General features: G+C 38.6%; 7 protein-coding genes and 1 pseudogene across 9 annotated transcripts in view; 2 read left to right on the top strand and 6 right to left on the bottom strand.

The window, feature by feature from the left end:
- Positions 1-13476: 13476 nt before the first annotated feature.
- ADH4 (alcohol dehydrogenase 4 (class II), pi polypeptide) lies at positions 13477-28737 on the bottom strand (the record flags this gene model as incomplete). Its single annotated transcript, XM_079920728.1, is given in 10 exon segments — positions 13477-13856; positions 14348-14437; positions 14440-14482; positions 17943-18203; positions 20795-21026; positions 22734-22821; positions 24351-24431; positions 24434-24491; positions 25471-25572; positions 28669-28737. Coding segments are annotated over 10 exon segments (1167 nt in total). The 3' UTR covers positions 13477-13713.
- Positions 28738-52181: 23444 nt separating this feature from the next.
- LOC307186068 (riboflavin kinase-like) lies at positions 52182-52800 on the bottom strand (annotated as a pseudogene). The gene has a single exon. The product of its transcript is annotated as a riboflavin kinase-like (transcript).
- Positions 52801-82856: 30056 nt separating this feature from the next.
- ADH1C (alcohol dehydrogenase 1C (class I), gamma polypeptide) lies at positions 82857-95297 on the bottom strand (the record flags this gene model as incomplete). The annotated part of the gene is made up of 8 exons (XM_079919619.1): positions 82857-82999; positions 83968-84103; positions 86969-87229; positions 89158-89377; positions 89475-89562; positions 91513-91651; positions 92266-92367; positions 95280-95297. 8 exons carry the CDS (start codon positions 95295-95297, stop codon positions 82857-82859), a joined length of 1107 nt encoding a protein of 368 aa, XP_079775745.1.
- A 2518-nt stretch (positions 95298-97815) lies between these two features.
- Positions 97816-150290, top strand: LOC307185547 (uncharacterized protein C4orf17; the record flags this gene model as incomplete). Its single annotated transcript, XM_079919846.1, has 8 exons — positions 97816-97920; positions 99981-100022; positions 108129-108195; positions 138626-138798; positions 145020-145101; positions 146447-146636; positions 147901-147944; positions 149427-150290. 8 exons carry the CDS (start codon positions 97816-97818, stop codon positions 149555-149557), a joined length of 834 nt encoding a protein of 277 aa, XP_079775972.1. The 3' UTR covers positions 149558-150290.
- On the bottom strand, positions 121805-138150 carry LOC307186067 (alcohol dehydrogenase 1-like; the record flags this gene model as incomplete). The annotated part of the gene is made up of 9 exons (XM_079920727.1): positions 121805-121829; positions 123961-124099; positions 124836-124971; positions 126749-126812; positions 127154-127350; positions 130194-130273; positions 133029-133277; positions 133370-133468; positions 138084-138150. 9 exons carry the CDS (start codon positions 138148-138150, stop codon positions 121805-121807), a joined length of 1056 nt encoding a protein of 351 aa, XP_079776853.1.
- A 6565-nt stretch (positions 150291-156855) lies between the features above and the next one.
- TRMT10A (tRNA methyltransferase 10A) lies at positions 156856-182639 on the bottom strand. Of its 2 annotated transcripts, none has more exons than XM_079919618.1 (8): positions 181945-182299; positions 176965-177161; positions 173371-173533; positions 163646-163717; positions 162502-162576; positions 160504-160653; positions 159288-159393; positions 156856-158092 (listed from the first exon to the last, which is right to left on the bottom strand). In XM_079919618.1, exons 2-8 carry the CDS (start codon positions 177147-177149, stop codon positions 157827-157829), a joined length of 1017 nt encoding a protein of 338 aa, XP_079775744.1. In that variant the 5' UTR covers positions 177150-177161; positions 181945-182299; the 3' UTR covers positions 156856-157826. The 2 variants fall into 2 exon arrangements, with proteins under 2 accessions (XP_079775744.1, XP_079775743.1); XM_079919617.1 differs by lacking the exon at positions 181945-182299 and adding an exon at positions 182523-182639 and having other exon boundaries at positions 156857-158092.
- Positions 182640-183355: 716 nt separating this feature from the next.
- MTTP (microsomal triglyceride transfer protein) lies at positions 183356-237012 on the top strand. Its single transcript, XM_079919609.1, has 19 exons — positions 183356-183453; positions 191520-191677; positions 197405-197592; positions 199069-199212; positions 205087-205194; positions 206406-206522; positions 206809-206948; positions 208693-208843; positions 211007-211164; positions 214151-214319; positions 215208-215315; positions 219772-219984; positions 222114-222325; positions 224475-224572; positions 224677-224798; positions 226158-226385; positions 231685-231809; positions 234071-234241; positions 235735-237012. The coding sequence occupies exons 2-19, from the start codon at positions 191617-191619 to the stop codon at positions 235904-235906; spliced, it is 2685 nt and encodes an 894-aa protein (XP_079775735.1). The 5' UTR covers positions 183356-183453; positions 191520-191616; the 3' UTR covers positions 235907-237012.
- A 25412-nt stretch (positions 237013-262424) lies between these two features.
- The window catches only part of LOC307185878 (uncharacterized protein C4orf54), a gene marked incomplete at both ends in the record, with an annotated part of 5328 nt that continues 1228 nt past the window's right edge, over positions 262425-266524 (bottom strand). The window contains one exon of the mRNA XM_079920441.1: positions 262425-266524. This exon is cut by the window's right edge and continues 1228 nt beyond it. Within this exon, the coding sequence (XP_079776567.1) occupies positions 262425-266524 (4100 nt within the window).

Raw genomic sequence — 266524 nt, 5'->3', positions numbered from 1 at the left:
TTACAACCAATTTCTCCTCAGAAATCACCTATGCAAAAACATAGTGAAGTGAAGTATATAAGTGTTGAGGGAAAAAACCTTCCAATCTAGAATTCTGTGTCCTGTGACTTTATCCTTTAAAAGTGAAGGAGAGATAAAGACTTTCTTAGACAGAGAACCATTGAGGAAATTTGTTGCCAGAAGACCTGTCTTACAAGAAGTGTTAAAAGAAGTTCTTCAGAGAGAAGGAAAGTGAGTTAGGTCAGAAACTCAGATCCAAATAGGGAAAGGAAGGGCAATAGGGAATGAATAAGTGAAGGTAGAATAAAAACTTTTATTTTTCTTTATTGATTTAACAGATAATGTTTGTTCAAAATAATAATAGTGGGACTTCCCTGGTGGTCCAGTGGTTAAGAATCTGCCTTCCAATGCAGGAGACACGGGTTCGATCCCTGGACAGGGAACTAAGATCCCACATGCTGCAGGGCAGCTAAGCCTGTGTGCCACAACTAGAGAGCCTGTGAGCCTCAACTACTGAGCCCACATGTCACAACTGGAGAGCCTGTGCGCTGCAGCTACTGAGCCCCCACACTCTGGAGCCCATGCGCCACAACTAGAAAGAAGCCCGTTCACCGCAATGAAGAGCCTGCATGCCGCAATGCAAGATCCTGCATGCCGCAACAAAAGATCCCGCATGCCGCAACTAAGACCCAACGCAGCCGAATAAATAAATAGTTGAAAATAACCTACCTCCAATTCCATCTTCTCATTAAAAAAAGTAGTAACAGCAAGAACATTTGATGATTATAGTTATGTATAATTGAAGTGGATGACAGCAATGATACAAGGGATTAGAGGGCGGAATTAGGATTATTTTGCTATTGTAAAGTATTAGTACTACCAAAGAATCCATATATTGCTATTTGAAGGTGAACTTGGATTAGCTGTAAATATGTATTGCAAACTCTAGGGCAACCACTAAATTTTTTTTTTTTTTGTATGTGGGCCTCTCACTGTTGTGGCCTCTCCCGTTGCGGAGCACAGGCTCTGGACGTCAGGCTCAGCGGCCATGGCTCACGGGCCTAGCCACTCCGCAGCATGTGGGATCTTCCCGGACCGGGGCACGAACCCGTGTCCCCTGCATCAGCAGGCGGACTCTCAACCACTGTGCCACCAGGGAAGCCCCCTAAATTTTTTTAAAGAAGTATATGGGAACATATGAATATGTATAACTGATTCACTTTGTTATAAAGCAGAAACTAACACACCATTGTAAAGCAATTATACTCCAATAAAGATGTAAATAAATAAAGAAGTATAGCTGATATGCTGAGAAAGAAGGAAACATGGAATCATGTAATATACTGCATTAACACCAGAGAAGGTAGAAAAGGAGAAGACAAAAACGGTAACAAAGAAGAAGGACAACGAATAGGAAACAGTAACAAATATGATAGATAGTAATCCACCTATATCAGTAATCACTTTAAATGTCGATAGTCTAGATGCACCAATTAAAAGATAGAGACTGTCAGTTGAATCAAAAAACAAGTCCCAAATATATTTTATATACAAAAAACCAACTTTAAATATAAAGACACATATAGGTTAAAAGTAAAAAGATGGGGCTTCCCTGGTGGCGCAGTGGTTGAGAGTCCACCTGCCGATGCAGGGGACACGGGTTCGTGCCCCTGTCTGGGAAGATCCCACATGCCGCGGAGCGGCTGGGCCCGTGAGCCATGGCCGCTGAGCCTGCGCTTCCGGAGCCTATGCTCCGCAATGGGAGAGGCCACAACAGTGAGAGGCCAGCATACCGCAAAAAAAAAAAAAAAAAAGTAAAAAGATGGAGAAAGATGTAACATGCTAACACTACTCCAAAGAAAGCTAGAGTAGCTGTATTAATTTCAGACAGCAGATTCAAAGCAAGAAATATTATGAGGTATAAAGAGAGGCATTACATAATGATAAAGGGGTAAAAATGTAAAAATTCTCAGCAAAATATTATCACATTGAATCCAGTAATTAATAAAAAGAGTTATATGGCACAACCAAGGGATTTATCTCAGGTATGCAGCCTGTTTCAACATTTGAGAATCAACTAATGTAATTCATTTCATTAACAGGCTAAAGAAGAAAAATCACACAATCATATTAATAGATGCAGAAAAAACATTTGACAAAATCCGACACCCATTCATGATGACAACTCTAAGGAAACTAGGAATGGGGGGAAAGTTCTCAACTTGATAAAGAACATCTACAACAAATCTACAGCTAACAATGTACTTAATGATAGGAAAGTATTTAGAAGCTTTCCTACTAAAATCAGGCACAAGGCAAGGCTATCCCCCCTCACCACTCCCTCTCAGTATCATACTGGAAGTCCTAGCTAACACAATAAGACAAGAACAGAAAATAAAAGATATACTGATTGGCAAGGAAGAAATAAAGCTGTCTTTGTTCACAGATGACATAACTGTCTAAGAATCCACAAAAAACTTGTAGAACTAATAAGCGACTATAGCAAGGTTGAAGGATACAAGGTGGTATGCAAAAGTCAGTTGCTTTCCTATATACCAGCAATGAACAAGTGGAACTTGAAATTAAAAACAATACAATTTACATTAGCATGGGAAAAATGAAATATTTAGATATAAGTTTAACAAAATATGTACCAGATCTCTGAAGAAAAACTGCAAAACTGATGAAAGAAACCAAACAAGAACAAAATAAATGGAGAGATAGTCCAGATCATGGATAGGAAGACTTATTTATTTATTTGGATGTGCCGGGTCTTTAGTAGCTTCACACGGGATCTTTGTTGTGGTGTGTAGGATCTAGTTCCCTAACCAGGGATTGAACCTAGGCCCCCTGCGTTGGGAGCACAGAGTCTTAACCACTGGACTGCCAGGGAAGTCCCTGGTTAGGAAGACTTGATATTGTCAAGATGTCATTTCTCCCCATCTTGATCTGTAGATTCAACCCAATTCCAATCAAAATCCCAGCAAGATATTTTTGTGGTTATTGACAAACTGACTCTAAAGTTTGTACGGAGAGGCAAAAGACCCAGATTAGTCAACTCAATATTGAAGGAAAAGAGGAAAGTTGGAGGACTGCCACCCCCCAACCTCAAGACTTACTATAAAGCTATAATAATCAAGACAGTGTGGTATTGGCAAAAGAATAGACACATCAGTGAAACAGAACAGAGAGCCCAGACATAGACCCACATAAATAAAGTCAATGATCTTTGACAACATAGCAAAGAAAATACAATGGAGAAAATACAGTCTTTTCAAAAATGGTACTGTAACAACCGGACATTCACATGCAGAAAAATGAATCTAGACACAGACCTCACAAACATTAAGTCATAATGGATCATAGACCTGAATGTAAAATGCAAAACTATAAAACTCCTAGAAGATAACATAGGAGAAAATCTAGATGACCTTTGGTATGGTGATGACTCTTAAAATACAATACCAAAGGCATGATCCATAAAAGGAATAATTGATAAGCTGGACTTCATTAATATAAAACAACATTTCTATTCTGTGAAAGACACTGTCAAGAGAATAGGGGAAGCCACAGATTTGGATAAAATATTAACAAAGCATATCTGATCAAGGGCCATTTTCAAAATATACAAATAACAATAAGAAAACAAAAAACCCAATTAAAAATGGGGTGAAAGATCTGAACATATTGCTCATTAAAGAAGCATATGGCAGCTAAGCATATGAAAAGGTATTCAACATCATGTGTCATTTGGGAATTGCAAATTAAAACAATAAGGTACTACTACACACCTGTTAGAATGGCCAAAATCCAAAACACTGACATCACCAAATGCAACAGGTATTCTTATTCATTGTTGGCGGGAATGCATAATGATACAGCCACTGTGGAAGACAGTTTGGTGATTTCCTACAAAACTAAACATATTCTTACCATGTGATCTAGCAATCCTGTTCCGTGGTATTTACCCAAAAGTTGAAAACTCATGTCCACACAAGTTTTATAGCAGCTTTACTCATAATTGCCAAAACTTGGAAGCAACTAAGATATCCTTCAGTAGGTGAATGGATAAACTGTGGTTCAGCTAGACCATGTAATATTATTGAGCACTAATAAGGAATGAGCTATTAAACCCTGAAAAGACGTGGAGGAATCTTAGATTCATATTACTAAGTGAAAGAAGCCAATCCGAAAAGGCTACATACTGTGTGATTCCAACTATACATTTAACATTCTGGAAAAGAAACCTATGGAGACAGTAGAAAAATCAGTGATTGCCAGGGGTTAGTGGGGAGGGAGGGCTGAATAGGTGGAACAGAGAACATTTTTAAGGCAATGAAACTATTCTGTTATGATACTACATGGTAGATATATATCATTATACATTTGCCGAAACCTGTGGAATGAACAACACCAAGAGTGAACCTTAACATAGGAGTCTGGGTGATAATGGTGTGTCAAAGTAGTTCATCAATGTAGCAAATGTACCAGTATTGTGGGGAACGTTGATAGTGGGAGAGGTTGTGTGTGTGCGGTAGGGAGGAGGAGGTACGTGGGAACTGTATTTCTACTCAGTTTTGCTGTGAACCTAAAACTGTTCTAAAAAATAAAGTGTATTAAAAAATAATAGGGCTTCCCTGGCGGTGCAGTAGTTGAGAGTCTACCTGCCGATGGAGGGGACACAGGTTCGTGCCCCGGTCTGGGAAGATCCCACATGCTGCGGAGCGGCTGGGCCCGTGAGCCGTGGCTGCTGAGCCTGCGCGTCCGGAGCCTGTGCTCTGCAACGGGAGAGGCCACAACAGTGAGAGGCCTGCGTACTGCAAAAAAAAAAAAAAAATAATAATAGACAGGAATTACAAGTAGATGTTTAAGTCTCATCTACTTCCTATGAGAAGACAAAATTGATACAAGGTGAAATCAGAGGCCCTCAGTCTCATTAGAGAATTTGCTAGTGTGGACTAAATTAGAAATAGCCTGAGCAGGTAGGAGATACAGGTGATCTTTCCAGGTACAGATCACAAAGTGGATATAGCAGCAAAATATAAAAGTATTGGGGAATCTCAACCTCCTGGCAGCATTTGGAAGCAGGCCCTTTGTTAAATTCTTGACCTACTGTGCTCTCCATTTCATTGAATAGAAGAGAGGAAACAATGAATGACACTGTTAACTTGTACTTAATTCTAACTCTTAAGATAATTCAGCTTATTTTTAAAAGTTATTTTTATTTCTGAGATATGCATTTTAAAGTAATAACTAGAATTATGACTTATAATATTATACCAGAACATGTAAGATTTTTAGGAATTTCATCTAATGTTTGAAACATTTATATTTATTTTTAATTCAGCTCATTTTGAACTGAAGGGCTTATTAGGTGAAAATGACCTGTCATTTTAGACTTTGTAACATGCAAGTAAGTGTACACTAGACATAGTCAAACAGACTTCAGAAAGTTGAAGCATATTTCATAGAGCTCACAAGAAATAAAGATAAGTATTGAATGAATTGAAGGAAGAGTTCATGAAGCCATAAATGTCTGCTACATTTTGAGGGGAACTTTTTTTGTTTTTTGTTTTACCAGCTTCAGTTGACATTGCTTGGGTACATATTCCATTAGAGAGGCAGAGATAGCCCTTGCTATGGCCCCTCTGAATTGGAACAGGAAACTGAACTGCCACAGATGGGTTAAACACAGGGGAGCCAGAAGTGGTTGGTACTAATTCTATTAAATACTGAGGCTCGAAATCTACCCATCAAATCCTTTCTCTTTGGAAAGCACACATACACATAGCATACAAAGTAGACGGACACCTAGTTTGCAGCTGCAAATCTGAATTGTGTTGTGCAGTTTTTCCTGTTATTTTTCAAGACGAACACATATCACAGAATTAGGGGGTCAGAGACTCCTTGGGTGGTGCAACGATCCCAAAGAGGTAAATTTTCCTTATGTTTTTTTGTAGGTAATGTATTATAAGTTATCCATTATTGTAAGTAACCTGAACATATCTTTTCCTGATTGGAACTATGGAGACTCTGGAAAACCTGACAGGCTGGAGAAGTACAGGCATACCTCATTTTATTGTGCTTCACTTTATTGCATTTCACAGATATTGAATTTTTAAAAATTGAAGGTTTGTGGCAACCTTGTGTTGTCAGTTGATGGTTAGCATTTTTTAGTGATAAAGTTAGGTATGTACTTTTTTTTAAGACATAATGCTATTGTACACTTAATAGACTACAGTGTAGTATAAACATAACTTTTATATGCACTGGGAAACCAAAAAAAAAAACCTCATGTGACTCACTTTATTGCCACATTCACTTTATTGCAGTGGTCTGGAACCAAACCTGCAATATCTCTGAGGTATGCCTGTACAAGGGATAGTTTCATGATTAAATGTAACAGGAAGTTAAAATGGAACTTTTCATTTTGTCTCAGTTTTGGCTAAAAACTCCAAGGCCAAGCAATATAGGTGCCAAAATTACCCTCACGTTCTAAAGCAAGGTACTAGAGTACCTTATGTAGGACATGCTAAGAGACATCTTCTGTCAGCATTAGCTCATCTCCTATCTCTCAGCTATATAAGGGAGGGCAAAGAATCCATGGGGAAGGGCAGAAATGGTTTGGAGGGAGAATTTCTTTGGAGAGAGTTGTCAGTGTGCTGTATATGCCCCTCCTACTTCCTGGTAAGTATGTTGGGAGCACTTCCCCCTCATCTGAAGCCAAGAGAAGAAAAACACTCAAAAAGCTTGAAGTATTTTCTCTGAAACGTGGAAGATGCAAGGTCTGTTGCCTGAAATAAATTTAAGGCTGGTGGCAGAATGAAGTAGAGCAGAGTTTAGTGGGGACAAGGACACAAGTGTGTTTCCCATGGACCAAAGGTGGAAACTGCAAAGGGATACAATTGTAGATTATTTTAAAAGGAGCTTCATCACAGAAATCCATCTGGAGAGGTAAGGTGACCCTTGTGGAAGCAAAGGGTTGAAGGTAGCGTCTTAGTTGTCCAGTTGTAGAAAGAATCATCCCTATAAAGGAGTTGCAGGTAGGAGATCCCTACTGGGTCAGAGGATTCTTTGTGAAACCCACAGAAATTCCCCACTCAAGAAGGAATTCTGTATCTAAAAGATGCTGCACCCAAAGGACACCAATATCAGATTGCAACAGTATTGGTTGTATAAAATGTAGTCTTTTCCTCTAAATTTCTCCTCTTTTCCAGGCTGGACAATTGAGGGGGCTTGAAGCAGTAGCTAGCAAGAAGTGGGAGGAGATGGAGCACAGAAGGGAGAAGAAGTAAGTCCCTCACTCCTTCTCTACTGTGGACTTAATTTCCTGTAGCAGTAATGGCAGTCAAGCCAGTGGCGGTGTCCTCTGTCCAGGGGTGGAATTGATGGTTCAGTCTGCGGCATCTTGAACCTGAGGTCAAGAAAAATGGTGATCAGATCAGTTCTGCTGCCTGGGTTTGGACATAATTTCAAGCTATAAATCTCTGAAAGTGTTTTCTAGTCCTCTTGATAGTTCTAGGACTTGCCCAATAATAAATTCCTTATCGTTATAAATTAGCCAGAATTGATTCCTGTGACTTGCAATGAAGTCAGTCAAAAGCAGTATCAGGAATTTTGCAAGAAAACAGATCATCAGGGGAATGGGTCAGTCTGGGATTAATTATCTGACCTGTTGAGGCTGAAAGCAGTGAAAATCCAGTTGATTTTAAGGAGTAGATTATCTCTAGGTATGCAGGGGTGGAACAGTTAATAGAAAATCAACTCTGATTTACTGGAAATAAGTAAGAAAGTATTAAAGGCAAAGCCTTAGGGACCACAAGATTTTTGCTGTAGAAGAGTGTTAAAGTACATGAGCCATTCAAAGCCTGTGGCGGGTAGATGGTTGCTTCCGAAAGTGCTGGACATTTTAATGAAAGAGAATGGTAAATTCTGCTGCTCAATGATGTCAAGGCTCTAGTTCAACTTCTCTGCCAGTCTCGTCTTTCCCATCATGGTTGCAAGATGGCTGCTGCAGCTCCAGACTGTCATGTCCTTACATGACAGTATCCAAAGGCAGGAAGGAAAGGGTCTTTTCTCCGCTCCCCACTTTTTTTCTTTTAAAAAAATTGAAGTATAGGGAATTCCCTGGCGGTCCAGTGGTTAGGACTCTGTGCTTCCACTTCAGGGGACAAGGATTCCATCCCTGGTTGGGGAACAAAGATCCTGCAAGCTGCGTGGCATGGCCTAAATAAATAAATAAAAATAAAAATTGAAGTATAGTTGATTCACAATGTTGTGTTAGCTTCCGGTATACAGCAAAGTGATTCAGTTATACATATATATACATATTATTTTTTGTATTCTTTTCCATTATGGTTTATTACAGGATATTGAATATAGTTCCCTGTGCTATACAGTAGGTCCTTGTTGATTATTTTACATATAGTAGTTTGTATCTGCTATTTCAAACTGCTACTTTATCTCTTCCCCACACCCTTTCTCCTTTGGTAACCATAAGTTTGTTTTCTATGTCTGTGTTTCTGTTTCATAAATAAGTTCATTTGTGTCATATTTTAGATTCCACACATAAGTGATATCATATGGTATTTGTCTTTCTCTTTCTGACTTACTTCACTTAATATGATAATCTCTAAGTCCATCCATGTTGCTGCAAATGGCATTATTTCATTCTTTTTTATGGCTAAGTAGTACTCCATTGTATATATGTAGTGGAATATATATATATATATATATATATATATATATATATATATATGTAGTGGAATTGCTGGGTCATATGGTAGTTCTATTTTTAGTTTTTTAAGGAACCTCTATACTGTTCTCCATAGTGGCTGTATCAATTTACATTCCCACCAACAGTGCAGGAGGGTTCCCTTTTCTCCACATTCTCTCCAGCATTTATTGTTTGTATATATATATATATATATATATTTTTTTTTTTGGTGGTATGTGGGCCTCTCAGTATTGTGGCCTCTCCCGTTGCAGAGCACAGGCTCCGGACACGCAGGCTCAGTGGCCATAGCTCACGGGCCCAGCTGTTCTGCGGCATGTGGGAACTTCCCGGACTGGGGCACGAACCCATGTCCCCTGCATCAGCAGGTGGACTCTCAACCACTGCGCCACCAGGGAAGCCCGTCTGTAGATTTTTTGATGGCCATTCTGACTGGTGTGAGGTGATACCTCATTGTAGTTTTGATTTGCATTTCTCTAATGATTAGTGATGTTGAGTATTCTTTCATGTGTTTGTTGGCAATCTGTATATCTTCTTTGGAGAAATGTCTATTTAGGTCTTCTGGACCTAAATTTTTGGATTGGGTTGTTTGGTTTTTTTTTTGATATTGAGCTGCATGAGCTGCTTGTAAATTTTGGAGATTAATCCTTTGTCAGTTGCTTCATTTGCAAATATTTTCTCCCATTCTGAGGGTTGTCTTTTGGCCTTGTTTATGGTTTCCTTTGCTGTGAAAAAGCTTTTAAGTTTCATTAGGTCCCATTTGTTTATTTTTGGGTTTATTTCCATTACTCTAGGAGGTGGGTCAAAAAGGACCTTGCTGTGATTTATGTCATAGAGTGTTCTGCCTATGTTTTCCTCTAAGAGTTTTATAGTGTCTGGCCTTACATTTAGGTCTTTAATCCATTTTGAGTTTATATTTGTGTATGGTGTTAGGGAGTGTTCTAATTTAATTCTTTTACATGTAGCTGTCCAGTTGTCCCAGCACCACTTATGGAAGAGGCTATCTTTTCTCCATTGTATGTTCTTGCCTACCTTGTCATAAATTAGGTGACCATATGTGCGTGGGTTTATCTCTGGGCTTTCTATCCTGTTCCATTGATCTATATTTCTGTTTTTGTGTCAGTACCATACTGTCTTGATTACTATAGCTTTGTAGTATAGTCTGAAGTCAGGGAGCCTGCTTTCTCCTGCTCCATTTTTCCTTCTAAAGATTGCTTTGTCTATTCCTGGTCTTTTGTGTTTCCATACAAACTTTGAAATTTTTTGTTCTAGTTCTGTGAAAAATGCCATTGGTAGTTTGATAGGGATTGCATTGAATCTATAGATTGCTTTGGGTAGTATAGTCATTTTCACAAGGTTGATTCTTCCATTCCAAGAACATGGTATATCTCTCCATCTGTTTGTATCATCTTTAATTTCTTTCATCAGTGTCTTATAGTTTTCTGCATACAGGTCTTTTGTCTTGTTAGGTAGGTTTATTCCTAGGTATTTTATTCTTTTTGTTGCAGTGGTGCATGGGAGTGTTTCCTTAATTTCTCTTTCAGATGTTTCATCATAAGTGTATAGGAATGCAAGAGATTTCTGTGCGTTAATATTGTATCCTGCTCCTTTACCAAATTCATTGATTAGCTCTAGTAGTTTTCTGGTAGCATCTTCAGGATTCTCTATGTATAGTATCATGTTATCTTCAAACAGTGACAGCTTTACTTCTTCTTTTCCGATTTGGATTCCTTTTATTTCTTTTTGTTCTCTGATTGCTGTGGCTAAAACTTCCAAAACTATGTTCAGTAATAGTGGTGAGAGTGGACAACCTTGTCTTGTTCCTGATCTTAGTGGAAATGGTTTCAGTTTTTCACCATTGAGAATGATGTTGGCTGTGGGTTTGTCATATATGGCCTTTATTATGTTGAGGTAAGTTCCCTCTATGCCTACTTTCTGGAGGGTTTTTATCATAAATGGGTGTTGAATTTTGTCAAAAACTTTTTCTGAATCCATTGAGGCGATCATATGGTTTTTTTCCTTCCATTTGTTAATATGGTGTATAACATTGATTGATTTGCGTATATTGAAGAATCCTTGCATTCCTGGGATAAACGCCACTTGATCATGGTGCATGATCCTCTTAATGTGCTGTTGGATTCTGTTTGCTAGTATTTTGTTGAGGATTTTTGCCTCTATGTTCATCAGTGATACTGGTCTGTAGTTTTCTTCTTTTGTGACATCTTTGTCTGGTTTTGGTATCAGAGTGATGGTGGGCTCATAGAATGAGTTTGGGAGTGTTTCTCTCTCTGCTGTATTTTGGAAGAGTTTGAGAAGGATAGGTCTTAGCTCTTCTCTAAATGTTTGTTGGAATTCGCCTGTGAAGCCATCTCTTCCTGGGCTTTTGTTTGTTGGAAGATTTTTAATTACAGTCTCAATTTCAGTGCTTGTGAATGGTCTGTTCATATTTTCTATTTCTTCCTGGTTCAGTCTCGGAAGGTTGTGCTTTTCTAAAAATTTGTCAATTTCTTCCAGGTTGTCCATTTTATTGGCATATAGTTGCCTGTAGTAATCTCTCACGATCCTTTGTATTTCTGCAGTGTCACTTGTTACTTCTCCTTTTTCATTTCTAATTCTATTGTTTTGAGTCTTTTCCTTTTTTTCTTGATGAGTCTGGCTAATGGTTTATCAATTTTGTTTATCTTCTCAAAGAACCAATTTTACTTTTATTGACCTTTGTAATCGTTTCCTGCATTTCTTTTTCATTTACTTCTGATCTGATCTTTATAATTTCTTTCCTTCTGCCAACTTGGGGTTTTTTTGTTCTTCTTTCTCTGATTGCTTTAGGTGTAAGGTTAGGTTGTTTATTTGAGATATTTCTTGTTTCTTGAGGTAGGATTGTATTGCTATAAACTTGCCTGTTAGAACTGCTTTTGTTGCATCCCATAGGTTTTGGGTCATTGTGTTTTCATTGTCATTTGTTTCTCGGTATTTTTTGATTTTCTGTTTGATTTCTTCAGTGACCTCTTGGTTATTAAGTAGTGTATTGTTTAGCCTCCATGTGTTTGTATTTTTTACAGATTTTTTTCTTGTAATTGATATCTAGTCTCATAGCATTGTGGTCTGAAAAGATACTTGATACGATTTCAATTTTCTTAAATTTACCAAGGCTTGATGTGTGACCCAAGATATGATCTATCCTGGAGACTGTTCCCTGAGCCCTTGAGGAGAAAGTGTATTCTGGTTTTTTTTTTGGATGGAATGTCCTATAAATATTAATTAAGTCCATCTTGTTTAATGTATCATTTAAAGCTTGTGTTTCCTTATTTATTTTCATTTTCATGATTTGTCCATTGGTGAAAGTGGGGTGTTAAAGTCCCCTACTATGATTGTGTTACTGTCAATTTCCCCTTTAATGGCTGTTAGAATTTGCCTTATATATTGAGGTGCTCATATGTTGGGTACATAAATATTTACAATTGTTATATCTTCTTCTTGGATTGATCCCTTGATCATTATGTAGTGTCCTTCTTTGTTTCTTGTAATAGTCATTATTTTAAAGTCTATTTTGTCTGGTATGAGAATTGCTACTCCATCTTTCTTTTGATTCCCATTTGCATGGAATATCTTTTTCCATCCCCTCACTTTCAGTCTGTATGTGTCCCTAGGTCTGAAGTGGGTCTCTTGTAGACAGCATATTTATGGGTCTTGTTTTTGTATCCATTCAGCCATTTTATGTGTTTTGGTGGGAGCATTTAATCCATTTACACTTAAGGTAATTATCAATATGTATGTTCCTATTACCATTTTCTTAAGTGTTCTTTTCTTTTTATTGAACGTCTTTTTTTTTTTTTTTTTTTTTTTTTTTTTTTTTTTTTGCTGTACACGGGCCTCTCACTGTTGTGGCCTCTCCCGTTGTGGAGCACAGGCTCTGGACGCGCAGGCTCAGTGGCCATGGCTCACGGGCCCAGCCGCTCCACGGCATGTGGGATCTTCCCGGACCGGGGCACGAACCTGTGTCCCCTGCATCGGCAGGCGGACTCTCAACCACTGCGCCGCCAGGGAAGCCCTGAACGTCTTTTTTTTACATTGCAGTTAACACTTTTGCAAATTAGGGAGTTCATATGAATAGAGATATTTTCTCAGATTTCTTACCCAGGAAGTATCCTTGGTTCTCACACCATGGACCTATTTTCTTCTTTTGCAACATTTGTTCTCTGCTTCAAAGTCCTGTCATTTAACTATGTACTTTCCCCCTTTCACTTCTTTTTGTTGCCTTTTTGCATCTCTTCTGTGTAACACTGTTCCTGGTGTTTTGGCCTTCGCTTCTGTTGATCAACACTGTGGTTGATTATTTTAACCAAAATCATTGATCCTAGTCTTACCCACTCCCCAATTACCAGGGATCCCCTGATTGGGACATTTTTATAAATCATTTCTCAGGGTCTATGCCAAGAGAGCACAATGTAGCTAAAATTGTAGACTTGAATCACTTGTAAGACAACCATGACAAAGCAAGAGAATGAGGCAGTTGGGGAACCCTTTTAGTATCTGTTACCTGCCACTCACTACTCACATCTCCATGGTTTTCACCTGAGTCTGATAATGAAGGGCCTGGAGTGGGCATTCTGTGTCAGTCGCAGACCACAGTGATTCCAGACTCAGGGCCATATTGTACTATATTGAACCTGACATTATACTCTAGAAACCTCTCTTGCTATGGAGCAGCCCCAACTGAGTTAACAATTTGTGAAGGGGAAAATATGTGTCAGTTTATATCACCACTCTATGTTGGAACAGTGTATGTCCATGTACATTATGGAAATAGAGTAAGAAGTTTTCTTTTTTGCAAATGGCCACTATTTAATCTTTTAAGGACATTGAGTACTTCTGATGATGTGGAAAGTGTCAGAAAAGACACACTGGTTAGTTTTCAACATCAAATGAAAATAGAATCATCATAAAGGTTTTTCAAACTGCTCACTCATCTCTTTGGTAATTTACCTTTTTCTTTGGTACATTACGTCAAATGCCTCATTAACTTTGTCAAAAGCAAGGGTATGGGACGCCAGTGCATCCAGATCGAATTTCTTATTCTTGTAGTCAGCAGCCAGCTTTGGGACAGAATCGATACCTTTCCAATCTGTAATTGGCCAAAATACCAAATAAAGACATGGTGCTTGACATGAAAAGGTAGTTTAACCAGTGTTTGTCGAATGAATGAAATTATCAGGTCAGATTTGGGTTGCTTCAAATAGCTTATCCCCCTGCTATGTTTAATTTTTTGTACTTCTATCTATTAAATTTTTTTTCTTCAAAAGAAAAATTCAAGATTATTTTCTAATTCTAGATAAGGAGGTATCTCAATTTGATCACTGTCTACCTTTTGTTCCCCTATGTTGGTCTATTTTAATGCAAACTGAATTTCAATTTGCAAATTATAGTTATCCTTCTATAAAGAAACTCTGTTTACTTTCAAGTAACTAATAGAATAAATAGCTTTCAGGTAGTCTTCAGATATGTTCTAGGCACTCAATATTTAAAAAATAAATTATTTTCCTTTCCTTTCAATGATCCTAATTATGATAATTTGAGTACTACTATGAAGAAAATTAAAAGAAAAAAAAAACTGACCACCAAAGCTTGTTCCATTTAGAGTACGGCCCATTATTAGCTCCACTGCAGAAACACTCAATCCGTTGTCACCAACGTTTACTCCAGTGATGTACATACTCCCCAACCTACTGTTATGCTGTCAAGGGCTGCTCTCTGGAAGGTCAAACAAAAAGATTAGCTGAGTAAGTAGAAAAGTAGAACATGAATTCCAATGTGGGTTTGTACAATAGTTTAGGGAAATTTTACACAACTCTGCATAAAAGATAATGGCTAATGAGGTTGTAATATTGTAGATTGAGACTTGAGGCACCAGTGTTCTGTTTCAGATAGAATATCCAATAAAATTTTGAATGTCATCAAAAAAGATATTGAAAAGAAACCAAACATATTTTACTCTGTTTAATACCACACTTATGCTGAACCCAGAATGCATCTCATTGTATATCAAGAAAAATATGCATACATGAAGGTAAAGAAAGATCTATAGAAGATATTATAAACTCTAGTCAACAAGTTTTTGACCAGGTACAATGGTATATATGAAGATATTTGCAATTCCAGGGACAAAGGATCAAAATTAAGTCACGAACAGAGGGTGAATAAGTATTCACTAGAGTCTAAAAATGAGGCATATACTGTAAACTTAGCAGATCTCAATGTAGGATAATTTAAAAGAAATGCTATTTAAAACAGAAGGCAAGATGGTTAAACAGAAAATAACAGTGGCTGCTGCTCGTCAAACATTTCGTCTGCTTCCCTATATTTTTTAGCTCTCTTGCAGTTAAGTAGAGTCATATGACTAGTTCTGGGCTATGGGCAGGAGTGACGTGTGCTGTTTCCTAGCCAAAATAGAAAAGCCAGTGTACATCCCGCCAGCTGTCCCTTCTACTCTAACAACCAAGAGGACCTCTTGTTGAGATTGTAAAGCCACAAATTTGAACTTCCTTGATTGCTGAATCACTACATGGAAGACAGGGGCCCAGGGGATTTGCATTGATCTTTGCATGAGAGAAAGAGAAAATATTATCTTAACCTACTGCAGGTTTGGAGTTAATATAAAAATGCCAAGATTGAAAATGTAAATAAGTTTAAGAAAGATATAAACTTGTGGATGGCCATTCCACATAGAAGCCCTATGTTATAGTTGAACATTTAAAATCTTTTGAGACTAATATTATACAAGAAAAATATAAACTTATCCCATATTGTTTGCCATAGCCAGTGGTTAACTTTGTTCTCACCTGTTGAGGCAACTTTTACTTCTACAGAAGTCCCAATAGGAATACCATTCCTGTTCATCACTGATCATTATATGAAAGAAGCAATCTGAAGTACAGTAAACTCTTTCCCTCTTCTCTCTGTCTGTCTTACCAGGGATGGGCAATGCAATGACCTAGAACTTTTAGAATGTGTTTTGAAATCTTTATTTGAATATGTATTTATAGTTTTGAGAATTTCTAACATTTCTAAATAGCAACTCTTCTAGTTTCTATACTTCTTATATGGCAGAAATATTTTTGTTTAATGTATATTGTACAGAGAGATCCACAGAGAGAGGTAAAGAGCACAGGCACTGCTTGCAACCTTAAGGTAGCTGCCTACATTACTCCTGGTTTGTTTGTTTTTTTTTAATTTAATGTTTTTCCTATTGCCCTTCTCTACATTTCTGAGCTTTGCTCCAAGCAGGGAATTAACCTCCATAATTATAACTTAGTTAAATGGGTATTATATGCAAATACAGGGTTTTATTTGGTAGCCTCGGATAACTTTTGATGAGAATTTTTAATTCTCAAAATCTTATAAAATTGTCCATTACTGTAAATTTCTAATTGTTCTGTTGGGTTCTTTAGACTGCTTTAGAGCATTAGTGGTCATTGAAATTAAGTTCATTCCCATTACTGGAATCTCCTCCACAACGTAGAAATTAAGCTTTCCCTAGTTATGGAAGCTTTTGGTGGAAGGGTAGTTAGCCCATCTTTTTGTGATTAAACCCATCTCTTTTTATCTGGGTTCTCTAGTGTAATTCTATTCCATAATTTAAAATACGTTTCTTGGTGTAATAAATAAGTTAATAATAGAACCTGCCAAGTTTTGGATCAGTGGTTCTCAGCTTGAGAACCAATGCATGAGAATATCCTGGGTATGGGTCAATTCACTGATACTGGAAAACAACAACTCCCCAGGTACTTCTGAAGTATAGCCAGTTTTGAGAATCTCTATACTAGAAAAATAAGTGGGCTGAATTTCAGTGTTTGTGAAACATATGAGCTGTGGGAAGTGGAGGGAGGGATGTGGCACATTGAAGGCCACAGGTGCCAAGGACAATTGAAAAAGCAAGGCCTGAAGCTTTGGATGCAGGGAAGCAGTGCAGTACAAGGGGTCCTCACTGCACGAATGTCAGTAATAGCTACCATTTATCGAGTGCTTATTACCTGCCAGATCCTCTTTTAAGCAGTTGCACTATTATAATGAAGCCATTCTAAGAGGAAAGACCCAGGAAGGGCAGCCTTCCCAGTCTCCATTCTCTTTTGTCATATCATGTTGTGTCAGGTAAGAACCGAGGGGAAAATTGCCAAAGCCTGCTCCTGGGAGGTTGAAGTACAGAATTTCATTCTGTGTACCCTCTCTAGAGGAGAGTTTTAGGAGCCAGGCTGAGTGAAGGGGTAAATAAAAGGGAATAGTGTCATAACTACTTCACAGCTCTCACTAATGAACTAAGAAGCCTCCATTGGCAGAAAAGTTAGCTGATGAATTCTTTGGTCATCTTGTTAAAAAAAACAAAACAAAACTCTACCTAGTGGCTTTGAGCAAAGATGCATTAGGTGAATATTTGCTGGAGACTAAGGCTGCGTGCTCTGGAGGCTAACTTCTCCCTATGTTGCCTGTGCAGTTGGCTCTTTACCCCATTTTCTGGAGCAGAACAGACAGGACTGGCTATGTGGGCCTGCAACCAGTGCAGTTGCCCAGGGCCCTGCACTCAGAAGGGCCCTCCTTTCCTGTCCTGAGAGGGAAGAAATCTGAATGATACAAAATTGTAGTGTTTAGGAAAAAAAGATTGAGTTTTTAATTTTGCAGCTTGTTGACTTTTTTAATTGAAAATTTCACATATGTAATTTGGACCTAATTCTGCAGCCTGATTATTGAGATCTGATGGACAGAACTGGCTTGTTTGTAGGTTGCTAACATCTCCTTGCTCTACTTTAAGATGAGAGTGGATACCTCTGGCTGTTAGGGGTGACTCCATTCACCCTGTCTATTCCCTCCTCTAAATCTGCCTTTTCTGTTTTTTTTCCTCACTTCTCATAGGCACAATTCTTTGAAAGTTTTTATTTCTAAGTTTTCTCTTAATTTTTTGCTGACTTTCATGTGAAAGAATAAACAAATATTAATAACACATTAATATTAAATAGTAATTATTAATATTTATTAATAAGTAAAAATTAATTATATGTATGTAACATATAATGATATCTAATATAGTATTAATAACTATTCTTAAACATAACTTATACATGTATATAAATATTAAAATTTAATAAGTATATTAAGATGCACATATTATAAATGTTAATAAGCAATATTTATTATATCCTACTATAAAAAATATACACACCATGATTTTAGCTCCACCTACACACTCAAAGGCAAAATCCACACCTCCATTGGTCATTTCAACAATGACCTCCTGAATGGGTTTATCTAGGTCTCCAGGATTGAGGCAGTTGGTGGCTCCAAGGGCTCTGGCCTTTGTAAACTTCTCACTTTTGATGTCAATAACTATGATTCTGGAAGCTTCTGCTGCTTTATAACCGATTACAGCTGAAAGACCGACACCTCCTAGGCCAAAGGTGGCACATGTAGAACCAGGTGTGACCTGCAGGCAAGAAAATTATACATTAACTTCTCAAGCAGCTGGTCCCACTTTTTTTTTTTTTTTTTTTCTTGACCACTCCGTGCTGCATGCGGGATCTTAGTTCCCTGATCAGGGATAGAATGCGTGCCCTCTGCATGGGAAGCACAGAGTCTTAACCACTGGACCACCAGAAGTCCCTGGTCCCACTTTGTAAAATAGGGACCGAGTGAGGTGGGGGCAGGACCATATAAATAAAGACTGCCTGTCATAAAACTAAATGATATAGCTAAATGGGGGCAATTTGCCAACATGAAAATGGATGAATCACTGGCTAAATCTGCAGAAACACTTGAAGGCCATTAGAGATTCAGCTCAAAACGAACAAACCCAAGTGAAAATCATTCTCTTGTCTTCCTTTTCCCTTTGGTGTTATGAGAACAAAAACTGAAGCCCACACATTTTAATGGGTTTATTGGTTTCTTTTTAAAATAGATCAAAGTGAGAGAGTAGCACTGACATATATACACTGATTATCTATCTGCAGACAACACATAAAAACATTTTTATGCTTCCAAAGATCTCTATGAAATGTGATTAATTTGGCAGTAAAGGATACAAATAGGTTAAAAAGAACCCGGAGTTCTGGTGATACTGGGGGAGTGGTCCTCAATAATTAATCAGAGTTTTTGCATCACTTTTCTTCCCAGAAGTAAATTAAACATTATTAAAGCTCTTGCCTTTTGACTAGAATTGCTGACACTTCACTTCTCTTAACTTGTTCCTATCAGATTTATTTCTCTTCTTTGAGCATGAGGTGGTTTAGCTATTCCTCAGTAGCAGGAAGAGCAGATTCTGGGAGTTTAGGTAAGTTCTGACTAGATTTAAAAGAAAACTGTGGCTGAATCTCTAGTGTTAATATCCCTGAAGAAAGACTAGAACAGTACAAGGTGACAGTCAGCATGGAGTCCAGAAAAGGGCGGGGTGGGGTGTGGTGGCAAAGAGCAGTAATTTTTCCCTGTGTCTCCAGTGTTATCTCGAGGAAACTACGCCTTGACTGGAGGGTCACATCAGCTCTGAACTCCACCCAACTAGCAACACCCTTCCTCCAGGAGCCTTCCGATTGTAGTTTGACCTCCCATATAGTTTTACATTTTTGTTAATGAATAAATGAATGAATGAACTTTTAGAGGGAGATAATACACTAGGAGCCAAGAGTAGCATTCCTATGGCTGATGTAATTCTCAACGAAAAGTCATATCTCGATATTCTGGCTACTAGATCAGCCTCTTATTTTGGTTAGTTTGACTTTGTTTCCTTGGCACTGAACAACTCTAAGGAATCTGATAAAAAAGAATATTTGGATTGCAAGGCTGAGGACCAAGCCTCACCAAGGCGTTCTAGGTGTTTCACATGAACCTGGCTTTATTCATTCATTTGCTGAAAAATTATCAAGCTCGTATTATGTGCCAGGCACAGGGCTAGGCTCTGGAGCTATCACAATGAACAAGAGAGAATTCTTGCCCTTACAGAGCAAATCATCTAATAGGAAGGAGAAATAAATGGGAAATTTCTTCATAGTGTGATAAGAAGGAAGACAGGGTTAAATACAGAAACTTTAGGGGAAAGTGGGAGGGAGGGATACCTCATGCATGCCTGGGAGGGGGGAGTCGGCTTCCAACAGGAAGGGATAAATAAATGGAGTCAGCCAGAAGAAGCGGGGGAGCTTTCCAGGCAGTGTTGGTGGGAGCCAGGTGTGAAAAGTCCAGAGGCGCAGTCCAGAGCCCAGAGACTGAGGGTCAGGCCCAGGGGAACAGTGAGCCACAAAAGGAAGAAGGAGAAAGAATGACTACAGCATATTGAAGGAAAAGAGGAATAATAAAGGGGAATAAAAACTTTAGATTTTTTGTTTAGGAAGATCACTCTGGTTGCATTTTGCAGTTTAGAGTCAAGGGGAAAAGATTGATGTCAAGGAGGTTCCAATAAGGAGGTTGTTTGAAGCGTCCAAGTGATATTGACATCTCTCTAATCTCTCAGTTGAAGAGCTTTGTAAAAGCTAAATTCTAACATGGAATTCCAGGGATGCATCTTACCATCATCAGGGCTGCCATCTGAGACCTTCCCCTGAAGCCACAAAGGCACAGGGTGAGAAGCAGAGATGAATTACTACAGTTTGAGAGAGAAGAATCTGCTGTGTCAGGGAGAAAGTAGGGTAGCTCTATGGAGATGGGTGGAGGTTTCTGTTGTCTCTTGACTGGGTCTGCTGCCCCAGGACGAGCATTCGCATTTAGGGGACATATTTATCAGGCTGTGTTTAAATCAGGGACAGTCTATAATCTAACATACGAGTAAAGGAAAAGAACATGAACTGGGTGCCAGCTATATGCTAGCCTCTGGGCCAGATGTCTTACATATGTAATATGATTTAATTATCCCCACAACTATTTGTAGTAGATATTATGGTAGAGAGATGGGAATAGAGAGGTTAAATAACTTGCCTAAAATCACAGAGGTAATAAACAGCAGAGCCAGGTTTTGAAGATAAATCTGGTTGCTTTATCATGCTGCCTCCTAGTAATGTCTATTTTACACAACCTGGTGATTAAGTATTTTACCTTGGCAATGTTGACTACAGCACCATAGCCAGTTGAAAATGCACATCCAAGCAGACAAACTCTCTCTAAACTGGCATCATCATCAACTTTGGCAAGGTTAACATCTGACAGTACAGTGTACTGACTGAAGGTACTGGTTCCCATGAAATGGTAAATTGGTCTTCCTCTGCAGGTAAACCTGCTAGTTTTGTCTTCCATTAATTTTTGATCACCCATAGGAGTTTTGAAATGCCTAGGGGAAAAAGATACAAAAAAAGAGAAAGTAGATGGACCACTGATTACTTTCCTGAAGAAAAAAATTAGGCGTTATGTATTCGTTATGATAATTTTATTAGATGGAAAAATTGAAAAAAAACGGCTTGAGAATTTTCACCTAAATATATAGTCAGAATTGGTCTAAAGGTAATAATGATAATAATAGTACACTTTTGACTGTATACTTCTTATGTGCCAGAAACTCTTTTAAGGGCTTTACATGTATTTCTTTAAAAAATTGTATTATGGAAAACTCAAGCACATATAAAAGTAGAAAGAATAGCAAAATGAATCCTCATGTAACCATCTCCAAGCTTTGGCAATTATCAATTCATGACTGATCTAGTTTCATCTATTACCTACCTGCTTCCCCAACACCAGCACCTATCCTCCCCACTTTGGACTATTTTGAAGTAAATCCTAGACATCGCTATTTCATCTGTAAATATTTCAGTATGTGTCTCTAAAAGATAAAGATTCTTTTAGTTCCACACATTGCATTTGGTTGATATGTCTCTTAAGTCTCTTTTAATTTATAGGTTCTCACCCCACCCCTTGTTTTTTCCCTGCCATTTATTTGTTGAAGAAACAGTCATTTGGCCTCCAGAATTTTCTTCACTCTAGATTTTTCTGATTACACTCTTGTAATCTGGTTTAACATGTTTCTCCATCACTGTATTTCCTCTAAACTAGTATTTTTGATCTAAATGCTTGATCTGATTCAGGTTTTATGTTTTTGTAGGAATATTGCTAAAATAGTGTTGTGTATTTTCATCTGGAGGCATATAATACCTTATCTCTATTTTTGTGACGTTAGAGAGAATTGATGGTCATTGTCAAAATCTATTATTAAAGGTTTGCAAAAGGGTGTGTTCATTCTTTGAATATCTGCAAAACCCTGTGAAGTAGGCATTATTATTGTCCCCATTTTATAGATGAGGAAATTGAGGCACAGTAATCTATGTAAGAGGAGTAAAATTTTAGCTTCTAAAATAACTAGTTTCAATTAGAATTAAGCATAAACAGATCTTTCTATAGTCTCAGTAGAGAATAAGGCAATTAAAAATTTTGACTCTGGAGCCAGACTGCCTAGGTTCAAAATCTAGCTCCAGGACTTACATCTATGTGGTCTTGGAATAAATTACTGTGACTCATTGCATTCCTCTCTCATCCTCTGTAGAAGTAGCTATTATTCTGAATGTGGCATTTATCATTCCCTTTACTACATACACATGAACCATAAACAATATATGGTATTGTTATTGTATATGACTAAATTTATCTGTGAGAAACTTGCTTCTTTCCCTTAACATTATATGTGTGAGATTATTCTATGTTGATACATTTAGAGCAAGTTTAGCCATTCTCATTGTTATATAGTATATTTAGAGCAAGTTTAGCCATTCTCATTGTTATATAGTAATTCCATTGTGTTACTACATAGCAATTTGTTAATCTATTTCTTATTGAAGGACATTTGCCCTATTTTCAATTGCTTGTTATTACAGTGTTGCAATGATCATTATGGTGCATGTCTGTTTGGGTGATTTTACAAGTTTCTTGTACACATCTAGAATTGGTGGGTACAAAGTATCCACTTCTTCAACTCCATTTAGGTATGCCAATGTACTGCCCAAAATATTTGTAACAATTTATACTCTTACTAATAGTTTATAGAGCTTACTTGATTTTTCCACAAAAATTTGTGTGTGAACTCAGACAGAACTTGCATTTTCCACATTGAGGTGTGTAGAGTGGAATTACTTTGTCACCTAGAAAAGAAGGCCATGTGTTAGATGATGCCTAAGATGTTACTTATAGTTTCTACCAGGTGAATCGGTGGAAAACACCATTCTTTATGGTATACATTTTATGTTCAGTAGGAAGTATATGTGGCTACAGTATTTTATTAACCTGCAAGATTGCTGATTCTCCCAAGTATTGTATATACTGTCTTTTTTCTTTTTCGTTTTCTCTCTGCTGGGCAGTCAAGCAACACATCTGTATTATACCATCAGGTGCAGAGTCCTTTGTGAGACTCTGCTGTCATTGCAACACTCTGCATTATGACTATTATTTATTACATAAGGACTTTATTTATTACATTTCTAAACATCCTGCATGGAACAGAACATCCTTATGTAATAGGGGAGGTGGGCAATAGGCTAGATATGGAGAGTAAACTATATGCCATCTTCATGTTTCATTTAGTTCACTCTCAAATTCTACATTTTCTACTTTTTATTCAATTTCAATAATGATTTCTATCCTCTGATGACCAAGGTCCAATAATGATAATTAACATTTGTTCAACATTTAGTATGTGTCAGTCACCATTCTAACGGCTTGCATGTATTATCTCATTTAATTCTCAGGACAACCCTTTGAGATGGGTACTGTTATTGTCCCCGTTAGAAAATGGAAATCTGAGCTGAGTCACAGAAAAGTGACTTAACTGGTTAAGGTCACACAGCCAGTAAGTGGTAGAGCTGGGAGTACATTGGCCAGACTTGTTTGTGGATGCCAAATTTTGGAGAGCAATTTGTTTCTATAATCTTGTTTTGAATGGAAAGATACTAATATACTTCTCAGTTTGGAGCATCCTCATTAAAGGAAGAAAGAATGATACGGTTCATCCTGTCTGATAAGTGACAATTGCATAGCTCATATTGCAGTATTTGATGGATCTGTTACAAAATGTAAAGTAAATAATTCGACTATTGGCATGCTTCATACACATGTTTATCTTACAAACTTCCAAGAAGACATTTAAGCTAACATTGACATATGCATAATATTTCTCGCTTAAGCTACCTATAAGTCATCATTCTTTAAATTCTTTATAATATTAAAATAGTTTTCTGTTTTATTTAGAGGAGGTTGTTTTAAATTGTCATCTGTTCCCCCTTGGAAGCTCAGTGTAAGCTCACCTTGTAGCTTTGCATCATAGGACAGTTTCGCAGTGCTATATGTAAATAAAGTGACTGTATTTCGCAGATTTTATTAGACAGTTCTTTTTTTTTTCATTTCCCAGACCAGGGATCGAACTTGCACCCCCTGCAGTGGAAGTGTGGAGTCTTAACCACTGGACTGCCAGGGAAGTCCCTAGGCAGCTCTGATTGGAAATATTGTGTCTCATTGCTAGACTCTGATAGACTGTGTGCTTCAGTTTTGCTTTGGAAAAGATGGTCCCCTTATGTAAACAGAGATCAATTATAGCATGCAAAGCCAGGACTGTATCAGGAATTATCCCTGAAATATCCTGACATTTCCATTTAATTGGAATCAGAAATTTAAATACCTGGTTTGAAGTTGGTCACTCTTGGCCCAACACTTTCCACGATTCCTGCAGCCTCATGGCCAAGGATCACTGGGAAAAAAGCCCCTCAAATTGAGGATGGATGACATGGGCATCAGTATGGCACAAGGTGGTGGCGATTATCTACAAAGCAACCGCAGACTTGACTCCTGTTTCTGTAATTATATCATTGGGGTTGTTAGGAGGATAATTTTAGGCCCAATGACACCTTGAAACTTAACAACACTCATTGAGCTCAATAAAAGAATTGCATTTTGAAAAAAAAAGAACAATTAAAAATATGTTGCGATATAGTCTTTCCTCTTAATGCATCTTTATTTTCTTCCTTTCACTGTCACTGAAAAAATCACACAAAGAGAGAGAATTGGCAGTCACTGTCTCTAGGAGAGGAGAAATCAAAGGTAACAGAAAAGTTAAACTCTGTTAGAGGGAGTGGAGGGGGAACACAGGTTTCGAGGGCTTGTTCAAATTTTGTTGAAACGACATGAAATACAATAGAGGTAATAAAACTTCTATAGTTAAAAGAGAGATATCAAATAAGGAATTGTCTTAATTAATTACGAAGTGTCCCAGTATTATTTTTCAGGATTCTGTTCATGAGGATAACTCATTCATTCTCATGCATCAACTCTTACTGTGGTTGGTGATCCTGAGGAAAAATATAAGCCAGGTCAGCTGCGGAGAAAATGGAGAAATTGACTCAACTTGTCGCCTGTGATCCCTCTCTGCTCAGTGCCATGTCTTCTCCCTGCTGTCTCACTTCTGTCCCCTCCTCTGGGCACCCAGGACCCTTAGCATCAGATCTTTCCTTGTTTTGAACCAAACTCTCAATCTTTCTTTTAATAACACTTTTCAATAACTGGCAACTGGAAAACAAAAAGAAAACCTACCTAATTCTAATCTAAAATGAATTCCTTTGTCTGATTCTTACAATTTACCCCTCCTGGGGATAATACCTGTTTTTATTGTGAACCTAAATATGTAATTCCCCCATAGTGAAAACTCCTGGGACTCCCAGTTATACTACATAGGCTTGACCTGACCAAAGCCAAGTCTGCATTTGGTGTCTTGCCTGTCCCGCCCTGGGAAAGTTCACACACACCTGAATTCGAACTTCATGAGCGTTGAGGGAAGCTCCCTCAACCTCTTCAACACTGAGGGGCTTGTTTGCTTTCCAGGCGATAGCTGCTTTGCATTTAATAACCTGAGAAAGAGGGAGAGGGGGAAAGGATAGGAGGGAGGAAGAGAGAAGGAGAGAGAAAGAAAGAATATCATGGAACGAACATGTTGATACTATTATTTTATGAAAGAGAGTTTTGGAGTTTGTGGCTGGATGTTATATATAATTATATTATTCTAAAGACAAGGGACCTTAATTGAAAATAAGAAGTCAAATTCTACATTGTAGTCATTGCACTTTTAATTTTCAAAAAGAACAGGTGTATTAAAGTTTACCCTATTATAAAGCCTTGATTTTTTTCTCTCCAGAATAAAGAGGATAAATTTATAGGATTTGGGCATGGTAGATGACCAATATGTGTTTGTTGATCGAACCATTTGTTATCAGCTCTGCATTACCTGAATCCTTATTGCTAGAGCAGATGTGTTTTACATCTTCGCTGCTCAAAATGTGGACCTCCCTGCCACCAGCAGTTATTGACATCACCTGAGAATTTGCTAGAGCTATAAGCCCTAGTAGTTTGTATCCCTTAATTTCCCTCACTTATTTCTCTCATCTTCCCAACTCCCCACCCCCACACCCTGGGCAATCACCTGTTCTCTGTATCTATGATTTTGTTTCTGTTTTGTTATGTTTGTTCATCTGTTTTTGCTTTTTAGAGTCCACATATAAGTGAAATCATACAATATTTGTCTTTCTCTGTATGACTTACTTCACTTAGCTTAATACCCTCGAGGTCTACCGATCTTGTCACAAATGGCAAGATTTCATTCTTTTTTATGACTGAGTAATATTTCATTGTGAGTGTGTATGTACGTGTGTGTGTGTGTATATATATATATATATATATTTATTTATTTATTTATTTATTTTTGGCTGCGTTGGGTCTTCGTTGCTGTGTGCAGGCTTTCTCTAGTTGCGGCAAGCGGGAGCTACTCTTTGTTGCGGTGCGGGGACTTCTCATTGCGGTGGCTTCTCTTGTTGTGGAGCACGGCCTCTAGGTACGCGGGCTTCAGTAGTTGTGGCTCACGGGCTCTAGCGCACAGGCTCAGTAGTTGTGGCTCACGGGCTTAGTTGCTCCGAGGCATGTGGGATCTTCCCAGACCAGGGCTCGAACCCATGTCCCCTGCATTGGCAGGTGGATTCTCAACCACTGCACCACCAGGAAAGTACCTATATGAGTATATATATACCACATCTTCTTCATCCGTACATCTGTTGATGAGGACTTAGCTTTTGATCAACTTTAAACTGCTGCTTTCTGAGAGTAATTCCCAAGGACGCTTCTTTTAGCAACTGTATAAAGACACACACACAAAACAAGAATTGAACAAAGAAACAGTATATTTGCTTACTTTGCCCTTGGTGCCCATTTTCTTTGGGAAACTTGCCTTGGAAGTTTCTTTCTGATTTAAGTTCTTCTTCTTCTATCCAGGGTGCTCTGTGTCCTGTGTAGAATTGTCTTTGAATAAATACCATTTCTGCTCTTCTATTCTCCAATTATTTTCTCTCCTTTTTTGTTGCTGTAATCTGCAACTTTGCCCATCTCTTTCCACATCATCATTTGCGGTGTCATATTTCAGCTGCAAACCCTCATTGCTTCCAACTATTTGGGGATTTCTGTTTACTTGTTTTTTTCTTTTTTTATTGCAAAATATAAGATAACAGAGTAAAGGTCATTAAACCTATTAGATAAGTTAACAAATAATTATAAAGTGAAGGACATTTCCACTGACCCAGAATCCCTCCTATATCCATCCTTCTCTTTCACAATCCTAATAATAATTTCCTTGCATTTCTTTTATGATTTATGCTTCTCTACACAATATAGTTTAGTTTTACTGATTAAAAGCTTTATACAAATGGAGTCATAGTGTATGTGTTCTTTCATGTCTTTTTTTCCCTCTCAACTCTATTTTTGTGAGATGCATCCACATTGCCTGTGGCTGTACTTTGTTTATTTTCATTACCGTAGAGTATTCCATTGTATGAATTGACCACATTTTTTTTCATCCATTTTCTGTTTTGTGATGAATCAGAATTGCATAACAAGTCTTTTCCTGTATATCCTGTTGTACTTGTGCTTTTCCTTAGGGAAAATTCAGGGCTTATATGCAGCTAACATACCCTATTAAGGTGATGCCAATTGTTAAAATATTGAAATACTTCTGATCCTGTTGGTAAAAAGCCATAGTATTCTATTATCTCCTCCAGACTTTAACTAATATTTTATTATTGAATATTTAAGTTGCTCTGTTACACTTTTCTTTTTTTTTTTTTTTGCGGTACACGGACCTCTCACTGTTGTGGCCTCTCCCGTTGCGGAGCACAGGCTCCGGACGCGCAGTTATTTCAGTTATTGTATTCAGTTATGACTGGTTCCTTTTATATTTTCTAGTTCCTTGTTAAAATTCTCATTATGTTCATTGATTCTTTTCCTGAATTCAGTTAGCATTCTTATTACAAATGCTTTGAACTCTTTATCTGGTAAATTATTTCTGTTTCATTAATTGCTTTTTCAGGGGTTTTCTCTTGTTCTTTCATTTGAAATAAATTCCTCTGTCTTTTCATTTTGCTTAACTTTCTTTCTTTTCATTTTGCTTAACTTTCTTGTCTCTATGATATTGTGTGAAACAGTTACCTATTCTGGTGTGCTTGTGTGGAAACATCCCTATACAGTCTGTGTGTGCCCAGTGGCTTTGCAGGGAGAGCTGTATCTGACATGAGCCTGAGTCATATCTTCCCCCAGGGTGTGCTGGCAGCTATCACCTTGGTAGGAGGTGGGGCTGGAGATAGAGGGGCTAGTGCCAGAGCCAGGTGTGAGCTGGGGCTTCTCTACTGCTCAGTGGCCAACAGGACTTTTTTGGGAGTGGGGGTCAGGTCCTTAGTTGCTGGAGCAAAAGCTGTAAGGGTCGGATCTGAGCTGGTTCCAATCCCTCTAATTGTGTGCTTTGCCCCCTCCCAGCACCTGCACCCTCGCCCCAGAGGGGAGCAGTGCTTGAGCAAGAGAGGCTGGTGTGGACGTTCAGCATGGGTCAGGGAATGGGCTGTGGCAGTCCTGGACCCAGTCAGAGTTCTAGATCTGCTGTTTCCATGGGCGCCAGCAATGGCCACTCTCACCCTGTTATGATGCCATGTTGGGTCCGAGTCGGCTCCATCCTGCACAACTGTGCACTCCCCTGATTCCATCAGCCCTTGCGCTAGTGTGGAGCTGTGCCGTGGAACAAGAGGGCCTGGAGCGGACACTTGGCTCGGGCTGGGGCTCAGGCTGGGGCGCGTGCTGGGGCAGTTGTAGGGAACTTGTCAGAGTCCCAGACAATCTCATTGTGCTTCCTCTGCCTTGTTTCAGGAGTGAGCAAGTGTGTGCACACATTCTTCATGAGCATAGTCTAGGTTTCTTACAGCTCCACTGTCAGTCCCACTGGTTTTCAAACCAGCCAAGGGGATTTACCCCCCGCAAGCTGGGGTGCCCGATATGTGGCTCGCACGGCTCAATCCCCAGGGAGGATCTCTGAACCCATGTAATCCTCCCCCTCTTCTGTGTCCCCTCCTAGATGTGCAGGTCCTGACCTGACCACTTCTCTTCCCTTCCTACCTGATTCTGTGTGGGTCTTTCGTACAGCCTTGGCTGTACAAGGGTCTGTTCGCCAGTCTCCAGTTTTCAATGAGAATTGCTCCACGTGTAGATGTATTTTTGATGTGTTTTTCTGGGACAGTGAGCTCCGTGTCCTCCTACTCTGCCATGTTGATTCCTCTCCTGAAAAAGTGTTATTTTAGGATCTGGCTACAGTTTGTGACAATTGGCCAAGGGAAAACGAAAGTTTCAGATTGGTATGGGGAAAATGCCTTAATGGTGTGGGTGGTAACGTAGGGCAAGGGTTCTGGTTAGAGCTTAGGTGGAAGACGTATAGACAAATAAGAATTATATTAGTGTAAGTAATAAAATAGGAGGAATTTTGGGTCTTTCGCTTGTGGGTGGGTACAACAGAAGTACCAGTTCTTGGAGAAAGAGTGTAGAGAAGGGCAAGAATCGGCTTGTATGAGATATGAGTGAGAAAAGAGACAGCTCATGTAAAATTCCATGAGTGGGGGTGGCCAGAGGACATGAGGGCAGCAGAGCCTAACATTAAACTTAATGTTGTCAGTTCATGTCACACTGTACTATAATCTATCTTTCCTAAATCATCAGCAAAGTCTGCTACCCACTAGGGCTTTGTGTTGGTAGTGCTTTGGGAACTACAGGAAGAGGGAAAGTGCAGCATATAGTGAAGTAGCCCAGATAACAGTAGCTCCAGGAAGACAACTGACCAGTGGGATGGTTCAAAAACGATTCAGCAGGAGCAGGAATTCAGACCACATGAATGTTAGCTCCTAGGGACGCTCAGAAAACATGGAGGGAGTATGTACTTCAGTAATTGTCATGGGGACCCCAGCCATTTTTTTGGAGGGGGGATAGTGAATGAAAGGTGGGGACACACATGCACGACAAATATCTGGATTACACAGGTAGAATCCGAGATTTCTTTTTCTACCAAAGAAGTCTTTTGTTTTTATTTTAAGTTAAATCTTGTCATGATTTTAAGCAATATAAACGAGGCAGTGCTCCATGGGTTCTGCTGTTTGCTAGAGTTCTCTTTCTGTTTTGTTAATACAGTTTCATTTATTATCAAAATATTTTCAGAGGGGTTAAGAAAATGTGAAGAAATGGAAAATATTTCTAAAGAGACAAAGGGAAAGCTCTTTATGAAAGTTTCTTTAGAGAGGCCCTTTAACTCCTGTCCTCACTTCCTGCAATCCCAGGTCTGCATCTGTCTCCTTTTGTGTCCTCCTCAAATATTTACAATATACAAGTACCTTTGAAAAACCCCATTCCAGAGGTCTTACTCCTGGTTCTATTCTTCTTTTAAAAAATCATCAGGGAGAAAGGATTGTCTTCTGTGTTTTACACCAGCCCATTCTCTTTGGCCATGGAAACCAATGGTAGGCAGTTTTCTCTAGTAATGTTTTTCTCTAGTAATGTTCAAAGTATAAGGAGAACATTAGAATAACTTGCCTGTGATGGACTTAGTGACTGTCCCATTGTCTACTGCTGTAAACCAGAGCAATTTTCAGTTAAAAGCATTTGTAGGATTTAGACTCTTTTGTTTCACTTATTTTCATTTTTTAAAAAGTAACACATACATACGGTAAAAATTTAAACTGCACAAGTGAAAACCGACGTCGTAGTCTCCAGTCTTCCTTACCCCACCCTAGAGACAATTACTCTTGTCAATATCTTTCAGAGATATCTTTCAGAGATATAACTCCTTTAAAAATACAAAGGCTGCATATTATTTACCCTGTCGTAGGCCTTGCTTTTTTACTTAACAATAGATTCTGGAGATTTCTCATTTTAGTACATGTAGCATTCTATCATTTTGTTTAATAGTTACATAGTATTCTGTTGTATAAATATATCATAATTTATTTAACCAGTCCCCTGGACACCGATAAGACATTTAGGTTGTTTCCTGTTTTTATGATTTTTTTTCTCCCTGACATGAAAAACAACAATGCAATGAATATTTTGGGCACACATGGGCTGTGTTAGGCAGAATTTCTAAAGTGGCTCCCCAAAGTTGTCCTATCCTAGTCCTCAGACACTGAATATGTCAAGTTATCATGCCAGTGAATAGTTACATGGAAAGAAGAGGGGCTTTGCAGATGTAATTAAGGTTACTAATCAATTAACATTAAAATAGGAGATTATCTTGGATTATTTAGGTGGACCAAAAGTTCATGAAAGGAGCCCTTGAAAGGAGACAAGAGGAAAGCAGATGAGAAAGATATAGTGATTCAAAGGACAGGAAGGATTTGATGTGTCACTGCTGCTTTGAAGCTGGAAGGGGGTGAAGGAGCCCCATGAGAAGGAATGTGCGCAGCTTCAAGGAGCTAAGGGCAGCAGCCCCAGCTGACAGCCCATCAGCTGAGGTTGAGAACTCCAGTCCTACAACCTCAAGGGTCGTAAGCCCTATATATTATCATACTTTTAAGTCTTTGCTAATCTCTTAGGTAAACGGTGTTTTTCCACTATATTTTTAAAAATTTTTATTTTATTGAAGTATAGTTGATTTACAATGTTGTGTTAATTTCTACTGTATAGCAAAGTGATTCATTTACACACACACACACACACACATATATATATATATTCTTTCTCATATTCTTTTCCACTATGGTTTATCACAGGATATTGAAATATAGTTTGGTGTGCTATATAATAGGACCTTGTTGTTTATCCATTCTATATATAATAGTTTGCATCTGCTAATCCCAAACTCCCAATCCATCCCTCCCCCACTTATTTATTTAACATTTGAGAGTTTGAGGTTGGGCATCTGCTCACATGCTTAAAAGCATTTGTGTGTGTGTGTATATATCTGCATCTATCTCTCTCTATATTTCCCTCCAAACTAGATATGTATTTTCTTTGCCAATTTTTGTAAATTGCTTTTAAATTGCTTTTAAAGAATTCTTTATATAGTGAGGAAATTTGCCTATTGTCATATTGTTTTGTTGATTTTTGGGGGGTTATTTTTTATATATGGAATTTTAAAAAACTTTTCAAATTTATCTATATGTTATTTTATATCTTATGGATTTTTGTATTGGTTAAAATTTCCTTTCCTTCTCTGAATTTTAAAAAACTTTTCAAATTTATCTATATGTTATTTTACATCTTATGGATTTTTCTATTGGTTAAAATTTCCTTTCCTTCTCCTTTCCTTCCTTTCCTTCCATTCCTACAGTGTTCTCTTACGGTACTTTATAGCACTTGTGTGATTTCACTTTTCACATTTAATTCTTGGATTCATATAGCATTTTTTTTTGTATAAAGAATGCAATAGCAACTCAACTTACCTTTTTTCCCCAGATAACTATCCAGTTGTTTCAACATCATATATTGAATAATCAATGTTTCCCTCTCAAATTTGAAAGGTAAACCTAATCCTATAGTACATTCCTGTATATATTTGGTCCAGTTCTGGACTCCTTCCCTATTTGGTTCCACTAATGTGTTCAACTATTTATCATATGCTTCATTTAAATAATTGTTCAACAGTTTCCCTTGGTTGACCTTTTTTTGGGAAATTTTTGTCTCGTTTGCACTTTCAGGTTCAGTTTCAGTGCATTCTGTTTTTTGTTCACAGGGAGATCTGCTCTGTGCTTTGTGACCGCCTGGAGGGGTGGGATGGGGAGAGTGGGAGGGAGGGAGACGCAAGAGGGAAGTGATATGGAAACATATGTATATGTATAACTGATTCACTTTGTTATAAAGCAGAAACTAACACACCATTGTAAAGCAATTATACTCCAATAAAGATGTAAAAAAAAAAAACAAAAAAAAGAGTACTGAAGAGGGCAGGATGGGTTCAGAAGAGACAGTTGTAAAACCACAGTGTGACTGATCAAAGGTCTCACTTTGTGCTTCATTGGAGCTTGTGGGTGGGAGTGTGGAGGAGAAGGACCAATTATAGAAATGAAGGAATTGGAACACCGGAAGGAAAAGGATAATGTCTCCTATTATAATTGAGACCTTAATTTATTTCACATTAGGGCTTTATAGTTGTGTTATTGGTACAAGTCATAGTCCCATTTTTTGTTGTAAATCAGCCAGATAAAGTGGAGACTCTCAAAGCAGTGGATAAGAAAGAGCTCAAAGCTGGAATCCTGGCTCTGTCCCCACCCCTCCTTCTTAGCTGTGTGACCTGGGGGTAAATTATCCTTCCAAGTCTCAGTTTCTTCATCTCTAAAATGGGCACGCGTTTGGCACACATGTGCACACACACGCACACATACAGAACTAAGTCAAGAATTGAAATCTATTGAATTTGCCCATGTAAAAGGGGGATTATTGGAAGAATACCATAGAATTGCTTGTAACGTTATTGTAGGAAGTGCAGTCAGACCTAATGGATCTAGAAATCCATCAAGCAGCCTTTGTCTTCATCTCTCTACTTTGATTCATTGTGTGCATAGCTGCATTTTCCTATTACTCTTTGCAGACAGGCTTTCTCTTATTCATCATGATCACATGGTTAAAATGGCCACCAGCCCTGAGCCCCTCCAGCCTTTCCGGTTTCCACCATCCCCTGCCTTGCTCAATCTCTCTGTATCTTGTTCAAATGCATGGATGAGAGATTCAGATTTGTAGCTTATCAGATAATGGGTGGAGATGTCTTTGAGTTAGTGTCCAAATCTCATTGTATGAGTTGTGAGTCTGTGGGTAGAGCGTGGATGGGGTTAGCCAAATGGACTTCTGTGCACTCAGCAGGGGGTATAGACCAGAGAAGACTCTCTGAAAAGAGGGCATGGATTGCACAGGCAAGGTAACTGTGCAAGAAAATGACTCTCTGTAATCCATTAATAAGAAGTACTTATTCATCATTGTTAAAATTAAATAATGGCAATTTAAAAAACCTGAACGAGAAGTCAGGCGAACTACCTTCTGGGCTGGTAGCCTCTTATTAGAATCACCTGGGGGAGATTTAAAACCTCTCATGACCAGACTGCACTCCACACCAATTAAATCACAAATTCAAAATGTCTGAGGATGGGACTCAGTTATTAGCATTTTTCAAAGCTCCCGGGTGATTCCAAATATATAAGCAAGGTTGAGAAAAACTGTTGAAGTCTGTGTTCTTACTTAGCCGTTTGAACAGTCGCTGCACCTTATTGGATTTCAATCTTCTCATCTGTAAAATAACAGGCATCCCTAAGTCCCTTCCAGCTCTAACCTGAATTCCAAGGATTCAGACTTGATTTATCTATAATCAAACAAATTTCATACAACATACAGTCAGCCTTCCTTATCTGTGGGTTCTGCATGTACGGATACAACCAGCAAGGGATTGAAATTATTTTTAAAAATTCCAGAAAGTCCCCAAAAGCAAAACTTGAATTTGCTGCATGCTGGCAACTATTTACATGTCATTTACATTGTATTTACAACAATTTACATAGCATTTATCTTGTATTAGCTATTTTAAGTAACCTAGAGATGATTTAAAGTATACGGGAGAGGGCTTCCCTGGTGGCGCAGTGGTTGAGAGTCCGCCTGCCGATGCTGGGGACGCGGGTTCGTGCCCCGGTCCGGGAAGATCCCACATGCCGCGGAGCGGCTGGGCCCATGAGCCATGGCCGCTGAGCCTGTGCTCCGCAACGGGAGAGGCCACAACAGTGAGAGGCCCGCGTACCGGAAAAAAAAAAAAAAAAAAAGTATTACGGGAGAATGTGTGTAGGTTATATGCAAATACCACAGCATTTTATATAAGGGACTTGAGCATCCTAGGATTTTGATATGGAGTGGGCGTGGTCTTAGTACCAATCCCCTGCAGCTATAGAGGGAGGACTGTAGTTCAAGATAACTTAAATATCATGAGGAATATCATAAAGAAAGTTGCAAGTACAGATTAAAATATGGTTTGTGGGTAGAAACTTCTTTTAATTAGTAAATAGTAATAGTTACAAATAGGTATCCTTTGGGTATGTAGCCTATGCCATACCTCCCTAAACTTTTCTCTGGCTAGATTTAAAGATGGATGGAAATTTTTAATAAAAAAGGAATAGGAGAGTGTATAGTTTTCTTTTTGAATTGAACATTGTGAAAATGATGTATAACTTACAGTGAACAGCTCTGAATTTTGGTGTGGAAATGTTGTGGATTTTTTTTTTTTTTACCTTTATGCGAACTTTATGTGAACTTCCTTTGCCTTTGGTGGAGCCACTTCTACCTTCTCAATGGAAAATGGGCCACCAGGCTTCCAGAGTATGGCTGTTCTGCACCTGATAACCTGGGAAAAAGAATATGGGGGCAGAAAAGGAAACTCCTTAGGCTTGGGAGTTGGAGAAATCCTGTATTCATGATTATTTGAAGGTTGACTCCAATTCTTCTGCACTCAAGCCAAAAAAAAAAAAAAAAAAAGAAACCATCGCTTAAATATACGCTGAATGTAGCCTCTTGAACCTCAATTCAACTTTTCTTGTACTATCAGTCTCTGTATTCAAATTAGTCTTGCAATTCTAACTATATTTACATAATGCTACACAACCAAGAGGATAGATGTCATACTTTTGATCTTACCATGAATGAAGTTGTCCAGTGTCAGGGTAGAAATGACTTTGCAGTGTAGGAGTTTTTTTGTGATCTTAGGTATGGGAGAGAATCAATTTTGGGGTGGAGGCAGGGATGGAGACCATCTAGTTGTGGCAATTCATCAAATGGTGGTGGTCCCTGGCAGACTGAGATTGACGAGGTTGTTGATGGTAAGGTAGTTCTTAGGGGTTCTGATTTCAGCCCACCACTGTTCTCATTATAAATTCTCTTCTTATGTGGTCTCACCTGTTTTTATAGATTCAGCTACTACCTTTATGTAGATGATGTTCACAATCTGTATCTATGGATAGACTTGTCCCTAAGCTTTAGATTCTATTCATCTGCTACTTGAATGTCCTACAGGTACCTCAAATTCCACATGGTAAAACATATACACACCATCATTTCTTTCTTCTGCCACCACCCTCCCCCTGCCCAGTGGTGGACCTAACACGCAATCTGTTCTTTACTCTTTACTTTATTCTCTGTTTCAGTGAGTGGCCATGTAACCTACTCACTCATCCAAGAAAGAAACCTGAGAAGTAGCCTTAATTTTTCTCTTTCCCTCAGTCTCCACAATCTAAAAGTTTCTGTTATCTGTCCCTTCTTCTCCATTCCTGCTGCTACTGTGTGGTCCAGTCCTCATTACCTTTCACCTGGCTTGGGTTCATCACCTTCAAGTCCATCTTCTATAGAATTGCTATCTCAACTGGAATTCTGATCATGCTCTTTCCCTACCTAAAAATGATATTGCCACCAATTGTTTATCAGAATCTGTCGACATGGTCTACGAGGCTCTCCATGATCTTCTTCCTGTTATTCTCTCCAACCTTATTTCTGGTCACTTCCAGGCACAAAAAATATTCTGGAGATTCTCCTCATGTTGTTTCATCTGCCTGTACAATTGTCTCCTCCTTTACCTGGTGAATTCTTACATCTGTAAGTTTCCTCTTAGATGTCACCTTCTCTGTGAAGCCAGGCTAAGTTAGGAGCACTTTCTCTCTCTTTTTTTATTATTCTTGCACACTCTTATAATTACTATGTCTCTCTGTGAGATCCTTGAAGGAGGGGGTATATCTTTGACTCTGGAAAGTTTGATGTAGGAGGGTTTGATATATTGCCTATTAAAGGACTGAAAAAACTGAGGAAAGGCAAAGCACATTAAGGGAATAAAAGAAAAGGGGAAGGAGAAGGAGAGGTATTAAGATTAAGACTCTCTCCCACTTTAGGAGTATACAAACTACTTGGGCAATGAGGTGTTGGTAAATAGACAAGCGCACAGATTGACACAATTATGATATGACATAAAGAAGACTATACTTACTTTCTCTGTAGTACTCATGCTGATTTTCTCCGTGTTCTTCTGGCCACAGATGAATATATTGAGAAAGGGAGATTCTGGTTACAACTTTCAAAGTCCAAGAGAGTAAACATCACTGTTTGATCAAGAGGCTGGGTCCTGAGCTTTGTGTATAATCAGGAAATTAACACACCCGATGCTTGGAAGCTCAGATTTTCCTGTTCCTTGAGGGAGGTTCCTAAGTATGATATGAAATAGACTTAGCTCAGTGAAAATGCACGAAAGGTGAATTTGTGTAAACTTTTTTTTCTTCTCTCAATCATGAAGTTCTTTTGGTCTTTTAAATGTCCAAGTTTAAAATTTCTCATAGCGTGTATAGAATTGTGTCTATGTTGTATTTCAAATGCAGATATGATCTCTGTAACTCTAAACTTGAGTAATCCATTTGATTTTCCAAGCATGTGTCGCATTTTCGAGGAATTAGGATGTTACTAGACAGTTGTATCTAGTAGTTTAGCATAAGCTCCTCACCTCTTGGTATTCTGAGCTGGTCACTCAGAGAAATTGAAACCAGTTTCTGTAAGAAGTCTAACAATCAGGATTTGGATTTGACCAAATCTCTGTATGTGGATTAAGAGAGTCTTGACCAGGACCCTGATGAACATGGGGACAAGGAAATACATTCCCAATGAAAGGCAACACCAGTGGGAAAGTTTTAGCTAGAGGGGAAGAGAAGAAGATTAAATGCTCTTTCTGTGTCATGATATGAGCATATGATTTTTCTTCCTTAGCCTGTTGGATTATGGTGGATTATATCGACTACTTTTCAAATGTTGAACCAGCTTTACATACCTGGAACACATTCTACTTGGTGTACTAGTTTTCTTTCTTTGCACTGTCTCTGCCTGATTTTGTTTTCATAGTAATACCAATTTCATAAAATTATTTCCTCTTCTATTTTCTGTGAGGGATTGTGTAGAATTGGTGTTAATTCTTTAAATGTTTGGGTGAATTCTTCAGTGAAACCATCTGGGTCTACAGATTTCTAATTTGGGATGTTTAAAATTTTACATTGTGAGTTCAGTTACCTTCATATTTGTGGGGCTGTGTAAGTGATCTGTTTCGTATTTGGTGAGTTGTGGTAGCTTGCGGTTTTTGAGCAATTACTCCATTTTATCTAAGTTGTCAAATTTACGTGTGTAGAGTTGTTAATAGTATTCTCGTATTACTCTTTTGATGTTTGCAGTGTCAGTAGTTATATACTCTGTATTATTCCTGCTTATTGGTAATTTGTATGTTCTTCCTGTTTTTCTTTGTCAGTGTTGCCAGAGGTTTGTTAATTTTATTGATCTTTTCAAAGAACAAGCTCTGTTTCATTGATTTTTCTCTATTTTTTTCTTTTCAATTTTGCCGATTTTTGCTATTAACTTACTTTGTTCTTTCTGTTTGTTTTTCGTTTATTGTGCTCTTTTATTTCTGGGGTCATGAAGCGTGAATGTGCATTATTGATTTGCAGTTTTTCCTCTTTTTTAATGTAAGCATTTGGTACCATAGATCAGATTCAGTGCAGCCTTAGCTGTGTCACACAAATTTTGGTATGTTTTTCATTTTCATTCAGGTATATGTATTTTTTAAACTTTCCCTTGAATCTTCTTCTTTGACCTCCAGATTATTTAGAAGTGTGTTGTTTAGCTTCCAGGTGCTTAGAGATTTTCCTTTTATTTCTGTCATTGATGTTTATGATTTCTGTTATTGATTTCTAGTTCAGTTCCATTGTGATCAGATAACAAACTGTATGATTTCAGTTCTTTTTCCTTTGTTGAGATTTGTTTAATGGCCCAGGATATGATCTATCTTGGAATATGTTTCATGGGCACTTGAAATGAATGTGTATTCTGCTGCTTTGGGGTGGAATGTTCAATAAATGTCTCAGGTTCGATTAATTGATGGTGTTATAAGTTCTTCTGTACCTTTGCCTTCTTTCTAATTTGTCTATCAGTTTTTCAGACAGGGATTTTGAAGCCTTTAGCTAAAATTGTTCATTTGTCTACTTTTCCTTTCAGTTCTACCAGCTTTTGCCTCACGAACCTGTAGCCCTGGATGCATACACATTAAGGGTTGCTGGTTCCTCTTGGTGGATTGCCCTTTTATCATTATATCATATTCTGCTCTGCCTCTGACAATTTTATTTTCTCTGAAGTCCACTTTATCTGATATTAATATAGTCCCTCTTTATTTTGATTAATGTTTGCATGATATATATCCTTTACCTCTTTCCTTTCAACCTGCCTATATATAAAGTGACTTTCTTATAGACAGCGTACATTTGAGTCATGATTTTAAATCTACTCTACCAATTTCTGTCTTTTTAAAAAACAACTTTATTGAGATATAATTGACTTAATATACAATTCACCCGTTTAAATCGTACAATTCAGTTTTTTTGTAGATTCACAGATATGGGCAACTATCACCACAATCAATTTTAAAATACTTTCAGAAAGTATTCAGAAAGAAACCCATACCTCTCTATTCCTTTCTCATCAACGTCCCCCACCCCAAACCACCACCCTGGCCCAATGCAACCATTCATCTACCTTTTGTCTGTATAGATTTACCTATTCTGGATGTTTTTACTGAATAGAATCATATGATATGTGGTCTTCTATGACTGACTTCTTTCACTTAGCAGTATGTCCTCAAGGTCCATCCATGTTGTGGCATGTATCAATAATTCATTGCTTTTTATGGCCAAAACATATTCCATTGTATTAATATAGTACATTATCTATTCATCAGTTAATGCTTATTTGGGTTGTTTCCAATTTTTGACTATTATGAATAATGCTGCTATAGTCATTCATGCACATTTTTGTGTGGACATATGTTTTTATTTCTTTTGGGTGTATACTTAGAAAATAAATTGCTGGGTTATATGGTAGAACTCTATGTTTAATTCTTTGAGGAACTGCCAGACCGTTTTCCAGAGTGGTTGCACCCTTTTACATTCCCACCAGCTGTGTATGACGATTATGATTTCTCCACATCCTTGTCAACATCTGATATTATCCTATTTTTAAAATTATAGCCGTCCTAGTAGGTACAAAGTGGTATCTCCCTGTGATTTTGATTTGAATTTCTCTGACGTCTAATGATGTCGACCATCTTTTCATGTGCTTATTGGCCATCTGTATATCTTATTTGGAAAAATGTCTATTCAGAGTATTTGCCTGTTTTCAATTAAGCTCTTTGTCTTTTTTATTAAGTCATAAGAATTCTTTATTCTAGATACACATATCTCTTATCAAATATATGATTTGAAAATATTATCTACCATTCTGTGGGTTTTCTTTTCATTTTCTCGATAATATCCTTAGAAGCACAAAAATTTTTTATTTTGATGAAGTCCAACTTATTTATTTCCCCTTCTTCCTCCTCTTCTTCTTCTTGTGTTGTATCTAAGAAACCACTGCCTACTCCAATGTTACAAAGATTTACACTGATCAATTTTTTCTAAGTTTTATAGTTTTAGTGTTTACATTTAGGTCTTTGATCCATTTTGAGTTAATTTGTATATGATGTGAGGTGAAGAGCCAACATTTTCTTTCGTGTGAGGATATCCAGTTATCCTAGCACCATTTGTTGAAAAGATATTCTTTCTCTATTGGATGTCTTGGTACACTTGTCAACTGACAACTGCATGGGCCTGGCGAGTGCTGCGGAAGGGTCTGCAGTGGCTGCAGGAGCTATTGGGGTTCTCAGCGGTACCTCTAGGTCCAGTGGCTAGGGACCAAGGCAGGCAATGGTGGTGTCTGTGCAGCGGCTCAGCTGTGGGAAGAAGCTGCAAGTGTCTGTGTAGTGGCAGGGGCTGGTTGCAGGCACACATGCAGTGGCAAGGGCCATTGCTAGTAGCAAAGGCTGGGGCCAGCTGTGGGTGCACCTACAGCTCTGGGGGCCCTGGCTGTTGGCAAGAACTCCTGTGGTATAGGGTCTTGCCATGGGCCTGTGTGTAGCAGTGGAGGCTGGTGGTAGAAGTCAGGCTGGTGGGATGCAGTTGTACAGGTAGACTGGCTAGCTGTAAGTGAGTACAGTGGTGCAGCCCAGTGACGGCAGTCAGTCAGGTCGGGGCTGACAAGCAGCTATGGCGCCCTTGTTGTTGGTGTACACTCCTGTGGTTGCAGGGTCTTGCAACTGGCACATGGCAGTGGACAGGCTTGGACCAGTGGAGTGCAGGTGCAAAGCTGGAGTGGCTCATTGCAGGTAGGCCCAGCAGTGCAGACTAGTGACTGGAGATAGGGCAAAATCAAGACCCACAAGCAGCTGTGGGGCTGCATTCGCAAGGCTGCAGGGTTTTGCCGTGGGTATGCACTTGACAGTGGAGGCTGGAAGTGGGAGTCAGGCTGGCAGCATGCGGATGCACAGCTGGAGGCACTAGCCCCGAGCATGTGCACGGTGGTGGGGGTCAGCCACAGGGGTCTAGGCTGGTGTCTTTGCACTTGTACAGAGGCTGGGGCTGGCTGCCTGTGCAATCCCGGGCTCTGGCAGGGAGGAAGGAGAAGGAGCAGGGAGGGACTCAGGCTGCTGAGTGAAATCTGGGGTGAAAACTGGTGAAATCTGCAGGGGGTCCATGGTAGCTCTGCAGGGGAAGGGGAGGGGGAGACTGACTCATTACTGTCGGGGGGTGGTGGTGGTGGAATTCAGGTTCCCCACTAGCTATCATCACCTCCTGAGGCGGAGACTGCTCCTTATACTTCTGGACAGAGGTGAGAATTCCAACTCTCCGTTCAGCTTCCACTGACACCTCCCCAGTTGGAAAGGATAGCAGTGCCTTGTTACTGCTATCACATGGCCCCTATGACACAATGGGGAGTGAGTGTGTGTGTGAGTGTTCGTGTGTGTGTGTGTGTGTGTGTGTGTGTGTGTAAGGGTAGCCTAATTATTGCTGGGTGGTAGTGAAAGTTCTGACTCTTCACCAGGGCTCCTCTGACACCACCTCAGGAAGGAGGGGAGGGGTACCTCATTATTGCTGGGTGGGCATGGAAGTCTAGGCTTCCCACCCACACTATGGGGTGAGTGCTCCTTACTGCCAGATGGGGTTGAAATTCCCAGATCCTTCCTTTGCCTTCTCTGACAGCACCCTGGTGGGTGGGGCTACCGTTCTTTCTGTTGTGTTTTGGTGGGGGTAGAGCAGCTATTATCTAAATGTTTTCTGTTTTACTAGGCTGCCCCTTTTGTAACTCTTTGGTTAGAGAGAGCAGGCTTTTGTTGGGGCCTTATTTCTTTGTCTGTGCCTGTTGTTGTTTTGAGGTTTCTGGCTTCTTCAGCTCCAAGTCTGAGATATATGAGGCATGCAGAAAACCCAGGTAACTCACACCATACATTCCTTGGGTCTCCAGGTCTCTAGCCTTCTGCCTTCTTCTCTCCACCTTTCAGAAAGCAAACAAACAAATTAACCCCCCCCCAAACCCCACACAATATAAGAAATAATTATAAAAATATCAGCAAACAAAATAATGTAGATGCATTATATGTGGAATCTTAAAAGAAAGTTACAAATGAACTTATATACAAAACAGAAATAGACCCACAGGCATAGAAAACAAACTTATGGTTACCAAAAGGGAAAGTGGGGAGGGATAAATTAGGAGTTTGGGATTAACATATACACATGACTACATATAAAATAGATAACCAACAAGGGCCTACTGTATAGCACAGGGAACTCTACTCAATATTTTGTAATAACCTATAAGGGAAAAAAAATAGATGTATACATACATACGTATAACTGAATCACTGTGCTATGTACCTAAAATTAACACAGCATTGTAAATCAACTATACTTCAATTAAAAAAGTAATGTAGATGGATTAAACTCATACCAAAAAAACCCTACGAATTAATGTCAAACTTTAATCAGTAGGTTTATTAGTGAAAAAAGCAGAAAGGAGCATTGCTGAGGATGTTTATGCTCCATTTTCATCATCTGGGATCTCAAAATGAGAAGACACAGTGGATGCTGAAACACAAAAATTGAAACGCTGAAATGACTGACTTGCCTGCATAAATGTGGCTAGGACAAAATAATTACAGCATGAGTATTTTAAAGGACAAAATTGTCTACCTGCCCCCATTTGTTATGTCTACATTTATCTCCCCTCTTTCCTCATAGGCACCAGAAAATGTCCCCTGGATCAAGTCCAGTGGGTAACTGGCAATCATAGGATTTGACTTTAGTAATAGGAAGCAGAGACAATAATCATCTCTGCTTATGAGTCTTGGAAGTCATCTCATTTGGATCCGTAGTTACAGGGTGCACTTCACTCCTTCAGTTTTTTTTTTTTTTTTTTTTTTGCATTTCTTTTTCTTTTCTTCCAGTTTTATTGAGGTATAATTGACATACAGTGTAAGTTTAAGGTGTAAAGCATAAGGATTTGACTTACATACATCATGAAATGATTACCACAATAAGTTTAGTGAACATAGATTATCTCATATAGATACAAAATTAAAGAAATAGAAAAAATTTTTTTCCTTGTGATGAGAACTCTTAGGATTTACTCTTTATTTTTTAATAGATCTTTATTGGAGTATAATTTCTTCGCAATACTGTGTTAGTTTCTGTTGTACAACACAGTGAATCAGCCATATGCATACATATATCCCCATATCCCTTCCCTCTTGAGCCTCCCTCCCATCTTCCCTATCTCACCCCTCTAGGTGGTCACAAAGCACCGAGCTGATCTCCCTGTGCTATGCTTCTGCTTCCCACTAGCTAACTATTTTATATTTGGTAGTATATATATGTTGATGCTACTCTCACTTTGCCCCAGCATCCCCATCTCCCCGCCGTGTCCTCAAGTCCATTCTCTATGTCTAGATCTTTATTCCTGCCCTGCCACTAGGTTCATCAGTACCTTTTTTTTTTTTTTAGATTCCATATATATGTGCTGGCATATGGTATTTGTTTTTCTCTTTCTGACTTACTTCATGCTGTATGACAGACCCTAGGTCCATCCACCTCACTACAGATAACTCAGTTTTGTTTCTTTTTTTTTTTTGCGGTACGAGGGCCACTCACTGTTGTGCCCTCTCCCGTTGCGGAACACAGGCTCTGGACACGCAGGCTCAGCGGCCATGGCTCACGGGCCCAGCCGCTCTGCAGCATGTGGGATCTTCCCAGACTGGTGCACGAACCCGTGTCCCCTGCATCGGCAGGCGGACTCTCAACCACTGCGCCACCAGGGAAGCCCAGTTTTGTTTCTTTTTATGGCTGAGTAATAGTTCATTGTATATATGTGCCATATCTTCTTTATCCATTCATCTGTTGATAGACATTTAGGTTGCTTCCATGTCCTGGCTATTGTAAATAGTGCTGCAGTGAACATTGTGGTACATATCTCTTTTTGAATTACGGTTTTCTCAAGGTATATGCCCAGTAGTGGGATTGCTGGGTCATATGGTAGTTCTGTTTTTAGTTTTGTTTTTTTTGCGGTACACGGGCCTCTCACTGTTGTGGCCTCTCCCGTTGCGGAGCACAGGCTCCAGACGCGCAGGCTCAGCGGCCATGGCTCACGGGCCTACCCAATCCGCGGCATGTGGGATCTTCCCGGACCGGGGCACGAACCCATGTCCCCTGCATCGGCAGGCGGAGTCTCAACCACTGTGCCACCAGCGAAGCCCTGTTTTTAGTTTTTTAAGGAAGCTCCATACTGTTCTCCATAGTGGCTGTATCAATTTACATTCCCACCAACAGTGCAGGAGGGTTCCCTTTTCACCCCACCCTTTCCAGCATTTACTGTTTCGAGATTTTTTGATAATGGCCATTCTGACTGGTGTGAGGTGATACCTCATTGTACTTTTGACTTGTATTTCTCTAATAATTAGTAATGTTGAGCATATTTTCATGTGCTTTTTGGCCATCTGTATGTCTTCTTTGGAGAAATGTCTATTTAGATCTTCCCCCATTTTTTGATTGGGTTGTTTGTTTTTTAATATTGAGCTCCATGCACTGTTTGTATATTTTGGAGATTAATCCTTTTTCATTTGCTTCATTTGCAAATATTTTCTCCCATTCTGAGAGTTGTCTTTTTGTCTTGTTTATGGTGTCCTTTGCTGTGCAAAAGCTTTGAAGTTTAATTAGGTCCAATTTGTTTCTTTCTCTTTTTCTTTTCATTACTGTAAGAGGTGAGTCAAAAAAGATCTTGCTGTTTTTTATGTCAAAGAGTGTTTTTCCTATGTTTTCCTCTAAGAGTTTTATAGTGTCTGGCCTTACATTTAGGTCTTTAATCCATTTTGAGTTTATTTTTGTGTATGGTATTAGGGAATGTTCTAGTTTCATTCTTTTACATGTAGCTGTCCCGTTTTCCCAACACCACTTATTGAAGAGGCTGTCTTTTCTCCTCTGTATGTTCTTACCTCCTTTGTCGTAAATTAGGTGACCATATGTGTGTGGATTTATCTCTGGACTTTCTATCCTATACTATTGGTCTATATTTCTCTTTTTGTGGCAGTACGATACTGTCTTGATTACTATAGCTTTGTAATATAGTTTGAAGTCAGGGAGCCTGATTCCTCCAGCTCTGTTTTTTTCCCTCAAGATTGCTTTGGCTATTCAGGGTCTTTTGTGTTTCCATACAAAGTGTAAAATTTTTTGTTCTAATTCTGTGAAGAATGCCATTGGTAGTGGTAGTTTGATAGAGATTACACTGAATCTGTAGATTGCTTTGGGTAGTATAGTCATTTTCACAATATTGATTCTTCTAATCCAAGAACATGGTATATCTCTCCATCTGTTTGTGTCATCTTTGATTTCTTTCATCAGTGTCTTATAGTTTTCTAATTACAGGTCTTTTACCTCTTTAGGTAGGTTTATTCCTAGATATTTTATTCTTTTTGTTGCAATGGTAAATGGGATTGTTTCCTTAATTTCTCTTTCTGATTTTTCGTTGTAAGTGTATAGGAATGCCAGAGATTTGTGTCCATTAATTTTGTATCCTGCAACCTTACCAAATTCATTGACTAGTTCTAGTAGTTTTCTGATGGCATCTTTAGGATATTCTATGTATAGTCTCATGTTGTCTGCAAACAGTGACAGTTTTACTTCTTCTTTTCCAATTTGTGTTCCTTTTATTTCTTTTTCTTCTCTGATTGCCATGGCTAGGACTTCCAAAACTATGTTGAATAATAGTGGTGAGAGTGGACCTCCTTGTCGTGTTCCTGATCTTAGTGGAAATGCTTTCAGTTTTTCACCATTGAGTATGATGTTTGCTGTGGGTTTGTCATATATGGCCTTTATTATGTTGAGGTAGGTTCCCTCTGTGCCCATTTTCTGGAGAGTTTTTATCATAAATGGGTGTTCGATTTTGTCACAAGCTTTTTCTGCATCTATTGAGATGATATATGGTTTTTATTCCTTAATTTGTTAATATGGTATATCACATTGATTGATTTGCGTATATTGAAGAATCCTTCCATCACTGGAATAAATCCCACTTAATCATGGTGTATTATCCGTTTAATATGTTGTTGGATTATGTTTGCTAGTATTTAGTTCAGGATTTTTGCATCAATGTTCATCAGTGATATTGGTCTATAATTTTCTTTTTTGTGATATCTTCTTCTGGCTTTGGTATCAGCATGATGGTGACTTCGTAGAATGAATTTGGCAGTGTTCCTCCCTATGCAATATTTTGGAAGAGTTTGAGAAGGATCAGTATTAGCTCTTCTTTAAATGTTTGATAGAATTCGCCTGTGAAGCCATCTGGTCCTGGACTTTTGTTTGTAGGAAGATTTTTAATTATAGTTTGAATTTCATTCCTTTTGATAGGTCTGTATATATTTTCTAAATCTTCCTGGTTCAGTTGTGGAAAACTGTACCTTTCCAAGAATTTGTCCATTTCTTCATGGTTGTCCATTTTATTGGCATATAGTTTTTGTAGTAGTCTCTTATAATCCTTTGTATTTCTGCAGTGTCAGCTGTGATTTCTCCTTTTTCATTTCTAATTTTATCGATTTGTGTCCTCTCCTTTTTTTTCTTGATGAGTCTGGCTAAGGGTTTATCACTTTTGTTTATTTTCTCAAAGAAGCAGCTTTTAGTTTTATTGATCTTTGCTAATGTTTTCTTCTTTTCTATTCCATTATTTATTCTTTTAAACTTTTTAAAATTAACTTTATTTTTTATAGTTTTATGTTCACAGCAAAATTGTTTGGAAAGTACAGTGAATTCTCATATACGCCCATTCCCACACATGTACATCCTCCCCAACTATAAGCATCTGTACTACAGTGGTGCGTTTGTAGCAGTCAGTGAACATACATTGACATATCATTATCACCCCAAATCATTAATTTATATTAGGGTTCACTCTTGGCATTGTACATTCTGTGGGCTTGACAAATGTATAATAACATGTACCCATTGTAATATCATACAGAATAGATTCATTGTCCTAAAAATCCTCTGTAGTCTGCCTATTTATCCCTCCCCTGCCCCGTTAACCCCTTGTAACTACTGCTCCTTTTGTTGTTTCCATAGATTTGTCTTTTCCTGAATGTCATATAGTTGGAATCATACAGTATGTAGCCTTTTCAGATTGGCGTCTTTCACTTAGAAATATCCATTTAAATTTCCTCCATGTCTTTTCATGGCTGGAAAGCTCATTTCTTTTCAGCATTGAATAATATTCCATTGTTTGTATGTACCACAGTTTTGTGTATCCATTCACTTACTGAAGGACATCTTGGATGCTTCTAAGTTTTGGCAGTTTTGAAAAAAGCTGTTATAAACATTCATGTGCAGGTTTTTGTATGGATATTTTGTATGAACAGTTTTCAGTTCTTTTGGGTAAGTACCAAGGAGCATAGTTTCTGAATTATGTAGTAAGAGTATGTTTAGTTTTTTTAAGAAATCACAAAAATAACTTCCAAAGTGGCTGCACCATTTTGCTTTCCTAACAGCAATGAGTGAGAGTTCCTGTTGCTCCACATCCCTGCCAGCATTTGGTGTGTGAGTGTTTAGGATTTTTGCTGTTCTAGTAGGTGTGTAGTGCCATCTCATTGTTGTTTTAATTTGCAATTCTCTAATGACATGTGATGTCAAACATATTTTTATAGCTTTATTTGCTATTTGTATATCTTCTTTGGTGAGGTGTCTGTTAAGTCTTTGGCCCACTTTTTAATAGAGTATTTTCTTATTGTTGAGATTTAAGAGGTTTTTATATATTTTGGATAAGTCCTTTATCAGATAGGTCTTATATTTCAAATTTTATATTATTTTATTTTTTATACAGCAGGTTCTTATTATTTATCTATTTTATACATCTTAGACTATATATGTCAATCCCAATCTTCCAGTACATCCCCCCCACTGTCCCACCACCCCCGCTTTTCCCCTTTGGTGTCCATACGTTTGTTCTCTACATCTGCGTCTCTATTTCTGCCCTGCAAATTGGTTCATCTGTACCATTTTTCTAGATTCCACATATATGCATTAATATACGATATTTGTTTTTCTTTTTCTGACTTACTTCACTTTGTGTGATGGTCTCTAGGTCCATCCACGTCTCTACAAATTACCCAATTTCATTCCTTTTTATGGCCGAGTAATATTCCATTGTATATATGTACCACTTCTTCTTTATCCATGCATCTGTCGATGGGCATTTAGGTTGTTTCCATGACCTGGCTATTGTAAACAGTGCCACAATGAACATTGTCTTGCATGTGTCTTTTTGAATTATGGTTTTCTCTGGGTATATGCCCAGTAGTGGGATTGCTGGGTCATATGGTAATTCTATCTTTAGTTTTTAAAGGACCCTCCATACTGTTCTCCATAGTGGCTGTATCAACTTACATTCCCACCAACAGTGCAAGAGGGTTCCCTCTAGTAGAGCTAATCAATGAATTTGGTAAAGTTGCAGGATACAAAATTAATACACAGAAATCTCTTGCATTCCTATACACTTACAATGAAAGAGCAGAAAGAGAAATTAAGGAAACAGTCCCATTTACCATTGCAAAAAAAAAGAATAAAATACCTAGGAATAAGCCTAACTAAGGAGGTAGAAGACCTGTACTTAGAAAACTATAAGACACTGATGAAAGAAATCAAAGATGACACAAATGGATGGAGAGATATACCATGTTCTTGGATTGGAAGCATCAATACTGTGAAAATGACTATACTACCCAAAGCAATCTAGAGATTCAGTACAATCCCTATCAAACTACCAATGGCAGTTTTTACAGAACTAGAACAAAAAATCTTAAAATTTGTGTGGAGACACAAAAGACCCCAAATTGCCAAAGCAATGTTGAGGGAAAAAAACGGAGCTGGAGGAATCAGACTCCCTGACTTCAGACTATACTACAAAGCTACAGTAATCAAGACAATATGGTACTGGCACAAAAACAGAAATATAGATCAATGGAACAGGATAGAAAGCCCAGAGATAAACCCACACACTTATTGTCAACTAATCTATGACAAAGGAGGGAAGGGTATACAATGGAAAAAAGATAGTCTCTTCAATAAGTGGTGCTGGGAAAACTGGACAGCTACATGTAAAAGAATGAAATTAGAACACTTCCTAACACCACACACAAAAATAAACTCAAAATGGATTAAAGACGTAAATGTAAGACCAGAGACTATAAAACTCTTAGAGGAAAACATAGGAAGAGCACTCTTGGACGTAAATCAGCACAAGATCCTTTTTGACCCACCTCCTAGAGTAATGGATATAAAAACAAAAATAAACAAATGAGACGTAATAAAACTTAAAAGCTTTTGTACAGCAAAGGAAACTATAAATAAGATGAAAAGACAACCCTCAGAATGGGAGAAAATATTTGCAAATGAATCAATGAAGAAAGGATTAATCTCCAAAATATATAAACAGCTCATGCAGCTCAATATTAAGAAAACAAACAACCCAATCAAAAATGGGGGGAAGATCTAAATAGACATTTCTCCAGCGAAGACATACAGATGTCCAAGAGGCATGTGAAAAGCTACCCAATAATTACTAATTATTAGAGAAATGCAAATCAAAACTGCAATGAGGTATCACCTCACACTGCTTAGAATGGGCATCATCAGAAAATCTACAAACAACAAATGCTGGAGAGAGTGGGGAGAAAAGGAAACCCTCTTGCACTGTTGGTGGGAATGTAAATTGATACAGCCACTATTTCATTTATTTCTGCTCTGATCTTTATGGTTTCTTTGCTTCTGCTGACTTTGGGTTTTCTTTGTTCTTCTTTCTCTAGTTGCTTTAGGTGTAGGGTTAGATTGTTTATTTTAGACTTTTCTTGTTTCTTGAGGTGAGATTGAATTGCTGTAAACTTCCCTCTTAGAACTGCTTTTGCCATGTCCCATAGGTTTTGGGTCAACCTGTTTTCATTGTCATTTGTTTCTATGTATTTTTTTTTTCACTTGGTCAAGATTTTTTTCAAGGCCTGAAAACACTGACTAATCGAAAATGGCCCTACTGCAATTTCTTATAATATATAAATACTTAATATAAAACTTTAAAAAATGTAGACACTATTAACTAACTCCTAAACCACACACAATAGGCTTTTCAAAAGCAGTAGTTATTTAACAAAATGTAAGGTGACAATATCAAAGAATTTTCACACTTAATGAGGACACAATCAGTCACAAGCTACTCAAACAAACACAAATCTTTTTTACACTTTCCATGTTTGTTTTTAACTTTGTTTCATAGAACCACTGATAATTTAGGCTTTTTTCAAGTATAGGATTTCTAACATTCAATTACATTTTCTAAGTATTTCTATAAAGAAGAAATGAAAAAGACACATACTACATTGTTTGCCATAAATTCATACACCAAAAAGTCAAAACAATCCAAGTGAATTTATTCCTGCTTCTCCCTTCTCCAACATTAGCTTTAGATGTTCTTCTAAATATTATATAAACAGTTTTGTTAAAATCAGTTCTCTCGTTTATGCAGATTAGGGGAAAATGGTTTTATAATAAGTTATCTTTAAAATTATCTTCTAAATAGCACTCTTTAGCCTTAAATTACATTGTGCACACACAACTACAACAGTTTGCATTTGCTCAGGAACATATAATCACATAAAAAACAAATAACCTTGTACTTCATAGTTTAGCTGGCTCTTAAAATAGTTTCCCTGGGAGGGAAACAAGTATTTTGTGTTGTTTAAGAAACTGGTATATGTAAATGAAATGCTAGGTGTTCGTTTAAACTTGGAGAAAACCTACAGATGAACTTTTGGGTGTTTTTTCTAAAATGCAAGAGATATGTGCTTAATCACTGTTCATATAATGAAGGAATGGGATGGCAGATACAGACACAGATGAAACTCTACATTTTGTAAATGTAGAGTTGGATATTCTAAATGGAAGAACTGACACTGACAGTTTTTTACAGGAAACAAAGGTTAAGAAAAATGTTGAAGAATATCTACTCTTAAAAAGAGAGAAGTGTTATACAACACATAAATGAGAGCTAGAGATTCAAAAAACACTTATTTTACTGTTTTAAAAGAAAAACAAAAAAGTAATAGGGAGAGAGTCTAGACCAATTAGAACTGAGGCAGCTGTAACAAAGATGGAACACAGTACAATGATTTGAGCCCTTAAAGGAAATGACTAACTAAAATGAAATTTCACAAGTCTTCATGTCTATAATAATATATAAATGCACAAAATATCAAAAATATGAAGTCTGGATTTTTCCCCTTAGGTGTGTAATAAACTGTCAAACCTCTGCTTAATATAGTTACTTTTATGAGCCTTCTGATTAGCAGAGCATGCTATACAGGTACATGCATGCTAGAATTTTACCATGAGAATTATAGTTCTCATCTCAAACTAGTGACTTGCCTGTTACCCACATTTATATATATTTCATTTCCATTATAAAACACTTAAGACCTTTCTAGTGGTACATTTTTATTAACATATTACATAAAAAAGAATCTTGATTTTTAAAATGAACCTTTTTAGTACTGTAACATGATGGGTTTAATTGAACAGTTGGAACATAATATGGTAACTACATTGTACTGTTTAATTCACATTAATTCACAGTTTAATGTAGGAAAATGTTTGATTTTTAAAGTATAACCAAGATGAGACTGTAGAGTTATAAGCAGTAAAATATTAGAAAACAGTGAATGAATAAATATGATGGTTTTCCATCAGTGGCCATTCATTATTTTGCTTTTAGGAACCTGGAAGAAATTGTCTTCTTTGAGTTTCAAATGTTCTGGTAAATCTAGTCGTTTCTTAGCTTCCTCAATATCACCTTGAATTGCTGAAATAAGTGACTCTAAAGAATCAAAAGTTCTTTTCTGGTCTGAGGTAGCCGACGATGGCCACGTTGAGAATTTCCCCGTAGAAGTCCTGTTTGAAAGTATGCATGATATGAGTTTCCATGGACTCTTTTGTATTCTTGTAGTTTGGGTTCCATCCTATGCTCACCACCATCTTATGGATGTCTCCACTTCCAACACTGGCCCAACCATAATATATGCCAGTGGATACGTCAGCTGGAAGATTATCTACTACTTGTTCAGGAAAGTTAGCTGTAGGGATGCCCAGCTACTTGGAGCCGCGACCGAAGCCCCGCACCACCTGGCTGCGGCGGAAGTACGGCAGGTGCCTTATGACGCCGTCAGCTAGGGGTGCAGGCTGTGGTCCAGTCTGCGCGTCCCGCGGAGCCCCTGTTGAGGCGGTGCCCGGACCCCCTGGACCAGCCGGGGGACACGGGTGGGAGTTCCGCAGGCCAGCCGGGTGGCTGGGCGAGTGCACGGGCATACAACGGGCCTAGCGGCACAGACGACACACCATGGCGAGACCCTCACGCCTGACCGAACAGAAGGTGCCGGGTGACTCAGATGCTGCGTCTGGGCTCCTGAACGCCGGCGACCGAGGAAGTGTGTGTTTCTATGTATTTTTAAATTTCTTCTTTGATTTCTTCAGTGATCTCTTGGTTATTTAGTAGTGCACTGTTTAGCCTCCATGTATTTGTGGTTTTTACCGTTTTTTTCCCCTGTAACTGATTTCCAATCTCATAGCATTGTGGTCAGAAAAGATGTTTCATACGATTTCAATTTTCTTAAATTTCCCAAGGTTTGATTTGTGACCCAAGATGTGATCTATCCTGGAGAATGTTCCATGTGCAGTTGAGAAGAAAGTGTATTCTGCCACTTTCAGGTGGAATATTCTATAAATATCAATTAAATCTCTCTGGTCTATTGTGTCATTTAAACCTTGTGTTTCCTCATTTATTTTCTGTTTGGATGATCTGTCTACTGATGTAAGGGGGGTGTTAAAGTCCCCTACTATTATTGTGTTACTGTTGATTTCCCCTTTCATGGCTGTTAGGATTTGCCTTATGTATTGAGGTGCTCCTATGTTGGGTACATAAACATTTATAATTGTTATATCTTCTTCTTGGATTGATCCCTTGATCATTATGTAGTGTCCTTCCTTATCTCTGGTAACAGTCTTTAAAGTCTATTTTATCTGATATGAGAATTGTTACTCCAGCTTTCTTTTGATTTCCATTTGCATGTAATATCTTTTTCCAGCCCTTCAGTTTCAGTCTGCATGTGTCCCTAGATCTGAAGTGGGTCTCTTGTAGACAGCATATAAAGGGGTCTTGTTTTTGTATCCATTCAGCCAGTCTTTGTCTTCTGGATGGGGCATTTAATCCATTTATACTCAAGGTTATTACCAATATATATGTTCCTATTACCATTTTCTTAATTGTTTTGGGTTTGTTTTTGTGGGTCTTTTTTCTTCTCTTGTGTTTCCTGCCTAGAGAAGTTCCTTTAGCATTTGTTGTAAAGCTGGTTTGGTGGTGCTGAATTCTCTTAGCTTTTGCTTGTTTGAAAAGCTTTTGATATCTCCATGGAATCTGAATGAGATCCTTGCTGGGCAGAGTAATCTTGGTTGTAGGTTTTTCTCTTTCATCACTTTAAGTATATCTGCCACTCCCTTCTGGCCTACAGAGTTTCTGCTGAAAAATCAGCTGATAACCTCATGGGGATTCCTTTGTATGTTATTTGCTGCTTTTCCCTTGCTGCTTTTTATACTTTTTCTTTGAATTTAATTTTTGTTAGTTTGATTAATATGTGTCTTGGTGTGTTTCTCCTAGGATTTATCCTGTATGGGACTCTCTGTGCTTCCTGGACTTGATTGACTATTTCCTTTCCCATGTTAGGGAAGTTTTCGACTATAATCTCTTCAAATATTTTATTCTTTTTCTCTTCTTCTTCTGGGGCCCCTATAATTCAAAAGTTGGTGCATTTAGTGTTGTCCCAGAGGTCTCTGAGACTGTCCTTAATTCTTTTCATTCTTTTTTCTTTATTCTGCTCTGCAGCAGTTATTTCCACCATTTTGTCTTCCAGGTCACTTATTCGTTCTTCTGCCTCAGTTCTTCTGTTATTGATTCCTTCTAGTGTATTTTTCATTTCAGTTATTGTGTTGTTCATCTCCGCTTGTTTGTTCTTTAGTTCTTCTAGATCTTTGTTAAACATTTCTTGTATTTTCTCAATCTGTGCCTCCGTTCTATTTTCGAGATTCTGGATCACCTTTACTATCATTACTCTGAATTCTTTTTCAGGTAGATTGCCTATTTCTTCTTCATTTATTTGGTCTTGTAGGTTTTTACCTTGCTCCTTCATCTGTGACATAGTTTTTTGTCATCTCATTTTTTTTTTTTTATGAGTAAAATTGTGTTCCTGTCTCACTGGTTGTTTGGCCTGAGGCCTCCAGCACTGGAGTTTGTAGGCTGCTGGGTAGAGCTGGGTCTTGGTGCTGAGATGAGGACCTCCGGGAGACCTCACTCCGATGAATATTTCCAGGAGTCTGAGGTTCTCTGTTAGTCCAGTGGTTCGGACTCGGAGCTCCCACCACAGGAGCTTCAGCCGACCCCCGGCTCGTGAACCAAGATCCCGCAAGCTGCACAGGGTGGCAAAAAAAATAAAAAAGAGGAGAACGATAACAAAGTAAAAAATAAAATTAGACTAGGAAACAAACAGATATGTTAGAAAGAAAAAATATATATATAGATGAAACAACAACCAGAAGGTAAAACAGAACCACAATAGTATAAAAGAGGAGAAAAAAAAAAGGTGGAAAGGCCTTGGCTGTGGAGGGTGGGACCTAAGCAGGGGTGGGGTTTGGGTGGTGGGTGGGGCCTCTGCTTAGGACCCACAGGGCTGGAAAAGGCCCTGGGGGTGTGGGGTGTGGGGCCTCGGCTCAATGGAACAGAAGGGGCCCAGCCGTGTCTCCCACCTCTGGTCTCAGAGGACGGGGGAACCCCACCAGGGAGCTCAGCAGTTTTCCTGGGCCTCGAGTGGGTGAGGCAAATATCCTCCACTCCTCTCCCACTCCTCCAGTCCTGGAGGGCCCCTCCTGCCTGCCTCTCGTACTCCCTCCCTCCCCCCCCACCCCCCCTGCCCCAGCCTCCCGCCCCAACCTCCCTCCTATGCCCCCAGGACCCACGCAGCCTGGAGGGGGCTTTAGAGGGTGGGGGACTGGCCTGGGAGCTCAGTAGGTTTCCCGGGCTCTAGTGGGTGGTGCCAATGCCCTCTGCTCCTTCCCCTGCTCCTCTGGTTCTGGAGGGACCCTCCTGCCTGCCTCTCCTGTTCTCCCCCAGCCTCCCTCCCATGCCCCCAAGACCAGTGCGGCCCGGAGCAGGCCTCTGAGGGCGTAGAACCCTGCCCAAGAGCCCGCAGACATCCCCGGCCGATTGGGCAGGGGACACACTGGGCACACACCCCACGATCTGAGCCCCGAGCATCCCTCCAGGCATGGGAACCCCTCACCCCTCTCAGCCACACCCCTCAGGGGTGCCAGTCCTGTTCCACCTCCACTTCTCCTCCCCAACTCAGTCCCCACACATCCTACCGGTTTGCTTTGGGGTTCCTCCCGTCTCCTTGGGCGTTGAGGTCCCCCCATCGGCATCCTGCAGGAGCCCTAGTCGTGGGGAGATGCAAACTCCGAGTCTTCCCACACTGCCATCTTGACTCCACCACCTAGGATTTACTCTTTTAACATCTTTCATATATAATGTACAGTGGTTTTAATTATATTCATCACGTGTGCATTATATCCCTAGTACTTATTTATCTTATAACTGGAAGTTTGTACCTTTTGACTACCTTCATCTAACTCACCCCCCCCAACCCCTACCTCTAGTAACTACAAATCTGATTTTTTTACTGTTCACTCCATGACGTTTAATCACCTTGTAGCTGCCCATGAGCTGGTATGATTGGAAAGGGAGGATTCCCACAGCATCTGTTTTCTAATTGTGAATGGCTACATGAGAATCATCATAGTATTCCACTTCAAATGTCAGCTTCTTAGCTTCATCCCTCATCTCCTGTGGTACTACACAACCCCTTTCAATAGCTGTAACACAGTTCTCTGTTAGGAAGAATAACAAGCATTATACATTGTATAGTGGCAGGTACCCTAGATGTGTGCAGTATTCGAATTCCATTGTTCTAAATGCATTTGTAGTACCTTGGCTCATTAACACATGTTCTTACTTATTCATTTATTTAAACAGCTTTTTTTTACTGAGCCAATCCCATATTTCAGGCATTGCATTTGATGCTGTGGTAATGATGATGAATGTGATATTCAAAGAGTTCACAGTCTAATAGTGCAAAGAAATAATTAATCAGACAATTACAATATAGTGTTTGACATATTATAATGGGGGGAGTAGAGGGTGCAATAGGAACAGAGAGGAAGTATATGTAACCTAGATTTCTGGGAGCTTGAGGGCCCTGCTATAATGTGACTTGGACAATGGCTGGGAGTTAAGGAACATGGAGTTTGGTGGGGATGGGGTTTGGGCATGGATGGGTTTCAGAACAAGGAACTACATGTGTGAAGGCTCAGAGACAAGGGAGCCTGGTATCATTTGAGGGGCAGGAACTGGGAGAAGACTGAAAGAAGCTCAGTGTAATTGAGGCACTGTGCACGAGGAGTGAAATGAAAGATGTGAGAGTAACATGGAAGATTCATGTAGAGAAAGGAGTGGTAAGAATACAAAATTTACGCAGCTGGTAATTGGCTGTGTGATCCTGGTAAGTCACTACACTGCGCTTACCTGGGTCTTGATTTTCTTCCCCATAAAATGAAGGTGACAGCCAAATGACTTCAGAAATTACATCTGCCCATACCCTATCAAAGCTAAGTTCAGTAAGTCCCTTTGCAGAAAGGTTTCTGCAAATGGCTTCTGTTAGTGGGGTTGGGAAGGGTTAATAATATTCTATCCCAGGAGTATAAAACCCAGAAGCTTGGTCTGCATTTTATTTTTCTCATGAAAGTTCATCTCAGTTTCTTTGCACTCCGTTTTGTTCTATTACTACATACACTGTTAATGTTACAAAGAATAATGTTATTTATTTTAACCTTTGGTACCAAAGTCTAATGTTGCTAAATCATAGAGAACTATCAAGCCAATCCCAATAAAGTAAATTTAAAGAGAAGTAACATTTCCTCATATTCCAATTCAGTAATGTAAATTGCTTGAGGACTTTCTGAATAAGTTGGAAAAAACTGCCTGTTTCTAGGGTCAAATTCTGAAATTAGGTTTCAAGGTAGGGAAGATGACTGTATTAAATTAATATCTGGGGCTTATTTATAGTCATTACCTGTTAGTCATAGTAAATGTGAAGAGCAGAAGTGGCAACTTTTCTGATCTTTTTTATGTGCTTGTAAACTCTGCAAAAGTGGCCATTTAGCAATAAATGCATGTTCTCCATCAAGTCAGCATCAATGCCTACCTCATCTCCTCAGGAAATTAGATTCACCTTTTGCATTTTCACCCACGATTTGGTGACCATGGTCTTTAAATATTTTGAGAACACTAAATTTAAAATGCTTGAAAAGCTATGTGTTGTTTAATTTTCAGTTTAGATTTTCTCGCATACACCATTGTACGAAACATTGCGTTAACCTCATGCTTCGATGGAGAAGAAACTTAGTTCTAAATTCTCAGCATGCTTTTCTTTTCCTATGAATGCGAAGCTTCAATCCACAGTCAATAATGTGGGAACTGTCTATTGTTTTTCTAGGCTAGTGATGGATGGATTTTGGTACTCTCTTACTGCTGGTGACAAAATAGGATACATTTATTTAAATACTGCTGGGAGATAGGAGTGAAATATTTAGCTGAAGATTTTTAAAGGAGAGCTACTTAAGGGTCAGTTTCAGAGTTCTATAAAAAGTATTTGGGCCACATTGTTTCAGAACCCAGGACCATAGTCTCATAAGCTCTGAACTCAATATACATAGAAGCATGGGCGGACTCATAGAGCTAGAAAGTGGCTTCAAGGTCAAACACTCCAACACCTGTATTTTTGAGATGCTTTGTAGCTTGACTGATTTCAGTCAATCTACAAAGTGCACTTTAATAATTTCAACCAAAATTATTGTTGATTTATGTCAATCACTACTAGGTGGGACTGCATAGCAATATCATATAGTGAGACCCAGGAAATGCATGATAATATCCTAGGAAAACCCAGTTCTCTTTAGATGTAAAAATTCTTGCACTCTTACTTGTTTACATAGAAAATATTTTGCAATCAAGACCTTTAAACTCACTCAGTACTCTACACAAACACAATCTGGCCCTTGCAGATGGAATTGTTTGCTGCTTACCATATGCAAGTTTTGTTCTCTCTTTTATGGGTTCTTACACACAGTTCCAATTTCTACAGTGTCTTTTACCCTGTTGTTCATGTTGTAGTTCTGTAAGCTCCCAAGGCTCAGCTTAGGGCTGACCTGCTCCCCGAGGGCTTCCCGTCTTCCAGTCAGAAATGAGGTCTCTATGCCTTGAATCTGTAGTCTTCTGGATTTCATTCAACTCTGCTTTTTCAGTGTGTCTAGCACAATGTTGTTATTAAATGTTTAATGAATGTATGCTGAAGAGAAATATTTCTGAAATACCAAACAGTAAACTGTTGATTGAAAATAAACCCATAAAAGCAGCACAAATTGCACCTTGTAAATAAATAATTTTCTGGAGGAAGTTAGGTCATTTCAAAATTGTGTTATAGTCAGTTGCTAATTAAGTTGTACTATAATTTTTTTTTAAATTTATTTATTTATTTATTTTATTTTTGGCTGTGTTGGGTCTTCGTTTCTGTGCGAGGGCTTTCTCTAGTTGTGGCGAGCGGGGGCCACTCTTCATAGTGGTGCGTGGGCCTCTCACTGTCGCGGCCTCTCTTGTTGCGGAGCACAAGCTCCAGTCGCGCAGGCTCAGTAGTTGTGGCTCACGGGCCTAGTTGCTCCGCGGCATGTGGGACCTTCCCAGACCAGGGCTCGAACCCGTGTCCCCTGCATTGGCAGGCAGAGTCTCAACCACTGCGCCACCAGGGAAGCCCTGTACTATAATTTAATTTAATTCCCAATTAAATTTAATTTATTGGTCATATATATCAGTATTCAAACAAATCACAATGAAAATTTTATTATAACATAATTTTGCAGTATTTTTTTCTTTCATTGGTCTTTCCTCTTATTTTCACATTTGATCTTCATACCTGTTTCTCAAGAAAAGAGGTATCATTATCCCCATTTTATAGATGAGGACAGTGATGACATGGGCAAAGGTAGCCATCTGGGGTCACACAGTGACTGCTTAAAGGGCTCTTCAGTTCTTAAAGGGCTCTTCAGAACTGACTTAAAGCTCTTTTATTGCCATTCTCTAAAAGGTTCCCCACAGCCACCCTCTTTTATACTTGATCTGAGACCTCTCACTTCTCATAAAATCTTGGGTGTAAGAGTCATATGCATAAGATATGTCACATTACACAAACACACATACACACAAATACCAATTTCCATCTTGGAGCAATTCAGATGCCTTATTGATATCTTTCAAAGGGCAACTCATGGTGGGGACTTCCCTGGTGGCGCAATGGTTAAGAATCCGCCTGCCAATGCAAGAGACACAGGTTCAAGCCCTGGTCCGGGAAGATCGCACATGCCGCGGAGCAACTAAGCCCGTGTACCACAACTACTGAGCCTGCGCTCTAGAGCCCACGAGCCACAGCTACTGAGCCTGCATGCCACAACTACTGAGCCCGTGCACCTCGAGCCCGTGCTCCGCAACAAGAGAAGCCACCACAATGAGAAGCCCGCGCACCACAACGAAGAGTAGCCCCCGCTCGCCGCAACTAGAGAAAGCCCGCATGCAGCAACGAAGACCCAATGCAGCCAAAAATAAATAAATGAATAAAGGCAACTTATGGGTTATAAGTAAATCTATGTTAATTTTTTTTTACAAGTAGTCAGTTACCAGTTTAGGAATAGAGTCTGGTTTTAAACTCTGTAGAAGGAGAGGTCAATAATAACAAGACTTGGGAAAAAAGAATCAAAACTAAACAAAGAATCAAATGAACTGTTTATGTAGAAAATTGGCAAAAGCATTCATGGGGGATAGTAAACCATTTACTTTTTGACTCCTTTCCTAATCATCAAAAGCAAGGTAATTTAATTCATAGCAGAATCCAGTTACTGCTCAGTAGTGCTAAGATTACCAATATGGTAGCTGAGCCCTACATGGGCTATAGTGGACTGGACTGTTGGAGTGGATCCAGTGCTGCCATGGTCGCAGACCATCAGCCCGCAGTTATCCTTTGTGCTCAGGGCACCAGTGATTTCCTGTAACAGCTTACCCTCCAGCTGGTATGATTTGAGTTACCATGTACCAAGCCTCTCTGAGGCTCTAGATATATCTCCTTCACAAACCTAACATTTCAACCTCAGAAATAAAATTCTGTACTTTAATAGTGTTTTGAGAGTAACGTAGTAGAGTAGTTGCAGAAGTTGCTGGTGGCATCCTGCCTAGATCCCATTTACTATTTGATTACAGTGAGTGAGGCAGAAGCAGGCATTATTTTCCCTATTTTTCTGACTTTGAGGGGACTGATGTTCGGAGAGGTTAAATATTTTTTACTGATTGTATTTACTATGTTTTTGTTTTTTTAAAATATATTTTAGAATACTTTGATATCTTGGGACCTTGTGGACCCAGCGAGGGACTGCCTCTCCCGGGGTTAGCTAATTTCCAGAGATAGCAAACAGCTTGCTTCAGTACATCTTTGATATGCAAGCCAACCAATCTCAGTCCATATCCCCCATCCACCTCCTTTTGTTGGTGCCAACATTCTGGGACACTATCCTCCTGCCCTAAATCACCCCAGGGCCAGTTACCAGATAACTGGGACCACCCCTATGGCCCAGAACCCACTGAAGCTCACTTAGCCTGCCTACCCCACCTTGCCTGTTCCTTTTCCTGAAATCCACAATAAAGGCCCTGGCCCATGCTTTTCCTTAGCTCTTTCTGCCTCCTGACTGACCCTGGGCTTCCCCATATGGCCCTGCATGGCGTGGCATGCTCCCTTCTTTTGGGGGAACTGTGAGCAATAAACTCTTCTTTCAAGGCAGTTGTCACTGTGTCTGTCATCGTACCATATCTGACTAAATCAAATCCTGGGTACATTTTAAGACACTGATGGACATCTAGAAAGTGGAAGTGCTGAACCTAGAACCCAGGTCTTTATATTCCTAGCAGGGTTGTGTTTCTACAACATTATGTTCTTTATAAATTTATGTAAAATTGCATTTAAGGCTATTTTGAAATGTTAGGATATGGTAAAAAAAAAAAAGGGGTTGACTTCTTTTTATAAAAGACAGCTAGTACACTTTATCAGAGCCTTCGCCTCAAATATTTTATGTTGCCTAATGGGACAATTTTTACTAAAATATTTGAATATTATATAATTGTTATGCAAGAATTTGAGTAACTTAGAAACTTGTCAGCATGGAATTGAATGATAGGAAAAACCCATCACAGATTTTTCCATCCAAAACAAGAATCTTATTAAGGGTGATCTTCTTCAGTGTGTTGCATATAGTGAGAGAGGATGGAGACATGGCAGATACGTGAAGAATGTTAGAAAATGTGAATAAATTCCTTCAATGAAGCAAAGTGTTAGCGCTGAGAAGAAATATCGGTGTCAATTATACTTAGTCATTCCAAGCACCAGCCTCATCACTTTTGAAATGGTTTAATTTTTAAATTGGGTTTTTATTCAAATTGGAAATTCAGACATCTAGAGTTTCTGGAAAAAGAAACTTTCATGATGGGAGGTTGGTCAATGGTAAAGTTTTCTCTAGTATTTGACATTGAAGTACTTATACAGTTTTATTTACATTTAATCAACTCATGGAAAACCGCACGAATGAAGAAATAAAAGAGCACCCAGATATCTTAAAACAGGAAGAAATCCTTCACTTATCTTTTGCAATATATGTACCTTCCTCCTCAACTTTTGTCTGAAGCTACTGTTATCATTATTGTTTCTGCTACAATGAAACGTTAATTTTGTGCCTAACGTGTGTCAGCTTGTTTGCCAAGTGCTTTACCTGCATTTTCTCCTTTAGTTCTCACTACACTAGGTAAGAAAAGAACTACTATATTTACCCTATTTTTCAGATGATGGGACTGGCAATTAAGGAGTTTAAAAAACTTGCTAAAAAATGGTTATGAAGAACCTAGGGGCAGGACAGGAATAAAGACGCAGACGTAGAGAATGGACTTGAGGATACGGGGAGGGGGAAGGGTAAGCTGGGACGAAGTGAGAGAGTGGCATGGACATATATACACTACCAAATGTAAAATAGATAGCTAGTGGGAAGCAGCCTCATAGCACAGGGAGATCAGCTCAGTGCTTTTTGACCAGCTAGAAGGGTGGGATCGGGAGAGTGGGAGGGAGGGAGACGCAAGAGGGAAGAGATAGGGGGATATATGTATATGTATAACTGATTCACTTTGTTATAATGCAGAAAGTAAGACACCATTGTAAAGCAATTACACTCCAATAAAAACGTTAAAAAAATAAATTCCTAGAGCAGTTTTGAAAAATACCCACATTCAAAATCATTTATAACTATTCGGTTAACATTTCATTTTTATTTTAAGACTGAAGTCAGAGATGTTGAGGGAGTTGAAATGCTTGCCAATGTTCTTGTAGCTTGGAGCTGGGATCCTTGCCATGAAGACCATTACACGTCAGTCTTGTTTGCATATCTCCTGAGAGTCTTGGGAAATAATATATGAGAAGCCAAAATCCAAAATGACAAAGATGTACACTTTTGTCTTCTTGATGAGAGCCAAACTACAAACAATCTGAATGTCCCACAAATGTTTTGGTGACTTGTTTCGAATCATTTTGATGATGTGCTTGGCAGATGCAAAATATAATTACCGAGATGTTATAGAAACACCAAATGTTCATAATACTTTTAAAATAATACAAATGCCATGGTTGCAACAATATAAAACTATCTTAAAACTAAGAATAGTTCTCTAATGGTGGAGAGTTTTCTTCTCAAAAATTTAAAATATGTTATTTTCCATGGAAAACAAATGATTACTATCAATATCTAATATTCATAGAGTGTTTAATTTGCTAGGTACTTTATATACATTGTCTTATCTAATTCAAACCCTAAAATTAGCCTATAAAGTAGATATCATTGCTATGTACATTTTATAGATGAGGACACTGAGGCTTAAGGAGTTTATATAAATTTCCCAAGATAAACAACTAGTGGTAGAGCCAGTATTCCAGGAGGCCTAACTGTAGAGTTTAATAACCTGCCCGATGATGATGATGACAACTAATATCTTTGTCACTCTCAGTATGTTCTAAATGCTTTACATGTATCAAGTCATTAAATCCTCACAATAACTATGCAGTAAGTTCACTATTATCCTCATATTAGAGCTGCATGTGTTTCATCAATATCTTTGTCATCATTAAAGCCACTTGAGTTTTGTAGCACAGTTTTCCAGAACATGTCAACTTTGGCTCCATCTAAACTTCTCAAGACCCTTGGCGTTTTCAAGGAGGAGCCAGCACAGTACTGGAAATTTTATTCCCAGACACTTTTCCTACTGGAGTCTTTGGCTTGTACCAGTGTGGGCTGGGAATGCTCTGCATCTGGGCACATCTGCCATCCTCAAGCTTCTCTGCCCTTGTCCTGGGGAATCCCTTCATTCTCTCCAGGGTGAGACCATCAGCTTCCTAGATCCCGTGTTTTTCTCTTGAATTCACTTACCACTTTAGGAGAACTTCATCAGGTAGCCTCCTGAGAAAAAGTTCATTGGGGGGGATAGATTTTTTGAGATCTTTAAATTTTTCTATTGGAGTTCCTTTCCTGCTATGATAATTTTTAATTCCCAAGAGCTCTTTTTTTTTTAAATTGCCACCTGTTCTTACTTCATGTATACCCCATCTTCTTGTCTCTTTCAGAATATTAATAACAGCCTTTTTGAAGATTTTTACATTTTCTCTTTTCATGGATTATTTCTTCCAACTTTTCTTTGTTTGCTTTGTTCTCTCTCATATTAGAAAGCTATTGATAGAATCACCTCAAATGTCTGCTGATTCTTGGTTGTCTGCTTCTGTTGAAGAATGGCACACTAATAAGCTATTGGGAAGCTCAGAACACATGGATGGCTTTTTTTGAATGTGGGATTTGCTGTAGAATTATCTGGTGTGTTTTATTGTTAGGGCATCGCAATGTTGGTATTTTGAGGTCTTTTCTCTTTTGGCTTGTCAGATTATTCAGAGAAGAATTTTCCAGTTTTCTATGTGGAAAGTACATACCCAGCTGCCACCATTCTGGGGTCCAAGACGGCAAGTGAAGATCCAAAGATAAGCTCCTTGGGAGAAAAAAATGCAGAATCCAGAACTATGCAGGTAACTCCAGAAAGTTTGTTTATATTAATTTCATATAACTATCAGCCAAAAATCTACTAGACCTTACAAACTCATGTTTAAAAGCTCTAAACATTTTTTAAAGGCCTGTGAAAAATGTTTCTTATATCTAGCCTTATATATCTGCCTTAGATAATTATAGGTTCCTAAATGATCCATTAAGAAAAACATGTTTATGACTCCATGAGTAATGTGCATAATGGACAGAGAGTTTTGAAATCTTCTCAAGATTTTAGAGACATCCCCAAACAGTTTATATTATTTTGACAATTATTGGGCCGGAGTGTTTTTTCGAAAATGAAAACAAAAATCACAGTAACTTCAAGTTATTTCACGGTTACATATGTAGGTTAGCAGTTGAAATCTTTCATTTCTCTACAGTTTCTTTATAGGTAATAAAGTCATAAGTTTCATTGTAACAAGTGAAGCCAAACAGTTGCAGGTAAAAGGTTAACTTTTGTTCTCCAACTCAAGTCAGGCCAGGTTTCTGAGGTAAACAGCCTGTATGTACATTTCCACACCTTTCTCCATGCTCATATAAACCTATATACTAATAAATGGGAATCTATTTTTGGTTTATTTTCGTCTTTCACAAACACTGGATCATACAATACACATTACTACTCTGTACTTCAGTTTCTACATGTAATGATGCATCCCATTCGTCCCTCTTAAAAGATGTCAGTTGTTTTTTTAAACATCCACTTAACATTCAAAATAGGGGTTTATCATTCCTTACTCTGTCAATTAGACTGTTTAAAAATTACTTATTTTTTTCTTCTACAAGCAAGGCTGCAGTAAATAATCTTGTCTTTACATCCTCACACCCAGATACTTTTATTTCTAGGAATTGATTCCCAAGTATAGTACTCCTGGGGGAAAGGACAGGTGTACTTTAGCATTTTAATAAATATTGCCAATTGCTTTTCAGAAACCTATAACAATTCACATTTTTATCAGTAGTATAAGCTAGAAGGTTTTTAAACTTTTTATTTTATATTAGAGTATAGGTGATTGACAATGTTGTGTTAGTTTCAGGTGTGTACAGCAAAGTGATTCAGTTATACATATAAATGTATCTATTCTTATTCAATTTCTTTTCCCATTTAGGTTGTTATATAATATTGAGCATAGTTCCCTGTGCTATACAGTAGGTCCTTGTTGGTTATCCATTTTAAATATAGCAGTGTGTACATGTCAATCCCAAACTCCCGAACAATCCCTTCTCCCTTGGTAACTGTAAGTTGTTTTCTAAGTCTGTGAGTTTGTTTCTGTTTTGTAAATAAGTTCATTTGTATCATTTCTTTTTAGATTCTGCATATAAGTGATATCATATGATATTTCTCTTGCTCTGTCTGACTTACTTCACTTGGTATGACAATCTCTAGGTCCATCCATGTTGCTGCAAATGGCGTTATTTCATTCTTTTTAACGGCTGAGTAATCTTCCATTGTATATATGTACCACATCTTTATCCATTCCTCTGTCAATGGACATTTAGGTTTCTTCCATGTCTTGGCTATTGTAAACAGTGCTGCAATGAACATTGGGGTGCATGTATTCTTTTGGACCATGTTTTTCTCCGGATATATGCCCAGGAGTGGGATTACAGGATCCTATGGTAGCTCTATTTTTAGTTTTTTAAGGAACCTCCATACTGTTCTTCATAGTGGCTGTACCAAGTTTCATTCCCACCAACAGTGTAGGAGGGTTCCCTTCTTTCCATACCCTCTCCAGCATTTATTGTTTGTGGATTTTTTGGTGTTAGCCATTTTGACTGGTGTGAGGTGATATCTCATTGTAGTTTTGGTTTGCATTTCTCTTATAAATAAAGATGTTGAACATCTTTTCATGTGCCTCTTGACCATCTGCATGTCTTCTTTGGAGAAATGTCTATTTAGGTCTTCTGCCCATTTTTGATTGGGTTGTTTGTTTTGATGGTATTAAGCTGCATGAGCAGTTTCTAAATCTTGAGGACTAATCCCTTGTAGGTCACATCATTTGCAAATATTTTCTCCCAATCTGTGGGTTGTCTTTTCCTTTTGTTTATGGTTTCCTGTGCTGTGCAAAAGCTTTTGATTTTAATTAAGTCCCATTTGTTTATTTTTGTTTTTATTTCCATTACTCTGGGAGACAGATCAAAAAAGATATTGCTGTGATTTATGTCAGAAAGTGTTCTGCTCTGTTTTCCTCTAAGAGTTGTAGAGTGTCCAGTCTCACATTTAGGTCTTTAATCCATTTGAGCTTACTTTTGTGTATGGTGTTAAAGAATGTTCTAATTTCACTTTTTTTACATGTAGCTCTCCAGTTTTCCCAACACCATTTATTGAAGAGACGGTCTTTCTCCAATTGTATAGCCTGGTCTCCTTTGTCATAGTTTAATTGACCGTAGGTACGTGGGTCTATTTCTGGGCTTTCTATCCTGTTCCATTGATCTATACTTCCATTTTTGTGCTAGTGCCATACTGTTTTGATGACTATAGCTTTGTAGTATAGTCTGAAGTCAGGGAGCCTGATTCCTCCAGATCCGTTTTTATTTCTCAAGATGGCTTTGGCTATTTGGGGTCTTTTATGTCTCCATACAAATTTTAAGATTTTTCTAGTTCTGTGAAAAATGCCATTGGTAATTTGATAGGGATTACAATGAATCTGTAGATTGCCTTGGGTAGTACAGTCATTTTGAAAATGTTGATGTTTCCTATCCAAGAACATGGTATATCTTTCCAGCTGTTTGTGTCGTCTTTGATTTCTTCCATCAGTATCTTATAGTTTTCAGAGTATAGGTCTTTTGCCTCCCTGTGTAGGTTTATTCCTAGGTATTTTATTCTTTTTGATGTGATGGTAAATGAGATTGTTTCTTGAATTTTTCTTTCTAATCTTTCATTGTTAATGTATAGGAATGCAAGAGATTTCTGTGCATTAACTTTGTATCCTGCTACTTTACCAAATTCATTGATTAGCTCTAGTAGTTTTCTGGTGGCATCTTTAGGATTATCTATGTATAGTATCATGTCATCTGCAAACACTGACAGTTTTACTTTTTCTTTTCTAATTTGTATTCCTTTTATTTATTTTTCTTCTCTGATTGCCATGGCTAGGACTTCCAAAACTATGTTGAATAATAGTGGTGAGAATGGATATCCTTGTCTTGTTCTTGATCTGAGAGGAAATGCTTTCAGTTTTTCACCATTGAGAATGATGATTGCTGTGGGTTTGTCATATATGGCCTTTGTTATGTTGGGGTAGGTTCCCTCTGTGCCCACTTTCTGGAGAGTTTTTATCATAAATGGGTGGTGAATTTTTTCAAAAGCTTTTTCTGCATTTATTGAGGTCATCATATGGTTTTTATCCTTCAATTTGTTAATATGGTGTATCACATTGATTGATTTGCATATATTGAAGAATCCTTGCATCCCTGGGATAAATCCCACTTGATCATGGTGTATGATCCTTTTAATATGTTGTTGGATTCTGTTTGCTAGTATTTTGTTCAGGTTTTTTGCATCTATATTCATTAGTGATACTGGTCAGTAATTTTCTTTTTTTGTAGTTTCTTTGTCTGGTTTTGGTATCAGGGTGATGGTGGCCTCATAGAATGAGTTTGGGAGTGTTCTTCCCTCTGCAATTTTGGAAGAGTTTGAGAAGGATGGGTGTTAGCTCTTCTCTAAATTTTTGATGGAATTCACCTGTGGAGCTGTATCGTGTAAGTTTAGATTGTTTATTTGAGGTTTTTCTTGTTTCTTGAGGTAGGATTGTATTGCTATAAATTTCCCTCTTAGAACTGCTTTGCAGCATCCCATAGGTTTTGGGTCATTGTGTTTTCATTGTCCTTTGTCTCTAGGTATTTTTTGATTTCCTCTTTGATTTCTTCAGTGATCTCTTAGTTATTTAGTAACGTATTGTTTAGCCTCCACGTGTTTGTGTTTTCTTACTCTTTTTCCCTTGTAATTTATTTCTAATCTCCTAGCTTTGTGGTCAGAAAAGATGCGTGATATGATTTCAGTTTTCTTAAATTTACTGAGGCCTGATTTGTGACCCAAGGTGTGATCAGTCTTGGAGAATGTTCTGTGTGCACTTGAGAGGAAAGTGTAATCTGCTGTTTTTGAGTGGAATGTCCTATAAATATCAATTAAATCTATCTGGTCTGTTGTGTTATTTAAAGCTTTTGTTTCCTTATTAATTTTCTGTTGGATGAGCTGTCCATTGGTGTAAATGAGGTGTTAAAGTCCCCCACTATTACTGTGTTACTGTCGATTTCCTCTTTTATAGCTGTTAACATTTGCCTTATGTATTGAGATGCTCCTTTGTTGGGTGCATATATGTTTATAATTGTCATATCTTCTTCTTGGATTGATCCCTTGATCATTATGAGGTGTCCTTCTTTGCCTCTTGTAACATTCTTTATTTTAAAGTCTATTTTATCAGATATGAGTATTGCTACTGCAGCTTTCTTTTGATTTCAATTTGCATGGAATATCTTTTTCCATACCCTCACTTTCGGTCTGTATGTGTCCCTAGGTCTGAATTGGGTCTCTTGTAGACAGCACATGTACGCATCTTGGTTTTGTATCCATTCAAGGAACCTGTGCCTTTTGGTTGGAACATTTAATCCATTTACATTTAAGGTAATTATCGATATGTATGTTCCTATTACCATTTTCTTAATTGTTTTTGGTTTGTTTTTGTAGGTCCTTTTCTTCTTTTGCGTTTCCCACTTAGAGAAGTTTCTTTAGCATTTGTTGTAGAGCTGGCTTGGTGGTGCTGAATTCTCTTAGCTTTTGCTTGTCTATAAAACTTTTGATTTCTCCGTCGAATCTGAATGAGATCCTTGTCGGGTAGAGTAATCTTGGTTGTAGTTCCTTCCCTTTCATCACTTAAAATATATCATGCCTCTCCCTTTTGGCTTGCAGAGTTTCTGCTGAGAAATCAGCTGTTAACCTTATGGGAGTTCCCTTGTATAGTGTCATTTTTCCCTTGCTGCTTTTAATAATTTTTCTTTGTCTTTAATTTTTGTCAATTTGATTACTATGTGTTGGCATGTTTCTCGTTGGGTTTATCCTGCCTGGCATTCTCTGAGCTTCCTGGACTTGGGTGGCTGTTTCCTTTCCCATGTTAGGGAAGTTTTCAACTATAATCTCTTCAAATATTTTCTCAGGTCCTTTCTTTCTCTCTTCTCCTTCTGAGACCTCTATAATGTGAATGTTGGTGCTTTTAATGTTGTCCCAGAGGTCTCTTAGACTGTCATCATTTCTTTTCATTCTTTTTTCTTTATTCTTTTCCATGGCAGTGATTTCCACCATTCTGTCTTCCAGGTCACTTATCCGTTCTTCTGCCTCAGTTATTCTGCTATTGATTCCTTCTAGTGTGTTTTTCATTTCAGTTATTGTATTGTTCATCTCTGTTTGTTTGTTCATTAATTCTTGTAGGTCTTTGTTAAACATTTCTTGCATCTTCTCGATCTTTGCCTCCATTCTTTTTCCGAGGTCCTAGATCATCTTCACTATCATTATTCTGAATTCTTTTTCTGGAAGGTTGTCTATCTCCAATTCATTTAGTTTTTCTGGGCGTTTATCTTGTTCATCATCTGGTACGTAGTCCTCTGCCTTTTCATCTTGTCTATGTTTCTGTGAATGTGGTTTTCATTCCACAGGCTGCAGGATTGTAGTTCTCCTTGCTTCTGCTGTCTGCCCTCTCGTGGATGAGGCTATCTAAGTGGCTTTTGCAAGCTTCCTGATGGGAGGGACTGGTGGTGGGTATAGCTGAGTGTTGCTCTGGTGATCAGAGCTGAGTAAAACTTTGATCTGCTTGACTGCTGATGAGTGGGTTGGGTTTCCTCCCTGTTGGTTGTTGGCCTGAGGCGACCCAACACTGGAGCCTACCCGGCTCTTTGGTGGGGCTAATGGCAGACTCTGGGAAGGCTCACACCAAGGAGTACTTCCCAGAACTCCTGCCGCCAGTGTCCTTGTTCCCATGGTGAGCCACAGCCACCTTCCACCTCTGCAGGAGACCCTCTAACACTAGCAATTAAGTCTGGTTCAGTCTTCTATGGGGTCACTGCTCCTTCCCCCTGAGTCCTGATGTGCACACTACTTTGTATGTGCCCTCCAAGAGTGGAGTCTCTGCTTCCCCCAGTCCTGTCGAAGTCCTGCAATCACATCCCACTAGCCTTTAAAGTCTGATTCTCTGGGAATTTCTCATCCTGTTGCCAGACCCCCAGGTTGGAAGCCTGACATGGGGCTCAGAACTTTCACTGCTATGGGTAGACTTCTGTGGTATAATTGTTCTCCACTTTGTGAGTCACCCACCCAGTGGTTATGGGATTTGATTTTATTGTGGTTGAGTCCCTTGTACCATCTCATTGCTATTTCTCCTTTGTCTTTGGATGTGGGGTGTCTTTTTTGGTGAGTTCCAGTGTCGTCCTGTCGATGATTGTTCAGCAGTTAGCTGTGATTCTGGTGCTCTCACAAGAGGGAGTGAGTGCACATCCTTCTACTCTGCCATCTTGAACCAATCTCAGCATAACATTTAAGTTAAACATAATATTAAAGGTTATATGTAAGGCAACCCATGAATACTTGACACATAAGCTGTAGGACTACCTGTTTAGAGGTCAGAGGATGAGAAATCTCCTGCTGCCATGTCTTGTGACGTCTGTTCTCCTTGCTGTGCAGCTGTTGTTACAATAAAGGTGCTTTGTGTCTCTTACAGAAGTATTTTAGTAGCTCATTTGTTTTTTCACATTTTTGTTTCTCTCATCAAAGGCTATTGATAGTAATAATAACAGCAATTATTTATCAATAGCTTACTATGTGCAGGCAGTGTGCCATGGCAGTGAGTGTTCGATGGCACTTTACGTTTGGCAGGCTTACCTGTGGGAGGAAGAGTAGGCTAGGTGGTGGGCCTCCAGTTCAAATTTTAGTGTGGGGATTAGGAAGTCTAAAGTAACCCTGAGAAGTGTAGTAGTTAGAAATGTATTCAAGAGCAGATAACTGAAAACTTGACTCTGAGGGGACTAATCACTTAAGAATTATTTTCTTACCAAATAATCATAATTTGGAAGTAGGGATTTTTCTGCATGTGTTCAGCAGCATGGTGACATGAAGGCGTTTTTTGTTTTGTTTTGTTTTTTTGGCTGCATTGGATCTTTGTTGCTGCACGCGGGCTTTCTCTAGTTGCAGCGAGTGGCGGCTACTCTTCGTTGCAGTGCGCGGGCTTCTCATTGCGGTGGCTTCTCTTGTTTTGGAGCACAGGCTCTAGCCACACAGGCTTCAGTAGTTGCAGCATGTGGGCTCCATAGTTGCGGCTTGTGGGCTTTAAAGTGCAGGCTCAGTAGTTGTGGTGCACAGGCTTAGTTGCTCCACGGCATGTGGGACCTTCCTGGTCCAGGGATCAAACCCGTGTCCCCTGCATTGGCAGGTGGATTCTTAACCACTGTGCCACCAGGGAAGTCCCTGAAGGCCAGCGGTTTTGAAATTACTTTAGTTCTTCTATGATTGTTATCACTGGTCCCAAGATGGCTGCCCCAGCTCCAGGTTTTACAACTATGTTTAAGGAAAGCAAAACAGGGAAGGAGAAAAAAGGGGGAAGGAGAAAAAAGGGATAGTGCAAACATATTTGTTTCCTTCATCAAAAAATGGGCAGCTTCATCCCAGAAGTCTCCATCAGAATATTGTTACATCCCTATTGGCAAGAAGTATGTCATATGGCCATCCTAGATGTACGAAAGGCTAGGAAAGCAATATATACCTTTCCTAAGCCCTATGGTAGAGGCAGCAAGATGGAAGTGGTTTGAGAATTACATACTGGTTTAGGTAGTGGATATTATTGTAGGACAAAGAACTGCTGGGAGTGAGAATATGTGTTTTACATGAACTCTCATTTAATTATCACAACAGTGCTGTAGATAGGTGCTTTTATTATCCCCATTTTACAAATAAGAAAATGGAGATTAGTTTCTACCTTTCTTGTGTGCTGTAGCCATCTCCTGTCTTTTCTGTGGTAATTTAATCTATTATTTCTCTTAAAATTTTTTTTAATCATTTCTTCTCTACTGTCCACTGACTGTTCATTTATTTATCCCCCAAAAAGAATTTCCTTTCAACCCTGTTGCTACTACTGTTTTTGTCCAATATTTTAAAGTTTTCCACACTTGCCTTTTTGTCATTACAACTCAACTCTTGAACTTCTTTGCTTATGCAATTTGCTTCTCCCACTCTCCTTCTCTTTACTAGAACTGCCATTTCCACAGGTAAAACACAGTTCTTTCCTCAGTTCTCTGGCCTTCATTACAGGTTGTCTCCTCATTGTCTTCCCATCTCGTCTGCCTGCTCTCTCTCTCTATTCACAGAACTTCTTTTACTTCAAAGATGAGGACATGTTCCAACGCCAGTCCTCTGATATCAGAAATCATTTTTATATTAATCCTTTTTACTATTACCTCATGTCCCATGCCATCTTGGATCTGAAGTCTTATGTCTACTTACTGGACATCATTTGAATGCCTCCTGTCACTTCAAAAATCCATGTTTCTAAGATATGGCCCATTTCTTTTCTTTTTAAAACCCCCTTTTTTGGCACTCTATGTGGATTTTTCTTCTTCACCTGTCCCCTGATTTACAGACCTGTGGTCATCTTTGGCTTTTCTTTCTCACAATAGGCACCAATCTCAATGATCCTTCCTTTATGGAGTTTCTCACATCTGTCACGTGTGATCAGTCTCTCATCTATCTCACTCATGTCCTATGGAAATTCTTTCCTAGCTGGTCTCCTTACCCAGACTCAGTCTATTCTACTTATTACTGATCTATTAATTTTCCAGATTGGTACATTTGCTAAACCTTCAATGGCTCTTTTCTCTAGGAAGAAAAGCCAAAGCCTGACATTGAAGGTCTCTCCACAGTCTGTCACTTCTCTTCCTATTCAGTCATTTCTCCTAGTTCTCAGTCAATTGACTGACTTATGGTTCCTTAAATAGTAGTGCAAACACTTCTCCCTGTGGCTGTTAGCTGATACCTTCTCCCTGATTGAAATGATCTTTCAGTTTCTCCTTCTGATTTGTTCTCTTGATGTCCTATACTCTCTCCCTGGAAATATTATCTTTCCCCAGGGATTCAGCCAACACCTTGTGCTTGTCTAAATGTTGATCATTGTAGACACCAGAATCTTCTAAAGGTAGTTTACACAGAAGGGATTTCTTGAGGGAGATATTTCTTTGCATAAGCAAAGGGATTTCCATTCTGACTGGTGTGAGGTGGTACACCAGTAGTTTTGACACTTAAATCACACTGTAGTGTTGACACTTAAATCACAATTTTGCATCTTGTAATTGAAATCACTGTAGTTTTGACACTTAAATCACAATTTTGCATCTTGTAATTTTTTGGGGGTGGGGGCCATGGGAGAATTCAATGCTAGAAAAGGTGGACTTATACTACAGGGAATTATCAACATGGGAATCAACCCCAAATCTATATATTTAGCTTAGAACTTAATTCGTAGCTGCAGACTTTGTATAAACAGCTCCATATGAAAATCTTAGAAGCACTTCAAACTTGTCAAGTCCAATGCCAATCTTAATCATCTTCACTACAAATACTTGCTGTTCTTAGACCCCAAGTTGGTGAAGGGGCCTACTGTCCACACCCAGTTGCCAAGACAGACACATTGGAATAAGCCTCAATTCTGTCTCCTTCTACCTTGCACCCTGCACTCCATCAGTCTTTGTGCCAAGTCACCTATACTTCCTAAGAATATCTCATTTATCTGATGCACTCCTTCCCCTTTGACACTGCTCTAAAACAGGCTCCGTTCCCTTTTGCCTCTACATAGCTAAAGCCTTCTCACTCTGTTCCTCTCCTCACTTCTAATGTCCCCTCCTCAGGGTTGCAAGAATGAATTTCTAATGTTTTAATATAATCATATCACCAATCTGCTCAGAAAATTTCAACAGAGGTCCCATTGCCCAGAGGATAAAATCTAAAGCTCTTGCAAGGATTTCAGAATTCACTGGTACCTGACCCTAGACATTTCCCACTGTGAAGTCTGCAAGTCAGCAATACTAAATGCTTACATTACCTAAACATATTCTGCTCTTTCATGCTGAGCCCTCTGTCTGGGAAGCCCAATTTTCCTTCTGTCAAACTCCTCTTCATCCTTTCAATTTAGGTATAAATATTTGCTTCTAAGTAACAATCAACATAATCACAGAATGCAAATCTCAGGTTAAACAATGACAATTTCTCTTTTAGGTATTAGTTTTGGATGTACTTGTTATCCTCTCCCCTTCCTTCTTCACTCCCTTCTTTTTCTTCAGAACTATTGGAGAGATGGAGAATAAATGGCTCAGAGACCCTTAAATCTCTCTCACACTCAAAAGTCAACCAGCATATTCTTCAAAGATCTGTTTTTCAATGTCCTTGAAGGAAGGGAAGGTAGCAAATATAAAATAAATGGTCATTGACAGCTCTAAATCTTTTCTGCTATTCATTATAGTTTGAAGACTGGAAGGATAACACCAAATGCCTTAGTATTTCCTTCCATTAATGGAGGAGTGTACTTCACTCCAGCTTTTCTTTCACTTCTAATTTTCTGATGCTTGAATTCAGGTGCAAAATGACATAAAGATGAAAAAGACTATAGAAAAGTTCAGTGAAACCAAGAGCTGGTTCTTTGAGAAGAAAAGCAAAATTGACAAACCTTTAGCTAGACTTAACAAGAAAATAAGAGAGGGCTCAAATAAATAAAATAAGAAATGAAAGAGGAGACATTGTAACTGATACCACAGAAATACAAAGGATCATAAGAGACTGCTAGGAACAAATGTATGCCAACCAACTGGACAAACTAGAAAGAAATTTTGGGAAACATACTACCTTCCAGGACTAAATCAGGAAGAAATAGAAAATCTGAACAGACTACTTACTAGTAAGGAGATTGAATCAATAATCACAAACCTCCCTACAAACAAAAGTCCAGGACCAGACAACTTCACTGATGAATTCTACCAAACATTCTAAAAAGAATTAATACCAATCCTTCTCAAATTCTCCCCAAAAATAGAAGAGGAGGTAACACTTCCTGATACCAAAATCAGACAAGGATACCACAAGAAAATAAAATTACAGGCCAAGATCCCTGATAAACATAGATGTAAAAATCCTCAACAAAATATTAGTAAGCTGAATTCAACAACATATAAAAGGGATCATACACCACAATCAAGTAAAATTTATTCCAGAGATGCAAGGATGGTTCAACATCCTGAAATCAATCAATGTCATATACCACATTAACAAAATGAAAGCTAAAAATCATATAATCATCTCAACAGATGCAGAAAAAACATTTGACAGAATTCAACATCTGCTTATGATACAAGCTCTCAACAAACTGGGTATAGAGGGAACATACCTCAGTAAAGGCCATATATGAGAAGCCCAGCTGACATCATACTCAATAGTGAAAATCTGAAAGCATTTCCTCTAAGATCAGAAACATGACAGGGATGCCCACTCTCGCCACTTTTATTCAGCATGGTATTGGAAGGCCTAGCCAGAGCAATTAGGCAAGAAAAAGAAATAAAAGGCATCCAAATTATAAAAGAAGGAAAACTGTCACTATTTGCAAATGAGGTGATAGTGTATAGAGAAAACCCTAAAGACTCCACCAAAAAAAACCTGATAGAACTAATAAATAAATTCAGTAAATTTGCAAGATATAAAATCAATATACAGAAATCTGTTGCATTTCTATACACTAATAATGAGTGACAAGAAAGAGAAAGAAAACAATCCCATTTACCTGAAACCAAAAAAGAAGAAAATATAGGCAGTAAGCTCCTTGACATTGAACTTGGTGATAATTTTTTGTATTTGACACCAAAAGCAAAAGCAACAAAAGCAAAAATAAACAAGTGGGACTACATCAAACTAAAAAGCTCTGCACAGGAAAAAGACTATCAATAAAATGAAAAAGCCACCTACTAAATGGAACAAAATATTTGCAAATAATCTATCTGGTATGGTGTTAATATCCAAGATATATAAAAACTCATATAACTCAACAGCAAAAAACCAAACAATTGGATTAAAACTGGGCAGAGAACCTGAAAGACAGTTTTCCAAAGAAGAGCTCCAAATGCCCAACAGACACATGAAAGGATGCTCCATATCATTAGTCATCAGGGAAATGCAAATCAAAACCACAATAAGATACCACCTCACACTTGTTAGAATGGGTATTATCAAAAAGACAAGAAATAACAAGTGCTGGCAGGGATATGGAGAAAAGGGAATGTTTGTACAATGTTGGTGGGAACGTAGAAATTGATGCGGCCACTATGGAAAATAGTATGGAGGTTCCTCAAAAAATTAAAAATAGAACTAGCATATGAGCCAGCAATTCTACTTCTAGGTATATACCTGAAGAAAACAAAAAGCTAACTGGAAAAGATATATCCATCCCCATGTTCACTGCAGCGTTATTTACAATAGCCAAGATATGGAAACAAACTAAATGTCCCGATGAATGGTTAAAGAAGTGGTCTATATATACAATGGAATTTTATTCAGCCATAAAAGAGATGAATACTTGCCACTTGTGACAATATGGATGGACCTCGAGGGCATTATGTTAGGTGAAATAAGTCAGATATAGAAAGACAAATACTGTATGATCTCACTTATATGTGGAATCTAAAAAAAAAAAAAACATAGATACAGAGAACAGAATATTTGCCAAAGGTGGAGGTGCTGGGGGGTGGGCAAAACAGGTGAAGGGAGTCAAAAGGTACAAACTCTCAGTTATTAAAAAAAATCCTGAGGATGTAATGTACAGCATGGAGAATATATTAGTTAACAATATTGTATTGCGTATTTGAAAGTTTCTAGGAGACTAAATCGTAAAGGTACTCATCACAAGAAAAAAAAATCAGTGTCAAAAGAAATACTTAAGTCTTCATGTTATTTCCCAATCTCTCTCTCAGCCATGCTGAAACATGGAATTACCTAGGAGATATTCAGTATTTAAATTTAGAATGAACTAAAATTCTTCTTGCTTCAAAGCTGTAGTTATGACCCTTTAAGGCAGTTAGACCATCTCCCAAAACACTGTAAATTATTTGTTTATGGTGAGTAGTAGTTTTTTTTTTTTTTTTTAATTTTTGGCTGCGTTGGGTCTTCGTTGCTGCACGCAGGCTTTCTCTAGTTGTGGCGAGCGGGGACTACTCTTCGTTGTGGTGTGCGAGCTTCTCATTGTGGTGGCTTCTCTTGTTGTGGAGCATGGGCTCTAGGCATGCAGGCTTCACTAGTTGTGGCACGCCCTAGACCACATGGGCTTCAGTAGTTGTGGCTCGCGGGCTCTAGAGCGCAGGCTCAGTAGTTGTGGCACACAGGCTTAGTTGCTCTGTGGCATGTGGGATCTTCCCAGACCAGGGATTGAACCTGTGTCCCTTGCATTGGCAGGTGGATTCTTAACCACTGCACCACCAGGGAAGTCCTGAGTGGTAGTCTTTAAACATCATTTTTAGATAAGAATTGTCTGATGATTTCTGACTTGCTTTTGTTCCTAATAAATCTACTGAGTTATTTGTTGGCATGGCAAATACCTCAAAGAGCAAGACTGGAAAAGGAAACCAGATGCTTTACTGTCTCTTTGCTCATGTGTTAGTTTTGTTTACGAGTTATTCAGCCACCTCTGGGTTCTTTTGATGACTGTGGTAGGGCTGTGCAAGATGATCTTCTGGCCCTTGGATCCCAAGTGAATGAAATGAGTAAACCAGGTAGACATATATGACAAAAAATTTCATCAAAATGGTGTTTGGCCTCTAGGGCCCCCACTCTAGTTTTATTCTTGCCATACTAATTTTGGTTTCTCTTCCTATGCAATGGTCCATTTCCTGAATGTTTGCTGCGTATTTGACAGATAAATATAATTTGATATACTTCAATAAAATGATCAATTTCACATTTTTGGAGAATACTTAATAGAGGTTATTTGTGCAATAATCATTTGCTAACAGAATTAAGTAGTCATGTGTCTAAGAATGTAATTATTAAATACATACTTGCTCTTACTCTACTTCAACTTCTGAGTAATTTTTTTTGTGTGCGGTACGCGGGCCTCTCACTGTTGTGGCCTCTCCCGTTGCGGAGCACAGGCTCCGGACGCGCAGGCTCAGCGGCCATGGCTCACGGGCCAGGCCTCTGTACAACCAGTAGGATTTTATGCCCATTATTGTGACATGGGCATTTAGAACCATCTCTTTTTCCTCTGAATCTCACATTATCAGCACCAATATAAAAACATTGGAGCACCCAGTAACATGGCAACGTGGTGTTCCATGATGTTAGGACAATCTGAAAACTTAGGGACATTCTGAAAGCTCCCCTAACCCTCAATATCTCCTTCAGTATCTTTGACAAAAGAATGAAACTGTTCCCTACATTTACGTGGCACTTCATAGTTGACAAGCCTTTTCACTAGCATCATCCCATCTAATCTTCATGAAGCTGTAATGGGTTGGTAGAGTAATTTTTTAAAACAATGGATAAAATGGGTTTAGAGAGGTTGAGTAATTTACTGAAGGTCACAAATAAGTGGTAGATCACTTGCTCTAAGTCTAGAGTCCTTTCCACAATATCAAACAAATTGTAGACATGGAAACAAATCACACTTTTAAAGATAGCTAAAGCTCCTTCAAGGAATAAGCTTTTCATTACACATTTAGAGATGAAGCTCGAAGTGCAAATCTTCCCCTGAGAAAGCACTAACAAATGGGGACCATAGACTTTCACATGTGCAAAGAATTAATTCCAGGGTTATAGGCTTAAGACATGGTAGTTAATAGAAAAGTTCTAGTTTGAAAAGATTTTTGCAAAAATGTACATCTCTATGTGTATATACATCTACTTAGAAAATCTATTGCTTTGGATGTTTGTGCCATTTCTTAGTTACCCTTTTTACACGCTGTGTCCACAGCTGCTTTATTCCCATCCCTAGACTTCAAGCCACCATATTATTTTTAATTACCTTATGACTTATTTTCAGTCAATTGTAATAACTAAGATCATTTAACTAATAAAGTACTTTCTTGAGTAAAAGTTATAGACTTTTGGAATATGGTTCCAAGAGCAGTTCAGTTTTCAGATTTACTATTCAAACCTCACATTTATCACAGGTAGTATGAAACTGTAGGATAAAAACACTTCCCTTCACCTTAAAAATATGTGACATTTCCCTAAGAAATTCCCTGCACTTAGAAGTTCTGGACCTTCTCCACTTATAAATCTGAGTGTATCCTTTCGCAGACTATGTGTAGTTTTTACTGTAGGGTTTTGCTGCATTTCATAAAAAGGAAAATACAGACAGTAGAAGTACAGGTAGAGGACTTGGAGCACAATAGTCCATCACATATATGTTGGGGAATAAGTATCACGAGGACTTTCTCAATGACTAAGGCTTCTAAGACTAAGGGTGGCAAAGATACGAAAAGTGCAGAAACTCAAAAGAAATACCTTTCCTCAGTGGGAAAGATGACACGATTCAACATGAGTAGAATGATTAAGAAGGAGGGTTTATTGGACTCAATTACCCATATGATGGTTCATCTGGCTCTTACTTGAATTTTAAGCATTTGCTTAAAAATGATTTCACATTAATTTTATTTCTTTTGGAAAGCCCCCATGTGTAATTTATTGGTAGTATCTCTGAAGAATAGAATTATTGATGAAGTTTGGCTGATGTTTCAGATGATGGAGGAGCCGGAAGACTGCTACAAGTGAAGCCACGTGTATAGTCTCAAAATGTCAGGACGGTACGGACACTGAAACAGAAAATAAAAGATACTAATTGTTTTAATGTTTAGATAATATACACTCTTCCATGTGAGAGTACAAGGAGCACTTGATTTGTCTCTTTGAAAAGCTATCTTTGTTTCCTGCTATTTCATTCCCATCCGTAATGCACTCAAGTCAAGTCAAGTAAAACGTCATCTCATCTTTTCCTGTTGTGTTTTCTCCAACCTGAAGCTCTATTATATCCTGAATATGACTGCCATTTAGGCTTCATTATGTATTAGATTTTCAAAATATAATTTTTGAGATCCCACATGCCTTGTATAATAAGGAATACAAAATAACAATGTGTAATGATATGTTCATGCTGTTGTCACATACTATGTAGATGTTTTTCATGTATTTTATCATTTAAACTTCTACTTAAACAACAATGCTAGGAGGCAGTTTCTAATATTATTTCCATTTTAGCGATTGTAGATACTGAGACTTGGAGAGACTTGCAACTTTCTTTAGATCACACATCTAGTGTGGGATCCTGGGATTTAAATACAAATACAAAGTTGCACAAATTACAAGATGATAGGTAATGTGCCTAAAGGTGCTGATAGTGTAATAAAGTTAAGACCATGTTGAAAGTTTAATAGAGCTTTGATAAAGAAATGTTTAAGGAGACTTAGAAGTAGAAAAAAAAGAATTGATTTGTACTGGGTGAGACTTTATTCTTGGAAAGATCAGAAATGTTACATTTTACTGGAACTAATGTCCTTTCCAAAAACCATCTTCTGATGGGTACTTTAGAAAAAGGTGGTCTTTGTATTTAAAAAATATATATATATATGTGTGTGTGTATATATATAATATATATGAAAAATGTATGTAGATAATTTAGAAAGTAAAGGACAGTATAAAGAAGAAAGTAAAGATAACCTGTAATCCCACAACCCAGAAATAATCAGTGTTAATATTTTCTTGAATTTTGATCAACTTTTTCTAAACATATGCAAGTTTTTATTGCTCTTATTGAAAACTTGGAACCATATTGTATATATAAGTTTGTTTTCTCTACTCTATAGCCTAAAATTACATCAGGAGAATTTCCCAATTTAATGAAATCATTTCTTTTTAAATGGCTTCATTGATTTCTAGTACATGTTTGGAATTTATTTAACTATCCCCTTAATGTTAACCTTTGGAATGTTTCCAATTTTTGATATTATAGATGAACATGCTTAAACATATGTATGTTGGCATATCTCATAATTTCTGTAGAATATATTCTCAGAAATGGCATTGCTGGGACATAGGATCTAAGTTTTATTTTTTTGTTTTGTTTTTTTAAGGTTTCTGATACAAATGACCAAACTGCTTTCTAGAAAGGATGTAATCTGGTACTGTTTGGATGCTAGTTTCTTTCCTTCCTCAATAATATTTATCAGACTAAGTGCCTAGTATGTGTTATGTGTATGGGTGCTAAAGAAACATTGTTTAAAATTGAAAACCTCATGAGAAGAAGGGTGAAGCTGCAGAAAAAGCAGGGACTATGGAACAAGAAGGGGAGAGTTAGGTAAAACTGCCTATTATTAATTGTGCCCCATATGTAAATGCAAATGATAAAATTCTTCTTTTTAGGTGGTTGTAAAAGTTAAACGTTAGAGGTGGAAAATGGAACTGGCTTGTTTTCCTAAGCTTTGAAGAACACGTAAGATTTAAAGATTTAAAATAGATTATGTACCTTTCCTCTTTGCAATAATTTTTATTTGTGAAAAATTCTTTGTAAATGGAAAAAAGGAATAACAATAATAGCATTTTAATGAAGAAAGTAATATCTGTATAGAAAATAATGCCTATATAGCTCCACCAGCTCCCATAATGAGTTTTGGGGATGTCTTGAATGTAATTTAAATTTATAGCTATTAATAGTCAACCGTTTTAGGTGGCTAGGCAGGGGCTGCAGTAACTCCACGTTATAATATGACTGTGCGTCTCATTCTTTTTCCTTGCCAAGGTAAGAGTTCTCTTGTAAAGAAGGCAGAGGGCTCTGATCATTCAGATTTACTGTGACCAACATAATTTGGCTTCAACAAAACAGGCAGTGCAAAGCATTTAGCTTCTCACAACATGATCTTAAGTGTCCTACATGCAAAGATTGAACTGGGAATGGAAAACCAAGGTACTGCACCCTTGCTTTCTCTCATCCTTCTACCTTTTTTTCTCTGTTAGTCAAACCGCACCATGAAAAGAAACTTAAAGTCTACCTCTTTCCTGAGCGAAGCAGGTCAAATCCTTCATTTATTTTTTCAAAGGGTAAAACATGGGTTATTAATGGATCCAGTGGAAACTTCTTAGCCATAAAATCAGCCACAAGTTTGGGGACAGAATCTTTACTTTTAAAGCCTGAAAAGGAAGTGACATCAATGTTAGATTCAGCCAGATATGAGGAGAATTGGAGAGGAGACTTTCCACATAGAATTTAAATGAAAGTTTGTAAAGTGTCCACAGACTACTATTACTGAGGTTAAGAAGAGATGGTGTGTTTCAATATCCTTTTGCGGTGGTTTGACTTTTTAATACAATCTCTCCAAACAAACTAGGGTCCTTGGTTATTAGTTCTCTCATAGAGAAATTATAGTACAGATGGTTATTCTCAAAGTGAAGAAGAAGATTTAACAATTGTCTAAATTGGGGCAGTGAGTGCAGACATAGATTATCGCTGTGGATTTCCTGGATCCTCCTAGGTATTTCAGTGCATTGTGCAGTCACAAGTATCAAAGGAGATGATGCTGAAAGATCCTTGTTTGTTTATGGGGACTCCATTAAAGTCTATCTTGGGACTTTCTGTGTGCATTAGTTCCACATCTAGTTGATTTGGAACCTATAGATACAAAGGAACTTTAGTTTATTTTTAAACGACATTGCGTTTTATTTTTTTAATTAATTAATTAATTAATTTTGGCTGTGTTGGGTCTTTGTTGTTGCGCGCGGGCTTTCTCTAGTTGCGGTGAGCGGGGGCTACTCTTCGTTGCGGTGTGCGGGCTTCTCATTGTGGTGGCTTCCCTTGTTGCAGAGCACAGGCTCTAGGCGCACAGGCTTCAGTAATTGTGGCATGCGGGCTCAGTTGTGGCTCACAGGCTCTAGAGCACAGGCTCAGTAGTTGTGGGGCACGGGCTTAGTTGCTCCGTGGCATGTGGGATCTTCCTGGACCAGGGATCAAACCCATGTCCCCTGCATTGGCAGGTGGATTATTAACCACTGCACCACCAGCGAAGTCCCTACACTGCATTTTAAAACCTGGCCTTGTCACTTGTAAAAAGGAAGAAATCCTGACGTTAGTAAGAATTTGGCCCTCAAGCCTAACTACGTACCACCAAAAACAGCTCCTTTCCAGGTACGTCCAGTCAACAGCAACATGGGGTTCATAGGGAGAGTTTCGGCACTAGAAGCTATTCCTACAATGACGCTTACTCCATATGCTTCTTGACAGCACAACAAGGCAGCCATCTGGAATAAAATTAATATGTAGCATCATTAAAGTGGATTTTCTGGTAGTCCCAACTTATGATACACGGTATCGTGTAATATGGATCTAGCTAAATTGTGTGTGTGTGGCGGGAGGAGATTATGCCTTTTTCTTCATTCCCCATTATTTCCTAAAGCCACTAGGTGTGGCTTTAGAAAGTGCCCAGAAAATGTTTTTGAGTGAGACAATAGATGAATGAATTTGTATGTTTGTATGTACTTAAGTCTTCTTTAGAAAATAATAAAGTGGCAAATCTCATTACATATATGTAATCTGATTCCTCAAATAAAAGTAATGTTTATCATCACATGACCCCTGGGCAATCTGAGTTAGTTAACTCATTCTTCATTTACTTATTAAGATATTTTGAACTCAGTACTTTGAACCAGGTATTTTGATGGTGAACCAGATACAAGGTCAATTACATCATCAACATTTCTCTCTTTCCCACTTCACAGTCTCCCTTTTTAATGGATCCCCATTTCTACTGCCCATTTCTAGTGGACACTTTTTTCTTAATTTATGTACTTTACTTTTTTACAGTTTTGTTGAAGTATGATTGACAAATAAAAATTGTTTATTTTTAGGTTGTACAATGTGATTTTTTAGGGTGAACAATGTGATTATTTAATATACCATGTGAAATGATTACCACAATCAAGTTAATTCACATTCATCACCTCACATAGCTACTACCTTTTTTTGTAGTGAGAACATCTGAGATCTACTCTCTTAGCAAATTTGAAGTATACAGTATAGTAGTATTAACTATAATAACCATGCTGTACATGGAAGTCTCCAGAACTTACTCATAACTAAAAGTTTGTACTCTTTGACATCTACCCATTATTCCTCCCCCACTCCTCCAGACCCTGGCCACCACTGTTCTACTCAGTGGTTCTAAGAATTTGATTTTTTTAGTTTCCACATGTAAGAGAGGTCATATAATATTTGTCTTTCTGTGTCTGCCTTATTTCACTTTGCATAATGTCCTGCGGGTTATTCCATGTTGTTGCAAATGGCAGGACTTCTTTTTTATGGCTGAATAATACTCATTCATATGAATTATATTATTGAATATATTATTGAATAGAATATATATGAAAATATATATTATATATACATCACAATTTCTTTATCTGTTCATCCATCAATGGACATTTAGGTTGTTTCCATATCTTGGCTATTATGAATAATGCTGCAGTGAACATGGGGGTGCAGATAGTGATTTCTATATTCTTTGGATATATACCCAGAAGTGGGATTGCTGGATCATATGGTAGTTCTATCTTAAATTTTTGGAGGAACCTTTATACTGCTTTTCATAATGGCTGTACCAATTTTACATTCCCACCAACAGTGCACAAAATTCCCTTTTCTCCACACAATCTCCAACACTTGTTATTGCTTGTCTTTTGATAATAGCCACTCTAACAGGTATGAGGTAATATCTCTTTGTGGTTCTGATTTGCATTTCCCTGGTGATTAATGATGTTGAGCACCTTTCCATATCATTGTTGACCTAAAATGGGCATGTTTTAAATGTGCTTTTAACTCCTGTGTGACTTTACTTTAAACTACACCTATTACTCTGGAACTTGAAAAGAAAGCCTTTCCCCTCCAGTCAGGTTTTTAAGCAGGTTTGCAGTAAGAAAGTCATTTAGGATCCCCCCTGAAATATATAATTATCAGTCCTTTGATTTTGGAGTATGACATTTGGAAGACCAGAGAACTTTAGAACATGTGGCTATCAGACATTTAAAACAGTCCAATTCCACAAGAGAAAATGGAGGGGAAACCATAGAAAAATGGCCTAAGGAGAAAGGCTAGAGCCTTGGAAAAAGTTGGATTGTATTGGAACTTCAGTCATCTATGGCATATTGTCCCAGGTCAAGGCTGAAAAGAGCTTTACTCTTTAGGTGCTGCTTCTTACTACCAACACTGCTGGGCTGGGACTTACTGGAGAACCTTAAAAGGGGGCTTTTTTTTGTTGGTCTCTGGGGGTGTTTTCATTAGGATTCTAGAGAATTCTGGTTAGGTGAAATGTAGCTAGGAATGTGTTCTCTGTTGCAATTGATAATTGTAATTATTTGAAAGTAATATGTATATTTTAAAGATGATGTAAGTGCTGCAAGATTGCAAACAGTACTGTACGTTGATGACCCCAGCTGACATTTATTAATAAGAGCTTGCTACTGACAGGTGGCACGTGCTAAGTATTTTACATGTTTATCTCACTTAATCCAGAAACAACACTATGAGATACATATCACTTAAATTTTTTGGGTGGAAAAACCTGTTGACTTTTTAAAGTATTCAGTTCAACACACAGATTCGGATGCATATTATGTACCAGGCACTGTGCTGCGTGCTGTGGTAAAACAGGGCATATTTTCTGTTAATAAAATGATACAGAGCCTAAAGTTGCTCATTTTTTTCTTTTGGCCAAAATATGATATCCATTAAAACCTATAAAAATCATCAAACCATTTTTTGTTAAGAATGTGGGGGAAAAATCAAACTTGCCAACTTGAAACCAGAATTTATATTCTTTATATTGACTTGAGGTTGAATTTTTTGAACTAAAAATTAAAATAAATTTATGATGGCTCAATAAAAAAACCCTCTTCTGTCTCTAAAAAGGAAATAATACTTGTGACAGTTATATGTAACTGATGGAATGAGATTCCTCATAATAATAATTAAGCAATCCAGGTAACAAATAGGAGATGGAAAATTGCCATAGTTTAAAAAATATTCTTTATATATAATGTTTATATTCTGCTGCATAAAAGTAGACTCTAGAATGCAGAAGCTGATGTCTCAAGGCATTTCAGGGTACATACCATGGTGTCAAAACGACCGATGACTTCAAATGAAAAATCCACACCTCCACCACTCATTTCCTTCAGCACCTCCTGGATGGGTTTCTCATAGTCCCGAGGGTTGATGCACTCAGTGGCACCCACCTCTTTGGCCTTTACAAATTTGTCTTTGTTGATGTCCACTGCGATGATCCTGGCTGCTCCAGCTGCCTTACAGCCTATGATAACAGACAGACCAACTCCTCCGAGGCCAAACACGGCACAGGTGGAGCCCTGGGTGACCTGTGTTTTCAGAAAATGCAAATACAGATTAATGGCTGTTAGAAAGAGCCTAAATTGTATAAAGTGCCATGCTTTTCCCTTGTCAGGAGCGACTCAAACTATGTCCATCTGTTTTCAAAACTTCTTTTGGCTTCAGCTGCTTCATGTTTAAAATGAAGGGGTTGAATTAGATCAGTGGTTCTCAAATTTTGCTAGACATAAGACTCACCTGGGGAGCTTTGAAAAAAAATCCCAACACCCAGGTCACAGCCCATAAGCAATTAAATCAGACTCTCTGCAGGTGAGACCAAGTCTCCAGGTGACTCCAATGGGAAACCCAAGCTGGGAGCCAGTGGACTGGATGATCTTTGAGCTCTAAATGCTAGTGACCCCCTCTTAAAGAGAATCTATTGATAGCCAGCTTCAGTCCATCACACATACACAAACACAATTTTGGGGAAATTAAATAATAAGTAGAAGAGAGGAGACTGAAAAAAAATAATCCAATTGAACCCTCAATAATTAACTCCTTGTTTCATTAACTTTCAGTAGTCATGAGCAGTATAATGAGAGCAGAAATTATCGGTGAAGCATAGAAGAGTTATCCTCGGCTTAAAGCAAACTTAACAACAGGGGAAGTTGAACAGGTAAGTTTAAGATAATACTGCTTGGGACCAGTGTGCTCTGAGTGGGTCTTTATGTCTGCTTTTTAAAATACACTAATGAAGAATAATGCAATGAAAAGCTAGTCTGTACTTTAATAATGGATGAAATTCATCATCACAAGTGTTTCTTGGCTTCTGTGTGTAGGTTCAGTTGGACCACCTGCTCAGATGAGGCAATTGCACAAGGGACTTAGTGCTAGGCTCACAGAAATTTGGAAAACACGTGCTCTCTATTGTTTAACTTGCCTAAGGAACTGTTTAATAAACCTAATCTGCTACAGTTAGCCTTCAGTGTGGGTGAAATGTTCCTCCTGTCCCAAGTAAACATTCTGTGGGGCACAGCACCACTTTTTTACCTTAGAAAAACATAAGGCTTGTGATTGTGATTTAAAAGTGCTGGTAATTATGTATTATGGTTTATGATTCAGCAGGAATTTTGAGAAAGAAGCTAGTCACAGCTGTCGTATTAACCAGTTGTGAGATTTTGGGCAAATAGCTCTATGTCTCTGGACCTGAGTTTCATAAAATGAAAGGATACTACTAGATTTCCAGCCTTTTGGGAAGAGGAGCCTTTAAAGAATTTCTCCTTAAAATCTACCACTTCTGAAGTGTGTGTGTGTGTGTGTGTGTGTGTGTATTTGTGGCAGGGGTGGAGGTATAGCAGTGGAATAAATGCTTCATGCATCATTGAAGCTTCATTGCTTTCCTCGTAGAGATCCGTAGAGTGGGCATGTTGGCGACCCTCAGTTTGGAAGTATATCGGAATATCAGGTAAGGCTTTGAAATCTACTGTTGGTCATAATTCTGGGAGTAGAAGATCCATGGACTAGATACTCCTCAAAGGCAACGCCTTCATTTCATTTACTTTTCCTGACGCAGAACTTAGTGGAAACTGCTGTGTATGGCTCATGTTGGTGCTAACTACAAAATGAATGACAAAACGAGCTCCCAGCTCTAAAATTTAGTAATCCCATAGAAAAACACATGTAGAAGAATAATTATTGAAAACATCTTTACTTTCTCTTAGTTAATTATCAACAGCTTTTCATTTGTGATTAACAGATAAATTTTCTAGGATGCGCTCTCAATTCCTTCTGAGGGCATTTTCTACTTATAATCAACAGGCTCGATTCTATGGAGCATGTCAATATTATTACGGTGGTGGGGGGAGAAGCTACCAGTAAATCTGTGTAGCATGATCTCTGATTCCTGTGAGAAGCTGCTCTCCTTTTAGCTCCTGACAGTCTGAGTGTAGCTGGTTTTATCACCCATTGTAATTCCTACCTTGGCAACTTTGACCGCAGACCCATAACCAGTAGAAAATCCACAGCCAATGAGACAGACTTTCTCCAGCGGTGAGTCTGCATCTATCTTGGCCACCGACATCTCATCCACCACTGTGTACTGAGTGAAGGTGCTGGTGCCGATGAAATGGTAGACGGGCTTCCCTCTGCAGGTGAACCTGCTGGTACCATCCATAAGGGTCCCCCGAGGCTTGGTCATACTGGTCAGTGCAACACACAGGCACATGAGGGTATGAGACAGGAGTATAACTGATGTGCAAATTCCTTGGCTGCATAAGGAGAGTATCAGAAACTTACCTGTTTTTCAGGCAGAAATTGCCTTCCGGGTGTTTACAAACACTGCACTTTCCACACTGGGGAACAAAGAGTGGGATGACTTTATCACCTGGGGAAGGGGGTAAAACAAATTCTTCTTAAATTTCTACCCAGGAATTAATAGAGCTAGAGCTTAGAACTTACGCATATGCATTAGAGGCACTTGACTTTGAAAAGTCTCCAACAATAGGGTCCAGTCAGCACTATGTCTTGGTCATTGCCTGCCAGCATCGTTACCAGTTTGAGTTTATATATGCCTGAAGATGCCCAAAGAAAATGCAAATGTGGAAACCAACATGGATGTTTAGAAGTGGTTCCACTGTGTTGATAGTTATCTTTTATTGTGTGCCCTTTCTCTTGGGGATTTTATATGTATCATCTCATTTAATCCTTAATAATTAAAACAAATATTCTCACTGTAAGTGTAAATATAAATTTAAGTTGTGAGCAGGCTGCCATAGTTCCACTAGATGATCCAGTATTTTGTAATAGTTTGGGATACAATAGCAATGAGAATCTCAACAACTATTTCTTGGCTTTTCAAAGTGATTATGCTTATCTCTACTATGAAATGAGTCCTTAAAAAAATTCTTTTTTAAGGAAAACAAACAAAAATAGGACACATAAGAATTTAAGAAATGCTTTTGAAAACCTCAACCCTCAATAATAAGTTAGACACTTTCTTTTAGGATAAGAACTGACTTTCCAATGTTTGTAGCTGATAATTTGTGAATAGTTCATTTTTACTGCTATGGTGGAGGGAGCAGGGGTGAAAAGTAGGGGTGTTGGGCTTCCCTGGTGGTGCAGTGGTTGAGAGTCCGCCTGCCGATGCAGGGGACACAGGTTCATGCCCCGGTCCGGGAAGATCCCACATGCTGCAGAGCGGCTGGGCACGTGAGCCATGGCTGCTGAGCCTGCGTGTCCGGAGCCTGTGCTCGGCAATGGGAGAGGCCACAGCAGTGAGAGGCCCGCGTACCGCAAAAAAAAAAAAAAAAGTAGGGGTGTCATTTATTATTAATAGATTTCTAACTAAAGGAAATACTGAGAGCTGAAACTCAAACCAGACAACTGATTTTATTATTTTCTGTTCATAGGTCAATTAAGTATTTGGTGAGCAGGGAGGTCAAATCTACTGGCTAAAGTGATTTTTTAGAATTAAAAATATTTATTTTTAATCATCTATACTACTTATCCAAAAGACTCAGAAAGATAACATTTAACAGATAAACTTTATATGAGATGATAGCGTGGAAATTTTCTGTTTATTCACAGTTTACCTCTAAAAATATTTATCTGTATTAATATACAATAATATTAGGATACAATAAATATTAAAGAAAAATAGTACTTGGTAACCAGTCACATTTAATCATGGTTAAAGGTAATAAAACAGATATTGTTTATGGCAGGATGCCTTCTGCTAGTTCTCTTTCATTTCCTGCCAACTAGTCTGTTTCGTTCATTCCATGTTCAGGAAAGAAGGCCATATTGGAAGGGGAAATCAGTGAATGGGCTCCACTTCCCACCTGAGAAGAGATAATGTTGATTCAGTCATGGCCTCACAATCCCCATTGTGTGAAGTCAGTACAGAACAGGTTCCATACACTGATCTAGAGGCTCAGGACACAGACATGTTTTTTCCCTTGTCTCATTTGTAGTTTAATTTGGACCTGATAGAAGACAATGCTTAGCAACACTAAAATGGGAATTAATTCATTATGAACTCCACCCTGGCAGGCACTGGGTCTTTTTTGATCCTCAGGTATTCCCTGGATCTAACATGGTGGCTGACATCTAGCAGGCCCTCAAGAAATACTTGCTGAAGGAGAGAATACAGGAGTGCATGGATGCATACATGCCTGAGACAGGCAGGGAGGGAGGAAAGGAAGAGACCTCCAGTCAAGTCCTAGCTCAGCCTTGAGCAAGTTCTTTCATCTCTTATTACTTCAGTGTCATCATCCAGGCTGGATCATCTTGGGGTCCCGAACCAAAGCACATTCCCCAACTGTGAATTCTGTACCTGGTTTTACCGTAGTCACCCCTTCTCCAATGCTCTCCACAATGCCGGCTGCCTCGTGGCCTATGATCGCAGGAAGAGGTGTGACCAAAGAGCCATTAATCGCATGGTCATCTGAGCGACAGACTCCTGTGGCCACCACCTACAGGGTAAAGGGAGGATGATTAGATTCAGAAAAGATTATGACCCTCACTCAGATGGACTTAACATACCCAGTTTCCTGAATTTGCGCTAAAGAGTTTTCACTGACAATTCCTACTCTTCCCAAATACAGATTCAATTTATACCCAAGATTATTCAGCCTAAAACCCTCCTCTACTTTCCTTTCATGCATTAAACAATTTGGAATAATCTGTGAAATAATTGTTTCTGAAATAGTTAAGTCATATAATATACAAGGAGGCAATCTTTTGTATAGAAGTAGGAAATGCAGATTAGCACCAAGAAAATAGTTACTTAAATGCTACCATCTAATGCTAATTGATTTAAAATCTGGATATATATTCCTTTGCACTTATTTTTCTGTATTAACACATAAATTCTTTTTTATTTTACTAGGTTTATACTGTATATACTCTTTGGTCTCTTTTTAAAAAATTTAACAATTTATACTTACAACTTTCCTTGGCAACGAATATAATTCCACTGTCTGGATAACCATATGAAAAGTGCCTCTTAATGGATTTTGGTTATGTTCATTGTTACTCTCTGAAATTTTTAAACCTAAGATTAAATAGAAATGGAAGAAAGTTTTACCTTAATACGAACTTCATAGGCCTTCGGGGGTGCAACCTCCACCTCCTCAATGGAAAATGGTTTTTTGAGCTCCCATAGCACAGCTGCTTTGCATTTTATTACCTGAAAATTGAACAGAAAGATGATACCAGTTTTTCCCCACCCTTGAAGTCAGGGATTGTGTCTTTTACCTTTTTACGTGCAATGTCTAGCCCCATGTCTAGAAACTAACATTGTTCCACAGAAATGAAAACCTTTGATTTGCAAAAAGAATAATAGTACCTCTTTATAAAAATGTGTAAAGCAATACCACAAGGAAAGAGAAACAGAATTAACTATAGTGAGACACTGAGATAAAATGGAATATATTCTTTTATGAAGAAAGAACACCATAGGTTTTTTTTTTTTCCTCTAAGGATTGTTTTTTGCTTCTATTTCCTAATGCAGTCCTGAAATTGGTTGTTTACCCAAAACTATTGGCTCGTACGTGAAGTTCTAAATCACTATCACTTTGCTGACAGAGTCAGTGTCTGTTCACATGATACTGATTTCTCCCTTGCTCAGTTCTCCACTTAAGCCAAAATGATCTGACTTTATGATTCCAGTTATGGACTTGCCTCCCTGCCTAGGGTTTCTCTCTATATATTTGCCTGTTCCTTTGATTTTCTCTCTACACTTGTTCTATGTGCTATTTGTTTGCATCACTTATTTGAAAGTTAGCTTTGGCAGCTCTGTTTTGTTATATAATTTATGTATAGGGATTTCTTCCAGATTACACTTGAGCCCAAAATTGTAGAGGTTAAAACTCTACACACACACAACACACACACACACACACACACACACACACACACGCACGCTTGTATTTAAAAATGGGACAACTGTGTATTTGACTTTCTAGCTAGCATAGCTTACTTACAGGTGTTCTTACAAATAAAAGTTGAACACATTTTTAGTGCTTGGGAATGTAGTATAAGACTTGTGTTCATTTTTGCAAAGCTTGTATAGTTGACAGTTTTTTTCTAGAGAGAATTAACATATTGCAAATACGATAAAAATTCAATTGAAATTTATCTGATAATTTATTTTCATTATTTGTATGCCAAATCCTTCTACTTTGCAAAGTGTTTGTCATGGTCAATTCCACAATAAATATAAGAGTACTTGGAAATAATACACTAACGGTAGATAGGTGTTGATTATTGGGTGCCAATGATGTAGCAGGCACAAGTGGCTGTGCTGGGTGAGTTCTTGATACATGTTTGACTTTTAAACTTTACAGGGCAGTATTATTGAATTATTAGTCTTATTTTACAGATGAAAAGATTGAGGCTCAACTGATTTAGTAATTGACTAAACACTTCTCCCAGAATCACAAAGCTGGGTGTCCAAAGAATTAACATCATTTTATCTTTTCACTACTTGATGGTAGTAAAAGATTAACAAAAGGTTAGAGGTTAGATAGCAATAACAGCAATAATAGCAGTGACTGGTATTTATTAAATTATTTCTATGTACCAGGCACTATTTTCAATGCTTTCCAGTATGAAAAAATTTAATATGAATTTATTATATTCTCACAACCACCTTATGAAAGTAGGTATTATTATTGTTGCCATTTAGCATTTGAAGAACATACAATGCAGGAAGGGTAAACATAAATGAAGTGTTATCGTAGCTAAAAGTTATTGATGTTGCACCTGAGGAGTGAGAATTGATTGCCTATAATTTATAATTATCATTAATACATTTGGTTTACCCTTTTGATCTCTGAACTCTTTCAAGCTGAGTTTTGGAAAATTTAGTTTTTCTTTTTCTTTACTATTCTTCATTTGAAATGTAATATGCCACTGTAAATGCTAATCAGTAATGGATGAAAATAAAGTTAGAATAAAAAAACTGACAATTGGTTACCCATAAGATTTCCAACCAATCTCATTGATATAGGCCTTTTTTGTGTCACACAGTGTGCATAGAAACCTCAGAATCTTTCAGTTGAGTCATCATAGCAAGATATTATATTGTGCAATCAACTCCTAATACAGCAAACCTACTGGAAACAGTTACACAGGCTTTTGCCGTGAAGAAGTTAAACAACATGAATTGATTGTATTGAATAACCACATGTATTTCTCTGCACCTGTAAGCACATTGAACAAATAAACATGAATCTATGGAAGACTTAGAACCAAGTATCTCTGTTCCCAGTGCTAATAAGTGGTTCAAACTGTATCAGTATTAACTTTTTTTTTTTTAAATCACATTGACTTTTACATGAAGAAGATGTCGTTCTTTAGCAGTGGTTCCCAACGTTTTGGCACCAGGGACTGGTTTCGCGGAAGATAATTTTTCCACGGACCGGGGGGTGGGGGAAGGGGGATGGTTTAGGGGGTAATTCGAGCGATGGGGACCAGCAGATGAAGCTTCACTGGCTGGCCTGCCTTTCACCTTCTGCTGTGAGGCCAGGTTTCTAAGCAGCCCAGGGGTTGGGGACAACTGTTCTATAGGATTTCTATGGAAATTTCCTGAATTGTGCCATAATAGGACCCTTTTAAATCAGAATTTGCATGTTGATGTTGGTTTGTTTAGTCTTGATTGTTCTAATGCTTTGAGATCAATAAAAGTTTTATCACACTTAAGTTTCCTGTACTCATAAAAAGAATATGATTATAAAGAATAGCATTCATATTATGGTATCTTAACATAAAGATAACTTCTTGATAAAAACATTTCATTTCTAACTTTAGACTTGAAAATTACTCATGATTGGATGTACTACTTCACATTTATTTAATATATGAAATATAGACTGTAATAGGTATAATGCTATACATTTTGTTAAAGATATTTAGGTATTGCCCATCTCTTGTAGTTTAATATACCTTGTATATCGAAGCCTATATTCTATGTTGTATTTCAGTATATATTATTTCTAATTTATATATGAATTTTAAGTTATTCATTAAATACTGTATCTCTTTGTGTATTATATTAATTAGAATATAATTCCAAAAGTAAAAAATAAATTGCCTTACTTTTCCTGCTGTACTCATGTTTCTGCTTTCTCTGCAGGCCAGGAGACGTGAATTCTTACAGACTCTTCCCTGCTTAAGTATGTACAACAGATATATTGCACAGATTATTGTTTGCTTGGATAATGCCCAATTCTACACATGTGATCTGGGATCTTTAAGCCCCTCCCATCAGCTTATTTTTGACCAAGTCAAATCAGGAAGAACAGTGCACTCGAACACTGACTTTGTTTGCAATATGCTAATTTCAGGTAACATCTTGATTTCATCAGGTTAAATATTTCCCTAGATATATCTTTTTCCTGGATTACGTATTTCTCTTCTCTCAGTCCCACACAGGGTGTTCAGAGTTCTGTTTTCCCTTTGTGTGAACTAAGCTCCAACTTCTAATCCACATAATGCAGTTAGCAAGGCGGAGGAGTAAGAAAGCAGCACAAATGCCTTAGGACGGAGAGAGTTACAAGCCTGAGGAATGTGTTTGCTTCAGCACTCTCCTCCTCTTCACAGCAGAGAAGCCAGACACCAGTCAGTGACAGCAAAGGTGCTCACTGTTTCTGGCATTCCTGCTCCACTCAATACCAATTAGCACTGGCTGGGAACTTCCCTGTTCCAGACACTCAGCTGGGTACCGTGGGGTGACAATGATGGATAAGAGATGGCCTCTACCCGTGCCAGGAGGCATTATGAGGCAGTGGTTATAGCATGACCTTGGATTTGAGCAGACCCTATCCTTACTAGCTGCGTGAACTTGGTCTTGTTATTTAACTGTCCTTGGCCTTAGTTTCCTTATCTGTAAAATGAGGATGAGTAGTAGTGCCACCTGAAAAGGTTGTTTGATGGACAAATGAGTTAATCCTTTTAAAGCACTTAGGGGGCCTGACGCACAGGACAGCCTTTAATAAGTGTTAGCTACAATGATCATCCATAAAAGTAAACTCACAATCTATGGGGGAAAAAGACACAGGCAACCAAGTCAGACCATCTGTGATGTTCTATATCAGAGGGAGGGCGTTCTGACCGAAGGACTCAGAGGAGGCTTTGTAGAGAGAAGACATTTAGGATAGAAACTAAATAATGATCATTTTGGCAATTAGTCAAGAAAACTCCTGTGCATTTCCGTTGTCCTTTGTTCAGTGAGTATGAGAAAGAGTTTGATTTTTAATAAATCTCAAGTCTTTTACCAGCACTTGGAGGACATAGTGCATTCAACTACTTAATTAGATTTAGTCTGTCAACATGTATATGTTAACAGAAAGGGTATGTTTCTCTGGAATTGTCAAGGGAACAACACTATTGTCTGTTTCCAACTTTACTTATGCAGGTGTAGAAAGTCATACTAGGGTTGCGCTACATCCACCAAGAGGAGAGGCAAGAAAGGTCTTCCATCTCACTGTGGTCTTATAATCATTGAGTAGGCGCCACTTCTAAGGAATGGCCACCACCCAGCTCTCACCCACCTTAACTTGTGGAGGAGAGCAGTGCAAAGAGAGGGAGTCTGACCACTTTTCAGAGATTCTGGATGGTATCAAGGGGCTGATATGTCCTAACCAATTTGAAAGACTCATGGGATTCGTGTGTTTATAGGATAATGGAAGGATAGGGTATCAGGAATAATGTAAGATACAAATTTACAGGAAGCTAATGGCCACCATTAATTGAGCACCTACTATGCTTCCAGAACTCTACGGGGAGTTTTTCCTACATTCTCATATACAATCCTCAGAGCAATCCTACAAGGAAGATACTACTATTATTCCCATTTTACAGATGAGATAAGAGAAGCTCAGAAATTATACATCCCTAAATATCCTTTCTAAGTCAGAAATATTGGCTTCAAGAACATCAAGATACTCAGGCTGATGTTAATAAGTTAGGGTATGAATATAACAGGCAATCACATAAGCGTCAAAGGACAAGAAGTGAATGGTATGCCCTGAAAAAGCGAAATTTCACGGCTAACTGACTATTTCATATCTTTGATTCCCTCTCCCTCTCTTTCTCTCTCACTCTCTCTTTCTCTCTCAGAACATAGCTTGGCCGTAAGTCTTCTATCTTTTGACTAAAGTCTCTCCATCAAGCAGTTGGGTCAGGTGTTATCTTAGTCTGTCTGGGCTGCTATAACAAAAATATCATAGACTGGGTAGTTTAAACAATAAACATTTATTTTTCATAGTTCTGGAGGCTGGAGAGTCCAAGGTCAAGGTGCTGGCGGATTCTGTGTCTGGTGAGAGCCTACTTCCTGTTCATAGATGGCCGTCTTTTCAATGTGTCCTCACATGGTGAAAGGAGCAAGGGAGTGCTCTAGGGCCTCTTTTATAAGGGCACTAATCTCACTCACGAGGGCTCCACTCTCATGAACTAGTCACCTCCCAAAGGCCCCACCTCCAAATACCAGCTATTGGGGATTAGGTTCAAACATATGAATTTTGGGGAACGCACACATCAGTCTGTATCAGGTGTCCGGCCATGAAATAGTCAGTTAAAAATAGATGGTTGAGTTTATGCAGCTGTAGAGAGCTATACCATCTCTAATGGTATCATGAAGCTCGAAAGTGGCAGTGGAAGAATCCTAAACGAGGTCTGCCCAATTCAGAAACCCATATTTTCCCCACTACTTTATAAAAAGAAGGCAGGGCAGAACAGGGTTTGAATAAGACATTCAGCTATCTATCCACAAAGGTGGCCCCCACATTTTATAAGGCCTGAGAAGGAACTCTTTAGCAAGGAGATCAGAAACCATCCAATCCAAATTCCTTATTTTATAGGCCAAATGACTTGGCAAAGCAATGTGGTTAATATTTACTTAAAAGATATTTGGAAAGGAAAAAGATGTAACTCTTCTCATGGGTGCATAAATAATCTAATAGCTTTCAAATATTGTGGGGTTTGGGCAAGGTAAAGAGGGAGGTTAGCAACAGCCAAACATTTACGTTGCTATGGCAATATGTTTAAACTGCCCAAATCCAATACTACAAATCAAGTATTGGACTTCCCTGGTGGCACAGTGGTTAAGAATCCGCCTGTCAATACAGGGGACGTGGGTTTGAGCCCTGGTCCCGGAAGATCCCACATGCCATGGAGCAACTAAGCCCGTGCACCACAACTAGTGAGCCTGCGCTCTAGAGCCCGAGCTACAGCTACTGAGTATGCGTGCCACAACTACTGAAGCCCACACACCTAGGGCCCATGCTCCACAACAAGAGAAGCCACCGCAGTGAGAAACCCACACACTGCGATGAAGAGTAGCCCCTGCTCGCCACAACTAGAGAAAGCCTGCATGCAGCAACAAAGAACCAACATGGCCAAAAATAAAATATAAAATAAATTAATTTTAAAAAAACAAATCAAGTATTTACTTAACATTTTACTTTGACATTGAAGCCTAAGTTTTTGAGAGAGTTAAAGTTATCTCCTTTTCCCCCAAGTTAGAAAATATTTTGGCAACTTTGACCCCTGATCCTGACCTAAAGAGCATGTATAGAATGTTTAAAATATTTGTTTGTAGATCTCCTTGTGAGGGTCTTAGGAAATAATCTCGGAGAAGTGTTAAGACAAAGCCATGCAGATTTTCTTGACAGTTTTCTCTGAGTTCCAAATTCGAATTATCTGAATGTGTAGCAGATGTTTTAGTGAAATATTATGGATCAGTATGCTGAAGTGCTACTCAGATGGTAATTTTTGAGATGATGCAGAAACAGAAATATTATGTAATGATTTTTTAAAAATTGAAGTATAGTTGATTTAGAGTGCTGTTTTAGTTTCAGATATATAGCAAATTGACTCAATTATACATATCTATCTATCTACCTATCTACCTGTCTATCTATCTGTCTCTATCTTTTCTTTTTCAGATTCTTTTCCCATATAGGTTATTACAAAATATCGAGTATAATTCCCTGTTCTATACAGTAAGCCCTTGTTGCTTATCTATTTTATATATAGTAGTGTGTATATGTTATCCCAAACTCCTAATTTATCTCTCCCGCCGTTCCCATTTGGTAACCATAAGTTTGTTTTCTGTGTCTGTGTCTATTTCTGTTTTGTAAATAAGTTCATTTGTATCATTTTTTTAGATTCCACATATAAGTGATATCGTATAATAAAGTAATGCAAAATGGCATGAATTCTGCACTTTAAATAATATGAAAATATGTACCAGGGAAAGATGCAATCTACACACTGAAAACAGTTGTTTAACCATGAAGAATCTATGGTGATTTTCCACAGGATAGTATTTTTTTTAATTGATCATCACATTATATTACTAAATATAGCCAAATTTTATTGAGTGATTGCTTTATTAATGCTTTATTTACATTGCTTAGCTTAATGTTTATTAGGAAGATATTATCATACATCACCCTTTGTAGATAAGAAACTGAAGATAATACATTAAAAAGTTGATTGAGATAAGTTTCTAAGAGGCTTTCTCCAAAGTTCTTAATAAAGAATAATAATGATGATACTAGTAGCTAGCAATTACGTAGATTTAGCATGTGCCAGGCACTAAGTGCTTTATAGTTACTAAAAATTTTCAATTCAATCCTATGCAGTACTACTATATTCCTTTTTATAGATGAGGAAACCGAGGCCCAGAACCAGGTTCCCCCGCCAATGTGGGGCAGAATCAGGATTCGAACAGTTCAGCTCCAAAGTCTGCACTCATCTGTTTACTGCTCTAGTCCCAGGGCTTCGTGAAAGTAGCAAAGAAAGAATGAAAAGAGAAATTACAAAGGAAAAATTAAAGTACGTGTGGTAAATCCAAAACAACTCAATGTTCCAGTGTGAATGCGTGGGAGAAAGTGGTTTTACTGACTAATAGGGGAGGTTGATTTGAACATGTTAAATTTTAGATAACCTTGAAATATTCTGAGTGGAGTGTCCGGCTGGGAAACATGGGAATGTAATAGGCAATATAAAATGACTCAATATGTAGATTCGAGAGTGTGCAAAGAGAGGTAAGAGAACTTCTTGTTTTCAGTCTGGCACGCAAGAAGCTTGGAAGTCACCACACCATCCTAACAACAAGTAATATGCTAAACAAACTGAGAAATCAACAACTCTTCTTAGAACCATAAGAGAAATGAGGTCTCAGGGCAGACTGCTGCCCCCCAATTTCTTGTATTCCAAGAAACCAATTGGAATACAGAGGATCACAGCTGACTGGAGCAGCGACTGCCAGGGAAACCAGCACTGGGTAGGAAGACCTGAACTGCAACTGAAGAATTGCTGAAGGCTCAGTTAAAAACGGAGAGAGTTAAACAACTCCAGGCGGACTCAGAAGGAGACCTCCACACTTTTGTGAGTTTTACCTCCTGGATCTCGACCGGATTCTCAGTTATTATTGGAGAAAAATCCCCTCCTGCTTCCTGCAGGGGGGATGAGAAGAGGAACCTTTTGAAATATGCCAGCATATTTTGTTCCTCTCAACAAGGCCTTCCCTCAGGAGCAGCTATTTAACCAAAGCCTAACCTTCTGGGGTTTTTATCAGAGCCTAAGTTACCTGGGGGAAGGGAAATACCCAACTCCAGCCAGCTCTAGCCATCCTGTCTCACCTAAGGGGGGTGGGAGGGGGACTGAGAAGCCCTGACGAAGTTCACAGTGCAGGGGCACAGGCTCACTGAAAGACTCATAGGGCCACAGAATCCTTCCCCTCTCCCCACACCTTACCACCGCATTACTAAATCATATTTTCATCAGTTCCTTTTACCCAGCACAACATGTCCAGATATCAAGGAAAAATTACAAGGCGTACTAAAAGAGACAGAGGAACCAGACTGTAGGAAGCAGACTCAGATATGGCAGGAATGTTGGAATTATTGGACTGGGAATTTAAAACAACTATGATTAAGATGCTAGGAGCTCTCATGGATAAAGCAGACAGCGTGCAAGAGCAGATGGGCAATGTGAACAGAGAGATGCCCCGTCCTTCCCTAGAGGGAAGTCAGGATGAGTGTAGTTTGGCATTAAGTAGGTATAAATGCTTTGCTGTTAATATTGATCTGTTGTAACGATCATTTTACCCTTTTGTAGTCTACTCTGTGATGCTGGAGCTGTGACTCTCCAAACTAAATTGCCCAGAGTCTCTTGACATGTAGTTTCCCTAAAGTTTTTGTCACGGAGAGATTTGAACATAGGAGAAGGGAGAGGGGACTTTCTTTCCAGTTCCCGTTAGTGTCACACCGTGTCACAAGGTTGGCTCCATCCGCCAGCTGCTTTAGGTGCTCGGGGCACCAGTCTTGCTTCACCCCTCAGAGGCGGCAGCAGCAGCTGGGCCCAGCTCTCTTGGCAGGGTGAGTGTGAGCTTTGCCTTCTGAGCAACCACTAGGCTGTACCCTCTCCTCGCGTGGTCTGAGCCACAACCCCGTGGGGCCCTTTTGCTCAGGTTTCTGTTCTGGCAACCCCACTACTTTCTTTTCATTCTCCCAGCCCTTTCGGAGCTTAATGCTTTTAATGTCCTTGGTGACTTCAATATGCCCTTTGTGATCTTTCTAACAATTCTATAACCAATTTTTCTGTATTAAATTCCTCTTTATTTGAAATACAGAGTTGTCTGCTTTCCTAACGGGGCATATTGATACAGTTCTTGGCAGCAGGAGTGGTTCCAGAAGCAGACCCTCAAACAAACAAGTGTTAGCGCAGATTGAGTTGATGTCTTTTTAATGGTCATAATTTGCTGAAATAGAAAGCACTGGGATGAGTATGTTTAAGGGATGTGAGAAGAAAGGCAAAGATCCAGAATCGTCAACTAAGGAGAAGCCACTAGAGATGACTAACAGGGCCCAGTTCCTCTTTCCCATGACAGGTTTATATGGGTCTGATCTGCAGTGTTTTGCACACCCTCCATGTGCCTTCAAGCAGAAGTTTTCCAGAACATTCCAAGGTGTTTGCAATATAGTACCTTTTGAATCTTTATCTGATACAGTCACTGAAAATGACTCAGCTACATATACCTATTTGTACAGTGCTATGAAATTGGTTTGAAAATGTTCATTCACTTTGTATTTTATTAATCCTAGAATGTAACCAACTCTTAATGTCTTCATCATTTTTCCAGTTTTTTATTTTTTATTTTCATTTTACCAAAGTGATACATGAATATACACACGCAAATTTTTTTTCCTACGAAGTCTAACAGCAGTAGTGGCTTTCCCACTTCTTCCTACAATTACTCCTCCCTAGAAGACACTGCTTTCAGCTTTTGAAACTTATCATGTTGTGTTTTATCTCTGTATCTCTAAGTAGCATGCATATATTCCTAACTTGGTTTTTCTTTGGGCATTTTATTGTTCTCACTTTGAAGGATGAGAATTTGGGGCAGTCGTTACCAGAAAAAGACTCTAGTTCTCCCCTGTTTCCCAAATGAGTGATAGATATTAGAGTAATTTATATTATTATGACAATTACAGATGAGCCATGCAGTTTGCACTGCTTTTTTTTTTTCTTTCTACCTGAACAATTTCATTTTTCCCTAGGATTAAATACTGGCTTTAAAAAAACTAGTTTGGTTTTGTCTTTATACTTAACAAGTAATTCAACGCCCAAAGCATAGCCAGTTGTCTAATTCTCCATTCAAGGCATGCAGATGTATCAAGTATCCCATCAATTTTGTCTTGACGGGAAGTCTCTCCCATAGTCTTTGACTTGCTCCAGAATGGCCTGGGTGCACTCTGCATCTGGGGCAGTCTGTTGTGTGCTTTCTTTTGGCTGCTGTAACAAATTACAGTAGTCCCCCTTTAGCTGAGGGGGATACGTTCAAAGACCTTTAGTAGATAGATGCCTGAAACCTTGGATATATACTGCCTGAAACAATATATATGGTACTAAACCCTATATATACTTTTTTTTTTTTTTTTTTTTTTTGCGGTACGCGGGCCTCTCACTGTTGTGGCGTCTCCCGTTGCGGAGGACAGGCTCCGGACGCGCAGGCTCAGCGGCCATGGCTCATGGGCCCAGCCGCTCCGCGGCATGTGGGATCTTTGCGGACCGGGTCACGAACCCGTGTCCCCTGCATCGGCAGGCAGACTCTCAACCGCTGCGCCACCAGGGAAGCCCCCCTATATATACTCTTTCTCCCTGTACTAACAGGTGTGTAGCCTATACAGCATGGATATGCTGGACAAACGGATGATTCACACACTGGGCAGGATAGAGGGGCATTGCATGATATTTCATCATGCTACTTAGAAAGACGCTCAATTTAAAACTTATGAATTGTTTATTTCTGGATTTTTTCATGTAATATTTTTGGACCACAGTCGACTGTTGGTAACTGAAACTGCAGATAAAGGGGGAACGACTGCACCACAAACTGGATGGCTTAAAATAACAGGTTTATTTTTCTCCCAGTCTGGAGGCCGAAAGTCTGTGTCACTGGGCTGAAATCAAGGCGAAGGCTTGGCTGTGCTCTCGCGGAGACTCTAGGAGAGAATCTGTCCTGTGACTTCTCCACCCTCTGATGACTGCCGCATTCCTTGGCTTGTGGCTGCATCACTGTAGCCTCTCCTTCTTCTCTGCTCCTTTCCTTCCTCTTCCTTTTTCATATTGTCTTCAGAAGCTTGTAGGATGTTTTGTTAATTCCTAGTACTCTGAAATTTTCCAATGATCTGTTCTGGGTGTGGGTGTATTTCTATCCATTTTACTGGCATTCAGTGGCTTCTAAAAGATATGAAGATTAACTTCCTTCAGTTCTAGAAAATTTACTTAGATTGTTTTATTAATGCTCTTCCGTTCCTGCCCCTTTCACTCCGCTTTGTCTGTTCTTTCATGCTGGAACTCCTACTGCTCATATATTGAACATCTTTGTCTGGTACTCTAATTTTCTCTCCCCCTGCCCCTTTCTCCTTTTTCCTATCTCTTTATGTTTTCGCTCCCTCCAGCTCCAAACTCCCTCTTAAAATGCAGGCACAGGTGGCAGCATGAGGGTTTGCAGAGCATGGCACAGTCTTCCTAGGGGTTGGGGGCATTTATAAATCTAGGGCTGGCACTTCATCTTTAGTTCCAGTCGGGGGAAGCAGGAGATTGGAACAGAGCCTTAGTAATGTCACGCAGTAGTGTACCAGCTCAGAGTGCCTTCCTGGCTCCCCGCAATGACAAATAGGATTTCTAAGATCAAGAACTTCTACTAATCTCCCCCTAATTGTCACCCTTTGAATTTGCAGACCTTATATTCATGGAAATAGGGGCCCTGATTTTTTGCTTACTGTGCTAGCTAGTACCCTGAGAAATTATCAATGATATTTATATGATGATTGTTAAGTTCATGGTCCACTTAAGACTTGTGCTACTGCTTGAACAGTTATAGCTAGATAATATAAGATCTCAGTTTGCCAGAGACAGTTACTGTTGTCCCAGTGTTAATTATTGATAGCTCACTTTTCACTTTCAGGAGTGTTCTAGTTGTGATCACCCTACTTATGCCTGGATATAACTTAGATTTAGTCAGTTGCAAAAGGCTTCCTTGGAATAAAGAAAACTTTCAAAGTTTCAAGAGTTAGAAGTTCATGCTAATTATTTAACCAATAGCTCCTGTGGTGGTGACCTATTTCAGCAATATTGCAACAATGAAAAGAGTAATATAACACTTAACTAATTTTTACTACTTTATGAGTCATACTAGCTAGTCTAGGATTAGAAAGCGCAAAGGCTAATGTAACTTTAAAAAAATTAGATAGATTCATACGAAAACTACTCTCAGAAGCTATATTAGAATGAGTCAAAGTCTATATTCAATAACTACATAATATTTAAATATTTAATTTTTTTAGGAACTGATTATTACAAAACCTCAGTTAAGTGTTCACTGAAAGATTTGAAAGTGGTGATTGTATTGAAGTATGTCCATTTTTATTTGTATAAAACTTGCAATAACCTGGAAATGGGCCATTGCATGGGAATAGATAAAATTATTGAAATGAGAATGCATGAGAAGTACAATAGTCACATTGTAGCTTTATCAAATTGGTGTTTGAATTTGAGATTAATTCAATGAGATTAATGGTCTTATATGCGGACTTGTTTTTTTTTTTTTGACTTACAATCCAGAAGACATTCTGTGTGCTACTGTCACAGACATCACACAACACCAGAACTTATTTATTAGCCTAAGCTGCATACTAAGTGGAACTTAAAAAAAATTCTGGTTCGCACAGCTGTGTGAAGTATTATCCAGATAAGCTATTTAATGTGTTAATATTTGTCGACAAATATTACAAAATTTTCTTTTGAAAACAAACCAGAAGAAAAGCAAGATTTTTCTTATGTAAGCATTATGTTTTTGGTCTACTGCTCACCTGGAAATCAGTGAATTGCAGTAAACTTGGTGGTATCCAGCTGCCTTAAGGTAGATCGCTGCAGTCTCAAAACAGAATTAATATTTGCTTATTCTAATGTCAAAAATAAAGATCCTCCTCGGATGCCGTGTCTGGGATCTGAGTTGCAGAGAGGGGAAGCAAAGGATGCCAAAAAATAACTTAAGGAGTAAGTATTTCTCCAGAGTCTAAACTCAGGCCTTGGGAAAGTAGAAGCTGAAAGAAAGCTGGAGTGCAGTATATTCCTCTATCTCTAAAAGAGAATTCAAAAGCACCCCTCCCACCAAAGAGCAAATAAAAATAAAGAGCAGGAAATGTTTGGAGGAGTCATGACCTATTTCTGTGACACACAGAAACTTCCTCTCTTATAGGGATATTCCAAGGCACACAGTACTCAAGCCACTGATTATTTCCAAGTCTGAGGGGTTCTGGGCTTTTTGAGCAATTTTTATTTATTTATTTTAACATTAAGTGTACACATTGGTGAGCCTTGCCCAATTAATATACCTCTAAATCTACTCTAAATCTACCACCACAAACAGAATATGGAAAATTTCCATTTCCTTAAAAGTTCCCTCATGCCTCTTTGCAGTCAGTCTACCTACACACACCCAGGCCCAGGCAACCACTGATCTGCCCTATGTTAGTATAGACTGCTTAGCTTGTTCTAAAATATCATATAAATAAAATCAAGCCAGGATAAAGTCTCACGTATTTAGCTTCTTGATTCAGCATCATGTTTTTGAGATGTAAACATGTGTATATCAGTGGTCTGTTCCTTTTTATTGTGAGATAGTAGCTCATTGTATGGATTTACCATATTTGTTTATCCATCCACCAGGGGATGGACATTTCAGGTGCAATTTTGGCTAGTGTGAAAATAGCCACTAAAAACACTTGTGGACAAGTCTTTTTGCGGACATATGTTTTCTTTCTTTTGGATAAATATCTAGGAGTGGAACGGCTGTGTCATATTGTGGGTGGATGTTGAACTTTATAAAAAATAGCCACACTATTTTCCCAAGTAGTTGTACCATTTTACATTCCCACTAAGAGTGTATGTGAATTCCAGTTGTTCCACATCCTCACCAACACTCGCTGTTGACAGTCTTTTAAGTAGTAAGGCCAGACACTATGAAACTCTTAGAGGAAACATAGGCAGAACACTCCATGACATAAATCACAGCAAGATCCTTTTTGACCCACCTCCTAGAGAAATGGAAATAAAAACAAAAATAAACAAATGGGACCTAATGAAACTTCAAAGCTTTTGCACAGCAAAGGAAACCATAAACAAGACGAAAAGACAACCCTCAGAATGGGAAAAAATATTTGCAAATGAAGCAACTGACAAAGGATTAATCTCCAAAATATACAGGCAGCCCATGTAGCTCAATATCCAAAAAACAAACAACCCAATCCAAAAATAGGCAGAAGACCTAAATAGACATTTCTCCAGAGAAGATATACAGATTGCCACAAACACATGAAAGAATGCTCAACATCATTAATCATTAGAGAAATGCAAATCAAAACTACAATGAGGTATCACCTCACACCGGTCAGAATGGCCATCATCAAAAAATCTACAAACAATAAATGCTGGAGAGGGTGTGGAGAAAAGGGAACCCTCTTGCACTGTTGGTGGGAATGTAAATTGATACAGCCACTATGGAGAACAGTATGGTGGTTCCTTAAAAAACTAAAAACAGAACTACCATATGACTCAGCAATCCCACTACTGGGCGTATACCCTGAGAAAACCATAATTCAAAGAGTCACGTACCACAATGTTCATTGCAGCTCTATTCACAATCGCCAGGACATGAAAGCAACCAAAGTGTCCACCGACAGATGAATGGATAAAGAAAATGTGACACATATATACAATGGAATATTACCAGCCATAAAAAGAAACGAAATTGAGTTATTTGTAGTGAGGTGGATGAACCTAGAGTCTGTTATACAGAGTGAAGTAAGTCAGAAAGAGAAAAATAAATACCATATGCTAACACATATATATGGAATCTAAAAAAAAAAAAAGGTTCTGAAGAACCTAGGGGCAGGACAGGAATAAAGATGCAGATGTGGAGAATGGACTTGAGGACACGGGGAGGGGGAAGGGTAAGCTGGGACGAAGTAAGAGAGTGGCATGGACTTATATACACCACCAAATGTAAAATAGCTAGTGGGAAGCAGCCACATAGCACAGGGAGATCATCTTGGTGCTTTGTGACCACCTAGAGGGATGGGATAGGGAGGGTGGGAGGGAGACGCAAGAGGGAGGGGATATGGGGATATATGTATACGTATAGCTGACTCACTTTGTTATAAAGTAGAAACTAACACACCATTGTAAAGCAATTATACTCCAATAAAGATGTTAAAAAAATTTTCTTTTAGCCAATCTAGTGAGTGCAGTGTTATTTCAATGTGGTCTAAATGTTCACTTACTTCAAGACTAATTTTTTGAGCATTTTGCTCTATTGGTGATCTGTATAATATCTTTTGTTAACTGTTTAAATCTTTTACTTATTTTTAGTGGGCTGTCTTCATCCTGTTTGGTGGCAAGAGTTCTGTATACATTCTGGATATAAGTGCTTTGCCAGGTATGTGTTGAGAATATTTTATTCCATTCTTTGGCTTGCATTTTCATTTCCTTAATGGTGTTATTTAGAGGAGCATACATTTTTAATCTCGATAAAGTCTTATTTATCAATTTGCTCTTTTATAAGTAGTACTTTTATGTTCTAAGAAATATTTGCGTTAAGCCAATAGGCGAAGATTTTTCCTATGTACTCTTCTAGAAATTATATAGTTTTAGCTTAAACATTTATGTCTATGATCCAACTTAAGTGAATTTTTGTGTATGGTGGGAGGTAAGTGTTGGGGTTCATTTGTTTTCCTAAGGATAGCTACTTGTTCCAGCCCCATTTCTTGAAAATCTCTCCTTTTATCCATCACGTTACTTTGGCACTTTTGCTTAAACACACACACAAATGTGGGTCTATTATTTCTGGATTCTGTAATCTCTAATATGTTCTATTGCTATTTGTTTATCTTTGTGCTAATATTGCACTATTTTGATTACTATAGCATTACAGTAATTCCTGAGTCTTCCAACTGAGTCCTTATTTTTCAAAACTGTTTTGGAGATTCTAGGTCCTTTGAACTTTCATATAAGTTTTAGAACCAGCTTGTCATATTCTACAAAACAAGCCCACTGAGAGAGTGATTGGAATTATATTAACTCTATAAATGAATTTGGGGTCAGATGATATCGTAATAATCTTGAGTCATCTAATCCATAAACATGGTATATCTATTCTTTTATCACCATCTATAATAAGTGACAAAAAGTTAAGTAGATTTCAGTGTATAATTCTTGTACATATTTTGTTCATTTTATCCCTAAGTATTTCATATATTGAATGATATGTAAATGAAAACTATTTTCCAATATTTCATTGTTACTATATTAAAATATAATTGATTTCTATATATTGATATAGTATTCACTAACCTTGCTAAATTCACTTCCTAATTCTAGAAACTTTTGTTGCATTCCTTAGGATGTATACATTCATGACATCTGTTAATAAAAGCAGCTTTTTTCTGTATCATTTTAAAAAAATTTTATTGGAGTACAATTGATTTACAATGTTGTGTTAGTTTGAGGTGTACAGCAAAGTGAATTTGTTATACATATATCCACTCTCTTTAATTTTTTTTTAGATTCTTTTCCCATATAGGCCATTGCAGAGTATTGAGTAGAGTTCCCTATGCTATACAGCAGGTTCTTATTAGTTATCTATTTTATATATAGTAGTGTGTATATGTCAGTCCCAATCTCCCAATTTATCCCTCCCCCCGCTTATCCTCTGGTAACCATCAGTTTGTTTTCTACATCCATTACTCTACTTCTGTTTTGTAAATAAGTTCATTTGTACCCTTTTTTAGATTCCACATATCAGTGATAACATATAACATTTGTCTTTCTGTGTCTCACTTCACTCAGTATGACAATCTCTAGGTTGCTACAAATGGCATTATTTTGTTCTTTTTTATGGCTGAGTAATATTCCATTGTATATATGTACCACATCTCCTTTATCCATTCCTCTGTTGATGGACAGTTAGGTTGCTTCCATGATCTGGCTGTTGTAACTAGTGCTGCAACGAACATTGGGGTGCATGTATCTTTTTTTTTTTTTTTTTTTTTTTTGCAGTACGTGGGCCTCTCACTGTTGTGGCCTCTCCCATTGTGGAGCACAGGCTCCAGATGCGAAGGCTCAGCAGCCATGGCTCACGGGCCCAGCCGCTCCGTGGCATGTGGGATATTCCCAGACCGGGGCACGAACCCGTGTCCCCTGCATCGGCAGGCGGACTCTCAACCACTGCGCCACCAGGGAAGCCCGCATGTATCTTTTTGAATTATGGTTTTCTCTGGGTATGTGCCTAAGAGTAAAATTGCTGGGTCATATTGTACTTCTATCTTTAGTTATTTAAGGAACCTCCATACTGTTCTCCATAGTAGCTGTACCAGTTTACATCGCCACTAACAGTGTAGGAGGGTTTCCTAATAAAAGCAGTTTTACTTCTTCCTTTCTAATATTAAGGCCTTTTATTTGTTTTTCTGGCCTTAAGGAACTTGCTTGGACCTCCAGTGCAATGTTGAAATGGTGAGAATAGAATTCCTTGCCTTGGTCCCAAACATAGGTATACAGTCTCTTTTAACTTTCTATTTCTTTATTGGTATTCTCTATTTTTAAATTAATTTTTATTTATTTATTTTCTTTATTTTTTTGGCTGCATCGGGTCTTGGTTGCAGGGGTCTTCGTTGAGGTCTGTGGGCTCTTCCATTGTGGTGCAGTCACTTCATTGTGGCGCAAGGGCATCTCTCTAGTTGTGGAGTGTGGCTTTTCTCTCTCTAGTTGTGGTGCATGGGCTCCAGGGCACATAGGATCTTTTGTTGTGGCACGCAGGCTCTCTCACTGAGGCGTGCAAGGTCCATAGTTGTGGTGCGCGGGCTTAGTTGCCACGTGGCACGTGGGATCTTAGTTCCCCAACCAGGGATTGAACCTGCATCCCCTGCATTGGAAGGCAGATTCTTTACTGCTGGACCACCAGGGAAGTCCTGGCATAGGGTCTTAAATTAAGTATGCTGCTAGCTTTAGATTTTTCATAGATTGCCAAGAGATTTTTCTTATCATGCATGGATGTTGGATTTTGTCAAAGGTTTTTCTTGCATCTGTTGGGTTAATCATATGACTTTTCTCCCTTACCCTGTTATGAATTACACTTACTCTGTGGTGAATTGCATTAATATATGTATATTAAACCAACTTTTAATTCCTGGGATAAATCCCACTTGATCATGATATTATCATTTTTGTATATTATTGATCTGCTAATATTTTGTTAAGGATTTTTGTGTCTATGTTCATGAAATCTGTAGTTTTCTTGAAAAATGTTTGTCTGGATTAGATGTCAAGGTAATACTGACTTGATAAAATGAGTCCCCTCTTCCTCTATTTTCTAAAGTTATTTGAGTAAAATTGTTATTATTTCTTCCTTAAGTGTTTCCAGTTAGAAGTGGAGTTTACTTTGTGGGAAGACTTTTAGTTAAAAATCCAATTTAAAAAATAGACAGGAAAGAAGTGCAGGATTAAGCAAAGTGCCTGAGCCCTTGAGTCAGACTTGACTGATTCCTTCCTACTCATGTTTTCACATGATTGGGTCGTTATTTAACTAACTAAGTTTAATAGCACCTCATATAAAATAATATACTCAAGAGTCTGAAAAAATAAGCTCAGTAAAAGTTAATCATAAGGTGAGTTTGTAAAACTTCTAAAAGTAATAGATACTTGAAAAGAATATGTGTGTAAGCTTATTGTATGGAACATGAAAACAATATTAGGAAGTAGAATTAAGCAAAAGATTATAGTGTTTTCTCTTTCTACCATAAACTTAAACTTTTGCACCTGCTTCCACATATTTATTTATTCTCTAATCTCAGAATTGCATAATTAGTGACTCAAAATTTAATGTCAACATTATATAATATTCCATAAAGAATATTGCGAACTTTAAGTCCTCTGCTTCTTGAATATTTGAGAACCTCTGCTCTGTAAGGCTTTTCTGACTCTAAAACTTTGTAGGAAAAAGAAAACTCCTATTTCACTTTGAGCTGTTGTCACAAACATTCTATGGTTGGGTGGGATCATTTAGTTTAAATTATTTTTCACATGATAAAACTAAAGGTCCTATATGAGATTATGCAATTTATTCGGTCACATAGAGTTGGTGAAATATCTGGAATGGGAACTCCATGCATTTTCTAATATACCTCACTAATATGGGGGCCTGACCACAAGTTTCTTAGTTTTCTAGTTATTGCATCCCAGGGTTTGGTTATAGGGTTAACATGATAGGAAAGTAGCCATGCCTGCTACACCTCCACACAACCAAACCAACAATGATGACAGAAAAAAATAAAAAAGACACCCACAGTAGAAATTCAAAAGGCCACAGTAAGAATAGATTTCCCATTTGTATTGAGAAGCATATATTTTGAGGCACACCACATACTTCAGCCTTTGAACCAGCTTGCAACTTAACAGAGGAAATAGAAAAGTATTTTGTTTTATCTCTCTTCTCTGTGCTTTTTCCAAGATGAAGGGCTGTACAGATCATTGGGCAATTTGGCCATTCCTGAAGTATGAAGTATTGTCTTTGCCCATTAGAATTATTCTACTCTCCTAGCCACATCCTACAATATTACTGCCTCCCTTTTTCCACCTAGGCTCTTCCACGAATGCTATGTATTACATGAAAGGGGTCTGAAGAAAGCACATGGCATCCTTAGATGCTTAGTGACCTAAGGACAAGTGTTGCAAATGTGGATAGAATGTGGGAATAGTTCACATGGAGGTCTAGTCCCATGTATAATATTGTTCAGTTAAGAACTGCACTCTGCATGGCAGTTGCATTGCCAGTCAATGTAAAAGGAACTAGGAGCTGAGCACATAAATTAGCTTTAGCTACAGAACAAGGCTAAGGTAAAGGCTGGAGTCCAAGTGGTATCTGAGTGACTGGGAAACTTATACAATAAGCTATAGGTACAAGTTTTAAAATCCCCTCAAAATGGAAGCAGTAAAGAGTAGAATCAACGTTCCTGACATCAAATCAACAAACTAGAGAACAAATTTGAGATACTCATCAAGAAACCATAGAGCGGGTAAGGAAAAAAAACAAAACCTTGCAAAACAAAATGATGAAGGTTAAAAATTAAAGAATAGGTGATGATGACTTTATTCATTTGATTAATTCTTATTGAGCATCTATTGTGTTTTAGGCATATATTGGGCAAATTCAAACAAAAAGAAATCAAGATGGTTTCATAAACATCATATAGAGTTCAAGTCAAAGAAGCGTGAGACCAGATAAAGAGGATCACTTTGTATTGATAAAAGGAAAGCTGCATTGTCAACAAATATCCTGGCGTTAAATAATGTAATATTTTAGAAGTTTTAATTACAGAGAAAATGATAGAAGCAAACACTTAACGAGAACTTGGAAGTGCTAATCTACCATAAACAGGTTGGAACACTCTATCCATGAGAATGCCTGCGCTACAAGTTACAAAATACAAATGAACAATGGCTTTAACTCTTGCTAATCAATGTGACGTCCATGGACCAACAGCATGGGCATCACCAGGGAGTTTGTTAGAGATGAAGAATCTCAGGGCCCACCCCCTACCTACTAAATCAGAATCTACATTTTAACAAGATCCTCAGGTGATTCAAATGCACATTATTCATTAATATGAGTAATGATATGTAAAGTACTTGATATGTACTTGATATGTAAACATTTTGAGTAATAAAAATAATAAGGTAAAATTATATATGCTATATACTCTACTTACAAAGGCTAGCCTCTTTTTTGAACATTTATGGAAGACTTACAAAATACGTCACTAGGCTAAAAACAAAATTCCTATTAGCTCCAAAGTGTAGAAATTGTAAAAGTCATATAGTCTGGAAACTAGATTAAAATTTAACTATACAGATTTGAGCAAAAATCAGACAACCAAACAGTAAACAGACAAAAAACTCTAGTTAGCTATCATTTCAAAGAAGTAATATAATTATTGATTCTTCCAATCCAAGAAGATGGTACATTTTCCATCTGTTTGGGTCATCTTCAGTTTCTTTCATCAGTGTCTTACACTTTTCGAAGTACAGGTCTTTTGCCTCCTTAGGTAGGTTTATTCCTACGTATTTTATTATTTTTCATGTGATGGTAAATGGGATTGTTTCCTTAATTTCTCTTCTGGTAGTTCATTGTTAGTGTATAGAAATGCAACAGATTTCTGTATATTATTTTTATGTCCTGCAACTTTACTAAATTCATTGATGAGTTCTAGTAGTTCTCTGGCAGTGCCTTTAGGATTTTATGTGTATAGTTATCATGTTATCTGCAAACAGTGACAGTTTTACTTCTTCCTTTCCAATTTGGATTCCTTTTATATTTTTGCTTCTCTGATTGCTGTGGCTAGGACTTACAAAACTACATTGAATAAAAGTGGTGAGAGTGGGCATCCTTGTCTTTTTCTTTACCTTAGAGGAAATGCTTTCAGCTTTTCTCTGTTGAGTATGATGTTAGCTGTGGGTTTGTCATATATGACCTTTATTATGTTGAGATATGTTCCCTCTATGCCCACTTTCTGGAGAGTTTTTATTATGAATGGTTGTTGAAATTTATCAAAAGCTTTTTCTGCATCTATTGAGATGATCATATGGTTTTATTCTTAAATTTGTTAATATGGCATATCATATGGATTGATTTGTGGATATTGAAAAATCCTTGCATCCCTGGAATAAATCCCGCTTGATCATGGTGTATGATCCTTTTAATGTATTGTTGGATTCAGATTATGGACTTCTTTTTTTTTTATATCTTTATTGGAGTATAATTGCTTTACAACATTCTGTTTCTGCTGTACAGCAAAGTGAATCAGCCATATGTATACATATGTCCCATATCCCCTGCATCTTGAGCCTCCCTCGCACCCTCTGTATCCCACCCCTCTAGGTCATCACAAAGCGTCGATCTCATCTCCCAATACTATGCAGCAGCTTCCACTAGCCATCCATTTTATATTAGGTGGTGTATATGTGTCAATGCTACTCTCTCACTTCTTCCCAGCTCCTCCTTCCCCCATGTGTCCTCAAATCCATTCTCTACATCTGTATCTTTATTCCTGCCCTGCCCCTAGGTTCTCAGTACCGTTTTTTTTTAGATTTCACATGTGTGCGTTAGCATACGGTATTTGTTTTTCTCTTTCTGAATTACTTCACACTGTATGACAGACTCTAGGACCATCCACCTCACTGCAAATAACTCAATTTCGTTTCTTTTTATGGCTGAGTAATAGTCCATTGTATATATGTGTCACATCTTCTTTATCCATTCATCTGTCGATGGACATTTAGGTTGCTTCCATGTCCTGGCTATTGTAAATAGTGCTGCAACAACATTGTGGTACATGTATCTTTTTGAATTATGGTTTTCTCAGGGTATATGACCAGTAGTGGGATTGCTGGGTCATAGTTAGTTCTATTTTTAGTTTTTTAAGGAACCTCCATACTGTTTTTTATAGTGGCTGTATCAATTTACATTCCCACCAACAGTGCAAGAGGGTTCCCTTTTCTCCACACTCTCTCAAGCATTTATTGTCTGTAGATTTTTTGATGATGGCCGTTCTGACTGGTGTGAGGTGATACCTCATTGTGGTTTTGATTTGCATTTCTCTAATAATTAGTGATGTTGAGCATCCTTTCATGTGTTTGTTGGCAATCTGTATGTCTTCTTAGGAGAAATGTCTATTTAGGTCTCCCCATTTTTGGATTGGGTTTTTTGTTTTTTTGATATTGAGCTGCATGAGCTGCTTGTATATTTTGGAGATTAATCTTTTGTCAGTTGCTTCGTTTGCAAATATTTTCTCCCATTCTGAGGATAGTCTTTTGGTCTTATATATGGTTTCCTTTGCTGTGCAAAAGCTTTGAAGTTTCATTAGGTCCCATTTGTTTATTTTTGTTTTTATTTCCATTTTTCTAGGAGGTGGGTCAAAAAGGATCTTGCTCTGATTTGTGTCATAGAGTGTTCTGCCTATGTTTTCCTCTAAGCATTTACAGTGTCTGGCCTTACATTTAGGTCTTTAATCCACTTTGAGTTTATTTTTGTGTATGGTGTTAGGAAGTGTTTTAATTTCATTCTTTTACATGTAGCTGTCCAGTTTTCCCAGCACCACTTATCGAAGAGACTGTCTTTTCTCCATTGTATATTCTTGCCTCCTTTATCAAAGATAAGGTGACCATATGTGCATGGGTTTATCTCTGGGCTTTTTATCCTGTTCCATTGATCTGTGTTTCTGTTTTTGTGCCAGTACCATACTGTCTTGATTACTGTAGCTTTGTAGTATAGTCTGAAGTCAGGGAGCCTGATTCCTCCAGCTCCGTTTTTCTTTCTGAAGATGGCTTTGGCTATTCGGGGTCTTCTGTGTTTCCATACAGATTGTAAAATTTCTTGTTCTAGTTCTCTGAAAAATGCCATTGGCAATTTGTTAGGGATTGCATTGAATCTCTAGATTGCTTTGGGTAGTATAGTCATTTTCACATTGTTCATGCTTTCAATCCAAGAACATGGTATATCTCTCCATCTGTTTGCATTTTCTTTGATTCCTTTCTTCAGTGTCTTATAGTTTTCTGCATACAGGTCTTTTGTCTCCTTAGGTAGGTTTTTTCCTAGGTATCTTATTCTTTTTGTTGCAGTGGTAAATGGGAGTGTTTCCTTAACTTCTCTTTCAGATTTTTCATCATTAGTGTATAGGAATACAAGAGATTTATGTGCATGAATCTTGTATCCTGCTGCTTTACAAATTCATTGGTTAGATCTAGTCATTTTCTGATGGCATCTTTAGGATTTTCTATGTATGCTATCATGTCATCTGCAAGCAGTGACAGTTTTACTTCTTTTCCAATTTGTATTCCTTTTATTTCTTTTTCTTTTCTGATTGCTATGGCTAGGACTTCCAAAACTATTTTGAATAAGAGTGGTGAGAGTGGACATCCTTGTCTTATTCCTGATCTTAGTGGAAATGCTTTCAGTTTTTTACCATTGAGTATGATGTTGACTGTGGGTTTTTCATATATGGCCTTTATTATGTGGAGGTAGTTTCCCTCTATGCCCATTTTCTGGAGAGTTTTTATCAAAAATGGGTGTTGAATTTTGTCAAAAGCTTTTTCTCCATCTATTGAGATTATCATATAGTTTTTATTCCTTAATTTGTTAATATGGTGTATCACATTGGTTGATTTGCATATACTGTAGAACCCTTGCATTTCTGGGATAAACTCCACTTGATCATGGTGTATTATCCTTTTAATATGTTGTTGGATTCTGTTTGCTAGTATTTTGTTGAGGATTTTTGCATCTATGTTCATCAGTGATATTGGTGTATAATTTTCTTTTTTGTGATATCTTTTTCTGGTTTTGGTATCAGGGTGATGGTGGCTTCATAGAATGAATTTATGAGTGTTCCTCCCTCTGCAAATTTTTGGAAGAGTTTGAGAAGGATTGGTGTTAGCTCTTCTCCAAATGTTTGATAGAATTCACCTGTGAAGCCTTCTGGTTCTGGACTTTTGATTGTTGGAAGATATTTAATTACAGTTTGAATTTCATTACTTGTGATAGGTCTGTTTATATTTTCTAATTCTTCTTGTTCAGTCTTGGAAATTTGTACGTTTCCAAGAATTTGTCCATTTCTTTGTGGCTGTCCATTTTATTGGCATATAGTTGTTTGTAGTAGTCTCTTATAATCCTTTGTATTTCTGCAGTGCCAGTTGTGTTTTCTCCTTTCTTTTTTCTAATATTACTGATTTGCGTCCTCTCCCTTTTTTTCCTGATGAGTCTGTCTAAGGTTTTATCAATTTTGTTTTACTCTCAAAGAACCAGCTTTTATTTTTATTGATCTTTGCTATTGTTTTCTTCATTTGTATTTCATTTATTTCTCCTCTGATCTTTATGATTTCTTTTCTTCTACTGACTTTGGCTTTTCTTTGTTCTTCTTTCTCTAGGTGCTTTAGGTGTAGGGCTAGATTTTTTCTTTGAGATTTTTCTTATTTATTGAGGTGAGATTGAATTGCTATAAACTTCCCTCTTAGGACTGCTTTTGCTGCATCCCATAGGTTTTGGGTTGTCGTGTTTTCATTGTCATTTTTTTCTAGGTATTTTTTGATTTCCTCTTTCATTTCTTCAGTGACCTCTTGGTTGTTTAGTCGCATATTGTTTAGCTTCCACGTGTTTATATTTTTTACAGTTTTTTCCTCTAACTGATATCTAGTCTCATAGTGCTGTGATCAGAAAAGATGCTTGATGCAATTTAAATTTTCTTAAACTTTCCAGTGCTTGTTTTGTGAGCCAAGATTTGGTCTATCCTGGAGAATGTTCCATGTACACTTGAGAAGAAAGTGTATTCTGTTGTTTTTGGCTGGAATGTCCTATAGATATCAATTAAATCTATCTGGTCTATTGTGTCATTTAAAGCTTGTGTTTCCTTACTTATTCATCTCTGTTTGTTCACTCTTTAGTTCTTCTAGGTCCTTGTTAAACGCTTCTTGTATTTTCTCTATTCTATTTCTGAGATTTTAGATAATCTTTACTATCGTTACTCTGAATTCTTTTTCAGGTAGTTTGCCTATTTCCTCTTCATTTATTTGGTCTTGTGGGGTTTTATCTTGTTTCTTTGCCTGCAAGTCATTTCTCTGTCTTCTCATCTTGTCTGATTTACAGTATTTGAGGTCTCCTTTCCCTAGGCTGCAGGGTTGTAGTTCCTCTTGCTTCTGCTCTCTGCCCCTCGTGGTGAGGTTGGTGCAGTGGCTTGTGTAAGCCTCCTGATGGAGGGACTGGTGCCTCCGTTCTGTTGGGTGGAGCTGAGTCTTTTCCCTCTGATGAGCAGGGATGTGTCAGGTTGTGTGTTTTCGGTTGTCTGTGAGATTAGTATGACTGTAGGTAGTCTGTATGCTGATGTGTGGGTTTGTGTTCCTGTCTTGTTTGTTGTTTGGTGTCAGGCATCCAGCGCTGGGAGCTGCTGGCAGTTGGGTGGAGCCAGGTCTGGATTCAGTTAGAGGCTTCCGTGAGGGCTCTTGGCGATTAATCTTCCCTGGGCCTGGGAATTCTCTAGTGGTCCAGCTTCCTGGACTTGGTGCTCCCAGACCTGAGCCTCAGGCCCGACTTCCAGTGCAGGAACCAAGACCCCATAAGTCACTCATCCCAGCAATAAAGGGATTAAAAAAAAAAAAAGAAAACTAACAAAACCCCAGACAAATGGTAAAAAGTAAAATGAAACAAACAAAAATAGAAAAAAGGAAACATGCACTTACAAAAAAGAAACAAAAACAGAACCAAATAAAACAAAAAGCAAGAGAACACTCAAACAAAAGAACCCAAGAATGAAATCAAACAATTAAAAAACCTGACAAAAACATAAAACCAAAAAACAAAACCAAAGCAGAGTGCCAACTGTAGAATGAAGCAAAGAAACAAAAGAAACCAACAAAAATGATTTTAAAAAAAAGAAAAAGAAAAAGGGGAAAGAAGACAGAACAACTGAAAAGCAACATAGAAATAGAAATATAAAAAAATAAAATAGAAAATATATTACAGAAAAAGAAAGACAAACAAAACCCCAGAGAAATGCTAAAAACAAAATCAAACAAATACAGAAACAAGGAAATACACACACACACAAAAGAAACAAAAACAGAACCACATAAAACAAAAAGCAAGAGAACAACCAGTCAAATAGAAGAACTCAAATACGAAATCAAAGAATTACAATTAAACTATCAAAAACACAAAACCTAAAAACTAAACCCAAAGCAGTGTGCCAACTGAAGAATGAAGCAAGAGAACTAACTAATAAAAATGATTTAAAAAATAATAATAAAAAGGGAAAAAACACAGGACAACAGAAAAGTAGAAATGGAAATATAAAAAAAGAGAGAGAAACATATATTAAAGAAAAAGAGGAAGAAAAAAATTAGGGAAAAAAACACAGAACAACAGAAAAGCCAAGTAAGAATAGAAATGTGTAAAAAAATAAAAATATGTTATAAAACATGGAGATCCCAAAAGACTAAATAAAAAAACTAAACAACAAACAAAAAAATAAAGAAACCAAAAAAAAAATCTAGAACCAACAACAGAATGAATCAAAACATAATAAAATTAATAGTAATAATTATGTTTCCCTGGGGTCTCCGCTGTGAGGTAGTAAATTACAGTAGTAAATTTTATATTACTATAAAATTGTGACATACATAATGATTAAAAAATATAATTGATAAGATTATATTATATTATCTATATTATATAATGTTATATTATAATTATATTATACTAGATTATATATATTATATAATTGATAAGAAACTCTAGGCCTAAAGTGGAGTTCATTTCAAAAACTGTGACCTGAGAATATAAATGTTTATTCCTTTTGGGATTTATTTCTTCTGATGTAACTATATTTGTATATAACTTTAGGTATCCTTATGTAATAAGTATTTTCAAAATTTGAGATAAGGTACATAAACATTAACCCATTTTACATATGGATTTAAAATGCTTTTGGGGGGTCAGTTTTCCTTCATTAATTAGGTCATAGGGTCCTAACTATAGATGTTGCTAATGGATGAGGGAAATGTCTCTGAATGATGCTTAGGTGGAGACTCTGTGTGTGTGTGTGTGTGTGTGTGTGTGTGTGTGTGTGTGTGTGTGTATATGCAGATATGTATATATTTTTTTCTAATAAACTGTGACTGTTTATAAGTGCTTTGAGAATTGCCATACCTAAACAGCTTGATGAAGGGATTTCATATACTTTTTAGATATTTCTCCCGTTTTTTGTTTTGCTTTGTTTTTTGAACCTAGATTAAGCAGACCAACAAACTGGTAAAGAGACCTTTTACCCCTTGAGTTCAAGCCACTTTTCATTGGGAAATATTCATTGTGTAAAAGTGACTCATAATTACCTGGACCTTTTGCAATCTCCCAAGGCAGGACTGTCCAAGCTATATGACAACCTTATATTGAAACCTCCTATTTCTGCTATGCCCACCTTACTTATTTTTCTTATGAACTATTTTGTATGTTTTTCAGGTGCCTTACTTTAGTCAATAAAAGCTTTATAACAAATAAAACTGCACTCTTCAAACAAAATATATCACCACAATACGTTTTATAAAACATTTAAATTGTATTAAGAATTTTAAGTATATCATAGATATAGCTAGATATACCAGTGCAGTCGTACCAAACTGAAAACATTTTTTGGTTAAATGAGTCATTACTAAGTAAAGTGGGACTTAGGGATTTATAGTTCTACTTTATTGAACTGAACATTAGTATATATATTACAGTATGATTCTAGCTGCACTTTTATATTTAAGTAGTATTACAAAAAGACATTTTCTGAAATGTCAATGTATGCTGGCAAGTAGCCTCATGACCCCTTATAGGATGCTTTTCAGGTTCATCTAGTTATAAAATGATTCTTAAAGTTAATCATTTAAAGTGTGCCCCTCCTTTATATTTCACTATTTCTTTTCTAAACTAATCAAGTAACTTGTACCATGCAATGAGCTGATTTCAAAACCTAATCCAAGTTAATTTGTAACAAATGCTTTTTAAAAATATTTACATTTACATCCAAAAAGAAAGGTTACAATGTGTTAAACACTATCCATAAAATTAATATTACTGTAGGAAATACACGTACCATATCTTTATATGCTAAATCTGCTCTAAGTGGTGGCAGGTGGGTAAAAGTCTTTTTCAAAAATCTCTATTCCAACAAAAAAATCCAACTGTGTGTTTGTGTGTGGGTGTGTGTATATATATATCTCAAAATATATAATTATGGCTTTAGAACATGTAAATTAAAATTTTTAATATTGTTGACCTAAACGCCCTGCTAATTCCCAGGTCCTCATAAGACACTAAATCTTTATTTCATAAAGATTATATATCTTCATCAAATCTTGTACTTCTGCTGTATTTATGAAACAGATCCATGGTCACAGCAGAGGAAATGTGAAAAGGGAAGCCCAGGTCACCATCACGTGACACAGACCTTCTGTCACTTAGAATCTCAAAATGTCAGGACAGTTCGAATGCTGAAGTGTAAAATGATAGTTTTTAGTGATTTGTTTCCACATCTTCCAAACAAGAACATTTTATACAATTGTCCTTTCTGCCTGGGTTAGGAAACTTCAGGTAAATTCTGTTACTGGAAATCCTTCTGGGCCTGAGGTCCCCACCAGAAAGAAAATGAATTGGTATATGAGTATATGCACATGGGTATCTGAGCTGATTCTTGAGGCATCGGTACAATTGCAAAGGCTGACAAGAGGAAAGGGGTTTCCTTGCTGAAGGGAAAGCATGAATATGCTAGGAAGGTGTGAACGGGAAGGATAATCCAGTGTGCTTAGACTTCTGGGTGCCAAGGAGAAAAGTAGGTGAGCCCTGCTCCCTTACTTTATCTCCAGAGCCTAGCACACAGGCTGTGATAGCGTGGGTGCTAAATTCTCAGTTGTTGAATAACTGGGTATATTAACAAAGTAGGTTGTGGTCCAATAGTAAAGGCTTTCAAAACCATGCTAAGTCATTGATATTTGGGGGCAACTTGAGTTTTAGCAGCTTAGTGGATGCCTGGCTAATATGGTAAAATACAGAAGGCAGGAGACATATTATCATGCTACTGTGTTAACATGTCCAGGTGAGAGATTACTGGACTGAACTAAGGTAACAGTCATGGGCAATGAGAGGGAGAATCCTGGAGGAGAAACTGGACCGTGCACTATCAGAGCTTAGCATCAGTTTGCATGTTGTAGGCAAGAGTGAAGAAGGAGTCAAACGTGATGCTCTGGCTTCTAGTCTGTAAAAGCAGAATCAGTGGCATTAATTGCTGAGATAAGATGTACTGGTGGAAGCATTATTTTGAGTGAAGTTGATGCAAGTGGGACATTCAAGTGGAGCTGTGTGGAAGTCGATGGAAATTGAAGAGCTTAGGTTTATAAATGTCAATATAGAAGCCACTGCCTTAACGTAATATTTGAAACAAGATTCCTAAGAGTAGAATTTATGTTTCTTTGGATAACAGCTAGTAACTATTTTTCAAAGTGACCATATTAAGTTATTAATATTGCTTGACTAAGTAAAGGTATATGTCAGAATAGACATTTTTCCAAAGAAGACATCCAAATGGCCAAGAGACACATGAAAAGATGCTCAACATCATTAATCATCAGGGAAATGCAAATCAAAACACAATGAGATATCACTTCACGCCTGTTAGGAGGGCTACCATCAAGAAGATAAGTAACAGGTGTTGGCGAGGATGTGGATAAAGGGAATCCTCATGCACTGTTGGTGGGAATGTAAATTGGTGCAGCCACTATAGAAAACAGTATGGAGGGTTCTCAAAAAAATTAAAATAGAGCTACTCTGTGGCCCAGCAATTCTACTTCTGGGTATTTATCTGAAGAAACCAAAAACACTAACTTGAAAAGATATATGCACCCCCATGCTCACTGCAGCACTATTTACAATAGCCAAAATATGGAAACAACCTGTGTCCATGGATGAATGAATGAATAAAGAAAATGTGGTGTGTGTGTGTGTGTGTGTGTGTGTGTAATGGAATAATTAGCCATAAAAAGAATGAAATTTTGCCATTGGCAACAACATGGATGGACCTCAAGGGCATTATGCTAAGTGAAATAAGTCAGTCAGAGAATGACAAATACTGTATGATCTCACTTGTATGAGGAATCTAAAGCAACAACTTCATAGATACAGAGGACAGATTGGTGGTTGCCAGAAGCAGGAGTATTGGGTGGGAGAAATAGATGAAGGAGGTCAAAAGTTAAAAAACAAACAAACAAGCAAACAAAACCTAACCTTCAAGGATCAGAAGAAAACACATTTTAAAAAGCACTTTGAAAACTGTAGAGTAAGGAAATTTTGTGGCATTACTTGAAGAAGTGAGCAGCTTTGTGCTGAAATAAAAATAGCCAAGATGAAATCAATCTAGGATAAAAGAATGAAGTCCAGAGGTTTTTTAAAAAATTGGTTGATATAAGACGATGACATAATAAGTCTATGAAGAAGAAGTAATCAGCTATATCAATCTTGCTACATAAGATAATCAGAAATAAAATATGAAGGAAACAGATGCATTTATAAATACTAAATTTAAAAAGTGACCTATGGGGAGGAGACAAGAGAACTATAAAAAACAGATACCTTTGATGTGAGTAGAGCAGTTCAGAGCCTTCATTGATTTGTTTAAAAGGGAAAACATGGGTTGTCACTTGGTCCAGGTCAAATTTCTTTTCCAGGAAATCAGTCACTAGTTTTGGAACATCATCTCTGCTTTCCCAACCTGTAAGTAAGCATACATGTTCTCTTTAGACTTTACTGAATGATCTTTATGTGTTATTATCTTTGTTCCTTCTCTCTCTTGCATTCTTACCTTTTCCCCATATGGGACTATCCTTAACAGCACACAAATGAGCTGTATTTCTCCCATCTTAAGAAACAAAGGCAAAAACCCCATGAGGAACCTCTATTTCCCCCACAACTTCTAGCTACCCCATGTCTCTGCTCCTTTTACAGAGAAACCACTTTACAGTTCACTGCTCCACTTCCTCTTCTCCCATTTTCTCTTGAGCCCACTCAGCACTCGGCTAGTACAGCTCTTGTCAAGGTAGCCAAAGATACAGACAACGGTTAATGTGAGACCAAGCCTTGTTCTCTTTCCACAGTACCTGGTGCACAAGAAATGAGAGGCTGGTTGGTACAGATGAGATTCTTTAGAGAGGGCTCCTTCAGGGAAATAAGACTTGAACTGAGAACTACACAAGAGGTACAAGTTGAGCCTCCTCGCTTTGACTCTTTGTGTGATGTGGGGAGATTATGGATTACCCAGGAATTAGAAGTAAAATTCAGTTATTCACTAAATGTCTTTGGGGAATATGCTAAGGACCAGACACTGTTTCCGGGGCTGGGAATAGGGTAGAGGTATAACATACCCAGTCCCTGCTCTCAGGAAGCATGAGAATGCTCTCATTGAGTGCAGAGAGACTGACAATAAACAGATAAGGCTCTGCCATTCTTACCTCCAAAAACGCATCCTTTCCATGTGCATCCAGCGCAGAGCCGCACTGGGTCATAGGTGAGCATCTTGGCTGATAGAGGAGCCCCTACCACCACGCAGACCCCATAGTTCATGCTGCAGGATGCAAGGGCATCAATCTGAGTTTAGAATGAGGGAGACTGTTGGTTTCTCATGTCTCATAATATGTCGTGGGCTGAGAAATGCCCTGCATGCTATTGCAGTTCCAGTAGTTGGTTTTGTTTCCAAGTCATGAAGTGAAATTAGGCCCACATGCCTTTTTCTTTCTGCTTGCTTTTTTTTTTTTATTTCAAACTTTCTTTTTATTTGTTATTTATTTATTTATTTATTTATGGCTGTTTTGGGTCTTCGTTGCTGCACGCGGGCTTTCTCTAGTTGTGGTGAGTGGGGGCTACTCTTCGTTGTGGTGTGCGGGCTTCTCATTGCGGTGGCTTCTCTTGTTGCGGAGCACAGGCTCTAGGTGCGCTGGCTCAGTAGTTGTGGCTCATGGGCTCAGTAATTGTGGCGCACGAGCTTAGTTGCTTCTTCGTATGTGGGATCTTCCCAGACCAGAGCTCGAACCCGTGTCCCCTGCATTGGCAGGCAGATTCTTAAGCACTGCGCCACCAGGGAAGTCCCTCTGCTTGCTTTAAAACACTGGCAACACAATTTTAGTCATGAATTAAACTCGTTCATACATTTGTCCTTTAAGGCAGAAAGTAGAAATTAATGTGGTCAGTGTTCATGGCATTTTCAGTTTACCATGGACCAAAATGCAGGGAGAAATTCCTATATTTTCAGACCAATATCATCACTTCAGATAAGGTTTGGAAAGCCATTTGAACTAAATCAAATTACTTATACTGAATCAATTAATCCAGTTATTTTAAAGTTTAGTATGAAAATTAAATCAAATACTAAAATGTGGGACAAAGGAATCCCTTTCTTGGTTGCATTTCTGAGACTAACTCCACATTTTCTGGTCATCCACCCATCCAATCATTCATTAATAGTTTTTTGAATACTTGGTAGGTTGTAGCAATAGATGTTGGCATTTTTCAGAGACCAATGTTCATTAAAGTATCATCTGGAAATCAGTAGGCCGTAGCAATATTCAGTGTTGCATATTGGCTGTGTAAACATGGTATTTGTTGCTATGGAATAATTCTAAGTGACACTAAGGAAGGGGAATGAAAACAGTGGTAAATTAAAGACTACTTGTTCCTAAAGTACCAAAAATATTAGAGCAAATTTAGTCTCCTAGTCAATTGTGAGCAGAATTGACTTTGTCCCATATTTCCAAGTCTCCCTCCCTACCTTATCCCAGGCTGGGGCTTTCCAATCCAGGAGATCTGACCCGTTTCTCAGATTTAAATGGAAGTCTGGTGCTACTGACTGCCACAAGGGAGGCGTATTTTAAAAAGTTGAAGGCTCCTATTTTAAGAGAATTCAGAAAGGAGAAAGCAAACTCAGGTATAGAGTGAGAAGTTGGCTACATCGTGGTTTTGAGGGAAGAGACTGCCAAGTTTTGGAATAGTTCCTTTTGCCCCTGGATCTCCTCCTTCTCTGTCTCCAGAGAGTCACTTTGTGCTGTTTGACTTGCTAACGTTCAAGAGATGGAATCACTGTTGCCAAAAAAGCCATACATACAAAGTAGATTAACACTTAAGCAATTTGCCTAGTTGATTGACTCCCTCCCTGGCAGTCTGATCACATGAGAGTGGTATGATATGATACACTTTTGTCAAGCAGACCCGCACATAAGTTTTGCTTGACTTTTTAGGCACAAGTGCTTCATGATTACCAGGTATTTTGCCTAACAGGTAGTTGCTTTCAGTAAAGCTGTGGAAAGTGAGTTTACCCTGTGCGTTCAAGGTAGTTTGGGTATTGTGTGGCTCCTCTAATCTTGGCTCTCACCATAGTTTCAAGATGCCCAATAACTTCAAAACTGTAGCCCAAAGTGTCGCCTGTCAATTCTTTTCTTTTTTATTTTAAATAAATTAATTTTATTTAGTTAGTTTTGGCTGCTTTGGGTCTTCGTTGCTGCATGCAGGCTTTCTCTAGTTGTGACGAGCAGGGGCTACTCTTTATTGCAGTGCGCGGGCTTCTCATTGTGGTGGCTTCTCTTGTTGTGGAGCATGGGCTCCAGGTGCACTGGCTCAGTAGTTGTGGCTCACGGGCTCAGTAGTTGTGGCTCACGGGCTTAGTTGCTCTGTCGCATGTGGGATCTGCCCGGACCAGGGCTCAAACCCGTGTCCCCTGCATTGACAGGCGATTCTTAACCACTGCGCCACCAGGGAAGCCTCTCCTGTCATTTCTGACAGCGCCTCACTGATGGGCTTGGTGGAGTCCTTGGGGCTGATGCACTCAGTGGCTCTGACAGCCACGGCCTTTTCAAATTTGTCTTTGTTGAGGTCAATCCCAGTGATCCTGGCTGCACCAGCTGACTTACAGCCCATGATGACCAAAAGGCCAACTCTTCCCAGGCCAAAGGCCACACAAGTTGAACCACAGGTGACCTGTGGAGAGACAAGTTCCTGTAAATGTTAGACCTAGGGTTAAAATGTGGAACCTGCAAAGTATCTCCAATATTAGAACAAAAAATTCAGAAGATCACTATGATGAGTTATTAGGACTGGATGACTTGTTCTCATGAGAATGCCACAAAGAGAGCTAGAAACAGCAGAATGTCTGAGAACAGAAAAGGAACAAAATCAGTATTTGCAGATAAATGAAAACTTTTGATAAAAGCTTACATCATTCAGGCCTTTGTTGTGGGAGCTTTTGCAGCCTTTTTGGCCACCACCCATAACCTCATCTAACCTCATAACAGGATTAAATAAGCACTTGGATCTCTTACTCTTCTATACAAAACCATGCTAAATCTGTTTTAGATTTGGTTTAACTAGCATTTTCTTAATAACCATAACTCTGAATCCTTTGTAAATAAATTGTTTTTTCATTGAAGTTGAATTTCCATGTTGCAATTAGATGATCCATGTGTAGCTCCAGGAAGGAAATGTAGTTAAATCAGTTGGGAGATTTTTACCCTGTACTGTGCTATGTTAAAGAAGGTTCTAGCCAAAACTCACTTTCCTGCTAGTAGAGTCCTAATCCTGTTTCATAGCAGGGATCAGGGAGACCTGAAAACCAGGAAACCCACAAAAAGGGTATGGAACTTATTGTGATCATTTTTGTCTTCTTTTCCTTTCTTTTTTCTCCTCCCTCCCTTCTTCCCTTCCTTCCTTCCTTTTTTTTTTTCTTTTTCTTTTTAACATGCAAAGGCTTATGTGTGAGCAGGGTGTGTTGTCATATGTCCTGATTCTCCAGTTTTGTCCTCCTTTGCAGGAATTACCTGAAGAAACAGCCTGTGTGTGGAGGTCTATGTATGCATGTGTTTTGAAATGTCTGAATTTATAAGCAGATATTTAAGTGGGTACAGAGGTGCTGTAGTTTCAGCTACGGCATCCTAACCCCTCAGTTCATTTCCTGAATTTGGAGCTCTGAAGTTAGTGTGGCCATTCTCTCAAGTATCATTCAGTCATTCACTCATTTATGCAGCAAAGTTTATTGATGGATTCTTTGTGATCAGCATTTTATGTCAGAAACTAAACTGGGCGTTCTCTGCCTTTTCTACTAGTTTGTCTGCTAGCTTTATTATCTAGATCTGAGATGGAATTTTTTGTTGATGGTTGAATTCTAAATCTAGAATTTTATGATTCTAGCACTGTCTTCTGGGACCTCTTTCAGCCTTCCTTATTTAATCTCTAGCAAGACTTAGGCTGTGGTGGCCCTGAAGTGTGATATTTCTGACCACCTGGGAACTGTGCCTCTAAAGACTTCTCCCTAGGACTCCATCACCCATCTGGAAAGTTGTAATTTTTGACCTTCATGTCACCCTGACTCTAAGCCTTTAAGTGGATCATGGCCCCAGTCTCTTGCTAACTTCAGATGTCCCCCCACCTGAAAAACCAAAACCAAAACCAAAAAAACTTCTCTTCCTTCCCAACCTTCTTGTTCTACAGAATGGGAACTGGAGATTAATATCTATAGTGAATTATCCATATCATTATTATAGAAGAAAGTTATAGTCTAAAACAAGAGTGTCAATTTTAGGTCACTTAAAAATTTTTATTATTTTAAATAATATTTTATTATTTTGTATTTTAAAATATAGTAAGCTTCCACTTTTTAGTATTATTTTTCTTTACTCTTCTGATCCTCTTCATGATCTTTAATAAATACTTAAATTTCACTATCCCAAAGAACCTTAGGACCTTAACCAGCTCTTGGGAGATAACTTTTGAGTCCTTGGAATATCCTGTCCACTAAGAGTGTCTTTGTACATCTGAGACATTGGGCTACTCCAGATAGTTTATGCTAACAGTGTGACTTACGGTGAATGCCTGTTTTCATATGTCTGGGTCTTTGATCCATCAGCTTAACTCCTGATGCTACTGGAGTCTGAGTAGCTGAGGTCAGTCCTGTGTGTGCTGTGTGCCTACATGACTGTTCCCACAATAGAAACCCTAAACACCAGACTTGGGTGAGCTTCCCTGGTTGGCAACACTTAATATGTGTTGTCACACATTGTTGCTGGGAGAATTAAGCTCTGTCCATGTGACCCCACTGGGAGAGGACAACTGGAAACTTGTACCTGGTCTCTCCTGGACTCTACCCTATGTGGCTTTTTCTTTTGCTGGTTTTAATCTGTATCCTTTCACTGTAACAAACTGTAGCTATGAGTATAATAACTGTTCTGAGTTTTATGAATCCTTCTAGTGAATCATCAAATCAAAAGAGCGTCTTGGGGGACACCAACACATCCTCATATTGTAAGTTTGACCTATCTTCAAATAGGCAAAGGCAAGAATATGTGTTCATTCAAGTAATTTGCCTTAAGATATAGCTTCCAGTAAAAAATTATACCTAAAAGTGGAGAATGTCTTGGTTAATAATATATTAGCCAAGTACTAATATGGTACCAATATATCAAGTACAATAAAAAAACTTAGAATACTAACATAAAACCATATCCAATGTCCCTTCTCTCACCTCTATCTTGGTAGAAAATTCTTAGTGGAAGGTCTCGAGGAATGTTCCAGCACCAAGATTTTCCAAAGAAATGTAAAAGCAAGTGGTTACTAACATATGTCATTGACATGTACATGCATGCTAATGTTATACATTCATAGATCTGAGACCTGTCTTGAGCCTATGTCTGGGATAAATCTACTTCAACGCCCATATGTGTATTTTCCACAAGCTCCTCACCTTTTTATTCTTCCACATATTTGGACATCCCTTTCCTTATTCATTCATACATCTCTTTTTTTCCAAATATTATTTATTAAGTCATTACTATGTCCAGGCTCCTTGCTAAGTACTGTAGTGAATAGACACTTCGTCCATACCTTCTTGGAGCTTGTGGTCTAATGAAGACTAAAGGTATAATAAGAATTTGAGATTTGGGACACATACTGTTAATGAAGCAATCATGTAGCCTTGAATAATGGAAGGAGGTTCCTGCTTAGATGGAGGAGACAGAAAAAAACAAACAAACAACTTCTTTGAGCAAGTGGGTTATCTTTAATCTGAGAATGATGTTAATGAAGCACCTACACAAGGGCTCAGTAGATGAGTGTTCCAGACAATCAGAACAGCTTGTGTAAATGTCTTCATGTAGGAACAGGCTTACAGATCTCAAGAGAGGCGAGCGAGTGTGAGTGGATCACAGTGGAGGAGATGAGATTGTTCCAAGTATGGAAGCTACTGAAGGACTTTTGGCAAAGAAGTAATGCAGACCAATTTATGTTTTATAAAATTCCTCTGGTTTGTAAATGGAGAATTATTGGAGATGGTCAAGAGGAGTAATGAAGACTACAGAAGGGAGGCCATTGCATCTGTCAAGATATGATGATGGTAGTGAGTTGAGGAAAATGGAAAGATTTAAAATATACCTTGTAGGTAAAATTAACAGGACTTGCTGCTGGATTGCATATAAGGTAATGGAGAGGGAAGATCAAGGATGAAGAAAATTTGAGTGAGCATAAATATGTTTGGGTGGTAGGGAGGAAGAAAATTAAGAATTCTGTTTTATACATATTCAGTTTGAGATACCTGTGAGGCCTTCAAAGGGAGAGGTCAGGTAAGGAGTTGGACAAAAGAATTTGGGGTTCAGAGAGAGTTTGAGATATAAATTTGGAGTCAACTAACATATAGGTGATATTTAAGACTCTGGAGTTGGAGGAGACCACCACAGTATGGAGATTGCTTGTGGGAATGGTTTTACTATTTATGAACTGTGTGTTATTCTACTTACTTCTTTGATTCATTAAGAGTGACATAAATTGAATCCAAATAATCACTCTTAAATATGCATTCATGTTTTCATACTATATGCCAGCCATTATAGGTTGAATTGTGTCCCCCTGCCCAAACCTGCAATTTCATATGTTAAAGTCTTAACCCCCAGTACTTCAGAATGTGATCTTATTTGGAGATAGGGTCTTTGCAGATGTAATCAAGTTAAAATAAGGTAATTAGGTGGGCCCTAATCCAATATAATTGGTGTCCTTATAAAAAGGGGAAATTTGGACAAAAAAGACTGGCATAGAAGGAAGGTGATATGAAGAGACATAGAGAGAAGACAGCCAAGGAGAAAGGTCTGGAACAGATCTTTCACTCACAGCCCTCAGAAGGAACAAATCCTGCCGACCCTTTGATTTTGGGCTTCTAGTTTCCAGAATGTGAGACAATAAATTTGTGTTGTTTAAGCCCCCCAGTCTATGGTATTCTGCTGCAACAGCCCTAATAAACTAACAAACCAGCATTGATATTTATTTTGTGAAACAAAAGATTAATTTAATTTTATTTATTTTTTTAACATCTTTATTGGAGTATAATTATTGTGTGTTACTTTCGGCTGTATAACAAAGTGAATCAGCTATACGTATACATGTATCCCCATATCTCCTCCCTCTTGCGTCTCCCTCCCACCCTCCCTATCCCACCCCTCTAGGTGGTCACAAAGCACCGAGCTGATCTCCCTATGCTATGCGGCTGCTTCCCACTAGCTATCTATTTTACGTTTGGTAGTGTATATATGTCCATGCCACTCTCTCATTTGGTCCCAGCTTACCCTTCCCCCTCCCCGTGTCCTCAAGTCCATTCTCTACATCTGCGTCTTTATTGCTGTCCTGCCCCTACGTTCTTCAAAACCATTTTTTTGTTGTTTTTTTTTTTTTAGTTTCCATATATATATGTTAGCATATGGTATTTGTTTTTCTCTTTCTGACTTACTTCACACTGTATGATAGTCTCTAGGTCCATCCACCTCATTACAAACAACTCAATTTCATTTCTTTTTATGGCTGAGTAATATTCCATTGTATATATGTGCCACATCTTCTTTATCCATTCCTCTGTCGATGGACACTTAGGTTGCTTCCATGTCCTGGCTATTGTAAACAGTGCTGCAGTGAACGTTGTGGTACATGACTAAAGTATGGGTTTCTAACCCTAACCTTATAGCACCTGATCTAAAAAATAAAATGGAGCTGAGCTGGTCACCCTCTGTGCACCTGCATCACTACACAGGTGCTGTGATGTGAGTGTGTGTGGTGGAGAGGGTCACATTAGCTTCAGGTTGTCAACCCTCCTCTCTCACAGCTCTGATCCCTCACTCTCAGTAACAGCCTTCTATCATGGACCTCAGCCAGGACTCGCATCACCCAGTCTCATAATGACAGCAGGGGAGTGAGAATACTTAGTGGAGTCAGGAGAGCAAGGTTTGACTGTCACCTCTATCAGTGACTGGTAAGTGCTCATGAAAAGACACTAAATGCTCTGATTTTCACAATGAGAGAAAATTATACTGACTTCAGGGCTTGTTGTGAAGCCGAAGTGAAGTACTGTGTGTAGTAGAAGTGCCTATTAAATTGTCGAACACTCAGTAAATGAAAATTACAGTAAGTGATACCCCTAAGGTTAAGAAAGTAAGAAAAGAGCCTTTGTGTGCACAGGGAAATGGACCTCCGTTTATTGCTGAATCATTCTTAATAGCAGAAATAGTTATGCAATTGTAGTACCCAATGGCATACAACGGCTAGTCACTAGAATCACAGTGACTTTTGTTCTGCCTTAGCAAACCAAACCGTAAGGGTGGAGTTTTACTCTGATCTTTGTTTTTTCAAACACTCCAAACTCAGGTGGTACGGCAAACAACCAGCTGCAAGCTGAAACTCATCCTTTAATCTTTCCACTGTGCCAAGCCATGCCGGGATGGGGCCAAGCTGGAAAGCAGGGTTGAGATGGGGTTTCTGCAGCTGCACCCCGACAGGTGAAGATTTTGCTAATCCTTTTTCAGGCGTGCTGTGCCAGTGTGCAGAACTGCTGTGTGAGATGATGCTTGGCAGTTTCAAAACTTTTCTTCTCCTTGCAAACCCTGCCCAGGAAAAGAATCCAGAGCAGATTTTTCATTATAAGGCAAGGGCTTCACATCTGCTCCACATAAACTCTCCCTTGTGCTCAGCTCACCAGCCGAGCGTGCTGGTTGATGAGAATTTCCGTTCAAGGAGATCAGGAATTGTGGAAAAAGTATAAATCCAAGTTGTTTTGTGCCCCTCTTGAGCTCCCCTTAAGAAAAAACAGAACAGTTAGGGAAATTGGTTTTGCCATGTATCTGGCTAAGGACGAGTTGAAAATAATTTCAAGGCACCAAGGCCCGGCAGTTCTTCATTACTGACGTGGATCTAGGGATTGTTTCTTGCAGAGGACAAGCCACAAACCATCACAACAATGGGAAGCGTGCTGCCTAAGGACCAGAAGCCAGGATCATGGCCTTGAAAGGAGGCAAAGATGGCTCTGGATGCGCTGCATGGCCTTAAGTCAGGTTCATTGATTTGTTCTCGCTTTGCTTCCAGAGTTCCCCTCAGGACTTGTCTCGGTAAAACATGGAGTAAGATTCCAGAATGTTAGCACCAGAAGTAGGCGCAGACCACTTTTCCGTTGCAAAAGTCCAGTCCATATTCAGAGGGAACTCTCTTCCTGGCACAATGAGAACGTGGCACTCAGAATGAATCAGCTATTTCCGTGCCTGCTGCTCTGCCCAGCCTCGCCTTGTGTTTTTTTTGTTCTTTTGTTTGTTTGTTTGTTTTGCGGTACACGGGCTTCTCACCGTTGTGGCCTCTCCCATTGCGGAGCACAGGCTCTGGACGCGCAGGCTCAGCGGCCATGGCTCACGGGCCCAGCCGCTCCGCGGCATGTGGGATCTTCCCGGACCGGGGTACGAACCCGTGTCCCCTGCATCGGCAGGCGGACTCTCCACCACTGCGCCACCAGGGAAGCCCTCTCCTTGTGTTTTACATTATCAGTTAAGATGGTTAGAGAGTAGATCCAGGGGAATGTTGAATCGTGTCTCCATGGGATGCTGTGGTGTGACGAGGTTATCTTTGGTCTAGAAACTTATCAGCTTTGCAAGTTCAAGAACTTGATTTTATTAGTATGCCTAAGTTTGATTAGACGCTGAAGGCTGATTCACATGAATCACACCCATGAAGAATTGATAAACTAGATACCAATTTATAATTTTATAATATATTAACTTATAATGCTTGCCACTATAACTTTGAATAGATTCTGCACGAGGAACATAATGGACAGATGTAATATTCAGAATATTTATCAAACCTGAAAGGCACGGGCACCCATTAATCAGAATGGGTCCACAGTCCATTAGAATAGATGCCAGATGGCTTGCTATTTTAGGGCCTATTAGGGAGATAGCCCTGGAAATAGGGGCAAAAGTTAATATTTAAGTAACCCTACTACCTGCCAGATACTAATATATGATCAATTTACGTGGACTTTTTTAATTGAAAACTTACAATGACGCTTTGAGGAAGGCATTAAAAAAACTGGCTATCGAAGATTTCAGATAACCTGCCCTTGGTCCAACAGGTAGTAAAATAGTCTGGTTTCACACACAGGTGTATGTGTACCGTACTGCAAAGGGAGATTCTCCCCTGGTACATGCAGAACTGTGGCCCTGATTTCCTTTTCTGGTCCAAGGAATGACAGTATGTGACACGATGGAGCCTCATGGCAGTCCTCACTGACGACAAGACCCAGGGTTGCATAACGTGCAAAAGCTAGTGGCTAAATGAAGTCTGAGCTATAATCCTGTGGGGGAGGACTAAACTGAGAACAAGTCTGCAACTTGCCCTGGATTATTGCAAAACAAAAAACTTCTAACTTAAAAATAAACGGTTTAATTATGCCCCAAATGTAGTGCATGTTATTTTCCTAATTAAAAATCAACACAGTCTAATAAAGGGTTTGCTTTTGATGCTGGCGATGTCACTCCCTTTAATACTTCGGACCTCATCTTGGAAGCTTAATTTGGACACTCATGTAGGAATTTTCTGAAACATTTCAGTGCTTTATGGAAAGAGAGAAACAGAATATTTTATAACAGAATATGCTTGAAAATCAGAGATATGGCCACATTTCTGCCAACATGAAAGAAGGAGAGGAGATGGCCTCCTTGGCATCTGAAGTGACAGTCTTCAGCAATGCCCAGGGGCTCTTCCCTTCCCTATTTTTTTTTCTTTTTTTTTTTGAATCCTGGTTCAAAAAGCCCAACCTGAGGTCATGCTAAAGCACAGCCACTCTGTAAATGCATTTTCTGCTTCTTCCCTCTCTCCACCTACCCCAGTAGAGATGTGAAAGTCAACAAAACAAATTAGGTGGATCTAAAATTATTCATCAGAAAAAACAAATTATTAACTTTGTCAAGTGCACCATGGGGTTGGAATAGTTCCTTTTAAAGAGAAAAATGAGATAAGACTAAGCAACATAATTTTTTTATATTTAAATGCTCCATTATAAAAACTTAATGATTCATCTAAAAAATATTTACTATATTTTTTCTTCCCATCTTTTTAGGTCTTTCTAGATAAAATGATTGGCTTATACATACTCAGTTTGGTTCATTTTCAGTGTTTTAGAGTGGAAAAAAAAAATCATAGGTTTTGGAGTTAGAGACTGAGCTTGGCCAGGTACTACCCATATACTTTGACCAAGTTACCACATTTTTCAGAGCCCCAGTAAATGAGGCATGTCTTTGAAGGGGTGTTTTAAAGTTAGAAGAAGATAATGTAATTAAAATGCACATTGTAATAGGTACTTGCTAGGATAATTTTGTTTATTTTTGATTGCTGATCATTATTTTGGAGTGTAATACTTTTCATTTTTCAACCCAAATGTCTACAGACATATTTTAAGTTCATACAGATCTTCTGGGTATCACCTGTTTGCTCCCCAAGCTTCCCTCTCTACCCTGCTCTGTCCTCAGGGAAGGCTCACTAATTGGATACGTTGATGGACTCTCTTGCCTTCTGGCTGGGTTTTGGCCAAGGGGGGGATCATAGGCAGAAGAAGAGGTAAAGAGTCGGGTTGAGGATTTATTTCCCAGGTGCTTCTCTGTGGGTCCCTGTAGCAAAGGCCACAGCCACTGTCAGGGGCCCTTTCTGTGCAGCTCTGTCTCTCTCCTGGTTCCAGCAAATGCTCCCTCTCCCACCTCCCAACACCCCGAGCCCCCTTACTCACTCCAGGGTACTAGACCACTTCTTGTTTGTTGCTTTTTAAAAATCCTGCCCACAGCCTTACCATCTATTAAACTCTTCTCAATAATTCAGCTTGGAGGTAGCATCTATTTCCGCTAGATCTAGAAATGATACAATAGTTATTACACTTCCACTAGTATTGCTTCCAAGCTTCCTAATATTTTGTTTATATTACATATATATGTGTATAATTATCAGTCAGGTTCTTCCACGAGGCTTTCCATCAGAGCTCACAGAAATGTGTTCTGGAGGAGGTCTGGCTGAACAGAAGCTTTGGTTTCAAACAACTGGGTTCTGGTCACAATTCTGCCATTTCTAAGCTCTGTGGTCTATCCAAGACTTCTCTGTAAGACTCAGTTCTTTCATCTGTGAAATAAGGATAATAGTAGTTTCTATCTCATAGGATAGTTAGAATACATGTCATTGTTCCATTAATGTCAGCTATTGAGAATAAAAAAAGGATGCCCAGCTGATCATAAACGAGCAGCTGAGCTGTCAAGTCTGCCTTCAGTACTGTAACATTTCAGGCCAAGGTGGAGGTACTGAAATCAGGCCTTGTGTGAACCCAGTGTGAACAGGGGACAGGGCAGCTGAGTGCTGTAGGAACAGTCAGCACCCTCTGGCTACAGAGCAGATCTTGCTGGAGGCCTGGCTCCACAGCGATTTTTTTTTCCACCCGTGACTCTGCATCACCCTACCAGGAAAGGCTTTTTAAAACAAATTGCAGGTACTATTTCAGAGCTCCAGAATTTTTACAGACCTACTCAGGTGCTTCTGATATCCAGCCTGGACTCTGAGCCTTACCCCAAGGGGCAAGGTACTATCCTGGGCAGAGGTCACCCTGTGCTACACCCTGTGGCCCTCCTCTGCTCCACAGCCAGCCAGGGACCAATCTGATCAGCCTTCAAAGAAAGCAAATACTTAGAAAATCTTAGGGCTAGGATGCTAACATTTGCCCTAGGATTACCAGCCATAGATTAGACGTATGAGCTGTTTTTCCCAACTTGGATACAGAGTCCTAGTGCCAGATATTAATAAGCTCAGTATTCTCTGGGGGAAACTCTCAATCTGCTGACTTTTGACAAGGTCTGTTACTGTCCAGGTCCTTCAGGGTTATTGCAACTACCCAAACTGCAACTTTTCTGGAAGCACCATGGCTGTCACTGCTGGGAGCTTTGCTGTGCTTTCTCCAGGCCAGTGCATGGTCCAGCCAAAAGAGTCTGGCAGTACCCTTTGTTCTCATCAACTCCCTACCTGTCCTATGTATTCTTTTATTCACTCATGCATTCAGTAAATATTTATTGTGCTATCACAGAGGGTGGATTCTACCCATATATATGGAAAGCCTCCTGGGGAAAACAATCCCCAAGTAATTCATTGGTACACCCAGGATTGAGAATCATGTTTCTAAATGTAGTCAACCTGAAATAATAACTTGAGTCAATGGTAGCTCACATTTCTGTAAGACAGTTTTGTAGAAATTATTTTAATTGTTCATTCTGCTTATCCAAGAGGTAGAATGTCAACTCCACTAGTGAAAGCAATCTACTGGTGCAAGCAGATGTTCCAGTTTATCAAGAGTATCTTTTTGAAAGGGCTATACATAAGTCTTCATTGAGTTTTACCTTCTAAAGGGTTTATTAGTTTAGGAAACTGACCACAGCAGTTGCTGCCTCCATTCTGGCTCTTCATGCTCTAGCTGACCTGGACACAGCCAAGTCTGTGGATGGCATGTTGCCGCCACCTAGTGGTGAACATGGAACTTTAACCTTGTGACTGGAATAAAAATCTCTTTGAGGGAATTGGTAGAGTTGGAGTAGCAACATCAGTTTGAAAACAATCTTGAATCCCCTCTTGCCCTCAAACAAACAAAAAACCCACCCAACCACCCTGATATATTCCTTCGACAAGTTTAGGTATTCTCTAACTTTTTTTAAAAGGGCACACCAACGCTCATTTTCCCCCTTTTCTCTATTCACACCCTACAGTAATTTTTCCTTCATTAAACAAAAAGTCAGAAATAAACTATCACCCTAACCTCTCAATATCTGTGAAATATCTAATGTGGATATGCAAACGACAGAGAATGCTGGTTCAACCTTTTTAATGAACCCTTAAACATCAAATGCATAGCGCTTCTTCTGATGAATGAAACATCTCTTCTCAGAGCCAGGAAAACAATTAAGAAGCACTCGGGAGGGAGACTTTCAAGATGGCGGACGAGTAAGACTCGGAGATCACCTTCCTCTCCACAAATACATCAGAAATACATCTACACGTGGAACAATTCCTACAGAACACCTACTGAACGCTGGCAGAAGACCTCAGACTTCCCAAAAGGTAAGAAGCTCCCCACGTACCTGGGTAGGGCAAAAGAAAAAAGAATAAACAGAGACAAAAGGATAGGGACGGGACCTGCACCAGTGGGAGGGAGCCGAGAAGGCGGAAAGCTTTCCACACACTAGAAGCCCCTTTGCGGGCGGAGACTGCAGGTGGCGAAGCGGGGAGGCTTTGGAGCTGCGGGGGAGAGCGCAGTAACAGGGGTGCTGAGGGCAAAGCGGAGAGACTCCCGCCCAGAGGAACAGGGCCGACCGGCACTCACCAGGCCGAGAGGCTTGTCTGCTCACCCGCCGGGGCGGGCGGGGCTGCGAGCTGAGGCTCGGGCTTCGGTTGGAAGGAGAGGGAGAGGACTGGGGTTGGCGGCGTGAACACAGCCTGCAGGCGGTTAGTGCGCCACGGCTAGCCGGGAGGGAGTCCGGGGGAAAGTCTGGACCTGCCGAAGAGGCAAGAGACTTTTTCTTCCCTCTTTGTTTCCTGGTGCGCGAGGAGAGGGATTAAGAGCGCTGCTTAAAGGAGCTCCAGAGACGGGTGCGAGCCGCGGCTAAAACCGCGGACCCCAGAGACGGGCATGAGACGCTAAGGCTGCTGCTGCCGCCAACAAGAAGCCTGGGTGCGAGCACAGGTCACTATTCACACCCCTCTTCCGGGGAGCCTGTGCAGCCCGCCACTGCCAGGGTCCCAGGATCCAGGGGCAACTTCCTCGGGAGAACGCACGGCGCGCCTAACGCTGGTGCAACGTCACGCCAGCCTCTGACGCCGCAGGCCAGCCCCGCACTCCGTGCCCCTCCCTCCCCCCGGCCTGAGTGAGCCAGAGCCTCTGAATCAGTTGCTCCTTTATAACCCCGTCCTGTCTGAGCGGGAAAAGACAACCTCAGGTGACCTACATGCAGAGGTGGGGCCAAATCCAAAGCTGGACCCCAGGAGCTGTGCGAACAAAGAAGAGAAAGGGAAATCTCTGCCAGCAGCCTCAGGAGCAGCGGATTAAATCCCCACAATCAACTTGATGTACCTGCAGCTGTGGAATACCTGAATACACAACGAATCATCCCAAATTGATGCAGTGGACTTTGGGAGCAACTGTAGACTTAGGGTTTGCTGTATGCAACTGACTGGTTTCTGCTTTTAAGTTTATCTTAGTTTAGTATTTAGAGTTTATTATCATTGGTAGATTTGTTTATTGATTTGGTTGCTCTGTTCCCTTTTTTTTAATATACAGGTATATATATATATATATATATATATATATACACTTTTATTTTCCTTTTTCTCTTTTTGTGAGTGTGTATGTGTATGCTTCTTTGTGTGATATTGTCTGTATAGCTTTGCTTTTACCATTTGTCCTAGGGTTCTGTTTGGCCATGTTTTTTGTTTGTTTTTTTAGTATAGTTTTTAGCACCTGTTTTCATTGGTGGATTTGATTTTTGGTCTGGTTACTCTCTTCTTTCTTTCTACTTTTTTTTCTTTTTATAATTACTTTTTAATCGTTTTCTATTTTTAATATTTTTTTATTTTAATAACTTTATTCTCTCTCTCTCTCTCTCTCTCTCTCTCTTTCTTTCTTTTTTTCCTTTTTTCTCCCTTTTCTTCTGGGCTGTGTGACTGACAGGGTCTTGGTGCTCTGGCCAGGTATCAGGCCTGTGCCTCTGAAGTGGGAGAGCCAACTTCAGGACAATGGACCACCAGAGACCTCCCCACTCCACGTAATATCAGTTGGTGAAAACTATTCCAGAGATTTCCATCTCAACGCTAAGACCCAGCTCCACTCAACAACCAGCAAGCTACAGTGCTGGAGACCCTATGCCAAACAACTAGCAAGACAGGAACACATCCCACCCATTAGCAGAGAGGCTGCCTAAAATCATGTCCACAGACACCCCAAAACACACCATTGGACACCCACCAGAAACACAAGATCCAGCCTCATCCACCAGAACACAGGCACTAGTCCCCACCATCAGGAAGCCTACACAACCCACTAAACCAACCTTAGCCACTGGGGACACACACCAGAAACAACGGGAACTACGAACCTGCAGCCTGCAAAAAGGAGACCCTAAACACAGTAAGTTAAGCAAAATGAGAAGACAGAGAAACACACAGCAGATGAAGGAGCAAGGCAAAAACCCACCAGACCAAACAAATGAAGAGGAAATAGGCAGTCTACCTGAAAAAGAATTCAGAATAATGATAGTAAAGGTGATCCAAAATCTTGGAAATAGAATGGAGAAAATATAAGAAATGTTTAACATGGAACTAGAAGAACTAAAGAGCAAAGAAACAATGATGAACAACACAATAAATGAAATTAAAAATTCTCTAGAAGGAATCAATAGCAGAATAACTGAGGCAGAAGAACGAATAAGTGACCTGGAAGATAAAATAGTGGAAATAACTACTGCAGAGCAGAATAAAGAAAAAAGAATGAAAAGAATTGAGGACAGTCTTAGAGACCTCTGGGAAAACATTAAACACACCAACATTTGAATTATAGGGGTCCCAGAAGAAGAAGAGAAAAAGAAAGGGACTGAGAAAATATTTGAAGAGATTATAGTTGAAAACTTCCCTAATATGGGAAAGGAAATAGTCCAGTCTGGTAAGCACAGAGAGTCCCATAAAGGATAAATCCAAGGAGAAACACACCAAGACACATATTAATCAAACTATAAAAATTAAATACAAAGAAAACATATTAAAAGCAGCAAGGGAAAAACAACAAATAACATACAAGGGAATCCCCATAAGGTTAACAACTGATCTTTCAGCAGAAACTCTGCAAGCCAGAAGGGAGTGGCAGGACATATTTAAAGTGATCAAAGGGAAAAAGCTAAAACCAAGATTACTCTACCCAGCAAGGAGCTCATTCAGATTTGATGGAGAAATTAAAACGTTTATAGACAATCAAAAGTTAAGAGAATTTAGCACCACCAAACCAGCTTTACAGCAAATGCTAAAGGAACTTCTATAGGCAAGAAACACAAGAGAAGGAAAAAACCTACAAAAACAAACCCAAAACAATTAAGAAAATGGTAATAGGAACATACATATCGATAATTACCTTAAATGTAAACAGATTAAATGCTCCCACCAAAAGATATAGACTGGCTGAATGGATACAAAATAAAGACCCGCATATATGTTGTCTACAAGAGACCCACTTCAGACCTAGGGACACATACAGACTGAAAGTGAGGGGATGGAAAAAGTATTCCATGCAAATGGGAATCAAAAGAAAGCTGGGGGCTTCCCTGGTGGCGCAGTGGTTGAGAGTCCGCCTGCCAATGCAGGGGACACGGGTTCGTGCCCCAGTCCGGGAAGATCCCACATGCCGCAGAGCGGCTGGGCCCGTGAGCCATGGCCGCTGAGCCTGCGCGTCCGGAGCCTGTGCTCCGCAACGGGAGAGGCCACAAGAACAGTGAGAGGCCCGCGTACCGCAAAAAAAAAAAAAGAGGAATTGTACAGATGTTGTCAGGACATATAGGAGTAGATTTGGAGCTAAGAGAGTCTTCAAGGAGAAAGGAATCCAAAGAATGTTTAAGATATAATTAGAAAATGAAGAAAAGCATGGAAGAGCTCATTCCCAGTGAAGAGAGCTTCATATCTAAATGCTAAGATGTGAGAGCACTATCTATTCAAGGAACTAAAAGCAATGATATGGGTGATGCAGAGAGTCAGGGAGAAGTTTATAAAAGACAGGGCTGGAGACTTAAGCAGAAACCAGATAATAAAGTATTTTATAAGCTATATTGAGGTGGCCAGATTTCATCCCAAGGGCTGAATTACTTTGTAAGTACAAGAATTACATTGTCAGAGTTGTACTTTAGAAAAATCATTCTAGATATAATGTGCAGAATTAATTTGGGAGGGGGAAGAAAATTTCCAGCAAGGTACTCTGCTTCCAAACTGATAGATTAGGTTCATTAGCCTCCAACTGTAAACAGCAATATATCTGGGAAACAAACAAACAAACAAAAAACTGTTTCCAGGCACTGGACACCAGACAGCACAGGTTTATGACCAATAAGGGAAGTGAAACAATTGGGATAATTTCCACATTCAACCCAGATTTCTTCCTGGGGCACATTCCTAATCATGGCACAGAGAAGTGGAGCCCAAACAGAGAGTAAGAGCTTCACTAGGTAGAGAAAACAGAGTTTAGTGTTTGGGGATGCTGAAGTGGCTGGAATTCGCAAATTAAGATACTGAAGAAGAAGGATCTGTGGACAGAATGAGCTCCAGAAATCTGTATCGGGTTCCCTGAATCTTTAGCCCAATAAAAGCGGTATGTGCACAGGATGAGAGTCTGAGACCTGGCAGAAGAGAGCTAATGGGAGGGAGCATTTTGCTTAAAGATGATGGAGTGCTGATCTGCTAGAGTAGAGAGACCTTGCTGAACACACCAGGAATGCAGTTGAGACCCCAGAAAGGTCACACTTTAGAAAAAGAATAGGGTATACTAACCCACAGTAGGGGCTACCCTAGACCTACACTCAAACCCTAAAATCAAATTTCAACAGATCAAACTCACCCACCAATACATTCACTGGCTTCCAGAATAAAACTCAATGAAGAGAAAGTTTCCTAGGAGGACTTATTCTATCTTCTCTCACTAAAATGATAATTATAGTCTTTCAAAGTTGTAAATGAGTGACCTGTGAATTAGAAGAAGCTGGGAGTGATGTGCAATCACCGTATTGATGACAAAATCATGAGAGGCAGAGTGGCCTAGGGAATAATATAATACCACAGGGCTATTTTTCTATTTTTGCCATGGACACTGATTTATTGTGAAATTAGGAGCAAATTTAACTTGTTCTCTTCTAGGATGAGGCATTATTGGGGACAGGAATCTTAATAATAGAACAAAGCTCAATAAAGGACAGTGGATTTTTCTGCCCTTTACTTTAAATTCTATATCTCCAGCACCTAGATCAATGATAGACACAGATATTTGTTAAATTCATAGTATTTTAAGAAAAGATTTCATCCAGAAAGCCTAGGAAAAAGGATGTTGCAGTTGCAGAATTGATGATAGTTTAGACTGGGTCAAGGCTGTGGGGATAAAGAGAAATAGAGATATTTGAGAAATATTTAGAAGAAAGAATGTACTGAACTTGTTGGTAGTATGTTGTAGAAAAGGACAAGGGAGTTGTCCAGTATGAATCCCAGGGTCTTGCTTGGACATATGTTCAATGTATGCTGGTGTGTCCACTGAGATAGGGGAACCAGGAGAAACAGCAAGTTTGGAGCAGGTTTTATGAAGAGAAAGCTGGGTTTAGCTTTAGATATTTGGGGTTCAAAGTACCTACAGTATGTCTAAGTGGATACGTCTGGTAGGCAGATGGATATATAGGACTGAAGTTCAGGAGACAGGTTTGGATTTCAGATATGTCTAAATTCCAAGAACAGACACAATTTAGGGTAAAACTAGAAACATCTACATGTGCTTAATGCTTTGGACTTCAATGCCTTATTATAGTCCACTTTTATTAGAATTATTTCATATATCTCCTCTGTCATCCACACTCAGCCCTTAACTCCAGATTAAGAAGTCAACGAAGGATTCTGATAGACTAGAGGTAATTGTATTCCTATCCTATTGGGCCAATCACTGTGTTCAGGGGACTGAGGAACAATGATGAATTCAGCTAGATTCACTCACTATAGAGAGGAGAAGTACAGATGGGGCAGTTCTGTGACTGGAAGAACCCCATGCTGCAGTGGGAAAGTATCAATTCCGAAAGAGAAGAAAAGTGAATTGCTCCTCCAGAAGATGTTAGTACTGAACAAACAAAACAAAACTGCATCGCCTAACCTAAACTATCACAGTTGACCCTTGAACAACACAAGTTTGAACTGTGTGGGTCCACTTATACATGGATTCTTTTCAATAATAAATATGATAGTACTACCTGATCTGTGGTTGGTTGAATCTGTGGATGTGGAACTGCGAATATGGAGGCCACCTGTATGGAGGGCTGGCTCTAAGTTATAGCTGGATTTTCGACTGCTTGGAGGGTCGGCGCCCCTAACCCTGCCTTGCAGGGTCAAATGTACTTGTACTGAAGATGTTTTTTTCCTGTTTGAAATCTGGCTCCCAAGCTAAAATCCCCATCGACTTGAGCATCGTGTACAGAGTGACATTTGGGAAGATGAGATTGTGGAGTAAGTAAAGGAAACCTTATAAACCTTGCTCACTATGTAACTCTAACGTTCTCTGTCAGGTTCTGGAAAAGATCTGTAACATTCTACGTACTGATTCTCTGGCAGAAGTTCTACAGTGGCTGCTCCATGCAAGTTCAAAAGGTGAGATTAAGCATTTGTGAACGCTGAGCTCAGTTCATTGTAAGAAACTAGGCATGTGCCAGTGTCTGAAGTTTTCTACCTTGGATTTGCAAAGACAAGGTTGCAACATTATTTCCCTAATGTTTCAGTATCAGAGTCCTGTATATCCAACTGCACACAAGCTGGTCATACAATGACCCACAATCTGGTATGCCCCAAACTGAACTTCTTCGGGTGATGTGAAACACTTGTGTCCAGAGCTGGTTTGTGCTTTTCCTCCTGCGTCCGCACACCCAGGCTCTCCCTGAGCATATCTTCTGGCCTCCTGTGACCCCTGAATACAGCCTGTTTCCCTCCTTTTACGTGGATGGTAGCACAGCCTTCCAAATTCCAGATTCTAACAGCTCTGCCAATTCCTCACCAAAACCATCAAGTCAGTCAACTCCCAGCCTCCTTTAGGCTCTTCTGACCTGTTCCATGAAAGCACATGCCAGTCCCAAGTGAGATAACCATAAATAGCATAGAGCAGCTAACCTCAGACCTAGCTGGTCATCAGACTGACTGAGGCAAAACTGAGGTGAGTGGAGTCTGAGAATTGACATTTCTAACAAGGTCCCAGGTGACACTGATAAGCCTGGTCTGGGGACCACTCTTTGAAAATCACTGCAGTAATCAATGTTAGGAAATACCAATGTGTTAGGAACAGACTAATGTTTTTAAATGGGGAGTACTTTGGAGATAGTACCTTACCTCAGGAAGATTACTTGGCAGGCAATTGAGAAGTATTTGGGGATAAGGAGTTTTTAGTTATTCTTTTTTTTTTCCTTTTTAAGAATATAAATTTTAAAAATTTACACAAGTATTGAGTGCTTATTTGGGGGTGAAAAACAAATCAACCAGAAAAAAATAATAAAAGAGGAAAAATAATAAAATTATCACGGACATCACTTTAGTACTACTTTGGTATATATCTTTGTTGAGATGCTTAAAACTATTTATTATTTAACTATTAGTCTTTATTTTAATGAGATCGCATGGTACTAATACTTTTTATAGGTATCTTTATTTGTTTTTATTTGGCAGTGGCCTGTAGTCTGGGTTTTATACTCAATATTTTAAATGTATTCCACTGCCACTCAGGGACAAGTACGCCAGTGAGTACTCTGAGAGTGATACAATATCACAGGTCAACAGAAATTAGGTTGATGTGAATCACCTTTTCTACAGAAAATTTAACTCACACGTAGGTGCCTACCCAGAAAACAGATTACCTTTCACACTGGAGTGCTGAGTAAAAGAACTAATCCTGTGTTTCTAGCCAACATGATAATTACAACCTTCATGCCCCTCTCTTTTTTTAAATCAGAAAAGGAGTGGGTCTCAGCTTTGATTCATGCTGAACTGGCTGAGATAAACTTGTTAACTCCCCTCAGAAGAAAAGCCTCAGCGGAACTAGCAGCAGAGACTGGCAGGCCACCCAAAGTTAAATCACCCTCAGATTCACCAGCAAAATCAGAAGTGCTAACCAGTTCTAGGGAAGGACATCGACAGAGCAGGTAATTAGGCCTAATGGCCACCTATGGGGCATGTGGTTCATAAAGACTTTGAATTCCCTTTTGTGTTTTGTTTGTTTGTTTGTTTGTTTTGCGGTACGCGGGCCTCTCACTGCTGTGGTCTCTCCCGTTGCGTTGCGGAGCACAGGCTCCGGACGCGCAGGCTCAGCGGCCATGGCTCACGGGCCCAGCCGCTCCACGGCATGTGGGATCTTCCTGGACTGGGGCACGAACCCGTGTCCCCTGCATTGGCAGGCGGACTCTCAACCACTGCGCCACCAGGGAAGCCCTGAATTCCCTTTTGGTTATCTTTCAAAACACTAAAATTGCTGAGGTTTTAAGTATCCTCCTTATTCAGTAAATGACAACAATGAGTGTTTGTTTTCTTTCATTTTCATAAACGTAATACGAGAAATCATTCTAAAGCCTGTTGTTCAGAGCATTTGGCAGAGACCATGTCTTCCTTACCTAACAACCCATCTTTTTGAGAAAAGTTCCCTTTCCATTCAGGGTAAAGCAAGAGTAGCCACCCAGAAATCTAAGAAAATGCAGTGGTTTTTAGTTTATCTAAAAACAGAAGCAATAAAGAAAACCAAAACTGCATTGTTATTGTGTATTTTGTTAAATCACTTTTTTTTTTTGTCTAGAACAATGCAAGATTAAAATAAATTGCTCCACTTAATTTTCTCTGATTTATGCCTGGGGGCTGCCAGAGGGAAAAACAACTATTAAGGGAATTTGGAATTATTTCAGTAGAAATTTGTCTTAAGCTTTGTAATTTCAATGACAGAAGAAAATACATATTTATGTGTAACAGCATGGTGAAAGAATGTGGTAATATGTTATTTAAGCTGTGAGAGAATATCTTGTTGCTTTAAAATTAAAAGTTGGGCAAATCTTAAATTCAGGGAAAATAAATATTCAAAACACATAACATGTCACTTTAAAAAGCATTATTAAGACAGAGGAAGAATTTTACATTTTAATCGGTCACCACCTTGAAGTTTCCATAAAATTGGAAACTGGGAGATAGCGTCAGTTTCTCTACCTTACTGAGTAATAGCTGATGTACTGTTCAGATGTTTACTCAAAGTTAGAAGAATTTTTCATTGGAAAGTACATTTAATGCTGTCTGCATTGAAAAATGAAGAATTGGGGTAGCTTATTTAAGAAACATACATACTTAGCTTGTTGATGATAATGCAGTCTATGGGAAATAATTGTTTGTATCTGTGAATTTCATTTTCTCTTTCTCCAATTGATTTAGAGTGTCAAGTCAAGGATCTGAAGGAAATAAGGAACTACTGAAAGGTTAAGTACAGTTTGCGATAATTACTGAGTTGGTATAAGGAAACCAGTAAGTATCTAGCTAGTTAGAGACAAAGATGTTAAGGATCTGTGGTTTTAAAGGCAGTATAATATAATAGCAATTTACAGCTACTCTTAAGGGACAGCATCAGCTGAATTTCTCAATGAGATAAATTTGACCTATATTTGACTTTGTTTTGAAAGGCAAAGTGCCTCATCACACTCTTTGAGAAGCAAGACAGAAGGACAGCAGGAACTCTTAAGTTTGGTCATGCCAGGAGACAACCTGCATTGACCTAACAAAAAGGACAGTGATAGTCAGAGTTTTGGTTCTTCACAGCTTAACTGTCATTGGGCTAAATGATTTTCACCTGAAACAAAGCCAGCCAGAGAAAACAATAAAATTTTGACAATTAGCCACAAACATATGCCCACAACACAGCTGAAATACAACAGAGAGTAGCAGTTTTATGTCCCCATCAGAAGTCCAGCCCCAGCCTTCAATTTGGACCAAGCAAAATCAAGAATTGTGGAAAGTCCTAGTTTGGTCCAGAATAGTCGAATCAAAATATCCCTGTGGGTTTGGCAGCTCCTAGCTTTAAAACAAACATAGCAGCAATGGCTATAGGGCAACAACTATGAAACCTGTCTACAAGCCTCAAACAAAGGTCTGTCTTCCTATTTCTGCAAGTCCCCCTTATACCAGGAATGACTTAGCAATCAATTAGAGTTTCCGGAGGTCACTCTAGACTCCAGCAGTTTCTGTTGGGATTAATCAAACACGAAAGAAATGCTATTTGCTAATAGGCAATAATAAGTTTAGTTTAGAAATTAGAAAACACCTCCTTACTCTGACACTCCAAGGATGGTCTATTGTATCTGACTTTTAACAAACTCTTCACCCTATGATCACAAAATCATGACAGTGATGGTTTCTATCACATAATTTTATGTCTTACCTGTAGGCCTCAAATATATTTTACCCTGTCTAGATACTTGTATACAAATCCTCAAATCATACCTCTTTGTCTCTACTGTTGGTATTCAGCATCTCCCCAAATCCTTATTTCTGTTTAGGTGTAAACAATGTAGGCCTTGGGAAGGTCTTTTGAGTACAGTTGTTTTAACCGGCTTGTCTACTTTCTTTTTTGTCTGTCAGGACCATATATCCTTCACCTTTCTCTTACTGGTCCCATCCTTATCCCTCACCTTTACTCATCACCAGCTCTAAATCGTTCCTACCAAAATAGTGTTTGATTTTAAGATTGAAAGAACATATCTTGCATGTTATAGAACAAATAACTCACTAAAGATGAGCAGGTGCTAAGAAAGATGAGAATAAATTATTTTATGAATTTTGGGTGTATTTGATTCACCTAAACTTCATATAGATTGTGTGTGTGTGTGATTTGCTGCTAAAACATGGCAGAAGCTACTATATTCGATGTCTCAATTATGGTCTTATTGAGACTTTTTCTATTTCAGAGGCTGAGCACAAGCTTCCACTGTTTATAAGAAGAAATAAGATGAAAATACCCATTGCAGAATATTTCAGCAAGCCAAAGTCTCTTCCCAGGCCTAAAACTCAAGAGAGCATATCAACAAAACCAACATAAGCAAGGAGTATACAGCAAGGATACAGTCTCTCTCCCCAGAGAAGATTTTATCCTGTAACACACCAAAGGTAGAAATTCTAGACTGGGCTAAGTCTTTCACAAACGTGAGTTTCACTTTGTTATAACATCAAAGTATTAAAAACATGTTTTTGGTATGGAGGAATCAATAGCTCCTCTATATGTTGGTACATGTAAATCTCAAAGCACCTGTATATAATGATACTAAATAAATATTAAGGGAGATAATATTTCTATTTGTAGTTAAATTAGTACCATGTATAAAAGAAATATGTTTATATACTATATTTCTAGTCTCGCTACTATTAATATTAGTACATAAGCATTGGGCTCTGATACTAGAAAAATCATCCATAATCAGAATTAGGCAATTTCAATTCAACACTACCCCAAAATCTGATAAAAAATAAAAAGCAACGACAATAAACAAACAGAATTTTAACATCTGAGCTACTTTTTGCAATCTACTGTGTTTCAATGTTGTTGGACTATTGGAAAAATGGTCATCTCCTTACCCAATCTTTTGTTTAGAATGTTTGCACTGATATTCAAAACAGATATTATAAATTTTTTGTGTGTGTGCATTTATGCATACACGCTTTTTTTAAAACATCTTTATTGGGGTATAATTGCTTTACAATGGTGTGTTAGTTTCTGCTTTATAACAAAGTGAATCAGTTATACATATACATATGTTCCCATATCTCTTCCCTCTTGCGTCTCCCTCCCTCCCACCCTTCCTATCCCACCCCTCCAGGCGGTCACAAAGCACCGAGCTGATCTCCCTGTGCTATGCGGCTGCTTCCCACTAGCTATCTACCTTACGTTTGGTAGTGCATATATGTCCATGCCTCTCTCTCGCTTTGTCACAGCTCACCCTTTCCCCTCCCCATATCCTCAAGTCCATTCTCCAGTAGGTCTGTGTCTTTATTCCTGTCTTACCCCTAGGTTCTTCATGACATTTTTTTTCTTAAATTCCATATATATGTGTTAGCATACGGTATTTATCTTTCTCTTTCTGACTTACTTCACTCTGTATGACAGACTCTAGGTCTATCCACCTCATTACAAATAGCTCAGTTTCGTTTCTTTTTATGGCTGAGTAATATTCCATTGTATATATGTGCCACATCTTCTTTATCCATTCATCCGATGATGGGCACTTAGGTTGTTTCCATCTCCGGGCTATTGTAAATAGAGCTGCAATGAACATTTTGGTACATGACTCTTTTTGAATTTTTGTTTCCTCAGGGTATATGCCCAGTAGTGGGATTGCTGGGTCATATGGTAGTTCTATTTGTAGTTTTTTAAGGAACCTCCATAGTGGCTGAACCAATTCACATTCCCACCAGCAGTGCAAGAGTGTTCCCTTTTCTCCACACCCTCTCCAGCATTCATTGTTTCTAGATTTTTTGATGATGGCCATTCTGACCGGTGTGAGGTGATACCTCATTGTAGTTTTGATTTGCATTTCTCTAATGATTAATGATGTTGAGCATTCTTTCATGTGTTTGTGGCAATCTGTATATCTTCTTTGGAGAAATGTCTATTTAGGTCTTCTGCCCATTTTTGGATTGGGTTGTTTGTTTTTTTCTTATTGAGCTGCATGAGCTGCTTGTAAATTTTGGAGATTAATCCTTTGTCAGTTGCTTCATTTGCAAATATTTTCTCCCATTCTGAGGCTTGTCTTTTGGTCTTGTTTATGGTTTCCTTTGCTGTGCAAAAGCTTTGAAGTTTCATTAGGTCCCATTTGTTTATTTTTGTTTTTATTTCCATTTCTCTAGGAGTTGGGTCGAAAAGGATCTTGCTGTGATTTATGTCATAGAATGTTCTGCCTATGTTTTCCTCTAAGAGTTTGACAGTGTCTGGCCTTACATTTAGGTCTTTAATCCATTTTGAGCTTATTTTTGTGTATGGTGTTAGGGAGTGATCTAATCTCATACTTTTACATGTACCTGTCCAGTTTTCCCAGCACCACTTATTGAAGAGGCTGTCCTTTCTCCACTGTACATTCCTGCCTCCTTTATCAAAGATAAGGTGACCATATGTATGCACACACTCTTAATGATAACACTTATACTACACTTACTGTGTGTCAGGAATCATTCTAAACACTTTAGATATAGTATTTAAGTTTCACCATAACTATTTGAGGTAGCTATTATTTTTATACTCACTTTTTTTTCTTTTTTAAATTATTATTAATTAATTAATTTATTTTGGGCTGTGTTGGGTCTTCGTTTCTGTGCGAGGGCTTTCTCCAGTTGAGTCAAGCGGGGGCCACTCTTCATTGCAGTGCGCAGGCCTCTCACTATCATGGCCTCTCTTGTTGCGGAGCACAGGCTCCAGACACGCAGGCTCAGTAGTTGTGGCTCACGGGCCCAGTTGCTCCGTGGAATGTGGGATCTTCCCAGACCAGGTCTCGAACCCATGTCCCCTGCATTCTCAACCACTGCACCACCAGGGAAGCCCCTCACTTTTTTTTTTAAATAAGAAAACTTATTTAAAAATAAGTTTAAATTCCCTGAGGCACAGAGAGTTGTACTCATTGGGATGAGACAAAACAGTTGTAAAAAATGTCATCATTCAAATACAGCAGAGGTTTTTCTCACATAAGAGTCCAAGGTGTGTGTTTTCAACCAGCAGATGACTTCACTTTACTTGGTGATTCAGAGGCCCTGGATCCTTCCATCTTCTGGCTCTACCGTTATCTAGAGTTTCACTGTTAATTTCTTCCTGCTGGCAAAAGAAAGTAGTATCTTCCTGTAGCTGCTGTAATAAATTACCACAAACTTAGTGGCTTAAGCCGATACAAGTTTCTTACAGTTCTGGGGCCGAGGTCCAAAATGGATCTCACTGGGCTGAAACCAAGGTGTTGGCAGGGCTGCATTCCTTTTGGAGGCTTTAGGGGAGAATCTGTTTCCTTACCTGTCCAACCTCTAGAGGTTACCCACACTCCTTGCCTCATGACTCCCTTCTATCTTTAAAGCCAGCAGTGGCTGGTTGAGTCTTTCTCATAACACATCACTGATACTGACTCTTCCGTCCCCCCTCTTCCACTGTTAAGGACCCTATGATTACATTGGGCCTGCCTGTTATCCAGGTTATCCAAGATAATCTTATCTTAAGGTCAAATGATTAGCAATTTAATTCCACTTTACCATGTAACACCATAGGTTCCAGAGGTTAGGATCTTTGGGGGGACAGGGAGGGTACATCTGCTTAAAGTCTTGGTATACATGATATACAGTGCTGTGTGTTGTGTGTTTCGAAGGTGTACAGAATCTGTTTCATTTATACATACAGATATATCTATTCATCTCCGGATTCTTTTCCCATATAGGTTATTACAGAATGTTGAGTAGAACTCCCTTGTTATACGTAGGTCCTTGTTGATTATCTATTTTATATGTAACAGTTTCTATTTGTAAATCCCCGCTTCCTAATTTATCCCTTCCCCACATCTGTCCCCTTTGTTAACCATAATTTTATTTTCTACTTTTGTGATTCTGTTTCTCTTTTGTCAATTGGTTCACTGGTATTACTTTTTAGATTCCACCTATAAGTGGTATCATACAATATTGGTCTTTTTCTTTCTGACTTACTTCACTTAGTATGATTACAACTAGGTTCATCTATGTTGCTGCAATTGGCATTATTTCATACTTTTCATGCCTGAACAATATTCCATTGTGGACATGTGCCACTTTTTCTTTATCCATTCATTGGTCAGTGGACATTTTGGTTGCTTCCATGTCTTGGCTATTGTAAATCTTGCTGCAGTGCACGTTTGGGTGCATCTTTTCGAATTCTGGTCTTTAGATACATACCCAGCAATTGGACTGCCGGATCATATGGTAGCTCAATTTTTACCTTTTAAAGCTGCCTCCATTCTGTTCTCATTAGTGGCTGCTACCAGTTTACATCCCACCAGCAGCATAAGAGGGTACCAATTTCTCCACCACCCCTTCAGCATTTCTTGTTTGTAGATATTTTGCTGATGACCATTCTAACTGGTGTGAGGTGATACCTTTTTGTATTTTGGATTTGCCTGACTCTAATAATTAGTGATGTTGAGCAGTTTTTCATGTGCTTTAAGAAAAAAAAAAACAACGGTGTGAGTAGAATTTACCTCTTGAAATTGTCTTCTTGAAAGTTTGCCCTGTGTTGAATTTTCTTGTCGATTCCTGACCGCAGGACATTTTTTGAGGGCAGGTGTCATTTACAGCCCTGCAGTCCTTGTGAATATTATGTGACCGTTAGCACTAGGTTTAAAGCTGCTGTTGCGGGAAACGGCCACAAGGTGGCAGGATTTCTCAATTCCCCACTCTGGTTACTAGGGCAGCAGAGCCTTCCTGGAAGTCCTGTTCCTTTGTTGTAAATTAGAGTGGAATGTGCCAGGACAAACCCCCAAAAGCTTATGTCTCATTACTTCTTTGTTTTTTTAATTTAATTTTTATTTTCTATCAGAGTAAATTTGATTACAATGTTGTGTTTGTTCTCGGTGTACAGAACCTGCTTCATTTACGCATATACATATATCTATTCATGTACCGATCCTGTTCCCGTGTAGGTTATTACAGACGGTTGAGTAGACCTCCCTTGCAATGAGGTAGGTCCTTTTTGATATATTTATTTTATCTGTATTAGTATATGTATGTTAACCCCAACATGCTAATTGACCCATTACTCCCACCTTTCCATTTGGTTAACCATAAGTTTGTTTTCTAAGTCTGTGTCTTTCTCTGTGGAAATATGTTCATTGGTATCCGTTTTTAGATAACACCTATAAATGACATCATAGGATATTTGTCTTTCTCTTTCTGACTTCACGTAGTATGATCATCTCTAGGCTCATCTATGGTTCTGCAAAGGGCACTGTTTCATTCTTTTTTTGTGGCTAATATTCCATTGTGTACATGTACCACTTCTGTCCATTCACGTGTCGATTGACATTTTGGTTGCTTCCATTTCTTGGCTACTGTAAATCTTGCTGCAGTGGACGTTTGGGTGATCGTGTCTTTTAGATTCTGGTCTTCTCGGTTGATAGGCCCAGTAGCAGGTCAGCCAGATCATATGGTAGCTCAAGTTTTACCTTTTAATGGCACCTCCATTCAGTTCTCGTTAGTGGCTGTCACCAGCATACATCCCACCAACAGCATAAAGGGTATGCATTTCTCCACAACCCCTTCAGCATTTATTGTTTGTCGACTTTTTGCTGATTGCCATTCTAACTGGTGTGAGGTGATACTTCTTTGTTGTTTGGATATGCATGTCTCCAATTATTCATTCTGTTGACCATTTTTCCATGTCTTTTTTTTTTAATAAAAAAAAGAGTAAACTTTACCTTGTGAAAATTTGCCCCGTGTTGAATTTTTTTGTCAATTTCAGACTGTAGGACATTTTTGGAGGGCAGGTGCCATTTACAGCCCTGCCTTGTGAATGTTAAGTGACCATTAGCACTAGGTTTAAAGCTGCTGTTTCAGGAAATGGCCACAAGGCGACGCAATATCTACATCCCCAACTCTGGTTACTAGGGCAACAGAGCCTTCTTGGAAGACATGTTCCTAGGTTGTAAATCAGAGTGGAAGGTGCCAGGACAAACCCCCAAAAGCTTATGTCTCATTACTTCTTGTTTTTTTAATTTAAATTTTATTTTCTATCGGAGTAAACTCCAGTACAATGTTGTGTTTGTTGTAGGTGTACAGAATCTGGTTCATTTATGCACATACGTTTATCTATTCATCTTCAATCCTGCTCCCATATAGGTTATTACAGAGTGTTGAGTAGACCTCACTTGGTATATGGTGGTCTTTGGTGATTATATATTTTATTTTAGTATATGTATGTTAACCCCCGTATCCTAATTTATCCATTCCTCCCACCTTTCCTTTTGGTTAACGATAAGTTTGTTTTCTAAGTCTGTGAGTATCTTTCTCTGTGGAAATATATTCATTGGTATCAATTTTTAGATAACATCTATACGTGATATCGTAGGATATTCTTGTTCTTACTTCACATATGATTATCTCTAGGCTCATCTATGGTGCTGAAAACAGCATTTTTTCATTCTTTTCCGTGGCTAATATTCCATTGGCTACATGTACCACTTCTTGTTTGTCCATTCATCTGTTGATGGCCGTTTTGGTTGCTTCCATATCTTGGCTATTGTAAATCTTGCTGTAGTGGACGTTTGGGTGCCTGTGTCTCTTCCATTCTGGTTATAGGCCCAGTAGTGGGTCTGCAGGATCATATGGAATTTTTACTTTTTAAAGGCACCTCCGTTCTGTTCTCCTTAGTGGCTGTTACCAGTTTACATCTCTCCAACAGCATAGGAGGGTATGCATTTCTCCACCACCCCTTCAGCATTTCTTGTGTGTAGACTTTTTGCTGATGGCCATTCTGACTCATGATGGGTGATGCCTCTTTGTTGTTTGGATTTGCATGTCTCTAATTATTCATGATTTTGAGCATTTTTCCGCGTCCTTTTTTTTGTTTTTGTTTTTTTAAAGAGTAACAGATTCTGTTGTTTTAAACCACTGGTTTGCAACAGTTTGTTACGGCAGCCCTAGGAAACAATTACAGGGCTTTTATAATTGGTGAAAATTAAACTTTGTAGTGCTTGTAATGATCTTTCTCCACCTTTCAATATTAAACTGTGCCTTATTCCATATGGAGTAATTTAAGGAAAAGGCATAATGTTCCATGCCACCAACTAGATTTACTCAGAAAAACCTGGAACTTTGAAAGATACAACTTAAGACATTAAGCTTTGTTCTTCTACCATTGCGGGGGCTTTTCTTTGTTTACATATGTTGCTCACAGACCTTAGACGGATAACTATAAAGATCACTAAGAATAAAGCAATGTAAGAGACAGTGAACATCAATGTTAAATTCAATGAACTTTCTACCAAATATATATATATATATATATATATATATATATATAATTTGAGATGCCAATGAGTAAAAAGAATAGAAACTTAATTATGCAAACTCAGAAAAGGCTTCTGAAATGTTACTTTAGCTGTGACAGAGAATAATCACTTTAAACGTAATTGCTCTATATTTACTGGTAGGAACTAAAATATCTTTTTCGAGCCCCATCTTCCCTTGCCAATGCCCTCATACAAATGTCGAGTTATGGATTTTTGCACTTTATGAAATTTAAATTCCTTAGTGATATTCAGCACAATCATTCACACAAATAAAACAGATATATGGCAACTCAATCCTATTATCATTGATTAATAACAGAATCATACATGATATGGACAAATAGATGTATATACAATTACATGCATATTTTCATATATGCTTATATTATTTATAGAAACATACATTTACATTAGCTTGAATATTATTATATGATAGTAGACAGATGCACATATAAAGTTAACTTTATTTGCTTAAGAACCAATATATTTTATTGTAAAGAAGTACATATGGAAGGAAAAGAATAGGTGCTAAGAGCTACGTTTTTGTTTTTCTTTTTAAGAACTGTTTCTTTTTAAATTTGGGTAATGACAAAATTGATCCTTCAACAGCCTTTTAAAATAATATAGCCTGAAAAATTAAATTTTGTAATTGAAATAATTTACCATCATTATTGAAATTAAGAAAATATATTAAAGAGAGTCTTAACTCTTCAGTGATTGCTTTAGAACCACAAAGGCATTACAAAGGAAGAACAGAGATGGGCTCCGTAGTCCAAAAGAAATCAATTCTTGAGTTTCTCAATCCAACACTTATTCCTAGAATCACTATATTCCTTTGAAGTAACTAAATTGAATATAAAAGCTGCAAATGGGTAACCACCCATACAGAATATTTTGGTGGACTTAAAGGAGTTTCAGGATAGCTGCCTCCATAAATAAGTAGGCAATAAATCAGAAAGACATTGATATAAACATATAATAATAAAACTGAAAGGTCAGAAGGCACATTCTGAAGAATGCAATCTTGTAAATAAAAGAGAATGAAGGTTTACTAATAAGGTAAAATTCTCAAGAAATGCTTATTTGAGGCTTAGAAAATTATTTTTTAAATTACACATTTAAATCTTATGCAAAAACAAAAAAATGCTTTTTTAGTGCTTTTTATCACTTAGTTCTAAAAAAAGAAAGTTTAAAAAATTCACAACAGAAATAAGAGAAAATGAAAGTTTCTTCCATTTCAAATATTCTATGAAATATTGTATGAAATTCTATATTTTCTCCTAATTTTCCTTAAACTTAAAAAAAATGACATTAGTGTAGTATAGAGTTCACTGTAGATTCAGTGCTATTTTCTTTATCCTGCTTTTCTTCCTTATGTGGTGAATCTAGTTCATTTCTATTTTCCTCCTCACTGGAATCACTGTTCAATCCACCTTCAACTCTGGTGAACTTCTTGTCATGTGAAGAACTTTCACAGGCTTTGTCTGTGGGAACAGCTCCTTTTCTTTGGGGTAAGATAGTGAAAAATGCTTCTTGCCAGTCTCTTGTTTCTAGGTATTCCAGAATAATCTCAAACACTGCAACAAAGACAAACTCCATGTGTTTCTTAACCTAGTTCATCACAATGGTGCATGCTTTAAAACACACTGCTTTTGTGTTAAGAGTGCTAGTATGTCCTAGTAACTACTTTGTTCTTATTACTTCTTTCTCCTGTATTAGCTGTCAGAGCCAATATGCCTAAGGCTCTCAACGCTGCTACCTCTTTTGTAGCTTTTTCTCATTTCAGTTCTTAAGCACTCAGAGGTTTACCATTATCTGTTGTCAATTATAATAGACAGAGGACCTTTTTTGTTTCCTTCCTATTCTTTTTTCCTTCCACTTCTTTATCCTTTATGTGCTAACATAAAACTAGAAAAAAAAAAGGGTTAGTGTTAACCTAAATTTCTTCTATCTTTCCTATATAGTGCCACTCACTCTGGGGAGTGTCTTGCCTGCTTTTTTTTTTTTTTTTAAATACTATCTTCGATGTCCTTTCACTTTAATACACTGCTGGGGGAAATTTGGATTACTTTATGATAGAAAAGTACTTTCCACTAATTTAGCAAAAGTCTTAGAAGAAGTTCATTCCTTGAATCAATAAGTTTGTTTCTATAACTCCCTAGAGCCTGCTATAGAGAAAATTTAAAAGCCCAATTATGTGTACTAACAAAAATCTCTACTGAAAAATTTTTAAAAAGCAAAACTCCAGGCAAAGACTTAAGTCTGAGGATGTCTCTTACAATGATATTTACAATAGTAAAAAGAAAAAAAATAACAACAGGAGAATGGTTACATTATTGCGTATTTAGATGATGGAAAATTACATAGCCACTAACAGTGATTCAATAAATATAATAATAAATAGGGGGGAAACACCCTGGATTTATAACATTTTATGCAATAGAGTAAGAATCCAATTATGTAATAAATAATATTATATATGCATAGGAAAAGAACTGGAAGAAAACACACCAAAAACTTTCTACAAAGTATCTCTGCATAGTAAAATTACACCTATTTATTTTTCTTTATACTTTTGTACATTTTCAAAATTTTGTAAAGTATGCATATATTATTCAAAAAAATCATAAATGATGACATTTTATAATTTTGTACCCCAAATTGTGTGTTTTCCAAAGGTGTATATTTTCTACTTGTCCAAAATGTAAATGTAATGTTATTTTTCACAGTGTTCACTCAGGTACATTTTCAGTTTATCCCCTTATAGCTTACCATGATTAATTGCCAAAACTTTTCTACTATTCATCTTCACGAAATTTCCAAGAGGGAGCTGTGCATGATCAATTCCGTGTTCTGATGCTTGTTTATACGTGAGTCCCTAAAACAAAGACACTGTGACTTGGGCTAGAACATTACATTATTTAAAGTCTATGAAAGAATAAATAATTTTTAGGAAAGACCTTAGTTCAGAGAATATAATCTGAAAAAGTGTGTGTGTATGTTTAACCACTAATTTGGAAACATTCTCTTGACAATAAGTATAGTTAGAATGTTGCTGGCATTTGTCTTAACCAATTTACAAATGAGGAAACCAAAGACATTATGCTCTCCGTCCCATCACAAAGTTCCTCAGTGGCAGAACCAAAGGAAAAACCTGGCTCATGCCTCCTGACTCAAATAGCGTCTCATCACTCCACACTGCCTTTCTCTCTTAAAGTACACAAACTGAATTCCTAGAGAAGCATCATCATTCTTCCCATGACTTTAAAAGATAAAACTATGTTTCAATTACATAACACTAAGAGGCACAAATGGCAAACACAAATTAAATAAAAACCTGAATTGAAAAAAATGTTCAACTGCCTATAAATTTTATTCTTCCCTTTCTGTCAATTAAAAGAATGCTGAATATAAATTTTCTCTCTTCTCAAAATTAAAATCCTTAAAGCCTGGGTCTAATCAGGACTGAAAGAGCAAAAAGACAGAGTGAAGGAGGAAGAAGAGCTAAACTTCTCAACCAATAGTTTGCATGTTTTATTTTTTTAATTTTTTTTAATTTTTTTTTTTTTTTGCGGTACGCAGGCCTCTCACTGTTGTGGCCTCTCCCGTTGCAGAGCACAGGCTCCGGACGCGCAGGCTCAGCGGCCATGGCTCACGGGCCCAGCCGCTCCGCGGCATGTGGGATCTTCCCTGACCAGGGCACGAACCCGCGTCCCCTGCATTGGCAGGCGGACTCTCAACCACTGTGCCACCAGGGAAGCCCTATTTTTAAAATTTTTATAGCACTGACCTCACTGGGTTGCAGTGAGGATAAAGCAAACTAATATATGCAAAATGCTTTGCTTAGCTAGAAAGGTGACTGAAATACTGTAGGCACTCAAACATCAACTATCAGTATTTACTAACAAGAAAACTGATATTACTATCAAGAAAACTGATATATCAATTTTAAGTATGAGCAAAAGCAAAAATAAAAACTTAATAGTACCTTGTGATGGTTGTGATCTACTAATCCTCCAATCACATAGGCCTTTGATTCATCTAATTCCTTTAGTACATTAGGTGAATCTGATGTAAGATAAACCAGGTCTTCTTTCTGTATGAATTCACTATAGTGCTCTGGTTTGATGTGGATATCCTTTAAAACACAAGGGGAAAGATGTTATTAATAGGATTTTGTGAAAATTGGCTAAAAATGATTATTTTCTTTTCCCTAGACAAACCCATCCAAAAAATATATGAAAGGAAGTTTGAAAGAATATTATAACAATGTATTATTTATTTAGAATCTACTACTCCAACATCTTTTCACCTCACATCTCAATTATTTAAGTAGCCTCCTGACGTTATTTCCCTGTCTCTAGCCTCAGATCTCTCCAGTTTACTTCCACACACGGATGGTGCACTCATTTTCTGAAAACACTATCACGTTTTATCTTTATCTGTAGAATAAAATTCAAACTCCTTAACTTAGTAATTCTTTCCTGAATATAGCAGTAACCTATCTTTCTCTGTTCCAACAAAACAAATGCATTTTTGTCATGTATTTGCTCACTTTGTTCTCCAGCCAAAGAACGCCTTCTCCAATTACTTCCTTCTCCATCTACATGAATCATCTAAAGGAAAGGGCTTACAGATTTAATAAATTCCATGCATCTGCTTCCACAAAGATACACATTTGAAATCTTCTTCACCAAAACTGTCAGGTCAGAGGTACAAGACTGAACAACAGTTGGCAGTCAGAATTTTGCAAATTGCACCAGAAGAATAAAGGAAGATGCATCCATTGCCAGGCTCAGACGGCATTTCTCAATAATTTTTGTGGAAATCAAAAATGAAGCGGAGACCTCTCACCTAAGATGTATACCTTATTGATTAATAAACAGCCATTTTTCTGGAAAATGGTATATTATAAACTTGATCCCTATGCTGAATAAGGGCCCCAAGAGGAATGTGCATAATTAGAGACCAGCCAACTCACATCTCTCTGGAAGACTGGTGGTATGAAATAATAAATTTAACAAGCCACAAAATAGCTGAACGTATGCCTATTCTAACTTATTACATTATTTCTTAGAAAAATAGGCATGAACATAAAACTTGGTAAATATATTGTACTTTAAAACTTAAAAAACCTTTGAAAATGTTTTATACTATGGACTATTAATAAATTAAATGCAGTCATTATGGGATTAGTGAGTGAGACAGGGAAAGTCTATCACAGTGAGAACTGGCTTGGAGAAAGGAAAAAAGTGTAGGAATAACCCACTACTTCTCTGAGTAGAATAGGGTTAAGGTTCCTTAGGGACTGGTACTAAAGCCAATCTATTAGTAATCTTTGCAAATGACTGAGAGTAGTTTAGTCCAATAGAAAAAAATGTGAGCCACATATATAATTTGAAATCTTCTAATAGCCACATGAAAAAAAGTGAAAAGAAATAGATGAAATTAATTTTAATAAATTAATTTGGTTTTTTTTAATTTTAAGGAGATATTTTACATTCTCTCTCTTTTTTTTTGTACTAATGTCTATTTGACATTTATAGCACATCTCAACTCAGACCAGTCACATTTCAAGAGTTCAGCAGCCACATGTGGAAGTGGACACCATATGGTATAGCACAGATTTAGAAGAAAGAGAATGCAAGTACATTTCCAAATTTTAGAGTGACTTCACTCTTATAAATAATGTATAGCCAGTTTGCTAGGTAGAGACTGCATACAGACCTTTAAATTTTTTCCTTTTTAAAAAAATATGTTTTAAAGTTGGCAGTAAAATAGCAAGTGAGATTTCATGAAAGCAAGTACAGACTATATCTCAAGGCTCTTAGCTTCTTCCACTGGTAAACTTAGGTACAGTGATATGCAGGGTTTGTAGCTGCTGACTCTTATATTTATTAGCATTGTGTAGAACTTAGGTAAAACATGTAGACCTTTAAACATAAAAATACCTTGAATTATGTGAGAGTTAATCTATTTTAGTTACCTTCCAGTTGACCCATCCTTTGTCATTTTCATCCATGTTCTTTTTCAACTGGCCTCCATGGCTTGTCAAGTAAAACTGATAGAGAGATTGGCAGGTATAGAAAGAGAGAGCAAATGACTATTAAAGTCAATATTTTATTCCCTCATACACTCATCTGATTATCAATGAAAGACAAAATATTTTCATTCTGGAAAAAAATGAATTTATGGCATGCTTTAAACGTGCAAGAATAAATTTGTGGTACAAGCAACGTGTATTTTTGTGTATCTCCTAACCCACTAACTTCTGTATTCCATCTACATTTTCATTCTGTTTTCTAAGCAGTTATAATCTGCCTCTTGTTTAATGATCACTTTACTATAAACTTCCTGCTTCCATGTGAAGTTTCCCTTCCCCTTCTTTTGCCACTACAGTTATTTTTTACCAGTCCAAAATCTTCATAATTTTGCTTTGACTCTAAACCCTGAAACCTATTTCAAATCTAATCAAGGGTGAGAAGAATATAGAATGTAAAAATATAATATTACTATCACTTGATAAGAAGAAAATATCTAACCAAAAGTATATTAAGAGTTTCTGGTTTTTAACATCAGTGAGCCAGAATTAATTTTTAGGTCACCTAGAATTCAAACAAATTCAGTAAGAAAAATGACCCTACTCTTAAGAGCAGCCAACTAGTCTCACAAATCACTTCCTCATTCTAGCTAATAAAGTACCTTTCAAAATTATTAGTGACTCAATATCCTTTAAGTAGAAAAAATCTAGCCAACAGACACAATGGCACATATCAGCCAGGGGCAGTTACCCCATTCCCCAGAAAGGAAGGAATTGAGAGCTGAGAAACTGGTATGGAAATATGCATAAGTCCTTTAAAGAAGATGTTCAACTACACAGCAGTGAACAGGTCAGTGTGTATATGACTAATGATGAATGGGCACAATGTGTTTGAGAATGACATGAAAAAATGTTTAAAATATTTTATTTTTGTAGAAAAATAAAACATTTTTACAAATAGGCGTTTTGTTCTCTAAGAAAGATTACTTGTAAGACTCTTTCTTATAAAAGCAACGAGGATTACCTATGCCTTTTCCGAAGGAAGATATAAAAAGAAATTGGAAGTTTGTTTTAAATTCCCCAAACATACCTGCACAGGATGCAGTGCTCGTCGATTTTCTGCATAACATCGTTGAATCTGCTTATGAAGTTTCTTAATGTCCTATAAAAGAGTGAAATTTTTAAAGCAATATTTTCAAAATTATCTATGGCCATTCCACAATCCGAGTGGAATAGAATAAGCAGAAGGGATGACTAGATAGGGACATCCTTTCTTTTGAAATACAAGTCCTTTCTGATAATTTCCATTCAGTTTTCTTACATACTAATAAAATAATTACCATAAGTCAATACTCTATAAGTGACCCATTATTTCACATTTTGTAGCCACTTAAAATGCAAGTTCAGGAAAACTTTCACTCTTCTTAAGAGACAACAAAAGAAAAAAAGAACTCTCTTATAGTCATGCTATTACAATTTTTATAACTACCAAAGGTTATAAACATATTCCTTTTAGTAGCATTGTTTAAACAACCAGGTTTCTCAAACTATTAAATAAGAAATAATTCTATTAAGCCAATCATATTTCTTATTTTCTTCCTTTTGATTAGGATAAATAACAAACTCCCCACAGCTCTTTATGATTAATATGCAATTACTGAGTTTCATAATCTCTTAGAGTATCTGTCTTTCCCTCTGTCTATACATATACATATAAATAAAAGCAACTTATTAGCTACTTTAATTTAGGGTAACAGATTTTGAAAAACTTAATTTTAAGATGCATTTTAAAGCTGGTTTGGTGGTGCTGATTTCCCTTCGCTTTTGCATAAAGCTTTCGATTTCTCCATCTAATACGAATGAGAGCTTTGCTGGGTGGAGTACACATTCCTGCACACTAACAACAGAAGGTCAGAAAGAGAAATCAAGGAAACAATCCCATTTATCATCACATCAAAAAGAATAAAAATACTTAGGAATAAACCTACCTAAGGAGGCAAAAGACCTGTACTCAGAAAACTGTAAGATACTGATGAAAGAAATCAAACATATGGAGAGAGATCTAAGATATTCCATGTTCTTGGATTGGAAGAGTTAATATTGTCAAAATTACTATAGTACCTAAAGCAATCTACAGATTCAATGCAATCCCTATCAAATTACCAATGGCATTTTTCACAGAATTAGAACAAAACATTTTTAAATTTGTATGGAAACACAAAAGACTGAGTAGCCAAAGCAATCTTGAGAAAGAAAAACGCAGCTGGAGGAATCAGGCTCCCTGACTTCAGACTATACTACAAAGCTACAGTCACGAAAACAGTATGGTACTAGCACAAAAACAGAAATATAGATCAATGGAAAAGGATAGAAAGTCCAGAGATAAACCCATGCACCTATGGTCACCTAAAGGAGGCAAGAATATACAATGGAGAAAAGACAGTCTCTTTAATAAGTGGTGCTGGGAAAACTGGACAGCTATATGTAAAAGAATGAAATTAGAACACGCCCTAACACCATACACAAAAATAAACTCAAAATGGATTAAAGACCTAAATGTAAGGCTGGAGACTATAAAACTCTTAGAGGAAAACATAGGCAGAACACTCTTTGACATAAATCGCAGCAAGATCTTTTTCAATGCACCTCCTAATGAAAATAAAACCAAAAATCAAACAAATTATTGTTTTTCTTTTCAGTTTTTTTTTTTTTTTTGGCCATGCACATGGGATCTTAGTTCCCCAATCAGGGATCAAACCCACGCCCCCCTGCATTGGAACTGTGGAGTCTTAACCACTGGACCACCAGGGAAGTCCGAGTGGGACCTTTTTAAGTTTAATTAAGCTTAAAGTTTAATTAAAACTTAACCTTTTAAGTTTAATTAAACTTCAAAGCTTTTGCACAGCAAAGGAAACCATAAACAATGAAAAGACAACCCTCAGAACGGGAGAAAATATTTGCAAATGAAGCAACTGACAAGGGATTAATTTCTAATATATACAAACAGCTCATGCAGCTCAATATCAGAAAAACAAACAACCCAATCAAAAAATTGGGAAGAAGACCTAAATAGACATTTCTCCAAAGACATACAGATGACTAAAAAGCACATGAAGAGATGCTCAACATCACTAATTATTAGAGGAATTCAAATCAAAAGTATACTGAGGTATCACCTTACACCAGTCAGAATGGCCATCATTAAAAAATCTACAAACAATACATCCTGGAGAGGATGTGGAGAAAAGGGAATCCTCCTGCACTGTTGGTGGGAATGTAAACTGGTATAGCCACTATGGAGAACAGTATGTATGTTCCTTAAAAAAATAAAAATAGAGCTCCCATATGATCCAGGAATCCCATTCCTGGGCATATATCTGGAGAAAACCATAATTCAAAAAGATACATGCACTCCAATGTTCATTGCAGCACTATTTACAATAGCCAGGTCATGGAAGCAACCTAAATGTCCACTGACAGAGGAATGAATAAAGAAAATGTGGTACATATATACAATAAAATAATACTGAGCCATAAAAAAGAATAAAATAATGCCATTTGCAGCAACATGGATGCACCTAGAGTTTGTCATACTGAGTGAAGTAAGTCAGACAGAGAAAGATAAATATCATATGATATCGCTTATATGTGGAATCTAAAAAAAGGGTACACGTGAACTTATCTACAAAACATAAATAGAGTTACAGATGTAGAAAACAAACTTATGGTTACCAGAGGGTAAGGTGGAGGAGGGGTAAATTGGAAGACTGAGACTGACATATACACCCTACTATACATAAAATAGATAACTAATAAGGATGAACTGTATAGCACAGAGAACTCTAGTCAATACTGTGTAATGGCTTATATGGGAAAAGAATCTGAAAAAGAGTGGATGTATGTATATGTATAACTGATTTACTTTGCTTACACCCAAAACTAACACAACATTATAAATCAACTATACTCCAACAAAACTTTTAAAGAAAGATGCATTTTAGAGGGCTCCAATCGAGATCGCAAAATAGAAGGACACAGAGCTCACCTCCTCCCACAAATACATCAAAAATACGTCTACATGTGGAACAATTCTCACAGAATACCTGCTGAACACCGGCAGATCTCAGACACCCAAAACTGCAGGAAAGATCTCCATGTAACTGGGTAGGATGAAAGAAAAAAAAGGAATCAGGACAAGACTTGAGCCCCTGGGTGGGAACAGTGAAAGAGGAAAGGTTCCTGCACCCGGGGAAGCCCCTTCACTGGCAGGGAGATCAGCTGGGACAGAAAGGGAGCTTCAGAGGCTCAGAGGAGAGCACAGCAGCTGGTTTGCAGCAGGCAGAACAGACGGAGACCTGCACAAATGGTCCCTGCCATCGCCCTGCACTCCCCAGTCTGAGATCTGCTTTTGCTTTAAAGCTTGGGCTTCAGAGGACAGACCCAGGGAGAGGACTGGGGTTGGCTGCACGGAGACAGCCTGAAGGGGCTGGACTGTGGCTCGGGCCTGCCACAGAAGTGAAGCACCATTGTTAAGGGGTGCACAAAGGGAAGGGCAGGGTCCGCCATAGCAGCCTCACTCTTGGTGCACTCACAGCAGGTGTGCTGCTGCCACTGAAACCCCACTGTTAAGGGGCAGTGCCTGCTAAAGCTCCTTCTTTCTCAGTGAGCTCTCAGCAGGCTCAGTGCTGCCTCCACGAGCTCTGGGAGCACGCAGTGCCAGCAAGTTGTCCACACACAGAGGCGGGGCTGAAATCAGAGCTGATCCCCAGGGGCCGTGTGACTTACGAAGCAGGGCTGATATCTGAGCCCTCTCCCTGTGGCTGTGCGATCTGTGGGTTTAGGCCACTGCTGCCAGCTTTGTAAACTCAGTTCCTGCGGAACATCCGAGTGGGCTACAGGTGCTCCCATGGCTGGGGCGGGTCTGGCCTTAGCAGCTGTGGGCTTTGTGGGTGTGTGCATATGGAGTTGGGCCAGGGTCTGGGCTCCATCCATAGCTCCCACGGCAGGTTCAGGTATGCAACTACTGCGGTCCTGGTACCTGAATTCAGTGGATCTGCGCCAGCGGATCTGCGCTGGTGGCTTTGTGAACCCAGCACCCGAGGAACAACAGGGCCAATTGCCTGCATTCCCATGGTTGAGGTGAGGCTGAGGGCAGTGCCCACAACAGTGTACTTTGTGAGCCTGCACAACGGGTGACAGATGACACGACAGAGCACACTTCTCAGCAGACAGCTCTGGCAGAGGAATACTCAGTGGCTCCTCTCCCAGTGGGAGTGCTCCAATACTGCTTACCTCACACTACAGCTCAGAAATGGATCTGGGGGCTTCTACTCCAACAACTGGGGAACAGACCTTGCCTCCAATAGGGCTGTGACAACCACAGAGCAAAGAGGAGGCCCTGCTCAATATTCAGTGCAGGCTCTGGCCACCACAACCCCAGTCACACCCCCTATCGAGGAGACAACAGCAGGTATCCATACAAAAAACAGCTCTCTCACCAAAAATATTAAACCCATGCAGGCTACACAGGGACATTCCCACATAAAAATATCTCCAACTATTTAGGAAACAATTGTTTCTCCTAAACTCATAGAGTAAGAGAACTATAAGTAAAATGAAGAAAACAGAGGAACCACTCCCAATGAAAAGATCAAGAAATTGCCAATCAAAGACAATGAAACAGACTCCTTCAGTCTAACAGACATCAAGTTCAAAAAGGAGATAATGAAAATACTGAAGGAAGTAAGAAAGGCTATTGACAGAAATGCAGATTACCAGGAAAAGGAACTAGGAAATATAAACAGGAGACAAGAAAAATTAGAAAACTCATTTGCTGAGACAAAAGCTGAGCTAAAGTCAACGAACAGCAAATTGAATAATGCAGAAGAACAAATAAGCGATGTGGAAGACAGACTAATGGAAATCACACAATCAGAACAGCAAACAGAAAGCCAAGTGAAAAAAATTAAAGCAATATAAGATGTATGGGGTAAAATAAAGCAGGCCAATCTACACATAATAGGGATCCCAGAAGGAGAAGAAAGAGAAAAGGGAATCGAAAATGTATTTGAAGGAATTATGGCTGAAAACTCCCCAAACCTAAAGAAGTAAACAGTTATACAGATACAGGAAGCACAGAGTGTCCCAAACAAATGAACCCGAACAGACTTACACCAAGACGTATTATAATTAAAAAATGGCAAAAGTAAAAGATAAAGAAAGTATTCTAAAGGCAGCAAGAGAAAAAAAAGAGTTAATTACAAGGGAACCCCCCATTAGGCTATCAGCTGATTTCTCTACAAATATGTTCCAGGCCAGAAGGGAATGGCAAGATACATTCAAAGTCCTGAAAGGGAAAAATCTGCAACCTAGGATACTCTACCCAGCAAGATTATCATTTAGAATAGAAAGAGAGAGAAAGAATTTCTCAGACAAGCAAAAACTAAAAGAAAAAAGCAATACTAAATATATCCTTAAAGAAATATTAAAAGGTCTTGTCTAAATAGAGAAGTAAGAATCTATACGAAAGAGAAAATCACAATTGGAAAGTAAATCACTTAAATAAGCCAGTATACAGATTAAAAAAAAAAGAAAGAAAGAAAAAATTTCTGTGAAAGCAAGATAACCACAATAAACAGCAAAAGGATGAACATGAATATGTAAGAGGACATCGAAATCATAAAATGTGGGGGAGGAGAGTAACAAAATGTAGGTTTTTTTTTTTAATGTGTTTTAGCCTATATGACTACCAGTTTAAAGGCAGTAGATATAGGAAGGGGTTAACATACTTGAACAACAGGGTAACCACAAATCAAAAACAGATTCACAAGAAAACAAAAAGAACACAAGCATAATACAAAAAAAAAATCACATCACAAAAGGAAATACAAAAAGGAAAAATAAACAAAGAAGAAATACAAAATCAAGTGGGAAACAAGGTTTAAAATGGCAATAAATACATACCTATCAATAATTACCTCAAATGTCAATGTGCTCCTATCAAAAGACCTAAAGTGGCAGATTGGATAAAAAAGCAAGCGCCTACAATATGCTGCGTACAAGAGACCCACTTTAGGGCAAAAGACACACAAAGACTGATGTGAGGGGATAGAGAAAGATATTTCATACAAACAGAAATGACAAGAAAGTGGGGGTTGCAATACTCATATCAGACAAAATAGACTTTAAAACAAAGGCCATAAAGAAAGATAAAGAAGGACACTATACAATGATGAAAGGATCAATATAAGAAGATGATATTACATTCCTCAACATATATGCACCCAACATAGGAGCACCCAAATACATAAAATAAATACTAATGGACATTAAGGGAGAAACTGATGGGAAAACAGTAATAGTAGGAGACTTTAACACCCTACTCACAGCAATGGACAGATCTTCTAGACAGAAAATCAGTAAGGCAACAGATATCATAAATGATAAAATAGAACAGTTAGACTTAAATAACAACCAAACATACAAGGAAGAACTTATATCAATCCTTCTCAAACTCTTTCAAAAGCCTGAAGAGGAGGGAACATTCCCAAAGACACTCTATGAAGCCATTTTCACCCTGATACCAAAACCAGACAAACCATAACAAGAAAATTACAGGCCAGTGTCTCTGATGAAAATAGATGCAACAATTCTCAACAAAATATTAGCAAACTGAATCCAAGAACACATAAAAAAGATCATACACCATAACCAAGTGGGATTCATCCCAGGGTCACAAGGATGGTTCAACATATGCAAATCAATCAATATGATACACCACACCAACAAAAGAAAAGACAAAAAACACATGATATCTCAATAGATGCAGAAAAAGCATTTGATAAAATTCAACATCCATTCATGATAAAAACTCTTATGAAAGTGAGTATAGAGGGAACATATTTCAACATAATGAAAGCTATTTATGACAAACCCACAGCCAATATAATACTGGTGAAAAGCTGAAAGCCTTCCTGCTATAAACTGGAAGAAGACAAGGATGCCCACTCTCATCACTTCTATTCAACATAGTATTGGAAATCCTAGCCACAGCAATCAGACAAAAAAAATAAAAGGTATCCAAATTGGAAAGGAAGAGATAAAATTGTCATTATATTCAGATGACATGATACTATATATAGAAAACCCTAAAGACTCCACACAAAATCTACTAGAACTGATAAATGAATTCAGCAAGGTAGCAGGATACAAGATTAACATACAGAAATCAGTTGCATTTCTTTACATTAACCATAAATTTCAGAAAGGGAATGTAAAAACAGAATCCCTTTTAAAATTGCAACCAAAAAAAAAATACTTAGGAATAAACCTGACCAAGGAAGTAAAAAACTTATATGCTGAGAACTATAAAACATCAATAAAGGAAACTGAGGAAACTGAAGATGATTCAAAGAAATGGAAAGATATCCCATGCTCTTGGCTTGGAAGAATTAATATTGTTAAAATGGCTATACTACCCAAAGCAATCTACAGACTTAATGTGATCCCTATCAAATCACCCATGATATTTTTCACAGAACTAGAACAAATAATCCTAAAATTTATATGGAACCATAAAAGATCCAGAATTTGCAAAGCAATCCTGAGGAAAAGAACAAAACTGGAAGCATAACCCTCCCAGACTTCAGACAATACTACAAAACTACAGTAATCAAAACAGTTTGGTAGTGGCACAAAAACAGACATATGGGTCACTGGAACAGAATAGAGAGCCCAGAAATAAACCCTTGCAACTATGGTCAATTAATCTTCAACAAAGGAGGCAAAAATATACAATGGGAAAACAAAGTCTTTTCACCAAGTGGTGCTGGGAAAGTTGTACAGCTGCATGTAAATCAGTGAAGTTAGAACACACCCTCACACCATACACAAAAATAAACTCAAAATGTCTTAGAGACTTAAATACAAAACATGACATCATAAAACTCTTAGAAGAGAATATAGGCAAAACATTCTGTGACATAAATCCTACCTATGTTTTCTTAGGTCAGTCTCCCAAGGCAATAGAAATAAAAGTGAAAATAAACAATTGAGACCTAATCAAACTTATAACCTTTTGCACAGCAAAGGATGCCATGAAGAAAATGAAAATACAATGTATGGACTGGGAGAAAATATTTGCAAATGATGCGACCAACCAGGGCTTAATTTCCAAAATAAACAAAAAGCTCATACACCTTAATATAAAAAAAAACCCAATCAAAAAATGGGCAGAAGACCTAAACAGACATTTCTCCAAAGACATACAGATGGCTAAAAAGCACATGAAAAGATGCTCAATATCGCTAATTATTAGAGAAATGCAAATCAAAACTACAGTGAGATATCACCTCACATCAGTCAGAATAGCCATCATCAAAAAATCTACAAATAATAAATGCTGGAGAGGGTGTGGAGAAAAGGGAACCCTCCTATACTGTTGGTGGGAATGTAAATTGGTACAGCCACTATGGAGAACAGTATGGAGGTTCCTCAAAAAACTAAAAATAGAGTTGCCATATGATCCAGCAGTCCCATTCCTGGGCATATATCCAGAGAAAACTATAATTCGAAACAAAACATGCACCCTATGTTCATAGCAGCACTATTTACAACAGCCAAGACATGGAAGCAACCTAAATGTCCATCAACAGGTGAACAGATAAAGAAGATGTGATATATTTATACAATGGAATACTACTTAGCCATAAAAAAGAATGAAATAATGCCATTTGCAGCAACATGGATGGACTTAGAGATTATAGCCATAAAAAAGAATGAAATAATGCCATTTGCAGCAACATGGATGGACTTAGAGATTATCATACTAAGTGAAGTTAGTCAGAGAGAGAAAGACAAACACTGTATGATGTCACTTACATGTAGAATCTAAAAATATGACATAAATGAACTTATCCATGAAACAGAAACAGACTCACAGACACAGAGAACAGACTTTTGGTAGCCAAAGGGGAGGAGCGGTGGGGGACAGATGGATTGGGGGTCTGGGATTAGCAGATGCAAACTATTATACATAGAATGGATAAACAACAAGGTCCTACTGTATAGCACAGGGAACAATATTCAATATCCTGTAATAAACCATAATGGAAAAGAATATGAAAAAGAATATGTATAAATGTATAACTGAGTCACTTCACTGCCCAGCAGAAACTAAGACAGCACTGTAAATCAACTATACTTCAATAAAATAAATTTTAAACACACACACAAAAAGAACAAAATAGCCAAGAGGTGGAAGCAACACAAATGTTGACGGACACCAGATGAATGAATAAACAAAACGTGGTCTATACATACACTAGAATATTATTCTGCCTTAAAACATAAGGGAATTCTGACACACACTACAATGTGGGTAAACCTTCAAGACATAATGCTCAGTGAAATAAACCAGTCACAAAAGGACAAATACTGTAGGATTCCACTTACATAAGGTACACCGAGTAGTCAAATTCATAGAGACAGAAAGTAGAATGGTGGTGCCAAGGGCTGAGGGAGGGGGAATGGAAATGGTTGTTCATTCAGTGGGGATAGAGTTTTAGTTTTTCAAGATGAAAAGACTTCTGGAGACTGGCTGCACAACAACATGAATGTAATTAGCACTACTGAACTGTCCACTTAAAAATGGTTAAGATGGTAAATTTTACATTACATGTATTTTACCACAATTAAAAAGAAAAAAAGAGATGCATTTTAGTACCTAAAGTTATATCAAAGTCATACTACATATTAAAGCAAAAATTATTCAGCCTAGTTCAGTTACAGGATTTTTCTGACAATGATTCATGATACCTTTAATACCATCAAGCTATCAAAACTGCAGTCAATGATAAGGCGGAGTGGGCTGTAAACAACGTCTCTTCGAATACGTTTTCTGTCACTTCCTTCTGAGTTTGATTCCAGTTGACACTGTCGCTCTAATTGCTTTCTCTTGCGTTTTTCCTTCCGCTTTTGTCTAAAATTAGTAATTGAAAATAACTTTTCGTTATTTGTATATTCATACATTTACAATACTTTTCTAAATAGACAAAGAAACAATTACTTTTAAAAATTAGCAGACTAAACCATAACAAAATTGCCACTTCCATGGATCAAAAATTGTCAGAGGGCTTCCCTGGTGGCGCAGTGGTTGAGAGTCCGCCTGCCAATGCAGGGGACATGGGTTCATGCCCCGGTCTGGGAGGATCCCACATGCCGCAGAGCGGCTGGGCCCGTGAGCCATGGCCGCTGGGCCTGCACGTCCGGAGCCTGTGCTCCGCAACGGGAGAGGCCGCAACAGTGAGAGACCCGCGTACCGCAAAAAAAAAAAAAAAAAAAAAAATGTCAGATATCAGCAATTATATATAATCTATCTAAAAGCTTTACATAATAAATGAGTTTGCAAAAACAGTATAGTACTTTTTACACAAATTCGAACTATACTAATAATTTTATTTACTATTGGTAGCACGTTAAACATACTTACAAAACTTTTAAAATACTGAGTTTGAGAGTTATGATAAATTTTACTTTTATCATTCTTCTCCTACATGATTTTTGAGTTACATTTATAACCATATAAAAAGAAGTAAAATTTTTATCCAATATAGTTTTGGAAGTCGAAGCCACGGCAGGCAGAAAGAAAAAGAAAGAAATAAAAGGAATCCAAATTGGAAAAGAACAAGTAAAACTGTCACTCTTTGCAGATGACATAATTCTGTATCCATAGAAAATCCTAAAGTGCTACCAGAAAACTACTAAAGCTCAACAATGAATTCAGTAAAGTTGCAGGATACAAAATTAATACACAGAAATCTGTTGCATTTCTATACACTAAGAATGAAATATCAGAAAGAGAAATTAGGGAAACAATCCCATTTACCATCTCATCAAAAAGAATAAAATACCTAGGAATAAACCTACCTAAGGAGGCAAAAGACCTGTACTCTGAAAACTCTAAGACACTGATGAAAGAAACTGAAGATGACACAAACAGATGCAAAGATACCTCATTCTTGGATTGGAAGAATCGATATTGTTAAAATGACCATACTACCCAAGCAATCTACAGATTCAGTGCAATCCTTATCAAATTATCAATGGCATTTTTCACAGAACTAGAAAAAAATTGTTTTAATTTGTATGGAAACACAAAAGACCCTGAATAGCCAAAATAATCTTGAGAAAAAGGAATGAAGCTGGAGGAATCATCCTCACTGACTTCAGACTATACTACAAAACTACAGTCATGAAAACAGTACGGTACTGGCACAAAAATAAAAATATAGATTAATGGAACAGGATAGAAAGTCCAGAGATAAACCCATGCACCTATGGTCACCTAATCTATGACAAAGATGGCAAGAATATACAATGGAGAAAAGATGGTCTCTTCAATAAGTGGTGCTGGGAAAACTGGACAGCTACATGGAAAAGAATGAAATTAGAACATTCTCTAACACCATATACAAAAATAAATTCAAAATGGATTAAATACCTAAATGTAAGACCAGATACTATAAAACTCCCAGAGGAAAATACAGGCAAAACACTCTGATATAAATAGAAGGAATATTTTTTTTGGATCCATCTCCTCAAGTAATGGAAATAAAAACAAAAATAAACAAATGGGACCTAACTTTTGCACAGCAAAGGAAACCATCAACAAAATAAAAAGATAACTTATGGAGTGGGAGAAAATGTTTTCAAATGATGCAACTGACAAGGGATTAATTTCCAAAATAAACAAAAAGCTCATACAGCTTAATATCAAAAAAAACCAAACAACCCAATCAAAAAATGGACAGGGGCTTCCCTGGTGGCGCAGTGGTTGAAAGTCCGCCTGCCGATGCAGGGGACATGGGTTTGTGCCCCGGTCTGGGAAGATTCCACATGCCGCAGAGTGGCTGGGCCCATGAGCCATGGCTGCTGAGCCTGCGCATCTGGAGCCTGTGGTCCGCAACGGCCAAGAGGCACAGGAAAAGAAGCTCAGTGCCACTAATTATTAGAGAAATGCAAATCAAAACTACAATGAGGTATCACCCTACACCAGTTAGAATGGCCATCATTAAGAAGTCTACAAAAAACAAAAGCTGGAGAGGGTGTGGAGAAAAGGAAACTCTCTTACACTGTTGGTGGGAATGTAAATTGGTGTAGCTACTATGGAAAACAGTATGGGGCTCCTTAAAAAACTAAAAATAGTGTTACCATATGGTCCAGCAATCCCATTCCTGGGCACATATCTGGAGGAAGCTCTAATTCGAAAAGATACATGCACCTCAATGTTCATAGCAGCACTATTTACAATAGCCAAGACACAGAAGCAACCTAAATGTTCATCGACAGATGAATGGATAAAGAAGATGTGGTATATATATACAATGGAAAATTACTCAGCTATAAACAAGAATGAAATATTGCCATTTGCAGCAACATGGATGGACCTAGAGATTATGATATTAAGTGAAGTGAGTCAGAGAAAGGCAAATATCTTATGATATCAGTTATATGTGGAATCTAAAAAAATGACATAAATGAACTTATTTACAAAACAGAAGTAGACTCAGAGACATAGAAAACAAACTTATGGTTATGAGAGTGGATAGCAGGGGGGTGGGGAGATAAATTAGGAGTTTGGGATTAACATATACATACTACTTATGTATAAAATAAACAAGGACCTACTGTATAGCGTAGGGTTATTACAAGACACTATGTTCTGTGTCTTGTAATAACCTATAATGGAAAAGAATCTGAAAAAGAATATATATACATGTACATACTTATACATATATATATAACTGAATCACTTCGCTGTACACCTGAAGCTAACACAACGTTGTAAATTAACTATACCTCAATAAAAATAAAATGGTTTTTTAAAAACTATTCCTATTTAAAAGTAAAACTGTTTGTGAAATAAAAGTCATATTTTTTTCTCTCATCTGCATCAACAATATTTTCTTCTAGTAAATTCTGTCTTTATACAGTGACAGCTTCAGCATAACTGCTCTCACCAAAACCTGCAATAGTTCTTCTAGCAAAATCAATGTTAGGCCCAAATTTGATCTTTCTGAGGTGGTTATTTTTGTTCCATATCTAGGACATGGATGCTAACTATATCCCTTTTGTAAATCAGTTATTTTAGAAATTGTGCTCCTACTCACAATAGGTTCTGGGTGAGAAAAGTATACAGTGTAAATTCATCAACACTGCTAAAAAAATAAAACACATTCAGTTTTAGTAGCCAATTGACAATGTTAGCTAACAATATGTAGACGTGAATTTTAATTAACACAATTATTTTTAATATGTCAAAGGGCTATTGCAAGGTCCAACATTCCAATAGGGGTATATTGGAATATACCCCAGTGAATAGGGGTAGAATACATGCATTCTGATACATACTTGCGGAGTTCTCTTTGTTCTTCCCATTGTTTCTGTTTCATTAGCTTCTTCATTTGCCGTTTAGATATTGGTTCAAACCCTTCACCTAATCCTGGTTTCTGATTCTCCTCTTGGTCTTCATTTAAGTCTTGCTTTCTTTCAACATTAGAAGTCTCACTAAATGCTGGCAATATTTCAGATGACATTATTTGATGCCTCTGAAAAATTGAAAAGCAACTTTGAAATGAACAGATGACTTACAAACACAAAAAAAGTAAGAAAAAAAACTGAAGGATGTGATTAAAATTAAACCATATTAGTAATGAATAAAAATGCAAATTTGGGCAATTAATTGTCATTTACTGGCAAAGATCATTTGATGAAATGGGATATTTTCATACAGTACTGGTGGCCATGGCACAATTTTTCCAGAAAATTACTCAGACCTATAATGTTTGAAGAGCTTTAAAATGGTGGTGATACTCTTTCACATAGTAATTTATTTCCTTAGAATAAATTCCTGTAAATTAATTAGAAATACACACAAAATTAATGCAAAAGGATATATGTACTGTTGTTATTTTTAACAATAAAAAATTAGAAACTACTTGAATGTCAGCAAATGGGAACTAAAAATAAATTAAAGGTCATCGATAACACTGGCTTGGAATACTAAGCAGCCAAGAAAAATCATGTTTCCCAAAATTATTTAATGATAAAGGGAAATGGTTATGTTAAATGAGAAAATCAAAGCAAAAAACAATAATGTCCAATTTTGTTTTAAAAAATACATACACACGTTTTAATTCTGACCCACCCATGGCTTTCTGCATTTTTAAAATTTTATATAATGAAAATATAGTTTTATAAAAAATATATACTATTTTTTAAAAGAGATGGAAGACACCTTTTTGTACTTTTCTTTAATGCTGTCCATACAAGAAAAATATTACTTTCACTATCTGGGCGTACCCTCAACAATTGGGTTTTGACAACAGACATGCTATATATTTCTATCTTTTGGCCAGTGCAGAGAACAACTTTGGTTGCCCCCACCCCAATATATTTCATTGTAAATATGTAATTGTCAATTTTCCACTTAAGTCACAGCTGAAAAACAAAATACGTAAGTTGACTCTGTAATCAGCTGTGGAATACTTAGGGCCAAGTCAAACATCTTTATTTGGATTTAAACACCCACATCTTCATATCCATTGCCTAAAACTGAACTTGCTTTCAGATTACAGAAAGGGCTAGAAATATGAGATATCTTTTCTCTTTAATTGATTCTTAACATCAAAGCTTAAGAATGTATGTTATTTATCCCTACCAAAGACTAAGCATGAAGCTTGCAAATATTCTATTGGCCTTATAGAAAAATACGTGATTCTTCCCTCTTACAGAGATAGCTAACAAGTCTGTGCAGAGAAGCTAACATCTAAAAGAAAAAAGAACAATCCCCACAATTCAGATAATGGAAGGAAAAAACCTTTGCAGAACATAATTTCAGCAGTAGTTTTATTATATGGTTCTTGCTTTCTTTAAAAGTGCAATGATATAACAGGACATATGGGGATAACCAAAGCAAACTTAGAAAGTTTACTGAATTTTGACTGAAAGACAAGAAATTTTAAGATGCGTGCTTTAGGGGCTGGAGCAAAAGCCCTGGCATTTTACTAGGTCACAAAATTACTAAGAGTGGAAAAAAATCATTTAGTAATACAAGTAAGAATTCACAAGTTTTCCTTACGCCACCAACCAAACAATTCTCCTTAGGGAGAACATCTCCTAGAAATAACAACTCAACTTTGACTCTACACTGGAAACTCCACTGGGTAAGGGATAAGTCTGATTTTGCCCAACATTATATTGCCAATACTAATACAGTGCTTGGCACTTCGTAGATGCTTATTATACACTGGTAGAATAAACAAATGAGTGAATATGATATTACAAAGGACTTTTTAAAGTAATGAAAATAGAGCAAACATTAATTCTTATTATGCTTAATAAAAAATATTATCTAATTTACTCTTCATAAAAACCCTATGAAGTAGATAGTATATACCTACTTTGCAAAGGAAGAGGTACAAAGGTTAAAGAACTTGCCCAAAGTTAGAAAGCTATTAAATAATTCCTAAGAAACAAGGCACCTAGAGCAAATGTCACACAAAGTAGGTCCTCAAAATACTTGAATGAATAGACAAATGAAGTGATGGAGCTAAGATTCCAACCCACATCAAACTCTACCATCTCCCAGAAATCCAAAGTCTTATTTAGAAAATGAGGGTTTCCAAAGAATGTTAAAGAGTTGTGTTGCTTTAACCCTGCTGTTGGAGGGCTCTGAAAAGACCTGTGTCACTGAAACATAAGGAGAAAAAAATAGCTCCAGTTCTATTCTTATGCCTCTGCACCAAAAAAATTGGGACAGACTTCCTAGAGATCATTGCCAAAAGTTCATGTTTTGATGCACTCTGACTCCCAATCTTGAAACATATGACAACAGTAGATAAAATATAAAAAGGGGAAACAAAAAAGGTACAGCCTCTCTCAAAATCCAGGTTAAGAACTGGGTCTTCTGTGTAAAGGCAGCTAGAAGTTTTCCTAGCTTTAAAGTAAAGAGAAGAAGAATACAAGAGAGAGAAAGATGGGAGACAGTTTAAGACGAACCCTTAAACTAGTGTTAGGGGTAGGGCTCCTCTTTCCATGAAAAAAGCCTGAAAACAGATAAAATTATAGACTATAGCTTATACAAAACTGACTACTTGGGGGGAACCTGAAGGAAACAGACACAGCCTCTTGGGTCTGGGTCCAGCATGAGGTGACATATGAACTTATATTATTACATGATTAGAATTCTGAACCACATATATAAGCTCTGCTGTGGGCTGAAGCACTGAAAAGGGTCATGGGTGGGAGAAACCACAAAATCAGTAGTTTGGAGAGGAAAGTTATAATTCCATTCAAGATGAGTCTGCAAAGCAAAATTACAAAAAGACAGAAATGATGAAAAAAAACTCCAGCTAAATCAACAAGCAGGAGATAAATTCACTCTATAAAAATTGAATAGAGCAATGTGAAAATGACTTTAAAATAAGTTTGGCTGAAATCTTTCAGAGCTCATGAAGAGTAATAACCATAAAAACAAAACAGGAAATTGGGACACAAAAGCAGGCATAAAAATAGGAAAACAAGAATGTGTAAAAAAGAACCAATTTGGAAACCAGGAAATGAAGATATAAAAATTTCAACGTATGAGACAAACTCCAGATTACCTGGAGTCCAAGAGGTAACTGATGAATTAGAAGACATCCTCAGAATCTAACTTAGAATTCAGACAGAAAAATAGAACGAAAAAATAGTATGTCCGAGCATTTAGATACAAATAACAGGATGAGAGAACTACAGGCCAAAAAGGTAAATGAGGGTAAATGTATAACCTTGAGTGCATTCACTAATTTTTTTTTTTAATCTGGAAAATAAGGTTAGCATTCAATTTAAGGAACAGGAGACAGGAGAAACACAGTAAGCCTGAAAAGATCAGAAGAAAAAATTTAACTATATATTGTGACCCCTAGGATCAATTTTATTTCCTTTCCATAGATAGTACGTTAATAAAAATGGGCAATAAATGTATTCAAACCAATATAGGGTGGAGAAAACATAAGCTAAACCTGCCCATTAAGCTAAATGTGCAAACTTAAAGGCACAATTAAAATTCAGAGGAAACAAATTGCTTTCTTCATGAAACAGTGATTAATATTCTAAGAGAGAATATTTCTATTATCAGTGGCATTTTTTGCTAGTTCTCTACTCTGTTCCAAACTGCAAGTGTTGATTTGCTTTATCATGTGAAAATTTTAGATAAGTATAGCAATGTTTTACAGCTTATGCACACCAGGGGGAGCTTTCGCCTTTCCTATCTAAGAAGTCTAAGTTAAATCTAATTTGCTTATCATTGCATACTAATGTTTTTAAACAGCCTATCAAATACAAAAGGTCATGAGCTAGTCAACATCATTATCACTACTATTTTTAAAGTTATTCCCAATTAAGAAAATGCACTGTAGTGAGAGAATTTTTTTAAGCTTTGAATAAGCTAGATACATTGCACATTGCACAACAAAAATGATGCTAGCTTGAGATCCTATAAATTATTGCTTGCAGCATACTTTACATACAAAGATACGTACCAACTCCTACTGCCTACAACATACAATAAGCATTTCACTATGTACTCGCTTGTTTGGATTAACCTGTTAAGCAAAGTATAAACTCCATGGAGTTTTGCATTCCTCCCTCACATGCAGTGATACTCACAGCTCATTTTCATTCATTCACCACGTTCAACAAATTTTGTAGCAATTATAGAAATAATTGCGTGAAATTTAGTTTACCGGGGCATTGAAATTTTCAAAAATGTTTCATTTAGTTGCAGATCCAGGTTATCTGATGGTCTTATAAAATTAACAACTGGATAAGGATGACTAAGGCCATTTGGTATGGGATAAATACATTAAAAAAATAGTATCTCAATCGTCCTTGTATTCCCACTTCTTAGCACAACTGCCGGCAAGGAGGACATATATCATAATGAGTGACCGGCCAAAAGTTAAAAAAAAAAAAAAATTCATGGTTTTATTGATTGGGCTAAAGTCTTCATAATTTATGACACAGCCTCCCTTACAGAAAGATCCAAATGAATGTCGGAATAACTGCAAAATGGAATTAAATGACCTGACGGTGATAAAGAATACCCTTTTTAAAACGCGCGGGCCAAATGTGCATAGCTCGGTTCAGCTATGAGGCCCTTAGGCAGAGAGGGCTGGGCTGGGCCGGGCTGGGGAGACGGGGCAAGATTTAAAACAAAGAAAAATAAAGTGAGAAAGTCTTCTGTCGCTATCCTCTTTATATCTCTAGAAAAAGTCCCGAATTTTAACACAAAATATTTCAGTGAAATCCAGTAACACCACGGACTTCTTAAAATCGTCCTCAGCTCACCACCGTGGGGCTGACAGCACCTGCAGCAACCTCGCCCTGGCCTCTCCCCACATTTCAGAGCGCTCAGCGACGTCTTTGGAAAACTGAGGTAAGGCAGGTTTAAAGAGGTGAAGCGACATGCTCACGCTCTCTAGCCACCAAGTGGCAGAACCACAACTCGTTTTCCGGCCCTTCAAACTCCAGATTTCCCTCTCCCTTCATTCTTTGGAAGCGCACACCCTTCACATGCTAGGGACCGTATCGCTACCCGCAAGCAAACGTCGACAGCGACAGCCCCGACGCTTGTGGACAGAGCCGCGCCCTACTCTTCCCTACAGGCCGCCCGAGGGCGGACGCATTCCGGAGGCGGGATTAAATTGTAGCCGACGAATCAAAAATCTGTTTGGCAAGGCGAGGGGGCGCGCTCTCTGACATCACTTCCTTCGGAAGCTGGGTCTCGGTTGCTGCTTCCCGTGTCCCACTCCCCTCTCCCTCGGAAGCCCTACTGCTAGTGGAAGGCAGCAGTGGTGCGCGCTCCTTTTGCGCTCGCATAATATCAAGGGGTAGGCGAGCGATAGCGTCCATGCCAAGAGACTTACCGAACGGAGGAGTTGTCGCGGAACCTGAGAGCCCGCACAGAAAGCTTTTTGTAGTGGTCTTTACCACTGCAGAAGGTCCTCTTTCGGAAACTTCAACTCCCAGAGGCAGACACGGTAGCTACGCGTAGGAGGCTACGGAGGTTACGTCTTACGTCAGCTAACTGCGCCAACTCCGTAGCCGCAGTCGGAGAAAGGGGCGGGACTTTATGTGGGGCGGGGTCTGGAGTTAGGGTTTCTGGAGTGGGAGGTAGTTGCGTGATGTCTGTTTTTCCACTTCAAGGCAAGGTTATACCTGCGGCATATATTCACTCATATTTCTGTGGGGATGGCGGGGGATGTTAAGACATTCCTACTCTTAAAAATTACAAGTGCGAAATACCGTTGAAGGGCTCTTAATTCTTCCGTGTTGGAGATGAAAGCATCTCTTCCCTAAACTATTTGTAACTAATCCAGAAGAAGGTTGTTAGTAGCACATGATTTTACACAACTCAAATGGAAAATCAAATTTTAAAAGTGAGTCAAACTCCCAATAAGATGCGTGTAAACCTGTAATGGTTAAGCTTTTTCTTGCTTACAACCGCAAGTCTCACTCTCCATTCATTTCTTGAGCGGTTTTACATATGCTATTTTGCAAAACGTCAGGTGACATTTCATTGTTTATAATACCTGACCTTATGTAATCTTTTTGCTATATATAGATCAAGTCAACTGAGGGAGGGCTGAAACATAATCCAGTAGATTGTCATTTTCTATTTAGTTTTTAATTTGGTCCTCCTTTGTTTTGTTTTGTTTATTTATTTTTTTGGCTGCGCCTTGCTGCATGTGGGAGCCTAGTTCCTCAACCAGGCATCGAACCCTCGGACCCTACAGTGGAAGGGCAGAGTCTTAGCCAGTGGACCACCGGGGAAGTCCCTGGTCCTACTTCTAAAAGGTGATTATTGCAGAATTTGAATAGAAGAATGTTGTTTGACTCAATGAATAGAAGACTGCCATCTCAGTATGGAAAGAACTCTGAAGTAAATTATTCTTGATATTTGAAAACATTTTAACATGTTTAAAGGTTTCAGTGAATAGAAAATTAAATTCTGAATTTGAGTTTTCTTAAAGAATTGAAATTTCTCTAAATTTAGTTACAAAACGGAAGTCACTCTTGCTTTAAACCATCAAATTTTACTTGAAAAACTATGTCAGCTGTAACATGGTTGTAAGCCATGTCTGCTTCTTCATTATCTCCAGTCCAAAAGATCTTTTAACTAAGCATTGGCAGAGAAGTCTGGATCCATTTCTGATCTGTTAGTAGGGCATCTTTTTTCAGCTGCCTCCATATCAGGCCAACGAGTAGCTGAGGGAGGATTAGTAATTGGATATGTAGCCCTTCACATGTAGGTCATTAAACTCAGGCTGGCCATAGTGATGTGCCAGAACTTTCAGCAGCTGTTCAGTTGCCCCTCAGGGATCTGTTTTATGAATAATTATATATATTTTTCAGCGTTAATACCTGATATCCTTAGATATTTAAAACAAAAATGTTAAGTTACTTTAAAAACCTTCATATTTTAACAGTGGGGTCAATGTTTTCTTTTGACATAGCTATTCAACTTTATAATCATAGGGTGTGAAATTTAAAATGATTCTAGTATCAATCCAAACCAAGTACCAGCAAAAAATGGACAGTTTAACCAAAGATATAGAAAGCATTCAGAAAATACAGGAAGGTAAAAATCATAATATGAAATAATCTTATTTTCATTGATTTGTAAAATTCGTGTTTAATTTTTTTTTCTTTCTTTTTTTTTTTTTTTTTGCGGTACACGGGCCTCTCACTGTTGTGGCCTCTCCTGCTGCGGAGCACAGGCTCCAGATGCGCACGCTCAGCAGCCATGGCTCACGGGCCTAGCTGCTCCATGGCATGTGGGATCTTCCCGGACCGGGGCACGAACCCGTGTCCCCTGCATCAGCAGGTGGACTCTCAACCACTGCGCCACCAGGGAAGCCCAGATCTCAATTTTTTTAAACAGCAGCCGGAAATCTGGATTTTTACGTGAAATCTGATTTTTAAGTGTTGGCAACTATTTTGTTTGTTTTTAAGTACTGAGCAGGCTAAACAAAACATGTCTTGGACCACATTCAGACAATTGGCAGCCAGTTTGTTAAATTGGACTGTAGATTGTAGTACAGATAAAAACAGAATTTTAGGACACAAAAATATGGTAATAAATAAAATTATGAGATCCTCTAAGATGCTTGGCCTGAAAACATAGGGCAGTCATCACAAGTTATTTTAAGCCGAGTTCTGATGTTTTATTAAGTCTGAGAGTACTCTTCAGTAGGTTGAGGAGGTCTGGGAATAGAGTTACATTTGTGGGTAATTAATCTGAGGCTAAGAAAGCCAAAAAGAACCTAATTTCTTTTAAATGATGTGAAAGATATCTAAAATCAACCTATCACCTATAATCATTTCAACTTGCATTTGGATTGCCTTCAAAAATATAGAAAAAGTTTAAGTGTTTTAAAAAATACCTTATTCCCCCCTCTTAAGTTATTGAAGACTCTAGGAAGATGACTATGGAGACTGTAGTCTGAATCTCTTCATAAAACAGGTAGAACATCTAGGATAGCAGAACGACGCTAATTACAAGAACAAATCATGGCTACAACAAGAAAGAATCCTTATAAAGCTCAAACTATGAACAGGTGGGAGCAAACCACCAACTTAGTATCAGCATCTGTGTAAGAGGAAATAGTGGGAAGACAACAGAGCAGCTGAAGGCCATGAGAATGGGAGGACTTCAAACTGCCAACAGGTATTCACTGAAAAGCAAGGGAGATCGATGTGAGATTAGCAGTAAAACAGACTCTAATTTCAGAGTGAATACAAAAGTATGAACAGGAAGGTCTGGAAGTGCTCATGGGGTGTGAGGGTCCAAGAACTCTCAAAACTTAATGAACCTGAAAAAAAGCCCAACACTAAGAAGAAACTTTGGGGAGTAGAATCCAAATTGAACAGGACAGGGACAACAGAGGCAAAGAAAAAAGGTCCAGATAAAAGTGGGAGAAAAGAAGAGGAGACAGAGCTAAGAAATGACCAGGATTTTATGAAAACATCAGAAAAGGAAGCTCTAGAAGCTAGAAAAGCTATTCTACCCACTTCTGTCTACACATACAGAATAACTTATTTAGCCTAAAAATACACCATGAAAAGAATAGTAATTGAATCCTATTTAAAGCTGTTATAATAAAAAAGAGAATATGAAGCAGAAAAATAGATGAAAACTATAACCCATTATTTCAAAATGAGAAGTTTTTTAAATGCTAGGAGATAGAACAACATAAAACAGAAAAACTCAGAAATAAAGTGATTGGAAAAAAGATTTGAAGAGCAGTAACAACTCAGAAAAGAATATGAAATATAAACAGTACACATATATATTTAACATCATATTGGAAGTGTGAGCTAGTGCAGTAAGAAGAAAAGGAAATAAAAGGAAGAAGTAAAACTGTTCTCAGGTGACATGATTGTCTATGAAAAACATCCCCCCAAAATCAACCAAAAAACCCCTCATGGAATTAATAAGTGATTATAGCAAGGTCACAGATGACAAGGTTAACATACAAAAGTCAATTGATTTCCTATCTACTAGCAACGAACAATTGGAACTTAAAATTCAAGAAAACATTAGCACCAAAAAGAAAGGTGTAAGTCTAACAAAATATGTACAGTACCTAAATGAGTGAAACTACAAAACTCTGATGAAGGAAATAAAGATCTAAATAAATATAAGATACTCTGTGTTCATGGATTAAAAGACTCAATATTGTAGGAATGAGCACACTTTGTGCTCAGATCTTGGTTTCTAATACCATTCTTCAGTAAAAGGAACCACTTGGAGAAAGGGCTGATTCTAGGATTGGGGTGAAAACATACAAGATGAGCCTGGAGCATCTTGTAGTGCCAGAAATGAAGGAAATGCTTAAACAGACACACACACATGGATGGGGTATGTCAAAGGAAAACAGGAGCCAACTGAAAGAGCTCCCGATGGCTGAAGCTGGAACAATTGTAGATGTAAATTTAAAAGTAGTATTAGATTATAACCCCAAATATAAAATAAATAGTCATGTGCTTATACGGCTAAAAATGATAAATAAATGGGGGAGAAGCGACAAATCTCTCATGCAGAGAAATTCCAAATAATTTATATAGATGCTCCACCTTCAGTGAGGAGCAACATAATTCCCTACTCCGTAAGTACGGGCCACCCCTAGTACTTTCTTCCAAAGAGTACAGTATGGAAAAGAAGGTAAAAAAAAAGAGTAAGTTTACAGTGGAGAAATCTGACGACACTTGTCAGCCAGGTGATCAAGGTCAACATCAACAATGATAAATCACATTGATAGTATGTACTTTTGATATAGTGTGATGAAAATGGGACCTCTGGGGTCTTCCTCCAAACCTACACGCCCACTCAAATCATGAGAAAAGCATTCCACAAACTCCAATAAAGGAGGATTCTGCAAAACACCTGACTGGATCCTGCAGAACACTTCAACGCTGTCAATGTCATCAAAAATGAGGAAAATTATTATATGTGGAATCTTAAAAAAAAGAAGTACAAATGAACTTATCTACAAAACAGAAGTAGAGTTGCAGATATGGAAAACAAACCTATGGTTATCGGGGTAAGAGGTGGGGAGGGGCAAGCTGGAAGATTGGGATTGACATATATACATGACTATATATAAAATAGATAACTAATAAGGGCCTACTGTATAGCACAGGGGACTCTACTCAGTACTCTGTAATGGCCTATATGGGAAAAGAATCTAAAAAAGAGTGGATATATGTATGTGTATAACAAATTCACTTTGCTGTACACCTGAAATTAAAACAACATTGTAAATCAACTATACTCCAATAAAAAAATTTTTTTTAATGAAAATCAGAGAAACTGTCATGACAACTAATTTTAATGTAACCTGGGTGGGATCTTGGAACGAAAAAAAAAGCATCAGATTAAAACTAAGGAAATCTAAATAAAGTAAGGATTTTAGTTAATATGTGAATTATTAATATACCACACTAATGTAAGATATTAATAATGAGGACAACTGGGTGCAGTCTATATGGGAAATCTCTGGAATGTCTTAGTAAATAAAATGATTCTGATCAAAATTTAAGTTTGTTTTCTTTACAATAGTTCATTGAAAGAAAGCCATCAATTTTCTCCTTTAAATGCTAGAAATTTGGTTTTATGCTGCCAAAATTAGTGTAAAGTTAGACTCCTCTTAGAGTGACTATTATTGACCCATAAGGATTTTTTTGGTTGTTGTCAAATACATGTGTGTGGAGGGGTGGGAGGTGGAGGTAAAGTTTGGTTAATAACTCCATTATGGAAAATGACTACCCTTTCTGGAGAGTCTTAGATTCCAAACTTTTCAAACCTAAGTCTTGTTTACTCTTTCTAAGGAAAGGCATTTAGTGCATTTGTATTTTCTCAAAGTGAATTCTTAAAGAATACCTCAAAAAATAGTATATGTATTCTATAATTTTTGCCTTGGCATGAAAGACAGCATCACATCATAAGAATACAGTCCCATAAATTGGGAGATTGGGATTGACATATACACATTATTATATATAAAATAGATAACTAATAAGGACCTACTGCATAGCACAGGGAGCTCTACGCAATATTCTGTAATGACCTATATGGGAAAATGATCTAAAAAAGAGTGGATATATGTGTATGTGTAACTGATTCACTTTGCTGTACACCTGAAACTAACACAACATTGTAAATCAACTATACTCCAGTGAAAATTTTAAAAAACCAAACAAACAAATAAATTGAGAAAATGTTAACTGACAAAAGGCAAAAAAAAAAAAAAATACAGTCCTCTCTCAGTATCCATGTGGGACTGGTTCCAGGACCCCCGCTGTTACCAAACTGCGGATGCTCAAGTCCCTTACAGTTGCCCCTCCTGGGTATCCCCTGGTTCCACATCTGCTGATACAGAAAGCTGACTGTATTCTTAACCTACCAAAAATATTTTTTCAGGATTCCTTGAAAAATGCTAACTCCCTCATTGAATTGAAAATACTATTAGACTTTATTATGACCGCTTAGGGATAACTTGAAGAGTCCCTCTAAGAATTTGTTTTTTATTAATGTCGTGGTTCTTTCTGGAACAGAGTAAAGTGTTCTGATGTTATAAAGACTTTTTTTTTGTCTCTAGCTACCATACATTCTGACTTACTATATATAGTAGGTTAATACCTTTCCTTCCAACCTTTAGTGGGGTGAAGTTCATTTATCTTCTAATCTAGGAAATGAGTTAACTCCTAACAACCTCTGATACTCAACAGAAACACTATTGTACTTTGGAATCAGTCAGCTGTCTTATTTCATAGTCTCTTATTATCACTGCAAAATAGTAGTATAGCAAATATTCCACAGTGTCATGTACTTACCAACAGAATTTCATTGCAATAGCATTGTTTTAAAATCTATTATTTGATTTTGACCTGGCTAGCACAGATCAATTTTTTCCCCTGGAACAATTTGTTCAGCCTGGAACATCTAACAACAGCAATCAAGTGCTCTTTTAGCCTCCATACAGAAGTGTGATGAACTTACTAAAAGAGAGCCCCAATTAATAATTCTATGTCATCCATAAGAAATCAATTCTTTCTACCGCCTATCTCTAATATTTTTTAAGGAGAGTATTGGATCTAGGTCTCAAGGCTTGTTTTTCTATGGTCCCTAAATCATTTTACTAAATAAATCTGAATATCATTTTGCTAACGTGTGAAATGATTGTTGTTAGGATATACTACAAAATGTTCAGTGCTTAGCATAGTGTATTGTACATAGTAATCGTTCCAAAGATGGCAGCTCTTATTTTTGTATCGTGCTGTGCTTCTGTCCTTCTTCACATACCATGTAAATAGCTGATTTACTTGTGATGAGATCTGGAGGTATCTCCCACATATATTGTACAATGTTTGCTCTGCTTGATCAACAGAGCAACAGAGGAGAATGCCTCTCCTTTGGTACCCAGAATTCACTGAATATGAAGACTTTGGCATTCTTATTTCATCTCTGTGAAACAATCTTAAGAAGTCTTTCAAATGTCTTTGTAAAAAGTTACAAGCAAAATATAAAAGGATGATGGTTTTTATTACCAAGAGAAGCAGCCTTATTTGAACACCCTATGTTGAAATGACTACTTAATACAGTGACTCATAGGAGCTTTCTAGTGAAAAGCAAATGCTCAATGAAACAGATTTTGTTAGGCAATAGTGATATGCCTTTTATTGGTTGGATTCTGGTAAACACCTGACAATGAACGATCCTTTACCTGAATAGACATGTATCATGCACCACATAGTCTAACCACAAACATGTAGCTGTGAGCCTCAAATGGAAATACAAAGTTCTCATAAGATTCAAACTAGTCCTTAATTTAAATAAATAAGTATGTAAAGTTTAAGTGACTATAGTGGCTTCATGTCACTATGTATATAATGCAGAAATTGTGGGAATACATAGAAATCTATTCAAATGTAAAGCAATAAAGCACTTTCACATTATCTTGTATTTATAATACCTACTATTCATAAAAACTTATATTCCTTCAACAGTTATTTTTCTAAGAATGGCCTTTTCTATTTACCCCAGGATAATATGTAAAGTGATTGTCATAACCAAATATTTTATTTTTATATAGGTATTTTAGTCATGATTTATATATAAAACATCATAGGAAATGAAGTTCTAATCTCAATAGATGATAAAGACAAACAATTTTTACATTTCAGTTCTTTATACAAAAATATATTTCGAGAGGAAATATGCTTAACTGTGAGATTTTTAAATTTTAGATTTCATTTTGTGGCCCTGTCTATAAAGCTGACTGTCTTTTACCTGGGTTGTCTAGAAGATTTAAGCTTAAGGTTAGGATTCTAGAAAAGGGTTTAGAGAGAGATGAGGGTAGATTTAGGAACCCATTTTATGCTTAAACACGGCCATAAGTATTTTCAAGTTCATTCCAAAAAGCCCTTCACCAGCACTTTATTCCTTCCTTTGCCAAAACATCCCCACGTGCCCCCCAAACCACCTCATTTTAGTAGGTTTTATTCATATCAGGTTTCTCTTGCAGAAGTTTACAAGGACAGAGTTAGTTTAGTTAATGTGGCCTTAGCCATACTAGAGTATTCACTTTAGAGAAGTGTCGTAATTAATTTTCTGTAGCAAAAGTGTTAAGGGCTGGAATCCCCCCTCTGAGTTTCTTCCTAGAAATGGGATTCAGAAAGCACAGGGGACTCCATCCAGCCAGTCTGGGGACTCAGACAAATGTTTCCTGTCATAGATATAGCTAGAGGTCTACTATGATAAACTCAATTGCCTGCTAGTATGTTAATGGTAGACAATGCTGATTCACACATAAGGAGAACCATCTAGGTTTCGGAACTGAATGTTTTAGCTAACATTATTTTGAAGTGATTGGTGGTGGTACAAGTTAAAATTTTTAAATTTAAATTCTAAAATTCAGAGTGATTTTTAAAATAATAGCATACACATGGTATAAAAAAATTCAGATGACCATACAAGACAATAAAATCCAAATTTATCTGAGTTTGCAAATCCTCACCACCCTCCCACATAAAGTGGTAAATGTGAAGACAGGCATTTAATGTTATAGGCGTGATGATAATTATGTACTGAGCAGAAAAGTATCACCACCAGTTTTCCTTGAATGCCCCTCAGTACTTCTAAATTTATAGGATGGTAGACTGGTTTAGTTTAGCTCTCAAAAAGTGAAAATTTTCTTGATTTTTCTTATTGAGTAAAAAATAAATAAAAAGAGTGAGAGACTGAAAACTACAGCCCACCTAAGTTTAATCATTAATAGTGAGCCCTTCTGTGAACTTAGTTCCTGATTTTGGAGTTTGGAATCTGACCTTTCCCCCAAAGATAACCATTATTGTTGCAGGTTCTGAGGAGGGTCACTCCTTCGCTGCCATTGGAAGAGTCCACTTCTCAGTGACTCCTAGCTGGGAACTGGATGCATTAGAGGGTAGCTAGTCAATATGATTCTTCTTGCTGTGCTTTTCCTCTGCTTCATTTCCTCATATTCAGCTTCTGTTAAAGGTAAGTTTTTGTTGCTTTCTGCTAAACTTTAATTTTAATCGTTGAGGGAGAAAAGTGTATGTGTGTGCGTGTGTGTGTAGTGAAAGAATTCCAAATTAAGTGATCTTCAAAACCATGTAACTTTGGAATGTTGGTGAAGGCATGACTGGGTTGGAATGAAAAGCAAATTCAAATTCCTACATAAAGAAAACAGAGGTTCCTTTTAGTTTCAGTCCCTCAGACTAGCATGCTTCTTGCTTCATTCTCTCATTCATGGTTTATTTTTAAAAGGGAGAAAAAAAGACGCCAGCTATTGTTACCTGCTGCTGTTGGTCACTCAATGAATGCAGCTCCTTCATTTGAATTGTAAAAGTAGATTTAAAAAAAAAAGTTCTTAAATTTCCTTCTAGTTGCCTAGCAATGTGATATCAAGAAGAATTAGACCCAATGAAAAAGGCATTTGACTTGCCAAAGGATTATGAATGAAATGGTAAAGGCTGTATTTAATTCCATTACTATTCAGAAGTGATAGGACTATCAGAGTTGGTGAATTACAGAAAATAAAACTACATGACGTAGATTTAAGAAGTAACACTTATCTTTGGAAAAATAGCGTTGCTCATTATCGTTTCTATTTTAAGATAAAATTGATTAAAAAACACATGAATTGATAACTTTCAGAGCAAACATTTTGAGTAATGACTTTAAAAAGCTGTATGAAATGTATTAATATGGAATCTTGTTTTAAATCAGCTAGTTTATGCGCGCCTTGAATTTCTCAATGTTGCACCTGTAGAATCATCACTTTTTAGAATCTCTTAAGAGGACTCACTGTCAAAGCCAGTTGGCCTAAGAAAAGACTTAGCATGATAGGGTCCAATTTTAATAACTGTGTACTCTTAGTAAGTGATAAAAAGTAATTCACCTGTAAACTTTTAAAAGCCTTTTGGGATAACTATGGCTTTTTTTCATAAGGTAAAGTTTGTCTCAAGATTTTTTTGCACAGAAAATTTCCACATGAGGAAAAGAGACAATCTTTGCTATTGGAGCAATAAAAGGGTGGGGGGGGGGGGTTAAATTGTTTCACCTAAGCAAATCACACTTTAGGTTCTTGAACTAAAGATAATATATATATTTTTACCAGATTCTAAAATGTTCAGTATTTAAAGATATAGTCCTTACTTGGATGAAAAGAAATTTTAATGAGAAAAAAGTAAAGGTTTGTAAATTATATCTGACAGAGAATTGCTATCTAGAGAGCTTACATTTTATTATCTGTCAAATAAACTGTTGAATATTGGAAATATGAATGATTCATACACCATGAGATCAAACCAATACCATGATTATTTTGAGAAAAATAATTGAGATATAGTAGTTATTGTGGGCTTCTCTTTTTTCCCCCCGTCCTACAAATGAGTACATTGGATAACTTGATGTTTTCAAATACATGCATTTTTAAAGATTTAAACACACACACACACACACACACACACACACACAGAGCAATGACATACAGGGAAATATGACTTAGAACATTAACAGATAGCTACGGTTTTTTGTGTGTAACTTCAGTGGCAAATCCAGAATTTTAGAACCTGAAGCTTACGCAATTTAGGCTCCATCTTTGAGAAAAAAAAAACTACTTTTTTACAAAAATATCCTACTTTTGCAAATGTTACTGAAAAAAAGATATGGCATGTGTACACAACGCTAGGGTCCCCTTCCAGGATCTTGGAAGAAGCCTGGGTAAGTGAGGGCTCCAATGCTTAAGCATTATTAGCATCATGATATAAGCTGCTTATGCCAAATACCATGAATAAAAAGTACAGGACTTGACAGCTCTCTCTTACCCAGATGGGGTAATTTTTTGTATTATAGTACCATGGTTTAATTATAGATTCCTTGCCCTTTGCAATGATTGACATTTAATAAGCGAACTACATGTGAAGAGTTTACTTTAAAATCAGGCCATTATAAATTTTGGGATGTTATGCATCACTTCAAAACTCGTCTCAAATTTAGTTCTCAATGCAACTATTTAGCAAATCCCCAGATCTGGGTGGATGTTGAGAGAGGTTGGACCATAAAGAGGATGGAGGAGGGGTTTAGAATTAGAATGGAAAAGGGTCTGTTTAGAAGAGATATGCTGATATGCTGACTGAATGTTTGGAAGACTCAGGTTTTCCCTACTTTTTCTGAATCACATTTTGTAATGGTGGGTCCATTCTCAGTGCCTTCTTTGGGTTTTCTTTATAGTGCTTTTCCTTTTGATAACCTGCCCATACACTTCCTATTTAATCTTGTTACCTGAACTGTTCCTTCACTCCCAGTCTTTCTCTCAGTCCCTGGCCCTACCATGCTTTTCAGTTCATTCACAATAATCATCTTCCATATTTTCTCCCTTATCCTTCATCCTACTCGTTTACTTCCGGCCTTCTAGTCTTCTGTCGGATTCGTAAATCCCATTACCTATCTTCCTTATCACCAACGCAGGTCTCTTCAAGCCTCACCTTTATTAACTTGTCTCTATTTTGTCTTTTTGCTTAAGTCAATGAACTATTATATTGATCTAAGTTTAATTAAAGAATATTTGAAGATATTTCTTAAAAAGTTCAAAATTAAGAGTTTTGTTCCTTTTACATGACTAAAAGTTTCACTTGAAGGGGCACCTTGAAGAGGTACTGACTCCTTCTGGGGCTAAAATTGATTTCTCGTTCAATCTACCATCAGTTCCAACTGCCATTCTGCATACTCTACAGAGCAACACCTTAAGACAGAAATTTAGTCACCAGTATAAATGGGACATGCCCCCACTGCCCAGTATTGCCGGATCTCTGAATAACAGAAACAGAAATATCAATAATTATCAAAGAGGAAAGGATAAAAGGGACAACACTTCAGCACCGTCAGCACTTATTTAAACCATTTTAGGCTTTATCTCCTGTTGAAAGAGGTAGGAAAAAGTTCTAGGAGAACAAAGCCCAGTCTTTCCTGTGCTTTATCACTTCCAAATCATAGTCAGGAACTGATATATATTGTCGCTTTTCACATTCTTTTGACCAGTCAAGTAAAAGAAAAGAAAAAAAAAAAGAACAACATGATAGTTTGGAAAGCTTTGGAATTAAAGAGAGGCTACTTTACTGCAAAGTTTTCATAGCTGCTTTAATCAGAAGACACCTTCAGGTAGTCCACAAAACTTGAATTTTAGCATATTCCAACGTCAAATCCTGCATCATATCTGCTATGTTGGATTATATGTGGAGTCAGCTTGTTTCAGCTGCCATATACTGCTTATCTTTCAGACTTGCTGTGAGGATTAGATAAGACAACATGTATTTCCTTTTTGCCCTATGTGGAATTTGATAGGTGTCATAAAAAGAAGGCCTCTTTGACCAAAATATCTTCCTGGTCAGAAAGCCAGTGTTTGACCCTGCAGCAGTGTCCCCAGTTAACATGCAGAAGAGGTGGAGATCAGGGAGGCTAGAGGGAGTCCCAGGCTTCACCTCCTGCAAGGTTTCTCCTGACTCTGTCTGCCTTCTGTATCTCATACCTGAGGTTCTGCCTGACTTGGTGTTTGGACACAGCCTGTTTTTGTGTACACACTTGGAGACCCCCTCCTACACTTCCTTCTCCTGGCTTTTCTTGATTCCTATTAAACGCCCTATTCCCTTTCCTTGAAGGTTTGTCAGATCATGTATAACTTCACCACGCAAAACTCTACAGTGGCTCCTCGTGTCACTCAACCAAATTCTAAATCTATGCAAATGTCCCCCCAGGTCTCCCAGCCACCCATGGGTACCTATTTGACCTCATCTCCTTCTGCTATGTCTTTCACTTAGCCAATCCCAGCCTCTTTGGCCTCCTTGCTGTTCCTCCATTACACCTGCATGAACTCTCCTCAGGGCCTTTGAACTTGTTACTCCCTCTGCGGAGGGGCGGGGGGTGGGTAGGGATGTGGGGAAGGAGGGAAGGGGGATGCTCTTTCCACAGATATCCATGTGGCTAGCCTAAAGTATTTGCCCAGAATATTACCTTCTCACAAAGCTCTTTCCCTTAACATCCCAGTTCCCTTTCCTGTTTCATTTTTCTTCATTAGCACTTCTAACATACTTTATAATTTGTTTATGTACTTGCTTTTTTAATTTTCCATCCCTTCCTCATTTAAAGGTAAACTCCACAAAGGTAGAAATTTTGTCTGCTTGTTAACTGGTATAGCTCCAGAGCCTAGAAAAGTGCCTACTACCCAGTAGGTGCTCAGTACATCCTTGTTGAATGAAAGAATGAATGAATGAATTCCTAGCTCACTCCCCAGGAATGGAAGAGTTCAACCTAAAGGTTTTATGTGTATAGTATAGGTAAGAGCATGGTCTCTAGATCCAGACAGGGTGTTAGAGGCTCCGCCACTGATTTCCTGGGTGATCTTGGGCAAATTGTATAATCTCTGTGTCCCTCGATTTCTTCATCTATAAAATCAGGCTAATAATAGTACCCACCCCATTAGGTTTTTGTGAAGATTTAATAAGTTAATGTGTATAAAACACTTAGAACAGTTTATTAGAGACAATGTATTTGACCTTTTTTTCCTCTGGGCAGTAGGCGCCACAGTAGGTGATAGAGACAGTAAATAGTAAAGACTTTTCAGAGGTTTTCTAATTTCTGGCTTTCCAAGTCATTTCACTTCCTTTCTCAGCTGCCTCACTTCTGTCCTAGTCATCTCAACCTCCTTTCCTGTCCCTCTCCCATGTGCATATGTCCTGAGGGAAAAAAAAGGTATGGTTCCCTATATAGTTAACTAGGCAATGCTACCCTGTTAGCACTGAGGAAAAATGTATACTGAAGTCGTTTTTTTTACTATCTCCTGCGAGCTATGGATAGAAAACATACAAAGACTTTGTATGACCATAAACTGCAAGTCATCTCTGGGAAAGACTTGATCCTACTCTTTTACATTTCTTTGGGTTAAGATAAACTGACTTGGAGAGTGTATGAACTCCTCCATATATCAATTTTTTTTGGTCATAATACTGACTTGTATACTATTTGACATTAACTTGTCCCTGCCAGATTAAAGCCTGTGCTAGGATTTTATGTAGGAAAACGTCATTTTATTCAGGAATAGCTAATTTAAATTTATATACGTGTAGCCTTGAAATGTATATTCGTACTAAAAGTTTACTAATTAAATTAATAGGATAAAGTACATTAGAGGGATATTTAAATACTCAAAATATCCAATGTAAGGGACTGCTTTCTAACTACTAAAATTACTTTGGCTTTGATCTCTTGTATTTAAATGATATGTTAATAACAAATGTTTTTTATTAAATTATAAAGCAATCTCTGGCTGCATCTCTACTTGAAATCATATTCATTATACCTCAGTAAAGCTGGGGTGGGGGGCAGGGAAGAAATCATATTCATATAATTTAAAGCAATACAATGATATTTCTTTAAAAAATATTCTATAGTTCAACCAGGGCAATATTTAGATAATCTGATTACTGATTAAGAATACAAACTAAGGTTTTCTGAAATGGAAGCTTATTTCTTTGTTGTGGTTTTTGTTGTTGTTCAAGCCAATAATTTCAGCAGATGGAGAAGTAGAACCATGTTTCACTTAGCAAAAATTTACTTCCATTAGCAAACATAAGCTCCCACTGTGTACCACTGTGCTAGATAGCACAGACCCTGGCCTGATGGGTGCTTTACAACTAAGACTTGACTTGTGTCACTATCTTTATGCAGGTCACACAACTGGTCTCTCATTAAATAATGACCGACTATACAAACTCACGTACTCCACTGAAGTTTTTCTTGATCGGGGCAAAGGAAACCTCCAAGACAGCGTGGGCTACCGAATTTCATCCAATGTGGATGTTATCTTACTGTGGAGGAGTCCTGATGGTGATGACGACCAACTGATCCAAATTATGGTGGGCATTTTCTACCAGACAGATGCAAAGATTAGATGTCAGCAGTCTTTGAGAAGTGTACCATTCAACAGCACTTGTCTGTACTCTTGGTCATATAGTCATTGAATTTTTTGTCCATCACTAAAATAAGTAGAGATACAGTTTTGAAGTTTTTGCTAACCAAAAGTGATCTGATCTTTCCAAATTGTTGAAGCAGGCAAATGAAGGTGTATACGGGTGAGTAACTGAAGTATGATGTCCAGTTCTATATGTCATACTAATAGGCACATTAAACTAGAATCCATTTGAAGTGTTCTGAAACTAAGGAGTCTAGAATCCATGTTATGTGTAAAGCAATCGAGACCACTCTAACTGAAGGAGATAAATTGTGACCTTCCAATTTTTCTGAGTTCCTTGATCCAACAGGTAAAATTACCAATGAGGGAGTAAACCTATTCTGCATTCTTCTTGAGGACAGAACGAGGTGCTCCCCTGAATGGCAGTGTTTGGTCAGTTATGATGCTTTAGATTTAAGTGTTGACAAAGAGATTCAAATTATATGGCCTCTGGGGCCTGTTCCTGTTTCAATATATGGTGAGTCCACATTTACTTTTCAAGGACCTAAAGGCAATAGTTTCTCTAGTATAGTCAGTTCTCCTTCTACAAGTCAGTGTGAAAAAGGTACACAGGACCAAGATTTGCTTCATTGTCACTGATAAGTAGTTACTGATATACTTTATAATGAGGTGTTACTGCAATATATTTATCAAGTGATCTTTGCTTCTTTGGTTGTCTCTAATAGCTGTGTGTGTTTTCCAAGTTGGATCAAAATTTTATCATCCACCTCACTAAGCCATTTCTCAATAGAACAGTATTTTGCAGAAAACATTCTGTACCTCTTTGTTCAGTAATCAGACTGTTCATTTTAATTTTGTATGTACAAATAAAGTACAGTGGGGCAGGGCTCCTTTCAAACAAATGGTACAGAAAGTGAAGAGAGCAGGCAGACAGCAGCAGTTCAAAATAAATGAAGAGAGTGACAATGACATAAAAGAGCTATCTTCTAGCCACAATTATTGTAGACTTGAAGTCACAGATTTCTTTTTTTTTTAATTTCTAAAAACTTTTATTGGAGTATAGTTGATTTACAATGTTGTATTAGTTTCAGGTGTACAGCAAAGTGAATCAGTTATACATATACATATATCCACTCTTTTAAAAAATTTTTTTCCCATATAGGCCATTACAGAGTATTAGGTAGAGTTGAAGTCACAGATTTCCTTGATGTCAGTATTTTTACCTAATTCAAAAATCTAATTTTTAATACCTTCTCCATTCTTTTAAAGTTGATAATTAGGTCCTATGAATCACGAATTGAGAATGACAGAAGAAATTATGGCCAACCCTGTTTATTGCTTTACCATTTTATTTTCTAGGAGACTCTGATGGAAACAGACATAGGAAGTTTTTCTAATAGGTTTCTTTCCATGATTCCAGATAAAAGATGTAAACGTCGAAAATGTGAATCAACAGAGAGGAGAGAAGAGCATTTTCAAGGGAAAAAAGCCATCCCAAATCATAAGAAAGGAAAACTTGGAAGCTCTACAAAGACCTGTGCTCCTTCATCTAGTCCATGGAAAGGTAAAAGTGATTCTTGGAGTTTCACATTGTTTTTTCCAACTTCATATTTTTCTCTCCTTCAGTAGATATTATTTTAGGTGATCATGGTGTTGCTACTTTTATGGAAAATGGAATTTTTCAAGAACTAATAAACAGAAGTTGCAAATTAAATGTTTCAGAAGTAAATCAAGGCATTGGATTCACTTATATTTCCTAGCCATTTATGTTCCCTATTTTTATGAAAAATCTTTATATAGGAAGTATATGTTTATTGGTAAGAGGCATAATTAAAAGGTACATTCCTTATTAAATTAGGAAGAATTCAAAAGATATTGTAACACAATAGGTCATCAGAGATGATTGGATAAATTCAGGAAAGTAGACAAATTATGAGAATGAAATGATCTAACTTAGATAAGTGATATTAACTTGTCATAAGAAATCAATAAGTGGATTAAGTACAAAATTGAAGCTTTTGAAGGGGTATGGCATTTCTAAGATAGAGTTGATTCTTTAGAAAAACATTTAGATTATTTTATAGCTACGACTGAAAAGCATTTTATATGTTAAAGTAATGAATGAACACTATAATATACATTGGAAATTTGCTCTGAAAATTCTGTAACTGTGCATTTCTTACGGTTTGAGTCTAGTCTATTAAAATGGTCTTACTATGTTTGGAATTGAAAAGAAACTTTGATCTGTGAATGATCAAGTATTACATATGTGGGTTTATGAAAAGTACAGATGTTATACTGACATGTATAAGAACATATCAGTATAAGATGAAAGCTTACTTTTAGGAACTAAAGTAGAAAAACAGAAAGGGATCATTATAGTTAAAACTACAAATCTCTAAAATTTCTCTAGATCCAAAATTTCTAGATTCAAACTAAAAGTGAAAACAAATACTTTAAAATATAAATTTCAGACATGAAATATTTTGCTATTCATGATGCTCATTTTTAATAAAGTACTAAAAAGGGACTCACAAGAAGGATTATTATATCATCGCTCTCCTGTAACCAAACATGAATCACCATTTCAAGAATCCTTCTCTTCCTTCTCCACTTGTGAAAATACTTACCATGCTTCAGGCTTTGCTTGCAGACCCTTTCTTTTACAAAGTTCCCACCCTTCTAGCCAGCTGGAAATAACCACCCCTCTTCAGAACCCTCTTAGCACTTTATAGCTCACTCATGCCCCTCATTACTTTCCTTTTGGTCATTTGTGTTCATTGCTAGATTATGGGTCTTGGTGGAGAAAATTGCTGTTCCTCTTGATATTCCAGCCCTTCTACTCCCTTCCTCCCCAAAGCACCCAGAACCAAGCCTTGCACTGACCAACTTGGTGTTCTGAAAGCCTTTCCCAAACCCCATACTCCCCTGAGCTTATTTCTATCCAAGCATTTATCACACTGTATTGTAATTCTCTCTTTAGTTGTCTGCCATCCACATTCAGAGTAAGCTTCTCCTGGGTGGCAGTTGTGTCTTTATCTTGTATATTCAGCACCTTGTTCATAGTGGGAACTCAACAAATGTTCGTAAATTAAAGGAATGAACAAATAAGGTTATATGGGGCTAGAATGAGTCAGACTTTGAGGAAGTCTGTGCCTATTGTTTGCTTAATAAAAGCTAAAACATACTTAGTGCTTAATGCCTGCACTGACTGAAGGCATTACATGAATTCTCTCTTTTTCCTCATGACAGCCCTAGGAAGCAGGTGCTACTTTTTGGTCCTCTTGTAATAGATGGGGAAACCAAAGTTAAGAGAAGTAAAGAAACTTGCCTAAGGTCACACAACTGGCAAGTGGTGGAGCTGGGATTTAAAACAGGTTTCTGTGCTGGAAACCTCTATATTTTACTGTCTTTTCGAGCTGGAATGTACTTGGGGGAAAAAAAAATGTCTGGCTGCCTTGTAGTCTTCTTTTTATTCTTCACTGTATCTATTAACTCACTTGATTTTCATATGGCACAACTATATTAACAACATGAAATACTGTTATTTTCATCTCTGGCCTTCCAATGTGGCAAGATGCTTGATTTATAAACTATTAATTGCATTTATAATCTTAACGACAAACCAATTATTTTATAGCCCCTTGGGTAGCGGTTGAGTACAAAGTCTTTTGTTACACATACAAAAGCACTCAGTGCCCTCCCTGTTCAAAGGCTGGAATGGAGCTGCCACATCATTATTTCAGTGACTCCAACATGCCATTTCTACAGGAGCTATTACTTGTGATGATTTACTGTAGCTACAGGTCAAAGTACATTGTGATATCTTTCAATTACACAATAAAGTACTTGTTGGAAAAAACATGACCCTGGAGACTAAGAAGCCACCTGGACTCTTTTAGCCACATCACTGTCAGAAAGATCATTATTTAAACTATCACTTCATTTTACTATGAGAGAAATTATGAAAGGGAAGACTGTACTGCTGTTTTCTCAAAGAGTATTTTCTATCCCAGGCTCAATTTAAGAAATTTCTGTGATTTCAAGGATACTCATCAGCATGTATTTTTGTCCTCCCAGAGCCCCCTGTTTTAAGCTCCCACATTTACATTGTAAAAGATATCTCATGGAAATACTTACATGCATATTTATTGCACATATTTTTTTTCCATGCCTACTTATCTCCCCTACTTAAATGTTTGGGTATGACTCTAATTTTATCTACAAATCATAGATGAAGTCAGAAATATGACAGTTTTCTGGTTAAGACTGACATGCAAAAGATGCCTCAAGTTACAGTGTTGAATGCTAATCCAATTAACTAGAATATTACCAGACTTCTGTTTCTGGTTTTTGCTCAGTATTGATTACATTAATCATGTGGCTGCCGAGTCTGTCCCTTGTTTTGTGCTGTTCCTAGACATTGATTTGCTCTCTGAATCTGGCAGTGTGGCTCCTGTACACACACGGAACCTCCAAAGGATATGTGGCGCCTTGGAAACCTTCTAATTCTTTATATATTTCTTCACTTGTCTGTCTTCCAATGTACCATTTCTTAGCTCTGCTCTGTCTTAGATACATATGAAAGAGACATAGCTTCTGCTAAGTAGACCAGATAAAATGACTAATCTCTGTTTGCTGAGATCCTTTTTGTTTATTTTTGCTCTTTGACCAGTTAATGAAAATTTGTTTTCTCTTATTCTTAACGAATGTGTAAATTAAGGGAATGTATAGAAGTAATTTTTTCCTAAGGAAAAGAAATGTATAATCCCTACTGATTCCAAGGGGAGATTGGCCCTCAAAATTATCCCAGAAGAGGCACTGAGTCTCCTTTCCCACAACCCACCCTTCTCCCTCTATGTTTAGTTTCCTTGGGTTCAACTCTTAGTTTGTGACTAGTATACGATGCTGCCGGTCTCTGGCAGTTTGGGAGACTGTGAATTTAGATAAGAGTCCTGTGCTGTTGGATGTTCAGAGCTCATTTCAGAACTGAATGAAGTAATCAGCTTTATGGCCTGAATATAATAAAACTTACTTAGTTCCTGTTGTGAAATAATGAATTTAAGATTATTGTTGTGTCAGCCGTGTGGATTAAACTTCCAAGTTCTGATATTTTATTATTATTTTCTGAATTATCAAACCCTACTCGATTCTAACAGTTTTGACATTTAGCTAATATGGATACCAGTGCTGTCTTCACTTTGGATCTCATTGCTCTGCACTAAAGGAAGAGAATTTAGGCCCCAAATGTAGCAGGCAGACAAAGGGAAAAGGGACTTGTCCACTTCTCTAGTTCTAGGGAAACAATAAAAGCTAATAGAAGGAATGAAAACAATTTTTTCTGTCTCACAGTTTATGTTGCTCAGCCTTCTAGGAAAAAATTCAGCATACCATTTTCTTAGGTATCTAGCAGTCAAGATCAAAAGAAGTAGGAGTAACAGGAGAGCATTTAACCTTATGCATAGTCTAAAGATTAAATTTGAGACCTGGGTTTCCTGAAATTTTAGGTGAAACTTTATAAATAGTTCAGGCATATTTTGTAGCTTGGAAGCAAAGTGAGGATACTGATGATAGTACAAGCATTTTTCCCACTTAATGGCTCCTCTCACTTTCTGAAGTATTTAAGGCTCAGACCAAAAAAGTCACAGGCCTTAGGCATGTGCGTATTGCTACCAGTAAGCCCTTCTGACTGTGTATGGGCTCAAGCGATCTGGTTGTAAAGCTCTACTAGTCCTGATATTTGCAGATTCCATACTCCCAAATATTTGAAAAGAAATTTACACTATAATTCCTAAAAGGAAAGAAGACCTAGTTTACAAAATAGAACATCAGAAACTCAGCCTTGGTTCTGAGAAATTGCCAGTGATTTGTTTGAGAATATGATGCCATGGATTTTCAGACACTGAGATCACTATTCCAGTTCCTTTTTAAGCTGGACAAACACAATTCCAACATTTATAGGTTCATCCACTGTAATGACTAAAATTGTTTGCCAGATAAAGTACCTAATAAATCTATCACTAGGCAGAGTATATGTAGAAAATAAAAATAGAAAACTTGAGGCACTTGTTAGGATAATTCAGGCAAAGTATTTTCTTCTTCTAAGGGATGAGGGAGTTTTCATGTACACTAAATTGTTCAGATTGGTATTAATTGAATTTATTGCATAATGACTGAGCTTTCAGTTTTACTTGAGAAGTCATGGTTCGTTTTAAAGAGAAGTAGGAAGGCATTCAGAATATTTCTGGTAGAAATGCCAGCTATAATTATCATAGACCTTGGGAATTTTTACAGGGAAGCTATGTCCAACCTCTCCATTTCTAAATCATGTGACATGTTTGGAGTCAAAACAGAGTAAAAAATGACAGCCTACTTTCCAGAAAATGCTTTGTATTTTTATCCTTGTTTCCTAAACATGAGCTAAATGTTCAAAATGGTATGAGACATCGTTATTACCTCTGTGCCTATAAATCTCAAGGATGAAACAAAGCTAAGATAAGCCATTTACTAGTGCAGCCAAATCACACTCACCTTCCTCATTCCAACCTCTTTGTCCCACCTTCTGAAGAGAAACTCAAAGCAGCGCGTGGGGCAGGCCATGCAGTGTTAGCACCCTAAACCTCAAGTCTTCCAACCTTGTATGTCTCCTTATACCCAAGGCCAACATGAATGCTATGGAGGGCAGAACATCAATCCTGTGGAATTTTTTTTTTTTTTTTTTTTTTTGCGGTACGCGGGCCTCTCACTGCTGTGGCCTCTCCCATTGCGGAGCACAGGCTCCGGACGCGCAGGCTCAGCAGCCATGGCTCACGGGCCCAGCCGCTCCGCGGCATGTGGGATCTTCCCGGACTGGGGCACGAACCTGCGTCGCCTGCATCGGCAGGCGGACTCTCAACCACCGCGCCACCAGGGAAGCCCAATCCTGTGGAATTTTGACCATGGGCATTTTGGCCACGTGTGGGCCCATATCATAGCCCTTAGAGGCTGTGCGGCCTCAGGAGTCTCAAGCATGGGGATTGCCATTCTCTTCCAAGAATCTATTTCTTTGATGTTATTTTAAACCTTGGTTAGTTTTTGTTTCAAGCAGAATCACAGGTAGAGAATACATTGACATGTTTGAAGAGAATGTTCCTGATTTCTCTTCCTTGGGCAATCCTTGTTTTCACAGAAATCCCACCCCGTATTGGTGCTCTCTTTCCTTCCCTATGTTACGCTCATCATATTTAGAGCCTTCATTAAAAGTCTCCTGAAATGTCGTATTTGGACAGTCTAGCTTCTTAGAAATGTAAAAAAAGAAGTCCCAGCTTTGGACTAACAGATCTCTTTCTCCCAGAATTGATAGGGGGTGAGAATCTAACCTTCCCTGCTATTTATTTAACCAAATCTGGTAAATGATGCATTTTTGCTCTATTTATGTTTGTCCTTTTTTTTTGCCTAGGTCAAAGAGTTCTACTCCTATCAAAATGAACCAATAGCCATAGAAAATCTCAAGAGAGGCCTGGCTAGTCTATTTCAGATGCAGTTAAGCTCTGGAACTACCAATGAGGTACTTACTAATATTATTAAGGATCCAGAAACGTATTTGTCAATAAAGTTACCAAAATTGTTTAGATGGGTTTCTATCTGCAGAAATTCAGTAAAAAAAAAAAAGTTACTGCTATGGTAATGCTTAGAAAAGATGACTTGGGTGGTTATCTCATTTACATACGAAACGAATTGCCGTTTACCCCAATTTGTATTTGAATACAAGGTAGAGGGAATTAGAATAAGTCATACTAAAGAGACCTATAGAATGACGGAATGATAGAGATGCAAAAAACCTTGGAGAATATTCCAGTGGTATCACCGTGCATCACTATCCCACGGGGAGCTTATTAAAAATATAGATTCCCTGGATTCACTGCAGAGATTCTGATTAAGGAGATTAGCATCTGTATTTTAACAGTTTCTCAGCTAATGTAGACGCATTGTCAGTTGGAGGAACCACCGGTCTATACAAACCCTCCTCATTTTATAGATGAAGAAACCGAGGTTGAACTAGGGAAGTTGAGTGACTCCTTCAGTACCATACTTGGAGTCAAAAGCAAAGCTGAGTCCAAGTTTTCTTGTCTGAATTCAGCCAGTCCATCAGTGGGTGAGAAAATCTGATGGCAAGGCTGGGCCGAGGGAATGCTGGTTAGCTTTCTAGAATGAAGACTGGGGGTGGTGCTTGTAGAGGCCAGAGGGAAGACTCAGAGATGCTAAACTGAGTCTGTACTGAGACACATTTGCCTACATTCAAACTGTTGATGTGACTTATAATGAGTTGAATTAATCCCACAGGTTTTTAAGGATTTCGAATCATACTCAGCTCATCAAAGCATGTGAGCGCACGCATGCGAACATGCACACATACACACAGCCTACATACAGCATTAAAAGTCAATTCCCCTTGCCACATAATTACCCACTTACGAGACGTTTTGATTATGACCAGGCCATTTGTCCAGTTCCTATTAGACATTAGAGAGAAGTAGGAAATCCTTTATTATTCCTGGGGCAATATGAAGGCACTCATAAGACTCAAACAAAGGGAATGGAAAAGAATCCACACGCTGCAGGAAACACTGAATTCTTCTGCCTTCCTAGTTTGTCAGCCTGGGCAGAAAGTCAGTCCCCCATGACATATTAGAACCCCAATTTTCAAGCCACTTCCCACTGGAATTCAAATGGTCCATGTGAGAATCCCAAACATTGTATTTTTGCTTTTCTTTTTAGGTAGATATCTCTGGAGATTGTAAAGTGACCTACCAGACTCATCAAGATAAGGTGATCAAAATCAAGGCCTTGGATTCATGCAAATCAGAGAGTTCTGGATTTACAACCCTAAATCCGGTATGCTTGCTATCACTTTCTTTGAGGCAACCAAGTAATTACCTTTTGTAGCGATTATTTTAAAATAATAGGTGAATAAGGTAACAATATAATTTGGGAACATTTATAATTTTTAGTTTAGGGTATTAATTTTATATAATATCAAATGAATAGGTTTATCTTAATATATTGTAGGTTTGGGTGACGGGGAAGTTCTTGTGAAGATGAAAAGATAATTCACTATTTGGCTTGATTCAAAGATAAAAAGCTAATTACTTGTTACAACCACATATATTTATTTATTTAGGTCTTGGGTGTCACTTCGAAAGGCACATCTGTCACTACCTATAAGATAGAAGACAGCTTTGTTGTAGCTGTGCTCGCAGAAGAGATACATGCTTTGAGGCTGAATTTTCTACAAACAATTGCAGGCAAAATATTATCAAAGTAAGATAATGTTAGAATTTAAGTTTTCTTTACTGTTCTTTGATATATTATTATACTTGGTTTAAAAAAATATATGTGTGTATATACACGCACATGTATATGCAGTGCTTCCTCATTTTGACTGAGTTCTTTTAAAACAGTGATTATGTCTGTTCATCTTTATTTTTCATATTATCTACAGTAATATATGGCATGTAATAAATACTTAATGTTTTTAAATAGAATTTCATTAAAAATAAATTGTTAATTGAATAGAATTTAAATTTTGAAAAGGTAAACTACTTGATTCATTCTCATTTATTTTCTAATTTCTCTGTCAAATGATGTTAATGTTAAGCGTTAAAAAATGGTGGCATTTGTGAGTTCTCGCCTCAAGATTATTTTTTGTTATTGTTGTTAATAAGCACAGAAAAGTTCCATACTGAAGTGATGTGACAGAATTTTTGATGTGATTTATAGTACTTACATATTCGAGCCTATTATTTCAATTGGAGAAAATTTCTCTGGTCAGAATAGTTCTCACAGGCTAAAGAACTAGAATTTCAAATCTCAGAGTATGTATTATTTTCAAATTTTAATTCAGAAGAACATCTCTAGCATTAAATGTTAGTTTTATCTTATGTCTTGTTTCTCAAATGTTTCTTCTGAAGTAGCCCTAATGTCAGAGGTACATGGTTGCAAAATCTTGGGAGAAATGCTTCAAACCATAAATGCTTGAAATGTTATTGAAGTCTCCTCTGGATTAGAACCTTGTGTTCTCCTTTGTACTATATCCATATTGTTTTCATATATTTTCATATAAAATTAATATTTTTAATTACTTAGGTTTATCAGGTTTCCATTGCTCTATAACACACCACTCCAAACTTAGTGGTATAAAAAAACAACAATCGCTTTATTATTCTCACTCATAATCCTGGCACTTGCCTTGGTCCTGCCAGGCATGCCTCTCTTGGTGTCTGTTGTACAGTTGCAGACAGTCACTGACCAGAGATGGTTCAAAGGCTGCTCCCTCACCTATCTGGTGTCTGGGCTGGGAGACTCAAACTACTGAGGCACCTTATGCATCTCTGTTTATTTCCATGTGGCCTGTCAACATGGCAGGTTTGGGTAGCCAGACTTCTTACATGGCAGCTCAATTCTCTCGAGGTATGTGCTGCTAGCGTGCCAGATGGAAGCTGAATTCCCTTTTATGACTTAGCCTTACAAGCCACATATTGAAACTTCTACTGTTCTCTGTGAGTGGGGGCAGTCACAGAGTCCTGCCCATGTTCAAGGAGAGGGCTGTAGATTCCACCTCTTAAAGGGAGAGAGGCAAGCTTCTGAAAGAGCATATCAGATAAAAATATTATTGAGGCCAGTTTTGGAAAACAAGATTTCCTAATTGTCTTAGTTAATAAGTGAAACGTGGTTGTACTGAAGACATCATTTTCAGAGAGCTGGGCTAAATCCAAAAGAGGTAACATCACATATCCAGGCAAATTTTCTTTCCTATAGTCTCTTGTCATAGTATTTTTACACTCCAGACTTAAATTTTCGAATCTTTGAGTAAAATTGTTGCTCCAGAAAAATTTCATAATTGTCTTGAGGTTTCTGTTACTGCTGGAGATATCACTGTTTGAAAGACATGGCCTTACAGAATTTGAATAAATTAGTATCTTGTTTGCCAAAAGAATGACAATTAGTAGCTTGTTCACTCAAAAGAATGCTGCTAATGTGACATTTCTCTTCCTTGGTTATGCAGGCAGAAATTAGAGCTGAAGACAACAGAAGCAGGCCCAAGACTGATGGCTGGGAAGCAGGTTGCTGCCATCATTAAAGCAATTGATTCGAAATACACGGCCATTCCCATTGTGGGCCAGGTCTTTGAGAGCGAGTGCAAAGGATGCCCTTCTGTAAGTGTGAGCAGCTGCGTTGTGTGGCCAAATCATGGAATAATCATGGCTTAAAGTTCTGTTTTCCTTTTGTCTCCAATGGAAGCTTCAGTTAATTTGTAAAGAAAGTTTACAAAGAACTACCAGCCACCACTGAGTTATAATGGCAGTAGCCTAATAATATGCACCCAAGGTGATGCATAATACAACAATAATTAACCAATGATTACCATCCACTCATTTCAAATAAAAAATGTTATGACTTAAGGAGAGCTTCCTCAGAGCAGCACTTAGAATGCAGTGGGAATAAGGACCTCATGAAGTTAAGGGGAAGCATGGCATCAAGAGCACAGACAGCGGTCTGAATCCTGAAAGTTCTGCCATTTGGTAGTAATATGTCCACAGGTGAAACGTTTTACTGACCTCAGTGTTCTGAGGATCGCTGTGAGGACTAAAAAAGGATACCAAACTCTTTGCCTAAATTGGGAACACTGATTTACCATGCCCCAACCTCCCCTACAGTTACAGCCAGAAATGAGATAGCACATCCCCAAGGCAAAGTGTAGATCATCTCGTAACATTTGTAATCCAGCAAAGAGAAATTTCATTTATTGCATGAATCATTCGTGATGTATGGCCACAGATATGACTCTGGGTTCCAGCATTTCCTAATACTTCACGTCTTGTCAGGAGAGCAAACCCTTGGCTTCAGGCTCTGTTTGTATCTACCAGAAGATGCTCTACCCTTGGCTATTATTAGTGTTGAGAAAAGTAGACACATCAAGGACTAATACCATAATTTGCTTAAAGTGTGAGGCACTAATTCCTTGCTAGTTTCTCAAATATACCAAAATTGAATTAAGGAAAAAACAAAATGAGACAAAAAAAGTACTTGTTCTCACACTTGGTTTTTTCTTTTGTTTTTCTTCCATAAATCATCTCATGTTCTGGTGTAATTTTCTAATGTCATATGAGATGGAAATTATTTAGAAAGTTGACTAATGAAACTAATCATCTTTTCTTATGCTGTTAATTTCTCCGCCCACAGTTATCCGACATTATGAGCCATCTAAGATTTTTCATAACTATTTCTTCATTATTATGGGAAAGGTTTATGTCTTTGAGGAATTTGTTTTCCAACTTCAGTATAATGTCACCAGTGCAACCCTTTAAAGAAAAAAACAAATCTGACTTCATATGACTTGATATCAAATCTGACTTGATATGCTCTCTGCCCTCAGAAATGACCCAGTAAATCTTTAGCTAAGTACAACTGGAATTTTGTTTTGGAATATCCTCTTAAGATTAGGTAACCAAAAGGGACTTGAAAAAAGAGAAAAATGTATATCTGTTGCTTATTGGAAGGAATGAGTAATTTAAAAACTGGCAGCATGGACATTATTCAGAGTTAGAGGTCACTGATGAGATTTAATACATTCTTTTACAACTGGGGAAAAGTGGTAAACTACGAAAAATAAGTTTTTAGCTTATTTCTAAGCCAAAGGATGTCATTAATTAGAACTATTTACTATTTTTAAAACCACAGTAGCATAATGATGGTGTATGTGAGAATTACCTTTATCTAAATAATACTCTACTTAACACGGATATATGAAATGAACAGTTCAGACCCCAGCAACATGTTTTACTATTGTTTGCAAACTATTTACTATTGTTTGCATCTCATACAGCAGTAAAATAAAGAGAATAGGGAGCTCAAATTATTACAGAAACTGGTTTTCAGTAAGGTTCCACTGCATAAGAAACCTGATACAATTCTTCAGCAGTTCTGATTTTTTTCCCCTCCAGAATATCCTGTTGTTAATGAAATTTTGGCATCATTTCACTATGGTAGTCAAAGTCTGGCCTCAGATAGAATTCCCTTGTTGTAACCATGGAATGACCCATATGCCCAGAAGCTTGAGGTCCTTTGAGCTAAGTGCTAATAGACAAAGACAGTCCTCCTACAAGGAAATTGTACACAGAGTCAGCAGGCCTCTGGGTTAGCCTCTGAGAGCCACAGTGGTATGGACAGGGGGCGATCAGATATATTGAGGTAAGACACAAAAAGCTTCTTTGGCTTGTCAGATACAAAGGAAAGTTTATGTCTGGAAAGAACATCCTTTGTAAGTGTGGATGTTCAGAATTATGAATGTGGTATGGGCCTGCGGCCATGTTTTACAGCTCTCGGAGCACTGGCAGTCCATCAGAAAACACCTGCAGCCTGACAACCTCTCCAAGGCTGAGGCTGTCAGAAGCTTCCTGACCTTTATTAAGCACCTCAGGACTGCAAAGAAAGAAGAGATCCTCCAAATCCTAAAGGCTGAAAACAAGGAAGTACTGTAAGTGCCCTGAACATTGTGTGGGGTTGTCTGTGGGAAAGCATTACTGGGTTATTGTTTATTAAGCAAGTAAGATCTCTTTTTAACCAACTGCCTCACCTTCCAATCAATTGTTTTGTTGTTTTGTGTTTTCATTGAACAGTTATACCTCAGTGCAGTAATGCAGTGGTTAATTGACCAGACATGCAATAACAAGTTTTCAGTAGTGACTCAGAGTGAACATTGTTTTTTGAGTATTCATGAGTTTACATCAGGTCTGGATTGGTACATAGATGGGGGGGCAGGGCTTCATTGTGACACCACGGTGCATGTGCTGCCTCACTGTTGTGAAATTGTGTTCCCTAGCTATTCATTTAGACTCGAAAAGATTTCAGAGTTGATTATAAAAACAAAAAGCGAATATGATTTTTTCAGTTGAAAATGTGCTTTCATTTTTATGTGATCATCCCCATTGAAGCCATGTTTTAAAAAGAAAATTGAGTACTGAGGTAAACAGCCAAAAGAATCCAGAGAAAAGAAATATGTACATTATTTGAATATTTGATGAGAGAATGCTTTATTTGACATGCATCGTAAAGAGAGTTGACTTAATTACCAAATTTACTTTGTAAATACAAATACACTTTCTAAGTAAAAGTGTTTTGGTCTTGTAATATAAAATTTGTCTGTAACTACAAATTCAACCATATGACACTAATTATCTTAACTGATGATATAGAACTTGGCTCAATTAATTTGACAAACAGTGGAAACTAGCCATTAAGATAATAAAAAGTAGAAAGTGGCCAAGTTACACACGCGCATGTACACACACACACACACACACACACACACACACACACAGCAGCAGTAGTCACTGAGTTCAAGGGACTCAATTACCCAAGAATAAGAGAATTTAGTTTTTTTTCTGAGAAGTCTGTTTATTCTAGATTGTATTTGTTATTTACTCATCTTGAGGACACTAAAAAAATTGATATGAATTCCATATGACAAACCAAAAGTTAGTTGGGTACTATCTTCAAAAATAAATATTTAAACCAGAAGTTAAATATATGCAAAATCATAAATTCTCAGACTCTGTTTTAATCATAGAACTTAGGAAAAATATATTTTAGAGTGACTTATCTTTTTATCAAAAACAAAAATATGACAAGAATAGTGCAAAAATTAGCTATTTAGAACAGAGATTACACTAAGCCTTAGCCTATTTGTATCCTAAAAATTTTAAGGTGGCAATAATTTGTATGATTGCATGATGTAGTTTCTAAATCAGGTTATTTACGCAATATTGTACCATATCATAGGTAACACACACGTAACGTAGTACGGTAGAAAAGATACTAGGATGCGCTAATATCAGAAGACCTAGTTTTAAATTCTGACTTCCAACAACATACAACCTTTAAGTAGGTCATTTACATTTAGCTTCCCTGAGCCTCACTTTCAACATCTGTAAAATACAGAGAATAATTCCTTCTATTTATTGTAGGATAGTGAAAGTCAGGGTGGTGGAATGTAACATTTCCCGAAGTTTTTATTATGTGTATCTTATAACTTATACAATATTAACAAGTATGCCAAGAGGAAAGGCTTCTGTGAGCAACTGAGTTTGAAAAACACTGGGAGAAACCAAGTTAAACAGTTCTCTGCTACAGAAATATCCAGCGTCTTTAATCTGATAATATTATGTATAAGTTTCCTTAAACATATTCCAAACTTACACGACTTTGAAAATCCCTTTTCTTAAAGCATTTGGTAGGACTAGTATTGCATGAAAAACACTTTAGGAAACACTGTAATTAAAGACCGTGTACTCCATTCAGAAAAACCTGAGTTCCAATCCTAGCTATATTTTTACCAGCTATGGGACCTTGAACAAACGACTGGATATCTCTGTTTCTTTATATATAAGGGAGAATATTAGTATTAAACTGATAGAGATGTTCAGTGAGGTGATGGTATTAAAACCAGAATATATTTATTGAACATTTACAATGTGCCAAGCACTATTCTAAGTGTTTTACATAGATCATGTAATTTAATCCTCTCAAAAATCCTAAAATAACTACTGTTTTTAGCCCCATGTTACGGATGAAGAAGTTAAAGCAAAAAGAAGTTGCACACCTAAAATTCCTAGTGCAATAATAGACACTTAATAAGTATTACCTCTCTCTCAGTTTGCTTCATTCACTAGGCTTTTTGTTAGGATCAAAATGGTATAGTGCAAGAATATCTTTCTTAAAAAGTATAACATATTAAATACATGTATGGTGTGAATGTGGAATAAAATATATATCAATACATACCTAATATGTTCATTAGTATGGCAACTAGTTTCAGAAATTTTGCCATCCCAAGACTCAGCCAACAAAAGATTCTTGATGAGCAGAATATGTAACTAGCACTTTCCTGCAGGAGTTTTGCTCTGCTCACAACTAATCATTGTGGTTGAACTTGAACTATACCATGGTGCTTTTTATTTTTTAAAAAATGAGCAAAAACGTCTCTCTTGGATATAAATGAAAGTTTAAAGAATGTCCCACCTTTCCATTAAATAATACTGCCCTAGTTAAGTTATGTATTTGAGAAATGTATATATTTGCAAAGCTAATTAGAGAAAGAATTGATTTGGGGGACCATAGCTTTTATATATGACCCATACAGAAAAGTTTGAACCTAATTTATAATATTATTTATATGATTTTATTTATAAATCTCCAAATTATATTTGGCTTAGGCTAATACAGTAAAATTAATTTGTATATTCTGATTATACATTGAGGAGAAAGAAGGGAGTTAAGGGAGAGATTTCAAATAAAAGGGGGAAGGGTCTTTGGTGAAAGTCATTCATTTTTCTTTTGTTTAAATAAAAAATTTTTCACTTCTTTAGGAAATGTAAACCAATGGGGTCTATGAATGGTAGCGATTCAAAATAATTTCTTAAGCACCCTAAACATTGATATCCATGACCATGCCTTTTTTGTAGACCCCAGCTGGTGGATGCTGTCACCTCTGCTCAGACCCCAGACTCGTTAGATGCCATTTTGGACTTTTTGGATTTCAAAAGTGACAGTAGCATTATCCTCCAGGAAAGGTTTCTCTATGCCTGTGGATTTGCCTCCCATCCTGATGAAGAACTCCTGAGAGCCCTCGTTGTAAGTCAAATGGAAACTGCAAAAATAAAGGCTCTGGGCTGCTCTTAGGAATCTAGGCAGTAATTAAATTTGCTAGCATCAGAATACAGGCTGAAATACAGCCTTCTGATTAGTCATATTCAAATTCCTTTGGACTATTTTCTTTCTGTTAATCATTAACTGTACAGTAGATTATTTCACATAGTGTCTTCTTTGTAATTCCTCTAAATAACTTAAACTATACTTTATGGAAATTTAAAGATTGTGTTCACCTATCATATAATGTAACATAGGACAAAATTTCAGAGGGGAGAGGTTTTGATTATGCTTCAAAATTTGATTTTAAAAGATTTATTTTGACTTCAAAAATCTTCATGGTATTTGATGTACAGTACATTGTATAATGTATAATCTTATACATGTTATATATATATATAAGATATAATTCTTCTGATATTAAAAATTATATTGGAAGCAAAAGCTAGAGTTCTCTTGGATCCAAGGTTTAAAAACAAAAAGTGCACTTATTCACTTATGATTTAGGGGAATAGTTCATAATCTTTTTAGAAAATGGGTTTGTTTGAAAAATCTGATACCCATACATAAAATTACCCACACATAAAATTTTACAGATCAATTTTTGGATTCACTGACCCAATGAGCCCAGTCCATAAACCTCTCAGGACTTCACAGACCCATGTTAAAAATACCTGAAAGAACTCTAAGACTTTTCAACCCAAAGCTAGACAGTGAATTTGTAAGTGTCCCCAAAGCAAAATTCAGAGTTTGCAACCTAGGAACATAAAAACAATTTCCTCAGACTTCGGCTACTTTGTTTCTTTACTTAAAATATCCCTTGGAAATGTTTAAATGTTTCGGTAACCTATTTTATCCTTGTTTGGCTAATAGAGTAAGTTCAAAGGTTCCTTTGCGAGCAATGACATCAGAGAATCCGTTATGATCATCATTGGGGCCCTTGTCAGGAAGCTGTGTCAGAATGAAGGCTGCAAACTCAAAGTAAGTGCAAATCCAATCTCATTTATCGTATCTATAGTTCCGGACCAATCTATTTAACATTTACCGTGCTGCCCACCATCGGGGCAGAAATCAAATTTGTATGGTTTTTATGACATCAAAGGACTATGACTTCTTATATTTTTCAATTTCCATAATTATTTGAGTTGGCTGGTTTACTTCAGCAATCATATATCAAATATCTTGGCTAAACACAAAACTCACATATAAAAACATCCATTCAGTAGTATTTAATGAGTGTTTACTCTGTGCTAGGCATTATGCTAATACCTTAATATAAAGATACATAAAACATTCTACCATCCTCAAAGAACTCCTAGTCTGTTTATCAAATGCAAACAGATAAATAATAATATTGAAATATAAAAAGAGTGCTCTGGGGCTTCCCTGGTGGTGCAGTGGTTAAGAATCTGCCTGCCAATGCAGGGGACATGGGTTCGAGCCCTGGTCGGGGAAGATCCCACATGCCCCAGAGCAACTAGGCCCATGCGCCACAACTACTGAGCCTGCGCTCTAGAGCCTGCAAGCCACAACTACTGAGCCCGTGTGCCACAACTACTGAGGCCCACGTGCCTAGAGCCTGTGCTCCGCAACAAGAGAAGCCACTGCAATGAGAAGCACCGCAATGAAGAGTAACCCCCACTAGCCGCAGCTAGAGAAAGCCTACACGCAGCAACAAACACCCAACACAGACAAAAATAAATTAAAAACAAAAAAAAAAGAGTGCTCTGCAAATACTACAGAAGATGCACCAAACTATTCTGCTTGGGAGTGCTGGGGAAGCTGTCACCAAAATGATAATATCAAATAGCTTAGCCTAGAAGAGGTTTTTAGGTGAAGAGATAGTCTTGTGGAATAAAGGACGTTCTAGGAGAGATACAGTAATGTATAAAAAAGCCCAAACTCAAAATGAGCCTTGTATGCTTGAGAACAGTGAGAAATTCTGTGGGGCTAGAGCAAAAAATATGTATGTTTGTGGGGCAGATAGGTGGGAGTGCTGATGAAGGAAAGAAGGGAAGAGAGAAGAGAGGTAGGCTGGATCTCTATTAATGGCAAGCTAAGGAGTCTCGACTTCATTCTGTAGAGAAAAAGGAGAATAATGTGGTTTTTAGGTGGTGAATGACACACGCCGATTTTTTTAACCTAGGAAGAAGCAAAATGGTATATAGACTGGGTGTCAGCTGCATTAGGGCCAGTACGATCTGATCAGAAATGTTTGCAACAACCTGGGCACGAATTAATAAAGGTCTGAATTAACGTAGGTGCTGTACGGTAAGAGAAGGAGACAGATTCAAGAGCCCTTTTGGAGATAGAATCGATAGTATTTAGTGACTGATGGGATGTGGGGAATGAGAAAGAGGTGAGAATCCAGGTGACTGTTAAGCTTCCAGGTTAGGATACTAGATGTATGGTGATGTGAACCACTTAAGCAAAATTTATATAGAACCTGGTTTGGGGGTGGGAGGAGGGTAGAGCTATTAATTTGGCTATGTTTTGGCTATGTTTGAATCCTTTGGGACACCAGGTTGAGTTGCCCAATAGGCAGATGGCCACATCCATCTGTAGCTCAGAAAAGGAGTTAGGACCAGGAATAGAGAGTGACTGAAACCTTAGGAGACAATGGGATTACCCAAGGGAGGCATATAGGGTGAGAAGGAAACAAAACAAAGGATTACATTTAAAGTTCTTCTGATAATGGGACAGCCTAGTTATCACATCTTTAAAGTTACCTTATGAGTCTAGCTGTAAACTATCCATCACTGTCATTCAGTTTTGTTAATGTTTTTGAGCAACTTTTAAAAAAATGCATCTTTGAAGATAATGAGACTTGGCTACCAAATGGACCATAGCAAATGTTCAGATTTTCTTTTCAACTTTCTGCTGTGGAATACTCATCTATCTTTTGCCCATATCAAAGACATCTGGATAGAAAGAAAACGATGTATTCTAAATACACATTTAAGGCATCTGCTGGGCACACAATCCACAATACCTTACTGTGCAAAAGGTACCTGCGAAGCTATCGAGTGCTATAGCTGTTCAGCATTTACTGGCATGAAAGCTACTGCCCTATGACAGTCTAAATGGCAGCTACACAGGTCACAATGAGTACTAAACCTCTATTTCTTTTTTCTATTTGTTTTTCCTTACATTTTGATCTCCCTGTATCCTAATTTCTTTTTTCACCAAATTTATATTTGAAAAAATTCAAACCTATGGAGAAGTTGTAAGAATAGCACAATTCCATTAATATTTGTATACCTGCTTCATCTGGATTTGCCAATTGTTAACGTATTATCATATTTGCATTACCTCATTCTGTTTTATTTCATTTTATATTATTTTGGTTGAACCCTTTGAGAGTAAGTTGCATGCATCTGACATTTTACTCCTAAAGACTTTTACTTCTTATTATTCGAGTGCCATTGCATCTAGGCTCTTATAATGGACAAAATACATATATTTACATTTATTAAATTGCTAGTTCATACTGCTACCTCCAGTTCTACAGGGTTCTTCCTCTCCTTCCGTCATTCTGTAATTATACCTTCCTTCTCCCACAGTGAGAACCCTGGTTCTCAAGAACATTAATATCCTGATTCATTTGCTCAATCCTAAAACATGTACAAAATAATTTTGGAATTGTTACACCAATGTCATTACAAAAACCAAACTGACTTAAATAAAGTTCAAGACTTCATCACAGTCTTTTTGACCTTAGAATATATTTCACTAAAGGTATACAGTCAGAGGACTATGTTCAAACATTGTTTGGATTAATTCTTTTTTATTCTCTTCTGTTTAGTTATGTTATTACTCATTTGCTTCTGTTTGAAATCAATTTTAGCCACCTTTCATCCTTGTTGACTTCATTTTATTTCTTGAACATATGGAATAGTAACATGATTCAAAAGTCAGGACTTTATTTGAAAAGTATTCTCAAAGAGGTCTCATTCCCTTTCCTACTCTTCCACCCATTCTCACCTACCTTTTCTATGTAAGCAGTATCATTAGTTTTAGGTTCTCCTTTCTGTTTCTTTTTGCAACAGTAAGCAGATGTACATACACATTTTATTTCTTTTTTCTTGCACAAAATATAGCCTTATATACACTCTCTTGCATCTTCTTTTTTCCACTTAACAACATACCTTGGAAATCACCCCATACTGGTTCACAGAGATCTTCCTCCTTCCTTTTACAACTGCCTAGTACTCTATTGTGTGTTAAACTGAGGCACAACAGTTTATTCTCCCATGTATGGTCATTAGGTGGTTTCCACTATTTTTACTATTACAAATAATGCTTAAATGAATAATCTTAGGCACACTTTCTCTTAATTTTGGAGATATAGCTTCAGGGCCAGGGTATTGGATCAAAATGCAGATTTGTTAGATTTTGCCAAATTATCTTCCATGGGAATTGTAGCATTTTATGCTTCCACCTGAATGCCTATTTCCCTGTACGCTCAATAACAATGTATGTTGTCAAACTTTTGTATTTTTAAAGATCAATCTGGTAGTTGAGAAATGGTCTTTCTTTAATTCCATTTGAAGTTTAGCATCTTCATTCTCTTTTGGGGCCTTTTATATCTTCCCTACCCCCCATCTCTCCCATGGTGTGTGTGTGTGTATGTGTGTGTGCACGTGTGTGTGTACCTGCAGCCTGGTTTCAGCGTTTATAAATCCTATAGATGAATTAGATCTTAGGAACCTTTCCTTTACAGATGATACTGAAGCCCCTAAAACATACGTAGCAGCAAAGGTAAAATAAGAACCTAGATGTCCCTATTTCTAATTTGTTTTTCCATTAAACTGTTAACTTGCTAGTTCATAGTTTCTAGGCCAGAAAACTAAAAGGCCTTTTCTGATTAAAGAATATGTTTGAAAAGTACCTAGCAAAGTACATGCTACATAAAAGGCATTCAAGGGATGTTTTTTGAACAGTATGTCAGCATTAATCAAATTTGGAATCAAGTGGAAACAAGCACTTTTTAAACATTTAGAACAAGACCTTACAGTTGAGTGCTAAGTGCTTTCACCGAAGTTGTTACTAAGGAAAAGGTGTGTGCCACCATTTAGGCACCATCTAACCATTATTTTAGAATTTCAGTGAATGGGCAGTTTTAGGAATAATCGATCACAAGGGAATTTTAAAAATGACTTTATGCATTCAGAATGTGTTTAAAAGTAAATATGCCCATTATTAATTATACTCATTGCTTCTTAATATGTTAATGTATGTATTTTAAAAAAAAAACAACACCACCTTTATCAAGCTTTACTTGTTCATTTTCATTGTGTGCCTCAGTCAGGCAACCAGTGTAAAACTTTCTAAAACCTTAGGCTGTTATCCTGGACACAAGAGTGAAGCTGATGTTACCCAAGCTTTGTTTAATATATGGTTATGCATATGTCTGATGTAGAATGTGATTCTTTAGGGAGTGGTAGAAGCCAAGAAGTTAATCTTGGGAGGACTTGAAAAAGCAGAAAAAAAGGAGGACAAAATGATGTACCTGCTGGCTCTGAAGAATGCCCGGCTTCCGGAAGGCATCCCACTCCTTCTGAAGTACGCGGAGACAGGAGAGGGGTCTATCAGCCACCTCGCCACCACCACTCTCCAGAGATATGATGCCCCTTTCATAACTGATGAGGTAAATTCTCCAAGAATGTTTGCAACATTCACAAAAGGAAAAAAGCATGCCTAATCACAAGTCAGATGCAAACTTCTCTGAAATCACCCTATTTTTTTTTCCAAACTAACAATCTCTCTTTCTAACTCTTAAATTGGATTTAAGGCTCTTCTGAAGCAGCCTCACATTTTGAATAGATAATGTCCTATATCCTGAAGCATAAATATTGAAGCACATTCTCTTGTTTTATCACCAAAGGTAATAGATAATGCTAAGATATAGGAAGTCAAGAATGTGAAAGGAAGATAAAGCAAGGGGAGCTGAATCTAAAGCTAAAAGATGAGAAACGGTCAGGCAGAAGAAAGGATATGTGTGTTGGATAGAATACGAGAAAGAAGTGGGAGTCTTTCAAGCAGGGGAAGCATATGGGTGAAGACCCACAAATGGGAAAGAGGGTGGAATATTCCAGGAAAAGAAATAAGTCCAGAATGACTGATACATGAAAAGTTAGGGAAAACATCTCTGCAATATGGTTATGCAGCCTGTACTTGAATGTTTCTGGTGACTAGAAGTTCAATATTTCACAAGACTTCTTCATTATTGGACAACTCACACTGTCCGATTTTTTTGCTCATATCAAGGTGATATCTTCCTTCCCGTGACTAACACTTATTTGTCTTAGTTTGGCTTCCCCTCCGGCAGGAGAATTCTACAAGTATTCGAATAGAGGCAAAGTCCTCTCTCCTTTTGGGTACCAATGCCAGTTCCTTCAGCAATTCCCTGTTAAATATGATTTCAAAATATCTTCCCCAGGATGAATTCTTATTGTCAAGTGGTCTTCTTAAAATTAATATCAAAATTCAATAAAGTACTCCAAATGATAATAAAAAAAAAGAAACATTCTTTTCTGAAATATCTTTACTTCCACAAGTTTTAAGATGCTCTTAAATTTTTTGACACTGGAATAACCTGGCTTAAGTACTACCATGTTGTTTCCTACAGCTGCATTTTCAGGAAGCCATCCCAGCTACACTTTTTTTTAGGGCAGAGAATGTTTATAAAGTGTAAGATAAACTGCCTGCTGAGAATGATGTTCCCAGTTTGCAACTATGTTTTGTATCACAGTTGATAAGCTGCAAAGTGTGGTAATTAGGGTCATGAGTTTTTGACATAGACAGACCAACATATGGATTCTGGCTCTGTCCCTTCCTAGTTGTTTTTGCTTAGGTGATTCTTGATTCCTATATACTTGACAACAAAGCTCAACATTTGCGGGAGATAGAAAAAGACAGAGGAAAGTAGAACTGAAAGAAATATTTATAAATGCCTAGTACAGAACCCCAAGCACTGCATATTGTTAGGCAATGCTAGTGACCAATGAAATTATTTGTTGCCGCAGAATGTAATTATTTTGGCAAATTTTCTTTTGTGTTAATGTTTTGTTGAAAGAAGAAAATCCTCTAATATGACTTATGGACTTTAGGTGATAATGATGTATCAATGTAGATTCATCAAATGTAACAAATGTACCACTGAGATGCAGGATGTTATACAGGAGGAGGTTGTATGTTGGGGGGAGAGGGGAGGCATGTGGAGCACGAGGTATATAGGAATTCTATACTTTAAGCTTAATTTTGCTGTGAACCTAAAATTGCTCTAAAAAATAAAAAGTCTATTAATTAAAAAGAAGAAGGGAAAATTCTGAGGTACCTCATTGTAAGGAAATGTAAGTTCATATAGCCATTTCTCTCCAGAGCCCCTTTGCCATGTGGCAGTAGTGTCTTTGAAAATTCTGTGGTTGTTAGGGAATACCATGATATGCTGCAATAACAAACAAGACTCAAAAATCTCAGCTTCTCATCCACTCTATGGCTAAAGTAGGTAAAAGAAAATGTGGCCCTGAGCTCACTACCGTAGTAGAAGAGAGAGAGGAATAAGATACACCAGCTCTTAACTGCGTTGGCCCAGAAGTTACCCACAGTGATTCCGTTCATGGTCCATTAGCCAGAACTATGACCCCAACATAAGTGCAAAAGAATATGGGAAATATTGGAACACATGTCTATTTTATGAGCGTTAACTCTTCCTGCCCGATATCAATTTAAAAAATCTAGATGTGCACTAACTAAGCTTGAACATCTTATGAACAGGTGAAGAAGACTATGAACAGGATATACCACCAGAATCATAAAGTTCATGAAAAGACTGTGCGCACTACTGCAGCTGCCATCATTTTAAATAACAATCCATCCTACATGGAAGTAAAAAACATCCTCCTCTCTATTGGGGAGCTTCCCAAAGAAATGAATAAATACATGCTCTCCATTGTCCAAGACATCCTACGTTTTGAAACGCCTGCAAGGTATGAAGCAGTGCCCCATCTCTGCTTATCGAAGCTTATTTGTATATTGATGTGGTACATGTGTGGCTAATAATAATGGTGTGGTCTTTATGCTGGGTTATGTTGCATAAAACCAGAGAGTTTGCCAAAACTATTTGGAGGGCCAGATTAAACAACTTCACTTTGGCACTGTGATTTGGAACTCTGGGTATGATTTTTTTACTCTAGGTCTCCCGTTTGGTCTGGTAACATCATATTGCCAAATGTTAGCAATGTTTTAAAATCCAACTGTATTTTCAGTAGGACTATTTTTATAACTAGCATCATAAAATGAGGTAGGTTCCCACCAAATGGTCTTTCATCTTAACTTTCCAAATGTTAGGAATCTTTGAAGCCTCATTTATCACAGGTTAAATGAATTTACCATTTGAGTTTAAAACCTTAGACAAGACCCATGTTTTAGGACTATTCAAAGTACGAAGTATGTAATCAGCAGACTTCATTGCTCTCAGTTACTCACTGGAATCATCTTCCTTCCAGTTCCCAAGTCTCTTCTCCCAAATTCACTGCTGTCCCTTTTCCTCACTGAAATCAGAGGGCCAGGGAAGGAAGCTCCATTTCCCCTGAGTTACATGCCAAGCACTGCCTTCAGGAAGGATCATGTTTGCGTGTTCCCAGTTGAAAAGGGAAACAGACATGGGGGGAGGGTGGGAAATAGGAGAAAGGAAATGGAAAAAAAGGCAGTAAAGATCGAAGGAAAGAAACAAGGAGTAAGACTGAAGGGAAAAGAAACAGGAGGAGTAAGTACAGACAAAGGAGCAGGGCAAGTAAGGAAGCAGGGGGAAGCAGATCAGAGATGCAGAAAAGAAACAAATTCTCTCTGCAGCCATGTGTACCTGGTCAAATGCATTTGATTTCTCCTTCTATTGCTTTGCTTTTGTGAGACTCTGTGGGGGAGATCCTGGGTGTATTTGCTGCCATTGTCTTGTGAACCTAGTGATTCAGGGGACAGTAAAGAGGAAGCAGCGGAGTAGAGAGCAGCCTGGGAAACATGAGGAAGCCATTGCGAACACGGCAGGTCAGATTCTCAAAACTGAAAGCATCAGAGTTGGAAGGGACTTCAGAGGCCCCCTCGCTTGCTATCTCTCTCCAGTGAGGGGGTCTAGTCTCCTGGCAGGTGGTGTCCAGACTTTGCTTGCACCTCTCCAGTGGTGGGAGGGTCACCACCTCTGAGGGAACTTGTGTCATCATTTAGAGACTCTCTCCATTACTGCTTTGCATAATTGAAATCTTCTGTTGGCCCAGATTTTATTCCTGAAGCAAAGTGGAAGAGATCTAATCATTCAACCACATGCAGCCCCTTTGAATATTTGAGGACTACTCTTCATCTTTCCTTTTTCAGGCTAAAATCTTATAATCTAGTGATACTGGGGGAAAAACCTATAAGATAACCATTCTTCCTCTCAGTGATGTTCTACCTCAGAACTAGGTCCAGATTTCTTTGGTTGGTTATTTTGATTTCGTTTTTGCTGAGTTGTTATAATTTTATTATTACTGATATGATTAGTGTTAAGTAGTCAGGAATGGAAATATCTCAACACTAATTAGTTAAGTAGATAAAATAGAGGTATGGGGTCAGGTTTAAGACTTACTTTAGAGGAGACTATTGGCTTTTACTGAGATGTTTCTTTAAGTGAAAACTAACAAATATAGAAGAAATTCCTGGGAATTTGCTGTTATATATCATTAGCCAGTGATAACATTAGAGGGTGTAGGAAAACATTTAAAGAAATATTGGGCAACCTCTCCAGTTTGGTACAACTTTCCTTAAAAGTATCTACTATTTAACAATAGAACCACGATGATTCAAAGAACATGTGTTTTCCACTCCTGAGGTGTGTCCATCAGTCAGCTTAAGCCATCTCATAGCTGGCTGAACTCGCCTCGCTGTCATTTTGATACCAAACTGAATTTCAAATATCCGAGGAATGGAGGGGAAAGCCCTCATCCTGATGCTGGTACTCCAGCTGGCGCCTCCCCAGTTTTGGAGTGGCATGAGGAAAATTTGGCCCCCTCTTTTTTTCCACTGAGGATTTGGGTTCTTTCCAAATCTGACCTGGGAAACAGCCATTACCATGAATGTGCAGCTTTTTCCTTTTACGTGTTACAGCAAAATGGTCCGTCGAGTTCTGAAGGAAATGTTTGCTCATAATTATGACCGTTTCTCCAAGAGTGGATCCTCTTCTGCCTATACTGGCTACATAGAACGTACGTAACCCAAAAAGGGGTTCTCCCTCCCTGCTCCGTCCCCTGCTCGGTATTGCTGGAACTGTTGTTAAATTACAGGTTTGTTTTTTTTTTTTTGTCCTTAGGTAGTCCCCATTCGGCATCTACTTACAGTCTTGACATTCTTTACTCTGGTTCTGGCATTCTAAGGAGAAGTAACCTGAACATCTTTCAGTACGTTAGGAAAAATCCTCTTCATAGTATTCAGGTATCTCATGTTTCATTAATTTTGCTTATTAAAGTATGTAAGAGGTTAGTGTGCAGTAAAATAAAATATATACTAATGATAACACTATAGAACGCATAAATTAATGGTGGATCTATCATCATCTGCAAGAGGCTGTATGGTTTACAGTCCCAGAGAGAGTTTCAAACATGAACTTGAAAACTTATATGTTTTGAGTCACTGGACTTGCCAAACATCCATAGTTTTTTCAAAGGTACACATAGTCACAAAATTGAAGTCATGCCAGTATTTCTCATGTATGTTTTAAAAACTGTTTTTATCCATAGATATATTCCCTGGAGCTCCAGATATTTAGTTATAGAATATATTTCCTTCTCTTTGTGTTTCTATGAAGAGACTGATTCCCCATAATAAAAGCTTTCATGATAGAATATGGTTCTCCAAAGAGTCAATCTATATTTTTTCAATATTGCTAAGAGAGAAAAGAATAAAGTGTAGGCATTTGACAACTGGCTGACTTCCATCCCTTTAGTTTTACCCCAAATGTGGTGACAATCTCTAAAGGCTTCCTAATTGTGAAATATACTTTCTTTATAGTTTTTATGCATATCAAACTATAGCCTTCTCAATAAGCTCATTTAAGCTTTAAAAACGATGCAATGTATATAAACTTGAGATCTTATCAATATTGTATTACTACACCTTTGGTAGGAATCTAGTTAGGATACTATGCTTTCTGTCCTGAGGAATCACCATCTGTTTTCTGATATGCATTCTGAAATGCCAAATGCCCAGTGGCTAAGGTGCTGGGTGTGGAGGACAGAGAATCTGTAGGATTCCTGTGTGTGGCAGAGATCAGGATGTGAGGCTCCTCATAGCATTCATCATCTTTTCTTTTACTGGAGAAAGTTTTATGTGGAAAGGTGTGAGTCATGGCTTAGAGAGTTCCACATCCTCTCATAGGGCAGACTGTCCCAACACTTCTCTGCCTCTTTTTAGGGGCTCTACAAGATAGCCGATCCACCATGTACGACAGTTCTGCAGAGACTGAGTCTCTAGGATGACGCCATTAAATGGAAAGCTCATGGTCATTGCAGTCAGACAGAAGGGGTTTGAGAATTACCTCTGCCATTTGAGCTTTTTTTTTGGCCTCATCTGCAAAATGGATACAAATCATATGAACCCCAAAGGGTGGCTGTGAGGAGTAAATGAAGAAAACGAACTCATATTCAGGCCTGGAGTTGTTTTTGTTTTGTTTTTGCCTAGCAACTGCAAATGTTTGAGTTTTTGACCCCTGGGAAAGTTCTAGTTGTCAGCTCATCATCACGTACAGAACAGGCATGGAGCTAGTGTCATGAATGCTATATCCATTTTCTCTAGGTGGTCATTGAAGCCCAAGGACTGGAGACCTTAATTGCAGCCACTCCCGATGAAGGAGAGGAGAACCTTGACTCCTATGCTGGCTTGTCAGCCCTCCTCTTTGATGTTCAGCTCAGACCTGTCACTTTTTTCAACGGATACAGTGATTTGATGGCCAAAATGCTGTCAGCAACTAGCGACCCTATGAGTGTGGTGAAAGGACTTATTCTGCTAATAGATCATTCCCAGGTAATTCATTCTGCAACTGTTTACTGAATGTACCAGGCATGCTTTAAATGTACTCCATGCTTGGAGGATACAAGACAAAGTTCCACCTACCTTGGAACTCACATTCAAAGCATTTGAACCTCTTGGTATTATTGCCCTTTCTCTTTTTCTCTTTTGCTACAGGTAAATGTGTTTTCTTTTGTCTGTATTATCTGATTAAGTCATCTTTTCACTGTTGAGGCAAAAGAAGAAGTACTCAACATGAGTATAATATAATGTCATTTATATCTCCATAGAACTAAAAGGTGGGGGTGGGGGGTAACCGATGTGAACAGAGACAAGAAATTATGGAGAAAATAACCTAGGATTCAACAGAGAAGAGATGGCCTTATCTCTTCACTTGGCTTTCCTAGGCACAAGGGCTTAGATGATATTTTTTTCTGAAGGCAAGAGCTAAACTACATGGCTTCATAGTTACTGATGACATTTGTCACGACAACAATGGTAAGATCCAAATAGTGCATCATCCCTGCCAAATTCGTAGAGACACAAGCAACCACTGACACCAACCACACGTTTAATGGAGACCCTGCCCCAAATTCTCATGTTCACAGAGCTTACAAAGGTTCACTCATTGTTAAAGGGTAGGATTACTTTCATTCACTTGACCTGCATTCTTCAGAATAGTTTTCAGTTTGCTTCACCCCTAAATCTTACATTACTGTACTAAGGTACGACAATACTATATTCTGTGTGGTAAGATTTAGGTGACCAGGTGACTGTGAGATGGGAGTGGGCTGCCTCATGGAATTTTTTGAGAAACAGAAAAGGGTTAATCTGAATAACCTTTGAGTTTGAGTGTTTGATGCTTAAAATTTTTTTCTTTAATGGCTTGACATTTCCTGCCTTACTAAGCATAGCAATATAAAAATGGAATATTTGCTAAAAAAGGATCTTATGGGAACTCCTTAAAGTGATCACTTGCACTCTGATTTATAATTATTAAATTAAAATTTATAGACTATAGGACTTGCTTGGGAAGTTTGCTTTTGTGGTTTAATAAATTCATAAGTAATAGCCTAGTTTTGACTTTGCCTTCACTACTTACTTTCTGTGTGTTCTTGGGCGGTTACTTAATAGCTTTAAACCAGGATTTGCTACTCATAAAGTGAGGCATCTGGAACAGATGATTCACAGTTTTTATCAGCTTTGTTCTTTGCCGGATAATTTGAGGATCTTGATTTGTTGGATTCTGGTTATGAAATCATAGATTTTAAGATCTGGGAGTGACCTTAAATATCAGATTTACTAAAACTCCACCAGAACATCATTGGTTGAAACTAGATGCTAATTCCCTATCTTTATTATTCCTCATAACAGTTCAGGATAGCTGTATATAACAAAAGAAGCCAGTTTGGGGTAGCTTAACCAAATCGTTTGATTTTTATCATGTTACAAGTATTTGGAAGTAGGTAATCCAGGATTGATATGGAAACCCTAAGATATTGTTAGGATCCAGACTCGTTTTCCTCAGGTTGGCCATCTTTACTTGTGGTTTTCAACCTCATGCTTGTCACCTCATGACTATCACATGGCTGCTGCACCTCCAGCACTAACTCTCATTCCAGGAAGGAAGAGAGAAGGGTAAGGTGCAGCAGAGTCTGAGACTCTTTTTCAAGAACTGTCCTGCAAGTACTATTTCTACAAAAGATAAGCATCTACAAAAAGAAGTCCTTTTTTATTGACCCAAACTATGCCATATGGATATCTCTAGCTGCAAGAGAAGCTAGTAAATATAGTTTTTCAATGGTTGTATTGACACTCTGAACAAAACTGTGTTTCTGTTAATATGAATGAAAAGAAGGACAACCAGCAATGCGTTTCATGCCCCTTAATCCTCAAAGTCACAGAAGAAAAATTGTTCTCAAATTATATTATAATTTTATACTGCATTTTTCCATTGAAGTATTACCTCTGGAGAGATGTATTCTTAATGCAAGAATCTCTGAAGAAGACATAAGAGTGCTGAGAAAGTAGTCCACATTTTAAGATGCAGGAATAATAACAGTTCAGTACCACCTGTACGTACTCACCTACCCAACAGCAATGCCTAATAGTCTGAATGGGGGTATAAATCTTGATGCAAAGATAAGTAATAACCTAGGTCAGGGTTGGCAAACTTTTATGTAAAGGGCAGAAAGTAAATAGTTCAGGCTCTGTGAGACATATGGTCTCTGTTGAACTACTCAACTCTGCCATTGTAGAGTGAAAATAGCCATAAGTGATATATTAACATATGAGCGTGGCAGTGTTCCAATAAAATTTTATTTACAAAAATAGCCAGTGGGCGAGATTTGCCTGCGGGCCATAGTTTGCCAACCCCTGATCTAGATTTATCTTGCATGATTTTTGTCTTCATTAAGCTAGGGCACTGCAGGCATATTCTAAGAGAAAGGTCTTCCCTTAGTTATTGAACATAGCCCAATGCCAGTGTCATTTAGATTGGAGTATTTGGCAGATCTGAGTTTATTATACAAATATACTGTTTGAGTCTCCCCGGCTCTGCAGAGCACTCCAGTAATGCCATCCTAGCTTCAGGGGCACATACCACTCTAGGTCAAGTGCTGACATTGAAGGAAATGTTGGCAGCGGATGACCGGTCACAAACGCCAGGGCAGATGGAATTACTCTGTGCTTACTCTCTCGCTCTCTTTTTGCAGCTAACTGGATTACTCTTCAGAGAAGGATGTCTGATAAAGTCAGATTAACAGGGGGATCCTCTTTAGCCAGCAAAGAACATATTTTCCTGAATGGGAGCAATGGGATGAGTTGTCAAAATATCAGCGTCTGAGCTGTAAGAAACACCTTTAGGCCCAGAAGTAAAAGATCAAAGGGGTCACATTAGCTACAAATACAAAGCTCCAGTATCTTATTCTTCTGGTTCATAAACAAGGATTTAAATAAATATGTCCTCTTGGTGACACAAGGACATAAGCCTATGCTTTATCTTGTTTGCAATATTTCTCAGAACAGGCTTCCTTGCACACTAGGAGACAAATGACAGTTATGATTTCCTGCTAGCTATGCATGTATGGTAGTAGAAAAGTCTCCCCACGAGAGACAGTCTGGGTATTCATTCTAGCTCCACATGCAGCCTCCAAGCCTAATTTTTCTTTTCAGTCTTCAGATATAATGCCCACCATGGAAGATTTGTATGAGAATTAAATGAGATAAAAAATGTAGAGCTTTGGGGGCACAGTAGGTGCTCAAAAGCTGTTAGTTCTACTTATTTGACACCCCTCAAAAATTAGAACCACTGCACTATGTGGTTTAGTCCCTTTCATGAAGGAAAGAGTGGTTTGTCCTTCTACAGGGGTCAGTGGTCTGTCCTTCTATTGCGGGGGGGGGGGGGGGGCAAACAAATTCCTCTGTGACTATGCATAAGAATTCTTCCACGATCCCTTTGCAGGAGAGAAGTGGAATATTCCCGGAAAGCCAAGGCACTCCTCAAAACCCACACTGCAGTGGAAATGCTCTCTCCCCACAAAAGGCACCTTGTTTAATAGCTGTGAAATGTTCTTTTCCATGGCAGTTGGTGTGTTTTGACATCCACGTAATGTATGGCCAGTGGGAAGGCTAAAGTCCACATCACAGACCTCTGCCGAGTTAGGTGGACTAAGAAGATTATAGTTTTCAAATGGGGAAGAGAGAATATGATCCAAATAAGGAAGTACTTTTGAGGCAGGGCATACAATAGGGCCAATTTGGAAACAATGACAGTAACAGTGCAAGTGCAGAACTCACATCTTGGTTCTGCAGTTCATGGGCATAGGTTACAATTGGGACATGATTATCGTGGTTTTCTCAGGATAGTTTGTCTTCCTTCATATCAGTTATGATGCCTGAGGTAACCCCTGCATCCCACCACCACCACATTTTGTTCTGGACCTAATGTAGCAGTAAGTATCCTTAGGGCTGTCTCCTAATACGGCCCGAGCTCTGTGTTGAGAACCTCATGCTTTCGTCCAAGTGTCTTTCAGACTAAAGGTAGTTTCATGCCACAATCAGACTTTTCTAGTAAACCAAGTTCTACGATTGAGATTTCTCGCCACATTTTTTTGAAAGTTGGAGAAAATTCAGGGAGATCAATGATCAACACAGTACTTTCTAGGAAGTGAAATTGCGGCATTAATAGTTGGTGAAAGCATGGCTTATTTGGTCTGAATAGGGCAGTTACGTAAAGAAGTGAGTCACGCTGCCAGTTGCTGTGGACCTAAGATCTTTGGAGGAATATCAAAATTAAAGGTACTGAGCCTTTTTCCCAGAACCGTTATCATTTCAAACACTGTCCCAAGGCAATCTGATTCCAATCCAGCTGGAGAATTTTTCAGCCAACATCACCCCGTCTAATGTACATAGAATTGCAAGACTTAAAGGATAAATGCTGGCAAACAGCATAAAACAATGGTTTCCAGACAACTACAAAATTACTGAGGACGGACTATGTTCGTAAATGAGTACTGTCCCTCTGGAATATGCCGTGGAGTTCATGTTGGTCCTTTTTGTTATTTTGGTGTCATTCCAAATGTCAAACAATAGTGTATTATGGCTTAGTTAAGTCGCCTTGCCTTACTTTCCTAGCTTTCCTTTCCTAGGCAATTCCTGGAACTTGTATACTGCACCGGCAGTTTTGATCCTGCCTTTCATTTACCAGCAGGATGCAGTTTACTATATTTGACACAGAAGTGGTAAAGGACTTCAAGAGATCATCTATCCCAAAGCCTCACCCTCCACTCCAAAGCCACACTGGATTTCTGACGGATATGCTTTCATTTTGCCTAGTCTTGTGGTTCTCAAATTTAGGTGCAACAGAAGCACATGAGGGCTTATTAAAACACAGAGTTCTGGGCACCACCCTCAGAGTTTCTAATTCAATAGGTATGGGGCTTCCGTTCCTAACAAGTTCCCTGGATGCTCATGTTATTTGTCAGGGAACCACACTTTGAGAACCATTGCCCCTCCCAAAGTGAGGCAAAGATTGAAAGAAAGCACCCTTGTCAATTGACACTTCACTTCTTTAGTATTGTAATTGACTAGATAATTTAGCAAATCAATAATCTACTTCCGTGATCAAGGTTAGGATGTGTTTCCAAGCCTAGAGAAAGACTTCAATGTTAACACAACTCAAATGGTATTACCTACAGCCGGAGGTTGAATGTGCCTTTGGAAAGGGGGCTGGCTACATTGTGCCCCTCCCCCTTCCCTCCTCCTTCTTCTAATTCTTCTTCTTCTCACTGTTATTCTATATTTTTGTTTCTAGGAGCTTCAGCTGCAATCTGGACTGAAGGCAAATATGGATGTGCAGGGTGGTCTGGCTATTGATATTTCAGGTTCAATGGAATTTAGCCTGTGGTATCGTGAGTCTAAGACCCGAGTGAAAAATCGGTAAGCATATGTAAAGAACCACAGAGATAAAGCTTTTTAAAAATTTTATTGAAATATAGTTGATTTGCAATGTTGAGTTAATTTCTGCTGTGCAGCAAAGTGATTCAGTTATACATATATATAGTTCTTTTCCGTATTCTTTTCCATTATGGTTTATCACAAGATATTGAATATACTGTGCTATGCAGTAGGACCTTGTTGTTTATCCATTCTCTATATAATCGTTTGCATCTGCTAATCCCAGACTCCCAGTCCACCCCTCCCCCACCCCCTCTCCCTCTTGGCAACCACAAGTCTGTTCTCTATATGCAGAGAGATGTTTTCGGAATTGTTTAACTTTCCGACTTCTTGAAATCTGTGCTTTCTGTTTGTAATCATTAAATCGTAGAGTAGGGAGTAACCATGGGAAGTCATTCTTTCCATAGCGTCTTATGAGCAGCTAGGTACCTAATATGACTCAGCCAAGGATCTCTTCACTTTTAAAGACATCCACGGGCAGCTTGCACAGTGGATGAGACGTTCATCTTCTCTTGGTAGTTGACAATGCTGTCAGAAGACTTTACTTTTAAGCAATTCTTTTTAGCTTATACCTCTCATTGGGATTTAAAATCTTTCCTCTTTTGCTGTCTTCAGTGGAGAAAAATAAAAAGATGATCACTTTTGTGAGAATCTAAGTCTTAAACATTGAGTCCTTAAGTGTTTCTATTAGTGTTCATTTTTCTAAACAGAATTTTCTCCGCTCTTTTAGTTTTTCTAATTGACCCATCAGATCAAATGAAAGTGTTTTATTTTGAACTTAAAACAATGTCTTTGAACCAATGTGATTGAACTTAAAACAATGTCTTTGAACCAATGTGATAATCAAAAGAATTATTCTTCTGTTTGTTGTAATACTGAAGAAAAGAACACGAAAATGCAATTGATTTTTACTTTTTGGATATTTAAAAATACAGTGGGGCAGAGGTGAGATAGGAGTGCTAAAATTAGATTTTTAGTTTATTTTGAACAATGGATGAAGGAATTGAGAAAAATCAAAAGGTGGCACATTTAACATGAAAGGTGACCCTCTGTTACTAAAAGGAACCAAAGAATGAGAAATGGGAGAGGCTTTCAGAGTGATAAGCAATATAATTTAGGGCTTCCCACTGCATCAGTCATCTTGGTCATCTTTTTGATGTATTTTCTAGACAGAAGTTTACCCAAATTAAACTGAACTGAATTATTTTCAGAAGAAAATCAACAACAGCTACAACAAAAATTTCTGGCTTTTTAAAAGAGACACGGTATCCCTAAGTGTCTGCCAGTGTCCACATTATAGCCAATTCATCTTCAATTTTCCATTTGTTCATTTAAAAAATATCTCTTAAGCCTTTGTTGAGTGTAAGATATTAGAAGGTATTCAGGGATTTAATGAATTCAGGGAAAAGGATTCAGGGATTTAAATGATACCACCTCTGACCTACTTTTGCACTGGCAATAGCAGCAGGTGTGCTGTGAGAAGCGCAGCAAAAATTAGTAGCCTATTAAAAGAGCACGAACGTACAGCTCTGATTTCATCTAAAGTCTACAATTAAATTAGAGTAGTCCTAGAGGTAAGCCTTCTACTAGGATTGTTTATCCTCTTCATTTTCATCCAAGCCTCTATCCTAGTCAATCCAATCTGTCTAGGTGATCACTGGAGAACCTATGATATCTGTCCTTTCTGGGGCACCCAATATACATGCTGTAGGAATGGTTCTTTGTGATACTGTATTTTTCAAATATCTTGGCAACCATAGACTTCTGTCATCAGAGACCCTTTGGAGAAAGTAATGAAATGGAATTAAGGTAGCTACATAGAAGCCAACAGAGAGATAGTTACCAAGAAAATTGTTGTAAACATCAACTGTCTTCTGGGTGAGCTTATACTTTGTTTTAAGATAACACAGGTATTTCTGACTTCCTGATAGGACCAGGTCCCAGGCATGTTTTCATCATGGCTCTTGGTATGCCCATACCAAACATTAATGCCTGATAGACATTTCATTCCCACATCTAGAATTGAAGGCTGGGGGAGGACTCAGGAGTAGGGCAAAACTTCACTGCCCAATTGCTGGGACAAACCAGTTCCTGGTTACCGACAGACTTCTAAGCACATTTAGGTCACCTATTAGTCCCTTAAGTGTTTCTTTCCAGTTATCAGCATGAGAAATTCAGACCCTGTGGTCTGTTAGTTCAGCACAGTTAAATGTGATTAACAGCTTATTTTGTTCAATTCTTAGGGTAACTGTGGTAATAACTGGTGACATCACAGTGGACTCCTCTTTTGTGAAAACTGGCCTGGAAGTTGGTGTGGAAACAGAAGCAAGCTTGGAGTTTATCTCCACGGTGCAGTTTTCTCAGTACCCCTTCTTAGTGTGCCTGCAGATGGACAAGGATGGAATTCCGTACAGGTAAGAAGCAGTGCTTATGGAATGTTCCAGGGCCAGCCCCAGTTCACCAGGAACTTGCACCCAGTTTTGAGCATTCCGTTACAGAAATTAAAGGAAAATGGTAAAAACCCAGTGAAACATGACTTTTCTTTAAATGAGTAAAAGAATAATTGATAAGACTAAAAAAAAAAGTTAGTTTCTAGGATACCAAGAAACTGTAATGACTAGTTCATTTGATTCTGGAGATAATATCATATTCTAGCCCAGAAATAATTTATCAAGGCAACAAAGGGATTTGATTTACCGTAAGAATTGCCACACAGTTTCAGCAAAAGCACGAGATGCATATTTACTATCAGCTATCTTCACAGTTGTCTCTTGGACAGAAAGTTCAAGACAGAACATCTGACGATCATTTACCCTGGTTTAAGAGCCCAAATGCATCACAATTTTTAGGTAATCCATACAACAGCAACTTGACCTGGTTTAAGTTTTGGCTCAAGCTTAAGATTTTGGGATTTTGAATTTAAAAAAAAAAAAAAAAGCCTTTTAGTAGAGTACTTAGTGTCCCAGAAACTAAATATATAACGGTCCATGTAGTTTTCCCAACACCTTATCCACTCTAGAGCTTTTCATTTACACTGTGCCCTTTGAATTTTGTAACAATTATTCTAATAATACTATAGTGAGGAAGTAGGATGCTTCGGGTCTAGGGAGCACTGACTTTTCTGTAGTGGGTGTAGAGGTCGCCTTGACATGCACGCTTAACCATGAAGGGAATCTGTATACTTAAAACAGAGAACCATGTTTTACATTATCTCCTTTGATAAGTAGGGCAGAGTTAAGCACCTTCTTTCTTTATTTTTTTAATTTCATGATCCATGTAAGGAATGCTAGATGATGTAAGTACAAATATGAACAGGTTATGTTTTTACAGAAGAAAAGATTGTAGATTATAGTACATTAAGCTGTTGCTAATTTATTAACCTATGTCTAGAATAAACCTCCATTAATACATTTTAGAAAATCAACCTTCCAATGGTCAAAATGCAGTGACCAGCAGCCCAGGCACAAGGCTAACTGGTTAGGTTCCACATTTCACTTGGGCCAGGGCTCTGGGGATGTTTCCCTGTCAGCATTCTCAGCTTAACTCCAGTTGGATTTGCTCCTTTCTCAAAAGGGGAATGCTCCAGAGGTGGGGCTCCTGGAATGAGGGTGGGGGACATAGCAAGTCCTGCAAAGCTTAGCAGCCTCTGCAGAAAGCTGCGAGACATTTGGTCCTTCATTCCAGAAGAATGAGTAACAGCACTCCCGTATCCCAGGAGTGTGAAGAGAAACGCGAAGAAAACAATCACCCCATTCGTGGGAACGAAAGCTAGTCGTCTTTGGTACTCACATCCTTTCTCAAATCGCTTTGAAACAGAAGCTTCAAGTGTTCACTCAATAACTTGGCTCTGACGGGGGTGGGGTGACTTTAATATGTGTGTAATTTTGTTATTATTGTTATTATGCAGGCAATTTGAGACAAAGTATGAAAGGCTGTCCACAGGCAGAGGTTATGTCTCTCGGAAGAGAAAAGAAAGCCTAGTAGCGGGATCTGAATTCCCGCTGCACCAAGAGAACTCTGAGATGTGCAAGGTGGTGTTTCCTCCTCAACCAGAGAGTAGTTCCAGCAGTTGGTTTTGAAACTGATGGGGCTGTTTCACTGGAATCCATCTCCCCGGAAGGGATACGATGTGACGTGCCTAAGTACTTGCTCTCTGAGAGCACAGTGTTTACATATTTACCTGTATTTAAGAGCTTTTGTAAAAAGCAGTGAAAAACCTCACATAATTAAGCTTGGGCCTGAATCATTCAGTACTACCTACAGTGTCATTTTGAGCCAACCTATGTGACACTTTTAGTAGCATTCTTAGTTTTATTGTATCTCTCTCAAATCACATTTAGTACTATGAAAATAGTTCTTCCCTAAGAAGAAACTATTGTTTGTAAAAAATAAGACACACAGACACACATTCAGGAGAGCACAATTTTGTTTCAACAATTTTCAATCAATGTATATGAAGCCCTTGGTAGAACCTTACACAGCTTGTTTCTATGAAACATGCCCAATCAGGAAAAAACAGACCTTTTTTTCTTGGAGAGGGGAGCATGGAGGAAAGGGATAAGACTTTTAATGGCCTTTGGCAGCCATCTTCAGGAATTAATATTTATCTCTTCTGTTAGTTTTATTGAGTATTGAGGTAGGAGGCACACAGAATGAACACATACCATCTCTCCTTTCTGCTGGCCATGTAGTCAGATCGCTAGAAGAAAGCTAGTGAGTCCTCTGCCTTCTGCCTTACAAAAATGCCGGACTCAGCATATCAGAATTAGAAATATTAATTTCAGGAACTCCATTAGATTTTTTCTTGTGCTGTATCTCTTTGAGACTATAATGTGGTTCACTGTCCTTTATAAGGGACATCCTCAAATATTCATCATTTTATTTTTCACTCAACTGTTTTGTGGTGGAAGTCCCAGTCTGTTGGACTGCAGTCTACAAAAGCCAGAATGGCCGAGAGAATTTAATAATGCTTTGAGAACCTGATGGATTTGGACTTCTAAAAAATGAAATCAAGAAAAGAGTGTCTCTATTTGTACAAATTAAAAGAGCCACGTTAACCATTTTCAAATATTTACTGACAAAACAGATACATGTTTTGATAGCGACAGGCCCAAAACAGATAACAGGTGCTCACTTGTCCATTAAACACACACACACACACATGCACACATACTCACACACACATGCACACACACACGGGAAGTTTAGCTAGCCCGCCACTAGTTGTAAATTTAAAATGATGTGTGATGAAATAAATATGTGGAATTCCTATTGAATTGCTTTTGTCTTCCGTATTTCTCTGTTCCTGCCACTTTCTGAGCCCAGACACATATACAGCTAAGCTTCTGAAGCTCTATAGAACAGGCCAGATGCTCTAATAGGTGGTCAGAGCCCTTTGGAAAATACGCTATTGAAAATAGCAGCAGAAGCAGTCAGAAGCTCTTAAGGACCGGCAAGCTTAAAAACAAGTTCTAAGCCCAGTTTTTATAAAGCTCTGGACCTGCACACGTATTGTTATGTTATTGAGAAGAGAAAAAGGAATAAAAACAGGAGGGTTTCGGGGGTACTCTTGGTGGTGGTGGCATTGGCCTTGGAGGAAGCGCTCTGTAGAGATACTCATGCTGCCGCAAAAGCAAGTTGATCCAGGGCACTGAGCTTGAAGACGCTGTGGGCTAAGGAACCTCACCCATGTGACACTTAGTAAATCACAGCTGCTTCTGGGATAATGACTTACTTAGTACGTAAAATAAGAGCTTACTTAAGAGTGATGACTGCAGGGTCATGGCTATTGCTGTTATGCCATTTCCCAACTGCTTGTCTGCCTGGCTGAGTCAAATATGGCCACTTATTTGGAGAATGGATGGTACCTACCAACTCTAACGTGCTCCAAAGAAAAAAGAAACCTGAAGCATAGAACAAACATTAACTCCTTTCTAGATAAATGAGACAAATTTAAGAGGAGTAAGGTGATAGTTCACCTTTTATATGACGTATTGGAACCAGAAAGACTTACTTGGCATCCTTATTGTTGACCTGTTTCAAACACCAGTGTCCAGACGGCTGACTTTTGCAGAGGTGGCTGTCTCGGAACTTCACGACCCTCTGGCATGAGCCCCTGTGCCCAGTCAGCCTATCCTTGCAGACCTGAAGGATTTAGCCTGGCTGTTCTACAAAGCGCTGCTGTCATGCCCTGTCTCTCACAGATGTACTGCCCATGGAAAGTTGCTCTCTGCTTCTTTGAACCTGACCACCTTCAAATACATTTTTATTTTTACTTTTTTTGCGGTACGCGGGCCTGTCACTGTTGCAGCCTCTCCTGTTGCGGAGCACAGGCTCCGGACGCGCAGGCCCAGCGGCCATGGCTCACAGGCCCAGCCACTCCGCGGCATGTGGGATCTTCCCGGACTGGGGCACAAACCTGCGTCCCCTGCATCGGCAGGCGGACTCTCAACCACTGCGCCACCAGGGAAACCCTCAAATACATTTTTAAAGCTAACACTTATTTAGCGCTTGTAAGGGTCAGGTATTTTTAAGCATCTTACGTATATTAAAAATTATTTAATTTTCACAACAACCACATTTAACGGGGAACGTTATTATTTCCATGTTGTAGACTGGCACTGTCCAATAGAAATATAATGTAAACACAGATAATTTTGACTTCTGTTTATAAATATAAACCTGTTTAAAAATAACCATAAATACAAATGTAGACTTGTAATATAAATGTTAATAAATATAAACATAAGCAATTTTAAATTGCTAGTGGCCATATTCAAAAAATAAACAGAAACAGGTGACATGAACTTTAATTATTTATTTATTTATTTTTTTTTTGCGGTACGCGGGACTCTCACTGCTGTGGCCTCTCCCATTGCGGAGCACAGGCTCACAGGCCTAGCCGCTCCGCGGCATGTGGGATCTTCCCGGACCGGGATATGAACCCGTGTCCCCTGCATCGGCAGGCGGACTCTCAACCACTGCGCCACCAGGGAAGCCCTAGTAATTTATTTTTAACCCACTATATAAGTATTATCATATCAAATGGGATATTCTATTTTGGGGGAGAGGATTAGGTCTTGGAAATGTGATATATAATTTTCACCTATAGCACATCTCAATTTGGATTAGCTCATTTCAAGTGTTCAATAGCCACATGTGGCTAATGGCTACTGAATTGGACAGCACAATTACAGATGGAGAAACCAGGGCACAGAAGACACTTAACTTACCCCACAGGAGACCTTTTCTCAGCTAGGAAATGGTAAAACTAGATGGTGCTAAAAGAATACAAATAGTTATGAAAACAACAAGCCTGGAACAGTGGCTACAAAGCTTTAAGCTATGCTACAAAGTTCTGAGAGTCATTGCCTGGCTGTAGTTCTCTGTAGTTCTAGGTCTCTTTCTCTGACAGCATCAGAAGTCCTTGTACGCTCACAGGTCTCGACATTTTTCTTTGCCAAGTGTCCTGTGTCCCTTCCTCCATGAAAGGTGCTTCATCCCTAGAGGCAGGTCTGAATGTGCTACCAACAAATGTTCATTTTTTTGATAGCAGCTTTACTGAGATGCAATCCACATCACATGCAATTCATCCACTTGTAGTGTAGAATTCAATTTTTTGGTATTATATATAAATATAGTAGAGTCTCAAAGTTGTACAACTATCACTACAATCTATTGGGGAACATTTTCATCATTTCAAAAAGAAATCTGTACCCCTAGCTCCTACCCCCAATCTCTTCAGTCTCCCAGCCTGAGGCGATCACTAATCTGTTTTCTGTCTCTATAGCTTTATTCTGGAGATTTCATATAAATGTAATCTTATAACTACATGGTCTTTTTTGACTGGCTTCCTTCACTTAGCATTATGTTTTCAAGGTTCTTCCGTGTTGCAGCTAGTATCAGTACTTCACTCTTTTTTACAGTTGAATAATATCCCATTATGTAGATATGCCATTTATCAGCTGATGGACATGTGGGTAGTTTTCACCTTTGGCTATTATGAATAATTCTGTTATGAACTTTTGTGTACAGATTTTTGTGTGGGCATATGCTTTCATTTCTCTTGGGTAAATACCCAGGAGTAGAATTGCTGGGTCAAATGGCAACCCTATGTTTAGCTGTTTAAGAATTGCTAGGTTGTTTTCTGAAGTGACTACACCATTTTATACGCCCATCAGCAGTATATGAGGGTTCTGATGTCTCCACATCCACAACTACAATTTTATTATCTTTCTTTTTGATTATAACCATCCTAGTGAATGTGAAGTGATATCTCACTATGGTTTTGATCTGCATTTCCCTAACGACTAATGACGTTGAGCATCCTTCAATGTACTTATTAGCCATTACATATTATTACATTTTTTTGGAGAAATATTTATTCAGATCCTTTGCCCTTTTAAAAATTGGATTATTTGTTTTTATTATTGACTTGTAAGAGTTCCTTATATACTTGGGGTGTAAGTCCCTTATCAGATATATGATTTGCGAATATTTTTTTTCATTCTGTGTGATGTCTTTTCACTTTCTTGATAATGTCCTCTGAAGCACAAGCATTTTAACTTGTGGTGAAATCCAAGTAATCTATGTTTTCTTTTGTTGCTTGTACTTTTGGTCATATCCAAGCAACCACTGCCAAATCCAAGGTCACAAAGACTTACCCCTATGTTTTCTTCTAATAGTTTCATAGTTTTAGCTTTAAGTTAAGTATTTGGTCTATATTGAGTTAATCTTTTTATATGATGTGTGGTAGGGGCCCAAATTCATTTTTTTGTATGAGGATACCTGGTTGTCCCAGCAGCATTTGTTGAAAGATTATTTTTTCCCCACTAAACAGTCTTGGCACCTTTGTTGAAAATCAGTTGACTATAAATGTAAATGCTCATCACTGGATTGTCAGTTTTATTCCATTAATCTGCATGTTATCTTTATCCCAGTACTACACTCTCTTGATTGTCGTTGCTTTGTAGTAAGTGTTGAAATTGGGACTTGTGAGTCTACCTACTTTGTTCTTTTTCAAGATTGTTGTGGCTATCCTGAGTCTCTTGAGTTACCATATGAATTTTAGGATCAGCTTATCACTTTCTACAAAGCCAGCTGGGATTCTGATAAGGATTATATTCAACCTGTGCATCAGTTTCAGAACTATTACCATATTAACCATATTAAGTCTCCAGACCCATGAATGTGAGACACCCTTCCACTTACTTCAATCTTTTAAAATTTCTTTCAACAGCATTTTGTAATTTTCAGAGTATAAGTTTTGCACTTCTTTTGTTAAATTTATTCCAAGTGTTTTATTATTTTTGATGTTATTATAAATGGAATTGTTTTCTTACTTTCAGATTGTTCATTGCAAGTATATGGAAATACAATTTTTTTTGTATTTGATCATGTATCCTGCAACCCTGCTGAACTCACTTATTCTAATATCTTATGATAGAAGGATTTTCCATATAAAAGATCACATCAACTGTAAATAGAGATTGTTTTACTTTTTCCTTTCCAATCTGAATATCTTTAATTTCTTTTTATTGCTTAATTGCCCTGGTTCGAACTTGGAGGTTGAAGGTTGAATGCAAGTGGTAAGTGTGGACATAGCCAAGATGATGGTGCTAGTGAAGATGGCGGTGAGGGTGATAGTAATGAGGGATAATAATAACCCCCGAACCTGAAAGGAAGGCTCAAATCACTTGGCAACGATCTGGTTCTATTTTCACTAAGTAATATATTTTAAAATTCATAAAAACTTATTTGAAACCTTAAAACACATTCAAAATAGCCTAAATGCACTCCTGTACAGGGAGGAGGAACAGAATTCGAGATGTCTATCCCGACATTAAGAGTCTGTTCCAGACTCAGATGGATCACAGCTTTGTTGCTTCTTCTCATTAATTTAGTTGTCAGCTGAGACAGTGGGTCCAGCAGGGGAGTGGGGCAGGGAGGCCTGGCTTGGAATTCCAGTTCTGCTACCTATTGGTTGAATGATTTTGGGTATATGACTCTATCTGTCATCTCTAAAATAGGTATGATAATCCCTATTTCACTGGGTTGGTTTAAGGATTCATTGAGATAATGCATGTATAGTGTTGAGCACACAGTAGCATTTGATAAATGTTATTTTCCACTTTCATCAATTTTTTTTAAATTTTATTTATTTATTTATTTTTGGCTGCATTGGGTCCTTGTTGCTGCGCGCGGGCTTTCTCTAGTTGTGTTGAGCGGGGGCTACTCTTCGTTGCGGTGTGCAGGCTTCTCATTGTGGTGGCTTCTCTTTGTTGCAGAGCACGGGCTTTAGGTGTGTGGGCTTCAGTAGTTGTGGCGCATGGGCTTAGTTGCTCCGTGGCATGTGGGATCTTCGCGGACCAGGGCTCGAACCCGTGTCCCCTGCATTGGCAGGCGGATTCTTAACCACTGCGCCACCAGGGAAGTCCATCAATGTTGTTTTTAATGTTAGAGATGTGGTGCGCAATGTTCTTATTTACCTATGATCGGTTTCAATAAAATGGGGTTTGTTTACATGTTCTTTCTACCTCTACCTTCCAACTAGTCAGACAGCACAGTGGTCGTGCTTCTCTAACTCTCAGGGCTTAGTGCAGTATGGCTGGGATATCTGCACCTCTCACATGCAGCATCCAGGAAAGTGGGAAGCAGGGGAGGACAGTAGTGAGGGCGATTCTGAGTAAGATACTCCTGTATATCTGAAATCTCACCTCTTCCACATAGTCCTGCTATATAAACTATATAAACTATATAAACTGCCAAGGCTTTCACATCTGTGAAATGAGCCTCTCCTCATGGGTTGTTGTGAGGATGAGGTGAGGTTATGCGCCAGCGCCTGGTACACAGCAAGAACTTAGTAAGTGTTCACTAATATTCACTTTCAATGTGTGGTCCGATAGAACTCCTGACAGAAAGCAACGCGTTACGTTATGACTACTCCATGGAGTGAATCTATTTTCTGGACTTTCATCCGTGAGGAAAATGGGTTTTAGGAAGATTACCAGGCTTATTTATTTGCTTATCATGAAAACACTACTTTCACATTGTAAGATTATTCTCATATTTTGTAAAAACATGACTTTCATCCGTTTCTCTACTTGCCTAAATTGACTTCAGATTTCACCAATCCTTTCTTTACCAAATTCCTTTGCCTTTGTTCTCTGTGAATGTGATAATTACCGAGGAAAAAGAATAAGTATTTCCATGAGGAAGCATGGAATGAATCAAAAATTCAGCCTTAAAATAAGCAGGTTCCGGTAGAAAGTTCTTCTAGAAAATAGTAAGAAGGACTCCATATCATAAGTGACAGGTACAACATTTTTGAGAACAAAGAAAATATGGGAAGAAGATTGCATCTCAACTCAGTCATTATCCTTCTTCAGGACTGGAGCAGGATATCATCTCTGTGTCTAAACTTCTGCATGTTCTTAGTCACCTTCACCCTCACTGTCTCTTTCTTTTTCTCTGTCAGGATCCCTGTAGAAAACAGGGCCACTGCATAAAACTGATGGCACATCCAAACTGGGTAACTTGAGAAGAGCTTAATAAACCTTAGAAAGATAAGGGCAGGATATAAGGAAACCTCAAGGGTGATACAGCACCTCCAGGCTCATAACAACAGGGAGAAGGAAAGGTCAAGGGAGATCACTGGAACCCAAAGAGCCTAAGCCATGTGGACCGATGGCCTTGGATTAAGGGACACAAGCAGCCCTCACCACCTCCACCGGAGGGAACCAGGGAAACAAACATTCTGACTTCACTTTCTTTTCTCCCTTGGATCTCCTGCCTATGCTACCCATTGGCCGAGACCAGCCACAAGGCAGGGGGCAAGAGTTTCTATGGACCCAGACTATCCACAAAGATGGAAAGGGTAGAGAGGGGTTTGCAGGAGAAAATGGAAGAAATCTAGCCCCGGTTTATATGATGGGTTCTCCTCTACAATTTATTAATTTCTTTAATTAATCATCTTACAACATGGAGAGTCTATTAGGATCAAGAGATATACTAGGTTAAAAAAATTTAGATGGGTTGCCTCAACTCAAGAAACTCAGTGAATTAGGGAAAACAATACAACTACAAATAATTTTAGTACAATGAATAAATGTTGTAAAAGCAGTGTGTTCACAATCCTAAGAGAGCATAAAGAGGAGACAGATAAAGAAAAAAGCATCAAGGAGGTGAAATTTGAAGGAGGCCGTATGATTTCTTTACCTCTCTTCATCTACTGTTTCACCAGCATTGGCTTCTTTGTGCATCAGCTTCCTTTACTGTCCAGGACATCTCAGACCCCCAGATGGAGTCAGGTCTGTTTGTCTTCAGCTTGAGTGTGCAGACTGTTCACATTCTCAGGGAGCCTACCGCACAACTGCATATGCTATTTGATGAGATTATAGAAGAACATAAAAATTGATATCAATAAAAAGTCCACCATTGGAGGTACTTTAGGTAACCATTTACCTTCCATAATGGGATTACAGTTAAGCTAGAATGAGTTAGTCATCCTTTGCTACCCTCCTATTAATAAAAGTTTACTTTATTCACAGCTGACTTGGAACAGCACGTAAACCTGTATGCTATTTTCATCCTTCTGTTTTTACTAGAAAGATTCCTGCCATAATCTAGGATTACATGTAAAAGTTTGGACGTTCTCTTTTCAGAATAGGCTTTAGGTTTAAATTACCTGATTCTTTTGTTGGTGAAAGTGAGTCACCTCCATTCTGTTTTGAGGTACCTATCCCCACTTCTGTATACTTCTTCCACTCAATCTGCCTGAAGATCAACCATGTAAACACAGTCATGAGTAAGATTTCAGTGTGAGATGAATCAAATTATTGAGAAACAAAGAGTTGCTTAAGAGTGGACATGGTCTAATATATTCCCCAATTAGGGAGGAAGACGTCAGCTCTTTAATAAAATCTTAGGGGCCTTGGTGAATACAAAGCACTTACGGGATGAGAAGACAATTCCTAAAAATTAGAATTATTTGTGCTTAACCAAAGTCTTCCACAGTCTCCCTCTACCCTTTTTACTCAACATTTTATATTACACCTGTTAGGCAACATGTACTGCTCTAGGCACTTCATAGGTATCCAATCGTTTCATTCTCAAAACAAGGTAGAAACTGTTATTATACACCTTTTGTGTATGGAGAACTGAAGAACAGAGATATTCAGTGACTTGTTTAAGATCGCACAGCTGGTGGAGAGCAGAGTCAGGATTTAACCCTGGAGTCTCCCTCTAGAGTTTAAGCATGTAACCATTGTCCTACACTACCTACCCAGGATCCAGTCTAAGCTCCTAAGCCTGGAAGTCAATTTCTTCTCCCCACTCAAGTCCAACATTTTATTCCAGCCTCATGTGCACTATTCTTCACAAAGAGCACACCTCCTGTTCCTGCCACGTGCACTCTCCAAACACACCAACATTCGGCTGTTCCGGTTCCTTGGCTCTCATCCTTCCACCTGCCCTTCTGCCCAAATGAGTCTTCCCAAGCCCAGCTTCCGCTGCATTTCCTATGCATGGAAGCTGCCAGCTACTGAGCCACCTGCTTCCCAGGTACACTTATTACATATACCACCACTTGTGAATTAACCATACCAACCTGCCCTTCTCTCTTTCCTTATGTCATTAAAATTTTCTTTTATTATGTAGATATCCTATTTTCCCAAATGAAGGGTGAGCTTCTCAAGCTCAGGGCCACGTATATGTCCTTAGTATCCTCCACATAGCACAGCCGGTGTTCAGTAACTACTGAGCTATTCCCCAGGGATGTCAGTACATTTGTAACTTTCAGGATGCTCAGACTGCCTTCAGTGGCCAAGGAGACATTTGAAGCAGACAGAGCCTGCTGTCTGTCAGAGCCTCCATAGTGAAGCAATGTCCCTCATGGCCCAGTGCTCTAACGTTTTCCTCAAAAGAAAAAAAATAAAGGAACAAACACTAAGGGCTAGATTAACTTTGCCAAAAAGGAAGAAAAGCAATATTTCTTTTCTTATGATAAGCAATTTAATAAAATAAACATGATTTCATAAAAGCTCCTGGTCAAAACACAATTTTTTTATAAAATATTTTTCTTAATTACAAAATACTTCAGATGGAAGATAGAGGGAGAAACATCTATGCATTTAAGATCCAGGTTTGGCACTTCCCTGGTGGCGCAGTGGTTAAGAATCCGCCTGCCAATGCAGGGGACACGGGTTCGTGCCCCGGTCCAGGAGGATCTCACGTGCCGCGGAGCGGCTGGGCCCGTGAGCCATGGCTGCTGAACCTGCGCGTCCGGAGCCTGTGCTCTGCAATGGGAGAGGCCACAACAGTGAGAGGCCCGTGTACCGAAAAAAACAAAAACAAAAAACAAAAAACTCATCGAGGAAAACGAGGGTGGGAGGGGAATATCTCTCTGGGGATGAGTACACTAACGTGATGGGCGCAGAGCATAGTTTTCCAGTCAGGACATCAGCCTTTTGGCTTCCCTCCAAGAAAGAGGTCAGCTGGTGGTTGCCAGCGCCCTGTGGTCCAGAGCAGTGGGTCTCAAAATTGTGTGCAGAAGAATCACCTGGAGGGCTTGTTAAAGCACAGATTGCTGCCCCTCCTCCCCATTTTGGATTCAATTGGCCTGAAGTGTGCTGAGGATTTGCATTGAAACAGGTGAGGTTTCCCAAGTAAAGCGCACACCGTTGATGGCGGTCACACTTTGAGAGCCTTGCTCTTGAGAAAAAAGAAGACACTTAAAGTCATAAGAAGACCACCGGTCTCTCCTAAAGTTTGTAAGCAGTGTGTGTGTGTGTGTGTGTGTGTGTGTGTGTGTGTGTGTGTGTGTGTGTGTGTGTGTGTGTGTATTGGGGGGGATTGTTGGGGGGTTGAAAGTAAGAGTTTGTATTCTGGGCAGGGAAATATGTATTTCAGCAAATCACAAGGAGCTTCTCATCCCTCAATCGTCAGGATAATTGAATAAAAGTGCTAAAATATAAAGTTTCTAAGTGAGGTGTTTGCATGTTTCAGGGTGGATGGTGGGGAGACATCTGTGTGAAAAGTTTTAAGAATGTTTATGTCCTTTTATTCAGTAACTCTACCCAGAGGACTTTGTCTCAAGGAAATCATCAGAGATGCTTGGACAGATTTGTGTCCAGATGTTCATTGCAGCATTTATTTTCATAGCCCCAAACCATAAAAACTAAGTACTTAAAAATATGAGATTGATTCAACATGGTATGATACAGCCATATAAAGAAATTTAAGATACAGCTGTTAAAAATCACTCCTTTAAGAATACTGGAAGATAAGGAGGTAGGTTTATAAATTTATGAAGAAAAAATAGACTACAAAATAGCAGGTAAAGTATCAAATACACCTGCAAGTATTTATTTCTGGAGGCCTTTTGTTTAGTGATTAAGAATTTTCCCTACTTTTCAGTTTTTAGAAATTTTAACATTTTCTAAATATCCTTCAAAGAACATTCACTATTTTTATAAACAGGAGATATCCCAAGAAATGGTTTGAGTATTTTTAAACACCCTGTGTAAGAATGAACTTGAAGTTTTCAGGAGCAGAAATGTTATAATGGAGAGGTATATTGTAGTAGTTAATATTTCTTGAATACAACTACAGGGTAGGGGTAATATATATTATCTCACAATTCTCTCTTTATAATAATACATAGTATGTCACATATTATATGTAATAATGTTATTCTGCAATACTGCATCTAATGTGTGTTTGTGTGGAATATACATATGTGTATAATAAAACTTGTTTTCCCTCTCTATCCAGTAGTACTGAAGGTATATAAGCCTTCAGGGAAGATTACACTCAAGGGACAATCTGTTGATTGCCTTGTAACTTCAAGGAGCATGAAAAATATATATACGATTTTGCTGTGTCTTGGATGACTGTCTTTTCACACCACTTCTGTTGGATAAACTTGCTGCCAAAGGGTTGAGTCCACACTACTTCTCCATACACTCTGCCCCTTATTGCCCTTCAGCAGCTCCCTGCTCCCTACACAACTAAACAGCTTTTTCTTTTTCAGTCTCTTGCTATTGCGCTGGTTTTCTGGTTCTCTTCACACCTAGCCCTCTTTGCTCCCTGCCTGTCCCATGCTGGGTCGCTGGCATGGATCTCCTCTTTGTGGCTGCTGGCCAGTTTCCTCTTTCAATCTCTGTGCATTTGACAAGGCTTACACTGGAGAGCTTCATCAGCGTATCAGGCATTCTCACCATGTTTAAAGGCTTCCTGAAATCCGAACCTCTTCATGAATCAGAGCACCTGGCATATAGCAGGCATTCATTCATTCCTCAACAACATTGATTCCCTCCATGCTGGAAATACAGCAGTGAAATTCTGCCCTCTGAGATTCCAGCATACTCCTAACACACACAAAAAGCATGCCCAGCAAATTTTGTATAGACCATTCTCATTCTAGATTTTTTCTAAAATCTTTGACCGAGACTACACTAATCTAAGAACTAACTTTAAAACTCCTTTATAAAAAAGTATCTGTTTACAAACACCCCTTAATGAGGATGGGGGTTAAAACAAGTTTCCAAATTATTTGACACTCTTTCCATTGAGAGCTGGGACTGTGTTCCTGCCCACTGAATCTGGGTTCTGTGATTGTTTGTCAAACAGAGTATGCTAAAAATGACGCTGTGTCACTTCCTGAACTAGGCCGTGAGAAGTGGGCAGCATCTGCTCCTGTCTCTTGGATACTCATGGTTGGAACCCAGCCACCATGTTCTGAGGAAGCCCAAGCAGCCCAAGGAGAGGCCCAGCTGAAGAGGAACTGAGGCCCTTGGCTGGCTCCAACTGAACTCTCAGCTGATAGCTATCATCAGCTCTCTAGTCATGTGAGTAGATTGTCCCTGGAAGTCACGCTGCCTTCTGAAGCAGAGCCAAAACTTCCATGCCGAGCTCTGCCCAATTTGCAGACTCACAAGTTAAACAAATGATTTTTGTGTTTTTTAAGCCATTAAGTTTTGGGGTGGATTGTTACTCAGCTACATAACTAGAGCAATGGTTCTGGACATAGTGCCGTGGATCTGCTTTAGTAGGGCTTTGTTAGGTGGTTAAATTGCTCTATATAAGAAATAATAGGGGGCTTCCCTGGTGGCGCAGTGGTTGAGAGTCCGCCTGCCGATGCAGGGGACGCAGGTTCGTGCCCCGGTCCGGGAAGATCCCACATGACTCGGAGCGGCTGGGCCCGTGAGCCATGGCTGCTGAGCCTGTGCGTCCGGAGCCTGTGCTCCACAACGGGAGAGGCCACAACAGTGAGAAACCCGCATACTGCAAAAAACAAACAAAAAAAAAAAGAAAAGAAATAATAGGAAATTAGAGGATTCTGAGCCAGCAAGCTAAGGAGCAGAGGAAGCAGAGGATGAAGAGAGGGAGAGGGTTCTAGCCATAGGCAGGATGGCTAAAGCACAAATGAACTCAACAACCAGCAAAATTACCTAGTGCCAGAGATGGCAGGGGACTGTATAAGAACAGGGATGCCAGTGCTCAGGTTTAAGGTGTTTGCTAATGCAGCTGGCTGCTTCAGGTGAAGCACCTGCTAATCTCCATCCCATGTACCCTAAGCCTTCGGCAAAACCCTGACACACATATACAGTCTCAAGTCTGGAATACTCAGGACGGGATGGGTGTCCTGCAATGAAGCCTGCTGGGGCAATGCAATGCAGAGTAAAGGAATGCACACTTGAGGCAAAATGGAAGAATGGAATTTGAGAATTCACTGGAAACAAGAGCTGGAAGCCAGAGGTGAGTCAGGAAAATACAAGGCCTAGAACAGCCCTCAACTTAATTTCTTGCCCGACAACCCCCACACCCTGGACATATGTAAGGGATTCTGGATCTGTATGTTCTTGTGGAATGTGGTTTCAAGTCTCTTGGGGGCTTCAATCTTAAGGTTTCTAGTGACTTCAACTAGTGCTTGACATTTTACGGTACTGATCCTGTGCAGTGGGTCTCCAAATGTGTGCTTCAGATATTTAGGTTTTGAAGGGGCCAGACCACAATTACTCTGCTGGGCCTCAGTGTGGACCCTCAGGGACACTCGTTGTCTGGGTTGCTCTTTGGTGTCAATGGAGCATCTCTCAACTTGGTAGGTGCCCCTCACAACGCTACTTAAAAATGTAAGCAGTTAGATACCTTCGGTTGATCAGGTGAAACACTCCGGGTACAGGGAAAGACCATACCAGACTCTGACCTCCAGAACTGTAAAATAATAAATTTGGGTTGTCTTCAGCCACTAAGTTTGTGGTTCCCACAGCAAGAGAAACTAATACAACCTGGATGTGAAACATTATAATAGAGTATTTTAGGTAAAGGAAGGATTTAAGTTAGAAGACAGAAGAAAATGAAAATGTCCAAAGCTTTTTTCTGAGTTAAAATAAAGAGAAAGAATGCATGTTTTCTTTGCATTTACTTTTACTGGAAAAACAACAACAACAACACTTTTTTTTTTTTTCAAAAAGAGTCAAAATAAAAGACCATTACACAAGATCGCACAATCACAAATGCTGGCAATTAAAGGTAAGTAAGCTAGTCAGTCTCACAGAGTCCTTGTCTAAGTAGTTTTCTCCACATGCAATCCACTGACAAAGTAATTCTCAGAGCTTTTGGGCTGGATTCACAGTCACAGTGGCCATGCTCACTGCATTCCATAATTGAATCACATCAGACCTCAAGTAGGAACTCTTCCACCAAGATTTCTATCTTGAGAGCAGTTTAAATGTTCATGTTCTTTCCATTTCCCACTGGCTTTTTTCATAGTCAGGGGTATAATTCAGCGTTATCCAATGTCTTTCTCCATTTACCACACAATTTACTCTCCTCTGTTTGGGACCTAACTTCCTCAGTCTTCACATTCTCTTCAACCATCACTGTCTTTACTGTACAATAAGATGACTTCAATGTAAATATAGAAACCTACATCTTCAAAGGGGGAGAAAAAGAAAGGACCACCTGCTAGAAAAAGATACAGGGATGATAAGTAATTTCAGGGAGCCCTGGATAGCACTTTTTGCCATTAATACCAGCTTATAAAAAGCAAGTAGGAAACTTTAAAAAAGAAATCAAATTCGACGTGTTGTGTGTGTGTGTATGTTTTATTCTGCACCATTATGAATCAAATAGGAAAATAACTAATAATATGCTCTAGCTGCAACATAAAACAAGAATGTTAACAGCTTACAAATGCTACTGTGAACATTTAGTTCTCTTCTGAGACAAGGGGCATACAAATGAGTCCAATTTTCAGAATCCTCCCCTGGGCCTTGTAATGACATGTGACATAGACGGACACTTTTTTTTCCCCCCAAGGACCAGAGTCTGCAATTCCAATTAGATTCAAGCTCAAGGTACGATTTAGCAAATGCTACGTGCTTTATTAATGATTTTATGCACCTGTGAGGTCTACTTAGGACCCAGAAGTTAGTTAAGAATATAGAAACAGTCTCTTGAAAATATGTATCATATCTATATGTATACTTCCTTAGGAATTATGTAAAAGTCTAACACAATTTGTGAAGTTGATTTTTATAAGTAGTTTTGTAAAACAAACCTACACATAATTTTTCCCCTCAACAGTACTGATAAAATACAGGGCACCTTTTTCTTTCAAGTATTTGGGTAAAACAGCATACCCTGAGAATTTGGGGTGCAAACCTACACCTTGTAAACTGTAGAATGAAACTCCTCAAGCACCACATTGGAAAATGTATACCGTGATAGCTTTTAAACAGAGACTATTACTGAATGTGTTTTTTCATGCACATATAATATATACTTATCATGAGATTATAGTCAATCTACTTAAGAATCAACACTGTCCTGCACTCCAAAGTATTATTTCAGGTAGCATGAGCATTCAGTTTGCAGCAAACACTGACTTCCGTTTCTATGAAATATGAAAATAATTAAAATGCATTAAATCTCTTTAAGAGGCTAGAATGATGAAGTTAAATCTGAAATTAAGAAACTTATATCGCTAGATATTTTCTAGTGATATAAGGATGGATTTGAAATGTGTGTTAACATTTAAGATTTATCATAAAGATGTCAAAGTGTCATTTGTTTTAGCTTACTTACTCAATGATATCCAGAGAGCCATACACATACAGACATACGGAGACACAGGCAGACATACAGAGAACCGATATGTTAAGTCACGAACTGCATATCTGGGCTTCATTTCATCCTGAGGGCAATTTCAGTGAGTGCTTTTTAAGAAAAATACATTCTGTTGACTTAGATTTTCGTACGGGTTACAAATTTGTTCAGTTTTCCAAAAACAATTCAAATGGGACATATTTCAACCTTACCATTTAACCAACAGGGAAAAATAGGAAATGGATCAAGATTTCTACACACAATGCCCTGTGATTCATCTGGAAAACTTAGTCACACATGTAACCCTGAGAGGAAATGGCGAAAGCCAGACTCTGCAATGCTAATTAGATTCAAGCTCCAGGCACTATATAGGAAACGCTACATGCTTTAGTAATGGTTTTGTGTACATGAGCCCTAAAAGAGTAGTTCAGCAGCTAAAAGGACACTGGTAGGGTAATAGTTTTATGGGTCGGAAGGCTTCATAGACTCTTGGTTTTTCCTACTTAACTTGGGTTGAAAAAGGAAGGGCACAACTGTTTTATTCAAATATCAATTCAACCTCAAGAAATAATAAAACAATGAAAATGAGGATTTAGATTTACCTCATGTTTTTAAAAATGTTCCTCGCTATCACTCGAGGTGGTAAATGGCCCGGCAGGTTTGATTTGCTTTCTTATGGCTTGATGAAATGGAAAGCCATAAAATTAACAGTAGATGATATGGCGTTCATAGAATACTATTGTAAAGTCACATTTTAACCACTTGGACATTTACTACATCCACAGCAGCTTCTCAGAGGACACGGCCTCTCTGATAGAACCGACAAATGAAAAGTTCTCCTTTCTTTCCAAGTTTCTGTCCTAGTTTACCTCAATGTGAGAATTTAAGGCTCAGATCTGCTGGTGATAAATCATGATAAATAGCGATAAATAGCTTATGGGCTTCCCAGACCCTTGGTAGGTAAGAACTCTACCACATGTTCTAGGAAAGGAGATGTCTCTCATTTTGAAGACCTGGCAATCCGTTGACTACTTGACACGAGCACTGGGTTTTCCTAAAAGTCATGCACATATAATATATACTTATCATGTATATATTATATATACATGATATTACATGATATTATATATACATGATATTATATATACATGTCATTCTAAAGCAGTTTTATCAATTCTGCTTCTACCTGCCAAATCCTATCTGAGTTTCACAAGATGTGTTCAAATACGTGAGATTTCACGGTGCTGCTTTAAGTATTCTAAGCTTAAGATCTTTGATTGAGTCTACTTTCTTATTTCAATATTAAGTGACCTCTTACCCAGCACATCTCTACTGAAAATGAGGAAGGGCTGATGCTGTAAGAGAAGTTTCCCAGTGGTGAAAAATCAAGCAAGCTCTGGGGTGAATCTGTTGATGTACTTGGGTGAGAAGACCTCTATGACAAAGGAATAACGCTTTCCCCAATATGGCACAAGGGCATCTTTTCCAAACACAGAGACTGTTTCATATTTCATGTTCCATGTCTCAGAGAGGCTATCGCTTCATGTCATAGCTCATCAGCCCAATGACTGATTGAATTGTGACCAGAGCTGACTATTCCTGCCTCAAACCTTTCCTTTTACCCAACAGAACTTCTTTTCAGAGTAAGGTCCCTTTAAGGAAGTTCCTGAATGTGAAATTGAGGTTTTTTTTTTTTAAAGAGTCCAACTGAGATGGAAAGCATAAATACAAAGTAATGAGATTACACAAATCATACAAAAATCAGTCTCTTAGTTTTTCTACTCACACCTTCAGTTATGAGTAGTATAAAATTCTGTGGTTTCCAGAAGCTGTTTTAAGCAGAAACCAATACTGATGATCATTAAAATCAAAATAAGGCTTTAAAAAAATTACCAGAATGCTTTATCTTTGAACAAATAAGTAAATAAGAGGAGATTCCTTTAAAAAAAAAAAGTCTGGGAGAACCTTCAAGTTATTGTTTTAAAAAGTAAAGAAATATTCCAACGTAACATTTGTTGAATATATATTGACTCGTTATTATGATGAGCTAAATATTTATCTGTTCAATCAACTCTTCAAAACTCACCATGAACACTCATTAAAATAACCTTCAGAACTGGGCGACAACTGAGGCAGTACTGAATGTCAAGGAAAGATTCTGTGATTTAGATTCTCGACATCTCTAAAAACCATAAAGAGCAAATGATATAAACCTAGGTCACTGCTATGGGTATGGCTAGGGCTGGAGATAATCGGAGCCACCAAATCAGTGTTTACTTTCTACTCCACTGCCCCAAACAGGTCACTCTTCAGACTCCAAATAATCTGTGAGAGACAGGAGTGTGCAACTAAGGAGGGATCACTGAAGAAGAAAAATAATCCTATACACTCATAGCAGAGGTTGGATTCTGAGGGAAGTAGATATTTTATACCTTTCTGAAACTAAGAACTTAACTTTAAATGCAACCACTGGCTCTCTAGTCTTTCAAGCCATTCTATTTTACGGCAACAAATAGTGTCATAGCATTGTACCAATGGGAAAGTTAAAACAAGGCACAAAAGTTAAAACCACCTTTTCACAATCACATTTGAAATCATGCTAAACCCAATAAAAGAACATGTAAAACATAACCAAGAGAATGACTAGGCATGATCCAAAATGCAGACCCATCATATTTAAATCCAAACAAGTGCTACAACTCTGCCAGCCAGCCCTGATATATTCCAAGATTCCGCAGGGAGATTTGTGATGCAAATTACCGATTTGCTCATTCGGTTTACAACAGAACCAATCCTACTCTGTTGTATGTTTTGACTGAACTATGAGAACATGTAAGAGATTGTTTGCCTAGTCACAAATGCAGGAGGGAAAGATGAAGGGAAAGCTTATATTCTGTATTAAAGTATAAAAAGAGATAGTTTTATACAGGAAAAATGCAACCATTCAATCAGCTTTGTAAAACTAAAAGAACACAAGCTGTCTTAACAGGGTTACTCAGAAAAATATAGGAACTTACACACTTGGTTTATAGAAGCAAAAACTAAGAATAACATATGTAGAGGAAGGTTTCCAGATAACTTCTTAGTGCTGTTACAATGCAGCCTTCTGATTCAAGACGATTCGTCCATCTTTCTGTCTTACTCCTATAAACAAACATAATCAAGGAAAAGATTGTTAGTAAATCTCGCTCTTAAAGAAGGAAGAAAAATGACAAAATACATTTTATTTAACTATTTGGCTAATTTCAGTGTGAATAATGATGAAGTTCACATTTTAAAATGTGTTTGGTGAGTGTGTTTCTGAACCTACTAGACACATCCTACTGACTTTAAGAAATTGCCTCGTGGAACCCTCTCTTTGAAACTTGAATTAAATACAGTCAACCATTCAAAAATTATTTTAAAGTTAAATATTTAGTTTTACTGAAACCATCCATAACAGAGATAAAATAGTATAACCGATATGTTCCTAAAATATACAAAAATGATATTTAAACTAAACTGAAACATTTGAAATTTACCATGAGTTATTAATCTAGTTAAATGAATAAACTCTATACTCTAAAGTGAATGGTCACTACTTAAATTATGTGGAACTTCATATTGCGCATTTTGTTTAAAATGAGATATACTGGTTAGAGCCTATAACTTAGTTAAATCCATTCTAAGACAAGCATTGACATGTTCAAAAGCTTACTGAAAATTAGGCCTTTCTTTCTGTTAATCTCTTTCTCTCTATATATCTATTAGAACTTTGCCTAAAAAATTTTTAAATTAACCTTTGGGAGTTGATATTTGAACGTAATATTATGAAGACAGAAACAGAGTGGCCTACAGGTAGTATTTGTTAGGGATTAGAAGACTATCATGTGAAAAGTAACTTCTAAGAAGTATCAGATAACAGCTATCTAATCAATTATATGCAGAGTACTGTGGCAAAGGATATTTTAATCCTGCCCTCTAGAAACTGACCTGTGTTAAGTATATACTTAAGGAAAAAGAAGTCTATAAGAATAATTATGGGTTTAGAGAATAGCTCATGTGTATATATTTCAAGTTTGTTGATTTTACTCTTTTGTGTTTTATACCGAGAAATGACTTTCAAGAAGAAAGGGACAGTTGTGGGTTTGGAAACTTCTCATTTGCTAAAGAAGTTTAAAAGTTTTTTTTACCTTAGGACACACGGAGTAGCAACAGGAAAAAAATATATAATTACAAGGGGGAGGAGAAGAAAATAGACTAAGAAGAAAAGTTTTAATGTGGATGCAAGGATCTAGTGACAACTCGAGCTGAATTCCATCGCGAAGCAAGGTTTGCAAGGACTCTCTGAGCAGAAGGGGGACAGAGAGAGAGAGAGACAAACAGTGAGAGAGAGAGAGAGAGAGAGGGAGAGAGAGAAAACAGTACAGGATGGGGAGAGCAGTCTGAGGAATGGAGGAGAAATCTCTTTCTACCAGCTGCTGGGGTCATTTTCGGGGATCCACAGTCCAGACACGGCCTTTTCATTCTTTGGCAGGATACTGTTTCCGCTTACATTAACTTTCGAGGAATTTTGTTTGAAACTTTGAAAGTAAGAAAATGCTCCAATTCCTATTAAGGATGAAATAATAAAAATTGCCGGTTCAACCTAGCAGAGGGTCACGAAGAAGTCAGTAAAGGGAGAGGAGTGACTGCACTGTGTCACCGGGCAGTTTGGCCTGGATGACTTCCCATGATTTTAGGACCGGAACACATGACAGAGTTCAGCAGGGATGTTGGGTCAGATTTTCCTTTGCTCCACAGAGGTCTGTGCCCAGACTGAGAGGAAAATCACCACATGCAGCTGGCCAACTATGCCCAGAGTTGTGTAACATGCTGGAAAGCCGTGGGGCATACTAGAGGACCCCGACCACAGCCAACTGGCCTGACCCAGGGGATCAGGCAGCCCAAAGGGGACTGCAGAGCTGTGGGCATGACCTCTGGTTTGGGGAAATATCAAGCAATCCTGGGTACGGGTCCCTGGTGCTGTCCTGAGAGTCTACAGGAATAAAGGCTGACTTTCTGCCTTGGTGGAGGGCCCTGAGAGATGAGGGGCTTCTGAGGCATTGACGAGCTTCTAGTCTCCAAGGGAGATAGAACTCTTACTACATGCCATGGACTTTGTGCCACATCCTTTGCAGTGATTTTACCATTCAATCTTCACGACGTTCCTGAGAGGTATCCCCATTTTACAGTTGAGGAAACTGAGGTCCAGAGAGGGCAAGTCACTTGTCCAGAGGAGGAAGATTTTGCGCCAGGGCTGCCTGACTTCATGGTGCAGATACCTGGGTTTTAGTCAAAGCCACACTGTTTCTCTTAGACTGAAAGTCATGAGCCCATCAGTATCCAGTGGGATCCCACGCTCAGGTGACAGACCACACTCGCCCATCCCCACATACACACAAAATTATTACGGACCACACACACACTGGGAGCCACAGCCCCTAGAAGTGCTGGAACTGTTTCTCTTTGGGACATAGGAGAGCTAAACTTTAATCAAAAGAAAAACACATACGGAGGCTTAGTATACGCTAGACATCGCCAGGTTCAGGGTCAAATTCTTACCTTATTCCCTCCCTCTTTTTTCCCAAATAAGGGAAGAAGGACAATTCACAACAAGGAACTGAGACGGGGAGGGCAGAGAGGGAGAAAGTGGGCAAACTAGGGGTCATCAATAAGAGCATGGGCCCCCAAGCTTGAAGGGCCTGGATTTCAGCTGATCTCTTAATCTGGGACAAGTTATTTTTTCATTTGTTAAATAGGGATAAGAATAGTACCCACTCGTTTAAAGAATCAAGTAGCACCATGTTAAATCTTAGTAGATAATAAATGATTAATACACATTACTTTTCATTTTTTTATTAATTTTGTAGAGAGTTGAGAAGAAAATATAAGGCAATAAAATTGTAGAGAAAGGCACAAAATAATAAGAATGGGGAAAGCTACCATCCAAGAAAAGAGAAAGGGAGAAAAGAAATGGCAAAAAAAAGACACGAGGAAGATAATAAAATAAAACAGCAGCTATATATAATAATCAGGAGAGGAAGCCACAATCAAATTAGGAAAAATATAGATATAAATGAATTGACTCAAGAACGTAATCATGGGATGAGCTGGAAATGAAATGTCGAGCTTGCAGCCTGCAGCCAGCAGCCTCGTCCGTCACCTGGCCTCGTGCACAAGGCTGCAGAGAACGCAGGTGAAGGAGCCGCAGCTTCAAGCCTGCCCTTGAAGCTGTCCAGTCTGTGGTGACAACAGACTCCAAACAGAAAAGGGAGGAGAAGGGAAAAAGCAAAGTGGGGCTTTAAACTAAATCAACTTCAAGTGAATGGGAAAGGAGAAACCACAATAAGGAATTAAAAAAAAAATAGCAAAGAACAGAAAGTAAATTCTGAAATAAAAGGCAAGGGAAGAAAAGAGGGGAAGTAAACTGTGGGCCCGACCCCAAGATGGAGGACCAGAAAGAAGAGTGGCCCTGGGGAGAAAAAGAGAAGGGGACTGGGAAGCAGGAAGAAAGAAGCAAATGGAAAATAGACTCTGGTCTGGGATGATTTAGGTTTTGAGTCCCAACTCTGTCCCAGAGGGACACTGTGACTTAAGAAGGGTCACTTAACTCAGGGGTAGAAATAACTCTGAGGGGGTGAGAAGAAAAGAAAGACCAACGATGTAGGAACAACATAAAGCACACTCAGAAATGAAGAAACAAATGGGTAAAGTTTTACAGAAAAAAGAATAGACATTCAAAGGAAACAAAATAATTGTAATACCCACTGGGTAGCAGGCATGGTGCAAATTAAAGTTTCCTGTTGTTATTATTACACATTTATCTTTATGCCCTTGTAAACGGTATTTAGTATCAAGTCTCAAATTTTAAAACAAAAATATGGTATCTAAGTGGCTGGGCAGGAGAAAGCAGGAAAGTGAATATGTTAGGAAAGGAAAAATACAGCTACATATCTCGAATGACAGAAAACAAAAAACTCTCATCAGAAAAGGCATCAAAGGTCCTGTGGAGAAGGAACTTTCAAAACTAAAATGAACAAATAACAAAGGCCTAAAACAGAAAAGGCCTAACAAAAACGGAGAGAGTTGTGAAGTTTTGAACTGTTGTGCTCAGCACACTGGTGTGTTATCAATGGGTTCCTGTTGTGACTTTCCGGCCACTGCGCCACCGGCTGGGAACAGCCTGGTCCATTTATCACAGTGTGTGATGTCATTACTAAATACAAACAAAATACGTAATATTACTACTTATCTTCTGAGATGGGTTGTGACCTGGCAAAGTTTGAGGAGCACTGCAATTTTCACCACAGGAGGAAGAGAAGTAGGGAAGACCCTACCTATGAAAGCAAAACTAGAGGAAAATTCATAACAGAATAATCCGAGAGTAGCAGCAGCTGGCTATGCTCAAATCTACACAGGGGAGAAAGAAAGGCTCCCTGTTACAACGTGCAGCTAAAAATAGATGATGAAATACTTATTATTTGAGCTGGAAGGAATCTTAAAGGTTAAGACAGGACTTGAACACTGGTTTTGCAGTTCTGCATGTACGGTCTGTGTCCTCCAGCTGGCTCCTGGACTGTGGGACGGTACCAGGTCACGTGTGGCTTTATAGCCTCACTGCAGAGTACACTGTGCCTGGCGGAGTGTAAACATGTAATTCACGTTTGTTGAATGAATGATGGAATTAGTGCTTTTTGTTCAAATATTCATTTCACAAATGTCTGGAGAGGCAGAGCAGATCCACTGCACTTCTCTGTCCTCCTTCTTGCTTTTCATGCCTCCTACCAACAAACAAACAGCGCATGGCGTGGTCCAGGAGCTGGGAGCCAGGCCCGTCCTGGCTCTCTCACTCTCTGGGGACCTCAGCAAAACCATTTCTTTCTAAGCCCCAGTTTTCTTCTCTGTGAAATGCCGTGCTTGGATCAAACCATTTATGTGACTTCTAGTTAAAAGGGGCACATAAAACCCTACCCTACCGCAAGGAAAAACTCTGGAGTAAGTCTGGTTTTCAAAGGAAATCTCAAACTGAAAACAGCTTCCAAGCCTTCTCACACTGACCATCCATCCGTATGAACAGCAACTGATGGATGGGGGTGTACAATGTAATTTTTGATATATCTGAACCGTGTTTAAATTTTTTTCACACAAGGAAAAGAACTATACACTTCTTTTTTATGTATCTGACTTTTCTTTGGAAAGTGGCATAGAACTTTCAGGATGGTGAGTTTTGAAGGATTTTTATAATAATTTCAATTATTATCTGAATTTGGGTAATTAGATTTTTGCCTGTACACAAAAAGCTAATAACTAGCTCCTGACTAGTCTTTTGCTTTCTATCTTTAGGACTGTGGACTAAAATAAAGGTTAAAGAAGGGAAAGCTTTCAAAGAAATCACTGTTCAAATCTCCCATACAGAAAACTCTGATTTGTATTTGTGTCTGATGGAAACAACTCCAGGCCTAATCTCTCCAGGCTCATCAGACAGGAGAAAGGCCAAAGGCAGCTGCTACAGGGACACGATTCGAGCGTGTGCCCGGTTCCTCCCTCCTCTGGGCCCTGTCCTCCCTTCCCCTTGCTCTGCACCTGCACAGCCCACACAAAGGCCTCGCAGGATTAGCTGCTCCCAGAGAGCCGTAGGTAAACATCCCACCTGTCCAGAAGATGAAAATGCTTTTATCTAGAGGCTACTCTTTTCCTTCTACAAAATGAATTCTCTAAATCTGCCCCTCTTCCACATGCATATTTCTTTATTTTCTACACCGAACAATAGGTACATTATTTATATTTAATCTTCCCTCCCCTCTGTATTTGTGGTCATTACATAGGGCCCGTTGCAAATTCTTGGAAAGGAAATCATCTGTTTCTAGATTGCAAGTAAAATGAGCCTTGTGCTTTCACCTGAATTCTTACAGAAAGACCCAAGGATTTTTGAACAGTGGCCTAAGAAATGTTACTATGCATTACATTTCTTGCAGTCCAAGAAATGTAATGCATAGTAACAATCCCTTAATTCGGAAAGGTTTTATATTTTTCAATACACTATTGTATCATCTGGCATTCAGATACATTTTGAGGAGTAGAGATTACTGACACATGAGTGTCATGTGTGCTAGAGAGTTTGCATGTCTAAGAACACACAGCCGGTGAGAAGACGCTGGGACTCTGATCTAATGATCCTACTTCCTAATTTAAGGCTCTTTCCTTGAAGAAAGAAACAATGTTCCTGTTTCTTTTAAGCACAGAAGAGAGAGGAATGGCTTATTTCTTTCATACAAGCATAGAAAGGGCTCCTCTCCTAAAAATGAAGGTTCAGTATGATCTTACCAAGGAGTGAACCTCCTTAGAAGCATTTATGATGTCAACCCTTCCTCATGTGAAGAGGACAGGAGAATGAGAGGGCAAATTTCTCCCCACAGGGCTGGCAGCTTTGTGCTGTATCTGAAGGTTGCCCCTGTCTTATGTTTTTGACCTGAAGTGTCCTGGTTCGGAAAACCCGAGCTCACCTTTCCTATCAAGTTCCATGGACTGTAGTTACAGCCAGGATTCCTGTCAGTGAATCTGAATTAACTTGGGTGTCAGGATCTACGTCTGCTTCATCTGATTTCCTTTAGTGGGGGCAAGGGGGAGTTGATTCTTTTCTGAAGGGAGAGAATGCAGATAGGAAAATGAGTGCCTTGTAGGAATCAGCAGCAGAGCCTAGTGGATTCAGTCTGAACGAACTGGATCAAACACAGCAGCTCCATTTCAGGAGTCACTGCAGGCCCGGAATCTCCTCCTCCCCTGGAGGTCAAGCCGAGTGTGTGTGTGTGTGCGTGTATGTAAAATACCTTAAAGACTGGACTCACCTAAGAAAAAGTATTCTGATGGTCTGAAAACAAAAACAAGAGCTTAAAAATACAGCCTTTTTGTATAAGAAACTCCAAGAGGAAGATGTGGTGGAGGGAGAGAAGCCTTTCTGTAGATTTTAGAAAACCTCCTAACAAGAAAATGTCAGTCTTTGACTCTCTTTACTCTGAGGAGTAACCAGAGTAACGGTGTCCCCAAGGATTTTCGTGCCTGTCACTGGGGTTGCTAAGAATAGAGTGGAGCTCGCTCACTCCACAAAATCCAGACCGGGTTTTTATTGCTTCCCCCTGCCAGTCTTCACCCAAGGCTAACCTGAGAGATCCAGGGTTCACCTCCCTCCCACTCACTGTGGGAAAAACACTCAGGCAATTTGAAAAGGTCAAAGGGGAAAGGCCAGCTGTGGGACTGAGGAGTGGGCAAGAAAATTAGCTCCTTAATAATACGGATGCAGTTTTTGCTCTGTTCTTCCGAAATGCCCATTTCTAGAGACAGCCTCCGCTGCTGTAAGTCTGCCCCTTCAAACACAAAGAAATAGGACTGCTGTTAATCCCTTAAACGTGATTATCGAAGTGATGTCCACTCACCAGCAGCTGCGCCCTTCTGCTTTCTGGTGGCCGCCCATCATCTGTGTTCCACCACGAAGCTCATGGTGGTGCCGTCAAAGGAGGGGGGGGCGATGATCCGCGGCCCCAGGGGCTGCGAAGTGATGCTGATGACAGGCTTGCCATGCAGCTGGGCAAAGCCCTTGGCCCCCACCAGCTGGGATGTGGCCGCTGGGGCAGAGGAGGAGGTGGGAGACTGACCGGAGGACATGAAGTAAGGGGCCTCGGTGAAAGATGCAGCTGCCTCTTTGCTGGGGGGCTCTGCTGCCACGGGGGAGAGCTCGGCGCCCCTTGGAGTGTGAGCAATTGGCGTGGGCTGCAGGGCATTGGCGGGCAGCACCGTGGGCAGAAACCCGGGGTAGATCATGTAGGCGGGGCCGTAGGCCCCCGGACTCAGGGCCAAGGGAGGCCCGGGGAGGGACATGGGAGCCACAGCCTGCTGCTGGGAGGTCATGGGCACGTCCACATACTGCCCCGTCTCGGGGTCAAACAGTCTCCGGGTCATGGGCTGTACTGGTGTGTCCACCAGATAGTACTGGCCGGTTGTCACATCCAGGAGCATCTTGCGCTGGGTCTGCGGAGGCTGCGGCTGCTGGAAGGGGTCTGTGGGGACCGGAGCTGGGCCCACAGGTGCCGGGGCAGGCATGCCTGGTGGGGAGAAGCAGAGGACCTGGGGCTGGGCCCCCTGGAGGGTGAAGGGCAGCAGCTGCTGGTGGTAGATCGTGGTGGGGGGATGCTCGGGGCTCTGTGGCTCTGCGGGGGCAGCTACCATGCCCCGGGGGTCGTCAGGCTTGGTGCGCCAAGCTGGCCGGCTGGTTCCGCTGACCTGAGAGCCTTTGGGGCTACTGGGGACCTGACTGCGGGCACTCAGCGGGGGCAAGCTGCAGAGAGTGGTGGCTGAGGAGGGAGGGGCCTCCCTCCCCGCCCCAGGCCTGCCTGGAAGCTCCCCAGCTGCAGAGCTCTCTTTAACGGGGATGGTCAGGTAATTCTCGCAGTCGCTGTGGCTCTTTTCCAGATGGCTGCCATTCTTCCTGTTGGTCACCTCTTCGAGAGATGCCCGAGTGGCCGGAGAGATCTTGAGAGACCGGAGTCCCTGCGATTTGATGCCCTTTGCCGCCGAAGGGCTCTCTGCAGCGGGGCCTTGTGGGAACTTGCCAGCGACACCCCCAGTTTTCTGGGTGCTGCTGGCGCTCACTGTGAGCACGTTCCGGTGGCTGGGGAGCGGGGGCAGGGGCTGGGTTCTGTCCACATCCTTGTGCACCGGGGGGATATAGAGGGACCGGGGCCTCTCCCTGGCCAGGTTCTCAAAGGCGGCCGCGCGGGCGGACACACTCTCGGCGCTCGGGTTGGAGTTCCTCCGCTGCAGACGCTCTATGGGGCCCCCTCGCAGGACCACACCTGCGCCTTTGTGCCCGGCGCCCCGCTCTTCCGCCCCACCCACCCGTTTGGCCAACTTGTCGGGGTCCCGCTCAGCACCCCCGGCCCCTTCTCTCTCCTCACTGGCGATGAGCGACAGGACGTGGCTGTCGGTCATCAGGGGCAAGGGGTCGCTTTTCCGCTTCCACTCGTTCCTGTTGAAGCTGTACAGCTCTTCCATGGACCTCACAGCCGCCGTCAGCTTCTCCAGAGCATTGCGAGATGTCTTGGGGCCTCTTCCTTCCTCCTTGACCTCCTCCTCCTTGGCCTTCTCTGGGGTCTTCTGAGCCTTGGAGACGATCTTGAGCACGGGCAGGTACGAGCCCTGCTCAGGCTTATTGGGGGCGATGGTGGCCACGGGCAGCCTGCCAGATGCCCTGTGAACCAAGACTGTCCCTTCCGGCGAGGAGGAATTCAAGGCCCTGCTGCTGCCCTCCATGCCCACGTTCTCCCTGGGCTCTCGGTCTGTGCCGTCTTCCCTCTGGTTCACCACAGCCTGGCATGTAATCACCATGGGGGACAGGGATTCCGAGCCACCAGCTGCAGGAGCCAGCGGCCTGGGTTTGGGCCCGGTCAGCCCCTGCTCTGGGGTAACGCTGCCCTTGTCACTGCTGTCCCCTGACGCTTTGATGAGTTTCCGGACATCTCTTACCTGGTGGAGGGGGCCTTGGGCCTTGGACTTGTCCCTGACATCTCTCACCTGGAACTGGGGCACTTTTTCCAGGTTGTCCCCCCGGAAGAGTTTCTGCTGTGCCCTGCTGTTGTCCTCAGTGGTCTTGAAGAGGTTCGAGGCGCCGCCACTGGCCAGTTTGGGTGTGAGCAACTTGGCGATGTTGAAGTCCGAGCCCGGCTGCTGCACGCTTCCCAGCCGGATCTTGATCTCGGGAGCCTTGGGCCTGACCACTGCTGTGGAGGTGGCCTGGGCAGCGGGGTGCTTGGTGGCCTGCTTGCCCGGCTGCTTGTCCTTGGGTGTCTGCTGGATGTTGGGGACAAAGAGGCGAGACATGATGGTGGACTTACTGGCAGAGATCTCCCCGAGATCAGCCCTCCAGTCGCCCCCTTTGGGGAGTTTCAGCTTCCCGATGGGGGCCTTTTCTTCCCGCTTGTCAGCCTCCTTCTCCTTCCATGACCGGAATGCACTGTTCTGACTACGGAGGAAGATGCTCTTGACAGTCTCTGATGCACTCTTTTTAATTTCACACACTTCTACCGGGGGTCCATCGGCGAAATTACGGCCGGAGCCTGCATGGCTCTCCCGAGGGGCACTGGCTTTGAAAACTGGGGATTTAGACCCAGCTACGGACCCCTCCCCACCTGCATCAGACACGCTGACCACCGTGTACTCAGAGCCGGCCTCCGAGTGGCGAGAACTCTGCCTCTGCAGGCCCTTCTCCCGCTGCTTCTCACCCCCGGGGGGAGTGCCCTCCGTCTCCTTGGAGGTGCTGGAGAGGTTATGGTGGGATGTGTCACTGACTTCTCCCCTCTCCATTTTGAACTCATGTTCCCGCTGCATCTTCTTGGAGATGACGTTTTTGAGCAGACTGGAAGCAAACTTGGACTTCTTCTGGGGGCCGTCAGCTCGGGAGGCAAGCCTGCTGCCCTCAGAGGTCTCCGAGCCATCATCCGTGTACACTGACCCGGGGCCCTTGCTGGGGCCTTTGGTGGCCCTGCAGGGCCCCGCGGCGGAGCTGGCTTTGCTCTCACTGCGTAAATTCAGAGGCTCGAGAAGGGTGACCACGTGGGAGCCCGACTGGACCTGCTTCTGGAAACACAGAGGTGTCTCCACGTGTTTGATCTCCCCCTCGACTTTGCTGACCACGAACTCCAAGGCCTTGGTCTGGGACTTCTTGGACTGGATGTAGAGCTGGTCTGCGGTCGTCCTGGCCCCACTGCCCTTCCTCAGACCCGCAGCCATAGAGGCAGCGCTGCTCCTGAGGAGACTCTGTTCCACCCTGGCTCCAACGCCTGCGCATTTCAAGTCCAGGAAGGCCGACCAGCGCCCAAAGCCGACTTCGGAGAGCGACGAGGACTCCCGGGAACTGATGTTCAGAGCCTCAAAGTAGGGGTAAGCGAGGCTCCGGAAGGCCCGGGAGGTCAGGTTACGCACCTCTTTGTCGGCGTCGTCCAGCTCGCTCACGGCACTGGAGGCCCCGCTGGAGGAGTCCACCAGCTCCTTCGCCCGGACGGCCCCGCACCGCGTTTGCAGGCGAGCAGGGATGGCGATGAATTTCTTCGCATGGTCCTGAGCCACGGCTGCAGCCGGGTCTTGCTTCAGTGAACTTGAATTGTGTTCAGCAGCTGTAGAGACGCGGAGGCTCATGTCGCCTTCATGCTTGGCAGCGTAAATAATGTTTTGCTTTGCACACACGTTGCTAGGCTCATTTATAGCCCGGGAAGTCGGTTTGATTGATAGGAGGATCTGGCCTGCTGCACTCCCGCAGCTGCTTGCGACGGCTGAGGCTGCCTCCAGCGGCTGCAGCAAGGGCTCACACGGGGTGGCAGTGCCAGGCCCCGTGGCTGGGGGAGTGGGGTTGCTGTCCGAGGGGCCGCTGCCCACTTCCGTGCTGCTGGTGTCGCCACCGCTGCTGTCCGCGCTGGGGCGGGCGGGGTCACTGTCGGTGGGGCTGGGTGTCCGGGTGGCGTCGGTGCTGGGAGCGGTGCTGAGGTAGCAGCTGTTGTCATCGTCCTCTTCGCTCGGCGTGG

Source organism: Stenella coeruleoalba (assembly GCF_951394435.1).
Source record: "Stenella coeruleoalba genome assembly, chromosome: 4".
Lineage (NCBI taxonomy): Eukaryota > Metazoa > Chordata > Mammalia > Artiodactyla > Delphinidae > Stenella > Stenella coeruleoalba.
Note: the sequence above shows the minus strand (reverse complement) of the source record. Positions and strands in the feature narration are given on the sequence as shown.

Excerpts from the sequence above, each read along its gene's own strand:
- MTTP (XM_079919609.1), top strand. The coding sequence starts at position 191,617 with ATGATTCTTCTTGCTGTGCTTTTCCTCTGCTTCATTTCCTCATATTCA. Across the intron at positions 206,523-206,808 it reads GATTTACAACCCTAAATCCG|GTCTTGGGTGTCACTTCGAA; the intron begins GTATGCTTGCTA and ends TTATTTATTTAG. Across the intron at positions 224,573-224,676 it reads CTATACTGGCTACATAGAAC|GTAGTCCCCATTCGGCATCT; the intron begins GTACGTAACCCA and ends TTTTGTCCTTAG.
- TRMT10A (XM_079919617.1), bottom strand. The coding sequence starts at position 177,149 with ATGTCATCTGAAATATTGCCAGCATTTAGTGAGACTTCTAATGTTGAA. Across the intron at positions 159,394-160,503 it reads TAGATCACAACCATCACAAG|GGACTCACGTATAAACAAGC; the intron begins GTACTATTAAGT and ends TCTTTGTTTTAG. Across the intron at positions 158,093-159,287 it reads AGTTTTGGCAATTAATCATG|TGTTTGAGATTATTCTGGAA; the intron begins GTAAGCTATAAG and ends TCTTTGTTGCAG.